General features: G+C 37.1%; 14 protein-coding genes and 1 long non-coding RNA gene across 34 annotated transcripts in view; 7 read left to right on the forward strand and 8 right to left on the reverse strand.

Annotated features, from left to right (window-relative positions):
• Positions 1 to 1,566: 1,566 nt before the first annotated feature.
• LOC134532791 (zinc finger and BTB domain-containing protein 24-like) lies at positions 1,567 to 34,411 on the reverse strand. 3 transcript variants are annotated; one of them, XM_063369649.1, is made up of 18 exons: positions 34,259 to 34,411; positions 30,324 to 30,444; positions 28,959 to 29,103; positions 27,952 to 28,062; positions 27,248 to 27,407; positions 25,966 to 26,069; positions 25,545 to 25,716; positions 24,763 to 24,866; positions 23,622 to 23,812; positions 22,499 to 22,634; positions 20,867 to 21,016; positions 20,547 to 20,648; positions 17,156 to 17,315; positions 10,699 to 10,860; positions 6,844 to 6,977; positions 5,868 to 5,951; positions 3,419 to 3,514; positions 1,567 to 2,652 (listed from the first exon to the last, which is right to left on the reverse strand). In XM_063369649.1, exons 1-18 carry the CDS (start codon positions 34,299 to 34,301, stop codon positions 2,536 to 2,538), a joined length of 2,292 nt encoding a protein of 763 aa, XP_063225719.1. In that variant the 5' UTR covers positions 34,302 to 34,411; the 3' UTR covers positions 1,567 to 2,535. The 3 variants fall into 3 exon arrangements, with proteins under 3 accessions (XP_063225719.1, XP_063225718.1, XP_063225720.1); XM_063369648.1 differs by having other exon boundaries at positions 1,567 to 2,667; positions 34,259 to 34,396; XM_063369650.1 differs by lacking the exon at positions 34,259 to 34,411 and adding an exon at positions 34,011 to 34,094 and having other exon boundaries at positions 1,701 to 2,667.
• Positions 34,412 to 39,597: 5,186 nt separating this feature from the next.
• Positions 39,598 to 55,049, reverse strand: LOC134532805 (pre-mRNA-processing factor 6). The gene is made up of 10 exons (XM_063369681.1): positions 54,626 to 55,049; positions 51,191 to 51,577; positions 50,368 to 50,705; positions 49,764 to 49,933; positions 48,284 to 48,671; positions 47,445 to 47,783; positions 46,239 to 46,439; positions 43,093 to 43,349; positions 42,056 to 42,286; positions 39,598 to 40,938 (listed from the first exon to the last, which is right to left on the reverse strand). Exons 1-10 carry the CDS (start codon positions 54,885 to 54,887, stop codon positions 40,710 to 40,712), a joined length of 2,802 nt encoding a protein of 933 aa, XP_063225751.1. The 5' UTR covers positions 54,888 to 55,049; the 3' UTR covers positions 39,598 to 40,709.
• Positions 55,050 to 61,728: 6,679 nt separating this feature from the next.
• Positions 61,729 to 82,891, reverse strand: LOC134532792 (asparagine synthetase [glutamine-hydrolyzing]). The gene is made up of 11 exons (XM_063369651.1): positions 82,582 to 82,891; positions 79,773 to 79,906; positions 77,622 to 77,747; positions 77,082 to 77,319; positions 74,670 to 74,846; positions 71,808 to 71,986; positions 71,354 to 71,531; positions 69,694 to 69,901; positions 68,262 to 68,435; positions 64,851 to 64,994; positions 61,729 to 64,569 (listed from the first exon to the last, which is right to left on the reverse strand). Exons 2-11 carry the CDS (start codon positions 79,896 to 79,898, stop codon positions 64,443 to 64,445), a joined length of 1,677 nt encoding a protein of 558 aa, XP_063225721.1. The 5' UTR covers positions 79,899 to 79,906; positions 82,582 to 82,891; the 3' UTR covers positions 61,729 to 64,442.
• A 4,458-nt stretch (positions 82,892 to 87,349) lies between these two features.
• On the reverse strand, positions 87,350 to 101,044 carry LOC134532794 (RNA polymerase II subunit A C-terminal domain phosphatase SSU72). 2 transcript variants are annotated; one of them, XR_010075182.1, is made up of 6 exons: positions 100,640 to 101,032; positions 98,309 to 98,452; positions 96,754 to 96,893; positions 96,554 to 96,672; positions 93,713 to 93,928; positions 90,908 to 91,292 (listed from the first exon to the last, which is right to left on the reverse strand). XR_010075182.1 is itself a non-coding variant. In XM_063369655.1 (5 exons), the coding sequence occupies exons 1-5, from the start codon at positions 100,720 to 100,722 to the stop codon at positions 93,827 to 93,829; spliced, it is 588 nt and encodes a 195-aa protein (XP_063225725.1). In that variant the 5' UTR covers positions 100,723 to 101,044; the 3' UTR covers positions 87,350 to 93,826. The 2 variants fall into 2 exon arrangements, 1 of the variants encoding a protein (XP_063225725.1); XM_063369655.1 differs by having other exon boundaries at positions 87,350 to 93,928; positions 100,640 to 101,044.
• A 1,294-nt stretch (positions 101,045 to 102,338) lies between these two features.
• Positions 102,339 to 111,885, forward strand: LOC134532793 (PHD finger protein 21B-like). 3 transcript variants are annotated; one of them, XM_063369653.1, is made up of 10 exons: positions 102,339 to 102,840; positions 103,643 to 103,675; positions 104,293 to 104,358; positions 105,000 to 105,172; positions 106,027 to 106,211; positions 107,136 to 107,248; positions 108,415 to 108,610; positions 109,393 to 109,521; positions 111,133 to 111,231; positions 111,667 to 111,885. In XM_063369653.1, the coding sequence occupies exons 1-10, from the start codon at positions 102,763 to 102,765 to the stop codon at positions 111,687 to 111,689; spliced, it is 1,095 nt and encodes a 364-aa protein (XP_063225723.1). In that variant the 5' UTR covers positions 102,339 to 102,762; the 3' UTR covers positions 111,690 to 111,885. The 3 variants fall into 3 exon arrangements, with proteins under 3 accessions (XP_063225723.1, XP_063225724.1, XP_063225722.1); XM_063369652.1 differs by having other exon boundaries at positions 102,343 to 102,840; positions 111,128 to 111,231; XM_063369654.1 differs by lacking the exon at positions 111,133 to 111,231 and having other exon boundaries at positions 102,340 to 102,840.
• Positions 111,886 to 116,682: 4,797 nt separating this feature from the next.
• Positions 116,683 to 129,944, forward strand: LOC134532795 (uncharacterized). Of its 6 annotated transcripts, none has more exons than XM_063369660.1 (8): positions 116,683 to 116,947; positions 121,445 to 121,581; positions 123,010 to 123,127; positions 124,172 to 124,333; positions 125,480 to 125,713; positions 126,810 to 126,941; positions 128,180 to 128,352; positions 129,787 to 129,944. In XM_063369660.1, the coding sequence occupies exons 2-8, from the start codon at positions 121,445 to 121,447 to the stop codon at positions 129,875 to 129,877; spliced, it is 1,047 nt and encodes a 348-aa protein (XP_063225730.1). In that variant the 5' UTR covers positions 116,683 to 116,947; the 3' UTR covers positions 129,878 to 129,944. The 6 variants fall into 6 exon arrangements, with proteins under 6 accessions (XP_063225730.1, XP_063225728.1, XP_063225731.1 ...); XM_063369658.1 differs by having other exon boundaries at positions 116,701 to 116,887; XM_063369661.1 differs by having other exon boundaries at positions 116,702 to 116,883.
• A 5,219-nt stretch (positions 129,945 to 135,163) lies between these two features.
• Positions 135,164 to 147,990, forward strand: LOC134532796 (fibroblast growth factor 9-like). Of its 2 annotated transcripts, XR_010075183.1 has the most exons (5): positions 135,167 to 135,614; positions 144,602 to 144,774; positions 145,478 to 145,581; positions 145,995 to 146,344; positions 147,352 to 147,990. XR_010075183.1 is itself a non-coding variant. In XM_063369664.1 (4 exons), exons 1-4 carry the CDS (start codon positions 135,283 to 135,285, stop codon positions 147,532 to 147,534), a joined length of 795 nt encoding a protein of 264 aa, XP_063225734.1. In that variant the 5' UTR covers positions 135,164 to 135,282; the 3' UTR covers positions 147,535 to 147,990. The 2 variants fall into 2 exon arrangements, 1 of the variants encoding a protein (XP_063225734.1); XM_063369664.1 differs by lacking the exon at positions 145,995 to 146,344 and having other exon boundaries at positions 135,164 to 135,614; positions 147,349 to 147,990.
• Positions 147,991 to 155,319: 7,329 nt separating this feature from the next.
• LOC134532797 (short coiled-coil protein B) lies at positions 155,320 to 160,705 on the reverse strand. 3 transcript variants are annotated; one of them, XM_063369667.1, is made up of 5 exons: positions 160,641 to 160,705; positions 160,153 to 160,265; positions 159,909 to 160,034; positions 158,448 to 158,534; positions 155,320 to 156,471 (listed from the first exon to the last, which is right to left on the reverse strand). In XM_063369667.1, the coding sequence occupies exons 2-5, from the start codon at positions 160,223 to 160,225 to the stop codon at positions 156,329 to 156,331; spliced, it is 429 nt and encodes a 142-aa protein (XP_063225737.1). In that variant the 5' UTR covers positions 160,226 to 160,265; positions 160,641 to 160,705; the 3' UTR covers positions 155,320 to 156,328. The 3 variants fall into 3 exon arrangements, with proteins under 3 accessions (XP_063225737.1, XP_063225736.1, XP_063225738.1); XM_063369666.1 differs by having other exon boundaries at positions 160,573 to 160,680; XM_063369668.1 differs by having other exon boundaries at positions 160,153 to 160,230; positions 160,573 to 160,666.
• A 7,157-nt stretch (positions 160,706 to 167,862) lies between these two features.
• LOC134532798 (uncharacterized) lies at positions 167,863 to 170,329 on the forward strand. The gene is made up of 2 exons (XR_010075184.1): positions 167,863 to 168,069; positions 168,714 to 170,329. It is a non-coding gene; the product is annotated as an uncharacterized LOC134532798 (long non-coding RNA).
• A 9,524-nt stretch (positions 170,330 to 179,853) lies between these two features.
• Positions 179,854 to 187,812, reverse strand: LOC134532799 (cysteine-rich hydrophobic domain-containing protein 2). 2 transcript variants are annotated; one of them, XM_063369669.1, is made up of 4 exons: positions 187,667 to 187,812; positions 185,840 to 186,050; positions 184,821 to 184,937; positions 179,854 to 180,348 (listed from the first exon to the last, which is right to left on the reverse strand). In XM_063369669.1, exons 1-4 carry the CDS (start codon positions 187,783 to 187,785, stop codon positions 180,298 to 180,300), a joined length of 498 nt encoding a protein of 165 aa, XP_063225739.1. In that variant the 5' UTR covers positions 187,786 to 187,812; the 3' UTR covers positions 179,854 to 180,297. The 2 variants fall into 2 exon arrangements, 1 of the variants encoding a protein (XP_063225739.1); XR_010075185.1 differs by having other exon boundaries at positions 180,261 to 180,348; positions 184,759 to 184,937.
• A 1,976-nt stretch (positions 187,813 to 189,788) lies between these two features.
• On the forward strand, positions 189,789 to 209,698 carry LOC134532801 (uncharacterized). Of its 4 annotated transcripts, none has more exons than XM_063369671.1 (5): positions 189,789 to 190,101; positions 203,551 to 203,691; positions 204,609 to 204,735; positions 205,676 to 205,860; positions 209,476 to 209,698. In XM_063369671.1, exons 1-5 carry the CDS (start codon positions 189,919 to 189,921, stop codon positions 209,521 to 209,523), a joined length of 684 nt encoding a protein of 227 aa, XP_063225741.1. In that variant the 5' UTR covers positions 189,789 to 189,918; the 3' UTR covers positions 209,524 to 209,698. The 4 variants fall into 4 exon arrangements, with proteins under 4 accessions (XP_063225741.1, XP_063225744.1, XP_063225745.1 ...); XM_063369674.1 differs by lacking the exon at positions 189,789 to 190,101 and adding an exon at positions 200,293 to 200,342; XM_063369675.1 differs by lacking the exon at positions 189,789 to 190,101 and adding an exon at positions 200,354 to 200,546.
• A 556-nt stretch (positions 209,699 to 210,254) lies between these two features.
• On the reverse strand, positions 210,255 to 212,268 carry LOC134532800 (trimethyllysine dioxygenase, mitochondrial). Its single transcript, XM_063369670.1, has one exon. It carries the CDS (start codon positions 212,130 to 212,132, stop codon positions 210,885 to 210,887), a length of 1,248 nt encoding a protein of 415 aa, XP_063225740.1. The 5' UTR covers positions 212,133 to 212,268; the 3' UTR covers positions 210,255 to 210,884.
• A 439-nt stretch (positions 212,269 to 212,707) lies between these two features.
• On the forward strand, positions 212,708 to 267,825 carry LOC134532802 (tyrosine-protein phosphatase non-receptor type 14). 2 transcript variants are annotated; one of them, XM_063369676.1, is made up of 21 exons: positions 212,708 to 212,822; positions 215,152 to 215,334; positions 217,182 to 217,357; positions 217,509 to 217,606; positions 218,918 to 218,988; positions 219,102 to 219,260; positions 219,664 to 219,752; positions 227,033 to 227,171; positions 230,737 to 230,832; positions 234,716 to 234,873; positions 236,295 to 236,445; positions 237,995 to 238,122; positions 242,131 to 242,317; positions 242,676 to 243,060; positions 246,573 to 246,835; positions 247,519 to 247,643; positions 249,323 to 249,416; positions 250,374 to 250,565; positions 253,282 to 253,441; positions 256,697 to 256,860; positions 258,410 to 267,825. In XM_063369676.1, the coding sequence occupies exons 2-21, from the start codon at positions 215,161 to 215,163 to the stop codon at positions 258,536 to 258,538; spliced, it is 3,138 nt and encodes a 1,045-aa protein (XP_063225746.1). In that variant the 5' UTR covers positions 212,708 to 212,822; positions 215,152 to 215,160; the 3' UTR covers positions 258,539 to 267,825. The 2 variants fall into 2 exon arrangements, with proteins under 2 accessions (XP_063225746.1, XP_063225747.1); XM_063369677.1 differs by having other exon boundaries at positions 242,155 to 242,317.
• A 1,283-nt stretch (positions 267,826 to 269,108) lies between these two features.
• On the reverse strand, positions 269,109 to 286,378 carry LOC134532804 (cyclin-K). 2 transcript variants are annotated; one of them, XM_063369680.1, is made up of 8 exons: positions 286,208 to 286,378; positions 283,760 to 283,996; positions 280,610 to 280,741; positions 275,334 to 275,439; positions 273,945 to 274,002; positions 273,435 to 273,607; positions 272,534 to 272,695; positions 269,109 to 271,959 (listed from the first exon to the last, which is right to left on the reverse strand). In XM_063369680.1, exons 2-8 carry the CDS (start codon positions 283,976 to 283,978, stop codon positions 271,727 to 271,729), a joined length of 1,083 nt encoding a protein of 360 aa, XP_063225750.1. In that variant the 5' UTR covers positions 283,979 to 283,996; positions 286,208 to 286,378; the 3' UTR covers positions 269,109 to 271,726. The 2 variants fall into 2 exon arrangements, with proteins under 2 accessions (XP_063225750.1, XP_063225749.1); XM_063369679.1 differs by lacking the exon at positions 286,208 to 286,378 and adding an exon at positions 286,025 to 286,182.
• A 71-nt stretch (positions 286,379 to 286,449) lies between these two features.
• The window catches only part of LOC134532803 (ubiquitin-like modifier-activating enzyme 1), a 4,249-nt gene continuing 2,340 nt past the window's right edge, over positions 286,450 to 288,358 (forward strand). Inside the window, exon 1 of the mRNA XM_063369678.1 lies at positions 286,450 to 288,358. This exon is cut by the window's right edge and continues 2,340 nt beyond it. Coding sequence (XP_063225748.1) covers positions 286,714 to 288,358 — 1,645 coding nt within the window. The 5' untranslated portion in view covers positions 286,450 to 286,713.

A 288,358-nucleotide genomic window follows, 5' to 3' on the forward strand; every position in this document is an offset into this window, starting at 1 on the left:
CAGCTTTGAGTGGTAGGCCTTTTGATTGTAAGTGCTCCCGCACTTGTGGCACAAAACTGTGATCAAACCAAGTTTTAAAAATTTGACGATCCATCCATGGTTAAAATATGAGATAGGCAAATTTGTTTTCTCAGTCCCTTTGAAAGAGCATGTTTTTTTTTGCCTTGCCACAGAGTTTTACTTTGTGAGCGCCGGTAGCATTTGCACAACACATGGCCGTCAATCGTTCTTTGCTGGACTTGTGGCCCGGTGCACTACGCTCTGCTTCAAAAGCTAATGTCCCGGAAGGAAGGCATTTCCAATACAAACCAGTCTCGTCTGCATTATAGATTTGTTCAGGCTGTAAATTTTCCGTTTTAATAAATTCTTCAAATTCTTTACAAAAATCATTTGCTGCTGATGTATCAGCACTTAACTTCTCACCCTGAATCGCAATTTCTCGTATGCCGTGGCGCTGTTTAAACCTGGTTAACCAACCCGAGGAAGCATTGAATTCTCCCTCCATCCCAAGATCTTCAAAAAACTTCTTTGCTTGTTCTGCACAAATTACACTGGACACTTGAGTACCTTCGGCTCTTTTCTGACTAAACCATTCAAACACAGCTTTAGCGAGTTCTTCGTACGTTGCTGTTTTCAAAGTTTTCCTCTTCTTCATTGCACTCATAGAGTCTGAAGCACTTGCACAGGCAATTATGTTAGCTTTTTTACTTCGCAAATCCCGTATTGTAGATTCCCCAATACTGTACATCTTTGAAAGCTGGCTAACCGAAGTACCAGCTTCCAGTTTATTTCACACCTGCAGTTTTTGTTAAATTGTTAAAAACAACTCGTTTACGTTTGGAAGTAGACATCTTGCACGCACGAGTGATGAAACTCAATATTGACTGCGACTGTACAGCTGACAAGACAGCGCTGCGCCAGCCAGATGACTCAAGGGAGAGGGGTAGGAATCTGAGCGCGTAAACAAAACAGGTGCAGACCTTTTTTTATCTCTGTCATCCAACAGCGTTGCCACACCGCGCGCCACAGCAGTCTGCACGACCAAAAGTTACTATCTGTTTAAAATTATTCTTTTAAAAAAAAAAAAAAAAACGCCGGTTAAGCCGCAAATCGGATAATCGGGAGTTGACTGTATTTGGATTTGCCTATAAATTTTAAATCTATACATGAAAAGAGTATCTTAGTGAGAAATGGTTGGGTGCTGAAGATGATCTTGGAGCAAGCAGCATCATCATTGTAAGTCTCTGTAGGAATATCCCTCGAGGCTGCAACTACAAAGTGTATTTTGATAACTTCTACACATAGTGTCTTTGGTTACTTGACTTGCAAAACGTGGCATACAATTACTTGGCATAGTTAGGAGGAATAGGATATCAAACGGCAAACTCTCAACTGATGAGGTCATGAAGAAAAAAGAAAGAAGAAAGAGGAGCTGCATTTAAATATGTAGCTCAGGTGGATGGTGTACGTGTTTCTAACACACAGTGGAAGGATAACAAATGTATCATGTTACTTTCACTGTACATTGGAAAAGAACCAGTAAATGTTCAAATAAAAAATGGCATGTTTTAAATTTTTGTGTGTAAAAAGGGTTAAATAATATATTTGAACAAAAACAGTTACATTTCATCTGTATAATACAATACATAATTAATTTTTACATTTGTACAGATCACAACAAACTTAAAATATAATCAAAAGCAAAGAAAATAACTATAACATTCAAAAGATATTTTTTATAGGAATATAACAAACTGACTAATATCTTCTAAAATAAAATGAAGAATAACCCAGAAGCATTCATTACATCAATTCAGTACACATACTTTAACTTTTCAGAAGAAACTGTAATTAGCATTTTTGTTTTGAAAGAGATAAAACATTTGACTTCAAAGCTATATACGCACAGATAAAACTAAAACAGTAGTCACATAAAGTACCAATAACTGGAAAAATAGGTTTCGGAATATTTTATGCATAATTTCTTTTTTGCAAAGGCCTTAGTCTTGAGCTATTCACAAATTCCTATATACATACTAAGTAAGTTCATTCTGTGTTACATTTTCCAAATGTAACACAAATTGTTTTACAAAATTAAGCCAGTTAACTTTCCAAAGTACAAACCACCACTTACTGTCAAATAAATTCAGCTGAAACTGCTTTGAGTGCAGCATTGAGAAATTTGAACGAGTTTGCTAAACCAGTCACGATGCCAAAACTCTTACCGGCTTCCAATGAGATTAGCAACAAACATTTGTAATGAATCTGTAGCAGCACTGGTCGTTCAAAAACTGTGCCATGCTTAAAGAATACTTTCTTTCAATGCATTAGCCCTTTGATTTATTTTCTTATCTCCGTTGCGACAAAGCTCACAAAATTTCTTTTTGATTCTGCTCCACTGCGACGTTTCAAGGTCGCAGCACAACCAACGGTCGAACCTCGTCGGAGGACTCTTCAGAGCCCCGCAGAAACACACTCGGCCGCGCGTGACGCAGCCTCGGACGTAACACACGCTACACGGGAAGGACACGTTGGTTACAGGACAATGTGGGTTGTGTCCGGTGCATCTGCCTCGGTGGCTACGAACATGTACTGTGGTTGGTTGTCCTCTATCACCATCTCCGTCGAGTTGTCCCCATCACTGATCACCACCTGCAACAGAATTTCCTCAAAATCCAATGTTGTTTAGTAGAACTCACAACAGTTAATGAGGAAAGATGTTTTAGTATACTGTACACATTGGTAAGAAATCATCAATATCCAAATATAGGCTGCAAGTGAAGTCATTTACTATTCTAATGACGTAGGCATCTCCTCACACAACCCACCGCCCGCAAGGGTTCAACGAGGTCAATTCAGTAATGACAACCACTGAATTCCCGGTAACACTGCCACATACCACATTTCCAGCTTCATGGTGACTAATATGTAATGTCTAGGGACAAGATTATATGGTGAATAGCGATAAACAAAAACTCAATTAACATCATTAAAAAAAAGTAATCTTTCAATGTTTTAAATTCAAGGAATGTCAATTCTGAACAAAAATTGTATGAAAGTGCTCGGATCAGAAAAATTAATGTAACTTTTTTTACTGTGCATCTTTTATTGAATCACTTTTAAACCAAAAATGATCACTTATTTATTTTTATTGTACTGAATACATCTTTTTTTACCAATTTACTACAAATCATTTTATCATAAAAAAAATGCAGCATATGAATTTTACAACAATTTTTATGGAATAAGTATTACAAAACAGCTTTTATAAATATAAAAACAATAACACCAAAATCTTCTGTTTTAAAAACAAAATTGGACTAGAAATAAAACCATAAAATCATCTCTCTAGTAACGGTTAATGGAGTAATGGTACATGGCATAGGCAAGTAGGCTTCTCACCAACATGAGGACTTACTTGTTTCTCTTCATTGTATATATGTTCCGTGTCTGTAATGGCATCTGTGACATCTTCTCCACCAGATATCACTATTCTCTTGTCTTCTTCTGTCACCTTCAGGAATAAACAGTAAAATAATCAGCGACTTTCACATCAACATGCCATGGACAGAACAACACACAGAATTATGAAAATCAGTTTAAAGGATAAGCAGTAGAAAAGAACAGCAGCCATTTTTGATTGAGTAATTTTGAAACATTTATTTTTGTTTAATTTACTATTGAAAACTTGGCTTAATTAGGAATTTCGTAGATAAATATTTACTGATATGTTGGAAGATGTTTGTGATTACTGAATTCAGTATTTTCAACTATGTTGTGGCAATGCAAGACCCCTGCTCACCACAGTTTGTAGAGTATTCTTGTGATTTTATATTTTTCAGTAATGCAGTACATCAAATGATTATATGGTCCAAGAACATTGTACTGACCTAGTTTTACATACTTGCATTTTGTCATTCCGAATATTCTTGTGATTAATTTTGGTTTTAGAAATTTTATTTAGAAAAGCTTTTTAACTATGTTTTAGCTGGTTTTCCCTTAGTTTGCTGGGTTAGTATTTGTGTAAACGTCTTCTCAGTATTTATTCACGATAATCTTGTTTTATGCCTGTGTTTTACATTCAGATTTATTAGGGAATTTATGCTGGGAAAATTGGCAGATGTTCACTCCCATGGGCGACTGTAATTTGATCACATTTTTATGCCAACCAATCAAAAAGAATTTTGGGATTTTTCATGTTTTATTTTTTCCATAAAAGCCTGATTGAAAAGGAAAGAAATTTGTATACTGTTGTGTCCTTGAACAAAGTTGTGTTGTGATTGGTCAGTGAAGTCATGCATCTGCCTATTCCCTGCATGGTGATGCAGTTGCGAGTAGCCTTGTCAGTTAGTCGTTGTTCGAGTGCTTCGTCGAGAGGTTGCGCCATTCAGCCGCTTAAGAAATATTTTTTGGCTATTGTAAGGGCTGATAATTTCACATCTGGGAGTAGTGCCGCTACTAAGGTTTAACATTCATCTTTCTTCATCTTTTGAGCTAATTTGAATTATAAATTAGCCCCCAGACGTGCAACGCAGGCCCAGGTGGTCCGCTGGTAGTTTCCGTTGTATTCAGTACCTAACAAACAAAGAAGTTGCTAGGGATATTAATTTGTGAAGGCACAGGACTGTGAGTAGTCATCTGTTAAAAGTGAGAGAATTTTGTTGAACCGCCAAAAAATTTTCAAACTAAAAATGTAAACGGTTTAAGACAATTCATTGAAGAGTTTTTTTTTTTCATTTTCTTGCATTTTACACAACACTATTATTGTTCAACACAAGGTTTATCCAGTTCAATTTTTTCTCATTTTCAATTTACTGTATTGCACAACAGTTATTTTTGGACTCCTATGAATTGTAAATTGGAAGGAAAGATTGGCACGAAGAAGGACATTGAGCACGTGGATTAATAAATGACTTACGATGATGGTTTGCAAAAAACAAAAGTATCACTGTATTTTTATATTTGATACGAAAAATATTTAGTATTTGTAAATAGTTCGATAGTGAATACACATTTTATTTATTTTTTCCAAATTCAAAGAAAAATTCTAAGAAACATAATATTTTGATTAAAATTAGCAGTATTGTAATAAAAAGACAGTGACAACAAGTAAAATTTAAATTTTAAACTATGTCAACCCCAGGAAGAAATTTAAAACATTCAATGAATCAAATATTATTGCTCTTTGCTAGTAAAAATATGCTGGTTTAACAGTTTGATTTCAAATAACAGTTTCTTGCATTAATACATAAAATGTGATATGCCACATTAAAGTAATTACACCATCTTGTGATATACGTAAAATATTCATAAAAATTAAAAAATAAAAACTATAACAATATTGGTCAACATATAAAATCATAAAATCTTGCATTTAATTGTAAATTAAATACATTCTCTCTCTCATTTATTAATTAGATCAAATTCATAGATCTATAGCTAATCAGATAAGTGGAAAATCCCAACAGACTTTTCTATGAATAAATAATTTACTTTGGTATTCCTATTTAAAAAAAATATTATGATACAATATCAACTTTCTACTACCATAAAAGAATCAACTTTAATTCTGCTCACGATCCTAGCAAAATTAATGAAATCAACAGAACATCCCAACACTATAATTTAACTTATACGTATTTAATGAGTAAAATATCTTGAACTTCTTTCATATCATATATAAAAAATTTGATTTAATGGTTCAGTATAAATTTCCTACTATGTATTAACACTTTCTTCAATCCTACAATTATTTCTCAAATGTAAGAAGTTAAAATGTTTTTTTTTTTATAAAGGGAACCACAAAGAAAATAACAATTAAGAGACTGCACTAGCTAATCATAAATATAGAATTTTTAGTGTCTTACCATAAACCCAGCAGAACGCATGACGTCAACCAAACCATTCAAACTGAGGTCATTCACTGATGAGTTACCATCATTATAAGTTTCCTGAAAAACACCATTATGTCCATTACATGTGCTGCATAAACATCAAAATTTCTTTATATCTGCTTATCAATCCTTATTTCAACTATAAATTGAGTATATTAGTTACACTAAAATGAAAAGTCTTTAATACTGCATTCTATGGATAAGCACATTTGGTACCCAGAACAAATCAAGCTACTCAATTCAGATTTTCCGGGTTGATTCTGTCTCTTGACCTAGACCACCCACTCGCATTACTGCAGTGCCAGCATTTCTAGTTAACTCAGAGTTTATCGTTACTGACAGTTTTAATTTCAGTACAGTGTTTCCTGTTTTCTAGCCGGTTACATTTCACATTTGGTATTCCTGTTGAAACTATAATCCTGCTTGGTCATGGTCCCGAATGTGCAGGAGAAAACACCTTTCACTGTGTAATATTTATGCCCAAAACACTAAATGATTTTTTTTTTTGCTTCTGAATATCGTAGATTCTAGACCCTTTTATGGATTGGCGTAGTGCTTAAGTTCTAAACCATGTTGTGTGCATTCTTAAACCATTCTCACTTTGGCCATTTTAACTATGTAATTATCAAGGACTTTGTGAAACTGCAGGTTCTTATGACATGACGCTTCTAACCTTTTAGGTAATGCATGCATTTTTCTGGAATATCTGAATCAAAAATTATTTACTACGTGGAATTGTTTACTCTTGGAATAAGAACAACTTTGTATTACATAATAACCTTTCTTTTGTATTAAACAAATTACGTAATTAGCACAATAATGCCTATGTAATATTTAGGGACTGTGAAAACAATTTCTATTAATGAGAGTTTTTTATTAACTGGGTTCTTAATAATGAGGCTTCACTACTATTTACGATAATTATGCACGATGCAGAAGGCACACTTACAATGGAAATAACCTGTCCTGGGTCCTTTATTACTGCTGCAATCTCCTCCTGAGACAGCACCTGGTACGAGCCGTCATCTCCTGTTCTGATGAACTGGAACTCCCCGGTGGACGCAAGGTCCAGCAAGTCTGCCACTGAGCCAGCCAACAAAACCAAACACTGAACATCTACAAATTCATCCACACTGGCACCAATAAAAACTATGTAGTTCAGATGCAAAAAATACAGCAGGAACCTATATGTTTGCACTTGGTCCTTAGAATTTAAGATATCTGATGTAGAGACAGGTGTTTTCGGTGAAAAAATTTGCACAATTTCGTTACTTTTTACAAGATGATTTCAATATATTTTTCGCTATTTTATCAGAAGTTTCGTCAAAAATTTCGTTGATTTTAAAACTGCAATATGAGGTTTATAAATATAAGTTCTACGTGAATGTGTTTAATATGTCATTTATGAGTAGAACTACACAGTTTTTCTGCATTGTTCAGGTTTCAAAAAATGCATATATTTGCTAGGCCTAAACATGTTACAAAGCACAGTACTAAAAACTGTTTTAAAAAATTTACTGACAAAAAAAAAGCTCAAGTCCTAACCTAAAAACAAATAAGTTACGTCTATTTTTACCTGTGGCTAGGTTATATCAACTTTTTCCAATAAGTGCTGTAAAAAAACCGACTCGCAGCTATATGAATATTTCAAGAGTAGGTAGGCCTAACAAAATTTATTATCGTAACGTTCTGTTTATCTGCTTAAGAATGCACAAAACTGTTAAAATATTGTACGCTTTAGCACCTACGTGCAATGTAGGCCTACTTGTGCATCCATTGACGAAGTTTCGGGTTATCCAGTTTTTCAATCGGGAAGTTCGCTTCGATAAAAGCTCAAGTTGTTGACATAATTAACTCATTCTTGTCAAATTTTTATTTTTTTTTGCTATAAAAAGGCTGATTCCAGCGAAACTTGCCTTTTTGCACCGGATTGTTGACTTTCCTTGTTTTTGTTATGCGAGGCACTGTTTTTTATGTGTTTCAAGCACGTGTCTTTCCGTTGTCACTCTATTCGAACGTTGCAGTACTTGCACATAAGAATATTTTGCACTTTGTCAAAGACATAGAATCCTTTGCTCGCAAACTCCGCCGCCCTGTCAAATACTGTCACAACCATTTTAAAATCAACGTTTACAAAAAGAAACAGAGCAAAAACATTTGATTACATCCACGCCATTTTAACAAACTTTGGCGAGTGGCGACTCTGGCGAGGCGATAGCGCAACACGAATACGACTTCCTAGACTATCGAAAGTCGTTAACAATGGATTATAATCGACTGCTGTTATTGAGTCATCAAAATACGGACGTTTAGCTATGGTTTAGCTATTTTCAGTGTGTTTTTCTTAATTTTTTTCGTGATTTCTCTAAGTAATTGATAATTTCGCGTTTTTAAGTTTATGTATATTAATTTCGTTAATATTTCGCGATTTCGCGCATCACGAAAAACACCTGTCTCTACTGATGAGGAAGTGGGAATACCGGGTTTAAATCAAGGATTGGGTGATCAAATCCTCAAAAAACCACAAAGTCTTTAATATTCAAAGATTTTGTATTAAGAGGAAAAAGAGTTTAAGAAAAATATTTGAGGAAATGAAATCCCAAAATTCAACTAGCAATTGTGTAGTTAACAAGGACTACATTACCAAAAAAAATTATTGTATTTACCATCAGCTACAATGCCCTAAGAATGTTTGTTTAGATTCAAGGAATGGTTTGTATCATAAATGTACATATGCCTTTTTTTAAATGGGTATTTAATTCACATATTCTTCAAAACTTTTATTTCTGTTTCTTTTTTGCTCATATATTATTTTATTCTTGATTCTTGAGGTCTAGATTAAAATTCAAGGGGTAGATTCAAGGTACTATTTACCGTATTTACTCGTGTATAGGGTGCACCACGATTTTTGCAACATTCCAAAGAAAAAAATAATTTTTTTTCCCCCCATAAATAAATTTTACTAACATTTTGTGGTACCTGTTGAGTAATTACTTATGAAACAAATGATTATTTAAAATGATGTGTGGTGATGTGTCAGGAAAATACTTAAATTAAATACTCTTCCACCTGAAAGCAAAACTTTTGTGGCATACTGTACCATCTGAAACGACCGAGCAAGCAAAACTCTGCTGTGTGGACGGAAGATAATGAAGCGCAATATCGTCACAACTGGTAAGATGGCATGAGGAAGGGAGGGAGGCAGGCAGGAACGGGACTACGACCATCAAGTAACCTTGACAGTTGACAGGACTTAACACCACTACTCCCGCCGCCACCGTTGCTAAGCTGGCGCGGAGGACTAGATGACTCACCTCGCGCGCGCACGTGTGTGTGTATGTGTGTGTGTGAGAGTGTGTGTGTACGAGACCAGGTTGTGTGTGTGTGAGTGTATGTGTTTGTGTGTGTTAGTGTGAAAGAGAGGCCTTGCTTGTGCGTATGTGTGGGGTCACCCATCACCCGGCAGTTAACTACTACCACTCCTCCTCCCCGCCTCTACCCCTCAACTTTTTTCCGTGTATAGCGCGCATCCTTGATTTTTTTCCTTTACTTGAGGGAAAAAAGGGCGCGCTATACACGAGTATATACGGTATGGTTCAAATTTGAGATTAGGTTTCGAGAAAATTGATTTGACCTATCAATATATGTAAATGAAATGCTTCTCAAATGAGGGGCAATGACGGTGGCTGGGAATTTGCAGTCATTGCCACCGGAATACAGCAGCAGAGCGATAGGCAGACTAGGCAGTGGTTCCATCTGCCGTTGCTTTGCACAGCATGGGCCTGACGGGAAAACAGTCCCAAACCCAGGACCTGTGGCTTACTGGTACGAACAGCGAGAGAGGGGGATGGGGGGTTGCTTATTAATTCGATGGATAACTGATACACAAGAAGGTCACAAAGAAAGAAAACAAATAATGGTAAAATCAGTACAGGAGAGCAAACTAGGGCAGAGGGGCCCATCAAATCACTTGTAGGTGGGAAATAGCATTGAATGATAACATTAACAGTAAGTTGGAGCATTGCTATGTTTAAACTTTACATTTTTTAATCTTAATTAGCTAAGTACAATAATTTTTTTTTAAAATTGTCCTTAAGAATTATCTCCTGTTTAGTTATTTTCAAAATTGTAGCTTTATTTAAGACTGTTGCTCAGGCGAGTCGGGAATGTTTTGAGTGTATTTAATGTGCACACACAAAATCAACGTTCTAGTGTATCTGCTGCAATCAGCTCCATTATATATTTGTCTCTTAAGTAAAATGACTGCTGTATTTTGAAATCATTATAGTGGGCAGTAATGATTAGGGAAAAGAACAAGATTATATTCTACATTGCAATAAAACAGACATGCAGTTAACACACCATACAGCACCCAAATGCAAGTTATATCATGGAATGATGTAGCATTTAACCAAAACTTAATGGCAATCACAAAAAAAGTAATCTTTTAATGTTTGAAATTCAATGAAGGTCATGATTTTTAGGCAGAAAATGGTACCAAGGTACATGGATATTGGTTTAATTGTTTAATGTGTTTATTATTGTGAATCTCTTACTGAATCACTTATAATACCACAAATTCACTAATTTATTATTATTTTTCTGAATGTATCTGTTTAAAACCAATTATTACAAATAATTTAATTGTAAATATGCAGTATATAAATTTAACCACTATTTTAATGGATTAACAGCTTTTACAAAAAAAAAAAAACATAAATTCTTGTGTGTAGTAAAGATGAAGTGAGAACAGCTGAAAACAGGTGTACCGCAATGAACCTCAACCGTGAGACTGTCGCCTCACCTCCTTCTGCCTCGGTGTCACTATACAGCCTCTCCCTGAGACCATCCGGGGAGCCTGTCTCTTCCTGGGATGAAGCTGCCGTGTTCTCTTCCCCCTCCTGCATGTCGTCCACAGCTATGTCGTTCACTTTCAGGACACACTCCAAGCCATCGCCGTCTGTCGCTACAGTCATAAGCCACACCTACATTATCCAAGTTCTTTACAGATACCCCGAAACCACCACACATACTTCATACACTATACTACATGTAACATTTACAATTACTGGCCACATTTTATGAATAAATAATTGAAACATTTTTTTCAAATATTTTTGAGGATGACAAGGTTTTTTTTTTTTTCCAAAATCTAATTTTAAAGCAAGATAATTGAAAATTGTGCATCACTTATTTACTACGTAAAAATCCACGTTAAATTTACTTGTAGCTAAACAGTGAATAAGTTAATAATTTGTGATATTAGCTTTTAAAAATGTAGCTAAAATAAGTCAGTACTATAAAAATATCATTAAAACTATGTCAAATAAACAAAGCAAGTATTTTTAAAAAAAACTTCTGATATTTTTTAAAGATTCCTCTGATACCTGTGAAATTCCTTACTATTGGCCATGAGCTGAACATGGGGCAGATATGATACCTGATTCAGGTATCAGAACAACCCTAATTGTAACATTAAAACTTTATAAGCCATTTAAGAGCATTTTCTGTCACACAAACCCAAGAATGACAAAGCCCCAGAATAGCTATAGTTAAAAAAGAAGCCAGTAAAACGAAACAAAATAACAGACATAGAAAACGACAGAGCAAGTAATCAAATGGATGAATAATGAGGGCAAAAAATTTAAATTGAAAGAAATTGAAGTCCCTGAAAAATCGCAACTGTTTTGTTGTAGGAAGCCTACTATGTTTTCAGAGGCGACTACCATGACTCCGTGACTAGTGAGGCCCATCAACGGGTCTTTACTACAGGGGCATCTGCAATATGAATTACTTGTCATTAAATTGTAGACCCCTATATTAGATTACCTAAAAGTTATTTACCTATTTCAATTTTAATAATAATATCAAAATTTTGTAAGAAAAATTAGCAAAACTCTTATCAAATTATAAGTTCCAGGTACGCATCAAATTTTTTTTTAAATGTTGGGGGGACCCACGCTCCCTTGTTTCCGGGGCCTCGCAAAAGTAAATGGCCCTGCGAAGACACTGGCAACTACTGTATGTTTGCCTGTGCTGACATCTCGTAGTAAATATCTACTCTGGATGTTGGCTACAAACTTGGCTGTATTATTTCCAGAGTAGCTCTGCACTAGTCACTGTTCAAGTTTTGATGTAACATCTTTTTCCCAGTATTTTGCATTCAAATATCTTAATATGGTTGATTGATTTTTTTGCATGCTACAATTTTTGTCAGTCTTCTTTGTAAAATGATTGTATAGTAATGAGTAGTTTTCCTGTTGTCAAGAATTTAATTTTTCGTAGCTTCATCAATGTCACTACTCCTTAGTTGTTTTCCATGTTCAGTTTTTACTTTTTTTTTTGTACAAAATTGATTTATGTTCTTTGTAAGTATAGTTTTTCTGTAATAAGCAAATGCTTTTTATTTATAGCTTATGACAAAAATTTACACTGAGAATCCCATTAGACTTAGAAAATTTTCAAATTATTTCAAAACAAAAAAAAAGTAAAGAACTGCAAGAAAAAATATTTGTAATCAGTTTTGAAATACAAAAAAAAAAAAATTGCAGCAAAATGTAAGGTTAATCCATTCTCAGCAGATTAAGGGTCAGAAGTGCAATCGGATGATATTACTTCTACAGGTTTTCCAGATTGTTAAGTGACGATTTATACCTGACCATTCAATTATGTTGGTCATGCAGTTTGGAATTGCAACCCAATATTCTTATAAACAAATTTAGAATTTGTTTACCGAATGAAATAAAATATAAAATTGGAAATACACCAATCCCTCGCATAGCACGTCTTCAATTAATGCGAATTCAGTTAGCACGATGTAAATTTTACTGCCCTAGTCTCGAATAGCACGTCTGTAAATTTCAGTTAGCACGAAATCGCCACAGGCTAAAAAAAATCTCGGAAACGACGCGACGTCAGGTATGGAATTCGAGGGGGGAAGAGTGGTTTGGAATGCGAGGGGAAAGAGATGCGCACGCAGATAAAGAAACACCGGGCCGTACTGTTGATGCCCGGCCGCAGACCAGGCCGTACCGTTGATGCCCGACCGCAGACCAGGCCGTGATGAATTGCGCAGCTGCAGTTGGAATAATGGCTTCCAAGCGAGAGGGTGATGCATCGTGTTCAACAAGTGTTAAGAAACGTAAAACTATTTGTCTTGAGACAAAACTTGAAGTTATACGGCGTGCTGAATGTAATGAAGGACATACGTATATTGGTCGTGCTTTAGGTTTAACAGAGTCAACTGTGCGGACAATTGTGCGAAATAAGGACTCTATAAAACGTCTGTGTAAGTCTGATGCTGTTGGTACTAGCGGAAATGTTTTTGATATTAGATATAGGAACCGAAATGAACACATGATTCACATGGAAAGATTGTTGAATGAGTGGTGCAGTGAAAAAAATCATGGGCCTGATAGGATTGGTGTGAATCAAGCTGTGATACGGGAGAAAGCACTTTTAATTTTTGAAAAGTTAAAAAGTAAATATCCGGACAGTAACGTCAGTTTTTCTGCCAGCAAAGGGTGGTTTGAAAAGTTTGTTGAAAGATACAATTTGCACTGCATAAAGAAGAAAGGCGAGGCCGCGAGTGCAGATTCAAAAGCAGCTGAAAACTTTCCAGATGTTCTTGAAGATATTATAACTGAAGGAGGATACAGTGCACAGCAAGTGTATAATGTTGATGAATCTGGAATTTATTGGAAAAAAATGCCAGACCGAACATACATCGCTAAGGATGAAAAAGCCGCACCAGGATTCAAAATATCAAAAGATCGCTTTACACTTTTACTGGGAAGCAATGCAGCTGGTGACCATAAATTAAAACCACTTTTAGTGTATCATTCGGAAAATCCGAGGGCACTGAAAGGATACGCCAAGAGTCATTTACCAGTGATATGGAAAGCTAATTGCAAAGGTTGGATGACTGCCGCCCTTTTCAGTGACTGGTTTCGCAACTTTTTCGTACCAGAAGTAACTGCATACAACAAGAGAGACAATCTGGATAGCAAAATGTTGTTAATTTTGGATAACACACCTGGTCATCCAACAGAAATAACTCATTTGTTTGAAAATGTAAAAGTGGTGTTTTTACCAAAGAACACAACATCGCTGTTGCAACCAATGAATCAGGGCGTTATTGCAACATTTAAAGCTTATTATCTTCGACGTACATTCCGCCAACTCATTGCGGCCACGGATGGGGATAATAAACAAACCACTAAAGAATTCTGGAAGTCATACAACATTAAAAATGCCATCGACAACATTGATGAGAGCTGGAAGGAAATATCGATGTCCTGCCTTCAAGGTGTGTGGAAAAAGTTGTGCCCTTTGTAATACTACGGTATTATCAGACTAACTGAAACTGTTTATTATTGTTTTACGTTCGAGGTTAATACCGCTTCCCGATGCTTTCAGCAGTGTTTTGTTTTGTTTCACGCATGGCGGCGCGCACAGCTCGGGCTGTGTCGTCATGACAACTGCTAAAATAAATAATCGCGCGGTGTTTGGAACAGCTTTAACGAGCCTATGCTGGATTAATATTGACATTTCATTGGCTTAATTAAAAAGGACGCTATCGTGTCGCGGCCGTGATTGGCCCTTTTCAATTAACAATTTAATTTCGGCAAGAGAGAAGAAAAAAAGAGTGGAAAAATGACGCCATTTAGTGCGTGTGGTAGTGTATTCCCTCGGGGAATATTTTATTCGTGGCGATGCTAATTTCGGCGTTTTTGGATTGGAAATTACGTCAAAATACTGGGCAATATTAATTGACGCCTTGTAATTGAATGCCGAAGAATCGCATTCAATTCACGTGAGTGACGACGCATTTTACGAACGACCTTAATCATCCAGAGTTAAGGTATGGTCTGCATCATCGCTATATAATAAAATTGACGTAAATTTTACTGTCAACGTATGCGAACTGTAATTGTATAAACTTTGGATATCATCAAATTAGTTGAACATTGACTTTCATCGATTATCGGCAAAATTACTAACATTAGCACAAACTATATGTACACAAGTCCAGAAGTCTTTCGGTTAGGCGTTTCATGCTCGAGCAAGCCGGAGCAAAACCCCAAAACTTTTTACTCAGTGAACAATTTCAGGAACTTTATTTATTTTGTTTTATTTTATTCAAGAGTCAGGTTATCTACGACATCCCATAGACTTTATTTAATATTTGTTTGTTTGTTTATTACTTCCATGACTCGAGGTTTCTCATTTTGGTTAGAACAATAAAAATAAGTCTTGATAGTGTTATTTTGTTGTTACTTTTTGATTACCTCTGGCGCCCTATTATTAATTCCTGGAATAACGTTCCGAGTAATTTAAAAATGGAAAATCTTAGTTTCATCAAGTACACGTTTGTGTACACCTTCTTTCACAGAGGAATTCCGGGGGTTCGAATCTAACGAAGACCATTTGAAAGATGTGACAGTTGATATCGTGGACATGGGCCATCATCTAGGATTCGACGAACTTGAGTCGGACGATGTGAACCAACAGCTGGACTCGCATTCTCAGGAACTCACAGCTGACGAAATAATTGAACTTGACGAGGAACAGTGTTTAGTTCCAGATAAAGAAGAAAATGCTGAACCTAAGAGAGAACTAAATAAGAAAGATGTCGCCAAATTTTTTTGTTTAATAAACGAAGCATTCTCTATCCTAGAAGAAAATGATCCCGATGATGAACGCAAAAACACTGTGATTAAAGGAATCAAACAAGAATGTGAAGTTTACAAAACTTTTTTGACAGAACAGAAACCAAAGCAGATGAAATTGGACACGTTTAAAAAAAAAAAGCAAGATGATAGTGTTAATTTCACCCCAGAAAATATTTAACTAACTTTTATGTTTTGTATATGTACATATTGTACATATTTTAATGTTATGTTTGTGCTCTAGGGAAAATCTAAATCTGTTTATCTGCTAACCGATTTGTTTACATAGCCGCTTTTATAAGAGGTGTGCATAACAAATTAAATGTTTACATATGGCTGTGTGTTTTAAAGTTATATAAAACCGGTTCTTAATTTCATAAAAGTGTTTTAATTTTGTTAAGTTTTAAACGTAATAACAAAGGATCCGGCTGCTTGCAACAGCAGGCAGACAGACGCACGCGCGTGTTGAAGGTCACGCCTGGGCGGGCAAGCCAACCTGCTGACTGACGGTAAATATGTTACCACTTATCTCCCGTTATACTGTGCCATGCTTTCTTTATCTAACGTATTCGGTGGTAGGCTTAAAAAAATAAATGATATGACATATGCATTTTCAAGTATTATTCTACGCATTTATATTATGTAAAGATTACTTCCCTACACATCTTGGAACACATTAAATAATTTAGCCTTATATTTATGGGGACTAATGCTTCAGAATACGCGATTTCGACTAACACGAACATTTTTAGGAACGAATTAGTCGTGCTAAGTGAGGGATTACTGTACTTGTTTAGTGACTGAAAAAAAAACTTTTTTTCTATAAATCACGGCAATGTTGCTCCGGCCTTCTCTTGGGACGAACACAAAGGGGTGGGGGAAAGATGTGATATGGGCAGTTGAGAGTCTCAAGAGTGATTTGGTGCAACATAGAACCAGATTTAGGCTTTGTTGTCTGGTCAGCTGTGGTGTTAGCTTTGTGCAAATTTACCTTGAGGGAGGCAGTGCGTGGCTAACATTCTCAGATAGTACAGTCGTCAGGCATGGTAAACCCATGGCGATGACAGCATTAAAGATTTTTAACTAAATTATAAAGCAATATGGAATAACACAATACTTAATCCGAAGTATTCCAACTACAAGCAACTGAAATAGAAAAAAAGTCTACATGTTTTTTGATTAGCTGAAATGCACTATGCCACTGTTTATTTTCTGCTGTAAACATCTGCTTTATATAAAACACTACATCTTCAAACAAAAATTAGCAAATATTTTCATGTTAATTTTGGGTGTTTTCTGGGTTGTTATGGATAATTTTTTTTGTTATTATAAATTATAATTAGAATAAAAATTCAGTATGCGAAGTTGTAATTATCAACGTAAGGCCTTTAATTATTTTATTTTGTTACCACTTTGTCTACTGGCTACGAAATTAAGGCAAATGTAAAATTGAGGGGAGGGTATAGCTAGAGATTTGAGGTACTTTCAGCTACTTTATTGACAGCACAAAAAAAAAAAGAGTATATAACAAAATAAGGCTGCACACACAGGGACAGGAACTGATGCAGAGGCAAGGAGAGCAAGACTCACCCATCATCTTGTGGGACTCCTTGCTCTCCCAACTAACTCGCCGACTCTCTGGCGCTGGTTCGTCCACCGCAGTGGTTTGTTCCAGTATGGGGGCCTCCACGTGTATCACCAGCTGCCCGTCGGGCGCTATCCTCTGGGTCACAGTCGCCACCACCGGCACCTGCCGCCACGTCAACACCTGCACTCACTGCAACCCTACCATGCTTTATTGCAGGGCCATTGAGAGAAACCAAGGACCCACGGGGTAAATCACTTTGTCTGGCACCCTTATTAGTTTTACACACCATAATTTAAAAAAAAAAACTAAAAAATTTAAATGTTACACAGCCATAAGTCTTAAACTTGATCTGTATCCCATTACTCGTAAGGTTTACTAAGAATTATAATTCTATTAACGACAGAGTTGTAATTTTCATCCTATCAGGATACAACCAAATATTTAAAAAAAAATCTCAAAAAATCAACCAAGTCCCCCCTTTGACCTTGGTCCCAGGGATTATTCCCCCCTCTGTCCCTCCCTCTCAACGACCTTTATTGAACTCTCGCACCCTCTACTCAATACAGTAACAGTTAAGACACAAGGATAATTTATTGTTCCAAGAGACAATGTTTGTTAATCGTAATATATACTGACTTCCATACTGCCATGACATATTATAGGCTGGATCATGGTACGAACATTAAAAGCAACAAAAAATATAAATACATTAAATTTATTATGGTAGAAACTTTGGTATTTGGCATCGGCAGACTACAAAACAGCTCAAATACCCTTCAATTAGATGGGGGAATCATTTTAAAACTCAGTACCGGTACCTGTTTAGAGTAGCAACTAGCATATACATGAGTGGCTGTTTTTTTATCTGTATGTGTGTCTGTGTGTAGTTGTCAGTATGTAGGTATATGTGAGTGTGAGCTGTGTGTGTACGTATGCATTTAGTATGTAAGTGTGTATGTGTATGTGTGGCTGTGAGAGTACATGCTCATACATGTGTGTATGTTTGACTATATGCATTTGTATCAGTGAGTGAATGTATCAGTAGAGCATCAGCCAGGAGGCACAGTACCAAATTTTTGTAAACTAAATTGAGTGCCTACAATAAATTGACACATTCGCCGGAACAATCACAATCAAGGATGTGGGGCATGAGCCAAAAAATAAAACAGCAGACTGACTATTTTTTATGCATGCATAACTACAATCAATACAGCTCAAACTTTTCATAATATGTAACTGCTTTAAAAAATATTACTTCATTTTATTTTAACATTAAATCACTACCCAATTTGTATAAACTAATTGTACATACCTGTGAAATACCTTAATTTCTCATATTCCTAATCAGAATTCACAAGGTGTAATGTAATATTCTATCGTGTGATTGAACTGATATTAAATAAAAGTAAATATGTGGGATCTATGTAACATCGGTTCGTTAATAATGATTAGGTCTCAAAAGAAAATCATTTAATTAAATAATCAATGTAATGGTATTTATTATATTTATTCTCAAATAATCTTAGAGTAAATTTATGACAACTTTTAATTAATAATCCATTAAGTAGACATATTATAGCAAATAAACAGAAAAAAGAAAATAATTATTTTAAATCAAATTACATGCAAATTTACCTATCTCGATGACCAATTGATACTGATGAATTATTCATCATTTAATTGTAAGTACGTGAGACTCTAAAATGATTAATATTTTAATTTTTGAAGAAATATGCTCCGGCTTAGTTCAGGGGAGGGACAAAGTAGACCCCGTTCTCCCAAGACTCCTGGTCTCGTCCTCGACCTCTTCAGGATACTCGTACCGTCTTGCTGCAGAACAAAAAAACTAACTACGACCCAGGAGGAATACTACTGAAGACCACTCTTCTGGACATCTTTCAGGATGGGCTGAAAAGTCTGTATATTGGTTGTATCTCACCAGCGTCGACAGGAATCGCTGCATGCAGAAGATCGGTCGTCTTGAAGCACACAAATGCAGATTACGATTCCCTATAGCCCGTTTGGGGTAAAGTCGGACTGTCTTTACTGAATACTGACAGAAAAGCTAGCTAAATATGTGATCGCAGCGTCTCTTCTGGTCCTCTGCGCACAATTCCCGCATCCAGGAACTGCAGCAGAACGCACAGGGGAATTCCGCTCGCTTAGCCGATCCAAATTTCCAGTCTCTCCTTTTTTTATCACTCTCAAACAACCAAAAAAGTCTGCCCAGCGAAACCTACCAACTAGGAGGAATAAATCAACAAACTTTTTCTTTACCTGACAAGAATGCAAAACTTAATGACTCTAGCTAATAGCGCCCATATGCTGAATCGGTCATAGACAGAACAATATACCGTATATACTCGTGTATAGCGCGCCCTTTTTTCCCCTCAAGTAAAGGAAAAAAATAAGGATGCGCGCTATACACGGGAAAAAAAATTTGTGGGGGGGGGGGGAGGCGGGGAGGAGTGGAAGTCGTTAACTGCCGGGTGACGGGTGACGTTTCTGGCCAGCCCCCACACATACGCACAAGCAACAAGGCCTCTCTTTCACACACACACACGCACGCACACACGCACGCACACAACCTGGTCTCTCTCTCTCACACACACACACACACACACACACACACGTGCGCGCGCAAGCACGCAGGTCTCTTGTTTATTTTTAGACCTCCCCCTCTACAGCTAGTAAAATAAAAGAGAGAGAGAGAGAGAGAGAAAATGTTGACACCAGTCCCCCCCTACCACTTCCTTCGCTTCTTCGCAGCTGCTACCGGTGAGTCATCTACTCCGTGTCACATTCCTGCCTGCCTCCCTTCCTCCCGCCCAGGTACCAGTTGTGACGATACAGCGCTTCATTATCTTCCGTCTACACAGCAGAGTTTAAGTATTTTCCTGACGCATCACCACACATCAATTTAAATAATCAGGTACCACAAAATGTTAGTAAAATTTATTTATGGGAAAAAAAATTTCAAATTTTTTTTTTCTTTGGAATTTGTTGCAAAAATCGTGGTGCGCGCTATACACGAGGGCGCGCTATACACGAGTAAATACGGTATATGAATTATTTTTGATAAAGAAGAATAACATAACAAATATCGCTGACACCTAGTTACTTGTGGCGTATTTCTTAACAACAACAAACATGTAAACATGCTTCAATGGTTACAGTAAACAGAAAAAAAAAAATCGCTTTGCCTCCACTGTGATATACTGCACATATCTTGCCATAGTGCACAATGAGCAATAGCTGAAACATGCTCTTCATCTTTATTCTCTCGAAGATTTATATAAATTATATGTACCACTACACAAGCAGCTAATGTAGTATATGAGGTAAACATCGGTCTACATTCCAGCTGAACCAAATACTAAGTACAGCACTCACCTTGATCTGTACTGCCTTCACATTGTTTACACTGCTCACGTTCGGAGAGACAGTAATCTTTCCTGCCGACTTGAGATCTTCAGCAGTTGCTGGGACGAGCATCTGTAGTAAACAAGCAGACCATCAGCAAACACTGTACGCCCAGTCTGGCTTTTCATTAGTCGTGGAACCATGGGTCATTACAGCAGTTTACTCAATTCTTAAGTACTATGTAGTTCTAATCTCCAGTTTCCTGACTCACAGAACTTCAAGAAGCAAAAACCAAACAGAAAAAAGAAATGAAAACTGGTCAACATCGACGAAATAGTTCATTAAATCACCTCTTTGTTGTTGAGAGCAGGCATCACTTTTACCAGCACCGGGATGCCCTTTGCTGGTTTGAGCAATGCAAACGGAGTCTGATTCAGCTCTCGCGCCGTCTGCATGGCCTTAGTCTGGATGGGGTCGATCAGCACTCCAGACAAAGGCGCCTGTTCAGGAACAGACACTTATAACCACGACAATGAAATGATGCATAATGTATTTGCTTTGTCCAATACTGGAGTTACATATACTGACAACTACTATAGCTGTTAACAGCATGTACAGTGATTATTCAATTAAGTGTGAACAACCTAATGAGCAATCAAGGATTCTAAATGAAATAACCAATTGTTTACTATTTTAATGGTCCGAGGTTTTGACCTCACATGACTTTTCACTATGGGTATGACTATTAATTCTGACACCACCAGAGTAAACACTTAGAAGGGGAAGGGGAAGGAGATGGGGATTAGTTTTGAATTGTATAAAACAGGATTCTAGATCTCTAAACCTTCGCACTTATCAGTTAAGTATTGCCTTAGTCTGGGGAGTAACAAGATGTACTCAGATACTACTCCATTGTCTATTTGGTTCATTAAAAATTCTATTTATTGCTTTGACATGGATCTGCACTTGACAGATTCGAAACCTCAATGTGCGTGACCCGGGTAAAGTATGTACTTCCTCACCAATCAGTTATTCAACCTACTATACTCATACTGACACTCTACTATTAAAATATGTGTTAAGCACATCTCTGTGCAACTATCATTTCAATGCAACTACGTATCACTGATACACCATTGCTCTAACCAAAACGTAACTCTGCTCTCTTCTGTAGTTCATCTGTTCCTACTTCTGCACAAGTCACCTCTCGTCACCTCCCCTCGCGGCCCACACACGCTGCAAGCCAGCGCGATTCTTCTGACAATAGAAAGGAACTGCTGAATGGTTAAACATGCCTAACACAGCAGCTGCCAGAGTGGAGACAATCCGACGAACTCATAGCTGATTATGTAAATACACACACTTCCTACATTATAATAAATTTAATATTAATTTCCCTTACACTACTTAATTAATTCTTGAGTAACAGCATGCACAGACAATAGCAGTTAATGAGCTGCAATTCTTTTTTAAATACTGCAGCAACAAATGAAAATAATTAGGAAATACCCAGTTTATACTACTAAATGAAGCTTTTTTGATACTGTATAGAGAAAAAAAATACCTGATTTACAATTGCTTTGTTCTAATATATAAAAAAAATAACTTGAAAAGTATCAGCTGAATTTATAGAAATGCATTAAATTATTAAATGCAATACGTATCGAAGTTCAAGATTTAGATTAATTAACAAGAATCACGCCTTAAAGGCTCAGATCAAGTCGGTTTATAGATAGATTACTTGAACTTATTGAGCAGGAACTTGTTAAAATAGTTCTTAAAAGGCTACAGTAGGATAATTCAGATTAAGACAATTAGCTTAAAACTATGTATTAACTTACAGCCAGATATTGTTTTTAAAAAATGGCAATAAATAGCTTCCCAATGATTGCCAAGTGCATGTACTGCATAGTGAGCCTGTCACCGCAGCAGTGACATGTCCTGTCAGAGGGGGCGGAGCAACACACAGAGAAGCAAATCACCTTTGGGGGCCTGGAAGGGCGCATCGGCGGAACGGGCGGCTTGTCATTCTGCTCCGTGTGAACATCGCTGTTCACATCCCGGATGTTCGCGAGCGTCCTGTCCCCATTGGGCAGGCGGATGATACGCACATTCCTCCTGCACAGACAGTTTACAGGTTCATAACTGAAACTTAGTGTACTTTTAGCAGTTCAAGCTATTATCTCCTAAAGTTGGCAGCACAAAAAGAAAAAAAGAAAAAGAAAAATTGCATAAATGTGATTTTAGTTTGAAGTAAAAATTGAAAAAGAAATATTGGATTATAATTTTGAGTTTAACTGCAAACATTTAATCTGAAGAACAAGAGTAGAGAAGAAATTTTTTTTATAACATTATTTTCATAGTTTAAAAACTTTTTCTTCAAACAATTACTTGTACATAGTTTTGAGCACGGCAATAAATATTTAATGTCAAATTGTCAATGCATATAAATATGAAAAATCTTTTTAAAAAGTACGTATGACATTATTATTTTTGCAGTGTTTAAAAATTTTTAATTAGCAAAACAAATTCTAGATTACAGATACGTTAGTGCATATGAACTTTTAAGCATACTGTTCACTGTGCATGTGTTGAAAAAAAGTAAGGCTAGTTACATCCCAACCATTAATATAGGTACTATAATATGGTATGTTCACAATGTACAACAATGACCCTTAAGTGGATACTTACACAAGGTGATACACAATAGCTTCACTATTCTTTAAGTAGAATAATATTTTGAAGTGTAAGTATTTAAATTTCAAATATTAGCAAAGGCAAATCAAATCAAATACTGTATAATGTTAATGTTTTGGGTACAAATGAACTGGTCTTGTAACCTTTAGAAACAAATTTTCCTTAAATTCAAGAGAGTACAACATGGCACACTATTTATGAAAGACTGATCACAGTTACAAATTTCTAGTCCAAATTTACTGTTAACTGCAGGAAATATTTTTTGTTTTACTTTTTGTATTTATTTATTACATTTCCAAAAAAAAATGCTGGAATATTTTTGAGCTTTCAACACCAAAGAAGTCAATGCACTACTTAACATAACATCCGCTAAAAAAAATCAGATGCAGATAGTATGTGCATACTCACTCCGCCCGTATCTTCTGCTTGCGGTTGACGATCTCCTGGAAGTGTGTGGGGTCAAACTCCACCTTCCGCTCCCCTCCGCGGTACCGGATGCCGTGCTTGTACTCCTCGTGAGAGCGCAAGGAGAACCGTCGGGAGAACTCCCGCTGGCAGATCTGACAGACGTACCTCGGCTTTGTCGAGTGGATGTGTGCCTGGAACAGGCAGCTCTTATGAATAATAGTAGTGTGAGGGTCGTATTCTGTGAAAACAACATGCATGGATGTGTGAGTCTGAGAGGTTATTATATATTTGTTGGTTTACAATACCATCAACGGCAAGGTAATAGGAGGCAGGCATATAATCAAATTGCTTGGTTTCTGGGTTATACCCATAACACCAACTCTCATCACCTGTAATGACTTTGGTCAAAAAGTTTGGATCACTTTCAGTCTCTTTTTTTAAGTCCTGGCACAAATTCAATTGAATGTTTTCTTGATCCTGTTTGAGAAGGCAAGGAACAAATTTAGTGGCAACACGTCTCATTTGCAAATCCTCAGTCAAAATTTGCTGGCACGAGCTTCAACACACTCCAGTCTCTTCTGAAATTTCATCGATCGTGAAATGACGATATTTTTGGGCTGATTTTTTCAAAATTTTCATTGTTTGGAGATATTGAAGGGTGCCCAGAATGTGCATGGTCTTCAACACTCATCTCACTACGTCTAAAGCGCTCAAACCACCCCCATCTAGCATCTAGCGAGAGAACTCTCTACTACATCTACGAATAGCAGCGCACTCTCAGTCCGTTCTTTTTTTTTTTTGGGTCCCTCCTCATATTATATTTAATCTTTCTTTGCACAGTACGTAATAGGATTATCAATATTAACATTTCTCCGAGTTAACATAGAAAAAATAAATATGTATATTTTGTAAGTACATAGTAAATGTTTCAGTATACTCAAAGAATGATGCAATATTGACACATTCCTCACAAAAACGTTTTGGTATCAGTAGTGGCATTATGCAACTACTCCAATTGCCAAGAGAGTTTGTAATTTCTCTCAGTGGCTCTGCCTGATGCAAAAATTTAAACAATAAGCAAAATTAAGCATGAAGTAAGCAAACACTAAACAAAGGTCAAAATATTAAAGATGACACTCACCTTATGGCAAACCAAGTTTGACATTTGGTTGAATCCCTTAGAACATATGTCACACTTGTACGGTCGTTCATCTGTGTGTGTAAATATATGATTGCGAAGATTGCCTGGAAAAAAAAACTGGTTAAACAATTCCAGAAACTTACTTGATTTGTGATCAAATCTTTTTCATGGATGAAATAAATAAACTAAAGTTAGTGTTAATATTAATTTAACAAAACCCAGATTATTAAAACAAAACTCATATTAAATTGAACAAGACTCCTAAGCCCGATGGTCCTACTAATTTTTTTAGGGTACACAATTTTGGGGTTTTGCTGTACAGAAAAAATTTACTAGCACTGGATTCTGAGTCTTTTAATAGCATTAGAATTGATGGGATCTACCAAATCTACCAAGTCAAGAATCAGAGACAAACCCAACACTAACTAGCTAAAATATGAAAGTGTTTATAAATAGACTAAATATGTATTTTCAATCAGGTTCAGTAAACACACAAAAGTAATGCAAAGTAAATTGCATTGCCATATAAAATACACAGCTACTAATAAATAATGAGAAATGATATATAAAGCACGATTAAAAAAATTACACAGTTTTGGATAATACGTATTATTTCAACAGCACAATGTAAGTATTGTTTTTAAATGTCTAACAGTAGTTATAACACAGCCCGTACCAAATAAAATAATCAAAAATTTTCATTACATATCTCTGTACAAGCAGTTGTTTCTAAAGACGAATAATTTAAACTTCCTTGTAGGCTGTATGCGAAGGAACTGTACCTTTCTGGTGGAAGCCCTTGCCGCACACTTGGCACTTGTGAGGCTTCACCTCCAGGTGCGTCTTGCGGTGGGATATGAGGGTGGACACCCGGTTGAACGTCTTCTTGCACACCTCGCACACGTAGGGTCGCGCGTCACTGTGGATCGCCCTGTGCTGAGACAGCGTGCTCATCTGCAACGGCCAGCAACCTCGCACCCAGCACGTTTGGTTTGCCCACCACAGCTCTGCCCCCACTTTCCCTGACACAGGTTGATCATCCCACGACACTAGCCGAGTCTTGCAAGACAGTTGAAACAGAACAGCAGCCGTGTCGTGGTCACGAAACACGTTGGGACACTCGTCATGAAAACTTGCTCTCCACAGCCATCTACATGCCCTCGAGGATATTCAAATTTTCAATGCAAGGAGAAAAAGCCTCACCTGCCTGAAGGATTTCCCACACACCGTGCAGGTGTAGTTCCTCTCGTCCGTGTGCGTGGGGAGGTGCCTCATGAGCGTGTACTGGTGGCGGAACTCCTTCCCACCTGCAACACACAGAGCTACTCCTCACCGCTCCGTTCCCGTCTCGCAGTACGCAGCTTGTGTGGCTGGACTCCAGGTGTGTAAATAGTGTTTTACTATTTTACAGATCCGTGCTCTGCAACTCTTACCAGGTGGCTTGCATACCAAACTTAGTCAATACCTTTAAGAACCGGCATCACCTCAATACTAAGAAGAAAACATGTATTTAAAGGTTCTGCTCCAAAGAGAGCTTTGAGCAAGGCCACGTTAACCCTGTCCGTAACCACTAGACATAAAGAAAATTAAATTTTTTTGAAGCTGAATGTTTATTTCCTTACAATAAAGTATAGTCTGACTCATGCTTGGATTACAGTACAGAATAAATGGTATGCAAGACTGATACTTTCCTAGCTTGTTAACATTAGAATTTTTAATTCATATGCGTTATTTATTTACAATAAGTTTTCATGATTTTTTTTAATTTTATGATTTATTAATTTTATTAGAACTATATATTAGTGTCTATTAACAGTATTATCACAGTTGTAGTCATTCTGACAAAAAATAATAATTCATTTATATTTAATAAAATAATTCAATATTCAATTATTATTATTTCACAAGAGAACCTGTTTTTAGCAGTCTGTCACTATTAATAACAAGGCATTCCATAAAATTATGTGCTATGCTCAAATGAGAAAAAAAATTTTATTTCAAATGAAGTAAAAATAAAATTGTTTTTAAACAAGATGATGCCTTTCAATTACCACTCCTTAGAAGTATAAAATGAATATTATCATATGATTCTCTTGATGAAATACAACGTGCGTGCGTGCGCGCGTGTGTGTGTGTGTGTATAACCGAAACTCTCATTCCAAATTTCACATTATAAAATACAATATTTCAGGAACATTTAAAAAATCTTCTTTACAATACAAAGTTGTGTCCAATTAGTTTGTGTTCTCTGGTGTAGATATGGCAACACAGCACACTGAAACAAGGACAGCGCTAATGGCAGGAATTTTGCATTGGTAAGAGAGTAAATATATGCCCATTTCAATGCACACTGCAATCTAAGGCTGTGACATGATATATCAAGATATAAAATGAAAAATATGGCATCAGTGAAAACAAATTGAACTAACAAATATTTTCTACCTCAAACAAGGGTCCAGTTGTATAATTAATAAGGCTTGCTTACACAATCCACACTCCCATATCTTGATGGTCTTGCCATCTTTCTTCATGTACTTGACGAAGTGCAGTCTGCTACGAGGGTCGCTCTTGTCTATAATCTTCTTGGACTGCTGCTGGTGACTCTGTGCTTTGGGCATCATGAAGTGAGACTGTCCTTCCGCCACCTGCACGGGCAAACAAGTTCACTGTGATTCAAGGCAGTCCACAGACAATGTCACACAACGTGTTTATTAAATGAGGACATAACCAACACATGCCTAATACATTGATAAGTCGCTTCCACATGAACTGAACTGTAGTAACAGCCCCCCCCTCCCCCCCCCCAATCCTAAATCCTTTTTCCTTTACAACCCAAAGGGAAAAACCTTTCTTTAATTAACATTTGATTACCAAAAAAATAAGAAACAGTTATAGTAAGCATGTTTGTTTTAAGTGTTTTTAAAGTGCTTAAAACAAAGTTTAAAACTTACCTGTGGTAATATTTTCTTAACTTTTCTCCTTTAAAGCTATGTTCTCAATCTTTACTTCACTGTGCAGGTTTTATATGAACTCTTGAAAGTGATATTGTGAGAAATGGCTGAATTATGCCTAATGATGTTCACCATGTAAAACACATCCTGGTGCACGTCAAATTCCAAAGTAATGCAGGTCCCCTTAACGGGGGTTTTACTGTCAGTGCAATTTACAGTTAGCCTGCTGAGGAGCTACCTCGTACTGTGGCTCCGAGTCCTCCGCCAGGGGCTCGCTGCCTTCTTGGTCGCCCAGCTGCAAGTGGAGCTGTCGCTGCTCGCTGCCCAGTAGCAGGATCTGGTGCTCCGGCTGCGAACAGAACCAGCCATGCCTCGTCCCTCCAGGGGCGTAGCCAAGGGGGAGGGGGTTTTAGGGGTTCTACCCCCCTCCCCCCCCCCCTTAGCGCCAAATCTTTAATTACCGGTAATTTCTTATTCGTCACTCAAACAAATTTCATATTAAAATTAATAAATTTTTTACCAAAACAATATTTAAATTTAAGTACCAAAAACTGCTAAAATAGCACTATTTTACACCTTAAAATCCAAATTTTCCCGGGGGAGGACCCCCCGACCCCCCGCTTTAATATGGGGGGGGGATGCATGCTTCTTAACAACCCCCATACAGAAATTCTGGCTACGCCACTGCGTCCCTCGACACCCCGCACACTGCTTCTTGTGAGTGACTCAAGCTCTGCAGATGCTCGGGACATCACTTGTCTCTGGTACAACTAACTAAACTCCTGAATCACACTTCTTCCATTAGAATGGTTGTATTCGTTTTGTTTTTCAAGTCTCTTTAAATAGATTTTCCTTCCATAATTTCCTGATTACACCGAGCCTCTCCAACATATAACGTTATAACCTCTTATAAAAAAAACACAGATTCAAGAAATTATCTTCTAGAAAGTAATTTAGCAATCCCTCAGCATCCGTACACTGTGAAAATAGTACAACTTGTCTAATTTCAGGGAATTTCTCCCTCTTATTTATATAGCCTACAAACATCTGTATTCTCAGCCCTAAAAATGTTTTCAAATCCTTTAAAAATACCTGGTGCGTGATTTCTGTGTAAAAGCTATTTTCCTAGAATGTATTTTTTTTACAAACATCTGAAACAATTTCCTTGGTCCACAGATCAAGGCCTCATCTGGTCATAGCGAAGAGGATAGTTCAGGTGCATGAAGGAGGCCGACACAAACGCACCTCCACAACAATACTCTCGGACGATGCTCCAGTCCCTGGGACCAGCATGGGAATGAACGACCCATTCAGCGTCTTCAGGACAATCTCCTCAGAGGCCTCGGAACACTGCACGTCTTCGGCCTTCGCCACCACATCGCTCGATTCACTGTGAAACATCGTCACCATCTCAGAGGTCACCAAGCTAATAAAACAAACACATACTGCAAATGCAAAGAAAAACTATATACAGGCAAACCTCAATGCTACAAACCTGAAGGTACCATTATTTTAATAATCGCTTTGCAATGATGAGGTTTGTATTATCTAGTATATTACAAAATTTATTCACAATTATTATAATAATTTTTAAATAAAATAAAAATTATGTTAAAACTTGTACCTATGCAGTTTTATACTGCACAAAAAACTTTTTTTTTTGGGGGGGGGGGGGGGGGGGATTATAAAGTACAATTTTAGGATGGCTACACCCATGACCTCACTTGGAACAAAAACAACTTTGTGTTACATAGTAACCATACTTTTGTATTAAAAAAATTTCTTAGCATTTTATCTCATATGTGATTTCTTTTTCTAGGGACTGTGAAGACACTTAATATTTATGAGAATTTTATATTAACAGGAATTCTATTGATGATGGTCAGTGTGGGGGCTTACTGGATCTATATTGTGCAACAGAAAGTTACACTTCATAGCGAGGCTGTGTTTCTTAGCCATATAGTATCTTACAAAATATATATACAAAGTATGACTTAGTTAAAGAACATCTATTTTTGTGAATTAAAAATTATAGTTGCATATTTAATAATTTCAGCCATGTATGTAGGTGTGAATCTTTACTGAACAATTTACTAGCTTGCTGAATTAATGTCAACACTTTAGGTCTACATGTTAATCATAATAGTTACGACAGAAATAATAAACAACATATGTAATTTTTTGTCACAACTGAAAATATTACTTCAGAACAAAACAATTGCTGGAAAGAAACCTTTCTTCCAGTGACATATCATCAATGTCATTTTATGATATGTATTGTATTTTATATATTAGGTACACTTAAGCTCAAGCTCATTTTTATATTCTAATTCCATCTCATAATGTACGTTATCTTATATTCTGGTAGATAAAAATATATGTATCATGAGAATCTGAAACAATCATAAAATATACTGTGGAATCAAAGAGTTGACTTATCACTATAAAAACCAATAAACTATGAAGTATTCCACATGTAACCTAATACTCTCAGGTTTAAAATATATTAGTGTTGGATCATTGTTCTGTAATACAACAAACATTTTCAACTACTTTTGCTTATGATAACTGAAATTTCTGGCACAGTTTTAATAGAAAAACAAGCCTCACTGAAGTATCATATTGCAGTCATCGACAGCCCCGATCTCTTGGAGGACTGCTACGTCGTCTTGAGAAGTGATGTCGGCGGGCGGCACTGGCTCGCTCTTGATCTCCAATTTGAAACTGCCATCTGAAACAACCGCACAGAATACACAAGTCTGATTCACAACGGAGCAACTGCTCAGCAAGTGAAGCTCAACCCACAGTCTTCAACAACGGACTTCAAGAATGACTGCAGTACAAAATTTATCTTTTTCATAGTGTACACCTCAATTGCAAGATAATGTCATGTAGAAATTAAATAAAATATCTAGGTACAAGGGGGTCAACTTTTAAATAGTAATGGCCAATTACCAAAAGTTTAAAAATCTATCTGGCCGATTTGTATTCTATTTCGACATCTGCAATCCCCCCCTTGTACCTTATGCAATGGTGGTTTGTAACAGTACCTAAGTACAAGCAATATAGCATGATATCAGTAAAATAACAGCTATCATCTCGATCATCTACAAGTCCCGGCAACTTATCAGTTGAAATTTTGCCCATTTAATTTAACTTTGATTTCAACATATTTAGTAGTCCTACTGGTGTGGCACGCCAATGCCCATATGTTTGAACTGCTTCGTCTTCTTCCACTTCCAGAGGGGGGTTTACATACCCATCAGGGGGCAACTGTCTTCATGGCTGAGAAAATTCTTAACTCTGCGGTGCGAGAAATCTGAAGGCAGCCTGCACATCAGGTGCTGCTTCCAGTGCCATGTGGCGGTTTAAATGAACGAAACTGTCCTAAGACTGCCATGTACAAGCTTTAATACCACACTCATTCGCCTGTAAACAGCAGTCAAACTACGTGAAACAGAGGAAAGAAAACATTAGGCCAAATGCAATACTAGTTTTCATGGACTTTGCAGAAAACTATTCTTTTGTTATCCAAGATGAAATTCAGTCATATCATTGGGTGTGTTCAGCTTGCACATTACATCCAGTAACTCTTTACTTCAGAAAGGATGGAGAAACAAGTAATATTTCTTTGTGGTTTATCTCAGATTACCTGAACCATGATGTTCTCTTTGTATATGAGGTTCAAAGAAGATTGAGCTTACTAATTCATGAATAATTCCTTAACATTAATCAAGTGGAGTATATGGCAGACGGTAGTGCAGCACAATACAAAAATTTTAAAAGTTTGGTCAACCTCTGCTATCACTTGGAAGATTTTGATTTAAAAGCTTCTTGGACCCTTCATGCAACAAGTCACGGTAAAACAGCTTGTGATGGTGTTGGAAGATGTGTTAAAAGGACAGTATCTAAAGTGAGCTTGCAAAGACCATATAAAGATCAAATTTTGACAACTGAGCAGATGTTTCAATTTTGCAATGAATAGGCTACTTTACTAAAATTAATTTTCAGCTGATCAAAGAAGATGACATTCACGCAGTGGAAGAAAAGCTTAACAAGCATTTCTCATAGTTCACAACTGTGCCTTGGAACAAGGTCCTTGCACTATTTCATCCCACTATCTAAAACTATAATTAATAGCAGCTAAGCGAATTAGCTCTGATGAGAATTTTTTGTTAGAGTACCTACTCTTTAACTGAAAAAACTGAGAGCCTCAAAATTAAAAAAATTTGTACGTGTGTTCAGTTTAAGATAAGTGTCATATTGGGTTAGTGCTTGAAAAAGATGAATATGCAATGATTAAATTTATGCATCCTCACTGACCAGCTAAATTATTTTACTGGCCAGAACATCGTTATAATGGCCAGGGGTGCTGGGTGCCATTAGTCAACATTCTTTGCACTGTTGATGTTCCGGAACTTGAGACTCAGGTTGGAACTGACATCCATGACATCCATGACTGAGGAAAAAATTACAACAAAATGGTCAAAATGGAATCAGCTTCTTCATAGATTAGGTACATTGATAAAGAACTTAAAATAGGCCTACTCCAGGTATGTACAACATCAAGTTTCACCGGTATTGTAAAAGATGCAATTTTCATGAGCACAGCTAGCAGGCCTAACTAGACTACTGTAATTATATTTTATTTATATAAATTTTCGTACTGTATGTAGGTATGTACAGTTAACAAAAATTCTATTCACCTAAACATTTCATTAGGTGGGGTGAGGGTGAGAAGGTAAATATCCACAAATTTTATTTCAACATTTTGTAGCAAATTTTGTCCTCTTTCTAGGTACCAAGCCCAAGATTGTAAAGATTAATACAAAAAAATTTAATAGGATTACTAAACTAATGTTTACAATTTTTGTTAATTCATTTTTTCCACTTCTGGCATAAATTGCATGTACTTCTGGGGATTTAATTACATTTTATGAGTTATATTTGAAATCTACATAAAATTCTAAATAACTATTGTGAATTTCACAATTATACCTACAATAACAATTATTACACATGTAACTGAAGCAAGATGTGTCACACGACTTTCGTTGCGGATTAAAAAAATTCCACCAAACAGAGGGAAACTTTGAAGGGCTTTAAATTACAAACTAGAGCCAGTATTCCAAAAATTAAAAAACTGGTTCTTACATTTGTCTGAAGATACAGTGTACCAAATGTTATCCAAATCTGAGAGGTGGGGTGAACAATGTATATCTTGGTTGGATGATCTGGCATGAAATGACCCGCCCATAACATAAGCCATTTCATATTTTAAATGCCATGTAGGTTAAAAAATGCTTGTAAACTGATGAATTTTGGGTATCTGAAAGGAGTGCTTATTTCTTATGTTGGGATGAAAAAAGGAATCAAACCATCATTTTTATCCATTACTCCTTTATCTGAGATGTAAAATGATAAATCATTATAATTTTTTATGTTCAACCAGTCTGTTGTTCACAGGGCATTAGATAAGTAATCCAGCTTCCTCAAATTAAAAGAATATATTAGACATGCATTCTTAATTTTTCTTTTTTTTTTTAAATGTGATTGTGGTAATATTATTGTGCTAATATTAGTACACAAGCCTGTGCAGTAGTTACCTACTACTATAAAACTATGGTTGGGCTTAATTTCAGTGGTTACAATATTTTTCAATCTGTAAAAGTTTTCAAGTGATCTTAGGCAATGGTTTCAATTGTCTTGTAACATATTTTGAAGATATCTAACCCAAAATGCCATGTGAATGAATTATAAGCTAATTATAAAATAAATAAAACAAAAATAAAGATATGGGCATGTCTGCAGCAGCTCTCATGTGTAGCCTTGACCAATCTAGTAAAATTAAAGGAGTGAGGGGCAGGGAAGTAAAGCTGTTGTATTTTTTTTTTTAATATATATTTTCCAGAGCACATACTCTAAGAACGTATATAGAACTAAAAATGTAATTTATCTTTCATCTTTCAAAACTGCCAATGTTTTGAATTTAGTTATTTCAGTTCCAACTCGAGACAATCGCGTAAAATTCTGATTAAATAACGTCATGTGTCTTTAAAAGTACGTATTTTGTAGGCAGAGCTTTTTTAGCTCACTTCACTTCATATTACTGAAAATAATGGGCTAACTTTGTTTTAATTACTTTTGCAGAATTATAATTCATAACCCAAAATCACGAAGTTAGTTGCATCCATAGTGACGTGGCAATTAAAAATATATATACATATTTATTTTCACGCATTATTACAATCCAAGATGCCAAAAGTGATTTTGAGAAAAACAACAGAAGTTAGCAACCTTTATATATTTAAGATATCAATAATATTTGCCAAATCATGTAAGGAACATTTCGCAAGCCCTTGAACTTCCGATTACGTGAAACAAATAACAAAAGCATACTTGAAAAGACGCCATTTTGAACACAATGATCGTCTTCTACTGTACGCTGCCGAAACACAAGACGATCGAGATTCGTTTCTCCATTATCATACCGCGAGAGAAATGAAAAACTTTTGTTTCACCTTTAAAAATAATCATACACTCACCAGAACACAATACGAATTTGTCCTTATTGAGTATACCGCTCATTTCTTGCCTATACTATACACTCTACTACGCAAAATATGTCAGAAACGCACTTGAACATGGTATGGAAGAATCTGAGCTGCGCAGGAAAGCTTAAACACACATTTGCGCATAGGCAAGAAAGCGCTCGTGTTTTGAATTCCGCGATACAGAATTAATAGTGTCTATTTGTAAATTAAATACAGATAAAATACAACATTCTTATTGAAATTTAATTAGAAATAAATACTAAAAATAGTTAAGACACAGGTACAAAAATGAAAGCCTCATTATAACTATACCAAGCTGACCTGTAACTATTAAATTAGTAAGTTCAAATAGAAAAAAAAATTAGACACATAAAAAGAACTGATTATTTTCGGAATCTTTTTGATCTTCTCAAAAATTAATTTTACTTAAAAAAAACGCATATCAGAAATAATGTAATTATCATAATAAATAAAATTTAAAAATATAGTAGTATTTGTGTTACGTCAATATTAAATTTCATTAATTAAATTTTTTTAACTTTAAGTGAAATTCAAATATTTAACATTAAAATGCAAATTGTTTACATATTATATTAATGTTCATTATGACAAAATGATTTATAACAATCATGTATAATATAGTTTAGAATTTGTACTTTAACTTTTGTAGTCAAGTGAATACATTATTGTATAATAACAAACAAATGCTAACAAATAATTTATTTCATTTTGTCATACATTATAGAATAATTACTGTAAAACAATAACAGGACAAAGAGTTATTTTTAATGCAAAAAAATAATTTTTATTTTTAGAGATTGGAGACTATAACCGTCCAGTGGAATAAAATACTAACAGCCCGAAAACGAGCATATTTAACGTGTTTGTAATTAATACATTTAAATTAATTGTAATTTTATTCTGAAAAAAACTTCCGCTCAGAGACTATAATATACACTGTAGAGTAGAGAATTATTACATAAAATATTTAAGAAAAATGAAAAAGGAGTATTGACTACAATTTAAACAAGTCTTGTTTTTTATGTACAAGACTAGCTTTGTGTTACTGTTTAGAACTAGTTATTAAAATCAGAAAAAGATTACTGCGAACTTGTAAATATATGACTTTATTCACAAAAATACACCAAAAGGGACACGCTTTTTCAAAAATAAAAATACATTATAGTAATAATAAAAAGGACATGTTCTTTAGTAAAAAAAAAAAAAATGACGAAATATTAAAAATTTACTGCATTATAACTCAGAATGCTATACAAAATGAAATCTGTTTAGAAACTAAACAACTTGGCCGCTATTGAATTATTCCTAACTCCATGTCTATTGATGAATTTTTGACGGTCATATTAGCCAATATGTAAAGTAATATTTTACAAGCATTACCTACACCGTATGTTTGAATATAAAGAGTTCTATATAAAATTATAAAACATTAAACATGAGTCACAAGGGTGCTACACAAAATAAATATATTAACATATTTTAAAATAAAAAAATGTTAATATTTTTATTGGTGGGACAAGAGCATTCAAAAGTTCAGTAAAAACTAACTGTTTCATGTACACAAATATTTGACATAACCAATATTTTCAATCATTCTGAAAACGCTCTATTCTGATAAGAACTCTATGACCGCATGAACGCCTGAGAAATCATAGATTTCTGTACGAATAAAGTTTCACTTATTACAGCACACGTTTCAGTAAATGATTTTTTTTTTTTTTACAATAATGATATTAACATTTCATAAAATTAAGTTACACCATTATCTATTGCCGTCACCCGCGGTCAAGAGTTCGTGACTGAAGGAAGCCTAATGGGAGCAGCGAGACTGAATTTAGATTTTGTTCCAGAATGGTGCCAAGCAAGTGCATGTTAATAACAGATTATATTTGTGGGTCGTCGGCTCCAGCGTGGCTCACTGCATAGTGGCTGAAGTTGAAGTCAAAATATACATTATGCTTCGTGACCAAGGCATAAATTGAATAAAAACAGGATAGACTGTAAAACAGTGTGTGTTTATTACATAACTGTCTCTCTTACATGGTGCTGCCACAATACAATACCCAGACCAATACGCAGAGCATGGCCATGCATACTGATGGAACAAGAGAATCAACCCACATACGCGAAGGCTGTGGCATTTAGCGTGTTTTACAAATAGTAGAGTTCGGTTCACTCTTTTTTCTTATCGCAACGAGGGCAGTGTTATATAGTACAAGATGAATGTCTGCGCTTAAGCAAGGGGCAAAGGCTCTCACATGCGTAGACACTGCCTACAGCAAAGTCCCATGGAGATAAAATTAAGTTGTAACAAAGTTCAGATAAGCATTTACACCTGTCGTTCAAAGACGGCCCTTTGTGGGCGACGAGAAAAAGTTCACGAGTGTGGCCTAACTCCCGAGGATGTGACACACATGTGGTCCGTCAACTGCAAAGGAACTAGCTAAGCTCGCGAACGCGTGGTTGCTAACACTATTGCGGTTACTAGAGGTGAGAAATAAAGTAGTGATGCCTCGTGGTGCGCACGTGTACGGCCCCTGAGCTGGTCAGACGACTAGGGCAGCTTTGCACCGACGGAGGCCACATTTCTAGTGTGACTCGGGCTGAGTTTATTGCGTAATAACACAGAGAATAACTTTTGATGGTCGGCTATTTATTTATCGGTCGTTGGGCCATTACATATATAGTTGTCTCTTCGACTTGGGGTGAGAGCTATGAATGTGTTCCGCCAGCAGGATCTGTTACAGTCGGGGTGGGGACCGGGCTTTCCTGCAGCATGAGATATATTGTCACCGAATATTAATTCTGAATTAAATCAATTTTGTTTTAAACACATCAGCACAGTTTTTTTTTTGATGCTGCGTATACTAACCATACTTCAAATATTTTACATAAAAAAAAAAACATAACCTGGCGACTTAGGACGGTATTCCAAGACATTTGGGTTAGCTAGCGAATAAGCAAGGTGACTAGGTCAGAAACAGTTCTTTTGGTAACAGGCGGGCCATTTATTGTAGCCAAAGGGCACTGAGAAGTGGTGCTTTAATTGCACTTCAAACAATACCCTTGTGAATGTACCATTTGACTTGTCTGCAGTCCGAAATACTGAAAGAAAGAAAACACTCCAGAGTCGGTTGGTCCTGTAAAACACTTTCTGCCAGCATGCCAAATGAAAATATGAAGGAGTGGGGGATTAAGACCCAATTAAAATAATAATCTGCCTACATATGCAGTGAGCTCAGGAAAAGAAAATGTTACTAGTATAGGTACTCAGAATGAATTAACTAAGAATGTTAAAATTTTTTAAGGAAAATAACATGTTGGAGCTACACGTCACAGTGTCAGCCCTGGACAGTTGCTCACACTGGACTGGAGGCAAGGACTCTGGGATGCCATTTCTGCGTGCACAGTTTTCGTATAGATCTCACCCGTAATACTGGGCCAAAAATCTAATACAGTGATCATAATGATCGCAACATCATATATCTGTCTTCGCTAGAGTTCAGTGGATACAAGTGTAGTGTTTCTTTTATCAGCTTATTAGGGTGTAAGAAATATTACACTCGTTGACCCTCAACTCTTCGTCTGTTTACTGAAGGAGGGTGTGAGACTACATACCCCCTCCCCACCAAATATTAAAGATCCACCCAATTTCCACACTTCCTAACAAGAATAAGGAGAAAACTGTTATTATCTATACAGTTGTTACCCTTTCGTCAATTGTATTTTTTTTTATTAGGCATCCCTACAGAGAGAAGAGGCAGTTAGCTACTCTTTGTTAGTTCCGTCTTTAAAAACTAACACACAGTTTACCTCACATCTGGAGGAATATAAAAGGTGCTCTTATAAACACCAGCGATGACTGCAGTTTTGTCATGGTATGTTCAGTTCAAAGTGTGGGAAATCTCATTCAAAAACAATAATGATTGAGCACAGTTGCATCATAAACACCTGTCAAGATAGACAAGTTAATTGTGTGGGTGGTTGATCATGGGACACTAAAAAGAAGAGAGGAGAAAACCATCATCACTGCTATGCGGCCTCACGCACATGCACACACACAAGCTCTCTGGCTGATTTATTTTAGATATCCTCTCCTCATCCACGCAGCGCGACAGACGCGTTCTTGCCGGTGCCGCTTCCAGTTGGGCGGCAGATACAGCACACGTACAATAACTGCACTGTTCACGGAACTTCACGCAACTGCTGAAATATTTTGATTAAACAATTTATACTTACTCATGGAGTTATATTTATTAAAAACCAACATAGGCTAGTTATTTAAGCACACATTCAACCACACAGTACATTTTTTAACCTAAAATTCACCAATAAATCGCAGTAGGTACTTTTTTTAAGAACTCAAAATGGGAATATAACATGCTACCCATACTCAGGTAACAGTAATATACACTTTGTTAGGCTCTCCGACCTTCTACGGGAACTAATTCGTGCACAAAGCATCAATTTAATCGTGGCAGTCTAGACACGGTACGTTCCGAAACTGCGGCAAATTGCGGTCAGGACTGGGACCAGGGTTTTGACTATGTCCAGGGCAGTACGACGTAAAATTCATACTTTTACCAATCAGTTTGCTAAAGCATTACTGCAGGAGGAAAAGTATTATAGGTTGCAAAAAATTTGAGTCAACTGTTCATCAGCTTTGTATGGCAGGCTGAAGGGTAGCTATCAGAAAAAAAGATAAATATAAGAAAATAAATTTAAAAAATACTTTCCTTTACTCACATGAACCAGCAGGAGACTATTCAAGGGAAGGGGATATAACCACAACCACCCTCACAACCCAGAAGTCCTAAAAATAATATCAATCATTCAACTTACTCAACTTAAGAAAAGAATTTGTAAAGGAGTGATCCATCTCACTACTCCAACATGAAATTATTGGTACATACCCATGTACAAGCAGTAAATACTTATGATTTTTGTATTTTTCTAGTTCATACCAAGCAGCATCTACAATACATATAAAAAAAAAAGAGCATTAAATAAGTGTTCATGGTGCTTAATGTCTATTCAAAATTGGCAATTATTGGTGGTACGAGAAGCGAGGAGCAACATCTGCCAATTTTCCCCACATACAAAAAAGAAATTTGAGCTAACAATGCCAGTAATCAAACCTACATCACCATGGTGTAAGCTTAGTTATCAAACCACTCAAAGCACTGAAAATGTGTTCAGAAGTTGCATAATGTTCTTTTTTCAAAAGTGATTATTTTACTAGGTTTTGAAGGAAAAATATGCAAACACATACGTACATGCAACCATACAGATTATGCACAATGCAACTCTGCAATAACATTTTATTTATTTACTTTCCTTGAGCTACAAATCTGATTGTAAGTATAACTTTTTTTCTGTTCTTACATATCAAGCAGAATTTCTTTGATCCTCTTATAAATATTACCTTATGGTTACAGTAATTGTCCCTTGGCCTAATTTAGCCAATCGGTGACTTTACTTAAAATAGTGCCTTATTATCGAACTGAGACAATACGACCCTGGTCTAATTTCTAACATATATACAAAGTAGTTGTATCTCATCACATCCTTTAACAACAGTTAAAAGAGAGGTAAAAGTATATATACCATCATGTACATTTTACAAGTATATTTGCGTCTGGTGTAAAATCCTTAATTTCATGCAATCTAAATATTCACATCAAAAATGTTTATGAAAAATCACTGAAAAATTAAATAAGTTATACATAAGTTAATTGTACGACTAACAAATAAAAAAATGAAAAATATACTTACTGTGTTACTGTGTATACGTTCCACTTATCTCTTCCTAGTAATAGCCACAATATTGTAAAACATTTTGTTTTATCCTCATGCTCTAGAAAATAAGTTTCACAGCAAAAACCACCATTTCAAGTTGCATGAGTACTACCTAGAATCAATATTCTGCTACCCTTATACGTATTTATTTATTTTTGGATATTTTTAAGATACACGGCTGCGGTGGAAAGATTTCATGCAACTACATACTTACACAAACAGTTACTATGACACAATGTATTTTATTTCCTTCTGCACACAATAACTTAGTGACATGTTTCTTACAACAAAAAATTGAACAATAGTTTTCTTAACAACTAATAAGTAATAAACTCCCCAAAAGACTTTGGGAGATAGACTGCTACACTTGATGATTCATTGCTATCTCCACCACACCCGTACAAGTGAGCTCAAGTTCGTGCCACTTTGTACTTAAAGATACAATTAACGCGAACAAGTCTGTGTTCATGCAGTATTGTCTTCTCATCTCAATAGGTTATGTTGTATTGGGAGTATTACAATTAGATAATACACTGCAACATACTATAACACTGGTGGGTAGTAAATAATTACACCACTTAATAAATGTCTTGCAGGGATGCGAAGCGACTGAGACGGGAGTTCACACGGGGATGGGCAGGTCCTTGGCGACCAGCGCGAGTATGTGCTCGGTGCCGAAGCGCCAGTTGCGGATGTCCTTGGAGACGCGACACCAGTGCTCGCCATGGTGGGGCTCCGCCGCCACGCAGCGCTTCTTCACCTCCTCCTGCAGGTCCTCACTGCCGTTCAGCAGCTCGAACTTGTAGAAGTAGGCCCACGCGTCCCCTAGGTCCGGCTCGATCTTCACCGTCCTGTTCCCACGACACACAAACCCACTCAGGACCGCCTCCCCCACCACGCTGTTTTAGTTTCACCCGAGTAGGCAGTATCGGTTATAATTGGACGTAGAGTGAGGTCTCGTCTCACTAGGGAACCTCTCCATGCAATCCTACCGGGGCTAAAGGGATACCTAGGAGAGAGCACCACTATAACTGCGACAAATTTTAAAACACGACAATGCATACAGGCTTATCTTAATACATAAAATCAACTTTTGGAAAAAGTCACTGCATTGTAACTTCATGTAATTCAACAGAAAAACAAAACCAGGTTTAGATGTTGTCAAGTTGATAGCGGATCAAGAAAAGTAGCTTCGCAAACTAAACGACTTGTAAAAAGTGTTAAATTAAAAATGACAGGCCAAATTTTTCATTATTATCAATGGTGAAAGATTTGGTGTAAAAATATGAAGGTTTTTAACAGTTTTATGTGTTTGACTGATGCATACATGTTACTGGAGTCCTGGCAAAGCTAAAATTTTCATCTAATGGAGGGATATTGCACAATATTTTCAATTAAATGTTAACAAAATGTACATACTGCTTCTAAACTTATTATAAATTAATATTGCAATATGCATGAGAATCAGTATATGGAAAGCTGTGAATGCACTTGAAAATTAGTTCAAACTACAAGATGGTTTGTTACCAGGAGGAAAACCATTTTTTACAAATATGCAATGCCCATTTCACAAATATATCATCCAGCCACTTTTTATCTATTATTAAGGTAGCTTATAAGAAACCACCCATTTAGCTGATTCTTATATTATATTTATATATATTAATAAATTACTCTGTTAATGTAACAGTTTATCCACAAGTTCATTACCCATGCAAAAATTGTAACACATCAAGAAGCAGCTGGCCAGAAGATAACCTCTGCATGATCCCATCAATTAGCTTTTTTCAAAATTTCAGACATAAGAAACACGAATTGTTTATTATTTTTAGTGTTCATTCAGAAAGAATCTGTGAACAATATCCACACGATGGCTCAGCTGCATCAGTGTCCTAGCTAACAGGCATGTGAGACAACATCGCGAGGTGAATGATCGAAGCGACGAAGGCGGAGCCGGAGGAGACGCACCTGTTGAACCACTCGCGACACTTCTGTATCCTGCGCTCGCACCAGAACAGCTTGGACACGGCCAGCAGCACGTGCGGGTCGTGCTCGCACTTCTTCAGGGCGTCCACGCTCTTGGTCTTGCGCTGGGGCCGGGGCTCCAGGAAGATGGCCTCCGCCCACAGGATCCCGGAGCTGGGGCACTCCTGCAGGGCCTTGGCCATCTGCGTGTTGGCGATGTCCCGCAGCCCTGACCTGCACGCGTAACGCAGACACCCTCGAGTACACCTCTCTCAACGTCCTGTGGCACCAAACTATGGACGGGCCAGTCAATTCCTCTAATCTCAAGTATACAGAAAAATTTTATACTAAAGGAAAAAGATTTCACGGGAACTGTGTGGATGACAAAAGACTACATTATTAATCCCTACGGAAGTTATCATAGAAATGTTTGTAATACAGTAGCCACTTCTAACAGTGCTCTCAGAATGTCTGTTCAGCAGAACAGAAAACATTTTTGATACAAATAATTTAATAATAAGTCAAATTCCAATCATCTCAAATCAAAATCTTGAATTTGAAATCCAGAAGAGTTACTTTTAATATACCATAGGTGTCAAAAGTCCAAAATAAAATAACGTCCGAGAAATGAAATTAATCAACTATGCTGTTGCAACATTTAAACTTTTAAATTGTTCATTCATTAACTAGGTTCCCAGGATCAATACATTTTGTAATTTTATTTAAATAATTACATGTTAAAAGTACACTATCTTGGGAAATGGTAACAGGATAGGTATGAAGAAAAAAATAACATAGTAATCTTCAGGGGTTATCAGTGTTGAATTTTGTAATTTACATTATTTGCTCATAGTTTTCTTCAAAACTGTTTCCTCAAATATAAAATCCTTTGAATACAAGGATTTTATATTTGAGGGAGAAAAAAAAAGTTCATATTCTTAATTATTTTAATCCAGACTCTCTGAGAAACTAATTCAAGACTGGGGTTTGAGAAAAAGTGTATTCCACTCATCAGTGATCAAGATTAACGGTTGACACACCTGAACTCAACACGGACAGCTTCTAGCCACAGATCCGCGCATTTGGGGTTCCGCAGGCGGCCCTTCTCCAGAACAGAGCGAGCCTTGGTCAACATGCCCCGGCGCTCCTCCAGGGATGACAACAGCTTCCACAGAGGCACAGCACTCGGGCATTTCTTGATGCCCGCACTGTATGTCTCAAACGCTTTCTCCACTTTACTTTGCTGCTCCTCTATCTGTCCCTTCATCATCCACAGCTTGGGGAACTCTGGGAAAACCTGTTAACATTCTTGTTTCTATTACAAGACTGAATCACAATTCACAACAAGCAATCTTTTAAACATGCAACAAGTATTACAAGTTTTTTTCTTTTTTTTTCCCCCCACTCTGTCTTGCTAACAGTAACAGAAAAAATTGAGGAAACAATTCAAAACATTGCATATTTGTCATTTCAAACTTGAAAAGAAAATTTTATTTGCATTCTTTTCATCACACGCACACAATTAAAAAAATATTATTTCATAATTTGAATATTTTTATAAACATTTTCTATGTAATTATTATGGTAAATATGTAGATGGGCAATATTTGTTAAAAAAAAATTTAAAATTCCGAAAATACTTTTATTCTATGCTTTTTAACTTCCTCTTTTCATAAAACCCGGTGGAGATAAGAAATTACAATCCTACTAAATTTGTTACCTCTGTTACAAAAAAAAAATAATATTTTTCTGCCAAGCTCCTTTCTCCAAAGGCATTTGTATATATTCAACCACTACGTTTTAACCACTTTAAACACCGCACAGCCATCAGAAACTAGTAATTAGTACACTAGCTACAAAATTAAAAGTTGCCACCCTTCTACAGAGTGGGCCAAAACTTTTGCAAGCTGGGCTCCCATACTTCGATAGAAACGTGTTGGTCGGAATGGTCTGGCAGATCCAAATATTACTACACGGAGCCCTACAGAACTAAATAGTGTAAACTCTGTTCGCCCCGGGTTTCAGATCAAAAGTTCTAAAAACATCAATCATCGTAATGAATTTGGTGCATGTATATTATACGCATCGCTCGCTAAGCACAACATTTTTCTAATAGGTATAACACTCAAAATAAAATGTTGCACTCCAAAATATTTTTCAAACTTCTTTGTCGCTCCCAAGTAATAAGCATTCTCTTCCTCTAATTCGCGTTCCACCCTGCTCTCCCCTCACGCTCCTCACCCTGGCACAGCTTGTAAGATGTATGGTTTGCACTATACTAAAAGTATATAAGTCATATAATTAGGGATGGGGCGACCGAATCCAATATCCGCCGAATCCTAGGGATTCGAAGGTTCAGCGGATATTGGATTCGTCAAAGGATTCGGTTTTTTACTATTTACGGGGAAAAAATACAGTAAAACTCGCTTACGAGGTCCCGCATGGTAGGTTTTTCCGTATAAAGCGTTTAAATTGCCCGAGGTCTCATCATTTAAGCCATTAAATGTGTGATATAATGTCCGTTAAAATTTTTTCTGAAACTTCCCGTCTCAAATAATGGCGCACGTAAATATGAAGAAAAGACAAATGAACAACAACATACGAAGAAATATGGATGATGTACCATAACTACAGTACAAACCCAATAGTTATTTTAAGATAATTACCATAAAAAGAACTAAAGATTCTTTGTAGAATACCATAATTACTACAGAAGCATGACAGCTACCATATTTGCACTATAGTTACCGTAACAACTGAGATGTATATTTACAGTGATAGTAATGTACATATTATTTATTTATAACATATTAAATTAAAAAACATTGCTGAAAAAAAAAAGGATGTTAAACTTTGATATGTACGGTTGGCACATGTTGCTAAGAAATAATGCGATCTGAAAGAATGCAGTACTACTACGAAAAGTGAAAATGGTACTCGTGGATTTTTAGGTTATGGCAGTCTCTTTCGTTTTTCAGTAATATCGGCCGAAAATTAACGAGCGTACTGTATCGGAAGTAGGCAGAAATGCAGATTCAACTAAATATTCGCAAAATCTGCTTCTTCAATACAGCTCTACATTCAATGACATGAGTAAACATATTTTAGACTTCAGGATATTGAAAAAGACTTTAATTTCCATGTAGGTTTATTGTGTGTATGTTTTTTATGCAAGTGTAAATTGAATGAAGTAAAATGCTTTTATTTTTATTACTTTCAATTGATTAAACTTTAATGACCAGTTACAGATATTTATGATACTAATTTTGAGGTTAAGCAATTTTACTAAAGCATTCCAGCCAAGCAGGTTGCCAGCGAGAGACGCTTCTCTTTTGCTGGAAAACCTATCTCCAATCGTAGAGCTAATTTAACTCCTGAACGTGCAGAACAAATTATTGTTCTGCATGATAGAATAAAGAACAGAATTTAATACTCTGTGACAATCTCTCTCATAATTATTGTGCTGCAAAGTGTAAATGTTGAAACAATGTGAATGTACTTTTCAAACAACATGATTTTTGGTGCTAAGTTTGTTGAAGCTCAGTAAGGACTCCAGAAAAATTGACAAGGATGAAATTTTTCCAAAGATATGTTACATTTACACAAACATATACTTGGTTATGTTAGTTGGATGATATCAGTTACTAATGAACCAATGGAAACAGGTAAGATTCAATGGAAAAAAAATGTTATTTTTTTTCTAACAGTGCAAAATGTAAACACACTCTGTAAATAGTTACCCAAAATTAATAAGCCCACTTCATTTTAATACTTTATTCAAACATTATACTAAGGTTAAGATAAAAATAATTTCCCAAAAGTGTAACTGTACCACAAAAGCTCGAGCTCGGCTCGAAGTAAAATTCTTAGGCTCGCAGACCTCTAGCTTATTTGTAGAAAAAATCCTAACTGCTAATCTGTACTAAAACTGAACTTTCTCAAGAAAAAATTTTTGTCTTTATATACACTTATACCAGAAATGTACCAAACTACATGTGATAAAGTCAAGGGACTTTTAGTGCAAGCAGAATACATCTCACTTACATTAGATATGTGGACATCATCTATTAAAAGATTCGGGTTTGGGTTCGAGATTCGGCCATTCCAGTCGAGGATTTGAGTTAGGATTCGGATTCGAGGAAATCAGGATTCGCCCCATCCCTACTTATACTGTAAGATCAGCAACCTTGATGGCCTCGTCGAGCAGCCGTAAGGACTGGTCCAGATTGTCCAGCGCCCACTCCAGCTTGGCAGACTTCATCATGACGCGCGGCGTGGGGGCAGACGCCCGGGCCTTCGCCAGCAGCCGCCGCGCACGCTCGTACTCAGAGTTCTCCGACTCCAGTTTCACAGCCGCCAGCCAGATCTCCTCCGAGTTGGGGTTAGCCTGAGAGCATAACAATTGCAAATTAAGTCTATGCCAAGAAACGTTCCATTGAGTTCTGTGCAAAGGAAGCTAGAAAAAGCGACATGTCTGGTTATATTTTGCATGTTTATGTGCACAAATATTCAAGTTTAAGGCAAGAGGACCTGCAAGACTATACATAAAATGGTACTTAGCTCTGAATTGCAAATGAGCGTACACAAATCAATATGCACAAAGCTGCACTCCCAAAAAAATCGACATTTGCAGCTCTCTTGACCTATTTTCTGTTCCTGTTCTCTTTTTTTATTCAGACTGATAGACTAACACAACAAATCGATGGCTTAGAATGAAAAACCTTGCATCTCATAAAATGCAAATTTTACAGTAGAGACAAAATACAGTGCTACTGATATACGTGGTTTCTTTTTTTCCCGATAGAAAGCAGTAGGATGCACATTTTATTTCTTTCAGCCAAACATTTTGTGAGATACGAGGTTTTCCAGCCAAAAACATAAAAAAAGTATTTTCGTCCAAAAATTGAGAAACGAGGTTTTCATTCTAAACCATTGAAATACTTGTAACGAAATGTACACACACACACACAACACACACCTACTCTTACATAGTTATTTTTGTTGCCTGCACAATATAAACTAAATTGGTTATTAATAGCACTTTATTTTACGAATAAATTATGTGTAACATCAAAAAATTCATAGAACAAAACCACTATAATTCTAATCAATAATACATATAAGACCTACAACATGCATTATGGAATATAAAAATTAACATTGTTTCGATAAATATGGGTTAGCTGATATAAATGAAATTTGAATGTACTGTCAGTTAATTTTTTTTTTCGATCAAAACCTTTGTTGTTAAATGTAAAAATGATAGTTACTTTACTTTCCTGAACTGTATAAATTTGTGGATTTCGGTCAAAATTGAACAGCAAGTAATAGTATTTTATTGAACTAACAGTTTTAAAATCTATAATGGAGTACGACCCCGGCGAGCGCTGACCTGGAAGGCGAGGGAGAGGATGCCGCGGGCGGCCGGCACGTCCCCGGCCAGCCACTTGCTCTTGGCTCCCATCAGCCACAGCACCTCGGACTTGGGGCAGTGCGCGACGGCCCGCTGCAGCAGCGCCTCCAGGCTCTCCCGCGTGCCGTGGTTCTTCTCGAAGTAGGCCGCCCGCAGCCAGATGGACTTCTTGCTGGGGTAGGTGGCGAGGGCGTGCGCGTAGATGGCCCTCGCGCACTCGTAGGCGCCCTGGGCGGCGCACGCGTCCGCGTCCTCCATCCACGTGTGCTTGCAGTCCTCTTCCTCCACCCCCACGCCGATGATGTGCCGGATCAGCACCTCGGGTGTCACCACGCACAAGCTCATACACTTCATCTTGTACGATTAATTGTGATCAGAGAGAAATAACATTGAAAAAACTTTTCAATTACAACTGTGCTGATATGAATAGGCAGAAGCAGATTGTGCTGATACATATTTAGTTGAATTAGCATTTCTGCCGATTCACGATATGCTTGTTAATTTTAAAATGTGTTATTTAAAATAATACTTTTTTGGTGAAATAAGTATTAAGAAATATTTATGTATCATATTTGTTGATTAGTAACCAATTTTTTTATGAATACAGACAATTTATGAAAATAAAAACAAAAACCACGAAAACTTGTTTTAAAAACCATATTTACTTAAAAATAAAATTGGTAAAATCTGGTATAAAATGTGTCACATGTATGGTGGCTCCGTGTCATTTTACATCATACAGAAGTGCTGGTCTGGCATCAGTTAATATACATGAAGCACTGTCAACACACTAGGACAGATGTGGATAGTGACGCTACCTGGCAGCAATGAACGGAACCAGACTTCTCTGCCTCGATGGCCTCCTTGAACCAATGCTCCCTGTTGATCTCCACCCCGTTGGCCGTCAGAGACGAGATGGCTCGCTCTATGATCTTGTCCACCATGTGCTTGTTGCCGTTGGCCTCCTCCAGCTTGGCTGCCGTGGTCCAGATCTGGCGGTCGGTCGGGATGTTCTCGCGGGCCTTGTTCAGCACCTTGCGAGCGTTCTCGTATGTCTCGAGGCGCGCCAGGGCCAGCCACAGGTCCACACTGGTGGGGCAGCACTCGACCGCACGGCTCAGCAGGATGCGAGCGTCCTCCGGCTCCTCCAGTTCCACTGCCGCCTTCCACAGCCGCACCGAGTTGGGGATGTGCTCCAGTGCCTTCCTGCACCACCACACACACATTTAACAACTCTGACACGTTACACAGCAACAGTACAGTACGTTTCCGAGGGTGAGGAGCTTCAGTGGTGCGTAAGATGGAAGAAGAAGCAGGGGAACAGAATATGTATCAGTTAAGTGTGTGACCAAGGAGGTTGAAAAAAATCTTCTTTTATCGCAGCATTTTTCTTTCAGTACCAAAACCATTTATTTTGTTTTGTAATGACTAATGAGCAATTGAGCCAAGCTGTAAGCATAAGGAAAAAAAAAGTTTTAGAATAGTTGATGTGTAATCAGGCCGTGCCGAATATGCTTCCCTAGGGTTCCGCCTACTCATTTGGCTCTGCTGGTTCGTTTCAAGCAACACTAGTCCATCGAACTACAGAGCCCGGCTTGCAAGACGTTTGGCCTGCACCATTTATATGTTTATTCGAAGCTGATGTACGTCAATGATTGATGGTTTAGCAGGTTTTAAAGATAAATTCAGATTTCTTTTTATTTATTTTAAGCATTATGTCAAAGGAAAATGGTCCACACCATTTTGCAAATTTTTTTTAAAATCAAATCCTGTATCATAAAATAGTTCAGTTTTGTTATGCATTTTATGGTTCAATGGAGCTTTAGGTACTCTAAGTTAACATTCATAGACCAGGCTTATCTATTACTACCTTGTGGTTTCCAAGGCAAAAAGATTTTCTTACAGTGACTGTAGCCTAGAAACTGTTTATCAGTTTCAATCTGATACTGAACAATAATGCCATAAAGAATGATAAAATATAATTAATACACCATTATTTCCACTATTTTATTAAACAATACTAAACAGAAATCAAAGTGAAACTGCATTGCATGTAAGTAGCTCAGGGTGTATACAAAGTAAAGTGTTAAAAAACCAAAAGAAAGTTAAACAAAGGTTGCTGGAAGTTAAAGTTTCACAACTTCCTGAAATGTAACTGTTTTATCAGAACTTTTTTGTAACTTCGTAAACAGTCCTCCACTTTTTTTTTTTTTTTTTACTTTTTCATGACTTTCCTGACTTGTCGACATCCGGTAGGTATAGTGTAAGTTAAAGCAACGAGGATGGATGTGGTCTCACCGGTAAACTCGGCGCTTCGCCTTGGTCTCCTGCTCCAAATCAGCTGCCCTGATCCAGATGCGCACAGACGTGGGGATGTGTCGCACTGCCTGCGCAATCACGGCGCGCGCCGTGTCTGGGGGCTGCAGCCTTGCTGCCTCCAACCACAGGTCCTCAGACTTAGGGTTCACCTGCGTGCAGGGTTTACATTCACTTCCTCACCTTCGTCACCTTCAAACAAGTGTCCTGCGGAAATATACACATGCCAACAAGCCGTACGTTTCTAAAAATTAAGATAGAAGAAACACAAATTACTGTACCACCACAGGACTTTAAATGTTTGTTACATCTTCTCAATCATATGCTAACCAAGCAAAGTGGAACGGGTTTAATCCACCATTTACGGTTATAAATCTACACATTCTGTAACCCCTCACCGAGACGCTTGCGTTCAGATTTCATCGGGTGGATTCTGGTGATTGACCATTGCATTACTGTGTTGCTGGCTTTTTCAGAGCTTATAGATACTGTCGGTTTTCACTTCAGCACAGTGTCTCCCGATTTCTAGCAATTTACATTTTCACATTTCCATTCAGCAGGTAAGGAGGAACTACGCTACTCTCACCTCGCAGCCCTTCATGATGAGGTTGCGAGCAGCCTGCACCTTGCCCGTCACCTCCTCCAGCCGGGCGGACGCTATCCAGGCCGGCGGGTGGTTGGGGTTCGTCTCCCGCACCGACTTGAGCAGCAGACGGGCCTTCTTGATGTCATTGATGTCCCCTCCGTACGTGGGGATCATGCTCTGCAGGTCCGTGAGGTAGCCCTTGGGGTCGACCACCGTCTGGCCCTCCACCGAGTCCGACACCTGCGACAGCTTCACGTTCATCAGGGTGTTGCGGGCCTGCCCGATCTTGCGCAGGTCCAGGTCTCCGGTGGGGGTCAGCATGCCGGGCGTCACCGAGCCTAAAATCAAATTAAAACAAATATCATACCTGCATGTAAAGACACAAAAATAATATTTCAAAATGTTTTCAAAAAGCAATGAATGCAATGAAAATGGTAAGAAATAGTATTAACAATACATATTATTATGCAGATAAATTTGAAACATTTGAAATTAGCTCCATCCAGATGGTAGTACCTGGACTTTCTTGAGCACACAGCATGATTGATCACATGATGTCCATATATGGTTTGCAAATATTAAGATTAAGTACATTGTAAACAACTTGGCACATCAACAATATAAAAATTTATAATTAAAAAATTGCTACTCACATCAAAAATGGTTTATCTATACCTTCTATCAAAATTTTATTCAAATATTTGTGTTCTACATGCACGTGCAAGTCTTTCCTAAGATATAAAATCAAATTTTTTGTAAATTAGCAGTACACTTTTTTAACCATTCCGTAAGTGAGTGTGCACTGTGCTAAATGTCAACTTACCCGATGGAAAAGCGCTGGCCAATCCACTTGTCGGGTCGATGGAGGCAGTGGACTCGCCACCCAGGTTGCGAGCCAGCACAGAGTCCGGCAGAGGGGTGAACTTCTCGCCGCGGGGGTTGCGGGCCTTGCGGTTGCGTGCGTCACCCACTTCCGGGACGTTCCGCCACTCGTCCTCGGACACGGTGACGAGGCCCCGCTTCAAGTCGCTGAACTGCTGCTGGATCTTGGGTCGCTCCTGCCGGTACCTCTCCAGTTCCTCCTTCAGGCGCTTCTCGCGATACTCCTTCCGCTTCTCGTCCATTCTCTTGTCGATGGCTTCGTAGATCGCATCTGCTTCTTCATCATCCTTGTCGTACGGGTCCTTGCTGAATAGCGACCCTCCATAACCTGCAAACACATACTTTGAGATTATCTACTTGCTCTTCATCAAAAAGGCAGTCTGCATACAATGTACCTGCCAGTCAACTATCGTCTTAAAGTTTCTATCTTTTGTAAGTTTTTAAATATATTTCAATTATTAAATATATTTTTACAAGAAATTATAGAAAACAGATATATTAAAAATCCAAATTTATTTTTGGGAGCTATAACTCTATTTTCATTATCCTGGAAAACCACATTTTAAACTTCAGAAAATAAAGAAAATTATGTTAAAAGTGCTTCAAACTGCTAGATCTATAATCAAAGTCAAGCAATTATTATGACAATCAAGCTGTAAAGGAATTTACTTGGGTAATACACGGAGAGATTACTAATTTGCATCACTTTGCTTCCTAAAGGGCACCCTCAACTGTTATGATTTCTAAGAAAAGGTACAAACAAGACATTAAACACTGCAGCTAGGTCTGTGTGCCGTGGTATTATGTAATATTAAAAATAAACAAAAATATAATAAAAATTTTAAAATATGTTCTGAATGATAATAATCAATTTTAATATGAAATATAACTATTTGTAGATTATAGATTATCCATTAACCATTGAAGGGGTCACTTTATTTTTTAAAATTTAATTTGGGTTTTAGAGATTGTTTGAAAGTTGTAGTTTTATCCAATTACATAGATATAATAATTTGTTACACACAATATTATAAAAAATTATGATTTTTTTTAAGGTGATGAAACCAAGGAGGATCAATATAGACAGGATCATATCATCAGGAAAAATGTATAAACTTGGATAGATGATACAGAACTTTTACCAAACAAAATAGTACAGCGGCCTAGCTACAATGGACATAAATAATTTCTTTTGATTATTATGGTTGTTTAAACTTTTGAGAAATTAATGCTGCTGTAGTTCATAATCATTAGGAAAAAATTAGCATTAAAAAAATTAAGAATCCATAACAGCACAGAATTCTCAAAATTAAAATCAGAAATAATTTGTTTATTCATTAACCGCACAACATTAACAAAAATAATATTATTTCGCACAATCTATTAGTCATGCACATTTTATTTGTTAAAATTTGACTTAATATCTTTCAATTTTTTGAGTTCTGAAATGGGTATGTAGTAGAACATTCAGAGTTTATGAATGGCAGAAAACATATCACGGTAAATATGTATTGTATGGATTATCGTCAAAAATTTTTTTAAAAATCTGAAATAACTTTCATTATATGCTCTTTTACTTCCTATTTTCATTACAGCCTGCGGAGATAAGAAATTCAAATTACTTTGGGAGATATTGCCTTTCTTATTTTGCAATACAAGCCCTATGTAATCATTCGACCGTCGCAATTTTATATTTTGCCGTGTGTGCTAGAATGCCTAAATAACAGAAATTTTCCATTAGGTAAGGTTAGTTACATTATAAATACTTCAAAATAAACGGAAATTAAAAATAATATCAATTAATTTTACTTGTATAGTTTTAAGTATTTATAATGTAACTGACCTGACCTAACAAAACGGGACAAAGGTAGATTAGGTCAGGTCAGCTACATTATAAATACTTTGAAACTGAACGGACATTAAAAATAATAAAATTAATTTTAATGGTTGTTTAGTTTTGTAGCTGACATGACCTAACAAACCGGGACAAAGGATGAACAGTAGGAACTCACGTAATTTTCTTTTTACATGATGTAGTCGTTCACATGGGAGACCTAAGATGCACATAAAGTTCTGCCATTCCCGATTACACCCGAACAATTCACCTTCAGCCAACTTCGGGATTTGTTTTATTTTTGCGCAGGAAAAATGAATTCAAATATTAAAAGTGGTCGGTTAGGTTAGCTACATTAAAACACTTTAAAACACTATGGACGGTTAGTTAGGTAAGTATAGCTACATTAAAATAAACAGAGAAATATAAATATTAATAAATAAACCTGAGGTTGGCCGAAGGTGAATTGTTCGGGTGTAATCGGGAATGGCAGAACTTTATGTGCATCTTAGGTTTCCCCCTTCGGGTACGTCGCAAAAAAAAAAAAATCATACTTGTAAACAAGCAACAATGGTTTACGTTGCATGAGTGCACAGGATGAAAATTAAAAAATTCAATATCTCCTAAAGTATTTGGAATTTCTTATCTCCGCCGGGTTTAATGAAACGAGGAAGTTAAAGAGCACAGAATAAAAGTATTTCCGGAATTTTAAATTTTGTTTTAACAAATATCGCCCAAATATGAAAATTAAAAAATTCGATATCTCCTTAAGTATTTGGAATTTCTTTATCTCCGCAGGCTGTAATGAAAAGAGGACGTAAAATAGCATATAATGAAAGTTATTTCAGATTTTTAAAAAAATTTTTGACGATAATCCATACAATACATATTTACAGTGATATGTTTTCTGCCATTCATAAACTCTGAATGTTCTACTACATACCCATTTCAGAACTCCAAAAATTGAAAGATATTAAGTCAAATTTTAACAAATAAAATGTGCATGACTAATAGAATGTGCGAAATATTTTTGTTAATGTTGTGCGGTTAACGAATAAACAAATTATTTCTGATTTTAATTTTGAGAATTCTGTGCTGTTATGGATTCTTAATTTTTTTAATGCAATTTTTTTCCTAATGATTATGAACTACAGCAGCATTACATATTTACCCATATCACTGTTTAAGAAATAACATAGTATAAAGCAAACCCTACTTAATACTAATAATGGGCTTGTCTAAATGCATATCATAATGTGCAATTGTAGCTAGTCAGATTGAAAACTGTGAAGTTCAGATGTGATGTACAATACTGTGTTATGTTAGTGAAATGTTAATGTTGTGTCCGGGCCTTTAAACATTCATAGCACCTAACCCTTATCAAATTTCTTTGTAATTTAGATATAATAATAATTATTATTTATTTCTTAGAATAAACAAATATTAAGGATTAATTCCGAAAATAAAATTTTATGAACCTTTTCACAGTTCAAGATATTGGCCATTAAAAAGTTTTATTAGTCATTATAACTAAAATATAACCTGAAAATTCATCATAATTGGAATCGTTCAAATCTTCGTCATCGTCTTCTTCCTCTTCCTTCTGATGACCTTTCTTTCTTTTACTGGGTGGTGCGTGGCGGTCGTCTGATACGTCGTTTGCGTCTCTGGCGGGTCCAATATCCGAACGTGTAGTAAACCCTGTCGCTCCTCGTCCAACACCAGCAACATAACCAAGGGGCGCAGGAACACCCATAAAATGTTTTTTGTTCCTGTTCACTAATGCAGCTGGTGGAACGGCCATGTCTACTACAACTTATAATTTTGCTTTCTAAAATATTTATTCTATAAAGTATTCAGCATGCAGTTAATCATAAAATTTAAGTAACATACAGCAAAAAAACACCACACGAACAATCCAATATTGATGTTTACATTATTATTATTATTAGTTACCAGTTTCACCAACCTAACATTAAATATTGTACTAGGACAATATAGGAAACCAGTGTTGCCAGACGTACGATAATTCTCGTATTTGTACGAGAATGTAGAACCTGAGTACGTTGTACGAGGTAAAGTTGGATCTCGTACGCTTTTGTACGAGAATTTTGAAGATCACTATCACTGTTGGTTTTTTTTACCCGGGTTCTAGTAAGCTATATTAGTTTTATTGTATCGTTTTGTCAAAACAAGTGCATAACATGGGACTCTGTTTTCTTCTGAATGTATGAAACAAGCGGGGAACTGTGTGAAATTCCAGCCCACTAAAAGTAGGCTATGCTCAACAAAATGAACAATGAACAGTGCCAACCTCTATTTGTCTAGCGCAGGAAATGATGACCCAGAGTCAGAATAATGTTAAATGCACAACCCCTAACTCACAATTTAGAGTATTTTTGTATGTTAAAATAACGAAAATTAAAAAAATCGGATATTTTTTACAAAATAAATAATGCAAAAAGACTGAATGGCAGAAATAATTGTATTGTTGTGAAAATTGTTAATAATGTTTTACTTATGTAATCATAGGATTGTGAAAATTGTTTAGTTTAGATTTGTTAGGCTTGTAATTCAAATGTCAAGTATATAAAAATATTGTAGAAACACATTTAAACTTTTGCTTTTACATTACCATTGTGTACGAGATTTTTTGTGTGTCGTACGAGAATTTTCGCTCCTTGGTACGAGACATTGACATTTACAATCTGGCAACACTGTAGGAAACACAGTCCATTTAACATGGCGAACGCTAGCGACAACCAACTACGTCGATCATAGCGTCTCAGCCTGAAGAACGCCCGCGAAATAGAAATTCATATGTAATTCAATGGGTGATCTCGGCATAGATGTTCACTCGTCGTTTGAAACCAAGTTGTCGTAGGATTATGAATTTACACTTTATACGTTTGTGCGAAAACAGTGTATTCATAATTGAATCAAGTTTGTCATCGTCCCTTCCGAAGGCCATAAAGCCCGGCCTCCACCCGCCAGTATTAAACCCCGCTAACGGAACGCACCCCTAGCACATTTCACGTAAGTGAGCCCATAGGCGTGCGCAGGACTTCAGTATTGGTGGTGCCAGATTACACAACAGCCCTAACATTCTCGGACCCGAGCCTAAAGCGGGGGGTCCGGGGGTCCTCCCCCGGAAAAATTTGGATTTGAAAGCGCAAAATGGTGCTATTTAAGGTGTTTCCGAACAAAAACATTAAATCCACAGATGTAAAAATTTTAACATTTTTTATGACAAATTATGGCTTTGAATGTTTTAATCGCCAAGAAAACTACTAAACTATTTACAGTTTTAAGCTTTGTTGAGCCATAGGTATAGTAAATTGCACAAATTTTTTGCACGGAATTCATGCTGGTGGCTTTGAAAAACCGTACTTAGATGTTTTCTGAAGACGCCAAATAAATGCTAGAAAAAACATTCTCAAATGTTAAGTTTTAAAATCAACAAATCAAGGGAGTTTTTGTAACATACCTCAAATATGTTAAATATTAAAATAATAAAAATACACAAATAAGAGTGGGCAAAAGTTTTAACTTTTGGAATACAACAAAAATGTTTTGTCGGCGACTGCATTTAAGTCATGGAGTAATCCTTTTCGAGGTCCGGATTTTTAATTTTAATTACCCATTTTTACATCATACAGACATATATACACGATTGGAAAACATATTTTTTTGGAAATAATACGGTTTTTTTTGTAAGTATGTATTATTTCTGTTTGTAAAAAATAAAATAACGTTAACCCTAATGGTGGTGCCAAGGCACCTGTGGCACCTACCGTGCGCACGCCTATGAGTGAGCCGCCGACGCCGGTGAGTGCCTTCCCAGAACCCAGATTACGTCTATATGCCAACACCACCAAACAGTTCTCACGCATCATACATTGCTGTGGTTAATTAAGTGATTTTTAATTAGCAGAACAACCCTTAATAGTGAAAGTGCGTCGTAGGGGTGCAGCGGTTTTCCCCGTGGGAAAACGCAATTAATAAACGGCCGGAATGTCCCTTGCGGCCTTCCGACAAAAATTAACCTCAGTGTTAACCTACCTAATTTAGCTCCCTGTTTTTACTTGCAAATAGCCACTGGAGTAGTCAACAAAGTGACAGTCAGTCTCCAGCTTGACTTTTTATTTTCAAATATAATTAATCTAAATTTTATGTATTATTATTTAGGCCTTCCGCCAACTAATTCAGACATGTCATTAATATACGAGTGTTCTATAAATAATAATGACTAATTATGACTATAAAATTGGAATAATGGCACATTAGAAAGTTTGGCGCTTCATGACTGAGGATAAGTTAGATTCGAATCTGAAAAATTAACCGGATCGTACCACAATTATCGTACACACATTAAAAACCCAGAAATTTGTTTGTGCAACAACAACCTAAGTCAATTCATTAAATTAATGTGTATAAAATAGGAAAAAAAAATTATATATGCATGTTCATGAACTTAAACGTGTTAATGTATTGGTTTGCAAGACAGACCTTCAAAATTAAATAAAAATATAAATATTTAATTCCGATAAATATGTAATATTCGAAACTGACATTCGAATTTGAAAGAAAGCGTAATTTTGATATATAAAAATTAAACTAGACAATGGAGCAAATTTCGGCTTGGTGCAAACGTTTAAGGAGACCCTTGGGTACACCACAGAACCTTCAGAACTGGGGGATATGGCACCATTTTTTACCACGAGCCCCCCTTTGTGGTGATTGTGTTTATTTTGATCAGACTTGTCAATAAAAAAATTAATAAAAATTAAAGTAGACAATGGTGCAACTTTCGGTTTAGTACAAACGTTTAAGGAGACCCTTGGGTACACCATACACCTTCAGAACTGGAAGATATGGTACTATTTTTTTTACCACGAGCCCCCTTTGTGGTGATTGTATTTATTTTGATCAGACTAGTCAATAAAAAAATTTAAAATTAAACTAGACAATGGTGCAACATTCGGCTTGGTGCAAACGTTTAAGGAGACCTTTGGGTACACCACACAACCTTCATAACTGGGGGATATACCACAATTTTTTACCACGAGCCCCCCTTTGTGGTGATTGTATTTATTTTGAATAGACTTGTCAATAAAAAAAATTAATAAAAATTAAACTAGACAATGGTGCAACATTCGGCTTGGTGTAAACGTTTAAGGAGACCCTTGGGTACACCACACAAACTTCAGAGCTGAAAGATATGGTACCATTTTTTACCACGAGCCCCCTTTAGGGTGATTGTATTTATTTTAATCAGACTTGTCAATAAAAAAATTAAAAATTAAACTAGACAATGGTGCAACATTCGGCTTGGTGCAAACGTTTAAGGAGACCCTTGGGTACACCACACAACCTTCATAACTGGGGGATATACCACAATTTTTTACCACGAGCCCCCCTTTGTGGTGATTGTATTTATTTTGAATAGACTTGTCAATAAAAAAAATTAATAAAAATTAAACTAGACAATGGTGCAACATTCGGCTTGGTGTAAACGTTTAAGGAGACCCTTGGGTACACCACACAAACTTCAGAACTGGAAGATATGGTACCATTTTTTACCACGAGCCCCCTTTGTGGTGATTGTATTTATTTTGATCAGACTAGTCAATAAAAAAATTAAAAATTAAACTAGACAATGGTGCAACATTCGGCTTGGTGCAAACGTTTAAGGAGACCCTTGGGTACACCACACAAACTTCAGAACTGGGGGATATGGCACCATTTTTTTACCACGACGCCCCCTTTGTGGTAAATGTGTGTATTTTGATTAGACTTGTCAATAAAAAAATCAATAAAAAATAAATCAAACAATGGTAAAATATTCGTCTTGGTGCAAACGTTTAAGGTGATTCTTGGAAGGTTGTGTGGTGTACCCAAGGGTCTCCTTAAACGTTTGCACCGAGCAGAATGTTGCACCATTGTCTACTTTAATTTTTATTACTTTTTTTATTGACAAGTCTGATCAAAATAAACACAATCACCACAAAGGGGGGCTCGTGGTAAAAAATGGTGCCATATCCCCCAGTTCTGAATAATGTGTGGTGTATTTAAGGGTCTCCTTAAACGTTTGCACCAAGCCGAATGTTGCACTATTGTCTACTTTAATTTTTATTAATTTTTTTATTGACAAGTCTATTCAAAATACACACATTTACCAAGAAGGGGGGCTCGTGGTAAAAAATAGTGCATTTTCCCCCAGTTCTGAAGGTTGTGTGGTGTACCCAAGGGTCTCCTTAAACGTTTGCACCAAGCCGAATGTTGCACCATTGTTTGGTATATTTTTTATTGATTTTTTTATTGACAAGTCTAATCAAAATACACACATTTACCACAAAGGGGGGCTCTTGGTAAAAAATGGTGCCATATCCCCCAGTTCTCAAGGTTGTGTGGTGTACCTGACGTCGTCCGGGCCTGCGGCCCCTTTGAGCCCGATATGACACCGCCCAACCACCGTCTCAGTTCAAACCTCCCGCTCGTGCGTGTGTGTGTGCGTGTGTTTCTAGCCCGGCAAGAGGGCGCTTAGATGCAGTGCGCCGCACCCCTAAATATATTAATTAACATTGTAACCTTTTTCTTTCCGCCCCAAACAGTGTAACGATGGCTATGCATGTATGTGTTTTTAATTAATAACTTCACTGTCTTTTATTATTTAATAAGTCCAAGCACGAACCAGGACGCTCCCTAGCGGGCGACGGAGGAACTAGCATGAAACTCATTTGAACCCTGTTTTATGTTTATAAGTAATTATTACAGACGGTCTGGACATGGAAGTAATCTAATAATTATTGTAAAAATTTGTTATGTATTTTCTAAGAGTAACCCGGGGCACGCTACAGCAAAGTGTAACGGTAATTGTGTTCGGCGCGAAGGGGCGCCATGTTGCCACCTGCAAGCGATGAGCTCAGCCCAGTCTCTCTCCCCCGCCGGCCGAGGGCGGTCGTGTCTCTGCCTTGAGGCGACCACGTGCGTGGTTCGCCTCCTCACGTAAACAGTTTTATCAGTGGAGGATCGTGTAAGGATGTGTACCGTGAGAGAATAAAAGCCAATTAACTGTGTTACGTGTTTCGTGTTCGGGGGGCCACGTGGGTCCCTAACCTGGTCAGCGGCGTGTGGGACGCCCTGAGAGCCCACTGCGGGAATTAGAAGCGTGCCCGACGCTGAGAGCGGGCTTAGGTAGGGACAGGAGCTGCGTATAACATCTGGAGGGCTAATATCTCGCCGCACACGGGCCACGTAACGCCCTGAGTAGAGTCTTTCAGCCGGGTCCACGTGCCCACTCACGTGGTGGCGCCCATTAATTTCCACCGATAATTTCACCACAACACCGGTACGCCCTCATACCCAAGGGTCTCCTTAAACGTTTGCACCAAGCCGAAATTTGCTCCATTGTCTAGTTTAATGTTTATTTATCAAAATTACGCTTGGTTTCAAATTCGAATCTCATTTTCGAATATTACTTATCCTAATTAAACATTTATATTTTTATTTAATTTTGAGGAACGGTTTTGAAATCCATTTTATTAACACGTTTAAGTTTATGAACATGCATATATAATTTTTATTTTATTTTTATACGAATTAATTTAAGGAATTGACTTCGGCTGTTTTTGCACGAATGAATATATGGGTATTTAAGGTGTGTACGATAATTATGGTACGATCCGGTAATTTTTCAGATTCGAATCTAACTTATCCTCAGTCGCGTCATGCCGCTTCCTCCTCTCCCAAGCCGGCCGAAAGCAGCACTAGAGTTTTACTCACGGGCCTAGGGCAGACGTGTGAGCCAGCGGGGAGACTTCAACTTTTGTGCTTCTGATTCGTCATTCTGGTAACTATTATAATTCACTAAAACCTCTTTCCTCTCCCCGCGTGCCCCCGTGCCCTTATTCCGGTGCAGGGCTTATCCCGGCCACTTTAATTTTTGCTCGTCGCGGAACAAAGGTTCGCGACGCAGTCATCTTACGCGGTCCAGGCCGACTCCCGCAAACAGAACTTCACGTAATTCGTCGAGCATACGCCTGCCGACTGCAATCTTAAAGACTTTGCCAGTGGTCCCGCGACTCACACAGGTGAGCCCGGGCACAAATCTATCTACAGCTCATCATGGGAGTGGCCGTTAATCCACCCAAACTCTTCGTCGACCCACAAATCAATGTAGGGACCTTGTTTGCAAGTGCCACAACGTAACATCCATGTAATACGTAATTAATTATCGTGTAATTGTGTAACTTGTGCCCCATCCACACTATGTGAGATGCGAGATTAAAAAACCAGCATCTAAATACCATTTCTTTATTTCGCAAGCTGTAACCAGTCCAACTGTTTACAGTTATATTATTATTTTGATTATTATTGTAACATTAATTGTACATTTCATGAGCCGATCTTATGTATTTAATTATTTTATTGTAAAGAGGATAACCAATGTCTAACATATTGACGTCCCCCGGCCTATGGTCCCTGATTTCCTGTTTGCGAAAATGTCCTGTTTTGCCCATGTATCTCTCGTCGGTGAGGAAGTGAGTTCAGGCCAATGTGGCCGGGACCGGAATATGGGACCTGGAGGGAACGTTACGTGGGTAGGAGGAACGGTAGGTAGTTCCAAGGATAACTCGGTGATGTCCGTTTCCACGAGCCCCTTTTATTTCCATATAGAGAACCTGCCGCAGCCTGGCCGGCACGTCGCGATACGAGCGCCTTCCCCGCCTCGACCCGGACTCCCGGAAATAAGTCTCGTCCTTAGGATACGACCCGACACGAACAGAGGAGGTAACCCCGTAGCTAGTGGTACTGGTTACGATTGTTCTGTATTGATGCACAGCGCGTACGCGGCCCGTCACGTAAGAGGAAGAAGGTCCTATGAGTGCTCGTACTGACAGAGGTTCGGTGGTCCGAAGAGGCACTTACACGGCCTATAACGTAGGCAGGTGAAGTCCCGAAAAGACTCGTAAAACTAAGTACGTCCAGCGATATAACGAATGCAGCTCAGCTGCAGAGACAACCCGTGACGTTTCACTGTCGGCGAACTTCGAGATGAGAAACGCGTCTCCCGAGCAGCGCAGAGCGGAGCGCACGTCTGCTCGCTCTCGCGTCTGGTTCACCACTGCCGTCCCCCGCCCGCTAGCGGTTCGAGGCCCGCGGGCCGCGGAGGAGTGGAGGGGAAATCGGCCGGCATGAGAGAGGCCCGCCTCGCGGTGCGCCAGGCTGCGATTACATTACTAACATAGCATAAGCACTTGAAAGAATCACAGAATTATTAAAATGACATGACAAGTAATTAATTAATAAAACGACAATTCACATGAATTAATTAGTTACGAATAAATGACAAGTGAAGTATTTACCCAATATTTCAGACGTGAGAGTTTTGTTACGTTACAAAATATACGCAATTGTGGAGGCTCGTGATCACTGAAAAGTACATAAGAAGCATACGTAATTATTTATAACACAAAAAGAAGCCCACTGGCATGCTAGGGCGCACGCGGGTGCGTCCCTGACCGTAGCACTTCACAGACGGTGCACTGGGGAGACAAACCTCCCTTAGGCCCACGTCGGTGGACAGGTACGGCCTCTGCATCTGGGAGGGTACGACGACTGTCGTCAAAGTATTAGTGTCTACTTTTGATTGATCTTTTGAAAGACTGATGACATTACTTCTTGAGACTTTGAATGGAACTAATTTCAGATAATGGAATACATGTGAGAAGCTATTTCAAGGAAATATAAGTATTTTAATTATATAAAAAGTGACATTCACAAGTAGTTAGAGCATTTACTTACTATTAAAGAAATTAGGTTCTACGAATAGTGGCATAAGCAACTAAGTTCCTACTTTAAAATGGGTAAACATGTGGAGGTTTGGTAGTTATGGATGTATAAATAAAAACATACTAACTCATTCAAAATGTTTAATCTTGTTTTTGAAAATTAGCATTCTTGCATACATATTATATGCTAATACTTTTTTATAGGGTTCACAACAGTATCAATAGCAGCCATCACAATATGCAACATAAAATAACAGCTTGTACAGTTAAGATATGAAATATAACACATTTGGGACCACAGTTCCACTTAGGGAACCAAAATTTTCTCTCTTAGCATCTGGGTATAAAATTAATTTATATTCCTATAAAAAAAAGTTATTTTTGCACAAGAAATGATTGAGAACTGACTTCATGTGAAAATGTGTTTTTTGTTTGGGGGCCAGGGAAAAATCAAAACTGGTCAAATTTAAAATAACAGCCTCTACAAATTTAAGACCCTTTTCCACGAACTGTCAAGGGTCATAAAATAGAGTTAACTGTATCCCAAATTTAATGTCTGACAAAAAATCTTAAGCAACTGTAGACTTCTGAATAATGAATAATTTCACGATAGTCACTAATTACAAAACATGTCAAACATATATTAAATAAATTTTATACCTAGTATCTTATCTCACTATTATCCAACTTTTTAAAAAATAAAAATTTTAAAATTCCAACTTTAACTGACATTCCAATAAATGGCTTGCTCACACATACTTCAACTGAAAAAATGTCTTCAACCTGCGCAATTATAGTTTTACCAATTTATAAGCATAAAAAAATCATTCAAAATATCAACCCTTGAATGAATAAAAATTTGTGCCTAAAATTACTGAATCATGTTGACAATTCTATGTTAAAAACAAATAATAACAATAAGTAATTTGAAGTATTGAAAGTAAGAACTAATATGTAATATTAATATATGATTTCTGCAATTATTCATAATCAATAAATAATTTTACCATTTTAAATATTCAATTAAATATCTTGAAACGCTTCGTCTTTTTATTCGCTGACGAATAAGTCGTGAAAATAATAGGTAAGAACACACATTTGTGGTTTTATTTTTGGCACAAAGCAGTGATATTTTTATCCATGTCACTTTACAGCTCGTGAAAATTTAAAAACATAGTTGCATTTTCATTAAGAAACAGGTTTTAGCACTAATAAATAAAAAACTTATTCAAATAGTTATGGCTGTTTCCTCCCAATTCTCTTACATTATATAATTGCACAGTTATTACAGTATTCACAAAATTTAAATTCAACATTAACATTTTTAAAATTTTCATTTTGCAATATTTCGAGTTTTTAAAAATGGATTTACAAAATTCTATAAATACTAATTCTCAGTATTTAACTTAAAACAACAATTCTCATAAACATTATTTATATCTCAAATGTGAAAAATGGATGTTTCGAGCCACATGCTGGTGGCGGACAATTGCTAATGATTGTTTTCTTGTTTAATGATTCTACAATGTTGTGTGGTTGAACATCAGAGATAAAACGCCAGAGAGCTAATCATCTGCTGAGTAGTGGCTGATGAACCGTGCCGAAGGGTCATCAACTTGTATCCAACGAGGCATCCAGTAGTAGGGCATGAAGCTAGATGCCAAATCAGCGTAATGTTTCTCAAACACTGTCCTGGAAACATAAGTATATGAAAATGAATTATATTATATGAGCAAAATAAATAAGAAAAATAAGAAAAAAAATAGAAATGAAGTTTTTGTTTTTCATTTATTCTATGTACAAAGTGAAAAACACTTCAATTGTCAGACATCGCATATACAATTAAAACTCTTCACCTAGTGCCTTTTCCTACCAAACAAATGTTTGGTGAAAATGATGAAACAAACCACCGTCATGTGTGTCACTATTTTCAGCTTACATCTACCGCATCACAAGTTATCATGAGACAGTACCTGTAGTACAAGGCCTCCTTTGTTCGGGGTGGACAGTGAGTGTACTTGGTCGCAGCTTCCCGCAAGGCGTCGCCAGACACCCTCGACTCCACCAGCTCCTGGATCACTTCGAACAAGGACCTCTTCTTCGACGTGACCCCGTCACTGCACAAACGCAGTAATGATGCTGATGGATGTCTCTGAACATGACAAGGCCACGTGAAACACAGTGACCATCACAGAGAGGCGGAAAACCCTTGAGGAGCTAAGACTTTTCCTTCCCCTCTCATATTTGTTTCATTACAACTTATACTAAACACAAGGCCCTCTTGCATTTCCATGCTCAGGAGCTTCTAGATCCACCTCTGGCTAGATGTACCGTATTTACTCGCAAATGAATTGCCCCTTCCTATGGGTCGCATCCTTAATTTTGGGCAAAAAAAATCTTTAATACAGTATAACCCCGATTTAACGAAGTGCTATGGTTCCCGAAAATGTTTACTCTAAATCAATGTTTCGTTAAATCCGATTTACCGATTTTCAATGACCCCCGCACTCATAATCGCGTCCCAACGTTTCCATATCGTAGACAGGGTCGACGCCGATATCTTGTGCTGCCGTGCTATCTCAGACTTTGTCAACTTTCCATCTTAAACGTTTTTGATCTCGCTCGTACGGCCCCCGGTTCGTACGTACACCTCAGTCGTACGTACAGATTTTCAGAAACCATGAAAAATTAGGCAAAAAAAAATGAAAAGTGTAAGAAATACGTTAAAGTTTATTAAAATACAGTCGCAACCTGCAGCGTTTATAACAAATACGAGCTACATACACATTGCATCACAGAAAAAAAAAATGGCAGCAATTTGATGGAAATTTACCGTCCATAGCGCGCCGTACGCGGAGAAGGGTAATTAATTGTACTCGGTCAGCTGTTGTTACGGCGCGGTGTAGCCGCCAGCGGGCTCTCTGTTCGCTGAGCTGCGCATGCGCAGTATAACTCACTCAACGCTCCGCCCAGACTCGTGACCTTCCATCACCAGCCAGCATATAGACGCGAGCTTAGCGGGAAAAAAAAAAATAAAAGCTCCACCGCCCGTGTCCCAGTTTTGTCCAATTCTAATACCAGTAACATAAACGAATCGTCAAAAAAACCGTAACAAAGCCGATATCCAAAAACAGTAAATAAAGTCATGTACAGTAGAATCCCGCCGATGCATGCGGCAGTGTCTAGCCGAGCTCGGCGGGTCCACTATCGCACGAAAAGCAGTCTCAGCTGTCATGTTATCTTACCCGCCCGCACGCACGAAAAGCCGCTGTGGTAGCTTCTGCGAGAGCGTAAGAAACTCGTCCGGCCAGGCTGGCGGTAGCGGTGGCTTGACGTCATACGTGACGTGACGCTTGCTTCTCCCATCCCCTGCTAATTCTTCAAGGCTCATCCCTCACAGAGCCACAAACCATGTAAAAACACCCCCCCCCCCCCATACCAACTAACATTTCAACACATTCCCTCCCTTATTTCAACCTTCTGCATGAGAAACTGTCAGCATCCTCCTCCCCTCCCACACCGCGTGCGACAAAAGCCAAGTTGTATAGTCCATTCTCGGTAAAATAAATATTTTTATGGGCTTATACGACTGTCCTTTGCCGTTAATAAATAGTTTATAAGTTTAAGTTATTATGATAAAATTTGTTTATTAGTCACACAGCAGTTTCTGCTGAAAAATCACTAATACCTCGAATTTTATTGAATAAAAAATTTAGCAGGGCCGTAAATATATTTATTTTAATGCATAGTTACTTTTTCATCTGCATTCCGACGTGTTTTTTTCTTTTATTTTTTTTTGTACACTGCGAAGGGACGTGGAAAAGATAATTGCTTGAGCTGTCAAAATAAACATCGCTGACGGCAAGGGCGGGAGCGCATCCTGTCGGTCTGTCGCTGTGATTATCTACTCCAAAAACATGTCACAGCATTTCAGGATAGCATTGTTCTTATATCTTTCGTTTATAGCCGAATGTTTTCTACCTGATCCACACAAGTTCCTTCGAAACGTTTTGAACGAAAATAACCAGCCGGCTAGCATAGCCGAACTCGCGTTACGCGAATTCATTTAGCGCGAGTATTTTATGTATTTGGATATATTTGGGGGGGGGGGGGGGGGGGGGGTAAGAATTGGCCCGAAATCTCTATTGCGACCATTCCATTTATAAGTCCGTTTTTCCGGAAACAGTGAGTGGTCGCATCAGCGGGATTCTACTGTACCAATAAAAAAGCTAAGCAGGTCGTCAACAGGCAGTGTAGTCAATTTCAATCGTAATCTGTAGTCAAAATCCAAGAAGAAAAGCAAAACATTTAAGTCCGAACAGCACTTATAAAAAATGCATTCCAAAAACTAAACACCACGCACAAAGCTCTTACTGAGAATAATGATAATGGCGTATTGGTGTGACGTGGTCACAAGTTGAAAAAAAACCTGGAGGATGGGAAAGGGAATATTTGGAAACGTGTGATTATTGGCTAGCACTGTTACTATGCGGGTGTGATTGGAGGATAACGTGGTGAGTCAAGCCAGGTATAATGAAGGGGGAGGGGGATGCGGACAAAGAAAAGAAACCCTTCATGACGTCATGTGTCGCGGACAGTCTATCTATCCAGGCGCGCGCAATGGCACGCACCTACGCAATTCAGTTACAGCGCCCGGAGTTTTTAAGCAATTTGAACAATTTTTTTTTTATTTTTTCGTGTTTGGACAGATGATGTAAAGGCACATATTAATATATAGTACCTCCATTCTATTACTGACATCGCAGTAATAAGTTAATAAGTTTCCGTTACAATTTACTTTCATTTTTTGGAAATCTATATTATTATTTTAATAAATTGGCGTTTTTTGATGGTTCCTGAAAACCTTTACGTTAAATCACTGTTTTCGTTAAATCCGTGTCCGCAAAATCGGGGCTCTACTGTATTTTCAAGGTAAGTCACCCTCGAATATTAGTAGTGCCATATACCTGTCTCCAGTAGAACACAAGTGAAGTCTTTATGGTCCGTGTCTCAGCTTATTGGCACGTAAGAAACACGGCGTCCTTTCCCTCTCCATCCTTTATGGCCCTTCCCCCCACCCCCTCACCCAAGCACTATCTAACAAAAAATACAATGGAAAAGTGTTTCACTTCCCCCGTCTATTACTTTTTATTCATCGCCTTACTCAGGAGTGATAAGACCGCCGTTATTCAATAATTACATGCACACTCTTTACAGCAGTTTTGCCATGAATTAAATGTTGCAGTAGAAAGTGTAGGAAATTGCGCGCATGTACTTCCTTTTCTTTTTTTTTTCTTCTCAGTCTCTCTTTATCTCTGGCTGTAGGCGTGTTAATAAACTGGGAACAGCCGCACGCCCGCTCGGCGTGACGGACGATGACAAACCTGAATGCCTCCTTGTGCCTCCAGAGGATGGCGTCCGGCAGCAGACCCGTGTCGCTGAAGGCAGATCTGAGCAGGTGCTTCTCCACCCCTCCTTGGGGCCTCTTAGAGTTGGGGCTCAGCCCCAAGAAGTAGCTGGTGAACTGCAGGTCCAGGAAGGGCACCCGCATTTCGAGACTGCAAAAGCATGCCAGTTATAAGTTCCACTCATTCAGGAGGTAACCTCACAAACCTACTGCAAGCTTTGCAATAATTGGTTTTTAGTGACAGTTATGCTATTCACTCTCTTCTGTTTAAAATAAAATATAGTAAGTACTGTGTAAACTAATAAATAATTGTGCATTAACATAAATTACATTTCTCTCTTAATATATATGTTGCCCCAAATAATTATTTAACAGAATACAATCAACACCCCCACCATCTAAATGTTTTAAAAAAAATTCCCTTGTCTGTCACTCATTTTGTTTTATAGTCTCAGTTAGTTGTCATATTTGTGGTACTGCACAGTTTATAGGCATCAGCGTAGCAATCCTGATGAGAAAGTGTAATGCCAGCAACACCGCTGGAAAGGTAGTGTTCTACTTCCTTTGAGCATGGCACACTAAAAGGGCACAAGCTCCCCTCCTTAATCTTTCCTAGCCGTTAGCCTACAAACATTTTCATGTAATTTCTCTTGATAATTGCAATACAGTTTCCACATTACATTTTACAACTCGGATGTGGCATATGTCCTAGCTCTGAAGACTTTTTTAAGACACTGCCGTGGGCAAGTGAATACTCATGTAGTCACCTGAATGCAATTATCACTAATCACTAATCAGCCATTTCCTTCCTGAGGTTACAGAATGGAGCTTTTATAATATTTACACCCTGTCATGCTAAAATTCTGAACAAACAACTAAAAATATTACTAAAAACAGAAACGCCCTTAAGAGTGGGGACAAAGACACCTTAAAGCTACTCCTGCCAGTGTTAGGATGTAGACTGCACACCTCCTGAGTATTCACAGAAGTCCAGGCGACTTCTGTTTGTAAGTCAGGTCCACAAGACCAACTTTGTTCTTACCCCAGGCATCAAGGTCATGACATCTCACGGGGCCAACAGACCAACTGTTGACGGTAAAACAACACTACCAGCTACAAATATTTTAAAGGCTTCTTGGGAAAAGTAGGATTTAACTAAGTGAAACTGGGTTTTTCTCATTCCACGTGAAGGGTGACTTAATTTACATTGCACCAGGAAGGAATATTAGATGGCCAGCAACGTGACGGTGATACTCTAACAGACTAGTACAACCACCAGCTAGAACCTGCAAGTACCTAACACCAATAAATGTAATCACAAAATTAGAAGTGTTGGGAGCCCTCAAGTTTGTGGCTCTAAGACTGCATAGACGAAGCGTCTCATAAGAGCACATGTGTTAACAGCTCACCTGAACGCAGACGTGGTACGATCAGCCCTCAGCCCATCGTACAAGTATATGTCGCTCAGAAGTCGCACACTCTCCTCGTGGGCGGCTTCAGAGGACGGAGCGTCTCTGAAATATATGTAGCCCTGTGCCAGCTCGTCTGCACCTTCACCGCTCAGAACTACTGTGGTGTCTGTGTGCTCCTTTATGTACTTTGACACCAGATACATTCCTGTGGATCAACAGGATTGCATCTACACACACATCAATGATGATCAAGTTAGATGGTTTAAGTACCAAAACTATAAACTACATTACCAACGGCTTCATCTCAGATGAACAAGATAAACACTAGGTAAAGCAGAGGTAAAACAATGGACGTTCGTTTACATGCTTCTAGGAAAACACTTAAGAAAAATTAAGGAATTGTCCCTTATCAACTTTCTTAACTTTCCTTAATTGCGTTTGACATACATATCTGTATCTAAAAACCTTGTAAAATCATAAATAATACATTTTCTCACAGAACAGTACTGATGGCAAAGCTAGCAAATAGTGTTTCTGGCTGGTGGTTAATTAGCCACTTAAGTATTACAGATGGCGATACCCAACATCCAATGGCAGAATCCAGGTGGACATCACTTTAAAAAATTAATTTTCCTGAGCTAACAAAAGTTATAGACCAGCACTGGTGTACTTAACTATAACAAAACATTATTCTTAAATTGCTGTTTATATAATAGATTCACTTTTTATGGTAAGAGCAAAGGCCACTGATAGGCATGCTCAGTTGATAAATATTTAACACATTAAAAATTTATTTTTACAATGATCTTACGACCTTACAAAATAAAAATTAAATGGTAGAAACCTTGCACAAAATTAATTTTATTAATTATGTTTCTCTCTCTATATTTCTATCTACACAAGAAAACTTAAAACCTATTCTGAATCACAAAATAAATAATATTTATGTGGAAAAAGCTATTCGAAGCCCACCTTAAAACAGTTGTTAATGCAATGAATTCTACAAAATTTTGAGTATGACGCTTGCATAGCGTGCTAAATGGCTGCAAATACAACCAAACAAAAATGAAAATCATAAATACAGTATAAGATCATGTAAAAGCAGCCACCATCGCTAGCAAATTCTATACTCAATGATGTACATTATTAATAATAATGAATCAGTGGGAGAATATAAGCACCCCATGCTGAACTACTTAAATTGTAACAAATACCTTTTAATCAATTCTGCATCAACTAATCACATCTACTACTAAGCTGCATTGTACCAACTTCACAATTACTAGGTAGGTATATAGGTAATCCAAGATTATTCCAAGTTTGTAATAATGATGTTTCATGAGAGGTTTATTATTTCCCTAGATCAAATAGTAAACTACTCCAATTTTTCAAATTAAGCTTGAGACAAGTACTTAAAACATGACTAGACTCAAAATTTTGAGTATTCACGCTCTCCTAGTAATAATAATGGCAATAGATTAAGTGTTACGACGTTATGAGCTTTCAAAAAATCTAGCCTTAGCAACGGAAATCTTTCAATTTAAGCGATGAAAGATGTCAAAACCAAAGCGGTTCTTTCGGTTCCTATCTCCTCCCCTTGGGAAGGAAGGGGAAGGCCACTGGAGACCAGTAATGTTACGGAAGCAGTCTCGCGTACCCACGGACGCCCTGACGGTGGTGATGTCGGCGGTCTCCAGGTGGAAGACGACCTTGTCGAGAGCCTGCCTCACGTCCTCGGTGGTGAAGGACACCTCGTGATGCTCAGAGCCAATGTGTGCCGCCACCTTCCTCGCGGCGACTATGTCCGGGCTGTCCTCCATGCCGATCGCAAATGTCTGCAGGGGAATCGAGAAGAAAAACTCACTCGAAGTTGGCTAGATATTTAGAAATTATATTTTCCATCAAATTTTTTGAGACTTACAGCAGTGCAAGGAAAGTGCAGTAAGATAGTAGGAGCAGAATTATATTAGTGCAGCCACTAGTGCACATTTCAAAAATTGTCTTACTGAATTTAATTTAAAGAAATTATTTACTCCTAATGAATGTTCCAAATTTACCTACATTGATTCACTACCAAATATTTACACACCAATGATCAGTCAGATACGTACTTGAATTTTGTAAGGCAATTTTTCTTCCTTGGCTAGCTTGACAGTGAGAGCAGCTATCAGGCTGGAGTCCAACCCTCCGGACAAGAGACATCCAATCCTGCGGTCCGCCATCAGGCGCTTCCTCACGGCGGCCGTGAGCAAAGTGCGGATGTTCTGCTTCACGTCCTTCCCCCGGAGAGCTGCGGCAAGCCACACGGGTCGTGCGAGAGCTTTGCTGTGTTGACGCGCAGTCGGGCTTTTCACAGGCTATCTACAGATCGTTAGGAATGTAAATTTACATTTACTTATCTAGGTGTGTACATGTAGCTAGTCGTGCACATGCATCTCCGGTTGTTTCCGGTGTAGAAAACTTCTGTTTACCATCATGAAGTGAACGGTGATATTGATAACCTATTTTCTAAAAAAAGCATCCATAACTTAACACAAATACCATGTGAGCCAATTTCAGGACTTTTCGGGACTTTTACATAGTACCATTTTCTTACAATTCTTTTTTTGCATTGCATGGTCATTTTTTAGTATAAGTAAAATTAAACACACTTCGAAATAGATCAGATGTATTATTTGCACGAAAATGTCGATTTTTATGTTAGAAAGCTAAAAACATTTGTAAAATAATTTCCTCAAGATTTACGTAGACAGTCAGACTATTTATATTGAAACTGCAATAATATACTGAAGTGAGGCATCAGAAAAAAAAAAATTGTAAGGTAGCAAAATGCAGGTAGAAATAAAGTTTTCAAGACTTCCAGCATTGTTACTGTTTATTTTGGAACATTTTTGCGATTTTCGTGAGCAGTCCACCTGTTTCGTTACTTTTACGTGACTTTCATCACTCTCGTGCCAATACACACCCTATTTTACAACATGAATATTCCAACCAAGATCTAGCCTAAATTTTCTCATTACTAAGGATCTGAATTGAGAGGATTTGATGTACCGTGTTTTTTTTTATGTGCAGAGGCTTAAGGTGATGTAATTTTCTAGATTATAGGGGCTACGATCCTTTTGGGTTCCAACTCGGCACTCATAAATTTTAATCATACCCGAGTGTTGGAATTGAACACACGACTCCACAGTGAATTTTCTTGGACGTGACTGATAGGGGTAACTCATCATACTGTGGCATTGCAAGGGGCTACACTTCCCACTTTATTTGAATATGTTTTATTTGAGTTAGATAATAAATTTTATCTATTATACACACACACACACACACAGAGGGAGAGATATGATGGCTGAATTTCTGTAGTAGATGTTTTTAAAAAACATTAGGTTCATTTTATGGATACCTGGAGTTACTTAAAATGATTAGTTTATTTATATTGATAAAATCCCTTTAAAATAATTTTTACCTAATATAGCATGTAGGCTAGTTTAAGAGAAAACTGAATATGTTCTAGTATTTTTGTTGTATTTGACAGTTATTGCAGGTATCATCCATCATTCATATTCCATATTTCATAAGAATTGCTAAGAAAGAGGCAGATGATTAAAGCCTTGAAGTGTGTGAAAGAGATAGGAACGGGTGTTCCCCACAGAGTGTGGGAACTCAAGGTCAAACATATCATCTTGAAGTAGGCATAATAAAGGATTAGAACGAGACAGAGAAGGGAAAGTTTTAGATTTACGTAAATGTTTTTTCATGTATTATACTTGTGCCTAAATTAGCTGACATTTTAAAGAGTGTTTAAAACTGATGTGTGATTGGTTGTTGGGGACATGTTAAATCTTTCCTCCTCCATGGTACTGTATGGGCAAGAGCTCGAGAAATAAACGGAATAACATTGTTCAAGTAAATTTGGCAGCTGTGTTAAGGGCGATGCCGATTGGAAACATTCATTGGACATTTTTAATTAGAACGCATTGACCACAGTCTTTGGTTAAAAGCTCACACCGAGGCACACGTGATTCATTTCATTGCAGTTCCAAGGAAGGAATCCTTTGATTTTATTTTTCTCTCTATTGAGACAAATAATAAGCCTATCGGAAACTGATGAAAGACAAGAAATTTTAACGTCAAAATCTAAAAGAAACATTGGTTGAAATATTAAAAATAAGTAAAATTTATTTCAGACTAGAGGGGGAAAAAAATTTATAAAAATTTACCATTGATAAATTCAGTATATAGCAAAATTTATCTGCAGTAATTTAAAAACCTTAAATAACCACAAGACACACTACAACACGACTTAAATAATCAGTTAATTGCTGATAGTTAAATCTCTGAGAACCCAAAGAATACTGAACAATAAAAAGGGTCATAACAAAATATAAAAAATACACACGTAGTGCAATATATAGTTTATCTTATCATCACTAAAATAAAATTTTTAACTGTGATAATACCTACCTGTTCCTATCTTTTTTTTCCTGAATGATATCATGACCTACTACTTCACTTCAGATATTTTGTTGACAATTATAATTATCACTTAAAAGTGAATGGACTATGAAGTATAACATTCCTGATTCCTATCAAATTTAAATCTAAAGCGCTTCTACCCATACTAGTGAAATAAGGTTAGAAAATTATAGTTCAGAGGAAAAAGAGTGAAAATATGTAATTAAATACACGACTCGTATATGCAACGCGGTACAGACACTGTGAATACCTGAAAATAAAATGCAATACAAATAATCTGCAAGAAAACCAGAGAGAAAGCAGGTAAAACATAAAAATCTGAAAGACATTGAAAGATAAAACAGAGAAAGAACACTGCAAGAAGAGTGAGCAACAGAAAAATAATGTGTAAAGAGCTAAGGACCAACGCACAGGAGAAGAGCTGCAACTGAGAATATCTTTGTGTACAGCCAATTGCATGTCACATTATAAAACAGAAGCATGTAGCAAGAGCTTACAGGTGTGGGGCACAAATGGCTTGAACGGAGGCGTCTCTCCTATGGTGTAGTAACGCTTCTTCTCCAGGAGTTTGCACGAGCCTTCGGGGTCGATCTCGTACGTCTCGAAGTGGCTCGGGGGGAACGGCTCCAGCTTGTATGCCGCGCCATTGAGCTCAGATCTCATGTCCACCAGCCCTAGCAACAAACACGTTACAGTCGGCTTCACTCATGCCCCACAAAACTGACAACACAGGTCAACCAATAGATGAACTGCATTTTTTTTTATTTATTATAATTGCGACACGCCTACCTACGGCTAGATGACTTGATGGTAGGCACAATTTAAAACACTGATACAAACAACATAAACATTCACACAGATACATAAGAACAAATACAAAACAGGTACAAGGGCATTAACACTTGACAACACTAAACAATGGACAACAGATTTATTAGATCACAAAATTATATATAATTAAATTTGTGGTTAGAAATGTTACACAAAAACTAGCATAGTGGTATTAATAAGTCAGAGGAAAAATTTAAGAGTATAAATTTGATTATTAATTTGGTGATATTGCAAAACTATGGAATACCCTAACAAACAAGGATGGCCAGATGTGGATTCAAACTCAGATCCCCTGGGATGCGAGTTCACTGTTACCACTAGGCCATGTCGCTCCTTCACTGACAATCAGTACTCTGACACTGCACATTCCAGGGTTCGTACCCTCTCTAAATTAAGGACCCCTTTACTTAATCACATTCACCACTATCGTGAGATAGAAAACTATTTGTAATATCACAACATCCCTCAAGACAAAAACAATGTTAAATAGTTAATGCAAAAAAAATTACTTCCTTGAATGTATAATTATCTCTGGAACACATATCTAACCCGATCATAGTATATATGTGAAAGCCCTAACATTTAATTCAATCACATTTTATTTATAAGTTCAAAGAAAGACAGTAAAGCACACAATTTCAGTTTAAAGGTTAGGTACAAAATAAAAAAAAATAAAAAAATTATTTTTATACATAAAATCTAATCACGTGGCCTGAATTCACCAACTATACTGTGCATGTGCAAAGTGTTGTTTTCTGCCCGTCGGAAACAAAAGAACATTAAAATTCCTGCAATTATCCATTACTTGCATGCTATCAGACTTTATTAAAGCGTTTTTAAGGATTCTTGGTGAAATGTAACGATTTTTCTGTGCCCTTATTCCATTAAAGACAAATTAAGAACTTTTCAAGGATATTAAGGGCGTGTACAAACCTTGTATTTTATAAACCGGCACCAACACAGCCGTCCAAATTTTGAATTTTTCCAGTGGATTCCTGTTTTTAGTGAGTTATATACATATCATGTTTGCACAACTATAGAGCAGCTTATGTTAACTTGTTTTTACTATCAGTGTAGTGGTTATTAATGTTTCTACATTACCATTAAATTATATTAACATCCCATTAGCTGACAAAATAGCTAATCCGGCATGGCAGATTTCCAGAAAGTGCTATATTAAAGATTTTTTACTGTATGAATATTTACATACCTACTTATTACGTACTGAATTTCAACTATTGACAAACAAACAAAAATTAATGGCATATTTGCTTAAAGTACTGTACTTTGTGTCATTTTTTTTTAAAACTAACACATCCATGCCCACAGAGTAAGTAAAGCAAGTTAGAGACATCGCTGCCATGTTGGGTGAAAGTTCCTTATTGGATAGTCTCTTTTGGGAGTGGTGGGAAGGTACTAGGTCTCGACACATACCAACCTCAGTCAATAAAGACAGGAAACAAAACCATCAAACATGAAAAAAAAAAAAATCAAATATGCAGTAGTGTCTGTATCCCACATATAACTAATATAGTTGTGTTAAATATCTAGTTTCTTCCTTTTGTCAAAATAAATTGTATATCTACATGCACAAAAAACATATTTTTACAACCATACTGCATGTTCGTTGAGTTTTAAATGCACAGGCTAGTTATTTTCTCGATAGTCTCTCATTTTAAAAAGGATTTCATTTACAACTCGCACACAACAATTTTTATGGGTCATTTTCAATTTTTTTAAATGAACTGAATTAGAAATTTAAAGTTATCTAGCTACAAAATGAAAAATGACAAAAGTATACACGTGCATAAGAACATAAACTTTTCCAACAAAAACAAAATAAAGGTGATAATCACTGTAAACTAAAATTAAATAGCTTTATAACAATTGAATATTTAAAGATGCAAAGCAACAAAGTTTAGGTTATCGGAAAATAATTATTTTTGCTCCAAAAAGCAATAAAACATACGGGTTGTTGCATTATTTCGAGGTAGGGACATGGCCCGTATCTAGTGTCGGCCCCCCCCGCTCCAGGAAGAGACGCGTGCAGCGTGGACGCAGAGCGACGGCAGACTGACCCTTGGCCTCCGAGCTGATGCCCAGCACCCCGGTCTCGCTGTAGAGCCGGAACAGGGGTCGCACGCCGAACGGGTCCCGCGCGCAGTGCACCCTCTGCTTCTCGGCGTCGATGATGCAGAAGGCAAACACCCCGTCCAGGTTGGCCACCACGTTCTCGATGCCGCCCGCCACATACAGGTGCAGGATGCACTCCACGTCGCACTTAGTCTCGTACGAGAAGTCAAACTGCTCCCGCAGCTGCAGCAGGACCACACGTCACACTTGGGTGAGATGCGGCTGAAGGCAACGCAGCTCTACAGTTCCGGGACAAAGCAGGCCGTAGCCAGGAGTCTGTGAAGGCGGGGGTCCAGGGTCCAGCATAACCTTTACAGGTAAGTTTTCTTTATAATTGAATTTTAAGAGAAAATTCTCTGTCACACTAAAATCTCAGGGGATAGAAGACTTTCAGAACTCCAACATTTACACATAAATATAACTAATGATTTTGCTGGGGGGAAAAAAAAACATGAAGTAATAAAAAATTGTGGATGAAGACTCACTCTCTGGCAGTTGTACAACTCTCCATTGCAGAGCAGCGAGAGATGAGGGAACTGGTGCAGTTTCATGGGCTGCATGCCGTAGAGACAGTCCACGATGCTCAGGCGGTGGAAGCCAATACACGCGTTCTGAAACAGCACAGCACCACCCGCTCCAGCTGTTAGGCAGCCTCTCAGTGCCTAGAGGACAGGACACTCGATTTCTGATGCTGGGGATACGAGTTTGAATTATAATTCAAAAGCAGGATTTGATGTAATGTAACTTACAACTGTTATTCCAGCTGATAACGGCACAAAATTCAACATAACATAATATGGCCACTATGCCTGTGCAAAGCTTAAACTATGTGAATCAATTGAAGCTCTTTTTAATATTTGACTTTGCCACAAAATTTGCTATTCGCTTCATTTCGCATCTGATGTGAAGCTTTGCATTTGTTGCAAAGCTTTAAAACAGTGGAATCCTAAGATACACCCAGGAAAATATTTAAGTTTTTTTTTTGTGTTGTATATGTTCTTCTTGAATAAAATTGGTTACTTAAAAAAATTAAAAGGTGACACTTCATTTGTTTTTATTAATTATCAATATTAAAATTGTTAATGGTTATTTAATAAATTTTATTAAATGATATTATGCATAGGGCCTAAATGGTTAATCACTTAATCAGTTCAAACATTACAAATGTTGAATGATTTTTATTTCAATTCAATCCTACATTTTCTAAGATAAATGTAATACTGTTTCACCAAAATTATATTCCCAATTTGATTCAAATTTATAAATATTTTAAAATTTCAATTTGATTTTTGCTTCGCTTCAAAAAACTATTATATATTCGCACATGCCTAATGGTCAACACCTTTTTCAACTGATAACATTTGACAGGCAATTTTATATTGTCACGTATATCTGGCTGAAAGAAAACATTCATTGAGGAAGTGTTCAGATTAGATGGAACATGATATTGTGAATGTGCATTTTGACGCCTGAAGTAACTCTCAACAGTCTCCACTGAGGAAGTCTGAAAACAGTCGACTTTCAAAGCCCAAGTGTGTGCTGTTTTACAGACATGTACTACGCCTTACCAATACTTTGACAGCTTCAATCTGTTTTTAATGACTTTACTGGTTCTCATAGTTAATAATGTGGGTGTTAAAGAGTTATGTTCCTCGAAAAAAAACTGTGTTAAATCGAGCTTCTGGATTTTGAAGGCATCAACATACGGTGAGGCACTGGTCGAAGCCGTTATAATTTGGCAATACGTGGTCCTTGACTTGTCTCTCAGGAAGGTGATACAGAGTTCAATCATGACTGATGCAAGTACACTTTCTGCAAACGTAAAATACGGCTGTTGGGTTTTTTTGTGGAAAATGCCAGTGGTGGTCAATTTTCTCACTTTTCGCACATTCTTCCGGCTGGCCGAAACAACAGTCCTGTCTCTACAGTAGGATAGTCAGCTACACTGAGCATCATCCTTATCCCATCCACAGTCAGGCTGCCCCAGGTGGAAAATACTTAGCCTGAGGTCAGTTATTGGCCAACAATTTATTCTTTAACATTACCCAAACAACTCTTGAACTGATAACTTTTAAGTTAAATTAGCTTTACCAACTTCTTGAAACACAGCCTCTCTGGTAAATTAAAATGTTTACAGCCAAGGAAATCACTGACAGTACTTTAGCTTGTAAAGCTCAGTAAAACTTGGCCTCAAACATAAATGGTTAGTTTATATTAATCTGTACATCAAATAATAGATAGGCCTACAGTATATTAAACTGGAGTACAGATAACTATTCCAAATCTGCCCTGACGGAGAGCAGGTACCAGAACTGTAAAGTCATTTTCTTCAACTTGACAATGACTGAGAAGCTCAAACTAGTCTAAATATGTTTATAGCAGGATGTTTTTAGACTCTAGAAAAATCTCATATGAAAAAAAAAAAATAGATGCTCTAATGACTAAATAAAATGCTAAAAAAGATATTTATAAACAGACACCTCCAAAATATTACGACCTCGAATGAGTATATTTCCCAGGGCCCTGTGTAAGTCTAGGTATGCCAAAGCTGTAATGAGAGGAAATCATAGAGACTTATGTAAACTCATATACGCCTTGATTAAAGTCTTCTGAAATGAAAAAAATGTGTTTCTTACCAGTACTCTTCTGTCAAACTCTATCCGCCAAGCATCAGGCCCACGATGGTGTATCTTTGTGAATGATGTGTTTGAATGGATCGACGTGTGCGAAGCCATGCCAAAAAGAGCCCAAATTCCACACATGATGTCACCTGGTAGACAAACAAGTAGGTAAAACTCAGCATTAAAAAATAATTTGCAATGAAAATGCATTGATTTATTTAATAAAAAAAATATATAAACTGACAGGCTTTCAGGAGAAATTAAATACAATCACAAAAATGGTGGCTATGGTTGATGCTGACATAAAAGCACCCTTAGACCCCCCTGCCCCCGCAAAAAAAAGAAGAAATTGTTACTTTATAAGAAAAATGCACCATTCACTCCCTGGAGTTCAAGTGCCGAAAAAACACCAGTCCCTCTCATAATTTTATCATTTTTACTGCAATAAATCAAATGGAAGAAACAAGATATGCTGCGGCAGAGAAATAGGTATGCCTGCCACTGGGTCTGCTCTGCTCGCACTCAGAACTGGAAAAATGTTCTGTGCAGGAAAAAAGAATTGGAAAAGGGGGTGACCCTCTGTACTATGGGGGAGAGATAAAGACCATCAAGCCGAGATGCAGGAGGCTGCATGCTAGGGCCAAGAAGCTAGGAGGGGAAGGGCTAAAAGCAGAGATGAAGGCGCTGGGGATGGAACTGGGAAAAAAGACGAAAGCAGGCAAGGGATGCCTACATGGAAAGGTTAATGGATGAAGGGGGTAGGGGAATTGGGTGAATCTGTATCGCTATGTCAGAAGAGAGAAGGGGAAGGAGGGGCTAACAATAATAAGGGGGAGACGGACGGGAGTGTGTGGGGATCTGGAAAAGGAGAAATGACTACAGGAGCAATACCTGTCTGTATTTGTGGAGGGAGAGGTATGGTATGGAGCAAAGGGCCAGAAGCCAAGGGGAGAGAGACCTGAAAATAAAGATAGAGAAGGTGATAAGGGAGGTGGGTAGGCTAAAGGGGAGGAAGATGGCTGGTCCCGATGGGTCCTGATGGGATAGGAAACAGCCACCTCAAATTAGGAGGGAAGGAGGTCTGTAGATATTTGAAAGTACTATACATGTAGTCACTGGATCAGGGATCATTGCCAAGGCAATGGAAGGAGGCAGTGGTGGTGACTATTTTCAAGGCAGGTGGAGATAAGGCAAAATTGGAGAGCTGGAATGGATGGACAAGAGGCAACACTGCTTTAGGAAGGGTTTCTCCAGAGGACAGTAGGGTGGTGAATTGGACAGAGGACTCTTCCTGAGGGATAAGAAAGAATGGGTGAAGGTGGGAATGGAATGGTCAGAAGAGGGGGATGTGACATCAGGGGTACCGCAGGGGAGCGTTATGGGGTCCCTGCTGTTCCTAATCATGACAAACACATGTTGGGGAGGAATTGGATAGCAAACTGAGACTGTTCGCTGATGAATGTGTGATCTATGAAATTGTAGGGGAAACGGCACACCTGCAGGAAAACTTGAAGAAGCTGGAAATTTGATGAAAGGAAAATGAAATGGGAATAAATATCAACAAAATGAAGGTGGTCAGATTCACAAGGAGAAGAAAGGTTGCTAAGCAAATATATATTTGGAAGGGGCAAGAGATTCAAGAAGTAGTGGAATGCAAGTACCTGGGGGTAAACCTCAGAGTGCCCTAGGTTGGTGAAAGCAGGTGCAACAGGTGGTAAAGATGGGGAGGAGAGACCTGGGGCTGATTGTTAGGACACTAAAGGGGCAGGATGGAGAGTAAAGGAAAAGGCGTATTCAATATTGGTGAGGCCAATGCTTTAATATCCAACGGCAATTTGGGACCCATATCAAGGGATACAAATTAAGGTGCAATGTAGAGTGGCTGGAAGGGTGATGGTTATGTGGAGGAGGAGGGATGGGGGGAAGGGTGAGATGCATAGGCCATCTGTGATGATGGAGCTGGGATGGGACATACTACACAGGAAGAAAGTAGAGAGATTGGTGAAGTTTTTTAGGGTGTAAAGGGGCGAGGGGGCTGGAGAACGCTGGGAGACAGGTTGAACAAAGGGGTCTATAGAGGGAGGAGGTATCATGGGTGGAAGATTCAGAGTGTGGAGAAGAACGGAAAGAAGGCAAGTATTCCTGGTGAGGACGGAGAGGGAGTGGAATAGGACTGAGGGAAAGATACTGGACAGGGTGTCCACAGTTAGTACTTTCGTACTAGATCTAGTACTTTTATAACTTTTTTAGTGGTCTATTACAGATCTAGAACATTTTTCTTTAATATAATAATATTATAGTAACTCCAATATGTGTTATTATTAAGCGTAATTATTCTTAAAAACTATGAAATGTATGTGTGTATTGTGATATTTAAGTTCGAGCATTGCAATGTCCTAATAACTTCCTAAATTGTTAAAAACCATAAATAAATTATAATCTAGTACTTTTTTCTCGCCTAAGTTGGTACGAAATATTTTTTCCTTGTGGACACCCTGATACTGGATGTGAGAAGAGGAAAGAACTTGCGGAAGTGTAAGAGGAAGGGGGAACTCCTTGCTTCCGGGCGGAAGCCTTATCGGCAGTGTAACAATCAATCAACACAAATTTGCATTTAAAAACAGGTAGAAATGTCACAATTAACATGTCCCTTTACGAAACATTACCGGTAGAAAAAAAACTCACTCTTAATTTAACATTATTTATTTATTTTGAAAACCTTCTCAAATTCTTGGTCGGCCTGAATATAAAATTAATCCAATAGCAGTGTCATTAAAATTTTAATGTATTACTCAACATCCCATGCTGAACCGGTACTACTTACCGATATTAAACTGACGAGGTCTTATTGAAAATGAATTGTATGTAAACCACTTCTGATCCCACACGCCATATGCTAAACTCGTATGGCTTGATTAGCTTGCTTTCATATAGAAAGTTTCCACCTCCACATCAGCAAGTAAAGTGCGGTACCAGTGCCTCTGTCAACAAACTTGATTCTTCCACGTTGAAGCATGTGCACGTGTACATTTATCAGTTCGAAGAGCATGATGTAATAACAACATAATCTTGCAGCCTGCACGACCAACGACACTAGATTCATTCCATTTTCCAAATCCAGCGAAAAAATCAAAATGTACAAGCAACTAGAACAAAATTTACAGCTGGTTATCAGAAAATGCCAATCCATACGTTACGAACAAGTTCGATCTATGTAAAAAAAATTCAAACGTATTCACACAGACAGCTTTTATCAAGCAATTCATGCAAAACATACATCAAGAGATTTTTAGATAATAAATATAGTAGTCTGTCGCAGCCATTATCTGGAGTTGCCTGGCTTCTGTGTGGGAGCAGTGTCAAAGGCGAAGATTTTACCGACGTTTCCCTCATCCTTGCAACAATACAAGGCAACCACGAAATTCCAGATCTTATGATACTTTAATGTAATTTTAATTAACATATCTATATTTTGTCTTAATCTAACTTAAAGCTAAAATGTAAAATGTTTAGAATGATCTAAGTTAGGGAGGACGTAAAATGTGTTTAGGGTTGGATATTAATGAAGCAGGAAGGGTCGCGTAACATTGTTCACCCATAGCAACAACACTTTTATCTAAACTCTGTAAATATATGTACCCATGTAAAACATGTATAGACACAGGGAAAACCATGGGAATAGTTATGTATGTGGTGGGGGAACCAAAAGAGAAGGGGAATAGTTATGTATGGAATGTATTAACTAGGGTGGGGGGGGGGGGGAAGCGGAATAATTAGGTACGTGGTGGGGGAACTGGTCGAGGAGGGGAATAGGGAATAGTTAGTTACATGGTGGGGGAACCGGGATAAGGAGTGGAATAGTTATGTATAGAGTCGGTGAACTGAGAAAGGGGGAGACAGCAAGGAAGAGGTAAAAATGACACGGTACATTTGTACACTTACAAACTTGCAAACTTTTTCACTTATACTTAATATAACATAATTATGTTTCCTATACCTAATAATATAATAAGCAAGAGGTTTTACACATGTCGCGCATGGACTCCACGCACATTTTTTTTTGCGGAGGGAGGGTTTGAAGAAAGTATCCCCTTCGCTTGGTATGCCCCTGCAAGGGCGACTGGTAGTGGCAATTTTGCCGCCGAACACGCTTCGATACCATGGCGTACTGCGGACAGGACGTACAGGACTGGGCCCGATATTTAATTTACTGTTGAAGTTTAGTCTAGGTTGTAGTCTGGTATGTTCCGGAGAAAGGCCAAAATTTTCCTTAGTAAATAACTTTTTTTTAAATATTGTTTGTTTTATGTTTTCAGTGGGCGAATGTGTAGATTATTGCATTTAATTGGCTGAATTATATAAATGGTTAATTATATTTTTTTCACTGAAGTGTTAAATTCAGCACCTAGTAGATGAATATAAATCCTTTTGTATGTATTGAACTAGTTGTGCGGGCAACCACACAAAGCGCTAACCTCAACCGCAGATGTCCTTTTACCACGCAATTTGCCATTCTGTAATACGTGTCTATTTCTATCTTTGGTTCTGATATTGGTGAACTGCTGATCGTCTGCAAATTCGTGAAATTAAATTTCTACGATAGCCTAATATAACTATTAAAAATGGCTAGATTTGCAAGTATTGTGTATAATACTCTCTTCAAGAGGACATCGACATTTGCTCTGACAGTCATATGTGGTGCGTTTGTTTTTGAGCGAGCTTTCGAACAAACTTCAGAGTACATTTTTGATCGTGTGAATCAAGGAAAATTGTGGAAACACATTAAACATAATTACGGTGAAGAAGAATAACAGATTCAGTTCTGTTTGACAATTTGAGACTAGTGGTAATTAGTTCGATGAAACTACAAATTTGGTTTTAAAATAATCTAACATAACAGATTCAGCTAGTGCACCTACAAGATGTGTACAGATTTTGAAACGGCTGTGTGCCAAATTTCAGGACCAATTATTTAATTTCAATGCAAAATGTAACTGGTTAGTGAATTTTTTCTTGGTAGCTAACCTTGTATAATTGAAAATGTAAATAAACTAAAACTTGAAAAGGTTTTGTTATGCATGGTAAGACCTATCTTAAACAGTGAACCTGTGGGTGGTTAGTGTCTTTATCCTAATGTGAATGACATCACTTTGTTGCTCGGTAAACTGCAGTATACAACTGTGATGTCAGAATCTGTTGATTCCCAAAAATGTTTCAAATTTTTTTTATTGCTTCATGCACTTAATGGTACATAGCTTAATTTTTGATATTCATTTTTCTTGTGAAAGTTCAAAAATATTTAGTTCCATTATGTTGAAGAGTGCATTTTTGAAACCGGTACTTATAACTACAAACATGATTGTTTGAGGACAGATAGGGATAAAAAGTTGACCAATGTATTCAAATATGGGAGATTGGACTACTTGTCCATGGCATCCATTGAGTCAGAGGGCCATATGAACTAATCAGTGATCAGTGTCTGTTGAGACACAATTTATGACATGCAATTGTAGACAGGGATTTATAGAGTATTCTGAACAAGCTATTATTTATTTACTTAAATAATAATAATTCAAAAATTATTTTTTTAATTTCTTAGCATATGTTTGGAACCATGCCTAAGAATGTAGTACTTTGTTGTTTAAGGAGTTGTTAAGTTAGGCTATCAACATTACAAATACTGTGATATAAGATTGTTGTTGGATTGGGTTAAAAACCACACTGAAAAAAAAAAAAAGGTAAACACCTGAAAATACAAATTTTTTATTTATTTTCTTATCATTGCATAATGTGAACAGTATAATGAACTACTGGTAAACTACTTGATGTATCATGAGGCCCTTTAAGGATTCAACATGTTAGGAAGCAGATAAAAAGCATTTGGAAACTAAATTTTTTTTTCTTCTGAAAGGTGAATTCTTTTCTTTAGGATTCCTCATTATAGATTGTTATAAAGTTCTTTTCACACTGAATTTGCAGGCAAGTTAAGGGAAGTTGCAGTATCTTTTGTGTGTTAATGGACACACTTTCTAATGGACATGGTTCAAATTATTTTCCTGGCATCCTGATCTAGTTTTTTCTATGGTTTTACTGGATTCACTCTTATGCAAGAACTGGATTGGTTTTCCATCACAAGTTAAGGCCGACTTCTTGTTCACGATTCCTTGCCTGTTTAAGTTGTGGTAACAGCTAAATTAAATTTAATTCATAGTTAGCATTCCATTATACCCAACAGGGTTGACATTAATTTCTCATGTTTGCCATTTTAAATAAGAATAGACGTGACTAAACTCTTCACCTTATGTTTCATGCTTAGGAAGCAGGTAAACAAGTGAAAATGTGGTTTGTGGACTCTCAAAACAAGCTGGATTGTTGGTATTAAATAAAGATACAATGTTGGATTTTTCCACAAAAATAATGGTAGTGATAGAAATACCTTTATCAGTAGAAGGGGTTTTGGGCTATTAAATACTTGGCCATATCGTTGCAGAAATATCTGTAGTGAGGGCCATGTTCAGAAGGTGGTGATAAAGAGGACAGGAGTGTACAGCATGGAGCCTAACCCACACTGATCATGCTACTAAGAGGAACACCAAATTTTAAAATATAGCTTTGGCTCTGTTAATCAGTGTATAAATACCTATGGGACTGAAGTATTCATCAACTTTAATATTATGAGTTTCATCTTTGATGAGTGGGGGGGGGGGGGGTTAAGCACTAATATGCACAAAGGCTTATGATAGTGAACACACTATTCTCATCTCTCATCAACTCTAATAGTCCTGATGTTAAGCTCCAATTCATTAATTCATAAGCATGACCCTCATTACTCAAGCTTTACGCTTTAGCGATCTCTTCCCCAGGGCAGCACGTATTGTGTAATATCTATAGACAAGAGAAATTTGACCCATCAAATCTTTAGATGGTAAGATGGTAGCACTGGACTGGCATGGATTGGCTAGTTTCAGTAGAGTTCTTATGAATGTCTTTAACCAGGGTTTTACAGGTAACAAAAGTCACTAAAAAAGTATTTAAAAAATCCAGTAATATAGAGCTGAAAGTCAGAACTTAATTTTGTTAACTTACATTTTGTTTTTTATGCCCAACTTATGTTGGGTGCAATTAATTCGTGTTTCTTCCCGGGTAAGGGTGGTTACCTCCTCCCCCCTCCCCCTTCCGAAGAAACAACTCACTGAGAGGGTCTGTCTGTGCTTGCAAAATCATGACTGTGAAACTGGGTTGACAAACATAAATGTTAAAACTATATTTTGTGGAAAACTTTGTGTACATTTTTAAGTTTTCTGCTTATTGCATGAATACAGGTCAACATATGGGATACAACATACAAGCACCTTATCCAGAGATGACTTGTCAGTTGAAACCCACATGGCAAACACCCCCACCCAAATCCAACAGATTTGTGCCCCTGGTCACACATCAAATATTTAGTAGGTAGTTTCCTGCAGAGCATGGTGGCTGCAAATCCCTGACGAGACACTGCAGTGTGTCCGGAAGATGGGTGATGGGAGAGGTGGTATCCAGGAGATGTGAGACTGTCCATTTCAACCTAGAAATTGTCTCTTAACATTTTTTTTTAGCTTTCTAACTTTATATCTTTGTATTATGTTTAATTTTTATTATTACATATGAAAATCACTTTGTGATTTAAGAAAGTTGTACAAAAACATTATAAGGTCCTGAATTTTTTTTACTAAAGATATTAAATCTTGTGTGAATAGAGAGCTTCAAGTGTTTTGGAATGTTACATATAAAAATTCAGTAATAGGTAATTGAAAATAAAACAATTTCATTTGTTGCTGCACAATTATTGTAATTTGCCGCAAATTTAGTTTTGCCAGTTGTTAACTACTACAACCGCAGTTGCGTAGATGTTCACTGCTGTAGAAAAGTGATAACGTAAATAACCATGACGTCTAGTATGTGGCAGATATGTCTGAATAATCTACCAAAAAATATTCTTCAATAAACTCTCACTATCAGCAATTCTGTATTTTTTTCCCTTTATTTTTTATATTGGTACTTGCCTTTACCAAACATCATTCAATAGTAGTTATTAAAGTGAAGCAAGCGTAGAGATTGCCATGAGGCACTTCTCTTGCATTTCACACTACATGAGAAACACAGTTGCATAGCCAATGCTTAGTGAAATGTTATTCAATGTTTTAAAAATTTAATAACAGGTTTAATTGCTAATATTATTCACTTATATTCATTCAAGAACTAGGTAAAAACTTAGGGATCTTGCTTTCGGGTACGAGGAAGTAAAAGTAGGGTGTGAACCAACTAGCCGACTGTATAAACAGTAATTTGAAGAGTTCACCAAGCCTCGGCGGTGCACCGTAGTTCACGTGACTGTTTCCCCTCCAATATGTTTGTTCCTCTCTTCTCCCTTCCTCTGGTTGCTTCTCCTCTGCACATGCATTTGGAGCTCGTAATGTTTTAAGCTTGTATGCGACTGTAGACTTGTCCTCGGTCGTTATGCAAGTTCCGAAGAGTTAACACCTAGAATTTGGTTTGGCTGAGGCCATTTTGTTAGTTTGCGCAAGTTGAAGTTTAATTATAATAATCAAACGATTTTGTTTAAATTTTCTTTCGGAACAGCTCTAATTAAAAATCAGTTTGACTTTAAATTCACTTTTGTTTATTCTGTTGTTAATGAGATAGTCTTTTGTTCTGGGATAGATGCTTGGATGGGTTTCAGTAGCCTCATTTTACTCTCTTTAAAGTGCTGTTAACACAACTTGTCGCTTTTGCTGTGAAAGGCCTGTGGCCAGGACAGTTTATCCGTTGGCCATGTGGCTTTTTATGAAAGGGTCGGCTGTAAACTGTGTTCTTATTTAACTGCCTGTATTTCCGTTGGAGTCTAAGGTTGGTTAACAGTTAAGTGGTTAAAACTGTATTCATTCTGGTTGCAGGTACATTTGGTTTGTGCTTGCCATCTAGTTTTGAAGTTAATTGGTCCAAAAACCATTTAAAGATTCAGATGTCATGTGTGCAGAAGGTAACAATTGTTGATTTATAACATTAATCACATTTATACTTACAAAATTATTGCACAGTGGAAAATTGTCACCCTCCTTGGCTTAACACCCTGATGGTGAAAGTGTCAGGTAGGCGGCCTTCCACAGGGCAGCTGGGTGGTGGAAGGTGCTGGCTGCTGCCAGAGTGGCTTCTCTGGTAGGGTTGGGCCGCACAACAGCCCTGGTGTGGACGCGGCTGGTGCACTCGGTTGAGCGACAGGCTGTACCACCGGGTACTGTGTGGCAGTGACGTGCTGCAAGCTACGTGGCAGGGTTTTCTTCCTTAGCAAATAGGACTTTCTGCCACTTCTCTACGCCCTATTTCGATAGGTTAAGGCCCAGCGGAGCAGGAGCAAAGGAGGAAGAATTTAGAAGGGTTGCTGGAGGCTGTCGTCGCCTGGCCTGACCCGTCTTAAGGTGTGACTGTTTTCCTGGTGGACCAATACCTCAGAGTACTCCAGCCACTGAGAAACCACCTCACAGCTGTGTCAGCAAGGGGCAAGGCAAGGTGCAAGCAAGCCGTGTTCCCTGTCCCTTCCCTCGGGGTTGGCGGGGCACCGGCGAAGGCCTGGGAACCAGAGAGAGAAAAGATTCCCTAGTGAACAGGGACAGTCGTGAAGTTTCTGACGGTAGATTTATTGCAACATGATGAACCACATCCGCCCCCTGGCTGGCGTACAAGTACCCTGGCTCTCGACCGTGCCGGCGTCTGGTTGACTGGAGGTGGCTGCTGGCGGAACACAGTGCAAGCACGGGAGGTTTAGTAGGGCTTGTGGCCCTAGACAACTTCTGGTGGCTTCTGGCCACAGCCTTTTATACCATCATGGCCGGGAAGAGGGGTGTTTGTTAGATAGTTAAATTTTAATTTAAAAAAAAATTATTTTTACATAATTTCTGTTATTACATTATATTTATTAAAATACTGTGTAACTAGATTCTTTTTTTGCCTACCATTGTTTTATTATGTATTATGTTGTATTTTGTACTGTTTGTATTAATTGTTTTTTAATTGTGTTTGACCTTATTTATTGTGATGTCGCTGGGGCTGATCCTGTTTGGCATGGTTGAAGTCCTGGCTGCTCAGATGGGCGGTAGAGGGGTTCGAGTCTCGTGGCCTGGGGGATCTAGCCTAGCGCAGGTGTGTCACTCTCCCGCTCAGGAACTGTCCCGGAGAGTACCGCAGGTTCTCGTCGTGGAACGAGATGACGAACCTGAGAAGTTTCCTCACCGTGGTTGCGTCCCGCGTCGGCCGTCCGCGAGCACGCGCCTCCAGTGCGTCTGACGACTCCGCTGCCCACAGCAACACTCACTATGCTGCTCCCGCGGCAGCTGCGAGACTTCTCGCGACGTGATCGCTTTCACCACTCCCGCGATACTGCTGCCCAAAAGATCCTCTCTCTCCCCCCATCAGTCCCCTCTTCCCCGTGCGTCTTTTGCCCGCGTTCCCATACCAATTTTCTTTCATTCATTTCCCCCCTTCAACACTTTTCCACACATGTGCACATTGGGGCAAAGAGGTGGCAATGTGCAACAATGGCCTAAGCGACAGGGAGGAGCACTTGTTGCGACGTCAATTGTATCTGTTTTTGTCTATCTTTGTTGTTGTCACTGTGCTAATACGTGGTACTCTCGTCATAATGTGTTGGTTATTTGCGAATGTTTTGCCTGCTATGGTACCGATGGGGCTGGGGGTCCATATAGTTGCAGTGACAACCTTGTATTTGTCTGTGTTGGTCGTACCCACCATAAAAGTCTAAAGACTGTTGATGGATATGTTTCAATTTTAAATGAAAAAATAATATAATTACACTTTTACATCATATTAGGGATTTCATGTGTTTACATTTCAAAATTTTATTTATGAAAAGAAGCACAATGATAAAGTTTTTTCTATAGTTTTTTCTATAGTGTTACAGTTTCAATTCTTATAGTTGGTTATGTAGTGTGATTTGCATGTTTTATTTATAAACTATTGTAGTTTCCTTAAAAACAATTTTTAATAACAAAAAGTTGGCATGGTTATCAGTTCTTTCTTACTGGTTAATGTTATTTTTAAAACAAGAAAATATGAAGATATTATGAAATAATCCAAAAAAACTATATAATTTGTGTTACAATAATTGTAAATTCTACTAATTCAGGTTCAAATTTATAAACATTGTTTTATTGGTATAGTCTTACCCGGCTACAAGATTAATAATAGAAATGATACAAAGAAAACTTGGCACACAGAGATATTGCTACATCATGAGTCATGTTACAGATCAAAACATTTTTTTTAAATAACGTATTAAATAATTACATTACCATTTTCCGAGGAATGTTGATAACAAAAATGCTGTTAATTTAATTTACATTAATGTTAAAGTTAACAGTCAATACACTAGTTTAAACACATTGTAATTTTGAAGTGTTGGGATAATTGAAACAATAGATGTGATTTGCCAAATTAAATTTTTGTTGCTGAAGTTGAATCTTGCTACTATTTTTCATCCTGCAGAGTGAAACATTTATTTACTTGTTATTGCATTTATTTTTTCTCCCCACTCATCACATCAGCATCACACACACACACACACACACTGTTACCGCGTTTATACTAAAATTTCAATCCGGATTGAACGTGGAGTGAGGAATCTAGATTGAAATTTTACTTAAAACACTTTGTTGTGGACTGAAGTTAGAGTGAAGTGAGATAATCCACTCCACTTGTTGAGGTGGACTGGACTGAAGAATCCGGATTGAGATTTTACTTTAAACACGGACTGTTTTGAAAAGAAAACACGCACGAGAAAGCCGCCATCATATTGCATTGTTTGTTATTGGTCTCGTTGCATTTCAGGCATAATTTGTGAAAATGGCAAAAAAAGAGCAGAGGAATGTGTGGACAGAGATGGAAGTAGAGTTATTGTTGGACGTAATGATCGCACCACAAAATTTTCAGTCCATGTTGACACCAACTTCGATCTTGTTTACATTTCAATCTGGATTGTGATATTTACCATAAACACATTTCGTCATATATGTTCGTTACACATTCACTCTGAGTTCACTCCACTCCAGGTTCAATCCGGATTGAAATTTTAGTATAAACGAGGCATGTATCTCCTGACTTGCATGGACACTGGCCGACAACATATCACACCAGTTTTCTGGCCCAGGTTGGCCCTTGAAGTTTGCAGCAGAGTAAAGGTAACAAGTATAAACAGTAATAGGTAGGAGCTGGAAAAATTAGCATCTATTATTTAATGTATTAGCAACTATTATTGCAAATGTAGCATTTTTAATGCATCTTATTTAAGATGAAAAATCACAAATAAAAAAATTTAAATCCTAATTTTTTAAAAAGTTGGTAGAGCAATTTGCTAGCAAACAGTAAGTTACAGGTTTAATTTATAGTAATTAACAAATCAACTATATTAATTGGGTTGGACTGATACTTAGAATTTATCTTGGATTCACGTAACTTGGCTGTCTGACAGAGAGATGGCAATATCAGAGCGCACGACCACAAACACTAGTGTAGAGAACAATTATAACCAGAAGCTCACCACAGGGTCAAGTACCTGTTATGTTGCTAAAGCAAAATACACCTTTCGTCTTGGCAAAGATGGTGGACCTGTTACGTTTGTGTATTAACTGAAGTGGTGATAAGTCTTAAGTGACAGACATAAATTAAAATAATTTAATTGTACATGTGCATGTGTGTCTTAGACCAACTGAAAAGTACAAATATAAGTTGAATCAGGTGACTGGAAGTCCGCAAGACTTTCTAATTGTAAAAAAATACATTTGTTACAACAATTTTGAAAACTGTCAAAAAATATATAGCAATTATGAGGGAGTTTTAAAAGGATATATTTTAAAAATGAAAAAATGAATGACACTTGAAACTAATTCAGATGAACAGAATCATTAATTATAGCATCTATAGGAAGAAGTTAATTTTTCCAACCCCTAGTAATACTAATAGGTATTAGCTTAGATGCATTCACTGTTTTTTTAAAATGAGTCACTTTATAATTTCCAACTCATAAGAGTTTTCTGCCTATTAATAAAACTTAGTATTCATAAACAGTAAATAAGTATACTGGACTAGTGTATATAATTTAATATTATGGTGTTTAATAGTCTAATATTATTTTATTATTAGTATTAATAATGGTGGCTCTTATTTTAGATACAGTATAAATCTTAAGAAAAAGCCCACTTAGGTAAAACATTCTCCTGCATGGTAGGTTTAAAAACATTTATAACTTGGTCTATAAATACATAAAATTTTACCCATATAATAACTTTTTGTGGTTAATAAGTCTAATTTCCAAGTACCTTGGGAACCTTCTTAGCATGGTTTTACTGTACCATTAATTTAACAACAGAGCTGCAGCATATGAGCCATTCAAATTTGTAAACTGTTTGTTTTGGTCATTTTATAAGTAACACTGTTATAAATTATTAATACAAAAAAAAGAAGAAAAAGAGAGTAAAGTACAAATTTTTACTATGCATATACAAATTATCTACTAGGTATTTAATTTATAGTCCATAAGATATATAGTGTAAATATACCATTAAAATTACCTTTAACATAGTAAAACCATTTGTCATGCATCTTTATGTTCTATGTACACATACACATACAAAAAAAGTATCTAATTAAATCAGCCTATAAAATATCAATAAATAACTTAGCACTTTCCCAAAACTGACTGCACTGTTTTTTTACTGTATGCAATCAGGTGGATTCACAAACATAATCAATTCAAGTCACATTAACTGGTTGAAATGGTGCTTGAACCAGCCAAAACACAAATCCACCAGCAAGTCACAGAGCAGAACAGTACAGACTTAGTTACGTAACCAAACAATACCTGCGTTTCGGTGTCTTTCGAGAGTGCTGATGTGCAAACGTACCGAAAGAAGCAGACATTATCGTTTCTGACGAACACCTCCACATGGACTGCAGACGTGCTGTGATCTACAAAAGGTCCACGTGCCCCAGCAGACAGCCTCCAGTTGGACCAGACATCAATAGAAGAGGACGCAGTGCAATATGGGACGGTGGCATTTTGACTCAAATTCGTGCAGCAGCTCGTCAATGTCATTGTCCAAGTCTTCGCTCTCCGACATCTGGGAGACAGAAAACCCACCAGTACATCTGAGACTCTCTTCACTGTACATTCTTTACACTAAACAAATACTGTGTTAGGAAAAATATAGCCATGACTGACCATATAGTACTTGTGGATTATTTACAGTTCTTGAATAAAGGTCAAGTACATGTTCATGTCTTAAGTGCACAGACAAGCGATATAAGCAAATATTAAAGCAGAAAAATTACTTAAAATAATGGACATAATTATCATAGGGAGATAATATTGTGATCATTAATTACCTTGAGATATACAGGTTAATTATAAAGTCCATGAAACATTTCATAAAATCGGTACAGCGAAATGGAAAAGAATAACGTAACAAATTATATACCGCGTGAAAGAACAACTCTCAAAGTTTTTTTGAATGTAGCGCCAAAAAGCTATTTTAAACAAAACCCACAGGGGCGCTAGTGCATGTAGTTACTGAAAATGGCTGCGAAGCAGGCGGAGAGAGAAAGCCTTTTGTGTGCTTGAATACGCCCGTAGCGAAACGGTAGTGAGTGTCCAAAGAGCTTTCTGTGGCAAGTTTAACAAAACACCACCAGTTTACAATAGCATAATAAAGTGGTACAAGAAATTCGAGGAAGATGGCTGTTTGTGCGACGCAAAACGGTCGGGTCGGCCAGGCGTGTCTCAACAGACAGTGGATTGTGTACGGGACGTGATGGTGCGGAGTCCCAAGAAGTCAACTTATCGGGCTAGTGCAGAATTGAACATCACTGTTTCGTCCTGCACGTAGGAACATTTTCCCAAGCGTGCAAGCTACCTATGCTTCCAGGCGATGGAAGAAGTGCAAAAGTATGATTCGGACCCTCGTGAAATAAATTGCAAAAGGACCAGGCCCCTGGTTGGTATCTGCTTAATGTTGGGTACTGCAAGGGGTGGCCCACAACACACCGTGCTGGGTAAGTGGGCTACGGCTAGCAAAGTGTTCAACACAAGTTACTGGCTCGGAAAGTAGCAGACAAGCTGTGTCAGCCATCTCACACCATTACTGAAGAAACTGCTTGGTTTAGGTGGGGCTGACGGAGCAGAAGTCGTTTGACATACAATGAGCGGTCAATAAAAAATCTTCCGAGATTTTCACATTAAAAAAAAAAAATAAAACTTGTTTGGCATAAGTTTTACACGTCTTTCAGTTCCTCGTCTACTTCACACCAGCCAGAACAAATAAGATCGTTGCAGTCAGGCAAGCTATAAGAGACTGTGAACATCCCAGAGTCTTTATTTGTTCCTGGACAGGAAAGATCAGTTTGTCAATCACTAGAGCAAGGCGTTTCGGGTATGTTTACACCGTAATAAGGGTTCAATTCATGTCGTTATTCACAATGACTTAAAGGCAAAAGTAAAGAAGTTTTCAAGCAAATATGGTATATCCATAACAGACAAAGATTTAAAACTATATCAATTATTAAACAAATGCATAAATTAAAATAGCATATTTCAAATGCAAAGCCATTGGTTTATGTAACTCTGCTAGAAATTTTTTTTTTAAAGTATAGTTAGAACTTATCATATCAACTCCACAAAACCCTTGAATAAACTTTTTCAAATTTAATTTCTTGAACCAAAAAATCATTTTTTTTATTTATTTTGTACATGAAAATGTGTCTTCTGCTTCAAATAAATTACAAAAAAAAAAAGAGGCATTGCAACACATGCCAGGCATTTGCTAATTAATCATAAAAAATTTCATTAAAAATACATAATAAATAGACTGATTAATAATAAAATATTTATAAAGGCCTACTAGCACCAACACTACATGGGACATAAAGAAATATGTGACTATTTTCCATTGTTTAGCACTCAAGTCTGTGTGAACAACCAGTATGCTAGCTAACATTAAGCCTTCCCTTCAACCCTCTTCTATAAACTTGCCAAAACAGAGTGAAATGTGCAGAGCAGGAAGAAAGCAGTCTTTTTTGTTGCCTGCATGCTTATACAACACAGTAAAACCATTTGCAGAAAATACCTGTTAGGAAGTTTCCATATTTAGCAAGTTGCACTCCATCCAAACTGAAATTTATAATTTCTTTATTTAACAATTGAAATGTGCAGAGATTACAGAAACTTCTATAGAGGATTTCACTGGATAATTTTATTCTGATACCTCAGCTAATGGAAAATCAATTACAATTTATTACTTCTAAAAAATAGTTTAAATATATTTCCAAAAACTTATTTGACTACTAAATTGATATTTTATTCAGATTTAAGGGGCCCGCCTAGCCAGATGTGTATCTGTTAGTGAGGCAGGATGATTAGTATGACACTTGCTGGTCTTCTAGCGAGGTATCTCATCTAAGAGCAAGGCTCTGAACTGGTGCACAGTGTTCTCATTGTGCATCGGACAACTATGAAACCTGAGCAGTAACCGTAACATTAGATGGTGGGGAATAGAAGATAAAGGTGTCGTGCAAAGCCCTTGGGTGCTTTCAAGAATATTTACCAAAAAAAACGTAGTCTGAAAACACATATTTTAAAAACATAAAGTGCATAATCAAATGCACATATATGTACGTGTGCCAAGGCAGGCAGGCCCCTTGATGTCAGAGTCCACGCTACAATGCCATAAGAGTGCAAGAGGAAAGCGCACCATGGTGACGAGCTCGCAGACCAGGAAAGCCCCGATGGTGGCCTCCTCGTGGTTGTCCTGGATGTCTACGTTGATGACGTGGACTGAAGCGTTGTCCGTCGCAGTTCGGTTCTCCAGCGCTGCGGAGAACGTCTCCAATCACCACCACGACCGAGCAACATCACCAGCACTGCGCTCTGCCACAAGCCCACTGTACCGACCTTCGATGACCTGGTCGTAAACCCGCTCCTCGCAAGTGACGAGGATGTCGAAGCGGTCCTTGCACGTCTGGAATCTTTCGGGACGCGGCTTGATTCTTCTGTTGCGATCCAACATGTGTAGCAATCCATTCTGGGTGTAGCTGGAGACAACTCGTTAAGGAACATCAGAGGAAGAGAGCATGCAGCAAGTTACTGAATAAATTACATTTGTTCTAACTTAAATATTTGTTTGCTACATGTTGACATACTCACATACAGATGGAGCAATATATTTAAATCACCATACAGCATAAATACTGAATATATATATATATATATATATATATATATATATATATATATATATATATATATATATATATATATATATATATATATATATATATATATCACTATTATGATGAGTAGGTAGTCTGTAAAAAAATTATTCCCTATAGAAATAAAGAAAACTGAAATAAAGAGCATGTATAATGCACAAACAAAATTGTATACCATTCACAAAAATTACAACCAGTAGCCATTTATGTAGGCCCTCATCACTGTGCACTCACCCCTCTAGTAGAATGGAAGCAGCTATTTGCAAGAAATACAACTTTGTCATTGATAAAAGCTTAATACTACAAATATACCTTAAATAATTCAGAATATATCTAAATACATGTCAAAACTGTGGGTAGACATGCAGGACATATAGAGGAGGCAAAAATGTAATTGCTTAGGTTTATGTAGACATTATTGTGTGCAATGAGAAACAATGGAGTCCTGTTTATGGAAAGCCATATCAGCAAAGTACATAACCAATCATACTGTATGTAACCTGTAACACAAAATCAGTGTACCGTTCACCAATATGACATGCATTAAAGATACACCTTGTATGATGATAATCTTGAACATAAGTCATTAATTTCTTTGCAAAGAAATGTAAAAATAATTTAAACTGTCGAAAAACATAAATTCCACCAAAACCATAACAGTACATATTATAAAATCAACAGTTCATGATTATTGAATTGATGTAGTGATCAGGTATTAAAAAAAGTTTAGTTGGACAAGCACAAAGAATCACGAGTTCTGTGAACTCTCTGAAGCTACAGTTAAACATGCAGCATGACATAGCTGGGGCAAAAAAATTTTTTAATTTATTTAATTAAAATTTGAGGGATTTCTACCAAAAGCTGAAGGCCAAAATGGCAGACACCATACAAATACGTACAAAAAAAAACCTAAATAATAAAAACAACAAATAACAAACTTTCACAGAAAAGAAAAATAACCAAAAAATAACATAGACAAGGACAAAAAAGACTTACAACAAGAAGTAATAGCTAATTCATATATTAAAAGATATGTAAATAATTAGGAAAATACAGAAACAAATTCATTGATACTATATAATACACTACACATAGATCACAGTATATAGAAATATAAAATATATATTAAAAAAATGATATAAGAAGCAAATACGTTGGGGTTATATAAAAATTTAGAATTACAAGGAACAGATTAGAGACTAAGGCAAGAGCTTCCTACAATGCTGAATGAAGGATACAAGGACTTGTCTTTGGACAGCAGATCCTGGTAGATCTCTTCGTATGAAATACCAAACTCGTAGCAGTTGGGCTTGTCCGGAGCAGTGCCAGGGAGTTTCACCTTGTCACCCGTGCCGAAGGACTTTACGTAGAAGCCTTTCTTGCTACAAACCAATAACAGGTACAAATCATCAAACTACATACCGTACCTAACTCTTATAATAATTATTACATAATCACAAGCTTCAGTAAGGAACATATTTCAATCAAAAACCCTTTATTTTTTCAAAAATTTCTTAAAATAAAGGCTCTTCTTTGAATCCCAGGAAAAAAATATTATATCTGTGAGCACATAAATTTGAGACTTCATTCTGGTACCTACATACACTAAAATATTGTATGCATATGAGACTACTTCTAGCACTGTCACTGTTTACTTCAGGACTATTTCATTACTTTTATGGCCAGTCCTTCAGTTTTGTTAATTTTATGACCTTTGAACACCATATGTAAAAAGTCATAAAAGGAAAATATGAGGAAATACTGAGCATATGATATTACAGTTTAGTCAACTCAAACATCACTCAAATAAAACCAATTCTTTAAATAAAATAAAAATATAAGCGAGTATTTCAGTATTCACCAAAGATGTGTAACATTTAACCTCGGTAAAGAGCAAATTCATGTTTTCTCATGTTGCAAATTCACTTATAATAAGAAACTCTGACATGAAATTTAACGCAGAATTCTTTAAATTATTGCCGAGCGTGATACATAAACACAAATTGTGTTTTCAACTATATTTATGGATGCGAATAACACGTAGTTTCCGCACCTGCCACTACAATTCGCTGCTATATAATCGACTATAATCATTCCATTTGCAGACATACATTTTAAAACATATGATGAAAATTCTCCGATAAAAGCAAAAAAAGACTTTAAAAACTACCAAACTCCAGCTTTGGACCTGAATTGTGCCAAGGAATTTGATTATAATACTACCCATCTTGTTAAAATTTATTAAACAGTTAATAGGGTCATTCCATGCCAAATCAAACAGAAAATAATAATTTTTGGCATCACCATCTCCGAATTAAAAAATAAACTTGGCGAATTAGCAGTAAGTGTGCAGAAAAGTGCATTAGCAAAGTTACAGTCCCCTGTGAATAATACTTTTTATACAGCAGGGTTGCCAACTTGTGGAAAAAGTGAAATTTTTGCTGCGCAAGGTCCAATAAAAATATTTGTAACTTACTTCGTATTTGAGTGAGAACCTGGATGTAGGGCTCAATAGAAAGCTAGAAAAGTGTACTTTGAGATAAAAATAAGTTTTACGAATTTTAAAAGAAATTTGTTTCAAGGTCATGTTCATGTAACCTGTGAGCTTGTAAATTTTGAAGTGTATTTTTGAAAAATGTGAAAAAATTATATGTTATGAAGTGCATTATTGGCTATAAGTGACATAAGTTTCATTTCTGTGGACAGTGTGTTGCAGGTGCGTGGAAAATATTGAAGACAATTATATGAAGAGTGATGGGAGAATGGACATTGAAAGTGATAAAATAACAATAAACATAGGATGTTCAAGTGATAATGATACTGCAAGTGATACAGACAGTGGGAAAAGCTGTCTTTCTGATTTAGAATAAGTACTTTTTATTGTTTGCTACAGAACTTTTTGATCCTTATTAATGCACAGTGGTAATTTTCTATGCCTGGTTCAGTGTTTTGAAGGACATACATGTAATTATTAAGTTCTGAAGCACTTTGGTATAATCTCGGCATAGTTATAAATTTTTAGCTACGCCGTAAATTACACTCAGTTCATAAAAGTTTCTTTAACCATGCCCTGGGAAGTTCCTTAAAATCGATATTAAATATGTTTGTATAAAAATAACTCGACGTCATGAGGGATATAAAACTGTTTGAACTGACTCCGAGTCAGTCAGTCTTTGGTAAGACACACACCTCTCCTGCCATGCTGCGAAAAGGGAAAGTGGTTGATAGTCAGAGTGGATTCTAAGGTCTTTTACTTCTTGTCACATTATAGTCTTATCACATACTTTCAAACTATAATGTCCTAATAATGTAGTATCATAAATTGCATAACATAGGTGTGAATGGACTGATTATGTATTATTAAACAGCACAAAGATTTTGTTTTTCCAAATTTTTGGTTGTATAATAAATCACTTTGTGTGAAAACAATGCAAATGTATCACTGTAAATAATTATATACTTTGTTGGTTCAATTCTTAATCATTCACCAACATTATTAATTCTAAAACCAATGGATGTATAAATACTAAAAAATATTTTGTCTACGCATACATCAAATTCTTCCATACCTCAAAAATGCATGAGCTTCCATACTTCGATTCATGTTACTGGAGCATATAACAGCTATTTTCAGAGAACTACTTGAAGGCATATTGATAATTAATGCAATCAAGTAAGTATAAAGTTTTCGAGCCTTAAATACTGAAATGAATGAACTACGCCAAACTTCATTTCAAAGGTTATCGTTCATTGAAGGTTAGGATGTTTACGAGACATTTTGATTTTCAGCTAATAAATACAATCAAAACGGTATATTTCTCAAATAACAATGTACATATATATGCACAAACTAAGATCAATTATTTTAACACTGACAGCCACTTATTTAATTATTTTGAAAGAATCCTCCATCCAAAGTAAATAAAGATTAACAGCTCATAGACAATATTTAAAAGGTTTACGAAAGATTTTTCGTAAATTTTGTTAACAAAAAAATTACCAAAGCACAGGATCATAGTACCTATAGAATGTTAAGAGATGTCTCTGTAGTCTGTACTCGTCTCTAGATTCAAAATATAAATTATTTGTATTTAAATTTTAAGTAATAAGTCGAATATTTTTAAAAATATATGTAGGGTTATTAATTTCTTACGTATGCTATATTTAAATGTTGAAAATTATTCAAGTGAATGTATACCCCACACTAACACACTCTACCAGCAAACGATCACAATCATTATAGTAACAAAAATAGTTTTGTCGATATCTACATTCTACAATTATATTTCCATACATTTCTCGCGATACTGTTGTATGCCATATATACTGAAAATATCTGGAAAATATTGATGTTTAGTTTGTTTTTCTTCTAACTTTTATTCTATTAACAGCATTGTCATTATCATTTAATGTATTACATTTTGGTACAACCGTTATTAGAGACAGACGGGTTATAAAAGTGATCTCGTAATCTGTTAATATTTGAGTTATTTTAGTAGCAATAACTAAATGCAAGAAGTAAAGTAACGCATATCACCGTGTTCACATTAAGTTCGGCTTGTTAAATCAATCTAGTTTTGTTTCTAGAGCTAATTTTTATATTTAGGTTGTATTGTATTTGTTTTTCAGGCCACTTAAAATTTAGTTTGTTTTTCAAGACGCTCTTATATGAACTTTATTAGTTGGACAAAGAATAAAATTTGTATACATAAGTATAATTATGTTTCTCTAAATATCTATTGTATAAATTGTATACATATTAATAAAATTTAACTAAATACATTGTTACTTTTGGATAAGTATATTCAAACAATGTAGACTGATTAAATACAGATTAAATTCGACGAAGAAATTATTTTCGCTTGCACCTTCGTATCTATAAATACACGATATAGGTAATCTCGTAGGCTACTTTATGCAATCATTTTAATTGAGTATTAGTGTAGTTGATATAAATGAATTCCAAATGCGAATATATGTATAAATAAGTAATTTGTAGGGATTATATAAAAACACTTGTATTTGTATTATATAATTGTTTCGTATCATAGCTAAAGATTACGTAATTAAAAAGTTATTAGTTAAATTATAATAACACATTTGCTGTATTGAGCCAGTTATTTGGTTATGTACTTTATTCTCGAAAGTATTTATTACATAATGATTAAAAACAAATCAAACAATGACTCGCGCTTGTCTACATTTATATACAAATGTGTATCAAGCGATCATTGATTTCCTCAAGGATGTGTTCAAAAAGCGATCTTTGTTACTCACATACAAATCGTCGTCTTCTGTCTTTGTCAATATATTTGAGAAAAAGAACCAATAAGGCGCCCGGACTCAACCAACAAGTATTTTCTATCCTTGTCTAGCGAGCCTTCACAGCGAACTTGCGCGGTACAAAGCGACGAAGATAGTTTACGCGATCTAACATGCTGTACGTAATGCAATATTTAGTTCATATAGGTCAGAAAGTTACAATACTTTGAGAAAGTAGGCTACGCGAAATTTGGGTTATTGATATAATAATGCAAGCGGTAAATTTACTCGTGATAAAGTAAAAATCGGTAGTTGATAAATGAAAACGTAGCGGTGTGGTCATGTACTGGAGAGACGTGTTTTAAAATAATACAAGTAAGTTCGCAGAATAAAGTACAAGAAAATTACAAATCATTAAGTTTAAAAAGAAATGGAGGTATCGAAAACATTGCAAGAAAATATAAGGAACGTCCAAAATCAATTGAAACTTGCAATTCAGAATCACCAGGTAAGTTCTCAAAGTGATGATTGTTGTAATTTCGAACTTTGTTTTTTAAAATGTTCGTTGTATTTAATGGAATGAAAAATTTTGAAATTAACAAAATACATGTCATCTATATTAGAGATGTGCGTGTTATTAATTTGTAAATAGTTCAATCCATTTGCCGGTATTGTTTTATGATGTGCTCCCACATGACGGAGATAATTGCTTGAAAAGCGTTTGCTTGAGAACAATGTACAGAGCGAATCAACGTATAAGCCTTGGCGTAGTCTGATTAAATCATACATAATAATGAGTTTTTGTTAGTTTTGCTTTGCGATAAGCTCACGTGAATGAAAGTTTTGATGACCTACTTTTTGAATAAACTTTATAGAGCAATGGAATCCCATCATTTGGATCTTTTATCAGTTCATCACGTGCCACAAATTATGCATAGGATTAAAGTTTTGTAGTATGTTAATTATCAGTATCAATTCAAAATTAATATTTCTCGTAATCCTAGCCAATAATTTAAAAAAGACAATGCTGAAAATGGATTTTAAGCATTAATTTTATAATTTTAATTTTTTAAAGCATAATCTGTAGATACCTTGTGAATGCAAAATTTTATTTTTTTTTTTTTTTTTTTTAAGAAATATACATTGCATTAGAGGTATATGATTACTTGGAAATTCTGTTGTACAATGTTAAGGAATGTCCACAAATCATTAATTTTCTTTTTAATTAAAGTGGATTTACTATGTATTTAATCATTTTTTTAAAGGCTGAATTTACATCTGGCTTTGTTAAACATATCTTTCTTTTGCAGGTGATCTTGTTGAAGCATCAGTCAAATCCTTCGGTAAGATTGCAGTGAATACATATTTTACACACAATTATTTTTGTAGTTTTTTAAAATAAGGCTCTATTATGTAAGCTAGCTGTAAATTGAGGCACTTTCTACCTTATTTTTATATATTTAAAACTATTTAATGCATATTTGTGTACAGGAACATGTGTGATTGGCCTGGAGTGTAGAAACCACTTTGGCCACTATTTGCTTTCATAGAGGGGATATATACCCCCAATATCTCTTACTATGTGTGTTAGATTATTTTATTTAATTAGTCTAATAAGTCTCGGTTTAGATACAACGGCCCATTATATTAATCACTGGGGTGGTAGTGAAATAAAAGTAGTCCCATACATAGTCATGTAATTCTATACATTGGGCTTTAGGATATAATAGTTGTTTACTGTTTTAACAAATTAATTCAAACACAATAATTATTTCAGTGGATTGTAACTCTTCTTAAATAGTGGACTGATATTATTGCAATTTAATGGTAGGTCTGATAAGGCTTTAGAAAAATACATCAAGATAACTGATAAAGAGTAATGGGAAATATTTTCATGAAGTAAGCAAGCAAATTAATACTCTGTTTCCAGTGAGTGTTTGTCATTTTTGTTATGTTGTAGAGTGGCAACGTGAAAGTCCAGCTATGGGAGATCCAGAAACACATTATTTCGTTAGGAGAGGCCCAGGTAAGACTGTTGGCTGTTTTAAATTTTCAATCAATGTTATTGGTATTTTAAAAATATATTATATATTTAAAACATGATTGCAGTAGTAATATTTTTTTATTATTTGGAAATAATATGCAAAATTAATTTGAATAAAGAGATTTAAAGATCAAGCTCTGTATGTTTTATCTTTTTAAGAAGACTTATGGTAATAATGCATACCTACATCTTGTATATGACAGTATGCTTTAAGGTAATGGTTAAAAATTTTCATTTAAAAATATTTACTGTAGTTATTGAGTTATCAAATAACACACATTACAGACATTTGTCAACAAAAATACCATATTTTTACATTGTTTCATTTGTGAAAACCATTTTTTTTTTTTTTAATTTTTAAGATTTAAAACAAAAACTGTTACAACTTTATGTAGTTTATTAATAGTTCAGTAAATTTCATTAAAATGAGCTACATTTTAGAGACATGAGCCTCTGATGCAAATTTTAACCTGCAAGTGACTGCCGCCTTACATGCAGAAATGCTCAGAATCACTGTGGACTTGCCGGAGGTCACAGTACAATGCCAAGTCAGGCATCTGTAAACAAGGATGTGATGCGATGGCAGAGCTGGTATTCCAGGGCGTCGTGTGCTGTGCTCGCAGAAGCGCTTGGTGCAGCAGCTGCGCAAAGAGCTGGAGGCCAACTCGACCAACTGCACGCTGACCCCGGCACCCGTGCACTCCCCCCAGGGACCGAGCCCTTCGCCCCCACAGGGACCAAGCCCTCCGCCCCCCCAGGAACCTCCTGCGAACCACAGGCAGCCGGCTCCCGACAGGTGAGTTGTCAGCACGCGTCTCACTTCCACCAGTTTGCTACTCTGTCTTCTTGTGAGCTGCTGTCTCCGAAATAACTGAACGTAATACGGCAGCTTGCTGTAGAGCTTGGTTTCCAAGAATTCTTCGATAAAATGTTGTGGCTAACGTTTGCTTGTCGATCAGATGCATGTTCAGCTTTATGTCTATCACGTTGTCTCTAGCAAACTTAACGAATATTTACTTCATTTTTATTATTGTAGGATAGTCAAAATTTAATCTAATTTTTCAGATTTTTGCAATGTAAAAATGCAACGAAAGTTGATTGAACTCTGTTTAAACTTACTTTTTCTTTTTTCTTTTTTTTTTGTTAGTAATTTTATGTACAAAGATCTTGGACCGAAAAAAAAATTATATTGGGTAAAATTTAATCAGGTGATGCCCTACATTAGCATGGTTTTTTTAAATGCTTGCTCCGGGAAAACTAGAATTCTGAGCATTATCTTTCAGCATTTATAAAATAACAATATAGGCAGATGATAACTTTGAACTTAACAATGATTAATTATTCTTTGGTAATGAAGTACAAGTTACTTTGTTGAAAGTTTCCTCCCTCTTTTTTTTACTTCAGTACTTTGAATGGCAGTTGTTGGCGATGCGCTGGACTAGTCTTAGACACAAGCCGGCCTGTGAGATATCTCATATTTAAGAAGAAAAGTAGACCACCTTTGGCCATAGTAGTTTTGTGTACGGTAATTATTATTTTTTTACTTTTGTAATTGTAGCAGTTGGTTGGACTATCTAGTGGATGGTGACGGAGTACGGACAGATGCAGATGGTGTGGGTGACGGGGAGGACGCGTGCTGCTTGCCGACAGTGTGCCGAGACGCTCCCCTAGCCGCTGCGCGTTACCGAAGGAGCGGGAGTGCCCGGCGCCGGCTGGTGTCGGCTGCCCGGCCGCCAGCGCAGCCGTGGCCCCGGCGCCCACGGCCAGTCCCCGGCGCGACGACCTCGTCGGCGTCGGCAGCACTTCCTGCAAGCTGGATTTCATGGCTTCTCTGGGTACGATCTAGACATTGCTCCAAATAGAAATACTTGCTTCATTTCAAGGTTTATCTCCACACCCATCCATTTCCTAGATATAAACCTCTTTCAACTGTACTGTAAAACCCTTCTAAAAATCTTTTTATGGAAGCAGGAAATTTAAATTTCTTTATATGGTCGACTTATTCTCATATTGTGTGTATTCTTTACAGATTCAGTTTACAGTTATACCTACTGGATAATTTTTTTTTTAAGTGACATTGCTAAACACTACCTAGCAAAACACAAAAGTAAATATTCCTTTTTCTCTCTTCCTTCCCCCCCCCCCCCCCCCCTTCCCCCATCCTCCCAAATCTGATGGCGTCGGAAGAAAGGCATTGCATATAATTGTTGCCTAAAGTACTAAAACTGACACTCAGACATAAGGTTGTACTCAGGGACGCAACAACTAAATTTCCAAAGGGGGGGCAATATACCTTTTTATAAAGAATCATCTATCCCTCCTATTGAAGCTGGGGGTCCGGGGGTCCTCCCCCAGGAAAATTTGTATTTCAAGGTGGAAAATGGTGCTATTTAAGCAGTTTTATTATCTAAAAAATGATTACACAGCACTTTCTTTGCCCCCGTTTGCCCCCACTTAGAGGTTTCAGAAGGGGGGGGGGAATACCCTTGCCCCCCCCCCCCCCTGTTGTTGCGCCCCTGGTTGTACTGTATTTATAGGTTTAATGCTAATGATGTGGATGAGATAGCCCTAATTCATTCCCTGCATTTTTGATTAATCAATTAATCAAAAGCCTGCAAGTAATCACTGATTCCTAACAGACTGCATCACGGAGTTGTATGACATGAGATACATTCTTAAATGAGGTTTTTGTAAATGCTAAAATCATCTTTACCATCATTGGTACCAGACTTGCCAATAATTACAAGGGTGTGTTGCAGGGCTTGTGACGCAGGAAGTTCTGGCAGAGATGCGGAACAGAAGGGTCGAGAGAAAGAGACGTAGCACGGCTAATCATGTCCAGTTTGTTTACGGCAACTCTTGGGACATATGTGTGAGTAGTGTACCTGAAACGTTTTGCCCATTGAAGCCTAGTTCAAAAATATCTGTTTCATGAACTTAGAGAAACCATTTGATTCCACAAATAAAATGTTCCTCCTGGCAATCAATGTATCTAAAGTAATGTAGTTACGAGCAGATTATCTTATATGTTCCTGGGGATTATGGGGTCGAGATGAAATTAAATAGAATTTGCTTTGAAAATATTTCAAACTACACTGTTCATGACAGTTGGGTAAGTTCCTAAAATATCTCAGTTATGATTCTAGTTTACATTCTCATTCTTGGAAGTTTGATTCTTTGATTTGGACTCCATACTATTAGTATAGTGCTTACCTGACTCCAATAATTGCAGTAGGTAATATTTGTGAATTTATGATTACAAATAATAGTAAAAGACATCTTATAAATAATGTACAGAACCCCATACATCAAAGGAAATGATTTGAAAGCAAACAGCGGGCAAAGTAAAATACATCCGACAAACAGATAGAAGATTCTAAAATTATCTCAAATCAATTAACTGTTTTTTTATATTGTGGAAAAAAATGATATGGTAATGTAGACCCTTAAAGGCTAAAATTATATTGTAGAATTAATTGTTCCTTTGAACGGATTGTTATTTTTTCAACTGGGGGTATTAAATATATATAATAAAGCCATTAATTATAAAGATACATAAATCTCATATTTAATAGTTAGCACATAAAGCAGTTTATTTTTTTGAATTATTCAACAGGTACATGAACAAGAGATGGTTTGTATAATACACATACAGAAATATGTTTTATTATAAAGAATGTAAATATTAATCCTAATCTTTCTTTTTATACTACCCAGCAAGGGCACGACAAAGTAAAGAATAATTGTATTCAATTTCTTGTTTATGGACCCAAGTGCATTAAAAAAAAATTTTGGACTTATTTTAAAAGGGGCATGTGTTCAATGATTTAAAAGGTTTTAAGCTAAATTAAATTGTCATATTTTATTTGTGGGAAAGAGATTACCATATATGCTCTGAGTGAGATAATGTTTGAAAACATTGCAAGAGCCTGTGACTAAAGCCAAATCAACATTGGCTGGTTGTAAGTAAACAGGTAGTTCTGATATAACAAGTATTTGTGTGAAGCGTGACTGCTTGGTGGATGTTTGTACAAATAGAAACGCAAGAAGGGGAACTACCTGCTGACAAGCAGTGGCTCCAAGGTGTCTGTAGAGCTCCCTCGTGGGGCCAGTCCGCCGGAGGAGAAGGTCCCCACCCTGGCACCGGTACTCCGCAACGCGAGCCTACCAGAGTCACTCACGATACAGCGCATCACTAGCAGCGAGCCTCTCTGTGTCGTCTGCAGGAAGACAGGTGCGTGCATGGTTACGTTTACGCTACGGTGCTTGGGGATGGTGTCCTCGAGGCTTGTTCCTCGACTTGGAAGCTTTCTCCCTCAGGAAGGGAATGACGAGGGAAAGATGTTCGTCGATTGCCCGTCGCTTCACGAGGTACGAGTTGCACAAGGCGCGAGCGCCCAGAGCATGCACAAGGTCGATGGTAAAAGACTGGTTGAGACAGATGCCACATGAGATAGTGCCAACTGAGTTTAGGGGAATAGGAAACAGGACACGTAACTTCCTGCAATGATCTTGAAGTCTTCTTCTGGTGGTGCCGTCCGCGCAGTGCCATTGAAAGGCCAGTGATTCACATGTGTCGTAAAGCGCAGGCAGTTTCGGCAGGCAGAGGAAAAAAAAACATGTTGCTGCGATGAGTCTAGAGAGGCGATAATGCAGGTCTAGGACAAGGGGTACCAACGTGAAGGAGTAGTCTGTTGTTAGGCAGCGCAAGTTGTGTAGACGGGGAAAGGATGCGTAAATCCGCTGCCTCACTCCCTTTGTGTAGCAGGTCAGACTCAGCCACTGTCCAAATATAAAACCATATCATCTTGGCATTAGACATTGCATTCAAAAAAAATTTAACCTGTCCTTTTTTTATTTTCATATTTATAACTTTCTTGTGAATTAAGGAACAATACATATTACTGAATGTTTTAGTTGCAATTTTTAATTCAACGTACTTTTATAAAAATAAATGTATAGTGTTGTTTTACGTGCCTACACATGTTAAGTGTGTGTGCTGCGGTGTGTTGACAGAGAACGTGCAGGTGTGCGCGAAATGCAGCAGCAGCTACCACAACACCTGCGTCAGTGACAGCAACTGTCCTCGGTGCTGCAAGTACGTCTCCGGCTCGCCCAATGGCACAGCTTCTCCCACCATATCAGGTAGACTACGAGTGCCTGCAGAGGTTAACACCTTGCATTTCTCCTAGCACAGAATTCAGTTGCGCGGAATAGCCGGTTAGTTGTTGCGCATAGTCTACATGATTGATCCCATCATCAACACTATCATCTACGGTGGCTGCAACATCAACTAAGAATACCTCTGTTGCATCGTCGATACCATCGACAGCTGAAGCTTCTTTGGCCCAGTCCAACTAATCACCTACAACACCTACCATACTGCAATCTTGGTCATGTGACCTCAATGTCTTTGTGTTTTGGGCATTTGAGCAAAATAATTTTTGAAAGGGTGGGGTATAGTGAGATAACTGAGTTACTTAACATTCAGCTTTTGCAAACCATCGTTTTAAAATTTAAAAAAAAAAAATCTGATGCAGGTGTGGACACTTTAACAGTGTGTGTGTTTAAATGAACTGCTGCTGCAGATTTTTGTGGGCAGTATTTTCTTGTGCAGTTCATCAGGCCATGTAAATTTTCCTGTAAAATGTTGAAGAAACTGAAAAAAACTTGTTAAAATAATGTCTTCAATATCTGGATTGTCACAAATTTTCAGTGCCTGTTATAAGATTGAATAAAATTAAAGATTACATCTTAAACTGCTTTGTTTACTCTGAATGGTGTTCAAAGCCAATTGTTGTAGATGATGGTCTTACTGTGTTTTTGCCCTTGGCAAAAACTATGCTGTGGAGGGTTTATACATTGAAATAAAAAAAAATTCATAGTTAAATAGTAAAAATTAATATTGTTCAAAATACCTATATTTCTTCCTAAATTATTTTACTTATTGCCCATGTTTCAATTTGAATTTATAATTAACTCTGAATGGATGTTTTATAAAAGATTTTATTCTATTAATAAGTGTTTATTTAATCATTTAATGTTTTAAAATAAATAATGGCTGATTTATATTCCAACTCTAAATGAATTCAGAGATTTATTAATTTAGAATCCAGATTTCAACCAACAGTGTGAATTTAACCTTTGTTGTAAAACTGTTTATTAATTATTTCAATTGTTCATTTCTGAAAAATCTATTTTCCTAAAAATTAAAAAAATTAAGAATCTAGGTGTACATTCATTTTAAAACTGTACACAGCACAATAAAATGATCAAAGTTCATGGTAGAATGTAAATGTTAATCTGCCTTATAAAATCATTTTCTAACATCTTTATAGTTATATCATGAATTCAATAAAATAATAATATATTGGTTTGGTTCTATCATTGGGTCAACATGTTAACCTAGCCACTACGGACAGAAACCATTTTAGTCCTCGAGCAAGTGATGTGTCACAGTGAAACAACATATAATGAGAAAGATGTTGTGTAGCAACATTTCCATTCAAGCAGTGTGCAGATTAGTGTAATTTATTATATTTTTTTAATGTATGCAGGAAACTTCAGTAGGCATGGTAGATCTATTTATTAACGTTTAATTTTACTTTTTTATGAATATAAAGTTATAAGAAAATGTGTTTGATAATGTGGTGGAGTTGGTTGACCAGGTATTTGTAGACACACTGTTGGGTTGAAGGGGGATGGTGGTAACAGGAGGTTATTAGCGTGTGATGATGGTCTGATGTGGCAGAAAAGATGAAGCAGAAGCTAGAGCTGCTGATGAAGAGCAATGCTCTGTGCGTGGAGAAGAGCAGCCTGGAGCAGCGCAAGGCACAGCTGGCCGCTGCCATTCAGGTGTGTCCCACAGACAACCAGCGGTTTGTTCAGAGCGCTTCCGAGGGTCTTCTAGCAGTTCATTTCATATTAAAGAATTTAGAAACATAAAAACAAGCCTTAAATTAGCCATTTTAAATATTTAAAAAAATCCAGTCGTGTTAAATCTTACTGTTTATCTATGGAAAAACTCTCAGATTGTGTAAATATTTCCATTTGTATCTTACTGGGGTTTGAACAGTTATTTTTACTTTACTTAGATTGTGAATCATACTTAACGGTGGTGGTGCAACGATTTTGTAATGCCGGTCTTTGTTCCCGCGGGCTACTTTAAATACTTTAATTTGAACTTGATGAGTTAGGTATCGGCGAGAGTGTAGCTGTGCCTGAACTAGTCCAGGGCTGCAGCCAGAACTGGAACACAGTGACAGCGATGTGTGGCTCGGTGTGTTAAAGGACCAGGATGCCATGCGCGGTGAGTTGCTCAAGCAACAAGAGGAGACCACCGTGTCCATCCAGCGAGTACACAGCTTCGTGCAGTCCTTCCAAAGAACTCCGTGCTGAGTGGTCCGCATCTCCTCTAGTGTCCTTCCATTACTGTTACACATATACATAATAAATTTTATATTTGTAAGTTTGTATTTAGATTATATACTACCTCGTGTTTATGAAAAAGGTATTTTTTTTTTTAATGCATTCCATGTGTTGTGATTTTTTTTATTTTTCTCTGCCACATGAATCCATAATGTTTTCTCCATTTACCCTCTTTTATCGCATAATGGTCGCACACGCGCAATCGTCGCACCCATATTTTAGGGCATCAAAATTTGGATTAAAAAAACCGCTCGTGTAAACGTCGCATAATGTTTTTGGTCCCGCTATTAGATTCTGAGCGCTTTGTGTGGGTATTTTTTCCGTATAAAAGGATGTATTTTAAAATGGAAATCTAATATATATTCGGACATTACCACTTACTTATTTAATTAACAGAAATATGAAGTTGTCTGATGTGTAAATTATATTTTAAAGACTTTTTAAACGTTATAACCTTCATCCGTTCGTCAGCGTCGCGGGGTGTATACTGTACAAAACTGTAGCCAGCGCTCGTTGCAATCATTAATGTTTGGTTATGTTGCTTCCCGTATAGAGCACTCGCACGTAGCAGAATATTGATATCTCGCCTAGTGCATACAACACGTATCAGGTGCTGAGTTAACTACATTTGATAGCCTGCATTCTTTCGTGTTGTGTACTACAGTAGTTACGCATTCGTTCGGCTTGCATTTGGATCACACATGTTTTTCTATTTAAAGTTGAATAAAGGTTTTCGTTGTATGACTTGTTATTTTAAATTGTTTGGCGTGCTCTTTTATACTTCCCTTTTTAAGTAAACGTAGTTTCCATGAATGGGTTTCGTTTTTATGAATAGCTTTATCTAACAAAAAAAATTTTTCCAGCATAATCGTCACACCCCCACTTTTCAAACTTGATTTTAGAATAAAATGTGCGACGATTATGCACATTTTATTCTAAAATCAAGTTTGAAAAGTAGGGGTGCGACGATTATGCGAGAAAACACGGTATATTCAAAAAGCTGAAAGTTACTATAAAAGGCATGTCCATGCATTGTTCGTGTAAAATATGAACGTAGTACTATCTGTAATATGCCAAAGTCTCAGCTCCGATTCTTGCCGGTTACTTCTCCGAAATCGTAAGGATGTTTGGGTACATGGCGGTACTAGACTAGACTGAGAAGCACGTCGGTGCCTCGTTTCAGACCCAGAGGTTTTTTAAAAGTACATATAATCAAGCGTTACTCCTTACTACTCAAAGACATGGTAAGAGATCTTTGCTCATGTGCAACTTACTGCTGTGGAAGTGTTCACACTAAGTTGCAAACAAAACGGAGTGCTTTGAGTATCTTGCTGATTGATTGTAGAAGTATTGCTTGCTGTGCTCTCTCTTACCGCGTGAAGAAATTTCCCCCCCCCCCCCCTTCTCTCTCCCTCCTTCCCTCCAATCAATGCCACAGCTCATTACCAAAGGTCAAAATGACGGTACAACTAGGTTGCGAAGGTGTCGTAATTCCAGTTTCTAAGGTGCCTCAGAGCACAGACAAGAAGTTAGACTTTTCCAATATATGTTCTTTTCTTGATAGGGATGGGCATCACTTCAACTATTTCACAGAGGTAACTACCAACTGACTGTTCAACTCTGTTTTCATGTCATGGGGAACGCACAGACTAATGGTAAGAATAAAGGATACAGTGAATTTATAGGTAGAGCACAGATGGGCAGTGAATACCTATTTGTGTGAACAATCTGTCCTGCTTACAAATACATGATGTATTCACTTGACCAAGCACTCAGTTATGTGTGCTCGAAAGAAAAAGAACTGTATGGGAACTTTGTTGAAACATAATCATAGTCAACACAACCTGTACATTAGAACTTATATTTAAAACTCATTACTGTATCTTACATACAAAATTCATCACTATTAAAGATGGATGTAAACACAAGACCCACAAAAAAAATTCACATCATGAATTTTCAATACTTTGGCTGTGAATTCACAACCCGAGTTAAAAGAAGAAAATAAACAATGGTTTTTGTACACAGTGAAGTATATTTTGGCATGGGGCACGGAAGCTTTGCTCTTTAATGGATTGCAAATATAACTGTTACAATCTGTTAATTTTCACAATAAAACATGGCACATCAATAAAAAAATGTGATAAACATATTACTAGTATGAAATGCTTTCTGCATTAAAAATAGAGGTAAATATGTAGAGTAGCGGTATTTGCGTAAAAAAATGCTACAAATCTGAATATACTTTTATTATATGCTCTTTAACTTCCTCTTTTCATTAAACCCGGCAGAGATAAGAAATTCCAAATACTTTAGGAGATACCAAATTTTTAAATTTTCATCACAATACCTCTGCATTCATGCGGCCACCATTGTTTATTGTTTACGAGTATGGTTTTTTTTTTTTTTTCGCGACGTAGGTGAACGACTAAATCATTTTCTACTAACGGCAAAGGAATTGTACCCGCTTCTAACTTAGGTGAGTTTTTAACGTTTCAAATTTTAATGTTTTATTTTTGTTATTTGGATATTGTTGTGTAAGTAATAAGTAAAAAAAAAAAAATTAGGTACGTGAGTTCCTACTGTTCATCCTTTGTCCCAGTTTGTTTGGTCAGGTCAGTTACATTATAAATACTTTAAAATAAAGAACCATTGAAATAAATTCACATTATTTTTAATGTCTGCTTAGTTTGAAAGTATTTATAATGTAACTGACCTGACCTAATCCACCATTTTAGTTCCTACTGTTCATCCTTTGTCCCGGTTTGTTTGGTCAAGTCAGTTACATTATAAATATTTTAAAACTAAACAGCCATTAATATTAATTCACATGATTTTTAATGTCGGCTTAGTTTGAAATTATTAATAATGTAACTGACCTGACCTAATCGACCATTTTATTAATTACGCATTCACGAACACACAGCAAAATAACAAAAATTGCGACGGTCTAATGGTTGCACAGGTCTTGTATTGCAAAATTAAAAAATTTGATATCTCCTCAAGTATTTGGAATTTCTTATCTCCGCCGGTTGTTTTGAAAAGAGGAAGTAAAAGAGCATAGAATAAAAGTATTTTCGGATTTTTAGCATTTTTTTTCTCGCAAATACCGCTACTCTACATATTTACCAAAATAGAACATACTTAGTTGTGTAAGACTTCATAACCTGAAGAATGTATCCTCTGCATGCTGTTAAGTTGTTCAGTATGGGAACCATATATTTATCACTGCACAACTTGTGTGTGCGCTCTACAAGAGAGCACAGACAGGGGCCTTGGCCAGCGTCTCTGGAGTGGTTTAACACTGATCTCTGCTGGTGCCATTCTCCGAGAAGCGACCCCTAGACTACTTACCTGCTCTTCTTTGCCCTCGAGGTGTCTGATCGGCTTTACTCCTCCCAGGGATTGTCCTCACCTCCAAGGCTGGGCCCACACAGCATCAGAAAAAGACGTGAAACTACATGATGCCTCTTGTCAGAGTAACAGTGTATATTCTTGAAATCAAATTGTTTTGATACTCCTACAAAGATGGATTGGTATTTACTTATATTAAAGTAACAATAAAAAAAGTCTTTCATTAGTCAGCTGTGAAAACACTACAGCATGCCTTTGTTGACAAAAATTTTTTTATATTCACGAATGCACAAAACACTCCTACGATCAAACGGTCTGCTCACAATAGTCATTCGATGTTGTCGTTTGTGTCTATCACGACAGTCTGGTGGCATTGTGCCGCATCTGAACTTGTGTGTTGCTTTTATATAAAAACATGGAAAAAGGCTTTGAACAGAGTTTTAATTCCCATATTCTTTTTACATTTGTTAAAGCCAATAATTGCTTTCTTTACAAGTGCTTGAAGTTTAAGTATTTTGACTGTGAAGATTGTGAAAAAACTTTTTTAAAGGATTAAAATATTTAAATTTAAACATGCACACCAGGTTGTCACATTACTTTTAGGAAACTGAAACAGGGGTGTTTAAGTAATTATTTAAAATTATGCAACACTTATAATTAGAAGATTCTAGGAAGATGAAAATAACATAGACTAATTCTTATAGTCTGGGCAAGACTTTAACATTAACGTATAGTATGCTCACAGAAACATCAAAAACATTTTACATAAACAGGTATTTTGTGAACCCTATTCTCTTCCACCGTACACACGTTTATAATTAAATTACTCAATATAATATACCATACCATTTTGATGAAGAAAGTAATGATAACCACCAGCAGTTAATATGTAACTTTTAAAATGCATTGAAGTGCGGACAAAAGTACCGTACTATGAAAATTCCTAACCTCAATATGCATGCCACGTAGGAAACGAGAGACGTGTTGACAGTTGTTTCATAGAACAAGGAAAAATCATATAGTTACGAAGAAAGCTTGGATCCTAATGTTCATCATAATAATCCACATAATTGGAAAGCGAATTCTCTAGCGTTTGGTAAAAGTGAGTTCATTTGCTTTCACATGTTGAATCCGGACTCAACATCTGTGACAAATAGACCGTTCAATTTAGGATATAAAAATTATCTAATGCCAATCTAGTGCATTGTTACTAGCAAAATATGACTACAGATATCTAAATTTTAATTATCTACAATATTGATGTAAAACAAATACTCGTAACTGTTTACCTACGAGTGATCATATCATAACAGGAAAGATCGGGATAGCGATGACAACGTGACAAATCACAAATTTGTTCTCAAAATAATATGTAAAAAAAAAATACCGAGGAAGATTATATACTAGTCATAATGTAATCGCTACAGTAATAGCATGAAATAGCTCTTGACTGTAACTACGTCACGTAATACGGACAAAAAAAACTAAAAAAAGTTATTGATACGTTAATTGTAAATCCCACTTTAGCTGTACATCGTTCACACAGAAATTAGAATGCCAAGTAATGAGCAAAGAAAGTCATAATATTACGTGGATAAAACAAACATATTTCGACGTAAAATGGAATGCCATTTGTGTATTTACAATCGTCTAGATAATACTTGCTTGGATAACCCTTATCATCGTTGACCTTCATTTATGACCTAAGTGTACTTGCATGAAGAGGCAAGTGAGTTTAGTGTATTTTGTACAGTGTTTTATAGTAAATTAGACAAAGAAAGGAGTCGTGGTAAGTATTTGATTTTAAAGTGATTTTGAAGGCAGAAATATGTCACACTGGCTATCGCTTTTATTATTATTATTATTATTATTATTCGAGGGGGAAAAAACATTGTTTGATCTCGAATGAAACGTCATGTCAAATGCAAACACGTGGACCATCACATTGTTTCAAACTGGAGTTGGGCTTTGCTTGAACCGTCCATGGAAAAGTTCGCGTCGGATGTACGTACCTTTTAAACTCTTACATTCAAAAGAGTACTAAGTGCAGTGAACAATCCATGATTTTGAGCAAATGCAAGAAGCCTGTTTCACAAGGGAAGCCTACAACTCACATAGTTTCGGTTCCCTGCAAGAATTTCCGAACATTTCCGAAGTTTTGCGTTTTGGTATTAACGCCACTTCAGCCGCTAAATCAAAAGTTTCCAATGAAAACAAGCATTTTGTGACTGACATAACCTAAGCTAACCCTTCGATTTTTTAAATTTCAATTTTTGAGAGAAATCCGAAGTTGCACGAACGTGGTAGGGAACCGAAACTATGTGAGTTGTAGGCTTCCCGTTTCACAACGACGCAGGAATGTAAAAACGGAAGTGGATCCCCTATCTTTCTGTCGCTTCCACAGTGCACGAAAAACTAACAAATCGCAACCAATGAGATTGAGTAGCATGTACAAAACATAGAAATGGGGAGGGGGGGGGGCGAAAGAAGATATAAAAACATAATATAATTGGGATTAAAGATTTAAGAATATATAATAAAAATAAGCCATGCTATCATCTGCGGTCACAGGTTTGGGACACAGTTGAGTTCCTGAGTGAAATTGAAAAAATATTTGTGTTGGGGGGGGGGAGGGGGTTGCCAGCTCATTTGTTCTAAACAAAGTTATGCTGTTCGTAGGTTGCCAGCCCCCAAGGTTAGTAGAGAGAGGTTGCCTCGATCGCTTGCGCATCGTTCTGCGCATCGCGTCACTTGCAGCCCCGGCTGGGCTTGCCAGCCCGTCCGCTCCTATCAGTTACTTAGTTTACAAGCACATCTGCTCGTAATAACGTGTCAAACTACAGCGTAATGCAGGGAGAGTTATTGTTGTGAGGAGTTTAATTGAGAGTGCGTGTGTTATAAAATGTTAGTGTTGCTTATATCATAAGTGCACAGGTGCTTCGTTAATTATAACTAGCAGGCAAAATGTTAAGAACACGAATTTAAAGTGAATTTGTTTTGTTAGGCTAAACGCTGTTAAAAAGTTGTATTTAAACATTAAAATGCCAGGTACGTTGTGTACAGTGGCTGTGTGTACAAATAGTTTGGTAAAAACAAAATCTTTACCTGAAACAAATCATAAAATATCATCGATTCCCACGGGATGATCATCTGTTGAAAGTGTGGGTTCAGAAATGCCGACGTGATGGTGAGTGGAATCCAAAAACAACTTACTTATGTTCAGAGAACTTTACAGATGATGATTACGAGCCCAACTTGAAAGTTGAGTTGTTAAATACATGCGCTAAAAGACGTCTTAAACCAAATGCTGTACCTTCATTAAAACTTGGAATTACAACACCTGTAGAAACATTGGAAAGTCGTGTGCGCCGAGAAGACCGAGTTAAATGTAGGGAAAACTAAGAAAAAATGTTATGTAAAATAATCGTAGATTCAAATGAAAATGTGAGGAAGAAATATGTTCTTGTAGTCAGTTAAAGCATTCAAAGTCTTGTTCTAACAATGACTCGGTTGAAATGCTTAGGAAGGAAATCCAAATTCTTAAAGAAAATTTGTTTCTTGCAGAAAGAGAGTCAGTTTTAAATTTGGAAGTCATGAAAAAACTCAAAAAAGAAAACGTAAATACTAAAAAACCAACAAAAAAATCGTTCTTCGTTAGAGTTCCGCATGCGGAATATTCTTTCAATTTTTTTTTTTTTTTTTTTTTTTTTTTTTTTTTTTTTTTTTTTTTTTTCAAAAAATCAAATTGACATTACTTTCGTTGAAAAAACGAGTAAACTGGATCAATGAGGAAATAGCTCTCGCTTTCACTTTGCGTTATTTCAGTAAGCGATGTTATTTACCTATTTTTAAAACAGAAACTTAACTTCCCAACGACTGGACTTTCGACTCTTCAACGATGGGCATCTTCATCTGACATGAGAAAAGGTATCCTAGTAAAACATGTTTGAACTTTTGAATGTAGCACGTTCTTCGTTGCTAGACTTCGAACGCATTGTTGTTCTTGACGAAGTAAAAGTGAAGAAAACGCTCGAGTATGATGCAAAAGAGGATGAAACGATTACACGAAAAACTGCTCTATTCATGTTAGAAATTTATTTTTAAATCTAACTTCAGTTTATTTATATTGCAAACATTCCCAAAACGTTTTAATGAGCTATGGCTACTTTTATTAAACACTAAGAAATTGATATGCAATTATTTTAAATATTATAATCTTGCTGAGAAATAAATACAAATAAACCATTTTGTTTACTAGTTACATGTAAATTATATTAATTTTTAAAAATGCATGGATTCATCATTGATATTTTGAAAATTTTTACTGTCACTGAAAAAATATGTTGAAATAATAATTCAGCATTGTTTTCAGTCAAAGCATGTTGTCATTTGAAAATCATATCAAAACGATTATAATTAACAGTAATCTACAAATCATAAATGTAATACTATAAGTATTGTGTATCAGACATGTGAAACGAGCCGAGCTTATAAGAGAAAGCCGTCAGTCAGCAGGTGTAGTATTACGGCTGGGAACGGCGGGGCTGCAGATGACGTCAGAGCGGAGTGTAGGGCTGTCTACATTGTTCTTATGGGATCGAGACAACCTCTCTCTACTAACCTTGGCCAGCCCCAGCATGGCTCTCTAGTTTGGGAAGCATATTTTCACAGACGAGAGAGCCAAACGTCCGGTCGTGCCTCTTCGGTTTTTTTTTTGTTCATAGTAAATAAATATGGTGGTGTTGATAATATGATACTATTGGTAAATTAGGTTAGGTTAGCTACATTATAAATACTTTAAAACATTGTGGACGGTTGATTTGGTTAGGATAGCTACATTAAAGATACGGAAAAAAAGCTTGAACTTCGGGGAACTTCGGATTTTGGCTCTCTCGTCTGTGAAAAGAAGCCTTCCCCTCTAGGTTCGTCGGCTGTAAATTGCTACCTAAACAAGAAAGCTAGCAAATATTTGAAGCTAGCTATTTAAATGTAATGTTTGGAAGCATTACAGTGGAGAATACGGGAATTGCAGTATTGTCTAATTTGTAAACACATTTAATTGTGAGATATTGCCTTCTAAAATATAGTATATGTTTTTTTTTCTTTATTGTTAGCTACTATAATTAATTTAATTTGCATTAATTATTAATTTCGTTGATGTCGAGTGCGAATAATAAACCATCATTAGGTGTATTAATACTTCTACAAATATTGAGATCAACAAAAGAACCTCCATTGAAGCGATTGGGAATCCTATGTAATACCGATGTTATGAATAATTATATTGAAGAGTATGGGTAATAGGGTTGGTAATAGGTTACCACCTTGCGGTACACCTGAACTGACTTTAAAAAGTGCAGAATTACAATTATTGATCGATACTAAAGCTTCTGTTATTAAGATAACCAGAGAATAATTTGACAAGTAAAATCACACGCTTAACAGTATCAAAAGCTTTTGCTGACTCGTATTAGTGACTTAATTTAAAGTAACATTGAGGAAAGTGATGATATTGGTTGCAGTGGTCATTCCAATTCTAAACCCATGTTGGTGAAGTGATAATCTATTTTTGATAGAGAAATGAATAATTAAAAAAAAAAAAAAACTTCATAAATTTTAGATATACCATTAAGAATAGATATTGGACGATGATTAGAAAAATTTAATTTGGTACAATTTTATGAATGGGAATTACCCTTGCTATTTTCCATTTATTAGAAAAATTAGTAAGTTTTATCATGGGGAGTTTTGCAAAACATGTACAGAAGTGACCAGTGTAGACAAATTGAGTTGCTGGTTCTTAGTTTAAATGACTTATCACACTAAATAAATTGTCACCAGTAGCAATTTTAGTAAGAAGTCAATTGGAGATGGCCAATATAACTGTTGATCAAACTTGGCTGTCTGAGCAGTGAATCAACATTTATTTACTTAATGGCATTTCTGATGCTGGCAGACATGTGCATGGCTTGCTAACCAAAACATTTCCCTGGAGCCGGCTTCCCGTAAATGAATAAACTCGGCGGTACAGTTTCATAGTGAAGTGAAGCTAAAGTGGTCGGGTTCGGCCCTGCACCATAAAATTATCTAGGGGCACATGGGGTGTTATTTAAAATAAGAATAAATTAATCAGTGAGTAAAAGTTAATGCTCCCCAGAGTACTGAGCGCCCGCCCCCGCGAAAGTTGTCTGATAAACTATCTTGGCTTTTTTTAATCGAGCCGAATGGTAGTGAAAAATGGATGTGCAGCCTTCAATATAACTAACACCTGTTCTTTGCTTTCCAGATGTTACCTCCAACTTTTGTCCCAGGATTCCACGATGAGTCGGCCGTCCATAAAATGCGCTATAACAAACTGGGCGAAACTGACATGGTAGTTTCTGTGCTTGGGCTAGGAGCAGCAGCATACAGCAATATATATGCGTAAGGCTTTAGTGTGTAGCACCAACATCGAGAGGTGAAAAATTAATCAAATTAATTATATAATTTTGAGGTCATGGTGAAGAAACTTAAAAATATTAATATTTATCATTTGTTGTAGCCTTGTGCCTTGCCTCAAGGGTACATAAAGTTTAAGGACTATGAAGTTAAAAGCCAAGTAGAAAAACGCATGAATAAATAAATGATTCATTCGTAGGGAAGCAGATTTTGGGATAGGAATTATTTTTCAGTTTGTAGTGGCCAGATACACTAAGCGTTCAACTTGTAGAAGTAATTTGTACCAGCAGTGGTAGTCATGCTGTAGAGTGAATGAGTTAATCGATGACACTTAATATTGGCTGTTGTGAAGTCCCACCACCTTCATACTATAGAAGGAAACTGTAAATAACTGCATAATCGCCCTGTTAAGTATGCTCTGGCCATGCAGGTGCCCGAAGAAAAAGCCAGATCACTTCATCATTGACATAACTACTAAAGAAAAAGAATTCCCTGTACTTTTATGTTCAGCATGAAAAAATCTACTTGAAATCACAATACTATATAATTCCGTAAAATGTCGCTTTAAGTGACAAAACTTTGCTCCCCTCTGTACGGTTAGGCTCCAGCCAAATTTTGAGGTATTTATTTGAGACACCCCAAGAATAATTATGAACACTGGAGGTAAAAGAACACCGTGTCATAAAGTTGTAATTTTCCAGGAAGGCTAGATTTCGATTTGTGTTAATTATATTTTCAGGGATTCTTCGCTAGAAATAGGAATTGCTTTATGAAACTTCAACACATTGTTCTTGGTATTATTTATTATGTGAAAATACTATTTTTAAGATCATTATAAACCATTTTTGTGGACAATTTTCATTGCTGGTTTTCACTGTATGCCATAGAGAAATCACAAGACTGTACAAGAAAGATGAACACACAAACACATAGAAGCACCCCAAAATCAGCTGATGTAAAATTTCTAACACTTAGTCTGAAAAGAAAATTCCTTTATGTCTATACATTATTTTAACAATTCTAATTGAATTAAATTTGATTTTTGAATAGAAAATATTGTTGTTTCCAGCGTAACGGAAAATGCAGCACTGTAGCGTCGCTTCACCAACGCTTGATGGAGAGACAGGAGTGGGGCGATATGTATATTACTCCTCAGCGTTGCACTTTTCGTTACTCTCGGCTGTAACGAAGTTTCGTTTTTAAAAAAATGGGTGCGTGTACTTAGGTACGCATGTGAGAAGTTATACTTCTTTGGCATCATTAAAAAATAGTTTTTAATTGCTTGCAAATAATTCTCCATGGTAGCGTTATTCTCCATGGTAGCGTTAAACGTTTAACGCAAACCTTGTTGGAAGTCGCATTAGAAGTATAACTTCAAAAACAGTTTACAGTTTATCTTAAATTTTCCTCCAGGAGTTTTTCAGAGGACGAAGCCATTATCACGATACGGGAAGCCATAAAGAAAGGAGTGAACTACATCGACGGAGGCTACTGGTACGGACAAGGCCGAGCTGAAGAGGTCATCGGCAAGGTGCGTGCTTACGTGACAGCCACATCTCCTTATGCCACATCGTTAACAAAGCTCACTCATGCTGTATTGTGATATTTTAGTTTAAATATTACTCAGGAAACTAATTACCAAATAATGTAAGTAATAATAATAATAAAAAATACGTGAGCTAGTCTTTGAGTACTCGCCAGAGATGTGTAACATCTAACCTCGGTAACGAGCGAATTCATGTGTTCTCATGTTGCAAATACACTTATAGTACGACACTCTGACACGAAATTTTAACGGAGAAATCTTTAAAATATTGCCGAGCGTGAAACATATACCTACGCAATTTGTGTTTTCAGCTACATTTCTGGAAGCGAATCACACGTAGTTTCGACACCTGCTCTATAACGTTGCTGGAGCAGCTACGTCAACTGTTGAATCATTTGATTAACAGTGACATTAACAGTGACTATTCTCTACAAGACAGATTATAACGACAAACATTTCGGTGAAATCGAAATAAGGCAGAATAACCGAGGCAAACTAAAAATGACACGTGTCATAGTTTTGCAGCCTGCATTCGCAACATCGCCTCCAATACCAGTGACATTTTAAACTATTTAATGAAATGGTTCCGATAAAAGGAAGAAAACCTGAAAAAAAATACTAAACTCCGGCTTTGGGCCTGATTTTCGTTAAAGGAATTTATCATATTGTTATAATTCACTAAACAGTTAATATTATAGTGTTTCCCTTTGGATTTGTGAACTTATTTCGCATCATCCGCCTCAGATGGAAAAAAGCACCGTGGTTACACATTTACGTTTCAAGCGACTTCCATTCCACTCACGAAATTGCTGCTACCTAATGCAGTTTACCGAGAGCTAAGATGTTGCACATCAAAAGAAAATTTCAAATATGCCTATGGGCGTAGAAGTCATGGGTTATGGGAAACCAATGGAAACTCAAGTCATATTTAGTATTTGTTTCTATAATTTTCATACCATCAGATGGTATTGTAATATTTGTAATCAATTGTCTCTCATTACATAGCTTAGTTAATGCACTTTGTTCCAGGCCTTAGAAGGTATCCCCAGGAAAGCATACTACATTGCATCCAAGGTGGGTCGCTATGAATTGGATCGACAGAAGATGTTCGATTTCAGTGCAGAAACTAGCAGGAAGAGCATAGACCGAAGTCTGCGGTCTCTTAAGCTCGAGTACCTGGATCTTATACAGGTGAGAACACAGTGGCATTCCGAATCTGCTTCTGTCTCATTAAATGTTAAACGTGTAACTTACTTAATTCCTATGTTGATAAATATGTTTTCTTACGATTTCTCAGAAAACTTGCGACAATGGGTTTCTCAAAGATGATAAAAGAAAACCTAGAATATTTATTTGTTCTCAAACCTATACAACTTCACAAAAGTATCTACTGTTGAACAGCAAGCTTAAAATTCGACTTTATTCACATGCTGATGGAGCAGCGTTATTGTTGTAGGTACTAATTCAGTTCAATATTTGTGTGAGAAGAGCTTAGACAATGAGCATGAAGTAAAAAAAAAAAAGCAGAATTACAGGTACAAAAAAAAGTCTCTAAAGTTACAAGTTTACACAGATGGTTGAAAAAAAAGTAATACAAGTACAAGTAGGCAAAACCTGTAGAGTCAAAAATATATACAAGTATGGGCGTAGAAAACGGGAGACCAGGGAGGCCCAGGTCCCCCTGGAATTAAAAAAAAAAAAACTCACAGAGGGAGGCCTGCCTGCACTTGCATAAGTGTGACTGTGAAACGGGTTTGATGTCAAAACTATGTCCATGACAACTTTCACTGTATTGCATGCATGTAGGCCAGGGCCGGTGCAAGGTAAACTGGCGCCCTAGGCGAAAAACCTTAATTGCCCCCCCCCCCCTTTTCCACCCCGGGCCGGACACACCAAAAAAAAATTTCCTTGCCTCAAAATACATCACGTAAGCCTAAGATTTTGTCAACAATCAAATGTAAGCAGGCTTGTGTTTTTTTTTTTTTTACTTTTTTACTTATTACAAAACATAAACAGGTCACAGTGAAATTTAAATAATCACTTATTTCAATATAAACATTCCAAACTGTTACAAAAATCTATTTTCATCTAGTTTCAATAATCGTCAAACATATGATATGAGCTGTTATGTGTCGTGCTGCGCCGCCCCCGGCTACTTGGCGCCCTGGGCGGTTGCCTAGTTCGCCTGTACGGACGCGCCGGCCCTGATGCAGGCCAAAATACGGGCAGTGTACGACATGCAAGCACCGTGTCCAGAGAGACGACGTGCAAGTGCGTCCCTGCATGCTACCGGCCCCGCGGCGGCAGGAGATACAGGCACGTGCCTGCCGCGCGCAGGTCCACGACGTGGAGTTCGCGCCGAGCCTGGAGCACGTGATGGCCGCCACGATGCCCGCGCTGGAGGAGGCGGTGCGGGCGGGCAAGGCGCGCCACGTGGGCGTGACGGGGGAGCCTGTGTGCGTGCTGCAGCAGGCCGTGGAGCGCAGCCCCGTCCGGGTGGACACCGTGCTGTCCTACTGCCGCGACACCCTCATCGACGACACGCTCAAGCAGTTCCTGCCCTTCTTCCAGGTGCGCTACTTTCGACATGCCCTCGATCGTCTGGAGTTGCTTGTAGCCGCGTCCAAGGCTATATCTTCGCTTTAGAGGTGCCAACAGTAGCGGATCCAGAGGGGGTGGCTAAGGGGCTCAACCCCTTTCCAAAAGCATCTGGGTCCACTATTGTTTTAGCGTTTGCCCAGCCTCAGCTGGGTCAAGCCCCTCCCAAACCAAAATCCTGGATCCGCCACTGGGTGCCAAGAAATAATTTAAAATACTAAAAATAAATTTGTACGACACATGGCTATGGTTATTTTTGCATACACGAAAAACGTTTTTTGGCGCATATTTTTTTATATTTTAATTTATTTTTCATTCAAGCATAACTCTTTTTTTTTAAACAATGGAAAATATAACAGAATATTCAAACATTTGACTTTATTTTATTGTATCATGCTTATTTCGTGCGCAGTTAATACTGGCTAACTATTCAGAGAACTTGTTTATAAATAACTTTATACTGTTTGAGATACGGGGGAAACACCAAGCTTAAATTCCTCGGGTAAAAATCCAAACTCATTATTACTGAGAACACTATTTTGTAGCGATACTGTTGTTTTCATGCAAATGTACAAATGTACATATATATCTGTAATTTTACACGAATATTTCTGTTCCATTTACAAAATAAAATTGTATGTGGGTAAGCATTGTGAATTACTTTTCGCAGTTAATGTTCGCTCCTCATCTAGGCCAATATTTGCACAAAGTTAAAAAAATATATATTTATAGTTAAAATTTTTCTTTACTAATCGTGGTTCTAAAATAATTTTTTGGACATACGCCTTTCAAGGGCGGCTCCAGGAATATACTTCGGGTGGGGCTACCGTACCAAGATGCATATGACTTAAAAAAAAGGTCAGAGATTGGCCTAAGAATGATATTAAATTTATGGTATCAAATACTGAACTTCAATAATTTCATACAACCTTTGCCGGAAGAAATAAAGCATTAAATAAACCTTCTAAAAAGAGTATATAAAATGGGGTTTCCCCCCCCCCCCCCCATCTTGCTTGAGGATCAGCCCTCCCGCCGCCAGAGAGCCGCACGAGTGTGTGTGTGTGTGCAGAGCCGCGGAGTGGGGGTGGTCCACGCCTCGGCGACGGCCATGGGGCTGCTGACGAACGCGGGGCCCCCCGCGTGGCACCCGGCCCCAGACAGCATGAAGTCGGTGTGCGCGCTCGCCTCTGCCTACTGCAAGGTCAGTCACGGTTTGCATCGTCAGCGAGATCGTATAAATGAACGTTCCGATGCTGTGGACTTGAGGAGCAAGTTGGCCTTCACAGGTTGGAGTGAACAACTCCGGCCATCCTTCGCGTCCCTTTTTAAACACAGTATTTGTTTGTCAAGTCAACTTTCTTCCTCAAAATTTCTTTCTTCTGAACTGTCATTTAAAAAAAAAAAAAACTACCGATACTCCTTTCCGTGAAGCAAACATCGTTTAGTTTACGTTTAAAGAATTTAACGTTCTCTTATTGAAACATTCCTTTAACATTACAGAATTGTGTTTGAAAATTTGGTGTAGTATGGATCTTATTTCACTGTCTCTCTATCTCTTTTTTTCTATTTCACCGTATCACAACCCACGACTTAACTTCTGTGTTTGTGTTTTTTTTTTGTTTTTTCTTCCTTTTAATCCATAGGTTTGTCCACAATAACATTAAAGGCAACTTATTAAATCAAAGTAGTGACTGCTGTCAGGGGCGCAACAACTAAATTTCCAGGGGGGGGGGGGACAATATACCTTTTTATAAAGAATCATTGATCCCCCCTATTGAAGCGGGGGGTCCGGGGGTCCTCCCCGGGAAAATTTGTATTTCAAGGTGAAAAATGGTGCTACTTAAGCAGTTTTATTATCTAAAAAATTGATTACACAGCTAGTGGAAATAGCATATCCGACTTGTACAGCACATTCTCTTGCCCCCGTTTGCCCCCACTTCTAGGTTTCAGAGGGGGGGGGGGCAAAAAACCCTTGCCCCCCCCCCTTGTTGTTGCGCCCCTGACTGCTATATTTGAATATATATACTGTATATAAGTCGCGAGTGGATAGGATTTACTCTACGTTTTTCAGGAGCGTATGATGAGCAGCTTGGGAACTTCACCGCTGCAGGGCGCTGCAGTAATGCCCTGTATCGTCTTAGGTTGTTATTTACACGTTAAGAGCGCAGCACTGTCGCCCGCTGTCATTCCTCGCACCCCACACCAATCATTCACTGCAGCTCAAGGTCGTTCAACGGGAGGGGGAAGGGGTGTTTGAAGAGTTCGACACTTTTCCGCTAGGGACCACCACAAGTCGATGCCCTGGAGATGGTGGCGATTGCGGCGGTGAATTAACCAACTACCTCAAACCGTATTAGAAATGTTATCCTGGGCTGGCGACTTCTATACAGTGTATGTATATTCAAAGCTGCTGTGACCACAGCGCGCGCGCATGCGCAGGAGCGCGGCGTGGAGCTGGGCCGGCTGGCGGTGCACCACAGCCTGAGCCAGCGGGGCCCGGCGGTGAACGTGGTGAGCATGGCGAGCCGCGAGCTGCTGCGCGCCAACCTGCAGCTGGTGCACGAGGGCCTCAGCGCGCGGGAGCAGGCCGTGCTGCAGGAAGTGCGCGACAGGTGCGCGCCCAAACACCGCCGCAACCAACATTTCATTGTTGAATTTAACCAAGAGCATCGTACGAAAAAAAATACTTGGAGGCGGGCATTTCTCGTGAATAAACCTGACCACTACAGACTATCTGCAAATTATGCACTGGTAGAATGCGAAATAACATGAGTAATACCATGAATCTATACTAATATTATAAAGCTGAAGAGTTTGTTTGGTTGTTTGAACGCGCTAATCTCAGGAACCACTGGTCCGATTTGAAAAATTCTTTCAGTGTTGGATAGTACATTTATCGAGGAAGGCTATAGGCTATATTATATTATCAATAACATTAGGGATCCTTACTAAAAGTCCAATTTAGAATCAAATGCGTTGGAGGGGGTTTGATACAACATGCAGTACACGTACGAAGTGTGTGTTGTCAATGCCGCAAGCGCTAGAAGTTTATTTCCTATTGCCCATTAACATTGTTGCCACGCACTAGATGCCTTATCATTCTTAATTTTCCCATACAAGTAAAAAACACCCGTGTGATATTAACAACGAAGCAATCAGTACCCTCATATAGAATACATAGAGATAGTGTGAGGTATATATGTAGATATAAAGAGATAAATACAGATAGAGAGATACATAGATATATAGAACTATAGATGTAGATAGAGATAAATATATATTTAGAGACATGGATAGATTATTTGTATATGTGTAACTACCCTACTTCAAACATATTACAAAACAAAACTGAATGAGGCATTGCAATGCATGCCGAGCATTAGCTAGATTATGTAATCTTTTCAATATAAGTAATCCCTTATTTTTAAGTATTTTTTTTTATAGTGCTTTATAGAGTCTAGATTACACACAGACCAGGTAAATAACTATAAACTGGCAGAACAACGTCTGTCGGGATCTGAAAGTGATATAAATTATTTTGCACACTTGACATTCAAATTAAGAAGACAATTACTAACTACATCTGATCTCTAAACAGTTCCCCTTCACCCTGTGTTCAGCCCGGGCAACGCTGGGTACTGCAGCTAGTGAATCAATAATTAAAGAGTAAAGGTGGTAGTGTACCGCCAAAACTAGCTTCAAAATGTGTGTAGTTACTTTTATTAATAGAGAAATTTTTTTTCTGTTACTGAGGTAACTACAAATCCAATTAACAAAAAAATAATACTGTCAAAAAACACTATTTTCTAATCTTCTTAAAAATAAACAAATTGTAAAATTATATATATATATATATATATATATATATAATTGTAAAATTATATATATATATATATATATATATAATTGTAAAATTATATATATATATATCATATTCAAAATAAGAATTCAGAATGTTTTCAAGCAACGTAGTTGAAATCTGGCAACAGTGTCGCGCGGGCAGCTGGAGGCGCGACTGACGCGCTGCCGCGCGGCCGTGTGCGCAGGTTCCTCAGCAAGCTGCCGCAGAAGCACTGGGAGGGGGTGCAGCTGGAGAAGCACCGGGCCAGCCTCGCCAGAGCCGCGTCCTCTCAGTGACGCGCCCGTCGCTTGTACCGTCGTGCCCTGCATTCCTCGAGATCAATAAACCAGTTTACTCCCAGCACTTGTGTGGCGTGTCCGCGACTGCTCTTTATGCTTGTTCCTCGCATCATTTGGAGCGAACGTGTCCTACGCTGTTAACAATTGACGAAGAACACTGGTTACATATTATCCAGGAATCTTCGTAAACTTACTGAGTTCACTCGGACCCAAAGGAATATTCTTGGTGTATTAGCGCACCAGGTATATTTGTCCATGTGTGTTTTTACAACGGAGTAGTTTCTACGAAGATTCAATTATTTGAAATTATGAAGAACTCTTCGTTTATTTGAGTTACATTCTTCGTTGAAAAGTCCGTAAATATAATGTAATTTCTAACAATGTATCCTACTCACAATCCTTAACGGAATAATTCGAAGCATTATATAAATAACGACTGCAATAATAACTCGTTCAGTGGTAAACACCGATGTACAATCAGACCTTAATTTTTGCGGGTGAGTATCAGAATTGCGTGTACCAAGCTCACAAAATATGTTCACCAATTCACAAATGTTTACGTCCACTTCCACACCTTTGTATCGTACGAGGCTGCACACGGCTGTGTTTTCCTCCTGTAGCAACATGGCGATAGGTGTTCGTGCAGTCATTTGGTAAATAAACAATGTATTTCATCCATCCCCATGTGAAATAAGCTGTTCATTGAATAGCATTTACAAAATGCCTAGTTCCTCCGTCAGTATTGGGGATAGGACTCACATACATAAAAAAAAACATGTTTTGCTTTAAATAATGTGAATAATAAGCCCGGTGAGTAATGTGAAGCACTAATGAAAATGGCTGCGGCCTTCAGGAGAGGTCATCATAAGAAACATTTCAACACATGAATTATATATGATATAAACTTACAACCACATTGTAATATAGACATTTTAAATAATTTTTTAGACTGCATATAAAGCTTTTTAACATGTTACAATCGCATATTGTAAAAAAAAGAAAAAAAAAAAAAGAGGAAGTTTAAGAACCGTGCATTTTATTATCTACTGAACAATTCAAACTACATAAAGTAACGACTGGCAACATCATTAAAATAATCGCTTTCAGGAACTAAGTGTCATCTGAACTTCCGGAGGATTCACGCGCACCTCCAAGGCTAGACGCGCAGTTGCGATTGTTTAACCGCAACAATGAAAACCGGGTGTTAAATGCGCACACGCTACTGCGTAATCGCAGCAGTTAAAAAGTTGCAACCTGACAACGTTCACGGCGCGAGATTGTTGCCGGCTGGAATGAGATAAATAGACAGGCACGTGTTTGCGCGCTAGCGACTGTTCAGTGTCCAGGCGTGATTAGCCGTTAGTCAGCTCGTGTTCTTGTTCCTGAGTTTTGGTAGGTACTATTGATTGTAACAATTCATCATAGGTAGTTTCACCCATTCGGTAATACCGGAAAATTGCACAATTCATCATGAGCTGCATGAAGGAATGCTATGGGTGAGAGATGCAAAGGATCTGAGGAGAAGACTAAAGGGATAGGAGCAAGAAAGGAGGGAAGTGAGTGAAAGGAGATGACTCCTTGCCACCGGGTGAAAGGTGAGTTGCGAGAATAAAAGTCCCTGGTGTGTTTGCTGTCGTGCCAGGCACTGTGCAGACCTGGTCACAACCAGCCTAGCGTCCTGCTCGTGATGACGCACACAGTCTGAACACATGGATGTACGCAGACACTCTTCTTCTGCGCAAGACTCCCAACACAGGCGTCCGATTGGCCCCAAATGGCACTCTGACAGACATAACATTTTTGTTCAAATACTTGATGCATAGAGAATATTTGAATACTCAAGCACAATATATGTAGTAACACTTAACTGTAACGTCAGCTAGTAGGTGTGTTAATTAACTACTCAAAACTATCGTCATATGGCTATCACAGGCCGTCAAACATAATGTTATTTCTACCACGAATACTAACATAAACAAATGGTTACAACCTAACACAGAGGGCAGTAAGATATAAAACATAAAATATTAATAAGAATCAGCAAGTGCTTATTTTAACCATCCCCACCTGATAATCTATAACAGAACCAGTTCTGGGATTTATTTATGAAAACCATGGAGATAAATTTTTAATGCTATAAAAATAGTATTAAAAAAAGCTTCCAAACACAGTAGTAATGACTCATTATAAAATTTATAAAAATATACCAGTCTATGGTAAATGGTAACACTGAATGCGAAAGACTCTATCAATAAGGCCTGCTCTATAGCGACACTGAAGCGAAGACGTATCGCGTTGTTGGAGACGGATCTCTCGGAACGGAGTACCTACAGCGGCACGCATGCGGTCACGGACCTGTACGGTGATTGGCCGTGGTGATACCTATGTTTGTTTACATTTCAGATACTTCAGAATTTGTTTCGAATACAAGAATATAAAGTGTTATAGTATTACTGTGTAGTTTATTTCTGTTGGGACTATGTGCTATTTGTAAATGCCTATCATTTTATGTTCTCGTATTTCAAAATTTTTTTTTCACTTAATTTTTTCTAAGCAAGAAATTAAATCTCATTGGCTGGCCATTTGTTACGTTTCCGTTTACTGTAGAAGTGGCAGACGGACAGTGAAACGTAAACCTCTTGCGGTTACGTGTTTATATTTGCGAGACACTGAGGAACGATCTAACGAAGGGCGGCAATACTTCCAACCTGTGCATCAGCAATCGCAGCCGCCATTGCGCCTGGTGTATTTCTCAGTGGCCAACTGCGCTCCGTCAATGGATGAGCAGTGGCCAACTGCGCTCCGTCAATGACTGAGCAGTGGCCAAACAAAGTCCAACTGTCAGCATTGCCACCAGCTCTGTTCGTTCTGCCCAGTCACTTCAAGTGTGCGAGAGTACCGTTATGATACCGCACACTAACTGATACGTTAATTTAATTTATTTTTCCTATTAAATGAATCAAATCCAGGATCTCCGTAACACGCACGTCTGCACACGTCTACAAAACAACCGATGATGCATTCGTCAAACTGGATTTGATTCACTAAGCAGAAATTCGCAAACGATAGCAATCAAAAATTGAAATACGTAAATATAACTGATACAGGACCGGTATCTTACTGAAAAACAAATAGTGATAAATGATGAAGAAGTTACGTCATGTAAGTTTATTTTTGACGAATGGCTCCACAGCTCCAGCGACGTAGGGTTTGACGCGACACTTATCCCAGACTCAAAGACTGAGATCTAGATTATATTTAGGCTGCTGGTATACTTCCGGTGGACGTATTTGGAATCCTCCAGTCTGTATTTATACCAGTTGGAGAGCTGCCAGACCGCGTCAAAACTGACAGCGGTGCTAAAACTGAGAAGTTCGGAGTAACAAAGTGAGCTTAACCAAGGGCGGTGCCAGGGAGAGACATCCTTCCCAGAGCCACCATTTTAATTAAATCATTATTCACCTCATTAACCGGCTTAAAATAATTTAAGTATGACTCAATTTATAGTTACTGAATATGCAAAATTATAAAGTAGCCTTAACGATAAAAAAAACTTTATCAGGACAAAATAATAAGAATTGGTAGTGTAAGAATCTACCTTTCATAACTGGCAATTTTTATCTAAGCATTTCAGGTTTTGTAAAAGAACATCGCTTAGGAAGTGACGAGCAATACGTGCAAGTAATTTGTTTCCGAATACCTACTGAGTGTACCATTTAGCCTAAATGATCTTTGAAAACGGCATCTTAAAGGATGTCAGATATATATATATATTTTACCCTACCGAATAGTTGCAAGAATCTTAACCATTGTACACATTCAGGGATCGATGGCGATCCGCGAGGGAGGAGGAGGGGGGAGGGGGAGAGATTATCCCCGAATTCATTAAAAAAAAAAAAAAAAAAAAAAAAACTATCTTTCCAACAAACAAAAGGAAAGAATTCCAAATCGAAAGGTACGAAAAATGGTACTATTCCCTTCCCCTCCCTCCTCCCATTTGGAAATTAAATTCTACGTAATCTCTTGGTGGCGCTGTATTTAAAAAAAAAAAAAAAAAAGTAACGATAGTCTGTCGCCTAGCCAGAAAAATGTATATCTACGTCTTTTTTTACTTGTCTTATTACTGTCAGATCAGACAAGCCGAGGAGAAACCCACTCGTGACCTCACCCTCACACGACGGCTGTCCTCGTTGCCCGTCTTCCCGTCGGAACCAATTTGCATGTTGAGATGAGCGCTCTTCACGCAAGATGTCCTCAGAGCCTAAGAATAGGATGTCGTCACGTTGGGAACAATAAGGTGGCCACGGCGCTCCCATGCAGGGGCTGATCATGCCCCCTCCCCATCCGTGACACGGTGTGTGTTCCTCTTGCTATTCGCCGCGCGTCCTGTGTCGTGTCTGGTCGTGTCTGGTCGTGCGGGATGCGTCGGCCTTCACTTGGCAGCCCGCCCGCTGGACACCGGTGCGTCACCACGCAGCCTGTGCGGGACCATGGACGTATTCAGCCCAAAACGTTAACAGGAGACGGGCTTGTAGTTTTCATGACGTTTACGTGAATACGCATGGTCTCTATCTCACAGTTAGTTTACTTTCAAGTATTCAAAATACTAACCACCAACCTGTGAATTTTTTTATTTCTTTCAGAAATGGGTTCTTTATATATTTATTCAATTTTAAATATTTTATTTCCCTCCCTTACGGAATTTTATGTTCTTGAGTTCTTATCGTCCGCTAAAGTATAATAAAATCAACTAAAACAACATAGGTCGCGTTTAAACAACATTTAAGTTATTTTAATAAAATTTAAAAATAGTGGTAAAAAAAGCTATAATTATGGTGATACGCGTATGATACGGTGCAACCCGCAACATTTAAGGCGAAGAAACAATTGGCCCTTGATTTTTTTAAAGGCTGAAGAATTCATGTTTAATTAAATAATTATTGCTAAGCATTAATGGCAACAATTTTGTGTTGAAAACGAACATAGATGTTGGCCTTCTTTTCAGCGCACGAAATGCGGTTAGATACTCGGCAGTCAGCAGGGGCGCAACAACTAAATTTCCAAAGGGGGGGGGGGGGGGCAATATACCTTTTTATAAAGAATCATCGATCCCCCTATTGAAGCGGGGGGTCCGGGGGTACTCGCCTGGGAAAATTTGTATTTCAAGGTGGAAAACGGTGCTATTTAAGCAGTTTTATTATCTAAAAATTTATCACACAGCACTTTCTTTGCCCCCGTTTGCCCCCACTTCAAGGTTTCAGAGAGGTGGGGGGGGGGGGCAAAATACCCTTGCCCCCCCCCCCCTGTTGTTGCGCCCCTGGCAGTCAGTCAGACGTCTTGTAAACGCGTGCTCCCTCTGACGGCGCCCAGCCTTCACAGAGTCGGCGCGCGGCGCGCTATGAATGAACTTGCTTCCTGCGCGGCCCGCCAGAGATCAGCCGCGCGTCACGGCCTCCTCGATCAGCTCCGGCCCGGCCGCCCGCGCGTCACGGCCGCCTGGGCGTGGCGAGGGCGCCTGCTCGCCCGGGGTCCAGGGCGACTCGGGACGCCGAGCGCCGCCACTCGCCTGTCGCCAGATGGAGGCGGGCGACGCGGCGCTGGAGCGCAGCTCGAGCAGCGACGGCGCGGACAGCGACCAAGAGGACGAGGCGGACGACGCCGCGTGCGAGGCGGCCGGCGGGGCTGAGGAGCACGCGAGGAATAAGAGAGACGTCGGAGAGACAGCCTATGGCAAGTAAGTTACCCACGGTACGAAAATAACAAATACCATCGGTTAGTATGTCCGACGAACGTGTAGGCTACACTTTTCTGGCCGATGAAACTATCAAATTTAGTTTCACAGCTGTATGTTCTTCCATCATACCTGAAAAACAGGTAAATGGCTGGCTATCATAGTTCTTTTGAAAACAAAGTAGGCGTACTCTATTTTAATTAATGGAACAATTTGCGTGTGTGTTATGACTGAATATATTGGTAGTATCAACATCACGGCAACTTCCTATCCTTTGCTCTGGCATGTCTCGTCCTCGTAGTGAAGCTCGCGGTGGCCTGCGAAATAACAGCGCTAGTAGTATCAGGGCCTATTATTGACATTGTGTAAAATTGACATTTCTTGTACAATATATTATTCATAATTCCGTCTAAATGTTAGAAATTTTGTAATTTTTCCCACATTACTATTTTTTTTTCATTCGTTGGTTGCTCTGTACTTCCAATATTTTCCGCATTTGTCAGTTATGTTGAAGTGGTGGCGAGAGAATGTCTCGCCCTTGTATTGCGTCTGGTTGTAATGAAGGTTACTGCTTTAAACCGTCAAGTATTTTTGGTTTTTCTAAGTGTAGTTAAAAGAAAAAAATGGCAAGCTGCAATACCAGGAAAACTAGAGTTGAAATCTTACTAAGATTAAAAAGAATTATTGGATTTCAAAAATCAAATTTTATAAGAATGACACTTGCTTGAAGATTAAAATGTATAGCAAACGAATATTCTTGATTTAATTACGCAATTATATTTTAAAAAAAAAATTTTATGGGAGATCCCAGTTTGTTTACGAACCTCATTCACAACATTCCAACTTTTAACTGACAGTTGCGGCAAAGTTACAATTTATTGCTATATATTTAACCCCTACAAAGCTCCAAAATAAATTAAAAATTCCAAACTGCAACCTACATTTGAAACTAAGCAGAGTTTAAAAATAATGATAACTTTTATACGAAAATACCATATAACACAATGTTAATAGTGGGCTCAACTACTACTAGCGTCGTTAGATCGCAGGTCACCGCGAGCTTCGCTAAGCGGGTGGAGAATGAAGGTAAATTGCCAGACATCTATATGACCGTGATCCAGATAGAGTAGAGTATTTGTTCTAGCCAAAATGAAGCTTAACAAAATGGACCGTTACCAGGCAACAACCGGACAATTTATCTTGCCAGTTTGGAAGTCACTTAATTCTTTTTGAACAAAAACGAACATAAAGGTGTATATTGTGTTGCACGGGAGCTTTATCCCAATCCCCTCTTTCTCGTTGACTTTCCTTTATGTATGTGTATGACAGCTATGGTTAGGCCTCTCACGGAATGTTATTTATTTCCCTGTAAATTTAGCTCTATAGCACTTTTACATTTTATGTTTATTCCCAAATTTTGTTACCAGATATTTATTAAGTGTTATATCGCGAGTTATAAAATACATAAGTAATCATCATGAAAATTTTCGCGCAATTTTACCGCTGTTAAAATGCCACTTTGTAAATACTGATGTAATGACAAATTTTGTGACGAAACATTGTATTTGAAAGTGCTATCGATATAAATGAATAAGAATAGCCCTTTAGCCGAAAAATGTTACAAAAATGAAATAACTAACACAGCATGTGGGACCAAGCCTTAATGCATTACATAAAACAGAGAAGCCTCGATTATATTGGAATATACGCTTGGCGCAAAAAACGTGGGCGCACGTGCGCAGGTATTCGCCGTAGAGTCGATTATACTAAGCGAGTTAACTGATTACTAGGGAGAATCCTCTCGTTGCGAACAAACTGGCTCATTGCATTCGCTTTGACTCGCTAACTCGCTGCTCGATTTGGTCCAGAAATTTAAGTTTAATCCTTGTCTACTCTCCTCGTTACTTGCTTATCATTCTATTGGTCATTGAAGTCTCAATCAACTCTTGAAGTTTTAATGTCGGTAATTGTTTCTTATTGCATATACATTTGTACTTTAACATAAATAAAGTAATTGGTTCTGTTTGTGATGCAAAGCTGTATAATTATCAAAATATATTCGATTTTAAAAATATGTATACAACTTTGAGGAACATTTCTCCCGGGAGTAGTACTATTCTATGTAACATATTCCATTGTATTTCAACGTAATAAATTTAAATTAAGTAAGAAGTCGAATGTGTTTGAGAATTGAAACTGTACAGTTACCAATATACTTTTTATTTTGAGGATACGCGATAAGGAACATTTTTCTCGGGAGAAATTGTCCAACTGTATTTAAAATTAAACTACTAAAATAAAGTAAGCAGTTAAATGTGTTTGTGATGAGAAACTGTACCATAACCAAAACTGTATATTAATCGTGAGAATATGAATTATAAAACATTGATATAAACTGGATACTCAATAAGGATCAATTACTCCGAGATAACATTCTGCATACACTCCTCTAACATGAGATTGGGAGACAGCATCGTAAACAGTCGCCTAACTTCCAGGAAGCATGTCTCTCTTGCCAGACGGCATAAAGGCTCACAGCGACTTGGAGTGTCATACTGCATGTAACCAGTATTGGATAGGGATGTGGCCAACTGGTCACGTGTAAACAGTTAGCAGTAGAATCTTATCTTTGCGAAGAACGTATTGGTTTTAGATAAAGCCAAACATCTTGTTAAATGTCAATAAACTCAGGGTACTGTACAGTGCCTGACAGTGTACTAAGAAACGCCAAAGCTATACATCTAAGAACGTTTATCATTGAATGAGGATCTTGCTGCCTTTTAGACAGTCGTAAACCTATCCTAACTTACCTGCGAAGCACGGAAATATAACCATGCCACATTGACTTTCACAACTCTGCTTCTTATCAATCTCTTCGTCCAACACCACCCAATGGCGGATTTACCAGCAGGCTGAGTAGGCTTGAGCGTGGGGCGGCAGATTTTTGGAGCGGCAAAATTGGGGAACGGATCTTTTTTTTTGGCAAACTCATAATAATCAAAAAAGATTTCTGCATGACGGTTTTCTGTTTTCTGATGTTTTACAGATAGACGTCTGCAACAAATTTTGCCGATGACTTTCCCCTCTCCTTTGTCATTGTACGTTCCGTGAATCCGTGTAACAAACTTCCATATTCTAGAGTAAAACAGCTAGTTCATCCCCCCCCCCCACCAGTAATCGGCCTCTGCGCCCTCTGTCCACATGATTGAGCTATGATTAGCTCAAAAGATATACCCAAAAATTATTTTACGTGCAATTTCAACGGAATTGTTGGATTGTAAAAATAAGCTAGGACATGAAAACTGTAGAGGCAAGGGCGGCAAAAACTTTACAGCCTATACCTTGAAATTTTGTAAATCCGCCACTAACACCATCACCTAGTTACTCAATAAACTATTGATGTGCAACATCTTAGCTCTCTGTATTCGGCATTTGGTTGGAGTGATTTCGTGAAAACGACGATGTAAAGGAACGGAAATGTGAAACAGACGGTGCTGCCATCTGAAGCGAATGACGCGAACCATAGTTCACAAATATAAAGGAAAAAAACTATAGCATTAACTGTTTAATGATTTTTATAAAGGTGGACAGTATTAAAATAAAATTCCTTATCGATGCTGGGGAATAGTAATTTTTCAAGTCTTTTTTCGCTTTTATCGGAGTTGTTTTATTATATAGTTTAAAAAAAATTTGTTGTCTGTAAAGTCGGTTTATGGACGATATTTTAACGTGACAACGTCATAGCAAAACATTGATAAAATGATTGCATACTTTTATGAATAAAATTGTATCATTTTTATTGAATTATCGCTGTTTTGTATGGATACAAAGAAGTAGTGAAATGAAATCTACAATTTAATTGATAAATTTTACTTTTATTTGCACTCATTAATTCAAATATGTTTATTACTTTAACGAAGAGATTATTTTAACTATAACTTTTATACATGTTTGCTATTTAACTTCTTCCAATCTGTGTTATTCTGTTAAGGATAGGACGATGATAGGAAAAGTAGGAAACGAATGGGAGTGTTTCAAGTTTAATGTACCTCGAAAAAGTAAAATCGATGGTTGTTCCAATCGAGTGGAAGAGAGATATATGCGGCGCAAGCGTACAATGAGCGTAACGGGACACAGCGTAATGGGACAATGTGCATAACGGGACACTTTTTCGTGCGTGCAGCCGGCGTTCATCGATTTATTAGACGTTGTCACGTCAAAAAAATCGTGGACATATTAGTTAACTTTCTTTAAACATGAATCCAAAAGAATATTCGTGGTATATTAACAAAACCTTTCAAAAACTTGTAAAAAAACACTCTTCTTTTGTCGAAGTGTTTGTTTATCTTTGTTAAGAACGTAACATATAATTCGAAAATTAAAATACAGCGTAGTTTATACGAAGATTCGGTTATTTAAAATTACGAAAAACTTTTCACTTATTTAAAATTGATTGTTCGTTGAAAAGTTCGTAAATCTACTCTAATTCATAACACTGTTACAGGGCCCCGCACAGGCCATTTACTTTATTTATGATCCTTGTTTGTCTAGTTTTTTCTGTGAAAAATTTAAACTTGATCAGCATTTAATTTAAAATTCTGACAAATATTATTCGATTTTAATTGTTTTTACGTGATTTCATATGATGCAAAACATCAAAACTGTTAATTCCTCATATAGTGACGCGATTTCACCGGAATTTAATTGTTAGTTAACCTGAGTATAATTTTTCTAGAAAGAACATCAAAATTGGATTGGCTGCAGGCCACGTGATAGGGTGGCGTACGGATGACGGACCCAGCTTAAGTGATATGTGTAGAGGAAATTGAAACATGTTTAGGGCATGTAACCGAGAGGTTGGGTAATGTTTGTAGTAAAAATATGAAGATAAGTGGACGCAGTGAAGAAGGACTGAACGGTACAATTATTTCCGGGGAAACAATGTTCCTCAAAGTATTAAACACATTTTCAAAATCAAATATATTTTGTTAATTATGCAGCTTCGTATCACAAAAAAAAAAATCCAATTCCTTTCTTTATTTGAATATTTTATTTTAAAATATAACTGGATAAGCAAAAAGGAACAATTGCCGCTGTTAAAATATTGGCGGTAGTTAAAACATCTCAGTCACTGCAGAGAATTATTTTAATATTCTTAGATCTAGCTTATACGTCAGGAATAACCTCACCAAATTTTGTATACATTCTCAGTGCTATTATCAAATCGCTGGTGCTTCTAGTGCGGTATCGCCTCCAAGCGCAAGGTTGGCGCGCATTCTTTACGTCACACGTAGGGCAACTATGAAGATGAAGCTGTGCTGAAAGTCCCTTCAGTACTTTTAAAAATATCAACCGGGTGTTTCATGCCTAAAAAAAATTTTCAAAACATGCGTTTCAGCCGTTTGCACTCGCCAAATAAAAATACGGTTTAAAAATGAAAAACGAAAACAGTACTACTCACCCGCCCTCAGCGTATTCTTAAATGGGTTTCGTAAACAGACACCATTCTGATATATTGCCGTTTTCAAATCGCTCGGTTTTCTTTCTGAACTCTGCAAACCGCATGTGTGCCGAGGTACTGGGGCCTTAACATCCAGCCATTGCTAAAGATACATACGTAATGGATGGGTTAGTTGAAATTGCGTGAGCCCTAAAACCTCACAGAGCCTTCGCAATTTTTTTTTTCTTCGTCTAGAATAACTTAAAGCATTAGAGATTCTTTATGTTCAGATGGGTCCGTGTTGGGGAAGGACTTGAAAGGGTCTCGGTTGGAAGGCCGGGTATCAACCAGGCAGCGGAGGACTCGGGACACAGGACTCGGGCGAACGTGCGCCGCGCGCGGCCGTCACGCCTGCTGCCACGTCACGTGATGGCGGAGGTGTTTATGGCGCGCGTCTGCCCAGTGCCTCTCGCCGGAGCGTCTGTGAGTGGCCTCGCGCCTGCGCACTCCCCGCCCTGGAGCTATTTTAAACCCACGTCGAACCACACGTCCACTGCATTCCGCGGCGCCGCTCACACCACACACATGCTTGAGTCGCGGGAGGATAACCACGAACATTCGCATCATCACTGACGCCATGCATTCATTATCTTTTCAAGTCTTCTCCATACACGTTTACCTTTGAGCGGTCACTTCCACAACGGTTTAGCTGATTAGGTATAAATTAACTTCGTCTAGTTTCTGCGAGACGTGCATCCCACGCAGGGACGTAACTAGTGTTTTTTTTTTTGGGGGGGGGGGGGGGGAGACTGCCGGAGTAATTTTTACTATAGATAGGCATTGAGAACACAAAATAAATGTTGGAGGGAAGATGTACTGAATTACTTGTATTGAAAGAGACATACATGTATATCGTAAAAAAAAAAAAAAAACGTATTTTGCGCAACTATCCAACTTGCGTAGAATCTAGAATAAAACACATGCTAATAATAATTGTTCATTTACCATAATAAGTTGAATAAAAATATTTGGAATAAGGAATTAATATGTGGTGGCGATATGAGGTGTTGAGTTCTTGTCCCGGGTGGAAGCTAGTCTAGTTAGTATGTCTCTGCGCTCCACACGAGACGCTCTTGTGTTACAATTGGTAAAAATAATTTGATAACGAGTTAACATTTCGAAAAACAAGGTGTTGTTGGACAGAAATATGTTTTATTATTACTTAATATTAAGTACTTTTTTGTCAACCTGAAAAAAATAATTGAAAATTTCAAGTATAGATCGATAGGAATTATCGAAAATAACACTAGTAGGCAGTGCGTTGTTCTATAGTCAGTGTATTGTTTCTCTAGAATCAGTGTAGTACCTACTATATAGTTACATACTTTCTTGAAAATTTCAAGTTTAATTATGTTTTTTTTTCAAGTTGACAAAAAAGTATCCATTGTTTAAAAATGTTTTGATTTGTACTCTAAAAGTCGTCAGATAGGCTATGTCGCTAAATCATTATTGTCGTCAAAACGTTTCGTTTTTTTTTCCGCCAAGACTTATGCAAAAGTTGTAATTTCTAGCGTCGAAGTCGCTAAATTGGCAATCCTGCCTGAAACTGGGGGTTTCACGCCACGGAGGTGACGTACTCCAAGCTGCTCGTTGCTATTGGACGGCGCTGCGATTGGGCGTACTGTCAGCCACTGATAAATCATTCCCTTTGACATAAACAGAAACAAGTAATCTGGAAAGTCCATTCAAAGTTGTTACAGATGGAATCGAGTCTCGCGTACGTGACATATTGTGCACAAATTAAATATAATGCAGTTCTAATCAAGAACATTACAAAGCTTGAAAGAATGAACACAAAGTTGCAGGACGCACAGCACTGGTGGGTGGACTGTGGTGGATGTGCCTGTGCTCTAAAACACTCTGCTTAAAGTTCATTTACTAATACTTATTTACCTAGTGACCAGCATTCCTGATTTTTGTAATTACCTTATTATGTAAGTTTTACCTGTTTTTTTTTCTTTATGCTAACCACTCTAGCAAAGCTTAAAAAATTGTAAATATTTAAGTGTGATTCTCGTTCCTGCCAAGTAAAATTCTTTAAAATGAGTGAAATGTATAATTTGAACCTTTGCTTGAATTCCTTCAGACATCAAACCTCATCACTAATAAAATTTGTTGCCATGAATAATAGCGTCACGTCCAATGTGCTTGTGAGGATGGAGTCATCATTTTATTTTTACCAACCAGCTCGAAAATAAAATTAAATGGAAAGATATTTTTAAAACTCGATGTATATCCCATAAAACATTTTAGGAGTTTATTTATGGAATCGCATATAACCTGGCAAAAAAAAAAAAAACTGGAGATTATAAACAGAACTGCCACGTGACTGAAAACATCGCAAACAAAATTTTACCTAATCTGTAGGGGTTTGCATTCATGTCAACACAGCCAGAGCTAATGTTGCATAATCTAGAGGAAAACTGCGTCCCGCTGGGTTCCGCATCGACTTACTGACGCAGAGAAATGGCACCGGTATGCACTGCTGGCTGGTCGCTACCTTGACAGATGCCGCAATGAAGAAGAGACGCATGTCTGCAGCGTATTGTCGCCATTGATGAGACTTGGGCTCAAAACTACGAGCCTGAATCAACGCGTCAGTTCAATGAATGGCGTCACCCATCAGGTTCGCCACGTCCACAGAAGTTTCGCCAGGATCACCAGTCGGGTGAAGGTAATGCTGATTGTGGCATACGACTACGAGGTTGTCATTCCTACGCACGCTGTGCCTCAAGGAGAAACTGTCAGCGCAGTCTACTGTTGTCGATTTCTACAGCACCATCATCGCTCGGATATACGGCGCAAACGTCCACGTTTGTTGCGGGACAATCTCCCTGTCGTGTTGCATGACAATGCTCGTTCTCATGTTGCACAAGCTGTAAATGATATTTTGCGACGGTAGTCTTGGGAGGTGTTTGAACACCTTCCGTACTCACCTGACGTGAGTCCTTGTGGCCACGACCTCTTTCCCAAGTTGAAAGAACCCCTCCGAGGCATCCGATTTCCTGACGTGCCGCTGTGTGATCCGAGCAGTAGGACGCTCCGTCACCATCAACAAACACCACCACCTTGCCAACGGTATCCTACGGCTTCCTGACATCTGGCAAAAGGCACAGCACTGCGCTGGTGATTATATTGAAGAGGAATGTAATGCTAGTTTCCTTCTACATACATAAATTAAAGTATTTTTGTTTCAGGTATGTTGTCATTACATTATTTACAACCCTCGAATATGTATATAATGTATATATATATATATATATGCATATGTTTGCAAGGCTTTAAATAATTTCAAATTTAAAAGTACCACTGTAAAACTGTTGTGAACTGTAGGGTTCTCTGTGTGTTTCCCTGCCCCCCCCCCCTCTCAAAAACCCGTTGACTTGCGCAAGATATCGCTGCGGGACAGTTAGTCCCGGCGCGTGGGCACGCCGGCAGAGGGGCAGGCTGTAGGGTGTGTGTGTGTGTGTGTGTGTGTGTGTGGTCGCAGGTGCGAGTGTGCGGAACCGCGCGGGGGACGGCACGGCGCACATCTGCTCCCCTCTCACGCGGGCAACCCCGTGTACGGCCCCAGGATGCAGCTGTACTGCCGCACCGGCTTCCATCTCGCCATACTGCCCAACGGCAAGGTCAGGGGATCCCCCGACGACTTCAGCAAGTTCGGTAAGTTTCTTCTACAACACTACAATTGAACTGAACTGAACATAAGGATACTTAATCACTAATCATTATAATCCAAATCCTTATTCGGTTAAGTGTAGCAATTTTCAATGCTATATTGTAAAAACTACCTTCATTCTAACCGCCCCAAGTTTTCAAGGCTTATTTAATTAACAGCGATACTCAGCACTACAGAAGGTAAAGAGGCTCCTTTCTAAAACCAACAGAGATGAAAGTTACTGTTCATCCCTACCATGGGCATATATCCCAGAGAGGGTGGGCAGGGTGCTCACCCCCCCCCCCCCCTAATTTCTCTTTAATTTAAAGTTCCTCACTGAGGGGGCCTTCTTGCATGTGTGAGACTGTGAAACGGGTTTGATGTCAAAACTATGTTCTATGGAAAACTTTCTGTATATTTTTTAAAGTTTTCTGCTTATTACATGCATATAGACCAAAATATTGGTTAGTATACAACATACAAGCACCCTATTCAGAGATTACTTGAATCTTTTAACCTCACATGCAAAACTCTCAGGTCACACGAGCCCCCTGCGAATTCCCATGGTTCTCCCTTGCAAACCCTACAGATTTTTGCCCTGATCCCTACCAGTGGGAAAAGCCATGTCACCATTGCTCGGGCTAAGTAATGCTTGCAGCTGTGCCGTTACTGAAAAGGATAGGAGTTGATGCTGTGTGTATGCTGCAGCTGTTATGGAGCTCAGCAGTGTGGACATCAGCGAGGTGAGGATACGAGCTGTCGAGACAAACCTGTTCCTCGCCATGAACAACAAGGGCAGGCTCTACGGAGAGGTATGGCCGTAGATGTTTGACAATTTATTGTAGCTTAACAAGCTGGTTTAACTGTTATAAATCACAATTTGTTGTGTCATCTAATTTTGTACTTTAAACCACTCATATTATAGCATGTCCACTTATAAATTAACTGTTTCTTAATTTTAGTGCATTCAGGATTAGAGACATACAGTTTTAAAATAGGGTTAGTTCCTTATAAACTGGGACAGTGTTATGAAAATTACTCAGAGTTAATATTAGTTTTCTTAATTTTAATTGTAAAAATGTGCACACATGGTTACAATTTCCTTAAAATTTTCACGTTAATCTGTTAGTGATACTTACTCATCTAACTGTACGTAGTACTTAATATTGTGCATGTGATCTTCCTGTCACCAAAATTTTACACTTTTGTTTATTTATGACCACAGGAAAACAGGAATGCAGAAGGAACTATTTTCATAGAAGAACTGGAAGGAATGTACAACACATACATGTCAAAAACTTGGAGCAATTGGTTTGTTGGCATCAGCAAATCTGGGAAGCCAAAACGTGGGCCTAAAACCAAGCGTGGACAGAAATCAACTCAATTTTTACCTCGGCGAGTTCACTAAAGCAAACACAAACTTGGAGCAGTACGCTCCAAAAGAAATTTACAAACTTTAATATCCTGTAACATCTTTGGTAGTGCTTTCGTGTGTTTCTTTTACTTAGATCCAGTTGCTCCCGTAGTTCTGCCAACTAACGAGACTGCATGTGAAGTGGAGTTTACCAAAATGAGGTAGTTACACAATTTACTTATTCATAGAGAGCTATGAGGGATAACGCTTGAACTGCATTACTATATTGCATGTTATCTTCAGAGCTCTTGCTCCTTTGTGCACGATAGGCAGAGCTCTGGAAATCAAGACGATTGGCCACGGCTGATAGAAAGGTGGCATTCTGAAGCTTCGAGTGAAAACTGAAATGTTGAGACTGGGATTTAAACCCAAGCCCTACCAAACATGAACCTTAAGCCAATTTTCATCACCATTGTACCCTATTGCTCGGTACAGTATTTATCTAATATTAATTTTTCTGCATTGCACAATAGCATTCTATAACTAGGAAAAAGATTACATGGTGAATTGTGATACAACATAAATAACACTGCAAAGCATGTTAATGCAACACAAAACAACAAAATGTAACTAAAAACAGGAAATGAACTTGCAATTTAATAGAACTTAACTCTAATCACAATTTTTTTTAATTATGGTCAATTAATTTAAAGTAATTAATATGCATGAATTTTTTTACCAAAATGTATAAAGATAAACTAAATGGATTGGAAAAAATGATATTAATTTGTTTAATCATGCATCTCTTATTAGTAATTTAATATTAATTTCACATTAATCATGTTGGCACATATCTCATACACACAAAAATTAGCATTTGTATTAGGTACTTATTATTTTTCTGAGTAGTTTTGTTCTACACATGCTTTTACAAAATATTTTACTTTTAAAGCAAATCATGTGTCACTCAAAATCAAGACTATTTCAATGAAATAAGTACATACTAAGAAATATTTTAATTTCATATGTTTCAAATAAGACACAATTTTATGAATAAAAACAAAGTATAATAATAAAAAAAAACAATTTCACTGAAATCACATGTTTTAATAACTAAATTGACTTTAAAATAAAACCATAAAGTCTTGTCCCTAAATAAAAACAAATCGCCGTGATGAGATGATGCTTCTGAACAGAGTCGAGAGGGAGGTGTGGATGTTGGCAGAAGGACGTGTCGGAGGAGGGCACGATCTTCGTGGAGATGGTGTCCGGCCAGTACAACTCCTACCTGTCTCGCAAGTACGCACACCTCGGCTGGTACCTGGCCATCAAGCGGTCGGGCAGGCCCAAGAACGGTCGCAGGACCGCGTGGGGGCAGAAGTCCACCCAGTTCCTGCCTCGCAGGACCTGAGACGGGCTCTGCCGGCGACGCTTCGCTGACCAAATGTGTGAAATGACAGGCTCACTGGAATCTAGCTCTCACAGTACAGCACTTTTAATTTTCCAGCAAGCTTTCCACTCTGAAGCAGTCTGATGAACTGAGAAGAGTGCAAGTTCTTTTAACACACCTGAATCAACCTTACAACACACATTTTTACATACTGCAGTATAAGAATGGTAGGATTCCTGTGCTAAAGTAAAATTCACCAACATGTGACTTAAGGAGAATAAAAATTAATGAGTGAGGTGTACCAAAATTATCAGCCTGTGTACTCAATAGGTATTTAGCAATTATTTACAGTGGTAAATATTTTTGTTATATAAAAAAAACTTATTTTTTTATGATAGCATGGCATAGCAATAAGCTGTGAAGTGTTGAGAGTTATGTCCTCTAACAAAGTTGTAATAAATTCATAGAGTATACAAATTTTGATTTTTTTATTAGCTTGTAGTTGAAAATTTAAAATGTAATTCCTAACATGTTACTGCTGATTTACTCAGGTAACGAACATGTTTTTTTTAATATAATGTTGTTGATAAGGCATTTATTATGATGAATATGTAGGAACAAAATTTCAGGGTGAATTATGATAAAACCTAAATATCACTGAAATGCATGGCCATACACCACAAACATTGAAATTTAAGTAAACACACTGAGGCCCCAAAATTAAAATTAATATATCAAACAAATCAGCAATAAATTAAATTACAAAAAAAAAAATAAAAATACATATTTTGATGTCAAGTCTAGTAGAACCGAATTCAGCATTTTTAATTTCAAGTAGAGTCCCAACTTAGTTAATTTTTACTAGTCCTTAAAAGTAGGAGTGATTTGTACAGAGTGCGGTGTAAGGGGAGCTGATGACTGGAGTGTTTAGGGTGGTAGGCATGTAATAACTTCCAGCTAAGGGGCCTGCCTTGTCAGGGGTATATCTGGGTTAGTGAGGCGGGACAATAAGCGCGACACTCGCTGGTGCTTCTAGCGCGGTATAGCCTCTAATCGCAAGTCTCTGAACTGGCGTGCAGTCTTCTCGTCGTCCGTAGGACAACTGTGAAACTTTAGCGGTGACCGCAACATTATATGGCGGAGAAATTAAGGTAAAGGTGTAACTGCTTTCAAGAATCTTTAACAGTTGTTTTATACACAAAAATTACTCTGAAAACATGCATTTTAGCCACTTTAACTCTTAAAAAAAAAAAAAGAGTTTAAGAAACAATCTGGAAATAAAACTACTTATCAGCCCTCAGCAAATTCTTAAATGCTTTTGTAAACAAACCCCACTCGGATATCTTGATTAGTGTTCTAATCAAGTTGTTTTTCATGAAGCTCTGTGCACTGAATGTGTACCAGAGTAGGTGGGGCCCTTAAGTGGGGAGTTAGAAAATTTTAAAAATAATAGCCTCTTAAGTCTATTTTAATTTTAATGCATTAATGACTTATTGAAACGTAATATTTTTTTAATTTATCTTATTTGTGACAATAGTGTGATGTGAAGGGGGAAAGGGGATCACCCCCCATCGTGCCTCCCATAGGACTGCTACTGTCTAGGCAATCGTAGTAGTAATAGTAATAGGGTAAATTTGAAGTGTAGCTATATAAAGAGTATTAAAACAGATTGTGCTATAATGCTAAGCATCAAAATAAATAGCACATACAGAAACATACTAGTTGAGGTTATATTTTAGTAAATATCAAAAGTAGTTCTGATTAGTACCAAGTCATAAAAATTAACAAAATAAATTTGCCTTGATTTGAAATTATATTAAATGATTTTGGTAATTCTGTATAAGAGTGTCTTTTGAGAAATAGGGTGAAAAATATGGTTAATGTATCCAAGTCATAATACGCAACAAGCAATGAGAGGTGATTAGATGAGTATGGAGGATTGATGAAATGAATGTGTGAGAAATGACAGTACCGAGAAAACCTGACTGATGGCATTGTTGGCCATATTTCCCACAAGTGCAAAATAACCAGAGTTATCTTGATTGGCTGCAAGTGACCACTTACTCGAAAATACTGTGTTGATAATGGAACTGTTACATCAAAGTTTCTATCGTAACTAGACTAAGATTACATGTATGTATTGCCCAAAATAATCAAGGCATTCAATTTTTAAATTCTTTAAATGATTCTTACAGTGTGGACGATTGATTTAAAACATTTAGTCTAATTTCTTCCACATACTGTCTATGAATCTAATTTGACACTGGCTGATTTTGGCTTGTTTTTCTGTGCGCTTGTGTACTGATCTTTCTTGTCCATTCCTGTGGTTTCTCTGTGACATACAGTAAATACCAGCAATGGTATATGCCCATAAAAATGTTTTAAACCAAGTATTTTGTTTAGTTAATCATACACTCAAAGTTTCAACATAAGAATGATTGATTGATCATCACCCAATTGGTAGAGACAAGATTACATGGTGAATTGCGATGAAACAGAAATAACATAGCCAAGCATGTTAATACAATATACAATAAAATGGAAGTTAATACACCATTTAGCACTGAAATGTACCTAAAAACAGGAAATCAATCAGCAATTTGACAGAACTTACTTCAAACCACAAATATTTTATTATTAATTGTGGTCAATTCATTATTGTGTGTGTTTATTTAGCAAGAGTTTTGTACCTAAACGTATAAATAAATAGACCGGTAAAAACTATATTGTTTCATCTTGCATCTCTTAGTAGTTGAATATTTCACACTAATCATGTTGGCACATTTTTCAACACACAGAAATTCGGAGATTTTTTTTCTGAGTATGTAGTTTTGTTTTAGACATGTTTATTTCAAATTATTTAATGTATACATACATCATGTGTCAGTCCAAATGAGACTATCTTGGTGAAATAAGTATTAAGAAATATTTTAATTTCATATTTATGAAAAAATATACACCATTATAAGAATTAAAACAATGTTTAAAATAAAAGAATAACACTGAAATCCCATGTTTTAAAAACAGAACCCACCATTAAACCATATTGGTAATTTTGTTCCTACCCATTGGTTGTAGTTGACTTAAGAATGGATTTAATGACTTACGGACACAAGTTATTGGAGATTAACGATTATACAAAGGATGGATAAAGAAACCTAGAATAACCAGGGAAAAAACCAACTGCTCATTGAAATGTCTGCTACTTCAGAAAAATCCAGGTTCTGTATATATTTCTCAGTTATGCTGTTTTCTTGAGATACAGACTACCTTGCAAGCAGGCTTTCTTTCAGACATTTTCCCCCGGGGGGGCAGTTAAAAGTTTCGGGGGGGGGGGAGAGATGGGGAAGGAATGAGAAGAAAAATTTTGTCTGTTAGGTCAAGCAATTATTATTAGACCTTTAAACTTCAATTTCATGTAAAAAATTACCATATTACAAAATAATGAACGTTAATAAACAAACTAAATATTTAAATGCTAAAGCCTACTTTGATTGTTTTTTTACAGAAATCGTATCCGACCACCTTTTTTCCTTGCATACAAATCAACTGTTTTTTCAAGAAACTCCTCAGTCGGAATCTCAGGAGCCTCGATACTTATCATCATGCAATGAAATAGGGTTACCGGTAGCATTCTAGATCTTGTCTTATTCAAAATTCTGTTCATTGTACTGAAAGATCTTTCCACCGAAGCTGTAGTCACAGGAATGGTAAGAATAATTTCGCAAAGTTTTTGTAACTCGCAGTAGCCTACATCAGCCTCAAGGAGTTTTATCACTGGACTCTCGTCCAATTTGAATTGCCCGCTATGAATCATGGATCGTATAAAAAATTGGAAGGATTTCAAGTCTGCAAGTACACCTTCGACATCAAGCATAGGAAAGTGTGCGCAAAACTTACTTGCATCATTGTCTTTTAATTCTAATAATGATTTAAATGTGTCAAAGTGGCTTGAAAATACCAGGATATCTATCGATTTGTCGTTGAACCTGTCTTCAATTTCTTGGAGGACACTTTCACTGTATTCTTTCATACCCTTGAATGTTTTTTTTTTGAATCTTCATCAGCAACTAGGCACACCTCAGATCCAAACTTCTCTGTTATTTCGCTTCGGACATTTTTTTGCAAGTCGCTGTTGATGTCTCCACACTGGTCTGCAATATCTCGTAAGTGAAGTTTTGTTGTAGTAATTAGAGGAATGACTTTGGTCAAACTCAAATCCTTTCTCTGCAAAGCATTGCTCAGGTAAGAGAGTGCACTGAGGAGTTCATCACATGACAAGTTATGAGAAAACTCTCATTTCTGATTTCCAGCAAAATTCCCCCAGCTAATGACGCGAGGTCTGCTCCTTCTTTATGAATGTGCTCACAAGCCATCAAAATAGACTTCAAGCATCTTAAGACAGTATTCACTACCTTGTAGTGGGACAACCATCTCACTTCAATACATTCTGGAATCTTGAGAACTGGATCATTTACTACTGCTTGAATTTCATGCAAAATGTTTTCTTTTTTTGGTGACTTACTAAACAGCTTATAAATGTCTTTCAAAACATTGAAAAACCTTTTGACTTTCTGATTTTTATTCCTGCAGGAAGCTGCTGCCAGGGACAAGATGTGTGCTCTACAGTGTATGTAAATAACTTCCTTGTTCGCCTTCTCTGAAAGCTTCCTTCTTACACCTCCAATGTTTCCAGCCATATTAGAAGCACCATCAAATCCAAAGGCAATAATATTTTCATAATTTAAATCAAGAGCAGCAAGTTCCTTGTCAATTGCATCTGCAATAGTTTCTGCCTTTCCATTTGGGATTTTGACTATTGCTAAGAACTTTTCCACTGGTACTTTATCTTCCACAACTCTAAAACATAATGCTGAGCTCCATTTCATTTCGTAGTGAAGTACTTTCATCAGCTAGAACAGAGAATTTCTTGTGTTTTAATGTTGCCTTTAATTCTTCTCTCAAAATTTCGCCCATACAGACCAAAAGCTCGCAGGCGATGTCCTTGCTGCTATAATTCGATCTGTCACTTAGAGAATTTCTCCATTTACTAAAATCTTCATTCAGTTTGTCGAGAAGACCTTCAATCAAGCTGTTATATGTAGTAGTGTGAGCTATTTCTTTCTTTACTAAAAAGTACAAGCCGCACAAGAGAGTTTTTAAGCCTTTTCTATTTATGTCTCTTTCATTTTCACTCTGTTGAATCATTTGAGTATGAATAGGTTTCCTCGTAGCATGTCTTCTGAGGTTCTCCATTTCTACACTTATTGAGTGAGCTGCAGAATGTTCATGCTTCTCTAATTTTCCATTCTTTTCCTAAAGCTTTTCTGAAAGATGTAAATGGAGTAGTAATAAACACTCCACCTGTTTTTTTCAGAACCTTTGCATCATTTTTCATGAAGTTTTCACATAGTTTACAAAATGCACCTCCTTTTTCTTCATTGTAGATCAGCCAACTGTATTTCTGTTCCCAATTTTTGTTGTAGTGACGTTCTACTTTTTCGGATGATTTCGCTGGATGCGAACTGGATAATTCTGCACTTTCATTTTCAAAGCATTTCTGTTCAGTCAGCTGGACTGATGGTGATGGGCCTGCTTCAGTTCGCGGTTTTTGACTGGGCCCTGCTGCGACATTAAAATAGGAGTCTATTGTTCTTTTCATGTCGAAGTCACTAAAACAAAAGAGGTAACTCTTAATGGAGATAGTCTGGTACTGACTGGCAGTATAAACTATTAATTAAAACAGCATTATGTGAAGAATATCAATCTAACACGCACAGCATCCACACACATTTTGACTGATTTTTACTTTTCAGAAAGAAGTGGATAAATGAGCAGGGTGGCAAAATTTTGGGGGTGACAAAACTTAAGAAGTAGCTAAAAGAGAGAAAACACTTTTCTACAAAAAAAAAAAATAAAAGACTCTTTTAGGCTGTCAAAATATCACCATGTACTACCTAAAAACACTAAATATGAACAGCACATATAAAAAAACATAATTCATAGTATCACTATCTATTGTTAAACGATTTGGTTGTAATCAGGGGCATTAATAGTCATCATTTTAATTCCGGCAATTTATAATTGGGCGAAACACTTTTGTTTGACCAAGCCCAAGATGGTAGTACTTGTGCAATGCCAAACTGAATGTTTTAAAATTCTAAACTCCTAACAATACATTTGTTTCACTGTGCCAAATGTTATTTTATAAATACGTAACCTACTTCTAGGTTTCTTGGCATCAGAATTCATTAAGTACTTTACATACAGTTTACTAACATGCATTATAAAGAAATTACTTGATAATGTTAAGATGATACTCAAAACGTTAAAGCGATGATTTATAACAGAATAATTTAATTAGTATCCAAAAGTTTTTGTTGCGGCCATATTTTTACATTGGATTGGTTAATTATTGTGTTTATATACTTACAGATTTACAGAAAAGTACGCAGAAAGCCATATGCACTACACACTTGTAAACGAAAACTACACTAGCACGCCAACAATGAGTAGCCTACACGTCGAGGTCTGCCGTTACCAACAGCCGTCTGACGCACCACCAGCTCAACGCACACGCACGACGCACAGGGAGGAAATGACCCGCGTCTACTGGAAAAAGAATGTTAAGAACTTGTGAAAGAATATATCCCTCTTCTGGCCCCCGTGGAAAATCGAAAGATAAAGAAATGCTTATGCATCCACATCTCTGTACATTGTTACCTTCGGAACGAGTTTCTCCAAAAGATAACCAGGTCCGATGCCGAAACGATTTTTTTCCCCGTACGATAGCAGAATGCCGAGACAAGTCGAGCCGACCCGATAAAGCGCGCGGCCTTTCATTTGATAACATGGGTTCATATTACTGCCGTCTGGTCCGGGCCGAGCCGATCCGAATGATAAGCGGTGGAAACGTAATAAGGTGATTCACAAGAAAGAAAGAAATAACTATTAAAGTAATATAAAGCTGTGATCAAGAAGCATGCGAAAATGCCTTTCGATTCCATTCCACAAAGCAAAGGAATTTAAAAAAATTGCTATTCGAATAGGTTATCCCAAACTTTCCGCACATCTTCCGTAGTCATGAGTAATGTGACAATTAATGCATGGCTAAAACGCGGATGTGTAGAGTTCGATGAAAAAAATACTGAAATGTCTGGTGACGGAACTAGTTCACAGTACTTAAAAAAATTAACATGTCATTGTATTCCCACCATACATGTGTGAGTTAAGGGGCAAAGATAAAGAGGTGCGTTCGGGAACATAATACCGTGGGGGCGAGCACTTGAGACACACATGCTGGACTCTGCTAACTGCATCTATAACAAAGGATGCCTGGCAAACCTATTGCAATCATTTATAAAAACTTAACATACTGAAAGAGGGACTGCATAATAGACATGGCCATGAACCAGTTTTTAATCAATTTACATGAAGATTGTGACTGTAACGAATTTCTTTCCTTAACAAGTAACATTAAAATGGATTCCAATTTTATTTTTTGAATATTCCCTGGGGGGGGGGGGGGGGCTCTGGGAGAACTCCGGGGGGGCTTTGCCCCCCTGGAGAAGTGCCTGAAAGAAACACTGCTTGCAAGACACTTGGGGAGAGTAATGATAAAATGATAATGATAATCATAAAATGATGATATAAGCTTTTTTTATCTACATGACTAAAATTTAAAATGTAGACAGTATTAAGTAATTTTTTTAATATGAGTGTATGTAAAGTGATTTTGTGCAATATTCCCTGTATTACACAATATACAAGTAACTTATTTTTGAAGGATTACAATAAACATGTACAAAATACAGATTTTTATTTTATTGCCTTTACTGTGATTCCTACAACTTTGACCAATAAATAATTTAAACACACTTTTTAGTACACTCAAAATTCTCTATTGATTATAAAACTTTAATAATTTTCTTGGTTATTAATGTTGAGGTAAAAGCTTGCATACTGTGGAATAAAACATGTGAAACTGACTGCTACGAAAGAAGCATATGCCTCACTTACAAAAAATGGCTTTACTGAAATCTTTAAGACTTTATTTTTAACAACAACTCCAGTCACATAAACAATCCTAAAGCAAATTAATTTTCTTCCAACAGGATTTGCTCATGCACCAACAATGGATATTGAGCTATATACCTACCTAATATTTCCGAACAAAATTATGCACCCAACAGATGATAGATTTTGAAAGCATCACAACACATTAAGAATTCATAGTGTACATCTTTATAAAATAATTGTCAATTATTAGACAAATTAGTTAACATGCACACATCACCAGTGTTATGAATTGTTTCTAACCAAACACTTCATGTGCAACTAAATTTCTAACAAGGGAGGAAACACATGTTTACGACAACACACATCTTAAGGTAGGCCTATCAAACCAATAATACGTATTAATAATAATACCCAGTGTAACACAATCAGTACAGTGTGACAAATCACCATCTCTCCTGGCTCCAAAACAAAAAAAAGCAATTTCAGTACAATATACTTTGTTCCCTGTAGACATATTGTGATATATTGTGCTGTTCTCACACTATTCATTAGTTTAACATTCAACATGTATTTTATAAATCACTTAAATTATTATTAGGGCTCCAACTCCTGCCTCACACAAAATAAGCAAACGGATTCTTAGGTTGCAGATTGGAAACAGCCTGGTGCATCAGCAGGAATTAATTTTTACTTGTATCTAATGCACTAGAAAGCTGACCATTGCAGAAAGCAGCGAGAACCAAAACAAGTTACTGTTGTGCACGCGGATGAAAGCGACATCAGCGGCAGGACTTGCTCACTTCTTCTTGGTCTTGGGCGAGGTGGACTGGAACACACTCGAGGCGGACATCAGGTTCTCTATGTACTGCCCCAGCACCTGGTTCTCCGAGCGCAGCTTCAGGTTCTCCTCCTTGACGCTGTCCACGCGCTGCGACAGGTCTGCGCCACACACGACAGCACTGGGCCTCGCGGGACAGCAACACCCACGCATTTGGTACTTTCCAACTACATTCCTGGACGTGGTTCGCACATTGTTTCTGCACCAGACGCTAGAAAACTTCGCCCGAGCAGCTACGTAGACTATTAAACATTTGATTTGCAGAGCAAAATTTAAAAATATATAATAAATTGGCTCCCATAAAAGTAAAAAAAGACTTCAGGAAAATACTAAACCCCTGCTTTGGACCAGATTTTCGACAAGAGATTTTACAAATATACTGCCCATCTCTTTAAAATTAATTAAACAGTTACTATAGTGTTTCCCATTGTCTTCGTGAATTTTGGTTCACGCCATACGCCACAGATGGCAGCACCATGGTTGTTACACATTTCCGTTCCTTTACTTCTGTCGCATTCACGAAATTACTCTCATCAAATGCCGTGTGCTGAGAGCCAAGATGTTACACACCAAAAAATTATAAGTTTTAACAGGGCTGGACCAACAGGGGGAGGGGGGGAGTGGAGGAAAGGTTTCCCCTCCACAGGAAGGAAACTTAATCCCAGTATAAACATTATTTAAAGATATAACAATACGTCCTACCCCTTACACCCTCCCAAGCAAATCAGAATAACTCGCATGTCTGAGTTTTACAAATCATACATATTCAAAGTATTTGTATTATACTTATTTTAACCCTTTCCTGCCTAGAAATGTAAAAAAATTGAATTTTGTAATTTTTATTTCATTTTTATATTTAAGTAGGCATAAAAGGAGGCCATAAATTTTTCCAAATTTTTTTATTTATATTTAATATTTTTTTTAATGATGGGACTTTTAAGTCCTGACAGGCATTTATCATATGTCCAGCTCAACAAACAAAAAAAAGGGCGCTCCAGACTGGTGCAGTGCTGCAGTTTTAGTGCTGCAACCTCTTGGCTGTCAATCGAACTTCTTCGACAACTGGCAGAGCGGAGCTATACAAGGACCCAGAGGTCCCGACAGTCAGCATGTGGTTTCAAACATGCACACACTATTTCTATGGGGCTTCAAACATTGTGGGACTCACAAGTACCGCCAGGCAGGAAAGGGTTAAAATAAAGACTGAAAGTATGTATTATAATTGAACTACTTGGTATACAATAAAAAAAGGGTGTGTGTGTACTTAGGTACACATATTAAAAGTTATACTACTATGGCATTACTAAAATATTAACCTCAAACCTTTTTTAACACACATTATAACACAAAGTACATTTTTTTTGCTCTAACGACTGAAATCAAACTGCAAATACTTCCTACTGACAAATTTACCCTTTTTTGAGCTGATTAAACATTTAAGATTTAACAGTAAAAACTTCATCAAAAATTATTTTACTTTTCTTGGTGTTTAATTTTAAGCAAGCTAACAATTTATTGTGTCTCTACATCTTAATGAACACTGCACTATATCTACATTTCAAAGTTAACCAAGGTTATCAAAATTGTAATTTCAGGATTCTAACATATTTTTAAAGTTTATTTATTTTCAAAAATAAATTATAATAAAGTATTAAAGTATTGCTGTTCTATTATGAAGTTTTATTTTTTAATACCTATTTGCAATGTAAATGCTGCGATTTTTACAAAAGCAATATATATGGGTGAATTACGCGGGTCTACTATCATTACACGATATCAGACTTCAACAAATGGCAGCACAATGATTACACAGTTCCATTCACAAAATTATTCTCCTACCAAAAGACATATGCAGAGAACTATAATGTTACCCATAAAAAAAAAAAAAAAAAAAAAAAACCATGTGTTAAGAAATCCCTAAACCACACTATCTCTCTGCATGTGTGTCAGACTTGCTAAACCAGAGTGCTTGACAACTACAAATATTTTAATTTTTTTTCTATTTGGTTGTGGTACGAAAAAATCTCTAAATGATGCAGTTAATACTAAGTGAGTAAGTGCCAATGGTGTAATTTACCATCCAAGGTGTTCTGCAACTCCAAGACCTGAGATATTAGCCGAGCCTTCTCTTCCTGTTCATCAGGACTAATGTCCGGGTCCAAACCTGCAACATGATCCAATCTCATCACAAGAAACAACCTAGTCGAAGTGAGGCCTATCACTCGCATCACCTCCTCACAATGACGACATGACAAAATGCTTCTTAAGCATGTAGCAACCATAAAAAAACAGTTTCTGTTTAATTAACAATTTACAATTAACAAAAAAGTTAGGTAAATATGTAGTTGAGAGGTATTGGCGGAAAAAAATGTTAAAAATCCGAAAATACCTTTATTAGACGCTCTTCAACTTCCTCTTTTCATTAAAAGCGGCGGAGGTAAGAAATTCCAAATACTTTAGGAGATATCGAATTTTTAAATTTCATCATATGTAGTTGAGCGGTATTTGCGAAAAAAAATGTTAAAAGTCCGAAAATACCTTTATTAGATGCTCTTCAACTTCCTCTTTTCATTAAAAGCAGCGGAGATAAGAAATTTCAAATACTTTAGGAGATATCGCCGTTCTTATTTTGCATACAAGACCTGTGTTTATCATTCGACCGTCGCCATTTTTTTATTTTGCCGTGTGTTTGTGAATGCCTAATTAATGAAAATGGTCGATTAGGTCAGGTCAGTTACATTATAAATACTTTGAAACTAAGCTTACATTAGAAATAATATGAAATTATTTCAATGGTTCTTTAATTTTAAAATATTTATAATTAACTGACCTGACCTAACAAACCAGGACAAAGGATGAACAGAAACAACTTACGTAAAATTTTTTTGTTACTTATTACTTGCGTAACAATAAAAAATAAGACTTTAAAATTAGAAACGTTAAAAACTCGCCTAAGTTGGAGGCGGTAATTTAACACCGTTTTAAACAATAAATGGAAGTAAATAATCACGTATTGGTTAATTTGAATTCTGGTCCATCACGAACAATCACGTGACATCATTATCCAATAAAAAAAATAGATGCTCGTAAACAAGAAACAATGGTGAAAGCCACATGAACGCACTGCTATAATTGTGATGAAATTTAAAAATTTGGAATTTCTTATCTCCGCCGCTTTTAATGAAAAGAGGAAGTTGAAGAGCATCTAATAAAAGTATTTTCGGATTCTTAACATTTTTTTTCGCAAATACAGCTCAACTACATATTTACCAAAAGTTATATCCATTTTTATAATTACAAGCAAAAAATAATTTTTTTTATTAAATTTTATTTACCATATATCATTCTTATATTTTTTCTGTGCAAGTGTGTTTTATGTAAGGGTTCCTAAACATACCTTTTGCTTACCCCACCTCGGGTACAGTGGATGCATTAAAATTTAAGTTTAAACTTTTTTATGTTTTTTTTTTAAATTTCAAAACCATGTTCATTTAATTCATTGGTTTAGTCTACTATGATAAAAACATATCTAACATACTGTTTGGTCCAGGACTGCTGCTTCCATTTGTAAAAGTTGAAGGAATGGAGTCCAGACTTCGGCCACGCATCATGTCCTCAGAGGCACGTGATATCTCTGCAGTTTCAGGGTCATCTTGGATTATGACTACACACATACATTAGTTTCAAAACTACAGCGAAATCATAGGTAGTTATTTAGCCCAAGCAAATAGAGCCACTACTTCTGTTGTTCCAAACTGTACACTAACACATATTAAACCCACCTTGCGGATCATCATCAGCCAACGGGATGTTGTTAATATCCTCTTGGATTTTCGCACCAACTAAAAGGGCCATTTTTTCTGATCGGGCATAAAAGTTTATTCAAATATCGTGACTGAAAATAAAAATCATTAACTACTTAAAAACTAATATTGATAACTACAGCTAAATGAAAAATATTGATACCTAGCCTAAGAATAAATATAGCCCATAAATATGTTCTAAAAAAGAGAAAAAAGAACATAAAACATTTTGAACACCGCAAGCACTTTCAGAATGGTGCAATAAATGACAACAAATTCGGGCTGTAACACTGCACTAAACTTTATTGATTGAAAAATTGCTGGATACAATTAACTAAAAATGTACAAATAACTAAGACAAGAAAGGAATATGAAACAGTAAAGAATTTCAATCTTTACCTTAAACAACTACTACTAAACATTTGGAGTATAAACCACACGCATTACAAAAATTGACATTTGCGTACCTATTTGTCTGCCGTATAGAAAATCTAGTATCTATTTCCGATATCTACATTGGAAATACTGCCTACAAATTCTAAACGAATACAAAGATTTCGTCAGTATTCCTACCGACATATTCTGATACTTTCGGAATACTTCTGGGGAAAAAAAATGACTAGCCAATATATTGTATTGTAAATATTTTTTATATACAAATTATATGGTTTACTACTTACGTCACGTTAACTACCACAGATCAGTTTTTCAATCATAACTAATTATCTTATCTTTTTAAATCAAATATTTTTCTAATTTTCACCCATGAATTACACAACACTTGACCGTAGGTGGATAATCTTTGCCCCAGAACAACACTAACTGAAAACCGGCGTCCAACCGACTACACTACTAAGATTGGCTTATTAAATTTCATCCAAAGCATTTAGCTTCAAAGTATTGTCTATATATATATATAAGTTCTCATCTTGTTCTCGATAGAAAGCCTACAATCCAACAAACTCAATTTCACAAGATTTCGTACATTAATAGGATTGTAGATTATTTTCAATGTCAAAAACCTAACATAACCAAACTTTTGTTTTAGTTACATGAACCTGGGAGGAAAAAAATCACATCCTCGTGTGCATTAATGAACTGGGGAAAAAACGAAAAGATTATTAAGTTGAAAACATATTTAGCACTTAAAAAATATTTTTCTTTGATATAGCTACATCTCCGGCTCTTGTGGAGATGTAATGGATGTTTTCAGGTTAAAGGTGGCCGTTTTTTGTTTTAACCATCGATATAATCTGCTAGAAGAGCCTCCCTGGCGGATGCCGGTGTGGATCGTTTGACCCATACTGACCTTTGGAGACGACTTCATGCCAAGAACACGGATGGCAGTAAACAGAGCACACAATCGATGGCTCACATGATAGTGCTCGTGAGAACACCCTTACATCTACAAAATACTGCGATGGTCTCACCTAACCATGACTGTCCTTTGAGAAGTTGGAGCTGTTGCCAGCTCTAGTATCCAAGACATGACCCAAAAGACTCACAGAAAAGGTTGTCTGATGTGAAGATATAGCTTCTTGGCACTTATGGCAATCCTCTGCCACCACATGGCACCGATGAGTGATCGAAAGATCTGCAAAAGAGGACTCTGCCAGGAATAACCCGGCCTCAAGCAATCTCACTTGTCATAACGGTACCAGAAATTGTAAAAGGGCTGAATCTGCAGGCAGATGCAAGAGAAGCTTTTCTGGTTTCTGGGGGATTCGACTGCTGACCATTGGTGATGTTGGGTCCCAAAAGCTTGTCTCTCAGAGATGAGACATTGGTTAATGGAATGGAGGGGTCTGGGTGCATAACTGGTGGGCCTTCTCTGTTGTAAACCTCCTGAACCAGATCAGGGGGTCGGGAAATATCTAAGGTTTGACGATGTACTCCTGCATCCTGATGGCCAGTAGTGGTCCCACCAGCCGGATTGAGTATGCAGACAAAAATAGTCCGAAGCCCACAATATCACCAAATTTTTGTGATTGTGTGGATTGGTACTTTTGAAGTGAGGTTCTCTTATTGGCCTAGGACTAGATTTGGAGGGACTGGCAGCAGTGGTTGATGCTCTGCTTGGAGCAGGCTTGGGAGGTTCCCGAGCCCCTTGAAAAGCCAATGTGAGCGGCTTAACAGCTATGGTACCATAGGCGTGCGCAGGACTTCAGTATTGATGGTGCCAGATTACACAACAGCCTTGTCATTCACTGACCCCGAGCCTAAAGCGGGGGGTCCGGGGGCCCTCTCCCGGAAAAATTTGGGTTTGAAAGCGCAAAATGGTGCTATTTAAGGTGTTGCCGAACAAAAACATTAAATACACAGATGTAAAAATTTTAACATTTTTTATGACAAATTATGGCTTTGAACGTTATAATCACCAGGAAAACTACTAAACTAATTACAGTTTTAAGCTTTGTTGAGCTATAAAGTAAATTGCTCAAATTGTTTGCACGGAATTCATGCTGGTGGCTTTGAAAAACCGTACTTACATGTTTTCTGAAGATGCCAAATAAATGCTAGAAAAAACATTCTCAAATGTTAAGTTTTAAAATCAACAAATCAATGGAGTTTTTGTAACATACCTTAAATATGTAAAATATTAAAATAATAAAAATACACTGCCGTCACCCGACCTATGTGAAAGGCCCGGGGGGTACCTGACGGGCGCTACGGGCGTCGCGGTGCTCTTGTTGTCCGGAGGGGTGCCAGGCTAGCGGGCTACTAGGCCGTTGGTGTTGGGTTGTGGGTACTCTGCCCCCGCGTGCCCCGCCAGGTACACGGCTTGAATCTACCCTGAATGGCTCTCCCTTGATTGTGAAGGCCGCTCGGCCGTGTGGAGGACGGGAGACTCCGGAAAATTAGTATACACGAGTTGGTGAGAATTACCTTTAATCTAGTCCCGCTACAAAACACTCTCACCAACACTTGGCGACGTCTAGCTGTTACACAATTTACACAGAAAAAACATAACACTACGCGACACTAATGGTTACCGCGGCAGTCTCGCGGGACGCGAGTCGATGCTCGCTGGAGACGGCCAGCGCCGAACATTAACGGGTGCAGGGGGGGGGGGGGGCTCTATGAGCGGGCTCCTAAATTCGGCGAAACACTTACGTGAGTGATACGATATGCAGCGCGGTATCATGATGAAGACGGTCGGGATAGGCCCGATTCCGTAAAATACGCGCCGAGTCGACGTGGGCAGCTATGAATTAATAAGAGGTTTAAATTTAAATATTTAGTACAGAATAAAATAATCGAAGAAAGAAAACTTGGATGCTGCCCACGGACACACGTCTGTTCCCGGCGCGGAGTGGTTCGAGACTGCCGGACATGGCCGCCTCGCAAGGAAGAGAAACTTTCTCTTCTTTGTGAGTCGGCGTCAAAAAACTTAGGTATATTAACTTAATTTGCTCTATTATAAGCTAAAAACACGTTCCAGGTGCTCTATTTTAAGCTAAAAACACGTTCCAGGTGCTCAATTAAAAGGTAGCACTTGGTAATTGTGTGCTTAAGGCTTAACAACTGTTTTATAGTAGTATTTAATTATTTGAATTGTGGCATCAAGTTGGCAACTGTAAATTTATCAACATATTGTCTCACTGTGAGCTGTTTTAGTTGGATTTCTTCTAATCTGACACGATCATAGTCACAGGCATTTTAATTAAGGCCAGTGGCCGCGGTGACTGTTAATGAGGTTTTTTGTCTATTCGGGTCACGCCCGGGGCGCTCGCCTGACTCGATCCGGCTGGGCAAGGGGCGCGCTCCGAAAACGGGATACGGTACTGGCGGTGCGGAGCACGGGCTTAAAGGCCATGGTCGGTACGACGTCAACACTAATAAGAGTGGGCAAACGTTTTAACTTTTGGAATACAACAAAAATGTTTTGTCGGCGACTGCATATAAGTCATCGAGTAAGCCTATCCTTTTAACTAAACTCTCTCTCTTTTTTTAAATAAACCCTGGCGGACGGCGGCTATTATTCCGTACGCCTGCCGAGTGGAGTGAACAGTGTACACCAAGCACGCATTCTATGTAATTCGAGGAGAACTATGAGAAGTATTTACATTTCAGAAGTTTCGTAGCCGCGGCCCGCGTGTACAACACAAGTAATTGCAACTGGCTTGTTTCCGTGTGTATAGTTGGTTCGATTGATAATTTATATACTGATAGTGTTATGAGCACATATCTGTAACTCGACACGATTGGAAAACATATTTTTTTTTTTTTGGAAATAATACAGATTTTTGTAAGTATGTATTATTTCTGCTCGTAAAATCAAAATTACGTTAACCCTAATGGTGGTGCCAAGGCACCTGTGGCACCTACCGTGCGCACGCCTATGTATGGTACCAGCCTATTTGCTGAGAGAGGTTGATAGGCATCTACCGAACCACTGGTTTTTGGGTGGTTGAGGGGTCCCAGAAGATATTGTAAATTGGGATAAGGCACAAGTAGTACTGTCTTCAGGTATAAGGGGTAGTAAAATATCTGGTTAGCTGCTTCCTGAGTGTAATAGGAAGTGAATCTCCTTCTGGTAGCGGATTATCTCCGCAAGTTTTGGTCCCGTCTGGGACTGGTGGACCTAGAAGGGAGCAGCCAGACTGTGTTGGTGTAAGGATGTGTACAGTGGGTTGCGGTTGGATGCAGGAGTGGTAGGCGCCAAACATAAATTTGGAAAGTCACAGGGAAAACAGTCTTGATCCTCGGAAGGTTTTTCCAGTACCTGCCTCGCGACACCAGCTCTAGTCGAAGTCGATGTAACTATATTCATTTACGAATAACTAGCTGGTTCTACCGAAATGGGTGCAAATACAGGGAAGATGGATTTGCATGCCACCAGGAGTGCAGCGATGTGCTCTCGGAGAACATGTCACCCCTAACCCAGTACAGAGAAATGAATAAATTAATACTATTCACAGTTCTAAAGGTAGATTTGTTTATTTTAATGTTTCCACAGTGCACTTTTGCATTACACGAACACCCACAATTTGCACCAAACTTCGTAGAAAAAAAACTTTAGAAATGTACAACCATAATCATAATACAAAACGAAAGTCCGGAGTCTGCTGGCTATGTGCCATACAATGCGAAGAATTTACATAAAATAGGTTTTGGTCCCCTGCTCAAAAACGTCGGAGCACTTGATAATTAACCCTGCCGTCACCCGCGGTCTCGTGATCGAGACCCGGGGCGGTCCTAGTGGTTTTAGTGGTTCTTAATGAAATCTCCGGCGGGCGCCAGGTTAATTTGAGTATTAACCGAGGTGGTCGTGGGTTTTTGCCCCTGTGTGTTCCACTAGGATCGGCGGCTGTTGATGGTGGAAGGGAGTCCCTGCTTTTAATACGTACTGGCCCTAAACAGTGTAGAGGACTGTTTCCTAACTGTTCAGGGGGCGTCTACGAAATAAAGAAAACATTATTTAGGTGCTGGTTTTTAATCCCGCATCTCACAAAGTGTGGATGGGCACAAGTTACACAATTACACTTGACAAATACGCTGACTCTCGCACTGAATAATTAATTACGTTTTACGTTGCGGCACTTGCAAACAAGATCCCTACATGGGTTTGAGGGTCGTCGAAGAGTTTGAGTGGGTTAACGGCCACTCCCGTGATGAACTGGAACCAGCTTCGTGCCCGGGGTCACCTGTGTGAGTCGCGGGCCCACGAAGGTAATATTAAGAGACAAGTCTTTAATTTTTCTAGTCGGCAGGCGTCTGCTCGACGAATTATATTAAGTTCTGTTCGCGGGAGTCGGCCCGGACCGTAAAGTGACTGCGTCGCGAACCGTTGTTGCGCGACGAGCAAAAATTAACGCGGCCGTGTTAAGCCCTGCACCGGAAAAAGGCACGGGTGCACGCGGGGAGAGGAAAAAGAGGTTTTAATGAATTATAATATTTACCAGTACGAAGAATCAGAAGCACAAAAGTTGAAGTCTCCCTGTGGGATCACACGTCCGCCCCGGCCCGTGAGTAAAACTCTACTGCCGCTTTGTGCCGGCTTGTGAGCGGTTTTGGCGAAGGGGGGGTGGGAGGAAGCGTCATGACGCGCCGAACTTTCAAATGTGCTGTTATTCCAAATTTATGATTACAATTAGACATTATTATTTCTAGAACCCTCGTAACTTAATGACATCTGTCTAAATTAGTTGGCGGAATGCCTATAATAATAATACATAATAAAATTGAGATTAATAATATTTGAAAATAGAAAGTCAAGCTGGAGACTGTCTGTCACTTGTTGACTACTCCAGTGGCTATTTGCAGGTGAAAACAGGGAGGTGAATTAGGTTGATTTATGCTGTGGTTAATTATTGGCGGAAGGCCGCAAGGGATGTTCTGAACGTTTATTAATTGCGGTTTCCTACGGGGAAAACCGCTGCACCCCTACGACGCACTTTCACTCTTAATGGTTGTTTTGATAATTAAAAATCACTTAATTACTCACAGTAATTAATGAAGCATAAGAACTGTTTGGTGGTGTTGGCATAAGGGTGTAATCTGTTTAAACACTCACCGACGTCGACGGCTCGCTTGACTCACGCGACTTGGGCTAGGGTTGCGTTCCTTTAGCGGGGTTTCATACTGGCGGGTGGATGCCGGGCTTTATGGCCTTCGGACGGACGACGACAACCATTGTAACTAACAATCAGTGAATACGAAGGAAATTCTGTTGCTCTCAGAAAAGGGTCTGTCCGCGAAAGGGGCCTGAGCTGGACTGAAGCAAGTGCTCCAGGGATCATCATCCTTCTTCTTTCAAAAAATATACCTAAACAAATAAACACACTAGCACATTAACCCTTAAGCGTTGCTGCCATTGGTGTTGCTTGTGGGTGTATTCCGCTAGAACTAGGATATGAACTTTGATACTGCCCACGGAATTACGACATGAAGTTATTGTTGTGTAGTTGGAAATACATGACATAAAAAAAGGGGGAAAATGAAGGTGCAAGAACGAAAATCGTTCGGGCAACAGAATCGGAGATAATGGATTATAGTTTGACGACACCTATCGGTGCTCCCTCTGCACTCAAATACTATCTCGCTGATTAACAGTAATATATACGTGGCGAACGGAATGACAATGTACATGTTCGGAGTGACGCATTGCAGCAAAGCGAACAACTGCTGCCAAATCAGAAGTCGATTAGGTTTGAAACGGCAATTTCCGATTGTTAATGTTCTTTATCAAGGAATGTTAGACTTTGGTTTCACTACATTAATTATGTCCTAAAATATGACAACTTTCTGCATTAACAGGATCACACCCGAGACATGGTGTGGCGTTTTCCTTCGCACATAGCACATTTCTGCGGGAAGCAAGCCCTGTGCGGTCTCGCTTAGTTTGGCAACTTCTTTCATCAGAGGTAGACTCGTCCAGGGGGTGGCAACTCTAATAGGCCATTATGTACCCAGATACTATTTTTAATCTGCACAACAGATAGCGCTAGTAGATTGACCTAGTTCTTTTGTAAATTCATAGGTAGCGTTAGTGTTCATAATCAAATGTCAATTGAATGTTTATAAGAAACTAAATTTATGCAATAAATACTAATAATGCAATAAATATAGTGTAATATTAATTTATTTTGATTTCAAAAACAGTTGATTTGTAAAAATTGTTTTTTTTTTGCAGTAATATTCGTTTACAGATTGATTTGAGCATTATAGTCGCTCTTTTTTTTTTCGGTTTGTGGTAGATTTTGGTCGAGTGAAAGATGGATTTTACAATGGAGTTTGATTTATCATTTTGAATTATTTTCCTATATGATTGTGAATTAAGAAGCCGATGAAGATGCCTGTGAATACACATCAATGTTTTGTGTCTTCGTGCAGGAACAGTATTACTGTTAATCCTGATGTGACAACATTCAGATTTCCATGAAGCCGAAGCAAGTGAGTACTGATGTTTATATTAAAAAAATTACAATAAGTGGTTTAACATGTTAAGGGTTAGGCATTTATGTTAAGGCTTATTATACAGGATTTATAGAGCGATATTATCGAGACCTGAATTTGCGCACATAATAATTTTGTAATTACGTAGTATAATCATTTATTTATTTTTAATAACCCACACACACACATATATATACACATATATATATATATATATACATACACACACACATATGTATACACATATATATACATATACCCATTTGGGGATAGTATGGGCTTAGTAAAATTACCATAAATCAGTAATTTAAATGTAATGATTTGTGATATGAACCCTAAAAATCGTTTTGTGTTACTGAATTTATATTATTTATACAATATGTGATTCAATGAAAATTAATATATCGTAATTAAGAGAAACCCACCAAATTTATTACACTCTACAGCACTTTAATAATAAAACATTACCTCTGAAATATATACGTTCATTGAGTGGTAATGCTAAACTAAATACACATAATTAAATACATGTATGTTTATACCTTATATTTATAGTATGCTACATGCTAGCTAATAATCTGGAAATACTGATTTAAGTATGTACTAGCTCACACTATAAAATTTTTTTGTTTTGTTTCCAGGTTATTGAAGTGGATTGCTGCAATTGGCTATGACCTTGATGCCAGTAATGCTGAAACATTTAAAACTAAATATGTATGTTCCGAACATTTTGATATTGGAGCTTTCACTACATGTGACTGCATCAAATTGAATCGTGGTGCTGCTACAACATATTTTAATTCTGTGGACAGTGAAGTATGGATCTATTGTTATAATTTATTATGTCTAGAATGCTGCCAAATATAGGTGAAATGTTTATGTTACATAACATAACTTGTAAGATCTACTTGTGCAGATATATATTTTCACCTGCCTCTAAGGTCCTTTGTTATTCACAGGTAGCATTTACATGTGATGAAGCAGTATTTAACATTATTGGTCAACATGCAGTCCATCATTACAACCTTTGTACAGGCGCATACAAACATATATGTGTGGGGTATTTCACACTTTTTATTTGATGTTAAAGATTGGTATGGTGACCGGGATACTTTTTTTTATTAAACCTCCTACACAGTTCTCTACTGTTTCCCTTATCTGTTGCCTTAACATTTTTTTCCGATCAGTCCAATTCCTTGAATCACATTGCAAAAAAAGTCACAATACATGGGATTGGGCCACTCTCTTCAAAGAATTGTAATTCGAGTTTAAACATAGCAAGGCTGACCATAAATTGTAGAGGAAAATTTAAAATGTTGATCTTCAACATATTTATAACCTATGCTCATGTGATGTATATACAGCTAGTTAGAAAGTAAGTTGTAGTATAGTATGCAATTGAACCTTCAATAAGTTCTACATCCACACTTAAAAACTTATTTTACTTGATGTTTTATGTTCAATAACTATTCAGTATAAAGGTTTTTTTTTACATTATAAACTACAAAAGTATTCCGATTTGTAAATGTAATGAAATTCCACTGAGCCCTCTACCTTTTTTTTAACTACCATTTCTGCCGTGTGGCCTTTTTTTTCTTACTTTTGTGTTCATTATAAGTTACAACCACTCATTTGATTTATTGTGTTAAATTAAATGATATTTAAAATTGGATGTCACTTCATAAGAACATTCAGGATTACCTGTATTCACAGCGCACAATTATACAAAAGTTTTTTATGTATGTAAAAGTGTTTTACGTAAGCCAGTGGACACATACATGTATTGAGTAACATGAGAAAATTGAAATATCTAAAATAAAATTAAAAGGTTACAAGCTTTTATATACATGCAGCTCCCAAAAAAGTCTGCATACTAAAAAATAACACATGCTTTTAAATGAATTCTTACCATCTTATAAACTAGTAGTATTTTGTTATTTGATTTCAAATGAATTGTTTTTGGTTAATTTATTTGACTGTAGGGATTAAATATCATTTGTAGAATAAAGTGTGAAAAGTAGTATTGATCAATTTAACTGTAAGTACTAAATATGTGTTACATTTCTTGTAAGTTAAAATTGTTCAGGTATTATAAATTAGCTGAAAAAAGCAAACTCATGACTAGAATAAATTGTACTGTTAGGTATGTTTCGAAGAAAGACTACCTGTTGCAGTCGTTACCATGTGTATGTACCACATTTTTATTGTCATTATAACTGCCATAATTTTGTACAAATAAATCACTTAATACATAAAATATGGTTATGGAAATTCTCAGTTGAGTTTGTTAATGGATATAGGCCAACAAAAGGGGTATAAATGGGGAAGATTTTTTGAAAAACATTTAAATCACTTCAACTCCCATAACATGAAACATATCACATCTGTTTGAACATATTATAACTTAAAGGAGTATTACCAAAAATTTTGTCTACATACTTGAATATGACCAGCCATAACTGTTAAGGGGTGGGAAAAAACAAGGGTTTGAGGACAAAAAACTCCTAACTATCTTAGTAGGCACACCATAGAATCTGTTCAAATTTGTTGTCAATTTTAAAAAATTTTATAACCACCTGATAACCACCAAGGGTGCTGTGGGTAAAATAATGAGGGGTTAATGGACAAACAAATATTCTTAATTACTCTATTAAGTTAACTATAAAATCTATAACAATTATTGCAATTCTTCTAAAACTTGTATAAAACTTTGATCTGAAACAATTTTTTTAGGATTAAACAGTGCTGCAAGAAGTTGAAAATACCAGTGGGTGGAAATTTAAAAAAATAATAATAAAACTTCTGTACAGTGTACACTATCGCATCCATTCTTATTTATTTAAAACTTTCTAAATATCTTTTGAAACTTTAATGTAACCAAACATTACTGCAATGAGTGAAAATAATATATTCAGAGACAAAAAATGATAACTTTAATTATTGCACTTGCTCTCTGTATGCTGACTGCATTGCTAAAATGCACATAGACCTCCAATTAAATTAATAAAATAAAGTATTCTGCAAAATGTTGATAGCGAAACAATTAAAATTGTGCCAATCTCACCTGTGTACATGAAAATCTATATTATGCTTCAAATAGGCTATTTTATAAACCAGAAAATGAAATTACCTATTTAGGACTTTCCATTACCCTTAGCATTCCTTTACTGCATCTTATTTTTTTGTTCAGTTATAATTAAATTTTGGTATCTTCTTGTTATACGTGGGTAATTGTTCCTTATCACGTACTCAAGTTTAAGCCTTGATCCTGTATGATTGATCCTGTGGTACATGATGCTTGCTGTCTTAATTTAGTACATCAAAGATCCTGGACATAACAAAAATATTACAATAAAAATAATTTTAGGAAGTAAAAAAAAAATTACTTTCAGATTTTTATTTGATGTGATAATACCATCAGAATTCATTGTTATATCACCCCATTATTGTATCCAGGATCTTTCTATGTACTAAATTAAAACAGCAAGCATCATGTACCACAGGATCAATATATTCAGGATCATGCCATTAGGATCAAGGGATAGGCTTGGATACGCTGTGCGGAACATTTACCCACATTGTGTTTAAATATAAATTGTTTCATCTTGTGGGTGAAGAGAAAGAAGGTATCCTCAGTCCAATTCTTTCATCTACTCCATAGTACATATGTTTCTAAGAGCTATACAGTTGGTTTTAGATTTATTTAGCAGTAGTTAGCTTCAAACCAGAAATTATATTAGGTCTTTACAGCATTATTTATACTATTTTCCTTCACAAAAATTTATGAACCATCAGAAAAGTGTGGTGTGCTACCTTGTGTAATGTGAGAAAGCTGGTATACTTGAAACACGAGTGGGCCAAGGAAACTCATTCTGAGAACTATATATGATTTTATTTGTACACTTTAAAGTTGTGTAAGTGAGATACAATTACTAGGTCTTTTACTTTACTTTTGATCTTGAAATAACAACTTTTGAAGAAAATATTTATGATTTATGAGGTCTAAAGGTTTAGACTTAACACAAAAATAATTCATGCTGAATTTTAACTCAAAATTTCAAGGCTTGACTAGTAAACTTTAATATTGTATTTACTGTTGACTTTTTGTAAGTCACAATGTCATTTTTTTAATGTAAATTTTGAATGCAACAATATACAATATTATTCTTAAAAGTGAATTAGATAATAGGGTCATTCAAATATAAACCGGAATATTTTTATACAGATTTATTGGTGATATACGAAAACTACAAGTGGAATGCCTTTTTTTTCTACATAGTTTCCTTAAGCATATATACTTCCCCCCCCCCCCTCCCATTTTTGATCCCTTCATGAAAAGAAGACTGGTGCTCCAGCAGCCAACTGCACATGTACTGTTTGACTGCAGCATTGTCTTCAAATCATTACCCTCCTAATGCCTCTTTCAGTGGACCAAACATACAGCCTGAATATTGCCTTCATTGATGCTGGTTGCCGGATGCAATATGTGGCATCGATTTCCCACTTTCAAAACTTATGGCCCAATGGAACACTTGTGCATGCCTAGGTATCTCCTCCCCATTCTCCCGCCACCGATTCCCCAGCGGACTGCACCACTCAAGTCGCTACTTGAGTCGAAAGAACAAAATTCTGTGGACAGTGAAGGATGGATGTATTGAACTTTAAAAATAGCCTTTTTAGTGTTGTTTCAACCTTGCCATATTATGGTTTACATAGTTGTGTGAGATGCACTATGTACACAAAACTTAGTTTTTTAGTTTATTTAAATTGTGAAATCATCAAATGTTATATTCATGTCCCTTTTTTTTTTCTTGGGTTATGTTTGTAACTTTGACTCTTTTTGTTTATTCATCCCGCTAGGTTAAATGGGTTTTTAATGATTTTCCATTTGAAAAAGAAAAATGTAGTGCCCAAACGTGACTTGAAAGAATTGAGTTACCACCTGATCGTGTCTGTGATAACTAAGGAGAATTTTAATTAGCAGATCTCATTTAGTCCAAAGTTTAAATTTAAAAAAAAAAATGAACAGTTTTTTTAACACAGGATCACTTTCAGCACATTGAAATTGTATCGAGCATCCTGCAAATAAGATTATGAAACAAATTCAAAAGGCTATTATTATTATTAATATTATTATTATACGACGGAAAATAGCCAGTTCGATAGCTCGAAACACGTTGCCAATCGATTTGTATTATACATATCGATTTATATCGTTAACGCACTTTCGATCACGGTATTTCATTTGTAGATTCATAGATGGCAGCGTAATCGGCGATTGTTTGTAGGTACAGAAAAACAGCGTTGAGTTTCCGGTCTTTATGATATATGGTCGTTGGACTCGTCTACGCACCATATGGAGCCTTTCAACATTTGTGGATCTGTGACCAAATTTTGTAATAGTGTAAGTCTTTTTGTAATCTTGCATCGACTCCACGGCCGGCCTGAACTCACCATGTAACTTTTTCTGCATTGCACGTTGTTCCTTGATTTTAGTTCCCTGCGTGAGTTGTCGCCCAGACCTGTAATGAACGTTTATCGTAAGACTTTGTCCGTTCAGTGACACCACGTGCGACGGACTCCCACGGTGGCTTTAAGAGTGATGTCTTACTTCCTGCCAGTCATGTGGTGATGTCACACCCAGAGAGAGCCTCTGCTCTACTTGTTAAGTATAGTGGCCCATAAGGATCTCTTAATTTAAGCTAGTTGGCCTCCTCAGCAACTATCATTTCACATCATGAAATGGCAGGACATTAAAGTTTAAGCTTTGTTAACAGGGCTGAGAATTTTTTTTATTAGTATTGGATTTCCTTTATGGTTAGAATTAGGGTGGTGGGGAGGGGGGGGGGGTGACAATATCGCAGGCACCCATAGCCTACAGGGTCTCGGCTAATATTCAAAATATTTTTAATGCATTTTTTTACCTTGATTGTAGGGTAAAATTACAATTCTATTGCTAATAAAATTCATTGGAAACCTTGGGTTTGTTATATGGCCGCAAGAAAGCAATTAATATTTTTTTGAAGTTACACTTCTTTAGGCGCGCTATGAAAAAATAAGTGAAATTTTAAGATGCGTACGCATCACTGTAAAACAAAATTAACAGGTTGAAGCTGCCCGCTAAACCGTTCATTCTCGAAAAAAAAAAAGCTACGAACAAAATAGAAATAGAACCTCTATAAGGGCGCGGTTACACGGGAGTCTGAACTACTTCAGGTGAACATGTTCAGCTGTTGAGTGCGGTTACACACAGTCTGAACATGTTTCGCTCGAAGCCATTTCCCATTTAACTCAAACAGGTTGGCAAAGTAGTTCAGATCGACATATCTTCTACATTAGCCTCTGATTGGCTGTTTAGAATATAAACAGGGCTTTGCAGAAATTCAAGATGGAAAGTGTCCTGGCACAAGTTCGAGTAATATTTTACCGAATGCAACAAAAAAAAAATATATATATATATATTTTTTAATAGATCCTGACCTTTATTTTCTTAAAACTGAGATAGGTACTCTCGCTCAAAAAATATTAAAAAATAAGTTTAAAACATTTTCTGTGCATGTTGTTTGAATTACCGATTTGTAAAAAATATTGAGAAATATGAAAAAACATTCCATTTCTGCTGATAATACTGTATAAACAAGTGAGAAAATACCGCGTTTTCTGGATACAAAATAGAGAAGATCAACAACAGTCATTCGTTGACAGTAGACAATCTGTTTTAGAGCTGAACACACTTTTCAGCAACTACCGTGTAACCGTACACTTATGCGTTTGTAAACGTGTTTATTTAAACATGTTCACCTGAAGTAGTTCAGGGTTCCGTGTAACCGCGCCCTAAGTCTTGCATGTTGGCACGCTCGTCGCCTCTGAAGTTTGATCACCGTTTTCATATTTATAATATTTATCCACATATTTCTACTTTGTATTCTACATTCAGAAAACGTGTTTTAGTTTCATACAAGTGCGAATTATATATATGTGCTAATAAATATATTCAGTAGTTATTTAAATTGAATATTTTGATTAATATTATTTACTATTCGTAAATATTAGTAAAAAAAAAATTGTGCTTATATACTTTTTCAATATAATTGAGGTTAACTATCCGTATGTATTATTTGATATTTAATTAAAATATTAATATAATTAATACTAAATATTAAATATTTAAAAATAAATGTAATAAAACATTTGATAAAACTAAAATCTAACATTAAAATATTAATTTTTAAATATTTATTCTTAAATTGAATAACGATTTATAAAAATAAATGAACAAATTTAATGATAACTTTTTGTTAAAAATGATAAGTGAATATTAAATTAAGAAAATAATAAATATTTAAAAAATAATTTAAATTTTTGAATTTATTATTAAATTTATTTTCTTTTAAAATATTAAATAAATAATAATAAATTATTAAAAATAAGAATCTTACAATATTTAGTACAAATTGTCATATATTTATTATTCTCTAAATTTTATATAATTTTTCAAATTTCAACTGAACTTTATTGACTGAGTGGACTATCTTTTTCCAGCCCTTTTATTATTTTATTGTAATTAATTATTTGCATGCAATTAAAAATTTTTTAATGATGCCAAAGAAGTATAACTTCTCACATGCATACATAAGTACATGCACCCATATTTTCTGTTCAAGCGTTTGTAAGAGTTAATTTTTTACGCATTAACTTAAATAACATTTAAATAATGAAAACTTAAGTTTCCAGGGATGATTAAAAGTAAGATTCTCAGCGCATGAGCGTGTGTGCTGTAAAAACGTCATTGCTGCAGATTACATAAAAGTTGATGTATTAAATTTTTAAAGAATTTGATTCCCAGTATGTTTACCTTCACCACAACGCCTAGGAAACTAAATCTCTCTCCCCCCCCCCGCCAAAACATTGTTACAGATTAAATATAAGTTTGCAAGATTTGTACATATTATTTTTCTAGAACCTATAATTATACAGTGCATAAGTCATATAAAAACATAGCTGATACACAAGGAAACTTCACATAGTTTCATAGTCAGTTTAATGAATTATCAACAAGAAAGGGTCCATGAATCATGCACATGGTCGTGAGGAAAGGGGATGTGGAAAGTCATTCCAATTACATCTTGCGAACACAGACACACAAATCAAATTTGCAAATGTATGTAGGTCTTTGTAACAAACTACATTCAAGAAATACTTATCCATGCCTAAGCAACCAAGACATTTACAGCTTTACCAATTCTACGTAAATAACTCAAATGGACATTGACAGGTTGCACCCTGCTCTGTATAATAATCCTCCCCCTCTCCATTTCCTACCCAGCCTAACACCAGCCTTTGATGGTCCTCGTGACTGCGATTGCTAACGTGACATGTGGCAAGGGTCAGGGGTTCCATCCCGACATCCCAGCTTCACGCAAAGTGACAGGCATCCAGGTGGTCACTCATGTAAGATATGTTGCCTTATGCCTCTGTGTAACTGGTGATGTTTAGCTCTATCAAACAAATCCTCCAAGAATATGGCAGGATCTGAAATTATCTCCCTAACAAAATACTTTTGTCAGAAAATATTACCAAATTTCAAAAATGTATAATCACAGTATTTTACTGTGAAGAAACAGGATGAGTTGGAGTTAAATTGTGTGTGGACTTTGTTCTAAACTTTAAATGTTCACAATATTAACTTTAATAATTACTTGCTGGTTGTCGGTTATTAGGTCTTCAATATGTTTACCTATCCCATAAAGTACCCTCTTTTATCGAATAATCGTCGCACGTGCGTAATTGTCACACCCATATTTTAGGGTGTCAAAATTCGTATAAAAAAAAAACCTCTCGCGTAAATGTCACATGATGTTTTTGGTCCTGCTATTAGATGCCAAGCGCTTTGTGTAGGTATCTTTTCGGTATAAAATTATGTATTTTAAAGTAAAAATATAATTATTCAGAAATTACTGTGTACTTATTTAAATAACGGAAATATAAAACTGTCTGATGTGTATATTTTCTTTTAAAGACTCTTTTTAAACATTACAGTCTTCATTGTTTGTCTGCGTCGCCGCAGTGTACCGCATACAAAAATGTAGCCGCTCATTGCAATCATTACTGTTTGGTTATGTTGCTTCCCGTAAAGAGCACGCACACGTAGTTGAATATCGATCTCTCGCCGATTGTAGGTATCTCTTCCGTATAAAATGATGTATTTGAAAGTATAAATATAATATTTATTCAGAAATTACCACGTACTATTTAAATAACGGAAATACGGAACTGTGTTATGTGTAAATTTTCTTTTAAAGACTTTTTAAACGTTATAACCTTCATTGTTCGTCTCCATAACCGCAGTGTACCGCTTACAAATTTGCAGCCAGCGCTTGTTGCAATCATTACTGTTTAGTTATGTTGCTTCCCGTATAGAGCGCGCACACGTAGTCGAATATCGATATCTCGCCGATTGCATGCAACGCGCGCTCTCTATGCAGAACCGAGTTAAGTACATTTGATACCCCGCTCACTCGTGGTGTTTACAACAGTTACGCGTTCGTTCGGCTTGCATTTGGATCACAGATTTTGTTTTTCTATTTAAAGTTTAAGAAAGGTTTTTGTGGCATGACTTATTGAATTAAATTGTTTGGCGTGCTCTTTTATACTTCACTTTGTAAATAAATGTACTTTCCATGAATAGGTTTTGTTTTTATGAATACTTTATCTAACAAAAAAAAAAAATTTCCCCCCGCATAATGGTCACACCCCTACTTTTCAAACATGATTTTAGAATAAAATGTGCGACAATTATGCGAGAAAACATGGTAATTGTATTCTGTCACCCACAATAGTAGTAGTATTAAGTTATGGTGAAATAATGTTTTGAATCACTACTCAATGTTTCCTTTAGTTAGATAAGTGAACGCCTTAAATGTTAAGATTTTTTAAAATTGTTTATAAAAGTGTTTGCATATTTGTTACAAGCAAAACACCCACCCTGAGTGTTTGGAAATAACATTATCTTCATACTGTTAGGAATAACTTTTTAAAAATTTAAATGCTGGTTAACTTGCAATGAACATATTTTTAACACATTATTTTACTATCTGCAAAACAACTGACAAATGAGCACATGTCAATTCAGCATTTTCAGCAAATCTGCATTTCGCCAGAAAACTGTACAGTATACGTATATTATATAGACACAGCTCTAAATGAGACGAAAGTAAGTTATTCACAAGGTATACCTGAAGGAATGTGCTAAAAACAAGGTTCTTCAGGTATACAGAAGTAGTATGTAAATGGCAGAAAAAAAAAATTAAAAACCAGAGTTCTGCATGATCAGCTTGCCTATGGTTATAAGCCAAGGATAATATGTATCAATGAATTAAAACATAACATCCACAACTAGGTCCTTAAGTAGAAACAAAGAGATTAATTTGTGGTAAATATTTCTATAAACTATAAATTTTACAGACACACAAACTAATTTTAGCTGCTCAAATTAATTACTTTTAATTCATTTCTGCAAGTAATGAAATACTAGTGTCAAGTAACTATCTAAAAATTTCTGGATGTAGCGATATAGATATGTACGAAGCCAAGTGCTTCAGAAAACTTTGCAATGAACAAAAAATCTAAACTGTCAACAATGAGTATCACAACTAGTTCTAATATGGTTTGTAGTACCTACTCTGTTACCTTGCACACAAAAACTTCCTTGCCGTGTGTTATGAGGTACACAAACATTATCTTTTCTGTCACAAAGGCACAGACCATTTTCTGGGACCTGTTTTCTTCAAGTACCCGTGTGCCTTATCCCATGAATTAACCCTTTCCTGCCTGGCGGTACTTGTGAGTCCCACAATGTTTGAAGCCCCATAGAAATAGTGTGTGCATGTTTGAAACCACATGCTGCCTGTCGGGACCTCTGGGTCCCTGTATAGCTCCGCTCTGCCAGTTTTCGAAGAAGTTCGATTGACAGCCAAGAGGTTGCAGCACTAAAACGGCAGCACTGCACCAGTCTGGAGCGCCCATTTTTTTGTTTGTTGAGCTGGACATATGATAAATGCCTGTCAGGACTTAAAAGTCCCATCATTAAAAAATATATTAAATATAAATAAAAAAATTTGGAAAAAATTATGGCCTACTTTTATGCCTACTTAAATATAAAAATAAAATAAAAATTACAATATTCAATTTTTTTACATTTCTAGGCAGGAAAGGGTTAAACAAGGAATGCATAAGTAAAAATGACCATAGCAACAGGTGTAAATTTGAATACATATGTATAAATATTCTGAGGCTGCTGAAAAACTGCTCACGAACATACATCTGTGACCCGGAAAATAAAACGCTGTAAATGACAGTACAGCTATAATATCTTACCATGTACTTCTAAATACAAGTGACATGAATAGCATAATATAACAGTGTCTGTATAAAAAATTTAATAGTCTACAATAATTAATTACTCTCTTTCCAATAAAAAACAAGATTATCTTTCATTCAACAGATCTACCATAAAATTGATTTCAAACACGGACACCTAATTAATTTTAAAATTAGAACAATACACATGAGTACATTAAAAAATTAATTTTAAAATTGATTACTTAAAAGATTAATATAAAAAATGATCTCCCCTTCCAATGACATGGATTAAAAGCTGTGAAAAAGAAAAGATATTCAAAAATAACACCATGCTAACATGAGTTATGCGACAGTTATGCACACTTCTGCTTGAACTATAGTAAATTAAGCACCACTAGTTGGGAGAAGTTGCTGCACAAATTTAAAACAGATGCTGACAAGCATTTATTGTTGAAACAATGTTGTTAGAGCAAAATTCAGTAAGTTTTCACAATCACAAGAAAAGTCTCATATTGGGATTGACTTGTACAAACTTATAGCCTTTCGGGACAAGATCGAAACATTACAACATATTTCTGCATTCTTCTCACAATTGGCCATTTATCGCACGATGGCGAACAAAGGTACACATAGCTAAACGACACAATCATTCGCAAGTTGCTAGCTTCGAAAAGCTAACGCCAGTAAAAATCACGTCAATCATCAATTTAACTGCTTCGCTGCATGCTGTGTGACGTCAAGACGCAGTTGACTGTCGCAGGCCAACACTGACACACTACAGTTTCGAAGTTTGTTAGCACACTGTCACCACACGTGGGGTTCAGTAGGCAGTCGCTGTGAGCCTGTCATCTCGTGCACAGCAGATTAGTCAGGCCTGTAGATCGGAATCTTCGGAATGAACTCTATGAGCAGTACCTGGAACAAGAGACCATCTACCATCACTGCAAGATCTCACCCACCCGCTTTAAAGATAATTTATGTCAGTTATAAATTGATTTTGCTGGTTATGAATTTCATCATAAAATGATAATAAAATAAAACAAATCACTGTCACGAAAACAAAACTAAGTCAAAAAACAAAAAAAATCACAAGCTCTGTGACTAAGTTTGCATCTGTCATATAATTATCAGAAACGAGTATTCTTATCTTTGATGATATATAGCTTATTTTTGCGCAACCACATGATCTTACTGAATTCCAAATTTCAGGATAATTGGTCAAGCCATTGTTGAGTTATAAGTGCACATACAGACAGACAAAAGTTTTAAAAACTGCAAAATTGCAGTCAGTGAGTCATAAAATAACTATTTCACACAAAATTGGTAAAATAATTCAAATAAATGGAATTTCTTGTAAATTTTTATTATAACTGGGTAATAATTTCATTTTTCCTATTGTAGTTTCAACTTCCCCCCCACCCTTTTTTCTGTTTCACCTGTAACTGACATTACAATTCAGCAAGGGTTACACGACTACGCAGCCTCCATTTAAAGGAAAAGTGCAGGGTCTTTGACCCGGCTCTTTCTGGGATCCAGCTCCAATCCAGCAGCTCGCGTTCAGATTTCTTCAGGTGGATTCTGGGTTTGTCGACCTTGGTCACAAAGTCACGTTACTGCGCTGCTGGAATTTTTAGTTCACTCAGAGTTTATAGTTACTGTCGGTTTTAATTTCAGAACTGTGTTTTCTGTTTTATAGCAGGTTGTATTTTATATTTCACAGGTTATTTGTTTTCAAATTTACTGCAGGCTATATTTTTTATATTTCACAAGTTAGTTTCAATGATTATTTTGAGAACAATGTACTGCAACATGTTATTTGTTTTGACAGATTAATTATTATTTACGATTTATTTATTTTGTTTGCTCTATGTCTAATATTTTATTTATTTTCAGAAACAGTAATTTATTTTTGTGAGTATCTATGAGAAAGTGACTATGGACTTTTCTGGACTATCTGAAATTATGTATTGTTGGGACCCCTCTAAGGACTAAATGAACTTTAAGACGGTAAACGGTAAAGTTAACGCCGTTATTTTGTAATGTAAATTATTATTTTAATAATTTTTTGTTTAAATTGTACGTGAAATTTTGTAATCCGCGCTATTGTTGCGTGCGGATTTCACGTTTTATTAAGGAAATTATGTAACTGATTTTGGTTTTCGGCCAATCACGGGCCGCCATTTGAAAGTTAAGTTAACTGGCTTTATTTAAGAAGCTAGTAGGAGAGAGAGTTCTATAATGGCCAGCTAAGAAAGCTGTAGTTTGTGACGTCGACGGAAATAAATCCTACAATTTAGCTAATGAGCGATAGGCATCCCGAACCGAGGATGATTAATTATGTATTCTAGGGAGTCTAGAACATAATTTAGGATTTATCTAAAAAGATAAATGATCTAGGAGTGTAAGACGTGAGTAATTAAAAGTGCCAAAAATTGGTTTCCTCCACTTATGCACATCGTCACGTAACTCCCGTTTTCCGTCACATTGCCGTCAGAAACAAATGTAAACATTGATATTTTAAAGTAATTTGACATTATCTACGATTTAAATAATATTTTAATACGAATTTAACTGTTTTACACACTATTACATCGACTCAGAGGTCCTATAGATTGAGAGGCTCTGAGCTCTACCGACGACATTTCGAACCTTACTAGCCGAGGAAAATTTAATTAAGATCCCTAAAAACATATAGTAAAACTGTGTAACTTCGACGAACCTGAATAAAGACTTTTGTTAAAACTTAAATGTGCGCACCATAACTCCTGATGATTGAAATTTATGTGTGATCTATGATGCCAAGTACCAGTTAGGTATTGAATATCATTAGTAATTAAATAAATATAATTAATAAGAGTAAACCTTGAATCCATTTTTCGTTTGCAATAAATAATTATATATTTTATTTGTGAGTGTTGTGTTATGTTACTTATAATTTCATTTACCCTAGTGTATGTCTATGTATATTTGTAACTCTAATTAATTAACACCTAACTGTGGCCTACATAATATCAGCACATACCATCGGAGAGCCACATAAGTAATATCGATTTTTTTCTACACAGTTTAACACAGCCCAACGTGTTACATGTATGTTTATCTCCATAGAAGTGGGGCCATTTCCTTCAAAACACAAGTAGGAAGAATTTCTGCACAGATCTATTTGAAGGCATACACACGTATCTCTACAACAATGTTCATATTTACTTTCTCTTGTTATATACACCAGCATATTACAACTTGATATAAATACCTCTGTACTGTACATTAATTCTTTTTTGGTATTCCTGTTACAACTACATGTATATTGATAGTCCACAATTCAACAAAATTACCAGATCCAAGATCTTACTATCTAATTATTTATTGCTGTCAGTAAGGACCGAAATTTGGATCTGAATGTGAAATAAACTAGGGTTACAGCATGTTTCCATTAATGACATATTTAATGAACTTGGATGATATACTTGGGAAGAACGATGAAATTCAACTATGTATTGGGAAGTGTGTTAGAATATTTATAAAAAAAATTGCTTAACAGTGCAATACGATTTTACTCTAGTGAGTGTTTCACCCCAAAATATGATTTTATTTTTGTTCAAACGTTAATGATGAATAATTTTCCTTAGCATATCTTATACTGACTTAGTAATTTGACTTTTTCAACAAGTATGGTAATTATTTTCCTCAGTCAATAAAATAAATAAATAAATAAATCTTACCATCTTAATTTTAATATATAATTTTCATTAAGAATCAAATAATATATTTATGTGGTTTATACTATGTCGTTTAGTTGCTTCATTCATAAAGTTTTCATGCTAAATTGTTTACTATCTTTAGCTGTATTTCTTACATATATATAAGTATTTTTTATTATTATCATTTTCATGTTTTGGTTTGTTTTTAATTGTTTTGAATTTTTTTTCTTTGTCTTGGTATTATTATGTAGTCTTGGTATTGTTATTGCCTTTGTCTTTTGTAAATTTGTGTTACTTGTATCATGGCTAGAGACAGGTGTTTTTCGCGATACGCGAAATATTAACGAAATTAATATACATAAACTCAAAAATGCGAAATTATCAATTACTTAGAGAAATCACGAAAAAAATGAAGAAAAAAACACACTGAAAATAGCTAAACGTCCGTATTTTGATGACTATAACAGCAGTCGATTATAATCGATTGTTAACGACGTTCGATAGTCTAGGAAGTCTTATTCGTGTCACGCTATCGCCACAGGTTGTTAAAATGGCGTAGATGTAATCAAATGATTTTGCTGTTTCTTTTTGTAAAACGTTGATTTTAAAATGGTTGTGACAGTATTTGACAGGGCGACCTAGTTTGCGAGCGAAGGATTCTATGTCTTTGACAAAGTGCAAAAAATTCTCATGTGCAAGTACTGCAACGTTAGAATAGAGTGGCAACGGAAAGACACGTGCTTGAAACACATAAAAAAACAGTGCCTCGCATAACAAAAACAAGGAAAGTGAACAATCCGGTGCAAAAAGGCAAGTTTCGCTGGAATCAGCCTTGTTGACGGCAAAAAAAAAAAAAAAAAAAAAAAAAAAAAAAAAAATAATAATAATTAGACAAGAATGAGTTCATTATGTCAACAACTCGAGCTTTTATCGAAGCAAACATCCAGATTTAAAAACTGGATGACCCGAAACTTTGTCAATGGATGCACAAGTACATTGCAGGTAGGGCGTACGATATTTTAACAGTTTTGTGCATTCTTAAGCAGATAAACAGAACGTTACGATAATAAATTTTGTTAGGCCTACCTACTCTTGAAATATTCATATAGCTGCGAGTCGTGTTTTTTACAGCACTTATTGGAAGTTGATATAAGCTAGCCACAGGTAAAAATAGACGTAACTTATTTGTTTTTATGTTAGGACTTCAGCCTTTTTTTTTTGTCAGTAAATTTTTAAAACAGTTTCCAGTACTGTGCTTTGTAACATGTTTAGGCCTAGTAAATATATGCATTTTTTAAAACCTGAAAAATGCAGACAAACTGTGTAGTTCTACTCTTAAATGACATATTAAACACATATATATTTATAAACCTCATATTGCAGTTTTAAAATCAACGAAATTTTTGACGAAACTACTGATAAAATAGCGAAAAATATACCGAAATCATCTCATAAAAAGTAACGAAATCGTGCAAATTTTTTCACCAAAAACACCTGTCTCTAATCATGGCTACTGTCCAAGGCCTTAAGCCATAGGTAGGAATGTAACAAATTATAAATAAATAAATAAATACACAAATAAACACATAAATAGTTATTTGGCCACACCAGCAATTCCAAATACCTATAGTGCTATAAAAATGAAATGTTACTGTTGTTACGCTGTTAGTCTAGTCATGCACGCACGTATTCCATCATGGAGGAGGAGTCACAGCGCTGCTTGGCCAGACGCCAGTGGAGTCCCAGCTTGTGGTACAAGTGGCTGTTCTCCCACTCCAGCAACTTGTCTATCGAGTGCTGGGTCTGAAACACACACAAGTACAGCGTGCAGCAATGTCATTCCAACCAGTGCTATGGCCAATCCCCAAGAACCAGTTCAAAACTACTCTTATACCTGTTTTATAGCTCAGGAAAAACACACTGGAATGTGAGTGTGCTACTGGAATACCGCAAATCCATCATGTGTAACAAAAAAAAAACTTAACAAATTTGGAGTGTTATAAGTCTAACATTTAAATATGAATTAATTGTCTACACACCCACACAAAAACCCATGCGCACACACACATACATTATATATCATGGACTTAGTGGAAAAAGTTGGTAAGTCCACTTTTTTGTGAAAATGAGTTAACTTCACAAATGAAGTTGTAAGGGCAATATCTTCGCCAAGAAAACGTTTGGAAGTCCAAATAATGAATGATTGTGGACGTTTACTTCTAGTTTTATTTCGGCAAGTCCATTAAAATCGCTATTCTAGGCAAGCAAAACTTGTTAAGTGAACAACAGTCTTTTTCCAGAAATTGGACTTACCGACTTTTTCCACTAAGCCCACGATATATGATTTAACCAAATATTATTTAGTATGCAATTTAAAGTATTTACAAATATACAAATAATGTGTCCTTTAAATGTATAGGATTGTATTGGGAGGAGGTAAAAAAGGAGGAAATAGTAACATCTGTAAGAGATTTGGGACAGAAGAAGGTGGTGTCATTAAGGGCCTCGCTTACATGGACACACAAAGGGTGTAATTTGAAAACTACTAAGATATCCGAATGGGGCAAGAATCTTCCAACGTACTAAAATAAAACTACAAGCACATGCGCCACAGGATTAGTGTATACAAAAAGATAAACTTGGATATGTGTGGGAGGGTAAGGTATATTATAAGTAAATTCCATATGTGTGAAGCAATGACTAACCCTCTTACTGAGGCAGATAACAGGCCACAGGGAACAGCCCAGGGTGCAACAGCAGCAAACACAGCCACAGAACAACCACTTGACGTTCACTGGGAGCGTCTTCTTCAGCACGCTATTCACTCTCATCACTGTTCCCTTGAACTCCTCCGGAGCCACTCGTGACACCAGTCCGTTCGGGAACTCTGTGTCGAACCTGTTGCTGAGGCCAAACCTGCAACCAAAATTGGCATTTCGAAAACATAGCAAGGGCATCAATCTTAGATTTTAACATTTTTCACTAACAAGTGCTGAAGCAGTTGAAGGTTAAATAGAGAAAAATATAAATCACTCCCACTTGCTTAAAATAATACGATAATTCAACTTTTGTTGATACTTCTTAAGATAACTTTACAGATATTGTGGAGTTCAAAGGTTTTGAGAAAACTATCGGAGAAATAATCCCACTAATGGTGTTTAGGGCCTAATAATTTTTGTTAATTATACAGCAAAGTATGAGTAACATTGAATAATTACAACTATTTTCTCCACCTCATTTTTCATTATAAATCTATGCACTTTGCTTCCTGGAACACAAGCAGAGCAAGTAAAGGCCACACTTTCTAATTACAATAATTAACCCCTTGTATCACATTATTAACTAAACACTAATCACAAAAATGAGAAAACCATTAATAGTATCCAAACCAATTTTTTTTTTTGTATTTTAACTTTTTTTTTTTTTTTTAAGGTTCCTAAACACAATTACCATAAAAATTTCACCAACTGTCTACATCAAGAGCTAAAACTGTAACAATGTAAACTAAGCCTTCAAAAATAAAATTGTTCAGCTACAGCAAATGTGGAATGTGGTTTCTCAAATTAAGTACAGGTAATTAGAGAGTAAGTAATACCATTATAATATTGTTAGATAATTTTATTGTGTGAAGCCTAACATATAACTTAAATGATACTAACATATAAATCAATACTAGAAATTTTTTATAACATTTTCTGTCCCTCAAGACCGATACTAAAAAACAGGGCAATATACAGCTTAAGGTCTGGCCAAAATCAACGTAGCATTAACACATTGAAACTATAGCGATAAACACTTCCACAACACACAAAATTAGCCCTATTCTTTTGTTTGATTGATTTAGCCTTTAGTTCCTGTAGTTGGTATCGCATAATTATAAGGGAAAAAAATTGTATAACAGAATAAAATCCATTATAGAACATGAATTCTAATATTAATTTTTTTCTGTATTGGACAGTGATGTTTTTGGTTAACTTAATGGTGCAAAAATAATGAACAAAATAAAATATTAGTAGCACAACCTAGGCCACAATACCTTTGTTTATCAACTAAATAAGACGACGTAGTAGGACCTTAAGAGCTGATTGGCGGATAAACCTATCACAGTTTATGTAATAACATTGTATTAAGCGAGAGTAAAAAAAAAAACATTCTTTTCTTAACAATAACATTAGTTTTATATAAATGCCTTTCGCAAAGTACGATTGTAATTAGGCCTATTGTATTACATTGATATCAATAATTATGTAAAACACTGTTTTGTGCCTATGAAAAGCTTATGTAGAATGTGTCCGGGCCTTTAAACACTTGGCAATAATTCTGTGCAAAATTAATTTTTTTTTCTCAAGAACGTATTGGCTATTTGATTTAGTTAATAATTTAATAACTACTACAAATACAATTACTTCCATGCCAACGAAACAATTCATAAAGACCAAGGAAAGACGTTTCTAAACAAAGGTTTCTACAGCAATAATGCGTTACCGCATTAGACCTTCTGAATTTATAAAATCATTTGAAAAATTACATACACAGTCATATTGCCAGCTCCACGGACTACAACAGGGTCTGGCACCAACGTCACGTATGTCTCTTCCAAAGCTGCCTCTGTTTCCTCTTCATCTTCGTATATTTCGTCGAAATCCGCCATATTATCACACTATTTCTCCATCTGATCATTGCAAACATAAATAAAACCAAAACATTCTTAACTTTACAATGAAGCCACATTGACAGTACTAAAATCAAAGCTAAATATAAAAGTAGATTTAGCAAACAGTTATAAAAAAAAACATTTTTGTTTTATGTTATAACTGTAAAAATAAACATAAAGTTAAATTTAAAATATATATTAGAAACTAAAATAAAACTATGTCGTACCCAAAATCAAAATAATAGTTTCATCATAAAAAAAGAAAATCTTATCTAGCGTTAACTAAATTGTGTTCTATGGTTAATTATTATATTATTCCAAGACTCAATGATAAGGAATTATGAGTTTGAAAAAATGCTAATAAAATGGTATTTAAAAAAAAAAAGATACATGAGAATGACCTCTCAGAAATAATAAATATTGAACTATCATAAGATAATCTTCTTCAAGTCTGTCTTTTGCGAATACTTGAAACAAGTTTAAGCAAAGTCTTGACGCCACTTACGCTGCCTGTTTTAGTTTTTTAATTAAATATTAGCGTTGGAAAGAATCTCAGGGGTTTTAACGAGGGTTCGGCCTCGTGGCTGCAGGCAGGAGCACGTCTCGGTTCGGAAATTACCTGGGCTGTTCAGGCCACCCAGGACGCCTTGTAAATGATTGGTAAACGAGTTACAGGACACTGCACTTTATTCAGTATTGATACACTTATTCGTCCCGTTACTGGCCGCGTCCGCTGTCGGACCGCTGTGACACGCGTATCTCTGAACGTAGCGGCGCGCGCGACCAAGATAGATTGCAAAGTAATATCGACAAGCTGAAACGGTGGATTCTCGTCTCTATGAAAGGTTTGGCAGAAAGTCACGGAACTGGTATTGCCACAACTTAGGCTGACATGTAAATACGTAGAGAAGTTCCTATGTTCAGGATGGCTTGCAGTCTAGCCTGCGACGAAATATTAATGTCTCTAAAATTACGTGGATACGCCAGCTGGAGACGTACACGTAAAAGTCTCTTAGCAATGAAAGATATTTAGTTAAAACACACGTTACGAATTACACATTTAAGATGGTGAAAATTAAAAGGCGAAAGTTAGTCAGTAGCTTTCAGCACTCGTTACAAGCCTACGGTAATAACAATTAGTTGGCTGTGAAGCCGAAACTGAGTACCACTATACGCTGTCCTTAAACTGGACATGGAATTACGTAGCACATGAGAAAATTCCCTGTCGGGATAAAAATTAATAAGTTACGAGTCGCACGAAATATCGTGCGACTGAGGTGGGATCGGCGCCGTGCAAGTTAAAGGATTTTAAAAGACTTACACTATTGCTGATATGGAGATGAAGCGCAAAAGTTGATGGCCAGACGTTCGCGGAGCGTCCGACCCCTTCGAGCCCCCGACGGTAACTGAGTGCGAGACTGCCCTGCGGCCTCGCGCCTAACCACGTGGAACGCGGGAAAACCGACCCGGCCAGTTTTGGACTTAAAAACAAGTTACACAATATATGCTTATAAAACAATTAGACATAATTTCCCTTACATGAATCCTCTTTTAAATTGTTATTAATTTAGTTGTTTTAAATTTGGCAAAATAATTATACAATTAATTAGGCGCATTGCCACACCCAGCCGGGCGCTGACGTCGCTTTGGTGTTCGTCTCGGCACACTTTCACACACTCGGCGGAAATCACGCTCGGGCGTGTTCGATGCACTTAGGAGCAAGTGTTGCTGTGGCATAACGACCTTTGCGGACCAGAGGGAGCACCGGCGGTTGGCGTCAGTCTATAGCACAAAAATATTTAAATAACAGTGCATATAAGAATTTCTATACGAAGGAATTGCTCAAGACAAAAATGAACAGCATGATAATATTAAAATAAAATACATCATTTATTAACCTAGATATTGATTTAATTTAGCCACACAATATTAGCATTAAATAGCATTTTTAAGTAACGTTAAGAATAGATTGAGTTATTTCTGTAAATCCAATACTAATAGCTCTTTGGTGACAATAAGTCCGTGAAAAATAAAAAATGTTTGAATGAGGATGCAATAAGCCTGTGTTATTGTTGCACAACGAATTTTTTCGGCATACATTTTGTATGGTGAAAAAAATTATAAATTATAATGGCTGTAGAAAAGAAACTGTCAATTGAGGCAGACTTGACAGCTATGGATAGATGTGACCTAAATCAGGCATGGCCGATTATTCGAGGTGAACTTGAAAAAGCACTATCTGACTCAGTTTTAGTTTGTGTGCCTTCCTACAATGATGCGGAATTGTATGACAACTCGTGCGTTTTTGTACAGGTAAAAATATCTTAACTATTTACATTGGTTCTAATTTTAAAATTAAATGTAATTCATACTTCAACTAGTAGTACAAAATATTTTTCTTGTACATAATACTTAAACAGCAGTAGGTATAAGGTTTTATGCTTGAATTCCTTGCATTTACTGTCATTGTTAACTATGCCGACAAATCCCATTATGTTCAAAATATTAGATCATGTTGTAACACTTCAAAAGCATTAACAGATTAAAATAATGATAAAATTATTTCAAACACAGCATTATAGATATTTATATGATTTTTTTTTTCACTTCTAATAACTTAGCAAACTTATTAAATTGTTAAATACTTTTATCAAAATATATGGTATAGGACTAACATCCTGTAAATTGCTTGCAATGGCATGCTTACGTTTTCAACATGAAATTATAAATTAATTTCGCGTAAAATAAATTTTTTAATCAAAAATAATTGTAGCCACCTAAAGTAATTGCAGCCAGTTAGTTACAGAAATAATTTAAGATTTTATTGACAACTAATGCACAGAACTCATATATTTTGCCTAGGTAAATTTATTTATTACATTTTAATAGACAATATATTCTGACACCTAAGACATGTATTCGTAATGCAAAAATTTATTGCTTAAATTAAGGGGCTATAAAAAATATTTAAAATTTTTGTTAATAATTAATGTTATTTTCTTTAATTATGGAATTTATTAAATTGTTACACAACGTAACGGAATAATTTACAATCATTTAATATAAGTGGGAAACGTTTTTGTTAATTTAAAATGTCTTGTTTGCAGCTAGGTTATTGGCGATGTAGGCTATATGTACAATGACTAACAAGATTGAACATTTGGATACGAAACAACCTGGGCCTATATTCATTAAATCCCCCAGAATATGCTTTGTACGTTTTTGGTGAAATCACATAAAATCAAAAATACAATGGAAGGACCGGGATTCCAATTTAGTAGGCTGATCGATAACACACGCGGAAATATGTCGCATTATCCATGCGTTATCTAAACACTTAACTAATCTGCTAAGGAAAGTCACAGACTTGTACTTGTAGGTACTAGAGGTGGGTCGAAAAGTAACAACCTAATACTTTGGCACTGATACCCGCCTGTATCAGGAACAGCAAACGAGTACACTTGAAAAGTATCAGGTACTTTAGTATCAGTTCAGAATTCGCCTGGAACAACACCACGGCCAATGTGCGCAGAACCCGATCGCAGATGACGGTCACTTGGGCGGAGCTTGTGAAAGGGGAGGGAGCAGGAACGACGAATAAGGGATAAAGAAGGGAAATAATGTAGGGGAGGAAGCGCAGGGGAAGGCGTTGAAGGAGAGGCGAAAAGCGAAATTGTTACGAGTCATTTGGTTATTGTCCCACATCAAAGTATGCTCAGAAAGCAGTGCGTGCACAGACTCGTTCAATAATAAAACTAATGAAATTTTAATATTAAAAAGTACATTAATACAAGATATAATATTTATAATTGTGCACCTAACAGCTATGAAAATGCAAATAAATTCTCATTTGACACTAATAACAGATGTAATCAACATTAGAACTTTTTTTCCCGAAAACAATTAGTAACTAGTGTTTTCATACATTAAAATATTACGATTTTATAAAAAATTAAAAATAAAAAAAAAACAGATACGTACATTAGAGAGCATACTATATCAATGTTTACGTTTCAAATGTTTCTTCAGATTAGTCGATGATGATTTATAACTCAGTTTTTGTTTACACAAATTACAATTAGCAAACTCATTATTTTCCGTAAAAAAATTCCACACTGTCGCGTACCCGCCTCCGTAGAATGCGTGGAGACGTGGCGGACATCGCTCGGCCGTTTTCTAGTGTTGCCCGGCGCCAGCTCTCTTGCGTAGAGCAGCCTCCTGCGGGGAGGCAGGGGTGGACCGTCCGGCCCGTGTAGCTGCCGAGGGTCGTCGCGCGCTGGAGAAATGTGCGGTGCAGGCTAGTTGTGTTAGTCCACGTGTTTTGGCCCGCGGACATGCCAGATACAAAACAACACTCACGCACACGGTAAAGACAACGATAAAAGAGATTATACACACTATAGAACAGAATCCAAAAGCGATAATAGCGGCGAGTTTATGGAGCGTCTCGCGGCCGCATCTAGCCTCGAAGGTGGCTCGCACGGGACTGGAGACCAGGACGCCGGCGCACTGCTCTCGCGCGCACGGAGCGGAAGTGACGTCATTCCCTAAGCCGCGGCGCGCTGCGGACAGGGCTGTGATCCGGGCTTTAACCCAGAGGCACGGAGGTACGACGTCAACACAAATGAAGTCTTTTTCGTGCACTTATCCATTCCTTATTTCACTATAAAGATACTAACTACAAAGCATGACAGCCCGCAACAATGTACATGGTGATACACGGCCAGGACGAAATGCAGTGAATGTTGAACTGATTGATACTGGCTGTATCAGGCGGTCATGAGAGTATCAGAGATAGAGAATTACCGGGCGTGATAAATAATGTATCAGATTCTCCTTCCGGTCGCACGGTCTGCGTACGCGTAGCTTTGTTGCTTCCTGGGACCTTCTGATACAGAAGTATCAGAGAGTTGTAACTAGGTACATTTCTATATCAGTATCAGGTTGGAACAGATACCGAAAATTGCTGAAACAACCCTCCTCTAGTAGGTACCTATTTGACAGGACGTTATCATAGAACGAAAATGAATATATTTTATATTTATAATTAATGCATAATACAACAACCAATAAGAAAAGAGTAGGAAGTCATTTTGGCGGGATTAGAGAACTATTTATATTAATCAATTATATTGTGGCAAGAAATTGTCAAGATATTTCAATTCTCAGACATATTTTTATGCTATTACTTATAAGTCAATAAGAAAAAAGGTAAATAATATAGTTTCATGGTTGTAATTATTACTAAAAATTTTGTGCATCACATATTTATTTATATTGCCGTCAACCGGCCGCTGTACAAGGCCCGGGAAGTACCTGAAGGGCGCTAGGGGATTCGCAGTGCTGCTGTTGTCCAAGGGGGGGGGGGGGGGCTGCCAGGCTAGTGAGACTCTTGGCCCATGATGATGGGTCATGGGTACACTGCTCCCGCGTGCCCTGCCAAGTACGCGGCTTGAAATCTAACCTGAAATTCCCTGAGGCCGCTCGGCCGTGTGGACGGGGTGGCGCGAAATAATCGTAAGCGACACTGGTTATGTTGATTTACGTTTAATTAATGGACTTCTCTGGTGGTACGCATGGGTACACGGTACTCCCTATGCGTACGCTACGCAGTGTCAGAACCGCTACAAACACTATTCGAATGTACCATGCAGCGTCTGAGCCATTATACAGTTACATGAATATACGCTGATTACATAACAAAACACGACACTAGTATGACACAATGAATTCGCCCCGTGCAGTCTCGCGGGGCGCAGTTAAGAATGTTCTGGAAACGGCAAGTACCGAAAGTTAACTGTCTTAGGGTGGCTCAGTGAGCGTGACTTTAAATTACACCTTGCACTTACTTGTGGTTGCAGCCGGCAGGCGTATGCGCGGCGGTTTATCGAAAGCGTGTTGACTGGGGTCAGCCAGTGCCGTACGTGGCGTGGTCCACGACGCGGTGCGGAACCACTAACAAATGCGGTCGGGATAAGCTTGGGCCCGCAAAATACACGCCAAGTCGACATAAGCAGCTTATGAATTAAAAGAAAAGAATGAGATATTAAAATGACTAGAGAATGAACGATTGGTGAAACAAAGTGAAAGGCTGCTCACGGACACATGTCTTTACCCGGTGCGGAGTGGTTGGAGACTGCCGAACATGGCCGCCTCGCCAGGGGGGGAAAGTTTCACCTCCTTTGTGAGTCGGCACCAAAAACTTACATTAACTTGACGCCTTCTGCCTTCTGCCGAGATGATGTTGAGGGTGTGGAGTTGCTTGTGGGTGCCAACTAGCAATGATAGCTACGTGCTAGTGCGTAGCCGAGACTCTTGACTCAGGGCGTGATGTCGCCACGTGGCCGGCAGGCCGTAAGGGTCGTTCCGTCATAGTTACCCCCGGCTGTTTTATGCCACTAGGGACACTATGCTACGGGCATTGTAACAAATACGCAGAGGCTCAATTTAAATTGATTTATTGTCAGGCACGCTATACATGCGCTGCGTCGTGCATGACCCGCTTATTGGGAGCCGCACTCTACAGGACACGTTTTTGATGGGCTGAAAACTCACGCAATTCCAGTAGAGATGGCAAGGGCGGAGGTCGAGAGGCTCCGCGGGCGACTCGCGACTAGCCTCCTTGGAGGGCGGTGATTAACTGGCGATGGCTGTGACGTCCGCACGACTCCCTAGCCTCGCTCCCGCGAAAACGTGTCGTGTGCAAAAGTAATCCCGAGCCATGCACGCCACCTGATCGCGCTAAAGTCCAGAATTACAATTAATATTTAAACATAGCCATTACTCAATTAATATTGTTTTTAAGAGTGCTGAAAGTCAATTTCAAAGTCCAGATAAACAGTTCACCTAACAGTACCCCTGTGGTCGACTCTCGCGCGGGCGATAGTCGATTAGGCGGGCAGCTTATGTTCGAGGCATTGCACCACCCTGCACCCAGGCGCGTTCACGTCGCACACGCTCGGGGCGAGGCGGCGATGCGCCATAGCGGTCTGTGCGGATTCGAGGAACACTAATGGTTGGCGTCAAACTTAATTTGCTCTATTATAAGCTAAAAAACATGTCCCAGGTGCCCAAATACAAGGTAGCACCTGGTAATTGGGTGCTTAAGGCTTAACAATTGTTTTAGAGTATTTAATTATTTGAATTGTGTTATCAAATTGGCGACTGTAAATTTATTACATATTGTCTCCCTGTGAACTGTATTAGTGGGATTTCTCCTAATCTGACTTAATCATTGTCATGGGCACTTTAATTAAGGCCAGTGGCCAAGGTGAATGTTAATGAGATTCGTTGTCTGCTCCATGCGTGCGGTGCTTGCACAGAGTGGCTACGACGTACTTGTTTAATGTCTGGGAATTAGTAATTTTGTCCTAATGTCTTTTCCCTTAATTGTTTTATGGGTTCGAGCCTCCGGAGTTCCGTGCCCTTAAGTTTCTTTACGTCTATTTACATCACGCCCGAGGCGCTCGCCTGACTCATTCCCGCTGGGCTGGGGGTGCGCTCCGAAAATGGGATCGGGTACTAGTGGTGCCGAGCACGGGCTTAGCGGCCATGGTCGGTACAACGTCAATATGTTGAAAACCTGTGCGTACAAATTGCTTGTTAAATGTCACTGAATAATCATTTGGTACCTAGTTAATATAGTTACTTAATAACATTGCCTATGGATGTCGGATATATTGCAAAATTTTATTTGCTAAAGATAACAGGAAGATTTCAAATGTGAACCGATTTCGCACAGGTTGTGTGCACAGTCGTGCTCACGGCCGGCTATGCACTTGCTTATGTTTTTAAATTGTGAACCCAGCCTTATTTATCAGGAAGCTAAGACATTTGTTCAAAGTTGGTGCATCGTTAGCCAGTTTCGGTAATATTCTTACAACACGGCTATTTCTTGAGTAATAATAAAATTCAAAAAATTTCTTTTCTTTTTTGACACTAGAGATGTTCCTACATTAACCCTGAAAACAGTGTTCGTATATTCCTACTATTTTATGAGAACTCACGATTAATAATCACATTAAATTATATTTGCATTGATGTGGTCGCCGATATTATTTTCCTGTTCTGTGTGGGGCTGTGTACATGTTGACATCACCCACAGTCTTGTGTTTAAGACCTGGGGTGTGCCTAGTGGGGGCTGAGGTTTGACTTTGTTCTGGGAGGGAGTCAGGCTAGCTCCTGCGACTAACCGATAATGTCTTGTGGGTCATCGGCAACAGTGTGGCTTACTAGGCTCGGAGGCTGACGTTTGATTAGAAGCTAAATACACATCAGACACTTGTATCACATGTTAAGCTGAAAAGGGTCTCTGAATGTTAGAAACATTTGGAAAACACCAGTTTTTATTCACATGCGACTTGGTTGACAGATTAACAGTTATTGTGGTCAAACTGCAATAATACTTCAAAGAATGATTCACGGAACACATTTTATTAATAGTGTCCCACTATGCTTATTCCACACTGCCATCTTTTATAATAAATGTGGGTGGTTAAAACCCGTAGTTCAAATTCTGTAGTGGGCCACGAGAATCTATATTAAATTGTCTGAAACAATATTATTTAAAAAGCTAGCAGTTATATGTGTGGCCGATTTAAGTAAAGTTCTATTCTGGAGTCGGCCAATGATGTAAGTTTGAAGCCGCATGGTGGAAGGGTCACACAGCGGGTGAAGTTAATGACGGCTGTTATGCCATCAACCGTAAATGGTCTAGAGACATACAAGGAGAATAAGAAAAAGTTTAGTTTGAAAAGTTATAATTACCAGTAGTACTGTGATCAATGAAAAATGGTGATTTTTCAATGCGGGACAATGCACCCGCCCCGGACCGCGACCTTATGAAGACTGAAGACTGCCGAGTGGTGGCTATGACCTAATGACTTTTTTTTTGGGTGGGGGGCGGGGACAGAGCCACTTCCTATCAAACTGTGTTAAAGAACTACAACTAATTTTATGTGAAACTTAAGAACTAAACACTTCACAAATCCCTTGATTTAAAAATCTAATGACAAATTAATTCGCTAAAGGTTGCCGTCGTCCGGGGTCTCGGGCTCGAGTCCCAGTGTGGCTCCTAGCGGGAATGGCGGTTGTCGTTGCAGTGTTTCCGGGTGGGCGCCAGACTAGCTCTGTTTCTATTCGATAGGTGGGTCGTGGGGTCGGTTGCCCTGCGTGGCCCACTAGGACTGTCGGTGGTGTTGCGTGGGTTATGATGAATTCCCTACTTGGCGGTGGTTGGGAGTCGTATGGTTTATTAATCAGACGCTGAAGTGATGCAACAAATGACGTGTGTCGTTTATTCATGCGACTGTGGGCTTGGTGTAATACCGTTGATTACACGCCACGTCGTACAGAGTGTGATGTCACACAATACAGAAGTTACACAATTACACAAAGTTAGTTTGAAAGTTTCGTAATAAGACGTGGCACAGGTTCACAAAGAATTTTACGCGGTGGCGCATCTCACAAGTTTACAAAAGAAAACGTTCTAGATTCAAGGCGTCGCACAAAGTTACTAAATATTACGTATTAGCGTGGCACTAGGCGGTTCTGAGCCTGGTTACTCAAAAGAGGGGTGAGGGTGATTGGAGGCGGCCAATCCCGTATATCAATGTCTCGAGGCGGTGTTCGCGTCCACTGTATTGGAGCGCGGACCGCAGCTAAATTCGCTCAAGTTCCCTTATGGGGTGGTGTCAGTGCCGGAGCGACTGGTTTTAGTTAAAGTTCTGTTCTTCGGGAGGCGGCCCGTGCCATATGCTGAAGCTACCCCGCAGACCAAGTGTGGTGCAGGGGTTTTTAAAAGTTATGCAGCCGGATTAAGTCCTGGAGCGATAATTGGACTGGGTACGCACGGAGAGATAAGTAAAAAGAGGTTTCGATGAGTGACTATAATTACCAGAAGTGAGTTCAATGCAGACAATGGATGATGTCTCTCCGTGGGACGTGCGTCCGCCCCGGTCCACGAGTCGCGCTGTACTGGCGTGATGTCATGGCGCCCGGCCGAGGCTCGGTGGCCCTCGCGTCAGGGTTGACCTCATTAGGTTAGTTTCTAATGTGACACGTTAATAAGAGATTTTAAGGGCGCTAAATGCCTACATTAATTATAAAGGCTAAATTAACATCACTCGTCCCTTCTACAAATTGGAGTTAGTATGTTTACGAATTATGTCCTCTAAATATACGTCACACCAGCGACTGTTCGTCTCTTGCCGGACTGCTCTGGTGGGGGTTAATAACGAACAGAAGGTTTTAATAATTATGTCACATGGTTAATTAACCAATCTAGGCAGAAGGCCACCAGGGGGACACTCACACACGTATCGACGTATTTACACACGTGAGTGCCCGGGCACTCCTACGTCGCACTTTCGTTAATCAACTTATAATTTATACATAATATTGTTTAATATTCTGTGTTTGTTTTTGCAACGTGGTCGGCTGTAATGTCGGTCTGTTTATTAGGGGGCCGGGTTCTACCTTGGTTGCTGGTGGCTCGCCTGACTCGGGTGGGCCATGGCTAGGGGCGCGTTCCGTTAGCGGGGTTGAATACTGGCGGTTGCAGGTCGGGCTTTAGGGTGGCCTTCGGTCGGACGACGTCAAGGTCTACAAATTTTCTTTTAAATATTAAGTAAAAACCAGAGTTACAATTACTAGTCAAGTTGGAGACAGTCAGTGTTTGCTGTGAACTGCTCCGTGGACATATTTAATAATGATTTAAAATTAAGATTGTGTGATCAAGAATAACTATGAATTAAGTTAGACACTGGGCCGTATAGGGAAACAATGGTGTTTACAAAAAAGGGTGCCCTTGAGGGGCCAACACATTTACATGATGCACTTTTTATTTTGGGCACTAAAAGGGTTTGTGTACATTGCACTGGTACACATTGAAATTAAAGAATAATTAACAACGGATGGCCGGTAACCACTACACTGGTAACTTCCGTTCCGTGTCTGCACAATAGTTGTTTCTTTGACTCTTTGGCGCGGGTGAGAGGTGCTTTCTGCCAGCGTAGTTTGTTACCGAGAAGCCTTGATTGCCTCGGGGGGTGGGCGAATTTTACTGCTGCAGAGGTTACGACATCAGTGTTTATTGTTTGGAGAACTTGAGTTAAATTGTGAAAATAGTCGATTACGAAGGTGGCCAGATGTTAATTAATCCATGTAAATTTCTTTACTGTTTCACTAACACACTCACACTATTATATGCCTGCACGAGTTTCGGCCTGAACTATCTGTTACATGCACTAATGGGCTAACTACCCTAGCATGATATGTGTTCTCAGGGGTTCGTAGGAGCGGCTCGCACAGTTTTACACTATGTGCCACACCCGAGTTTAACTAGGTCACTTGAATTTACAGCACAAAGACAAGCCTCTAATCCACACCAACACGACATTACATCATGCCATTTAGCCGATCTAACTGGTGGGGAGCTTCACTACCCCGCCGAATTAGGCACACATAACTTTTATAGCATTACACAACCTACCAGCGCACACACAGGCCCGTGTGCCAAACATATCCCACAAGACATGCATCCCCACCGTCGATTCAAATGATTCTTCACCAGTGTGGGGTGCAGCTGATTTACTATGCACTTAGCAAGTTATAGAAAATTCGGTTTCTGGCCTCGCTCATGCTTACTGCCCTGGATGGCAATATGATGAATCGGCGGCGGCTAATCAGAACTCCCCTCCAAGTAAAATAGACATTAAACTTGAAAAGTTAATGCACTCTCATCCCTTATCTTTCCTTTCCTCACACTCTCCCCTCCTCCACACCTCTGGAGCGGCCTTCGGGAGTTCGCTCCAAAATCCATTCCCCCCCTTCTTCCTCTGGTGCAGCCTTCGGGAGCTCGCTCTAGGATTTCTACCTTTAACAACCACATTAGAGCGCCGTCGGGAGCCCGCTCTAGGGCTCCGGCGGACTCCCCCCCCCCCCCCTGCTACACCTGCACTCAGCCAGGTGCCCTGCTCACCTGTAGGAGGTGTGCGGTGACGACGTGTGAGCACCCTACACCTAGGGCCACTCCAGCACCGGACGCTGTTGCCGGGACACTTCATAGCTACATAACAAAATACTACTAAATAATCTGAGCGGTTGTTTAAGATAGCTATATTTTTAAAAGCCTTGTCACACATTCAAATATTTGTCTAAACTATATCTGACAATAGTTTTAAGGACCAGAAGTAATGGGCTGAAATATTGCATTCAATTTTCTCCATCAAATATATTTGGATAGATAACCATAAAAATGCATTATATCATGTCACACTATGAAAAAATTTTTTTGGTCTGATTGATTTCAAATGTTTCTCTTTTCCCTCAATTTTGAAATTAAATCATAATTCAAATTGCTGAACGTATTGACGCCAGCCGCCGGTGCTCCCTCTGGGTCGCACAGTCCGTTACGTCCCAACAAAACTTATTCATAAGTGTAACGAACACACCCGCGCATGATGTCCGCGTGAGCTAAAGTGCGCCGCGACGAACAGTAAGTCGACTACAACGCCCGGCCGAGTGTGGCAATGCGCAAGTGCGTAATTAAATAAGTAATTCCTCTTTTCAAAACCAAAATAATAACAATGAAAAGATATTGAAATAATATGAGAATTATGTGCAGTTGTAAAATAATCATGTAATATCAAATTTAACAACTAAGTCCAAATCTGTTCTGGGCTGTTTTCCCGCGCTACACGCGACTTGGCGCGAGGACGCGTGGCGCTTTAGCGCGAATTGCCGCCGTGAGCTCACAGGTGCTTGTAGTTCTGCGAAGCCGACCTCTTTAGCGTAGTCGGATGCATACCGGCTTAGGGTGCGAGGGGTCCTGGGTTCGAATCCCAGGTAAGGCATGGGTGTAAAATAAATATTCTCGTGTTTGATAACGACTGGAAAATTGAGATTCACGCTGCATATAATGACCCTTTGGCTATGGGCGAAAGCTGTATGCCACATAACTATATAAAAAAAGTTCTGCGAACGCAGAGCCTACAGTTTTCGTGCCTTTTTTCCAGTTCATCGCTATAGTTGCAAGTTTACCTAATATTTTCAATTAACTCTGCGCCTGACCTCACTTAGCCGTATGTTCTTACTTGCGGCTCTTTGCTTAATCATTTAAATCCCAACAGGGATATTTCGGCATATTACGTAAATTTTATGTTCAAAGTACGCGGACAGCGGACTTGAGCCTTACGCATTTTTCCAGGCTTCGTTGTTTGATAAGGGCTTCTGGCAAACCTTTAGTGTCATGGTGTACTGACTCTTCAATAAACGTGTTTTCGATTTAGCTAATTTTGACTGTGATATATATGTATTTGCAATCTAACCTAGTAATAACTTCGTCAACCTTTAAGGAGCTACTGTGACTAGTATAATTTTCATCTAGCCGAGCTTAGCAAAATCTGAAACATTCGTATTGTAGTAGGTTAGACTGCAATCATGTTTAAGAACGTTTGATTGTATACTTTTGCCATTGTATGTTTAACTTCAATTACCATATAAACATAGTTGCAACTTATCAGTTCTACAATAATTTGCCACAGCCTTCATTTTGTCAGTATCGGTCTCAGGATAGAACTTTATACACGTGTTTGACACCTATCTTCTTCGCGCGCGTCAATGTGTTGAACCGATCGTGAAACGACGGTCTGACAACAGACTCGGCCAGGCGTTGGACAAGCAAGTGTATCAAACCTTAATAAAGTACAGTTTTTTCTCAGTCATTTCCCTTTTATTTCAAGGCGTCCTGGGTGGCCTGAACAGCCCAGGTAGTTCACGTGGACGATGCACTCCTGCCTGCAGCCACGAGGTCGAACCCCCCTTTTCCCTTGAGATCATTTTCAATTCAATATTTATTCTAAACAATCAGGCAACGAGAGTGGCAACAGTATTTTTCTTTAGCTTTTTTGTTATGTATTTTTTTTAACATTAATAAATTTAAACCACAATAATATTTGTTGATTAACTAAATACATATTCAGATTTATTTTAAAGTTATGAATACATAATTACATTTTTATGCATAAAATGTTTTTGCAAAAACATTCATATTAACATCATTTTAAATATTTAAAACTTTTTATCTCTTTAATCTGCCTTTTGCTCTTCGCCATTTTAAATTATCGTTAAGATGGAAACTGATGTCAATTCAGTTTTCGCTAGGTACGCTTCTGACTAGCCAATCGCACTGAGAAACTATCTTATTTTAGAATTTGTCCTATAAGCCAAATTTTTGATGGAAACTTATTATCCAACTGGTCAAACAAACACAGCTGCGCTAATGATGTTTTCGGTGACTTCATAAACCCCTACTTAATTTGACACAGCATATTGGAAGGTTTGGGAAGCGAAAATTTGACAGTGTCGGTCGTAAGCTCCGTGTAAAATATTTTACAGTATTTTTAATGTAGCTATACTACCACAACCAACCGTCCACAATGTTTTCAATTTTTTTTTAAAGTAGCTAACTTAACAATAGACAATTCTTGTGATTTAACTCTAAGTTCTCCAAATCATTTACATATACAGACCCACATGGGAAAGCGAAAAATAGCATAAATGATCACACATTGTAATGTAAGTTTTAAATGGTAATTTCTCGGAAACCAGTAAGAATTCAGGAAAACTGTTTTCCGGGTAAATGCAGGAACGTCTCTAGTCTTAGTAATTTTATTATTATTTCATGGAACATCATGCTGTAAGAATATTACCATATAACCCAATTTCATATTGTAATTAAGTTGGATTTCCCTCCGTATTCTGTGAGTTGGATGAAGAAGCTTAAGATGTCAATACTGCAATAAACAATGATATAAGTAAACTCTATTTGAAAGGATGTACACCAGTATCTTTAATGCAGGAGGGACTGATTTACAGAAAAAACCTAACCTTATCCTTACACAGTTAAACTTAAGGCATTGATTAATACTCTGTACCAAATATGATTTTTAAAATTTTTCTGGGCATAAAAATAAAAAATGTAGGTTTACTGGTAAGAGATTCCATAATAACTTATTTGTACCACAGATAAAACCTACTGTACCTAGTTTGAAATTTGAGGGGAAAAAAAATTAAAGCCCACCCCCATAATTTCCTTTTCTGCTGTAACAATATCCAACTACTTCAACTAATGTATAACTTACGGACTCCAGGAGACACATGCTACCATGTCTATTTACAAACAGACTAAATAATTTTGTAAAAACTATGTTGTCACTGCTCAACCAGCAATAAATAACCTGTATCAATGTCCGCAGAGGAACAACCCCAATTCTATACCTAACTTATTAAATATATCTTATAATCTCTACTAAAACGACCCACAGAGCCTTCGTACAATCCGTACCAACCAAAATGACTCACCTTTCTTTAACTGTATCTCAACACCTCAGGGTACAGTTAATATTGCTCAGTATTATTCCCAATAACCTAGACTGAGATACTTAAGGCAATGGTTTTTGACCTGAAAAAATCTAGCAAAACTGAAACAAGGATATTGTATCCTTTAGCTGACCTAACTGTATCCTACAAGACTTGGAATATTTGTTGGCATAATGGATTTGTCAAGCGTGAACAGAATAGCTTTTAAAGAAGCATTTATAAAAGTGTAAGAGCTTCTAGTTGGAAATAAAACTGTTTCAACAGTTGTATATACATGCAATTTTTAATAACTTTCTTTTAATCATATAAATAATTAGTATTTTAGTTTTGTTTTTTATACACAATTTATTTACACTTGATAATGGATGTATTTCCTTGCAGAGTCCTGCAAAGACATATGTTCCTCTTGGCAAGCTACAAGACTTAATTGATAAGAGTTGTTCAACAACAGATAAGTTTTGGCATAACCTGTATGATCGAACTACAATCATGAAAGATGATGGCATACCACCAGACTTTGATGTAAGTATTCATATAGGTACATATTTTTAATTAGATAGTAAATATTCTTATTTCACTTCATACATCATGTAACACTAGTTGTGGGCATGTGATACGGCTCGTAGGGAGATAATCATGATGATATTGTGGTTAAAACTCTGAATTATCATAAATAAAAATATAATTATTTAGGCTGACATTGTAAAGATGGCTTTATGTGATGTGATTACAATTAATAAAACTAAATCAAGTGCTGGATAAAGAGCCACAGATGTAGGTGAGTTTATGTGTTAGTTAAAGTATACATATAGCATAAAAGTATGAAGATGCTACTTCAAGGTTATAAGAATTTACTACACTGTACCATCTGAAATTTAAATGTATGTCGCTTTGAGTGAAGTGTTAAACAAGACGTAAACGTAAAAATTAGCTTGTAAATTCAATGCTAATTCTTAACACATAATACACAAGATTGTAAAGAAGTTTATTATGAATCTGCAAAACAAGAAGAGGGGTAAAATATCAGTCGGAATCTTACCACAAGTCAGAATCTTGCCATAATAAGCGAAACTGATTTGTGAGGATAAGCTTCACAGATGATGGTACAAAATGTGTTTCTGTCGTAAGCATTTCTATTCAAATCCTTTTGAGGCCTACCTATCGCTGAGTCAATGTAAGGCAGTGAAGCAGTACTTTATAGCATATATGTTTGATTAAGGTAATGGTGAAGGCGGGATTTTAACGTGGCATCTTTACAGCAGGAAGTTGTAAGGCGATGCTCATCCAAGGTGTGCAGTGGGCTCATAGTTGATATAAGTCATGTAAGAGTTTGGTATATAGCAGGTAGTGTTAGGTTTGCAACAAGAGTATGGAGCCAGATATGACCTGAAGCATGGTTTTCCTCCAGACGTGTGACTGTGTGTACGTGCTGTGTGCAGTTAGAGCTGAAGGACGAAGAGCACAGGCGGAAGATAGAGCTAAAAGGCTTGAAGCTGCAGCGCCGCAGTCTACGCAACTTGCGCCCCAACACGCGCCCGGTCACCTTTAATGCCAGCATCAAACCAGGCACGTTATCCCTCGCCGTTCAGCTGCACCGCCAATCACTATTCTTGCTTAGATGAATGTTTTTGCTTGCACTATAATCAGTCGGAACATGCTTTCATTATGCCTCAATTAAACAGTAACTGTGCGAATGATGAATGTTTCCCAGTGTGTTGGTTAATGCTTGCTTCCTTTGACTTTCCTCCGAGCTAGCACTGTGTCCAAAGCTTGGAATCATATACAGATTCTTATCTTCTGCACACAAGGCCAACGTTGGCTTACAATTTGCCAACACGATTGTCAAATACAGCAAAGGCCATCATGAATAATTAAGCAGGGGGGGGGGGGGGGCGAAGGTGAATTTCCAGCACCATTTTTTTAGGGGAGCCCGAGGAGTTTCAAAGATATTTTTAATGCTTGGGTTTACTTTGATAGGATGAAACTCAAAAGTATATTGTTAATATAATTTATAGGAAACCTTACAAGTATCCTATAAGTGCTGATCACGTTTACAGTTATGTCCATGGAAATGAGATTTTTCTTTAACTGTGAAATTTTAAAACTTGAAGATTTAAATAATATTGTAGGGGCCTGATACAATTATTCGCATCCGGGCCCTTAGTTTTTCTAGACTGTCCTGAATACAGCTGAGGTAAAATTTCTGTGTGTGGTTGTTTACAAATGGTATTCTAACAAATAGGTACACATTTTGTTTTGTTGAAAATCAACACGAATTGCTAAGTAGTAATCTAACAAAGAACATATCTGAATGCGCCAGTAAAGAAATATCAAACACATCTCACAGCACTGAAACGCGGGCATTCAAAATGGTACAAGGTTTTCTGAAAGCTAAACAACCTGCCAGCTGTGTCCGCCATGACACACGTGTTTTGTCAGTTGCATTGGTGCTGTCTTGGTGCACAGCACTGGTGTGTGCTCAGACTAGTGGTGCTGCCTGCTGCAGAGCTGGCACATGTTGACACCATCCACGTCGTGCAAGATGTGGTCGGAGCCAACGAGCTGTGCGTCACCGCGAGTGACGAGGTCAACGTCGACTTGTTTTCCATCGTCTCCTGGAAGCCCATCCTCATCGGCTTCAAAACGTACCAACTGAACAATGAATTCCGCATCATTAAGGAGATCACTGATGTAAGTGCATTTTACACTAAGCTTTATGGTTTAAACAATATCTTAGTCAATTTGGAAAACAATAACCAAATTTAAATATTAATAAAATGTATTTCTGAAAATTTCTTTTGCTTCACTTTCTCAATTAATTGAGAAAATTTTATATGTTAAATTTGTGTGTAGTTACTAGTTAGTTATATAAGTTTTTGGCACCTTTTTAAACAGGTTAGTATATACTGAAACATGTCAACTTCAAAATTAAGATTACAGATATGACTCTAAATTCAGGTGTGCATTGCTTTATTGTTTCATAGTTTTGTCTATCACATGAACATGATTTTGAGATTTTTTATGCATACTTTTTTCTACTATTCCCTCAGAGACAAAATATATTTCCACCAGGGTTTTAAAAATGTTTTAAAAAAACTCCCTAGTTTGAACATTAATATTAATTGTTATCACTTTAAACAAAAACCTTTTTCTGTAAATATACATCACTAACATACTACATCCCGAACCAGTGAACTGTGTACAAAATGACTTGTCACAGTAACATTATAAATGATACAACATAAACCTTAGCTTTGTTCATGAGGTCTGTATTTTTTTGCAAACTGCACCCAAAGGTGCAGTAGTGAGTATATAGAAAAAAAAAAGGCATTGACATCTAAAGTACAGAACTTATAAGTACTTACAAAACAATATTATTGTTAAAATGCCTGTAATAACTATAACTTATAAGCTTTTATTTAATTTTATGTAAAACTTAAATTGTGAGATAAATAATAATTATATAATATTAAAAATTTCCTGAAATGTATAATTTTAAAATTTTTCTTTTACATAAATTTGTTACACATCTTATTTTTCACATAATAATATAACACTTTAAGTTAATTATTTTTGAAACACAAACATATTTTGCTACACAACCTCCTAGGAGGAAATGCTACACACAAAACCAGGTACTGCGATTCGTAATTGCTGTCCACACTGCCTCCAGAGCGAGTGCAGACACACCAGTAGAACAATTCACTTGTATTACCTCTGTGTGACAACTGAACGAACTGACATTTTGTGTGGAGGTGGAACAATTTTTCACTGTTCTTGCACACAACACACAGAATATAGTTTTTTTTTTTTTTTTTTTTAATCTGCAGTCTATTTTCCATAGGAATTGATTGGTTTATAAAGAAAATAAGCCTTACTTTATAGATTTACCAAACTCACAAATGCCATTCTAATTTATATCAGTCTATCAGCACATACAATACTGTTAAAAAAATTATTATATATTTTTTTTAAATTCACCAAACTTTGGAAACCAACAAAAACACAATACCATAAATACTGAGAGAAATAAAGAAAGATGTCATTTTTTTCTTGTACATCTGGTCATTACCTTATTGGAATCTTCAGTATGTATTAGTGGCACAATTTTGTAGTGTTCTATTTCTGCTAATAATTTGTAATATAGTTGTTTGATCAATCATGAACATAATTATTTTTATCTTAAATAAATTATTATGGCTACATATTTTAAAGAAACTTGATATGAATGTATAATTCTGTATCTTTATTAGAAAGGAGTTTTCATAAAAATAAGTTTGTTATATAGATTTGAAAATGCTTCATGTTAGATACTGTTTGTTTTAACCCGTCATTGGTCGCATTGTAAAATGTTACACCAGTGGTCGCGCATGAGCATTTTGCTCACAGACTTAATTTTACGATTAGAGTCGTGCTTAACCACTTTTTAAAGGCCAAATATTTTTACATATTGCAAATTAAACAATTCTGCTTGTTTAAATAATATTTTATATTATTATCACATAATTTTTTTTTTTTTTTTATACATAAACCATCATCACAATAAACTATTTGGCTGTATACTGAGTTTCCTTTGTCCGGCCTACGAATATATCAACAATAAATGCAGTAGTGTTGGAAGCAACAGAAAATCACACATTATTCACAACTTCATCATTTTCTAGCACAAAAATTATTAAATCTACTGAGTCTTTTGAGGGCACACTAATTTATGTTATACATTTGAGACTATGACTAATAGAACACACATTATGCAATAGAGAATTTCTTCATCAAAATTAACTGCTTAAATTTCTAACACCTAACTTTATTAGGATTTTTCAACATTATCTTGGTCAAAATTTCGATCATTGGCGGCTGCTTGGTTTTCAGGTGGTAACCTATCCGGCAACCATGGTGGAACTTCTGTAAATACAAAGCACAGAATATATATTACATTACTGAAAATTCTAGTCAAAAATAAAATAGAAACATAAAACTATGGAAAGACTACAATTACATATCTTCCTCTGGAATTCCTAAATGCTTTTTCAAAATTATAAAATCTTGTCTCACTTATATCCAAATTCAGCTTTTCAGCTTCCGTATTCAATAATAAATTCTAATTTTATACGAAAATCAACAATTTTGTGACAAAATGTTAATGTTTATTATTATTGATGTTAATTAATGTTTTATGTAATATATGTTTATATATATATTTTTGTATTTTCAAACAAAATAGTGATAATTATAACATAACTTACCTGTTCTGGAACATTCAGCGATTTGTTGAAGAGCCAAAGCCACAATTTTCTTCCCCCGATTCATTTCAATAAGTAATACCACGAATCATTAGATTTAGTCTCACAAGAATATATTCCATCAGTTACATCCTGTCAGCCACCTAGTGACTTGATAAGGAAGGTTCAAAACTCAGTTAGAAAAAAAGACACTTCCAAGCAGCAATAAAAACAATAACAGTAAAACAATATTTCTGAGGATGAGCAAAATGCTGATAGCGCGACCAATGACGAGTTAAGGTGGATTTTGGTATAAAGAGTTTCACCATATAGTGGTTTTATTTATGTGGAGAACTACTTCTGGAAACAAAAATGTTTGGTTTGTCGCAGAAGTTGTAGAAGGTACAGGCCATGCAACCAATGTCTTAAAGAAACATGATACATCCAAAAATTGTTTTCATTGGTAACCATGGCTTTGTATATAACATAAACCTCAATTATTAATTGCTGAAAACAGTCTTGATTTTATTTTTTTATGTATTTCAACAATTGCAACATAAAAACCATGTACATGTTTTTTTATCTGCTGCCATTCCAAAACTTGCACAAAATTACTGATTGGGAAACATTGTACTTAATTTTATGGAGTAAATTCCAACAAGTAACATAGTTGAACAAATTGGTTGTGTTTCCGTAAGCGCCTGGACTGTGAACTACTTGAATAATGACTCGTTGCTCATGAGTTGAGCCAGTATGGAATGAAGATTGCACATGTGGTCCTTGCCACATGCGTCTAATGTCTCAGTGCTCATCCTCGCTGAGAACAGACATAGAAAAGGTTTTAAAAATGGTAATTTTAAAGAAAAGTAACATTTGTAAATTAAGTGAACAATTATAATTTTTTTTAAGTACTTGCCCTTTTGGCCTTAATAATGTAATGCAAAGGAGAATTATTCATAACAAACATGTTCCAGGAAAAAAAAAAGATATACTATATGTTTTTATGTAATGTAATTATTTCAGTTTTTTTATCCAGCCTTGACTAGTGTCATTCTTTTAATAATTTATTTTGTTTGAATTTCAGGTTCAAAACATTTACAATTCTGTGCGAGAGGCATGGTCTAACCCGTAGCAATTCTGGCTGCTAAGAAGTGACACTTTGAAGATCAAAATTACCTGTGCAGATCTGTGTAAATGTCTCAGTAACATTGCTGTCCATTTGAACTGAGAAATTATATCCACTCTGACCTGTGTGTTTTGTAGTTGGGTGTAGAACATGCAAACAAATATATGTCAATTTCTGTTTAGTTTGTATTTAATATTATCAACTTTTTTTTGGTTTAATCTTTTACTCATTTCCTACCAGATGTGGTAGGTAATATAAAGAATGACTAGCCATCGCTGTTACTGTGTTTGTGTTCCCTATACACATGTACTTTGCTTACACTACTGCTGAATATCATCAAAACCTCATAACCTATTGACTTTGTGTTTGGTTTGACCGAAATGTAAACTGTGGCCGGGATCATAATCACAGTGGCATGTACGCTCATGAGTCCATCTTGTTCTAGCTGGGTGTGTCACCTTAAAGGAGTCTTTACCATTTAAGAGTGCATGTGTAAGGCTACTGTGATTTCAACTGAACATTTAACATCTGTGCATTAAGTAACACACAATCTAATATTGTAACGTTGAATATCAAGCCCTACTCAACTAAACAAGTGTTAGCAATATTGGTGGTTTCGAACACCTTTTCTATGGTAATTACTGACAGGTTGGTTTTCTGTACCTACTCAACACATCATTTTTATTTAATGAAACCAAGATTGTGAAACTTGGAAATGTAATTAAAATTAATGTATATAGGTACTTCACATTTAATGCTAATTTATTTTATACCCTTATCTGATACAAACACACAGCAATTATTATAAAAAATACATAATTCAATTTTAAGAAATTGTGCATATGAAATCTTTGTTTTGACCTGATGTAAGCCTGCAAACAAGCACACAGCTAACTGTACGGCCAACATATTTATTTTTATTAGTTCATTATGTAAATAATGCTCTTAGTGTAACCTGACATGCTTTGAGGATAATACCTATAGTTCTTGACTCTTTGTTTAAGAGCACATTAAAATAAAATAATTCACATCTAGAATTTTGGCACATACACTGCCACTGTGAAGAGCAGAGCTGGTGCCTTTATTTAGTTGGCTAGCCATAGCCGAGCTTTAAATGATTGGTGTGACTGGTCCATCATTTATGAACACATCCAGTTGATTAATCTTTTGGAGTACATTTGTACAAATACACTGGTAAAAAATAGTGATATAATTACTACACTGTAATGAAGAAATTGCTGGATTTAAATGTACTTAATGGGTTGAATTAGTATTTTTTTATTGTCTTTTTAGTTTGAAGTTAAACTACTAAATAATAATTAGTTGTTAGTTTATTATCCATGTAGTTCAGCTAACTGCATTGTCAGCTATACGAGCTGCAGTTGTCGAGCAGTGCTAAGAAAGTTGTCTCGACTGAGGTAGCACCCTGCCATTCTCCTTGTCCCTGTGTAGCTAGCCCGGCCGTGCAGCACGCGCCAGTTGTCGATGAACACTACTGTGCCTGGCTCCAGTTTGAACCACCATTCTCCACCAGGGTGCCGTATCACACGTGCCAAGTCCTGTAGGTCACTGTACGTCTGCTGCACTTCTCCCTCGGGCACCGTGTACATAGGAGCTCTGTCATACAAGTTGAACCTGACCTGCTCCAGCGACCCAGACACCGGGTGGCATCTTAGGACAGTGTACGTGGCTGCGTAATGCTTCCCATCCTCTATGTACTGCGCTTCCAAGTACGTCTTGCAGAGTCTGTCATAAACTTCTGGATGACAACTCTTCAGTTCTGTGGCAGCTCTGAAGCCATCCACCAGCAACGTCTGCCCTCCAGTTCCATCGTGGTGCAAGCAGTGAAACACTTGCTGACCGGGAGGCTCTGTTAAGTACGTCCCATCTGTATGGGCATCCAGAGCCTGCTTGGAGTATGCAGTATCACTGTGCACCATTTCATCACTGAACTCCCACATGTTTCCAAACAGTGTGCACTGAATTTCGGCCAACCGCACGGCAACTGTCTCTGTGGCTTTGAGAGTTGGGCAAACATTTGTAACAAATGCCACCCCAAACTTCAAAATGGAGTCAACAATACTGCATAAACCAACATCAGAGTTCATGAAAGTTTCCATTGTAACATGTGCAACATCAATCTTTCCTGCTTCTACGCCATCCCACAGAACTGGTGTCTTAGTAGACTGCCTAACATGATGAAAATGCCCTTGGTAATTATTATTCCATAACCAGTCTACATTGTAAGAGGAAAAGTGGCCATCGCTCCATGAAATTTTCAGACTTTCATCATCTACAGTGCAATTAATAGGGTGAATTTCACTTACTATGCTTAGGAGGTCTAGTTTTCTCTGATTTGTACTAACATTGTAACATTTAAGGCAACGACAATGATCACGCAACCACATGTAACTACATCTTAAAGCCGAAGGCCAAAATAAATTCTTGATTTCTGCATCATACATATTTAATTTTACTTTAATCGTCTTTGTGCTGCAGTTACGATTTAAATAGGTTTTAATGTTATGAGTAACCAGCTTCTTTAAGTTGCAAGGCATGGAAAAAATGCTTTGTTTATTTAAGTAGACAGGTAATAAATTTCTAACTAATAACATGCCCTCGCAGTAATTATAATGTGAATTCTTAATTCTTGAAAATTTTTTTCACGCGATTTAATTACGTGAAAGTGCGTAGACAATTTATACCTTCAAAGTCAAAAATTACTCCCCGAGCACTCGTACTTACGGGGCAAAGTTCAAAAATTAAAAAAAAAAAAAAAAAAAAAAAAAACATGACAGCATGACCAACGCTGCAACGTTGATATAATATTATTTGTTATTTATAACTTAACACTAATCGATTCCTTCAAAACTGATTTTCCTATAACTAATGAGAAGAGTAAATATATATATTTCTTCAAATACACACAAAAAAGCAAAATTTAAACTGTGGTGCGTTATGTGTTCTATATGAAAATTCAGAGATACAGAAAATGAGATACAAAACCAAACAGATAAAAATTTGTTTTTTATAACTTTTCCCAATTTGTACCATTATGCCTATTTTCATATGGGTTTCCCAAAACAATAAATAGAAGAAAAATAATAATTCCCTGTTCAGAATAAATGTGGTTTTTGGTATTGGTTTGATTGCACTTATGTACTCTATGAGTTAACTAGTAAATATTTATTTCCATACCGGATTGTGCGGAAATAAACAAATAACATGTGCAACGTTAGCATAACTGAAACCTCTATCTGTATTTAATTAAATATTTCATTATTTGTCATTTGTTATAATAGCAGGTGCGTGAAAGAATTAAAATGTATTTTATGATGTAATAATGTGCCATGCATGTTTGACCTATAGAATACATTTATAAAAATATTAGTGATATGAACTTGTCACAATGTGTACATATTATTATTCTTTGATAATTTTACGTCTCTAATAACGTTTATGTTAACTACGCAACATATGTGGTGTATTGTAGAAAATTTTATAGGCTGTTGTGTAAGGTTATGAAAATTTGGTTAGAGATTTAATGTAAGAAATGTTTAAATGTTCTAACCTTGCCAGCATAAATAAAGGGTGAATATTGAGAACAGAGGTACATATGATAAAATAGAAATAACACAATGCTGTTTTACTCAGTGATTAGGAAGAACTTGAGGATACCAAAATTGCATTTTCAAATTTTTGTTTGGCGTAGCTTCAAAATGCCCCTGTCCTCAATATTTAACAAATAATCAATGATATTATAATAATACTTATAATAATTCCTTGTTCAAAACTTAAAAAAAACTAATAAAAATAAAATGCACATCTTACATTGACACTTGTTACAGTCATGCAGTTGTGTGTTTGTACAGATAAAAAACACAGGATTTGCATGTGCATGTGCATCATACACAGTGCATAGCCTATAAGGATCAGGGGTAGGTTAGGGGGAAGAGAAGGAACCTAATATTCCCCATCCCCCTTCTCCAAGATCTGATGGTGAGGTGCTCATGTAGAATTAATTCACCTTGATAATGATTGTTGCCAAGGCAATTATCGAGAGGAGTTGCTTATCTGAAAAGGGGGGGGGGGGGGAAATTGTAAAAATTGTAATTTTGAGTTCCTCTGAATATATTTTACTGTTTCAATAGAATAGTTAAAGTTTTTTTTCACAGTAGTTTACCATTTGAATGATTTATTATTTATTTATTTATTCATTTATTCATTTATTCAGTTTTTGATCTGTAGAACCCATAAGGAGGTAAGGACTCAGGGATATAGAACAATTAGATTAGCTACATTTAAAATACTGGAAAATCATTATATTTATTTCTTAATTTAAAATATTTATTTTGCCAGATTTACCCACTTTGGTTTCAGTGGTGGTCCTATGGGACTAAAGTAAATATAAATATAAAATTAATTACTTTTCAAGAGGTCAGATATTATTAAAAATAGCCTAAGGTTGTTACATTACAAAATTGTTTTCCACACCTACCACCTAAAACTCTCTGGTCATCCATTTAATCCCAGCTCCCCACTCCCTCACATACACATTCTCAAATCACCCATCACAAAAGTCTAAGCTACGTCCGCCCATGACTGGTTTAAAGTTTGTGCCTAAACTGATATGTAATTTACTGCCCATTATTGAACACAAAAACTTATTTGGTATCTCTCTTAACTAACTTTTGCATTATTTTATAATCTCGTTTAAATCGATTGGGCAATGAATGACTAACATGGATTTAAGTTAGCTTCAACTAGCTAAGTACCAGCGAATCACAAGGTTTCAAGTTTTTGAAAGTATTATATACCCTTAATTTCACTGTTTTTTTACTAAACTTTTGTCTATCTTTTAATTTTTTATAAGAAGATTATTTTTATTTGTGCCCAGAGTATGTAAAATTTTTTAATATGTCTTTGTCATAACTGAGCAGATTACATGTAAGATTTTAATTTACCAAAAGGGATCACAGTGGTTGAAAGTTATATCGCTTGTCCCTCACCAAGCGATCCTGATTTGATTCCCGGCTTCAAATCTGGATATTCGTAAGAGGGAGATGTGGCAGATGTTGCAGCGAGCCGGTGGGTTTTCTCAGGGTACTTCCATTTCCTTCACCCGTTCATTCCGTTAATACTTCATTCTCATAATTCTTCACAGTCAGTAATGACTTCGTTGTCAATGAGATGAGCACTAATTCATCCATCCCTTCATTCATTCATGTATTCAGCCATCCATCATCCATCCATTCATTAATTCATTCATCCCCTGGTACCAACTAACAATAAATTTTGGTTTTGATCAAATAGTGCAGACTCTGCAGGGTGTGATTTCACATCACATCTTAATGATGCTGGTGTGTGGATCTACAAATCACTAACTAAACACTTTATGGTCATTACATTTTGAACGAGTACAGCGCCATGAGAAAAATGCAGCATCCAATTTTTCAACCTTGGTCTCTGCCTTTTTTCCTACTTTACATATCATGCTCCTCACCCTCACGATGACAGCTTGCAAGACGATTGGCCCACACTGGACTATTCAGGTGTGTGACAGAATAATACTGAAAGTAGGTACCAAGCAGGGCTCTCATGCGAGGAGCGGCTGTATGTTGTATGTGGACGCAGATCTTCAGCATGCCCTTCAAGCTGAGGCTGAAGAAGAGCCAGCAGTACAAGGTGGCGTCCAAGTCCTTGTTCGTGATCTGCGTGGAGCTGCTGGATGGGACGACCATGGAGTGCACCCTGTCTGCCGAGAGCACCGGCAAGGAGTGCCTGGATAGCGTGTGCCAGCGGCTGGGACTGCAGCAGGTGCGCGCACTGCCTTGTACCTGTTCCATCTGATGACACATTGCAGTGAAAGCTCTTAAAGTTCTTAGCATGTTCAGGACCACGACTGTGCTGGGTTAGTTATTTCGCTGGATTATTGAATGTCAATAAAGTTTTAATGGGATACAGAACAAAGTTAATATACAGTATAATAATATTTTAAAAAGGTTGTAATCTGAATGCAAGCAGCTTGATTGGTGCTGAACGGAAGAAACCCGGATTAAAAAGTGCAGACACTAGAACAAACCGTTTTTAATTGAAGTTATAGTAATTATATGATATCTTGCATTTAAAATTTGTGTTACTTTCTAACACTGCCATGGAGAGGTAAAAAAAGAAAAAGAGATAGCCGGCGAGTGATTGCTCAATGGCGCTATACACAAATATTTCTAGATGGCACGAGGTTACTGATGGCAGCAACAGTTTTTATTTACATATACTTTCAAATACTTTTGTAAATGTTTACTTACTTTCTCATACTATTGCATACTCTTGATTACTTACACATACTTTCGCAACTCGTAATTCGCAACACTAGACTCTCAACTCTGAGGTTAGATCCAGTGTTAGTATTAAAATTGTGACAATATGTATAGACATTTCCAATAGGGTTATTAATAAATTTTTTTAGCTATCATAAACTTCACTGATTCATTCTTAGATTCAATTTAAGACATGGACAGGCACTAGTAAAAGTCTACTTTCAACACATGATTACAATTGTTTCAAATATTAGAATACCCTAAAAATTCCCTATTCCTCTTATGTGTGAAGTTGCACTTTCAACACGCGTGGTGGCCACACACCATTTTTTTTTTTTAGAGTTTAAAATGAAGCCAATCTTCACAAATTATTATTATTGTGTTGTTGTTAATTAATATTATTATTTTGGCGAGCCCCCATATCCCACTACGCCGTGAGTCCCTTCACCGTTCTGTGGGCCCTTTGGTATGCATGTTAATAGCTAAGTTCAGTTGGGGTTTGAGTGTGTTTCAGGGCAAGCTCTGTATGCTCCAGGTCGCTGGTGGGATGTTAGGAGTTTGCATGCATCGTGGCTTTTAGCAGGACAGTCTGGTGGGATGGTTGCAATTGGGGCCATTGGCATGCCATGAAATATGAAGAGTAGTGAGCACGGAAAAAACAGTACAATAGTATAGGGTACTGGGAAAAGCCGTGCGACAGAGCACGTAGGAATTAAAACTACAATAAGCTCCAGTAAATTACAGGTCAGGGTAGGGATAAAATAAGAACTTGTTAGTTTTGTGCAAGAAGCATTTTGATAGCTGAATGCCAGCAGCACAGTAATATGATCTGGCGGCCAAGCATCCTGAAACAATATGAAAGCGAGCGAATCAACTGGCGCCGGACTACAGAATGTCCCGAACCATAGAATGCATGATTAAAGACAGTGATCAAGTATGGGTGGTATCAAACTGTCACCACTATTGAGGTCTCCCTGCAGATAGTTGGTGTGCAAGTAGTTGAGGTGGATACAGGATGGAAATGTAGCGTGAATGCATGTACCAGGTGCTGAGTGGAGTGGGAGGATGGGGAGACCTGGGGGGAGAGTCAAAATGGGAATGCCTAGAAGTAGGACGGAAAATACTAGGAAGGTCTTCAAAGAGAGGAGGAGAACAGAAAGGGGAAAAAATGTGATGGTCGTGAGGACGGTAGGGGAATGTAATAGGCTGGAGGAGGAGTGTGTGTCGGCTGGGAGTGTGGACCAGTTCAGAAGGAGAGTGCGGGGAAAGTAGGGAGAATGCTTGCCATCGGGCACTTCTGTACCCATTTGCAGCTATATATATAATAAAAATAAACATTCGTTGCAGCCGGAGTTCTTCGGGCTGCGGTACGCGTCGCACCATGGGCCTCCTCACCTCCGCTGGGTGGACCTGGACCAGCCAGTGAAGAAGCAGCTAGACAAGCACGCTCGCGACCTCAACCTCTTCCTGCGCGTCATGTTCTACGTGTCGGGGGTCTCCCTGCTACACGACGAGATGACCAGGTGCGCACACCATAAAACACTTGTATGCTGTTCATTTTTACAAATATAAAAGTTGCGATAGTTTTAATTCAGTTGAGAGCTAAATGAACAGGTGTAAAAGTAGGCAGTGGTGTTGTACGTGATACATGGGATGTGCGTTGGTGTGTGTTAGGTATCACTACTTCCTGCAGCTCAAGATGGATGTGATGGAGGGTCGCATATGCTGCAGTCCCAAGCAAGCGGTGCTTCTTGCCAGCTACAGCATGCAGGGTGAGTTGTGGCCACGACTGCCCCTGGTACTGTCCTGAATGACATAGTACCATACTCACCTCCAATAGTCTGTATTTTGAGTTGGTCAGTAACCAGATTTGTTCCACTCTTCTCAATACTGATAACTACATTGCTGATTCTGCTAATTCACAAAACTAGTGTTTACACATTACATGTTGATACAACAAGGAATACAACATCGGGCAGAATTTATCAATGAACTGTTAAAATCTTAAAATTTGGTCTTTGGAATCTTTTGGTTACACTATCATATTGCTGTGCTGTCAGGTACTGGGTGGTTTCAGCATCGGCTGAGAACAGTAGCAGTTACGGTGTAACATGTTTCATTCACACAGTTGTTTTGACTCCTTGGCTTGTCAAGGAGTTCATTTGCCTGTGGTAAGTATTTGATGATCTTGATTGAAGCTGTGCCCTATTTTTCAGGGGGGGGGGGGGTGGAAATTATTTGGTCTCGGTGGCAGGTACCCTTCTTCCTTCTCTGGTAAAGACTAAAGACTCAACTGGAAGAGGTGGGATATAAATCGAGCTGACCTGCAAAATACGTCACCTCAGATTCCCCAAGCTAAGGCTGGTTTCGGAGTCATGCTTCTACATGGGTCACTGGGAGTTGAGAAGCAGTGGTTGTTACTCACTCAGTGGTGCCAGGTAGGAGGGGCATGAACCCGGGCGCTGAAGTGGACAATGGGCAACCCTCTCTAGTTGTGATCCCTGGATATTAACCCTGCCACCGCTACCACTAGAGGGAAACAAATAAATGTATTAAAAATTTAAATTTCAAATCTTCATTTCCTTAGAGTTTAATTTAGGGGGGAATGTAACTTCATACAGAAGAAACAAGGAAAGGTGAGGCTACAATATAATTAAATTATGATAAAAATAGTGTTATTTACATTTTTCACTTAATTTTTCATTTCTAGTGTTTTCTTTTATTTCATGGTATATTTTTTTAAGTAGACAGATAATTTGTTTTAATGATATTAGGCTAATTGTGGTGTGACTTACGAACTAAACTTTTTTAATCTTCCAGTATGAAGAAAAAAAAACACACTTTCTTGTTTGGTATTCAATCTCGGAAACCCTTGCTTTAAAGTTGTTGCTTTAACCAACTCTATTATGGAATTCAGTAGAAAACAGTTTGATTGAACTCTAAAACAGAGGAATTCATGAAATCTGTTAGTGAAGTGAAAAAGGTTTCTCCTATCTCCTTCTAACGTTTCTCATTCTATAAGTTATTTTTTCGTCTGTTCTGTTGTCAGTTTCCTAAGTGAGTGTTAAATTCATGTTTCCCAGCCGAGTTTGGAGACTACGACTTGGAGCGGCACACGGCAGAGTACCTGAAAGATTTTGCCCTCTTCCCGAAGGTGAGTGGTGGGTTGTCCCTGTCCGTGCAGTGCCGACGTGCAGTGTAGTGCAGTGCAGTGCAGTGCAGTGCAGTGCAGTGCAGTGCAGTGACACGGGGGGAGTGACGTTGCAGCACCTGCTGAGGGACGGGATCCAGCTGGAGAACCTGACGGAGGCTGTGATCTGCCAGCACGCGGCCCTGGCGGGACTGGCCCAGGGCACGGCCGAGGAGTACTACATACTGGCCGCCCAGCAGCTGGAGGGCTACGGCCAAGAGACGTTCATTGCCAAGGTTCCCGTCCTCACTCACTGCCATGTGTCGCAACTGTCTGAATGCAGTAGTATCAGTTCTCAAAAACAATCAGAAAAACTTCGAAAGATTTTTTTGCTAAAATTTACCTGCTAGTATAATATCTGTATGCTGCACACATTAACCCTTTTAGTTTGCAAGAATTTAAAAAAAATCACCAAAAAAAATGCTAGGATGGTTGTTTAACAGTTTGCTATAAATTATTTTCTGTTGTGGTATACACAGCACTGCAGTCCAATCATTAACGTAAAGCAGATGTACACGTGCTTCAAGTATACTTTGCTACTCAATGAATTTGCAAAATAATTTTGGTTCTATTTATAACTTACAGGTCTGAAGTAAACTGGTAGTTAAACGTTGGTAATATTTTTATGTTTGTCTGCAGGATGAATCAGGGGTGGAAGTGATAATGGGTGTGTCTCTGTCTGGGGTGATTGTCACGTACGAGAGCATCCAGACATCTAGACATTACAGGTGAGAGCCTATATTATCTTTCTCAAGAGCACGAGCTGCATACAACTGGGTAATTACACCATATCATTTCCTGGAACTGAGTTACGTAGATTTTTCTGCAGTAACATCTTCCGTATTTACCTGGAAAAAAAAATTATGATTTTTCACAGAAACTGCTGAAACAAAATGTTGGGGTCGTAATATAATCGCAAACTTGCTGGAAGAATGTGAATTAAAAGCATTGGGAACGGCTTAGTTAAAAATCTACCGTGTTTTCTCGCATAATCGTCGCACATTTTGATTCTAAAATCAAGTTTGAAAAGTAGGGGTGCGACGATTATGTGTAAAAAAATTTTTTTGTTAGGTAAAGTTATTCATAAAAGCAAAACCCATTCATGGAAAGTACGTTTATTTAAAAAAAAGGTGGAGTATACAAGGGCACGCCAAACAAATTATATTAATAATTCATTAAACAAACACCTTTCTTCAACTTTAAATAGAAAAACCGAACTGTAACGCAAACGCAAGCCACTTGAATCTGTGACGTGAACCAACGCGTAACTATTGCCGTAGTACACATTTACCACGAAAGAATGCGGGCCATCAAATGTAGTTAATTCGGCTCTTGATAGAGAGCGCGCGTTGTATGCCATCGGCGAGATATCGATATTCGACTACGTGCGCGCGCTCTATACGGGAAGCAACGTAACCAAACACGAATGATGCCAACTAGCCCTGGCTACATGTTCATAAGCGGTACACCGTGGCGATGCAGACGATCAGATAAAGGAAATAACGTTTAAAAAAGTCTTTAAAAGAAAATTTACATGTCAGACAACGTCGTATTTCCTTTAATTAAATAAGTAAGTGGTAATGTCCAAATAAATATCAGATTTCTACTTTAAAATGCATCGATTTATACGGAAAAGATATCTACACCGGTACACCGCGGCGACGCAGACTATCAGATAAAGATAATAACATTTAAAAACGTCTTTAAAAGAAAATTTACACACCAGACAAATTCGTATTTCCGTTAATTAAATTAGTGGTAATTTCCCAATAAATATTAGATTTATACTTTAAAATACATCATTTTATACGGAAAAGATACCTACACCAAGCGCTCGGCATCTAATAGTGGGACCAAAAACATCATGCATCGTTTACGCGAGAAGTTTTTTCATCCCAATTTTGATGGCCGAAAATATAGGTGCGACGATTGAGAGGTCATATGTATTTGTTCGCTGGGTATCTTTCCACTTCCTTCTGCTTCTCTTCACCGTGGCTGTTCTCCACGACACCCTCTCCCCCTCTTTCACCCTCCCTGGCGACCACCATATATCACAGCATTCTTTGCTTTCTGACTGATGTCTTTTGATCTACAGCCATAAACTCAGTTTATTTTTCTATTGCTGCTTGGTGTTTCAAAAATGCCATGCCTCTCTACTGACAAAAGTGGTACCAGAAAGCTCTAGTAAATAGCCCACAACAATACTAATTTAACTACCATATTTACTCTCATATAGGTTGCGGCAATTTTACCAGATTTGATGGGGAAAAAATGAAGTGCGACCTATATGTGAAGAAATTTTTTTTTTTTTTGAGGAATTATTTTTGCAATACAGTAGAATCCCGCCGATGCGACCCCCCTCTGATGCGTCCATTCCGTTAATCGACTGTTTTATGAGAAACTGTGAAAAATTTGAGCAGAGAAAGTCGAAAATTTGAGTAAAATCGGCTGAAAAACAAGTCTGTTACACTTTGTTGGGCGCTGTGTGTTCACGTTTATCTTGGCGAGAGCTGTACTGTAATCAGGCAGGCATACAAAAGACGGCTAAAAATAGATACCAACCCTCTAGACTGTCCACGCAGCAATGTCTAGCCATGTTTTCTTTCTTTTTTTTTATGCTGTGAAGGGTCATGGAAAAGATAATGGGCGGGAGCGCATCCTGTCAGTCTGTCGCTGTGATTATCTACTCCAAAAACATGTCACAGCATTTCAGGATAGCGTTGTTCTTATATCTTTCGTTTGTAGCCAAATGTTTTCTACTTGATCCACACAAGTTCCCTCGTCACGTTTTGAACGAAAATAACAACCAGCCGGCTAGCATAGCCAAACTCGCGTTACGTGAATTCACTTATTTTATTCTGTGCATTTTTTTCAATACAAAGCATTGTTTTCGAGTTATAGTCTACAATTAAGAAATTTTAAGAAGTCAGGAATCTAACTTGTCTTCAATTTTCTATATTCGGTTATTACGAGTACTTGTTGTTACAACAATTTATCATGCCATTATCAGCTCTCGTAGTAGCGGAGTTTTTCAGTACCCGTTAACTCTTTCGTGCACTGCGCGCCGGCCATTCGCGTCATTAAATTACAGGTGCGACCTATATGGGGGGAATCTTAAATACCAATTTCAAGACCTCAAATTATGGGTGCGATCTTTATGCGATGGCGACCTATATGCGAGTAAATACGGTAATTTATAATTTCTGTGTTTGAATTGTTATTTCCACTCCATAAAATATTTTTTGTAAACCCACATTCAGAGTCACATTATTTTCGGTTAAATAATGTAGGTTGTTATTTATTGTATGTTAATGTATACATATAATTGATTAAATTTAACATTTACTAGGTATGGTTGAAATGACTTCACGCATGTCACGACACAACCACTGACCCGTCATTTCCCTCGTCCCTCTCTTCACAGCTGTGGCGCTAGCCGCACATCTCTGTTAGTGGCTGGGTGTTACGGTCACTGTTCCTTAGCACGCCCGGCTCAGTACTGCTGTGTGACCTAGAACTGCCGACACTCACCTGGGGAGGGAGGCAGTGCCTCTTCCCGTTCCTTCCCCGCTTACTAAGCCTCTGCCGCCAATCAGGCAGCCAACGTTCATTTATGAGAACCCAGTCTTGAAAGGTAAAGGTATCCGGACATGTCGTGCCTTGTAATGTTGCAGAACCCTGCCCTCCTAATTAAATAATTTTTCTTTTAAACTATTTTCATGAATGTAAATATTTCTTAAAAAAGTCTGTCTAATGATATTTTACCGTTTGTTATATATTTTAGAGTTGATATTTTTTGCTTGCTATGTGTTTTAAGAAAGTATTTTGTATTTTATTAGACATTTTTAATCAGTACTATTTTTTATGTAATTATTCACAAATGAGCCGCTGTTCTAGATTTTTACCTATTTAGGCCTATTTTTTCAGGTTATTTCTAAATGATTTTTATTTTTGTAAAGTAATTCGTATTATGATTATTGTTCTTAATTTTAATTAACGTATTGCAATATAATTATAGATCACGGGACTGTGTCTGGGCTGATGTGATGATTAGAAAGAGAGGCATGAGAGGCCTGTAAGTGGGAGTGAGAAAGGAACAGTGCTTCCCCGCCAACCGAGATAAAGACGGTAATTCCCCCACTGCATGGGAACTGAGTGATAACTGCTGTCTCACGGTGTGGGAGAGAGAACGAGAATGGAAGTCCCCGATTTCGATGTGAAATTGAAAAGAGACTGATCAGGGGAAGCCCAGAGTTCTGTGTGTAAAAGGTTTTTTCATGTATTGTAACTTGTTCTGTGATTGGCTTGTATCTGTAAGAGTGAATGAAGCGTGCGTGTGATTGGTCGGTGAGGTCATGTGACGTCTACTCCCTGCATGGAGGAGACGCGGTGACAAGACTTCACCAGTTGTCTGCCGACTGCTGCCCCAGTAGGTCGCGTTCGGTGGCTTCTTGCTAAATTATAATGTAATTTACTAATGGATGATTTCACGTTGGTGGTCAGAGCCAGGCCGAATATTAAGTCAACCTAATTTGTTTTATTTTCTTTCGGATAATAATTAGAAATTGCTGCCACCTTCGTCGGCATTTGGCTCGGGGCGAAATTCGGTTTCGCTGGGTGCGGCCATGTTTGAGGCCGCACTGACTTCATGTGTTTGCAGCAAAACATTAATGAAGGACTTAATCTACGCTATTATTTTTCGGTAATTTCTAATCGCGCGAGCTACCAGCAGTTTTTCGACGGGCAGATGTATGAATGAAACGCGTGAATGAACCATTGGAACTGTTTGGATTCGTCAGGGCATTCTGTTGGAAAAAATAAAAACAAAATTACAATCAGCGTTGAACATCTGTTTATTTTGTATATAACGAACCGTTATAGCCTGTCATTGAAAGGGAGCTGTTGCTGACAGTCTGTTTCTTGATGCCTCTTTGAGACATTGTGCCGCCGGCATGGCAGGAAGTCTTCAAGATCGTCACCGGCAGTTCCACCTCCCTTGTATGAATCAAGGTACCAGATTCAGTCTGCACTCGTCCCAATCAAACTCAAAGCTCGATTTTAAATAGATGAAATGGATTTGAATCTTAAAACCTGCTTTTGCAGTTTTTTCAGGAATAAATTTTTATCTTTAAAAAAAGCTCATTGACTTAAAAATTACCCTCGCCGCGTGTTAAATGTGTTTCCTACACACAACTCTACCAGCATTGACACATGATTTTTTTCTCTCCTTGGTTACTAGCAAAAATTTTCGTGGCCATCGAACGAATCAAGGAGAAAAAGATACAGTGTAGTAACATTAAAGCATTAAACCCTCTTGAGACAATCCAACTCGTGACACTTTTCAGAGTTAACTTATTTTACACATCCTATGTATCTTTGATTGAAATCGCTAAAATATGTTTAGTAGTTTGTACATACATACTTAATAAATTGAAGATGAAATATGAAATGCTGAGGTAACACGATGATTACCATTTTTGACTTTATTAGGAATATTGAATAAAATTAAACAATGTCTACAAAGTACTAGTATAATATATTATATTTATATTTCGAAACTATTGAATATCAATAGGCTTCATATTCGCTACAAATAAGTTTCTAGCTGAGGCCATCATTCAAAATGCTTACAAATAACATAAATTTTTTTATTGGCTTATGACAATGACATTTCCGTGATATCACTAAGGTTCATGTATGGTCGTGTGATGTTAGGTTTTTCTCGCTGTTTAGGACGAGGCTAGCCTTTACTTATTGAAGTAAAAGAGCAGGTCGGCCTTTTAGCGACTCTGCACGGTAATTTATCATTGATGATAGGGCTTTCCTTCGTGAAGATAAGGAAGATCTCTTCATATGGCTGATATTATTGTTGGAGGCACCAAATTCAAATTCTAAAATACCATAGTCTGCAAGGGACAGTAATCTTGTGACTAGTGCCAAGTTTAAAGTTCACTATTTTTTTTTTTTTAAACTGGCGGCGCCAAATTTAAATTAAAAATTCTAAAATACCGTTCTCTGCTAGGGAGTCAGAAGCCGTCATCTTTTTTGTAGTTGCTGGCGAAAATTTACATTTAAAAGTTGTCATAAATGAATTTCAAAAGATGTAAAAGGTGCCAAAATTCAATTAATGAATACCTACTAAAAGATCCTACCATAAATTTTAAAAAAGTGGTCAATTCCTCTACATTTAAATAAAAAAATTTTTTATAGTAAAAGGTGCCACAATTAAATACAAAAAAAATTAACTCTTAGAGGATATTACATTAGAAGAAATTTCAACTCTAAAGTACATGTGATAATATGTTACAAGCACCGATGAGAGCGAAGCTAATCAAGGAATACATCCAAGAAGGCTAAGTTGAAAATGCTGTAATTTTGTATATTATTTTAAATTATCACATTTACGTACTGATTTGCATTTGTATTTCCATCCTGATTAGTGTGTAAACATATAAAATAAATTGAAAAAATATAAAAATATTGTTATGACAAATGTAATTTCGTGATGTGCATTATCATGTAACACTTGGGATACCTTGGGTTTTTTATTTGAGAAAAATTTACCATATCCTGATTTTTTAATATGTGTTTATTCGTTTATTGTATAGTTAAATGCATGAGAATTGCTAACTTTCTTACGTTTGGGGAAAATTTATTCATGATTGTTCATTCGATCAAGGCATATTTGTTCTGTCTTTAGTAGGATTTTATCTACGTTAGTAATATATGCCATTTATTTTGCTGGTTTCTTTCTGTCGGTGGACTAGCTGTTGTTACTGGCATATTAATTTCTCGTACAGCATTTTTGTCATGCATTATCATGTCACACTTGTAATACCATTTAAGAAAAGTTACTACAATGTGATTTTTTTATCCTATTTGTTGTATGAGGTTCGCGAACGTTCTTACATTTAGAAAAATTGATTCATGATTGTTAATTCTGACAAGGTAAAATTTTTTTCGGTGTTTGTGAAGATATTATTTACTTTTGTATTACAGTCAGTTTATTCTGCTGGATTCTTTCAGTCGGTGCGGTATGTGTTTTACTGGTGTACTATTAGCCCGTCCCACAGGGTGCAGATTGCATCTCTGTGCTTACATCTTGTGCAACGAAGCTATCTGGCTGTTTGAAAAAGTTTAACATGGGCACTTTAATAACAGAAAACATAGTATGTCTATAGATATTTTTTATGCTTGTAGAGGTTTTGTGAGCGTAAATATTTTAAGTTATTTATCATACTTCACCACAAATGATTATATAACTTTCATACTTATTATCTAGCTAAACATATAATACTTATTATTTAGCTAAGCATATAATACCTTATAATACTTATTATTTAGCTAAACATATATAGTAGCCTTATTTATAATATTAAACATTTAATACTAAACATATACATTGAAAATAAAGTATATTATAGGTATCAGTATAGAGGATAGCTATTCTTATGGCATTGTGCTAGTTGAATATGTTTCTCTGTAATGATTATATCAATTAAAAATTTAAAAAAAAAATGAATTTTGACTTCCTTTTGCATGAGTAGAGACAAGATTTTATGGTTTTATTTTTAGTCAAATTTATTTTTTAAAAGAGAAGATTTAGGTGTTATTGTTTTTTTTTTGTATAAAAATTGTTTTTAATACATACTTAACCAAACTAGTGGTAAAATTTACATGCTGGATTTTTCAAATAAAAAATATGTAATAAATTGGTCTAAAACAGATACATTCAAAACAATAAAAATAAATTAGCTTAAATTTGTATTTTCAAAGTGATTCAAAAAGAGAGGTACAATGTACAATAAAAAATTAAAATTATTTTTCATGCCCTTTGGTACAATTTTTTGCTTGGAAAAGATATTCCTTGAATTTGTAACATTAAAAAAAATCCTTTTTGTACGATTTGAATTAAGCTTTGGTTAAATGCTACTTAATGCCATAACATAACGTGCATTTCGGTGCTTTATGGTTTATTAACTTGTATTTCGTGTCGTGCGGTGTGCAGGTGGAAGGATATCGGCAGCCTGCAAGTGAACCACAAACGTTGCCTGTTGATTGTGGGACACCGGCCGGGAGACAGCACTCAGTTCCACTTCTCCGACCCTGACATGGCCAAGTACGTCACGTGCATGTGCGACAGTCAGGTGAGCAGACTTCCTTTCTGAGTGTGTGCCAGTTTGGCTTGGGTGTTAGAACTGCTTCCACCCAGTGCTGATAGATTTTATATATAGTATGTCAATTGTTTTTGTTATGTTTTCTTGTCCTGTTGTTTTTTTCTCCTTTTGTGCACCTTCGTGATTCCTTCTGGAACTCAAAATATTGTTTTTAAATTATTTTTCTGTTTGGCTGTTTTGTTCCAACATAAATTGAAAACTACTTGACAGATTTTGATAAAAAAATTTTTATTAGTAAATGTATTTGGCCAACTTAAGAACTAGGCTATATATAATTACAGCATTCTACTCCTAATGGGGTGAAAAAAGTGGTAAATATGGTTTTAAGATAATTTATTATATCTTTGAATCTAATCAAGCCCAAGAAAAGATATTTTGTAGCAATAATAAACATACAAAAACTACCCACCAAAATTTCACCATATTGAAAAATTCAGTCCCTAAGGGGATGAAAAAGAGGTAAATATGGTTTGAAGATAGTTAATTATATCTCCAAATATAATCAAACATCAGGAAAGGTATTTGGTACCATACAGTAACTATGAATCACATTTTTACTTCATTGTGAAATTCACCCCCTAAATGAGGTAAAAGGTGTAAGTATGGTTTAAGTTTAAAACAAAAAAAAAAAGAATACTTCTGATTCTGTTAAAATTAGAAGTAAGAAACCAAGAAAGAACAACTTTAGTGTAGAGTTACGTATTGCATTCTTTCATTTATCGAAATTCGCCGTTTTAGGAGATGAAGACGGGATGAGTTTTTATTTATACAGTAAACTCCCGGTATATCGCGCCTCGATTGATCGCGGAATCGGGTATATCGCGGGTCAAACCATGTCCCCCAGTCAGAAATGAATAATAATAATGGAATAAATGGTTGACAGCCGATTAGGATAATTTTGCGTTGTAACTAACAAACTAAGCATCGGGCAGAAAAAAGCCTAGGCGTAGAAAATGTCCGCAGTAAAATTCTAAACAAGATATCTCCGTACATTATTCCTCTATCTTGTAGGGTTTTCAAATTATGGTCCAATCCAGCCCAGTGATATTTTCTGAAACACTAGTTCTTAACGTTGCTTTATCTCACAAATGAAGCATTGGACAGGGGACCTGATAAAGCCCACCGTTCAGCGACATCCAGCGTGACTCGGCTGGGGATTGATGTTGGATAGGCTTGGTTGTCGGCAAGCGCGGGGTAGGGAGAGGCGAGCCGAGAATATGGAGAGAGGTAGAGATTAGAGCGGGCAGAAACACGAGGGGGAGTGGGGGAGGGAATGTGTTCACGCAGCACACAGGCAGAGCATGAGTCACTTGAATGAGCAGCATCGCTGCGTACAAGGCAAAATCAGGTAGTCCGGTGTTTAAAATTCCACTCCAGAATCTTAATTGGTACTTTACTGGACATCTGTATATAAATGTTTTGTTACAACTTAATCCTACAGACGTAATATTATTGGGTAATTCATTGTATTATACAAGTTCATCTTTTTACTTTGGTATAATGTTTTAACATTAAATAGTAAAGTAAATCGGCTAGCGTATTTTTAATCTTTGCCCAGGAATTCCCAGTGGTCCAATATTTACGTGAACCATACTGTACCACTTTTGCCGTGAGGTAGTAAACAAGTCCCGGAAATGTTTATGTGTAGCGGAAATGTTTATGTGTAGCGGTCTCCCGACCTTTAAACAGAGGCTGGGGAATATAACACTTGCCGATCCGAGCCACACACACTCAGCAACTCGACACAGCGTTTGGTGAAATAAGTAAAGACAAAGTTTAACACGGTTTTTAATACGGCGTCACTAATTGCGCTAAAATTAAATTGGCGCAATTTTTGTTTCCCACATGTGACCATTTATAATTTACTGTAAGCATGGATAATAAAGTTTAACCACTTGACACGATAGACGATTCTTTATTTTTTATTGTACGAATGCTAGAATCGTTTTTTTCCTGTATCTGCGGCCTGCTTCTACAAAAGACAAGCTATCTGTAAGTAAATCTAAAATTTTTATTTTGTCAATCAAACTCGGTACTTTGCGATTCATATTCGGTTTGAAGTATCACTACGGCCTTTCTTTTTAGAAGACTTTGACCACAGAATCGTGTGTAACCGCACACACTGCACTTACTTTGTTACGGACACTGACGAAGCAGATACTGTGGCTAACACCACGAGACTGGCAGCAGCAGCAGCTTGTGTGCCGCACATGTGTATGGCGGCGTGTGGCGCGCTCGTAGGCCGTGCGACAAACTGTACGCGGCACGCGGAAAAATAAAAACAATTCAACATTTAATATTTATCTTTAAAATTTATTATTTTTATTTTTTCACCCGTGTTTAGTGAAAACTGCGGATGCAAAGTCCGCACAAAGGCGGACCGTCTATACTGTGCGTGCTTGCCGACCTATTAGAACACAGGCGGTGTTTTATGCCTTTAGACCTTGGTCACATCGAAACATCGCGGTTATGCAACAACGCGGGTAAAAGTTATGTCCCCCGACAACCGCGTTAAATAGGGAGTGTACTGTATATATAAAAAAATCCTATCTCCGAAATAGGTTAAGAAAGACAAATTATTTGGTAAGAGTAATAAAAAATAAACAAAATATTATTTTACTAATTAGTGAGATTCTGGTCGTAAGGGGTGTCAAAAGGGTAAATTTGGTTTTAAGAAAAAAATGCATACGTACGAATATTCTAGATCAAATGGTAAGAAACAAGGATGAACAACAAGCATAACTTTTAGATTTATGAATTGGATTTATTTATTTATTTTCAATTTTCTGGTATGAACTTTTAAGGGAGTTAAAATGGGGTGAGTTTTCTTTTATCATAAAAAAAGTCATGTCTCCATAGCAAGCTAGTTGAAACGATCTTAAAATGAATAACTTAAGTAGAAAAAATGAGTTGGTAGATTATGCATGTTTATAAATCATACCACATAACTTACATCCCACTTCATTAGCTTCAGAGACATATTACTTTTATAATAAAACCAAACTTATAAATCTAGTTTAATTTTTTATACACCTGACATTTATTGTCTTATTTCTTTTGAAAAAAATGTTTAGAATTTTATATAACAGCTATCTGTGTGGATTTAATGTATCCGTAAAGTTTTATTTAATTTTTTTAGTATTTAGTCACCTTTCTGTGACAATCATCATGGGCAAGAAAGGGAATATGCCCACAAGTTTTTACCTTCTTACTTACTTTCATTGAAATAATTATTTAAATAACATGTGTACCAGTGTTTATTATAATCCATTCTTAGTTCTATATTCTAATGATTTTAATCACTCTGTAATTCTAAATGTTTTATGCACAGCTAGTAACAGTGCAGATAATTTTACCTGTTACAACGAAAGTTATTGGTTGATGTAATTTTGGATGTTATAAGAGCGACATTTTAGCTGATAGTTATATTAATTTATAAAAAAATTTAATTACCTCTAAATAACCAGTTTATGGTGTTCTTCAAATAGTACATGTGTTTTAATGATGTGTTTATTGACAGCAGTAATTGTTTCAGCGAGAGTTCTTCCTGCAGCATGAACAGATGTTGGAATATCCGGGGCAATCGTCGCAACCTGTAGATCCTACAGTGCTGTTCCATGGCTTCACCAAGGTAATCACACTTCTCTGTTAAGTGTAGTTTTTTTTTTGTGTCTTGGGATTTGTTATGCAGATTACAAAACCTTTGGTGTAGTGCAAGTACCCTACTGTTTTATTATTTTTTATTTTTTTGAGAATGCAGTCCCTGCTTTTTTGATTAAAGGCAGCATGATGCTATTTTCATTTTTTGATTTGATATGATGGGTTTTTACATCACATGGTATTGCACGGAGGCATACCGACTCAGTTCTCGTAAATCAAAGTCATGACTGGGGGCAAGGATCGACCCCAGGACATGTTAGCGATCATGAGCATCGAGGACCTGCATCTTTTAAAATTAGAATCACTTTAATTTTGCTTATGTGGTTACTGTTCTTCAGTGTGATTATGTATAATTATTTTTCATAATTTTACAATATGACTTTTGTTTTACCTTTAAAGCATTTCTATTTTCCGTGTATAATTTATTACTTTGTTAGTATTTAAAATTGATCGAATGCCTGTGACATTCACTATTGGTAGGGATAGGAATTTTTCGCGATCGCGATTTTTTCATGAATTCGCGCAAAATTAGTACCAAAACGCGAAATTATTAGGTTTGCACGAAAAAACATCATAACCAACCGAAATCGTGAATTTTTCACATTTCTGATATTATTTCGCCAACCCGCTTAAAACATCTTACCGTTTACGTTTCGTTAGTATATCAACAAATTTTATGCACTCACGTGATGATAAACAATGTACCCAAAGACTAAAAAAGTCAGGTAGACGGCGCACAATGGTAAGAACTAAGAAGAATACCGCACACGTGTATCGGCCATTTTGTATCGTCTCTAAGTGATCTATCAAGACTACACAGTTCCATATAGATGGCGTAGTATACTAATGCCTTGATCACGACTACGAACGTACAAAGTCATTCAATTATATTTTTCGACGACTTGATATTCCTGCTCTTGCAGTATCTTTGACTCTCGTGGTACGGAAGTAAATATTTGTATTGTGTATACAGACTAAGTAAAACTAGTTTTGTGGAAAAGTATGTATTGTTTAGTGTTTTTTATTGTTTTTATTATTGTGGCCGAAATATTGTGTATGTAAAAATGCCGAATAATAAACTTCAGTAAAGATAGTTTTGTGAAGTAAATATATTTTATGCAGTTGATTATTTTATTACCGTAGCGGGAATATTTTGCACGTGATTACAAAATGCCAAATAATAAACTAAGTGCTAGAGACAGGGCATTCCAGTACCAAAAAAAGGCTTCTATTGTACTGATAGCCGCACGGTAATGTGCAAATTTTGTAACTGCCAAGTTGCGTGGGAAAGGAAGGATTCGGTCGACAAACACCTCAAGTTGGCCAAGCACGTGGCTGCTGAACAAGATGGATGTGTTGGTTCCAAACTACAAACTTCAATCGCAACATGCTTCAGCAGTGTTGGGAAAAAAAAGAAAACTGCAGAATACCTGGGAAAGCGAATTACAGAAACATTTCTGAAAGCAAATATACCGTTGCACAAATTAGAAAATGCCCACATGGCAGAATTCATGAATGAGTTCATTGAAGGTGAGAACCCAATCAATAAAATTATCATAGTGTAGTTTTTTCCCCCAAACAATGATGTGAGGAATTTCTTATTAATTTTGTGGCAATTCTGGTTTTGGTTAAATTGTTTTAGTAATCTCTCATGGTTAGCATATTTCATTAATCATTCTTAAATTAATGACTGTAGTTTGGTTGGAAGAAATGAATTAGGGGCCTAACTGTTATTTGTCTTTTACTGTAATGAACAAATTGGTTCAAGGTAAATATGCTATCTTAGAAAATTAAACTTTTTGTTATACCGCTGCTAACACAGGATCTAATAGAGGTGTTTTATTGCAGGTGCTCAAGACATCCCATGTGTTAAAGTCTTAAAAGAAAAGTACCTCCCAGCAGTGAAACAAGAAAGAGAGAATACACTGAGGGAGAAAATCAAGGGGAAACAAGTAGCATTACTCTGCGATGAAACAACTGACGCTAGAGGCAGCTGCATTTTTGTTGTTCTCTTCATGATAATAGAAGGCTCAGACAAGACTGAAATTATTGTTGGAAATGTTCATACGCTTGAAACTGCCAATGCGAAAAATTGTTCGAGGGCAATTTTGGATACATTGAAAATGTACAATGTAGACTTTGACAGTAGACTTTGACAGCTCTGGTGTCAGATTCGGCAAAGTATATGGTAAAGTGTTTTGATACTTTGAAAGAAATAATGGCTGATCATGTTGTTGTTGTCCAATGTTGGGCACATAAGCTCAACTTAGTCATAAATGAGCTTGGCAAACATTTGCCTGAACTTCAGCAGACTGTTGCTAAAGTGAAATCATCTTTTTTGAACACGCGCAAGAGGAAGCATTTGTTTCGACAGTTTCTAGATGAGAGGTATCCAGGCCAAGGCATCCCACTTTTTCCCATGCCAGTGCTCACTAGATGGTCGTCCTGGTACGTATCTGTGTGCTACCTTGCTGACAACTTTGACGCTGTTGTTGAGTTTCTAACAAGCAGTGAAATAGTCGGTGTCAACAATGCTGGTGTAGAATTCTTTGCAACAGCATCAGCAGGAGATCTTCAAAGTGTGAAGATTCAGGCAGTTTTTGTGAAAGAGACATGTAAGGATGCAACTGAACTGATAAAAAAGCTAGAGGGTTCTAATTACCCTTGTAGTCACCTGCTGGTTGGTGAACTCCGTAAAGTGGAGCAATTTCTGCAGCTCTCTTCTACTGGAAGCTTACCACAAGAAACAAAAGTAATTTTTAACTCTTGTGAAAAAACTGTCACCAAAGCAAAAATTACATCAGCATTAGCTAGAGCTGCTTCACATTCTCATACAAAACTTATTTCATTAAAGGCAAGTGATCCAGCTCATTATTTATATGAGCAACTAAGTGTTTTCGATCCTTCAGAAATTTTGCTGACAAATGTAACACCTGATCTAAGCAAGAAATTACAGAAACTGGTTTTGTTTGCAAACCTTGGTGAAAGTACAGTTTTTCAAGGTTACAAAGAATTACAGTTTCTTGTCAAGAAAAAATTGAGTGAAAGTGCAACTGTTGACATTGTTTCTGTTCTTATGGCTGTGTCAGTTAACAACTCTGACTTTGCTCGTGCTTCCTTGCAGTCAATTTGGTTGCCATGTGCAAATGTAGACTGTGAGAGATTCTTCTCTAACTACAAAAATATTCTCAGCCATCAACGCCACCGCTTAAAACAAGACAACTTGGAATTGTTAAGTGAAATTTATTTTGAGACCTAGTCCTCGATAATCAAGTCTAAGTTTGGAAGAAATTGTTCCTGCTAATGATTATGCTTTTGACATTAAATTTTTGTAAATAAGATATTTCATTGCTTAGCTTCTGTTTTTGTTATTAACTTTTCACATATTTTATAGGATTATAGCAAATAGTGCTCTGATAACTTAATGTAGTGCATATAATGTTAAAATAAAGAAAACGTTTGTTTATAATCACTGGTAAAAGTCATTAAACATCTTTTTGAAAACACCGATTTTTGTGTTGGAAAGTACCAACTTTTTGATTTGAAAGCACCACTTTTTGCCTCTTGAAAACACCGAAAAATTCCTATCCCTAACTATTGGTGTATAAATCATATGTTAAACTGCCAGGAGAATGTCAGTTTGACCGATGCAACTTTAGCTCTCTTTGAAAGGAAACAACTTTCCGAAACAGTTGGATGGTGGTGAGAGGCGTGGTGATTGAGTGGTATTTTCCCCTCACTAATTGGCGATCTAGACACAACCAGTGCAAAAACCAAGACAACATTTCACAAATACTTCTCACTACGATTGTTGTCAGCAGTGACGGAATGTTCAGCGCGTTCTCTGGTTCCAGGACGGGCCACTCGCAGACAGCCGGGAGGAGCTGGACACTCCGCACCCCGGCGGGGGTCCCAGCGCCGTGTGGAGCGTCGCTCCTTCGTCGACTGTCCAGAGAGCTCGGTCAACCTCTTGCCTGGACCTGTCCCAGCAGAATGACATGGAGAGACTCAGGTCAGTTGTGGGTAGTGATCCAGTTAACGTTTCTTGTACCATGTCGCTACATTTTTTTTTCACTTCCTCAGGTTTCACATTATTTTTTTCTGTTTTATTATTCAATTTTTGCCAGTAAGGTCTATAATGATTATATAATCACTTGTGTTTTTGTTTAATTGGGTATAATATCTGTATTATGTTATAAAAAAAGTATTTTCTTTTAAATTAACAAAGAAATATGTATTAACAGGTGTACTAAAATGCTTTTAGCTGAATAATTTGCTTTGAACAATCATCAAAGGTTTTTTTTCAAATTTATGTTTAGTTAGTTGTGTGCATTTGATTTTTCATTTGTTTATAGTCATAAAGGTGATGTCATAATTAAGATGCACTTGAATAAAAAATCCTGTGTATGGAATTAGCTGAATATTTTGTCAGTAAAATGAGGGTAAAATTTTTATACATGGGGATGGCCTGTTTATGTATTTTATTATTTAACAATGACCCTTTAAATTCTGCCACCCATGCAAGTTTTGCTTTAGACTTTAGAAATTGTGTTGTGTTATGTGACAACCAGGCCTTGCTCACAATGTGATTATAACCATGTGTCTTCATTAGCTATGCTTGCTGAGGCATCTCTTTTGAATGGTAATGGTCCTGTGTTTGATCCCAACATTCAACATGTCTTAATTTATGAGCACCAAGTCTACCCTAGCAATTCGGAGCTATAATGCATATTAAAATTCTTGTAGTTTTATGCCTTTTTGTGACATAAAACTCTTATCACTCACCTATTATTCTGGTTTAATTTACTTGCACCTGCCTTGGTTGTAACTGTCCTGTGCTGGCTACCAGGACCCAGATTTTGCTCACAGCTTGTGTCAGGAGACTTGGGAAGACAAATATAGGTATCTTTGCTGTGGGATGGTCGTATACAGTGGCGTAGCCAGGATTTGTGTATGGGGGGGGGGGGGGGGGGGTGTTAAGAAGCATGGCCTTCCGTATTAAAGCGGGTCCGGGGGTCCTCCCCCAGGAAAATTTTTGATTTTAAGGTGTAAAATAGTGCTATCTTAGCAGTTTTCGGTTCTTAAATTTAAATATTGTAATGGTAAAAATTTTATTAATTTTAATATGAAATTTGTTTGACTGATGAATAAGAAATTAATTAAAGATTTGGTGCTGGGGGGGGGGGTGTTTGAACCCCTAACACCCCCCCCCCCCCCCGAGGGGTACGCCCCTGATCGTATACCATTCACATTCCTGCTGAAGACTCGTCGTTTTCGTAGCACGTTCGGTGAATGTAGCAAGGTATTCAATGAGAGGTCAAGTCGTGGGTGAGCTGCACTGCCAGTGAACGACGACGGGGTCGGGCGTGGCCGGAGGCAGGTGACGGCTGTGCCGGTGCGTGCGAGGTGCAGATGCTCTGTGTGGCGTGGCAGGGCCCTGCTGCCGTCCTACCGCCCGGCGCCCGACTACGAGACGGCCGTGCAGCAGAAGTACCACGCAGCCACCCGTGCCTCCAACAGCGTGGGCGTGCACCCGGCCCACCAGGTGGGGCCCGCTGCGGTCCTGTACAGCAGCCAGCCGGAGGTGAGCACCTGCCGAGCGCGGTGATCCCTCTCTGGCCCGGGTGTCGAGCTGAACTAGGAATATTCATTCATGTGCGAGTTACGTAGGTTGTTATTTAAAATATTTGAGAGTTAGTTATGTATTCAAAATATTAGGCTGGTGTACCCTACGTAGTTAAACTTTGTGCCAGTGGACCGAGGCACCTTTTCTCAGGGACCAATCTGATCTTTTGCAAGACGTTAGCAGCCTGGATGACATTTACTACAAATGCTGCACCAGAAAATTAGAATGTGTCTTGGGAATTGGAATGTTGACGCCAGCAATGATTGGCCTACATATTACAAGGTTTTAGGTTAGCTTAAAAATGCTTTAAAAAAAATAAAGTTTATGGCTAATGTAAGGTATGTAATCCTCTTTTCTGTGTTTTTTTAATTGTTTTTACTAACCAATTAATGACCCAGTCAACCTTATTTATTTTTAGTTTAGCATTAAGATATTTTTTTAGCTCTATAAGAACTGAAATCAAACTTAGAACAGATGTTCTTGATGTAAAACCGAACTCGGAACCAAACCCACCAATTAAAACCAAAACTGCACAGCTATAAAAAGGCATGTGCAAGCTTATATTAATATAAAAAAAAAAGGTGGAGGGAGAACTATGTCAGCTATAGAGATGGTGAAGGCTGTATCTTTGTTATTTCTTTCAGAAAATTGCAAAAAATTTGAATTATTAAAAAAATTAGTTCGGGTTATTTGAAATTTTGGTCAGGCACAAGTCAGGAAAACTTTATTACTGATTTGTGTGGACACCCTGATATTTTTTATACTGTCATAATTAATAATATTAGAACAGTCGCATAATACACAGTAAAACTTCATTACGGATTGATTTTTAAAGTGAGTCCTCCTTCAAGTGTGCTGTTTCAAATTCTTGGGGATCCATGATAGTAAATAAATTTTACTTTTGAGTACCAAAACTGAGATGGATATTTACGTATGTACTTTATTACAAGCTTGCTACTAGAGTTTTACAACCTGACTTGGTTCCTGTTTACAAAACAGTAACCAGGGCCGCAAATGGGGAAGGGTGGGGGAGTCAAGCGGGGCATACGCTCCGGGCGCAAAGCTGTGGGGGGCGCCGAAATCGCTTGCCTTGTAATTCCTACTACAACTGGTAACTGGTAAAAAGTTTTTTAACTTGCATGCCAGGAATGTCTAATCTGATTTACAATATAACGTCTCAACATATATTTAATGAACAAGTCTAGTGATTATACGGACTACTTTATGGACATAGTGAGTTCATGCACGGAAGGTACAGTAGCACAGAAACTGTTATTTGTGGGTATGGAAAATGCTTAAATAGCACTATTTCCGTGGGAGGGCCCCCGGACCCCCCGCTTTATTGGTGTGGTATGTGCAAAAAAAAAAGAGGGGGGGGGGGGGCGCATTCATGCCCCGGGTGCCAGAGACTCTTATTTGCGGCCCTGACCCTGACCCTGACCAGGAAAGACACAGGACCGTGGGATGGCTAGTGACAACGAGCCAAAGGGATCCGAACTTGTTCCAGAACCTGAACTCGTACGGCCACTTCCAGCACGTGCAGGAGGTGGACCAGCTGTACGAGGAGCCCCAGCACATGACCGCCAGCAACGGCCCGTCGCAGTCCGCCGTCCTCCCCGCCGTGCACGCTTACAGGTGCGGTCCTGTCCCCGTGTCCCAGTGTCCCTGTGAACCGTTTGTCTTGTACGGCTCTGTGAGCTTTCATGCCCAGTCCTCAGTGACGAGATTAGCAGTTTTTAACCAAATAACACTCCACTAGCAACTTACTTCAGTATTTATTACCATCTCTCGCAGCTTAACGTTCACCGTAATCCGGATAAAATATCCAAATTCGTTACCAAGACGTATATAACTTAATCTCTGTTTTCTTGATGATTGAAACATGTAAACTCACCCCAAACCGTGGAAAGTAGCAGCACTAGGCACCCAGTTCTGCCTGGACGGCAATCTTGAGTGAGACTGCTTTTTTTTTACGAGGGGGAAAAAAGCACAAGATTTGAAGACAGTTTTGTTTGCATCCAACCAACAGCACTGCACAAAAAAATAGTTGTGTCCGAGCATCCAAAACGTGTAGAAGATGGTATGGATGGTATTTGAGAGTATTCAGAAAATATTTTATATTTGAGATGGTTTTTATTAGTGATGGTTCGAATCCCATTTTTCTCGAATCCGAATCTCGAATCCGAATCCCAAACAGTACCTCGAATCCACCCCTCGAATCTGAATCCAGTTCTCAAGGGTTAATTATAAAATAATTTATAAGTTAAGAGAAAAAATTAAACATTATGCAGAATTATTTAACCCTTTAAATTTTTATTTAAAAAAACAAGGATTTTGACATGGTCTGGATCAAGATGATTCTGTTTTTGGTCACATATGTTTCCTGCAGTGCTGAACAAACGTTCAGAGAACACTGTCGCAGGTGGTGAACACAAATATTTTTTGGACACTTTATGTAGCCTGGGTGAACACGCAGACTGAGTTTTCCAGTATTCGAGAATGTTTATTTCTGGGTTAACTGTAGGATCACGTAATAACCTGGTCACTTTATCAATTGCTGTAGAATCCGACTTGGTGGATTTAAGGCATTCAGGCATTATCTGTGAGTACAGTGATTCATGTATCCACGGAAATCGTAAAACAAAATTCAACATCTGACGGAACAATATTTTGTAGTTACCAACTTTGACATTTGTTTAAAGTCCCAAATGAAGTTAAACGCTTTCCTGAAATATTTAATGGAAACTGAAAGGCGCCATCTTGGCTTCAATGGTTTTAGGCCATAAGAAATATTGTTGTGCGTATTTTAAAATTAAGCCTCACTAAAGCATAGTGATTAATATGCCCGAAGTTAAAAGTGACGGTGTGTTTTCTCTAGTTTACCCATTAAAATTTTTTATATTAATATTAGTTATTTTTTATGTTGCTCAAAATGATTGGCTAACAAATCGTTTGGTTGGCCATCATGGAATTCTCAGATAATACATATTTTAACGTTGGTAGTCTACACAAACCAAACTTGGTCCTAAAAAAAATTCATAAATAGTATGTGTATCAGAATATTTAAAATTGAATTGCGATTAAAATAATAATTGTATAATGTATTAATTTTTGTCATTCATTATTTCATTGTTATTACTACATGTATGACCGTAACTTGTGATGAAAGTCTGCGTTATTGTTGTATTACTAAGAACAGATTTCTCGGTAAAGTTATTTAAAAAAAACAAGACTCATATTTAGTCTAGATCCTAAATGTGCTTTATGTTATTTTTTAGCATATTCTGAGAATACATATGTGATTTATGCCTTACTTAATGCCAATGTAGCGACAATGCATACATGTTCATGAATATAAAGTAAGTTTCCCAAATCAGTACATGCTTCATAATTTTTTTATATAATAACGAATTAAAAGTACAATACAGTAGAACCTCGTTAATCTGTGATGCGCTAATTCGGGAATCGGATAATCCGGGACGATTTAAAAGAGAAGAAAAAAAAGAGAAGTAAAAATTTTCAGCGCTTAAAATTAACGTCACACGGGCCGGCGGCCGGCAAACACTACAAGCCATCGCGTGGGCCGCCAAACTCTGCAACGCTGTTTGTACCGACCCTTTGTGTCGTCCCCCTTTCAGCTGTCACATTTGTCACTCTTTAAACTTGAGGGGGATGTCCTGACTTCTGCTTCCCATCTCCCTTTGTTTGTTTCCACCCGCCAACGCACGGCAGGCACCTGGCGAGTGACGTGTCTGGCTGGCATTCGGTTGTACGAAAGGAAGGGGGGGGGGTGGTGCAAGGTCAGCATGATCTTATCTTCCTCTCTTCGGCTGTTGTAAATGACCGTGAACTAATGGCTAGGTAGTGCTGTATTTTTTTAAGCCGAGACACTAATTCGAAGACGGCCTGCCCTTACCGTGAACGGCCTTAACCCAGCTGCACGCCGGTGTCTGAGAAGCTTGACAAGACCTTCCAGGCTTTTATTCGCTAGTCCGTGAAATTCGGTAATCCGTGATTATCTCGGTCCTGACCATCACATATTAACGAGGTTCTACTGTACCTCAATAGGATGTGTTCCAAGGAAAACGTAAACAGGCCAAGTAAATTGTAAGCATTTAAGTTTTTAAAGTACTACATTTACATCAATATTTTTCCTCGAATCCCGAATCTTTTCCCTCGAATTTTGAATCTTTCGGATACTAGAGATTCGGTGGGATTCGAGGATTCGAGGATATGAGGATTCGACCGGCCCATCCCTAGTTTTTATATATATACACACACACTCTCTCTCTCTCTCTCTCTCTCTCTCTCTCTCTCTCTCTCCCTCCCTCCCTCCCTCCCTCCCTCCCTCCCCCTCCGCCCCTCTCCCTCTCCCTATCTCTTTCTCTATCTCTCTCTCATCACCGGTAGATACAAGTGGGACTCATCCATTAAAGTGTAACATAGACGTGCGACATGCCGCACATGCCTTCAATCATTAAGGTGTCAGCCCCTCTCTAAACCACATGTGCGGGCTGTGACATTTTGATGAGATAGCCCTTGCCGTCTGCCCACAGTCACATCACCCATTGCCAGGACAACAACGTCCGCGTCGCCGGTTCACCGGGACAACCGTGTCGAGACCCGACAAAACGGCTTGAACCCACCCAACTGGGTGCTACCCCCAGCCTACCCCTTCTCTTACCAGACAGGCCAAGTTCGTACGGCACCACAGCTTTAAGGCTTGGTTTCACATGCCTTGTTGATTTTAATTTTTTTCAGAATTACTATTAGGTATTTTGGGCTATTCCTATACGTATATCGATCTCCATAGTATTTCTGTTGATTTGTTGTTATATTACAATTTTTTTAAACTGATATTTTATTTACTAAGGATAATATAATATCTGTAAAATGTGGCACAATTGTCGGTAATTATCATAACTTTACAGTCACAAATAATGTTTAGTAAGTATCTGGTAACAAAATTGCCACAATAGCAAATTTGTGAGAGCGATCCTGTTAAAATCTAGAGTAACGCCCCGTAGAGCTAAGTAATGACATAAAAATTAAATTATCAACTTAACTGTGAGACTTAACCGTTAAAGTTGGAAATTATTTTATTATTTCGTACTTAGCTGCAAAATGTTTGGCTTCTGACTATATTTTGGCTCAGTTTTTATTTTATCCAATAACATAATTTACCATTCTAAGAAGAAATAGTAAACAAACCCCTTCTCCCACAGCAACCGGCAGCTGCTTCTTTGCTTTATTGAGAGTTTTTATGTCTGCCGCCAGCAAGAAGAAAAAAATATCACTTGTAATGTTATAATATAAAATTATTAAAAGACATTCCTGTCTCATTGCAGTCTGTCTTCAGATTTTTATGCAGACATACTTGTTTGTTTGGATTGAACACGTACTATGATACAGTAGGTGAGAAGTCGACTTAACAGTATATATATATATTTAGGATCCCTGACAGTCTTCTGCACTGGCTTTTACTTCTATAGTTGTTCATTTGGTCAAAGTTTCTGATTATGATTATGAAGGTATCAGAAGTCTGAAAAAAATGCTGCAAGAAGGCATCTTAAAACCTATGTGCAGTAGCGGAGCTTGAATTGTGTTGGAAGAATGTAGTAAGTTCATCCGGTGAGTGTGCAGTTCCTGCTGTGAACGCGTGTGCAGCGCTGGGCCGGAGATGGACCCCGCAGCGAATCACATCATCCAGGGGCTGCAGCTGCTTCACCTGTACAAGCCCCCGCCCCCGTACCCCATCAGCAACAGCACGCCGGACCTGGCCTCGCAGGTGCATGCCCCGCCTCGCCGCCCCAACATCGTCAGCACCCAGGTACCATCGCCACCATCGCCACCACCTTCTTCATGTTCGTAGTTGTAAAACCGTCTTGTTTTACTTGTTTTTAATAAAGATATTTTTCTTCTAATTTTTTTTTCTACAAAGGATGATAGGAGTACTTTTTTTTTTTATTCTTCCCAATACCTGGTCTGAAATTTGTTCTGATTTCATATTTAAGTTTGGGACGAGGTATGTGTGATTTCATTGATCGGTTTCAAGATTCGCTAAAGACATTATTACACGAGATATTTTCATACCATTTTATAGGCAAAAAGTTATAGTATTTCATGAATACAGTTTAGTGTATTTTCTCATCGCCTTTTCTCTGTCCCTACGTGTGTGTTGGTCGCAGGTGAGTGGATCCAGCCCCGACCTGGTGTCCTCGCGCAACGTGCAGCACCTCCTGAGCCGCTACTTGGACCACCCGCAGCACGTGGTGACCCCCGGCCCCGCCCCCCACCACACCTACACCGACCTGGTGGCGGTGCTGGACCCCCCGTACCGCCCGGAGCCCATCTACGAGAACGTGCCGCTGGCGTGGGCGTCCCAGCCGGCGGGGGCGGACGACCTGCCATCGGCTCGCAGCCGGGCCTCCAGCGTGCAGTCCGCGCCAGAGACCAGTCGCAGTGGCGCCCGCGGGGCCGAGCCCCACGAGCTGGCGTCCTTCTCCCTGCCCTTCCCGGCCGCCAAGAACAAGCTGGTCCCCACCGCGTCGGCCGACACCCTTATCTCCGCTGGTGGGTTCGCTTTGCTGCTTCAGTCCTCCCAGCATACAGTCACTCCACTGCTTTAGGGAGGTTCAAAGATTCAAAAGTTGCAGCGTATTCTTGCGTAGTTGACTGAACCTAGTCAGTGCTGAACGAGGTACTGAGAAGAAAGGTTACGGTTAATCCTAGGCCTGTGCAAAATATCATTTTTTTAAAAATTTTGAATTGAATTTGTGTACAAACACAAAAGTTTCTCGTATGCAAGTATTGAAATTTTAATAAAATGATTTGTAAGGCCTGGGGGAGGGGGTTTGTGAAATTTTTTTTTTTTTAAAAATTGTAAAGATTACATATTTTAAAATTCATAAAACTTTTTCATAGTTTCGTGCAATGATATTTCATGTTAATGGTTATGAATACTATATAATCTATAAAAAAATAATTCTTTTTCATTTTTAAAGATCTTTTTCAAAAAATTCCAGATTCCAGATTGTCCTGTCTGTGAACTTAGCTACTCTGCTTTAAAGTGTGCGCATGGTTAATAAACTATGGTTAATTATATCAGGCCAATTAATTTATTTCAACTGGGAATGTACACAATTACATTGAAAAAGAGTGCCTCAACCTTAGATTCAAAAGTTGCACCAGGTGACATGCAACAAATTCACTGATCTTTGAATACAGTTGAATATTTATTGTTTCAAAATGTAAGTATTTGAAATTTAAAAATGAAAAATTAATTATTCATTTTGATATTTGATATGTCAGGTTTTGCACAGGTCTAGTTAAAAGTTCAACTGCCTTTGGGTTTATATTTCTGTGCCTTGCTGCATGACAGGTTGCATTAAGTGTGCTGTAATGAGGGGAATTCTAGCAAAACCCTATGTTGAAAGGGGCATGTGTAATGATGGGAAAATCCTTGAACCAGCCAGGGAGTATTTGAGGCATTGGGCCACACCAGCAGTTCAGCAGCGAAGTGAGACGAGCTGGGCTGGATAGGTTGACAGTCGCTCCTGTTCTGCTCACGACCAACTTTACCTTGTGAACCCCTACAACCGATTAGCTCAACCTTGGAGACAGGAATATTGAAACACTATTTATTTAGCAGCTGTTGTTAAATGATTGTGTTCCTTAAAAGTTTGTTGTGGTGTAACCCTTGGTAGTGTGATATGAGGCAAATAAAATCATGGGAAAAAATGTTTACTTTCTAGAAGTCTTCTAACTTAGTAAGCGTGAGTAATTTTGCAAACTTCCCATGCAATCACCTTTACATTGGATGTCTTCTTTATAAACCTAAATAATAATATGATAATTTCTGAATTTTCTTAATAGGGTTATCCTAACAGAGGTGGCATTTGATTGGACAGGGAAGTAGGGATGGCTGTGTCTGGTTGTTTAAAGTTGTTTTTGCTCCATCATGGTATATTTTTGGGAGTCACAGGGTAAAAATATTACTGTTTTTACCAATGAGTGTGTCACACATTTTATGCCGATTTTAATTTTTTTTGAAAAATGTAGTGCAATTCATAAGCGAGTTTTTTTTTACTTTGGGGAAAAAATATAACTTTGTACTGTGTGGTTGAACATGTGTGCAAATAACCAACCGTATGTTGTGTTTAATAAATATAACTCTATGATTAAGTATAATTTGTTGAATAAAATTATCCACCAGTAGTGTGAAGGTTTGTGAGCAGGGCACGTCTGCCATGCCTGTGGCCGCCCTTTCAGTGCCGGCATGTGCCGTGTCTGCTGCGATGGCTGGGCAGGGAGGGGGAAATATAAAAATAAACCAGCAAGAGAGAGAGATAGCAAGTGTGTATACATGTGGCCGTGGTTCTCCCTCCCTCTCATTGTTGTAATGTCCCATGTTTTGACACCCTGCTCAATTAACGTGTCTATCTTGACAGGTGTTTATGATGCATCTGTGTCGAACAATTATTGATTTTGAATGAGTGACAAAATTACAGTCACCTTTGGTGTTTATAACTGCACATTTTACGTTCCTCCAGCTCCCCATAAGTTTTGCTGGTAACATGAGTTGCATTTTTTTTTATAGAAGGAACTGACAAAGAGTAGCTTGCTGCCTCTTCTCCCTCCACGGCAAAGGGATGGGTAAAAAATAAAATACAGGTTCTCCATAAATGAATGTCCCAGTTTCAATGGTTTATTACAACAGTTGAATTTAAACTATTTACAACAAATCATACATCAAATCAAAGGTAAACTAACGTAGGTACGAATTTTTAATAGGGGCACCTTTAGTTATATGGCACACATCCAACCTAAAATTAAATTCTTCCCACACTTTGGTTAACATGTCCGGAGTAATGGCAGCAATAGCTTCTTCAATTCTGTCTCAACTCTGACAAATCATTATGTACCAGTATAACATAGACACAATCTTTTATAAATCCCCAAAGGAAAAATCTCATGGCGTTATGCCAGGTGAACATGGAGGCAAGCGAATAAGAGTTTTGTCATCTTAACTACAACAACCAATCCAACGGTCATTAACTTCGACATTCAACTACTTTCATACTTGGAGATTTCAATGGGGAAGGGCTTCATTGTGTTGCGAAATAAAGTTTACATGTTCACTCTCTACTAATTGGAGAAATATTGCTCAGGAGTTGCCACTTTGCGTAGGTGTCACTGCAAGTGAGAAAACAACAAAACATACTGTAGCGTTACTCTTTAATTGTAACCTTGAACCAATATTCTATAATGCTTACAGTGGATACTATTAACATTTATAACTGGAACATTCTTTTATGGACATAATGTACAATAGATGAAAGGAAAACAAGGGCATAAAAAATACAGAGAATTGGGCTGCCTCACACCCTCCTCTAGTAAACAGGTATCCATGGAACTCTAGTGAAAACAGATATATGGTGCGACCCTTATTCGAGAGTGGCCCTTACAGTGAAAATGTTAGATATCTTTGCCCAAAGTTAAAGGTACAACCCATACGCGGGGGCGACCTTTCCGCGGGTAAATACGGTAGTGTCTGAGCTTTTAAGATAGGGATTTCGATGCCACCCAGCTGGCACTTAGCAAAGCAGATTAGGGTTTACAGACTGGAATAGTTTTCTTTTATTAATATGCAGATGTTAGTTTTGCCCCCGAACATCAACGTTGAATTAAATTGGTTCAACTGGTATTACATTGTACTTTCTGTCTACCAAACAGGCGACTATGGTTTCTTACATGTCTGGATGAAAATTGACCTGTCACGAATGGCGTGCGCGTGTTAAAATCGACCTGATTGCAACAGACTCGCTAGGAAATTATTGTAGCCTCCCTAGCCACTAAGGTCAAAGACAATAAAAGGGGTATGATACAACAGTTGTATTAAATCACTTCAGTGGATAGTCAAGATTTCGGCAAAGCTACCAACAGTACCGATACTCAGATTTTGAAGAACCGAGAGAGAGCCCGGTGTCTTGTCAGCCGTCTTGGCTATGCAGCATTGGGTTTGGCAAGACTTGAGCATAGATGCTAGTACGCTCATGATCCTTGAGCAAGTGTTGCATGTCCAGAGTCGCCGACGCCGTCGAGTCATCAGAGCCGGCGGGACACCGGCTCCCCCGCGAGCAGCGGCAGCCAGGAGTCGGGCGGCAAGCGGCAGCACAAGACGCGCAGGCGCTGGGCCCTGCTGGGCGGCCGCAGCAAGTCCGCCTCCAAGGCGTGCTCCAAGGGCCGCGAGGAGGGCTCGGAGCAGGAGGGCAGCTCACACCACCACCGCTGGAGCACTGGCCTGCCGCGGGTGCCCCTGCCCCCCACCTCGTCCAGGGAGACCATGGTGAGCTGCCTCCAGCTGTGTGCTGAGTGGCTCCATCCAGGTTACAAGGTCCTGCAAGACATTGTAGGTCGTAGTAAACTTCAAGTCACTGAAACCACCTCAGTGCTCTGAATCTTTAGCAAAGCAGGGGTGTTGGGATGAGACCCATGAACCTCGTCACATAAGTGTTCACTTTTACTGAGGACCCTTAATTGGTATTGTATTATTATTGAGAATGCATTAGCCAATCCTTATATTTAAAAAAAAATATTTTTTCAAAGATGAATGTTCTGATTTGTATGGTAAGTAAATGTTAAACTGAATTGCTACCTAATGAAGTTCAGGAACAAAGAGTAAATGTGTAGGTTTTGTTTTGAGTGATCTTCTTTGCATTGGCAACCGAAAGGCCTTATCCTTGAGTAAAAGGCAGATTTCTTTTCTTCTTTTCTTCTTTATTTGAATTACGTAGCAATAAAATTATGAGTTGACTGATTGGGAATATTAGAGGCTAAATGTATGGAAGTAAGTGTACATGTCATATCATGTGTTGAAGTATAATAAAAGTTAACATTTGACTAATTGTTCAGTTTTTCTTACTCCAGTTAGTAGCACTTTAAATTCTAATTTCTAGATTAATTTTTATTTGACATAAATTGAGCCATACGTGTACATCATCTTTTAATGTATTTGTGTATTTGGTGCAGTTTCAGCTGCTGGAGAAAAAACTTGTGGACAGCCAACTGTTTTACGAGTTTGAAAAAATCCTTAAGACGAAACCTAATTCAGATTTTTCAACTGCACTCCTGCCTGAAAATGCTGTTAGGAACAGGTATGTTGGTTCTTACTTACTTACTTTGCTCACTGTTTTCACTGTTATCTATACCAAATACTAAATAGCCCAGGAGTATCACATAGGTACCATTGAAAATGTCTTAAACTCAGAACCAGGAAACCACTTTCAGTACTAAAAACAAAATGTTAAATTACCCATGTATACCACTTAAGCTATTAGTCAAGATAATTTAGGCTTCTAGGAAGAAACTGGAGTTTTAGGTTATACGGTTATAGCATTATTGCCAGAATTCCATACATTTACTATATATATTTAAAAGAAGCTGTATTTATCATTTCATACTAAGCTTCCTATAAGTATTGGGTCGATAAAGAATCAGTAATCGGCTTATTCTATCAATTTCAATGGAATGGAATTCAGATTTGGGAATTGAAGATTGTTAATTATTCACTTACACCGAAACCATGAAATAAGTGTGTAGTATGGTTTTATTTTAATGGTGTATTGAAGTAAATTTTTTAAGACCTATTATTAGGACTTTTGTTCAATTCATCTGCCATTTTCATATTCATCTGGATTGTGTCACTGTTAATAGTTTTGAGTTTGAACTGCGGTAAATGGTCTGTTTTTGATCATGTTAAGTTCAGTGCATTTCTCTGAAAATAAAAATGGGTTGTTCGTCAAGTACAGTTTTGGTACTTTGACTTGCATACTACCAGGAAAAGGGAAAGCAATTTCTCACACAATGTTTCAGGAAAGATACATTCTTGTTTTTTTAATAAAAAAAAAATAACAATTGAGATTCTGCCCGACATGCATATTACTGGGAGATGGATGAAAGAAATTTCTTGCCCGATGTTTCCAAAAAATTAGGATTCTGTTCAGTTCTACTTTTAATCCTTATATTGATAGTAGTAACAAGAGGTGATATGCAACAGCTTCACTAGTACACTTTTAATTCAATTGAATTATTGTTACTTTAATGCGTAAGTATTTGAAATCAAATTGAATATGAATAGTAAATTATTCATGTCAATATTCATAATTTTAGATAGTCGCACAATCCTAGCTTATAAGTGTTTTTTATTTATGGAATATGGAATGGGATTTTTAATTGACATTACACTACTTGCTTTGTAAAAATCTTGAAACATTTTTTGCATGATGTTTGTCATCAAATCTAAATTATTACCAATTGATGTGTAACAAATTAGCAAATTAATTCAGTAAGGCAGGATTTGTAAAGATAATTAATTAATTTTTATAATGAAGTCGAGAACCTCAATTTTATGCACCAAAAGATGAATACACTGTTTATCACACCTATCAGTTGTGAATTTTTGTAGATATGTAATGGTCATGTGTATATAAATGAAAATGTCTATATGTTTTTACATGTTTAACTGTAACAGCCAAATAAAACATAATGATTAAATAAACCTCTAAATAGCTTTTCTGGTAATCTGTACTATGTATAGTACATATATATGTATATTTATTCTGTTTTCTGAAATGATTTTTGTAACATATTTTTTACATTGTTGTATGGTATTTACTATTTAGTAAGATATGTATACAGTATTGACGTGTGTTCATTTTCTCATTTATGATAGATTGATATGAGTGGAGTTTGTTCATGGTACCCAGATATTTGGAGCCATCAACTGTCAAAATGTTGCACTATATTTTGAGATTAATGTTTCATTTTTTTTCAGATACAAGGATGTGTTGCCATATGAGGAGAATCGGGTGAGATTGACTCCCAGTAAGGAAAACAGGACTGGGTACATCAATGCTTCCCACATTACAGTAAGTAAAAATTTTCACCTGGGAGTCTTACATCAAGTTTACGTATACTCTCTAAATATATGGCAACAATATATTTTCCTAATTGAAATTAAGGAAAGTTCAATGCGAAAATATGTTTTTAATTTTATTGTAAACAAAAAAAAAAATTTTTCTATTTGCCAGGGGAGGGGGTGTCTATATCTCCCCCCTCCACTCCTACGTACACCCCAGATTTTGATTAAAAGTACCTATGATTATGTCTGGTTGAAATCAAATCCAATTAGTAAAACCCTCTTAAGAAAATCCCACTTAATAAAATTTCCTGCATAAAAAGTTAAAAAACATTAAGTTGTGACCTTTTAATACATACAATTTTACCTCTTTAATAAATTTTCCCTGTTAATAAGACTGAATTTCTAAGTACTTTGGGAGACTTTTTTTTTCAGGGATTTACTGTATATGTTACAGTAAAAAATAGTCCATCATCTAACAGTCCAGAATACTCAATGGCCGGGCACAGACTTAAGCCAACCAAGCGAACTTAAGCAAAAAAAAAAAACTGCCATTTTTAGTTTTTAGCTTAGGTCAGAACCGCTAAGCGGTAGTCCACGCAACTTCCAGATCAGTCCGGGGCGTTCGTTTTGGTTCGGGATCGCTCAGAAGTGATTGATGCGCGCTTAGTGTATCTTCAGCAAACTGCTTGTATTTATGTTGAAATGTTTATCCTTATGTTCCTTTTAAACAATATTTGCTGCCAAACACTATCCTACATAACTTAGCATTTAGCGATCACAGGAGTTGCCACCCGATAATCTGAAATTTTCAGTAATCTGGCACCTGCACAAAGCCACGAACCTGCAGTATTATCAGAAGTCTTTTATGCTTAGTGTAGCCCTGTTTGTGTTCATGAGCTTGGCTCTGGCAACACGAGAGGAAGCTAGTATAGTGTGTGTGTGTGTGTGTGTGTGCGGTTGACAGGCGACGGTGGGCAGCCAACAGAGGTTCTACATAGCAGCCCAGGGGCCTCTGCCCAACACCCTGGTGAGCTTCTGGCAGATGGTGTGGGAGGCAGACGTGTACCTCATGGTGATGCTCAACAGCCTGCAAGAAGAGGGAGCCGTGCCGTACTGCCCCCCGCCGGCCGACCACCGAGGCCTGGAGCTGGGCGAGGTATGCTCCGTGCTTGCAGCAACTGTTCACATGTACTGAGTTACCGACGCCATGTTATTCAAAATTGCAGGCACATCCAACGTGGGTCTGGGTGCCAAATACAAACATTACCAGTTTACTATGGTAGCACAGGAATGAATGGGTGGGCCCAAATAGTAATAATTATAGTGTGTTTTCTCAGCCCTTAAGTGTAATGCATTTATTAAAAACTCATAACTTTTGAAATAACCTTTGAAAATTATCTTGGACTAGGACTACACTAATTTAAATTTTATTGCATTACATACATCCTGTTAAGTTTATGAACAGTTACGCTTGTAGCTTTGTGTTTGTCTTGTGGAAATGTAATATAAAAATTATTTTTAAATGTAGGGTAACAATTGATAAATAATATTTATTTCAAAGTGTAAAAAATTTTTGTTAGACCCCTGCTTTCTTTTACATTACCTTCCTGATTTCCTTTTCATCTTGGCCGTGCACACCATCCCTGTCCTCACCCCTTCCTGTGGCGGCCATTGAGGGCACACCACCTATCCAGCATTCTCGTACTCTGAATTTTCTTTTGAGTAACTGCTGTTTGCTTGTTCAGAATATTTACCTGAAAACTGGATCAATATACCGTATTTACTCGTGTATAGCGCGCCCTCGTGTATAGCGCGCACCACGATTTTTGCAACAAATTCCAAAGAAAAAATTTTTTTTTTTCCCGTAAATAAATTGTACTAACATTTTGTGGTACCTGTTAAGTAATTACCTATGAAACAAATGATAATTTAAATTGATGTGTGGTGATGCGTCAGGAAAATACTTAAACTCTGCTGTGTAGACGGAAGATAATGAAGCGCTGTATCGTCACAACTGGTACGTGGGCGGGAGGAAGGGAGGCAGGCAGGAATGTGACACGGAGGACGAGATGACTCACCGGTAGCAGCTGCGACGAAGCGAAGGAAGTGGGAGGGGGACTGGTGTCAACATTCTCTCTCTCTCTCTTTTATTTTACTAGCTGTAGAGAGGGAGGTCTAAAAATAAACAAGAGACCTGCGAGCTTGCGCGCGCGCGCGCGTGTGTGTGTGTGTGTGTGTGTGTGTGTGTGTGTGTGTGTGTGTGTGTGTGTGAGAGAAAGAGAGGCCTTGTTGCTTGTGCGTATGTGTGGGGGCTGGCCAGAAACGTCACCCGTCAACCACCGGCAGTTAACGACTTCCACTCCTCCCTGCCTCATCTACTCACTTTTTTTTTTTCGTGTATAGCGTGCATCCTTATTTTTTTCCTTTACTTGAGGGGAAAAAAGGGCGCGCTATACACGAGTATATACGGTACTACTTGTTTTCAATGTGATGATAAATTTCAAAATTGTAATTTTTTTAGTTCTTTTATCCTGTAGTCATATTGAATTAATTAATGAGGTTGCACTGTATGTTATTACAGCATTTCATTAACACTACCACATTTACCCACAGAACGGTTGCCCCTGCGTATATGGGTCATAAAGTACGACATTTATACCATACAGATAGTCCTTAAATATGGGTCGCACCATATATCTGTCTCCAGTAGAGTTTCCCTGTCATAGTTTATTGGTGCATAAGAAATATGCACTGGGGTTAACCTGCAGTCCTCTTTTTGTCTGCTTTCTGTGACACTTAATTACCATAGAAGGGAGTGAGGTGGCATTCTTGCGTCCACGCAGACTTTTCACGCACTGCTCAGATAATGTAACTAAACAATTTTTAATTAATTGTGACATTACGTATATTGGTATATATATTAAAAATCTACACAGGAGAGTTACTTATGCACATACTCGACAATGTACGGCAATTATATATTTTTTTTAAAATTCCAAAGTTAAAAACTTGTATAACGATAGCACTAAATTTTTTTAAAACTAAAAAATCAGTATAAAATGTGCTATCCATACGCGGGTAAAATACGGTACTCTACAGCTTGTTAATAAATTGTTTAGACAATTTTGAAATCTATGCATGTAATCTGTTGCCAGCTTGAGAATATTTGTTCATTGGCATGACAATAGGAGGCGGTGAGACTTGGCTGTACTTAGTTGTCTGCCATTTGCTGTGTCTTTTTATTCCCGGGAATACCCTAGAAGCAGCATGCAGGCAGTTTTGTGGTGCCCTCGGTCAAGCACTGAAAAGTCAACTATTCGGACAAGTTTGCATTAGGCATTCGCATTCATCATTTCTGTAAGTCTTGTTTAGCACGAGGACGTACCCTGTCTTAAGTTTATCAGTTATATGTGTGAAAATTAAAAGAAATAGTAAACATTTTAAAGAAATAAATTAAATATTACAACTTAATGCCTATTATTATCAATTATACTTACTTGACAGTATTATACGTGTATAAATATTTAGAAGCACCTTCATTGTCCATGATTATTTGCGTTTACTGAAATAATGTTTAAATTTATTTTTAAAATTAACTTTAAGTAAAAAAAAAATTATTAACTGACAGACTTTCTATTTGAACTTCCCAAGTTAAAAATTTCAATTTATCTACGAAAAATGTACTTTGAACATCCTTTTCATTATTAGATTCAGCTTTTAATTACAAAAGTGTGATTAATATATGTAAATGTAATTTTCTGATGCCTGTTTGTATTTCAAGTCTTTCTATAAATAATTATTCAATCAAATGATTTGAGAAACTTGTTTTCGGAGCATAACCGAACCTGAGTTAGTTGGAAGGGTGCTATTAGTTCCAGGTGTGGCGGCAGTTCTCGCAAGAGACGGGCCACTGTGTTACGACCAGGCTGCGCCTGTACCACGTCCCCTCGTGTCGCATGCGTGCTGTCTGGCATCTGCAGTACTCTGAGTGGGGCGACCAAGGTTGCCCTCCCAGCGTGGGACACTTCTTGGGTTAGCAGCCATACAGTGCTTTGATTTTATGTAACAGGTAGAGAGGCCGCATAAAACAGACACAACCATAATTCTTCATCCATTTGGTAACATGCAGGTACATTGAAATGTCTTCAATTTGGTATTATACAGTTTGGCACATTCTGTAAACCAACACACATTGAGATGCTCACTGTTTCCAGCTGCTGACCTGGGCCATCAGGTGAATCACTGTGCTGCCAGCATTTTTAGTTTGCTCACTAAACTGAACATATGGATGGGGTGCAAAAATTATTCAAGACAAATATTTTTTTTTTTTTGCTCTCTGGCTGCAGGTTTACATTAACCATGCAGGTGTGGTTGGCTTAAGAACTACTAGCACATGAATCTTGATAGTGCTTCTTATGAAGTAGGAACTATAAGCTCTTCTTTTTGCAATTTTACTTCCATGTACAGCATTGTCAATGCACTTTAAACTAGGTTGAAAATAGTGTGTATGAACTAGTTAAACTTTTGAGATGTTGGTGACGCTGACTGTCTAAAGTTATCGTTACCTGTTGCCGTTGTGACTAGTCATTGTTTTTATTTTTTATTTTTAAGAGAGCCGAAATAGCCTTGTGCTGAACATGGTGAAAGTGGTTTTCAATGTGGTGAAGGACAGTGGGTTTATCATGCACGTAATTCTGGTTAAGGGATGCGGGACTGGTGTGGTGACTTGTGCATAGGCAATCCCGTGGATATCATTTACTGTATCACAAGTGATTGCATGGTTCTCCGGTCGAGATAAGATCGCTTCCGTACGAACAAAGGAACTGTGCCGCACAATGGTAAACTTACAGCATTAGAATATTACTGCCTGGTGTTATTTAATATGCCCTGTAGTAGTAATACATATTGCCCAAAACAATACATAAACTGTTCTATTAAAACTATAGGAAACAAACAAATGATTCTGGCCAACACTTGGGAAGTTATCGCTGATGGTTGGTGAAATGTTATAAGTTGCACGCCCAACAGACGCGGCATGCTGGAACTGGCATGTTGGAACGCCAGGTTGAGTCAGACAGCATGGGGCAGACGGCAGATGTCCTGTCTACCGGGCGTGAGCACTGGCTCTCAGCATTGGCTCGGGTGTTCACTGGGGGTGTCCCTCATGCCGCCTGCTGACGGGTTGTTGAGCTCCTTTTTTTTTTTGTTTGTGCAGAAAGGTTTTTTTTTTCACCAACTGCTGTGAAATTTCATTTCAATGTACCTGAAAAAAATCTCAATATTGGTGCTTAATAATGAATGTTCTTTATACATACCTACTATTAAATTAGTGATGTGCGAGTCTCGGCATCATCGAGAACGAGTCGAGACAGAAATTTTCTTGATCTCGCCTCGAGATAATTTTTTTGGCTCGGAATTTTCGAGAATTTTGTAAACAAGAAATAGGTTAGGTAATATAATATATTGAGGCAGCATTTTGTGTTGCGTGTTGAAATAATTAACATATCTTCAACGTAACATAGATCGAATAAAATAAAATATACTTGTTACGATAGTATACACGATAAATTATTAAAAAGTTAAAAACGAACAACTTCCGTTCACAAGTCACTACATGAAACGGTAAACGTAAACAATGAATTGTGCTGTGGTTATCACATTAAATTACAGAAGAAAATGATTATTTTCCGTTAATAAAACCAATATTAAAGTTAAAAATAAATCATTTTCGGTATCAATATCAAGTATCAACGTAAAACGGTACGGTAAAAAACAAAAATATAAACATGACTGCAGAATTCTTCCGCGATTGCATTTTGTTTTATGGCCTTAGGTTATACACACGGCCAGCAGTATATAACAAGCAACATGATGTTTAAATTGCGGTCCGTATCGATAGTGACATATCGATAGTGGCGAATGTTCAGACTTTCATGATCAAGTACCGTCCATGGCTCAAGGAAACTGTATAGACTATGGAGTCAATAACGTATGTTTACATACGACCGTAGGCAAATAAACTTGAGTGTAAAGGTAAAGTTGTAATTGCAATTGCAATTGTGGATACTTGATAAAATTATTGAATAATTATGTATGTTTGTCAGATTATTGAGTTTTACTTTTTTGGATCATATTATCCTGTTAACTAAAGTACAGATTTCTCGATCTCGACTCGATTCTCGAGAATTTTTAAATTGCTTTCTCGATCTCGTCTCGAATTCAAAAAAGTCTTTCTCGCACATGCCTATATTAAATGTAAAGTCTTGTAGATATTTGACGAGTTATGTACTGACAAGTGAGAACTACTTTGAGTAAGGTACTTTGTAATGAGATTCCGCTGTAAAACAAAACAGGTATGGGAACTTAGCAAACTCTGAACATATTTTTAAAAAAGTAAAACCTGTAGAGCAAATATGCAAGGGCCTGAAGTTTCGTAAGTTTTTTTTTATGGAGAAATGCTTTATAAAGAGGTGGATGGAAACAGTGCTATTAATGAGACCAGATTTTTCGCTATTCCTTGACACAACTTGTTTAATTTTGAATATGACTGTCACAAAAAACTGCAGTGAATATGTTTTCTGTGTATGTAATTGGTTTATTAAAGAATTTTTTTCATTCATTGTTTTATTCTTTTAATTTTAGAGAAGTACCAAACTCTGAAATGATATGCCACAAAATATGCAGTGGATAAAAAAAAATTGTTACGAACTAAGCTAAATTTAACTAAAAAAAACACATACTAGATATTTTGGTACAGCAGTTTTAAGTCCATATGGAATGAGATTCTTATTATGTATTTTCTTGTCCATCTTGCTATTACTTTATCAGCATCCTTCAGTTTTGTGGAATAGTTGTTAGTGTTTTACTTTTGCTGTGTTAATTTTTCCTTGAATTTATAAATATGAATATCCTCAGTTCGTAATTTTTCATTAAATTTTGTAATTTTGATAACAGCTGTTTGTTCAGTGTTTAACATAATTTATTTGGTATTAATTAATTATAACTATTTTAAAGTAAAGCAATATGCATTAATACATCAAATTTTGTCACTTTGTTATAAAGGAGTTTTAATCTGAATGACGGGAAAAATATTTGTGATGTATCTAGAGGAGAAAAAAGCCTTGTGCATGTTGGATGGATTTGTCTGCAAGCATACAGCTTTCAAGGAGGTTTTTGTAATAAAAAAGGTTCACTGTAGGAGTTTTATTCATGCTGTGGTGAGCGGATGGGAATTGAGAAAGGAACAGGCCACAGTGGCTGGCAGGATGATTCACGGCTGTGTCGCAGGTTTCCTGGAGGAGCTGAGCTCGGTGAGGCAGCACACGGTCGGGGAGATCCCTCCCGGACACAACCGCAACCCTCCTGTGCTGGTCCACTGCAACGCTGGGGCCGGCCGCACGGGGGTGGCTATCCTGTGCGACCTGCTGCTGTACACCCTGGACCACAACCAGGTGTGCTAGTTGGTGCTCACCGTAGCGGCACAGCGTTCCCGTACCACAGGACCATGCTTCTGTGACATCAACTATTAATGAAATTTTGAGGTTTTACTCTTTACCATAATACTATACGTAGAGGTGTATGAAATTTGCAATTGCGATAAATGCTAAATAGATGCGAAATTTTTCAATTACCGCGATTATTTGCGATACTTCAACATTAAATATGTAATTTCAAAACATGCAACTGAAATTCCCAAAAAACGCGAACTCCATTTTAAAATTCACTCTGTCATTACTTAATACTTATGTGCGTTGTACATATGCTTTAATTATTTACAACAAAATCAACAAAAATAAATTCGAGTAAACAATTTTTTTAAATGCTACAAAGAGCTAAAAATCACAAAATGGAAAATGCTATAAAATGCTAAAAATCACATAATAGATGCTATAAATTAAATTTTTAAATGCTCTTTTCATACACTTTAACTATACGACACATAGTGGAGTCAAGATTTTACGGTGTTATAAAAAAGCAAATAGTAGTGGATTTTGTCTTTATGGTCATTAAAAATTAAAACGCATGTAAAGTACATATCAAGTACAATTGGAGTGATCAACTGTTTCAACAATCACCTCTGGCAATCAATGGTGTGAAATGTCGTTCTCCCGATCCATCACCCATGGCCAGCTGCAACTCCAGCCTCGTGCCGTGTGGCCGGGACTGATAACTGCTACCCTGCCCCACCTCGGCAGGTGGCTCCCCTCCGATGTGTACAGTCCTTTTGGGTCTGTGCTGAGTCGCTCAGTGGCTCAGTGTTAACCAGCTAACCCTTAGCGAAGCCAGAGGGCCTGTGAAAGGCTAGGGACAGGAGACAAGAAAATGTGTTACCGTAATTAGGTAATTTTTGGAGGGAGCGTGATCTATTATTGAAACTCAACTGTTTTCTCTTAGTGTTTTTTCTGGGATGAAATCCGCTCATTTGATTGCCTTTGTGATTATTCTTGTCCCTGCCTCATTTCTTTTTTGAAGTAAGGTTATGGTGCTATGAACTAGAGGAACGTTAAATTCCAAAATTAATTTTTGTGAAAACATAAAACATTAATTTTAGTACTACTCAATTGAGTTTCCTATACAATGTATTTTTGTATTATTTTAATGCAGCAATTATTTTGAAAAAGGAATGTAGTGCTGAATGTAAAATTAGTTTTTTTTAAGTTGTTTAGTTCAGGGGTGTACGCAGGGGTGAGATGCAGGGATATCCCACCCCCCTCCTCAAATCCTTAAGAAATCTTTAAAATGTATATCATTCCCACCAACAAAAGAAAATCATTTGAAAGCAAACGGCAGGCAAACAGGTTCTGTCAGTTTTTCTATCTGAGTTTTAACGTATATCAATAAATATTTTTGCTGCATGTTCAGTCAGTGTGCTGCTGGGCTGTGCAGTGCAGTGCAGTGTATGGAGGTAACATGTCCAGAATGTTCCGTGTGCGTTGACAGGCGTGAGAGTGAACTCGGCACTGCTGGTGGCTGCAGGAAAGTGTGTGGCTGTGTGTGCAGGAGCTTGACGTGCCACGCGTGGTGACCTTGCTGCGACACCAGCGACCGCTCATGGTGCAGACGGTCGCGCAGTACAGGTTTGTGTACAGCTTGCTCATCCACTACCTGAAGCAGTCGCGTCTCATTTGAGCCTCGTGCCATAGCACTGTCGTCGTGCAATATTGTGCTGTGTCGCAATGGCAGTTTTAGTGTCTGCTAGTATTTGTTTGCAGTTAATGAATTCTATATGAAATCAAAGTCAATATTTTATGTTTACGATAACTTATGTTCCTGTTGTTAGTACGTATATGTTTCTTTAATTTTGTTAGTTTTACAATGTTTTACACGTGTTCTTATTGTGTGTGAATTTTTTTAGTAATATTTTACAATAATTGTGTTACCTTCCTAACGAGTTTTAAATATTATGATACGTATATATTAGTTAGTAGTTTTGTATTAATTTTTTTATAATAAGCAAATTATTTATTATGTGCAATCATTTGTGGCAAAGAAAAGATCTGACTATTTTGAGGCCAGTAATGCCTTAGAATTTGAATGGAAAACACTAACTACCCTCTTTTATCGCATAATCGTCTATACCTATATATTTGGCCGTCGAAAATGGGATAAAAAAACTTCTCGCTTAAACGTCCAATTATGTTTTTAGTCCCGCTATTAGATGCCGAGTGCTTTGTGTAGGTATCTTTTCCGTATAAAACGATGTATTTTAAAGTAGAATTCTAATATTTATTCGGAAATTACCACTTATTTAATTAACGGAAATACGAAGTTGTCTGATGTGTTAATTTTCTTTTAAAGACGTTTTTAAACGTTATTTCCTTTATCTGATCGTCTGCGTCGCCGCAGTGTACCGCTTATGAACATGTAGCCAACGTTAGTTGGCATCATTCATGTTTGGTTATGTTGCTTCCCTGTATAGAGCGCGCGCACGTAGTCGAATATCGATATCTCGCCAATTGCATGCAGCACGCTCTCTCTGTCGAATGCCGAGTTAACTACATTTGATGGCCCGCATTCTTTCGTGGTGAATGTGTACTACGGCAATAGTTACGCGTTAGTTCACGTCGCAGATTCAAGTGGCCTGCGTTCGCGTTAACAGTTTGGGCTTTCTATACAGGAGCACAATCCTTTATCCGAAATGGTCGGGACCAGCAGCATTATGAATTTCGGAATTTTTCGGATTTCGGAATTTTTCGGATTTCGGAATTTTAATACAGGAGGCCTAGTAAAGCCAAGTTAGGTTATGTCAGCTTTATTAAGGATTTCAAGCAACATAGTACAAAAAACAACAAAGTACATAACGTAAATAAACACTGCAGCATAAATAAATACCTGAAACAATCGCCAAAATAATTTGTTTTTAACAACTGATACTGTAAAACATCTGGAGAATGTTTATATGCGTCGTCATCGCCGCCGATGTCGCCGTCAACTCGTACGTCTCGTGATCGGCCGGGAGCAGGATTTTCCTTCTCCTGAGATGAAGCAGCACGAATGATGGCATTTTTAAATGCCTCTTGAAGTGTCACTTGTTTTGATTTAGTTTCCGCAATAATTCCACCTTCTGAGTTATTGATAATGTTAAATGTTTTCGTTTTTTTTCGCTACCACCCATCTTCATATCGGAATGCCTTTTTGCCATTGCCGTCTTCAAATATGGCAACACGTTCGCGTAACAACACGGTTAACTACTAAACGCGATAAAACAACTCCTATCGTAGCCAAGCAGCAAGCTGTAACTGGCGCTAGTTTGCCGGACAAACGGTAAACACAGCGCCTCGGCATTGCCAAATTGCATGCTGCCTTGCTGACGCAGTGCTGCCAAGTCACTCGCTCACACTAGTCACGCGATCGCGACTTGAGTTTGCCACACAACTGCGAACAATATCGCGGACGTTGAAGTTTCGAAAAAAATTTCGGATTTTAGAGCTGTTCGGATTTTGGAATTTCGCATAAAGGATGGTGCACCTGTATAAAGTTGAAGAAAGGTTTTTGTTTAATGAATTATTAATATAAATTGTTTGGCGTGCTCTTGTATACTCCACCTTTTTTTTTTAAATAAACGTACTTTCCATGAACGGGTTTTGTTTTTATGAATAACTTTACCTAACAAAAAAATTTTTTTCCACATAATTGTCGCACCCCTACTTTTCAAACTTGATTTTAGAATAAAATGTGTTACGATTATGCGAGAAAACACGGTAATCTTAGCTATTTTTTAGTAAAGAAAAATGAATGTTATTGTGTTTCATATTAAATAGTCATGAGAGGAAGCAGATTCTCCTGAATTATAAAATACTGTTGAAAACATTTTACCTAAGTGGCAATTTACAATTAACAGTTTTTTGTTTTGTTACAGTTGTGAATGCAAGTGAACTGTTCATGTTATTAGAATTGCATTCATTATTTGATGCCCTACATGCACACAACATTGTACTGTTTTGAAAATGTTGACATATTGATCTAAGTTAATGAAATTATTTGACCAAATAAGTAATTAAACTCAAAGAGACAGCAGTTATTCTCGTAGAATAATTTTGTAATAGTTTTGTACCTAAAATTATTTATTGAGTTAAATTGTTGGAAAATAAATATATCAGTCAACAGCAGCAATATATCCCTCTTCTGTTTCGTGATGGGTAAGTGGTAAGACTACTAAAAATACATTTGAATGTATCAAGAAAAGGAGCTGATTGCCATAAAGATTGTCATTTTTGTTTTTTTGGTTTGATGATCACAGGTGTCAGAAATGCATCATAATTAATTTTTTGTTTGCATTTTGCTAAATCCAACTTCCTCTTTCGTTTAATTTTGTCTCTTGCAATATTAGTTGTCCTGTGGGTATGGACAATTGTTTTTAGGACATGTTTTGTTTTGTGGCAGTTCAAATGTGTTATAACCAACCATAAGACTATGAAATTCAGGTTCATGCAAAAATGGGTTTTTCTATCTTTGTCTCTCTTGTGACAATTACTAGTCTGGGTACTTCCGCTTCTTCTAGTTTTCAATTTAAATTAGGTAGTTGCCAACGGGCTTGTTTTATTTTACATTCTTACAATTTTGCATTGACACTTGTTAAAGTGCTTAATGTCCTTCAGTTTCATTAGTTTGTCTTCAAATAACAACTTTTAAGAGCCTTGTTTTTTGGTATACATACTTTTAACCAATTTATATATAACATACATATATATTTCATTATGTCAACATAAGCATTAACTTTAGCATAGACCTAATGACATGTATGTAACTGCCAACTGAAAAATAGTTAATTTTTTAGAAGAAAAAAAAAGAAATACATGTGCCATAAATAGATACACATATCAGATATTACATCAAATCTTATTCTGGTTTCTATTCTACAAATCAGAACATGACCACTATAAGTACTCTTACATTTAGGCATACACTTTTAAGAGCATGGTTAAACGGCACAGATAAATTACCCACATCTGAAAACATTCCCTTGATTGAGAAGAAAGTGCCTGTCAGGTTACAGAATAATTAGTTGTTTACAGTTCCAATCCATTGCAATGTTTATATTTATGTTTCAAAGTTTATTAGGATGGGTCTTTGTTGTATCCTAAAGGTATTGGTATTGTTCCACACAATCATTTGGATTGTCATTCACGTACATAAGACATATTGGTTGATTTTTCTGCTGCTGCACAACTCATGACTGCAATATTTTTAGCTATGGTTTGTTGACGTTAGACCAGCCAATCATAAGGAAGCATAGAAGACTTTTCATTTGGTAGTACGTATGTACTTGCAAAACCTAAGTTTGAATGAGAAATAACCTCGTTTTGATTATGTTTAGAACATTCGTGACAAAGATATGCTGAGTTAAACCTATTCTAATGAAGTACCGAAAGGGCTGTGGAACCATGTCTTAAATAAAACCTTTTGATGTAGAAATACACATAGATTTTTTCAAAGTTTGTTTGCCAACTTACATATCTAACAGCATGTATACATTTAAGTGTAACAGAAATGTTCTGATTAGTGTGAATACTTTTATAGTTAAGTGTATGCTAAATAAAAGTACAAATTTATTTTTTTCATATTGAGCATCAAATTTTTTTAAACATAGTGCTGGTAAAATTATTTCTTATGCTTATTGAGCAGTGTGTGAATACGAATAGCATGTACAGTTAATTTCTACGGAAAAATGTAACACTTTGATCTATGTATTTAAAAGTATTAATTGATGTGTTTAAATAATTGTCTTTTGTTTATGTAATTTTTCAATATTGTGTTTTTATTGAACAGTGAAATGTGATTATTCATTGTTAATATTTATAGTAGTCTCCTTTGGTCTTTATCTTAATAGCACCCTGTGTTGTTTATTATTAAAACTTGCAATATTTTGTGCAATGGTAATATACAGAAATGATGCATAACTTTGCTTAAAATATTATGTTCTTGTAACAGTACTTCAGTACTTTCTACTGGAAGATGAAACCCTAGAATACATATATACATATACACACACACACACACATATATACATACATACACATATACATACATACACATATACGTACATACATTTATATATAATTCCCATAATACTGACTGTTCACTTAAACTTCTTTTTGAAATCATAGCTAAGACAAGGTATTTTTGTGTATTATTTTCTACATTTTTTATATTGGAATTTCGTCAGCCAGAAGGCTGATAATAATCTTGCTGCTGCACAGTTTCCAAATATTGGAACGAAGACTAAACATTCTTTAAATCGAGGTAAATAAATATACATTAGAAAATGTTAGAAATATTTTAATTTTAAATGACTGTCCCTCAATCACTGTGAATATTTACCACTTTAACAATGTTCACATTTCACTAACACAACCTGATGACTTGCTGTTAGTAGGGTAGCATAAAGTTGCACATGTAGTAGCTTAGTAACTGTATATATCAAATTATAGCTCTGCTGGTAACAGTTTTTTTTTAGATATGCCTTTATTTATACATACAGAACAAATGTGCTATTTGATAAAATTAAGTTATAGAAGTAAACAAAGTGCCTTATTTCTGAATTTAAAAAAAAGCATAAAAATATTTTCAGAAACAAGTTGCTAACATACATATTTAAATATTAAATGTAAAGTTTATATTTCCAAAAAAACTTAATTTTAAAATAATGCTTATCAGAAACTTAATAATGACATAATGTGGTTATTATCATTGTAAAATAATTATGTTTAACAAAAAAAAAAAAGTTCTGTAGATTGGAGACCAAATCTTAAAGCCCACTTTTCACTGTGCTGTTACCACTGTTAATTTGACGTGTCATTGATGTACATATTGACTGATTCATTTGTCAGCTATAAGATAGTTAAGACAGTTTTTTGTCCCATGCACACCAACTTCACCCTACTCAGTGGCTGTTTAACAGGCTTGTGCAAATACAAGTTTTTTTTTTAGTTCAAATTGTATTTGAATACAAACATAATATTTTCGAATAAGAATATCAAATTTGAACAGCAATAATGGGAAAAAGATTTTAAATGTATTTTCATGACAGTTTAAAAGTGATATTTTTTAATTTGAATAAATACTTGTGTATGGTTTTGTGCAGTGGCAATAGATATTTCATATTACACATTATAAATACTTTTGCAGGGGTTGCAAACTGCTGATTGTTTGTGTTTGCAAATGCAGTTTCTGATTGCAAATTGTCCTGTGGTTTAAACTTGAGCCATTCTGCTTTAACTATGCACATGATTAAATAAACTATGGCTAATAATTATATTAGGCTCATTAACATCTGGGTACAAATATTGTGCAACAATGATTCAGCCTTCACGTTGATACCTAGTTACACCAGGTGATAAGCAACAACTTCACTATGAATACACTTTGAATACAATAATTTGATGTTTTGAAGTGTAAGGGTTTAAAATTGAATAAAATGCAAATAATAATTTTTTTGTTGTTTTAAATTACTAAATTTTAAATATTTGCACCAGCTTGCAGTTTAGTGCATATAGTATGTAGTACTTTTAGTATTTGGATTTTGTAACGCAAGTCACTGTAATGTAAGCCACTGTATGTTCATCCAAATTGTTTTGTAACCTTAGATCTTTTTACTAGGCTTTATCCTTTTCTTGCATATTTTTATTTTGTACAGTGGTTGTTATTAAGTATGGTAACTACTATTATGTTCATTCCTTTTAGTTTAAATCAATACTGAGTTGGTTATTTAAGATGTTATATAGTCAGTAAGAAGCAGTCACATTGGACTATCATATCAGCCTCAGTAGCAAGTGCCTTAGTATGCACTGCACAATAAGTGTGCCTTTAAAGTCTTAATAGTGAACTGCATGTCATAGAAACTAGAGAGTGTTTTGAAAAACACTGCCTCTTCAACACCATAATGCCATGTGGTATTACATGTAGGTATATTATGTGCATGTTTTATTTTTAATATTTGAATAGTGTGTGACATTCAAATGCGACACAGTAAATTTTACATGTCATCAGATTTGTTTGCTAGTCACACTGCATTTGCTTGTGGTAGTTGAGCATCCACACAAGTCTTCCATTCGCCATTATTCAAATTTTAGAAGCATTTTTTTTTTTTGCTCAGTCATTTCTTCGATGGTGGCATTTCACCTTGAGGGTCAATTGTTCGCATCCCAGCACTTCTACAAGGAAATCTTGCATTTGGAAAGTAAGAGCATACATAGTATTTTCTCAAGAGTTCCTTTGTACTTCTTACATATTATCTATGATGGGTCATGATTTGTTCCATCACTGTTGTTTCGTAGAGCTAGGTCAATCTTCCATTTCACAGATCTTGTTGATACTGATGTATTATTAATTATTAGAGATAAGATATGGTGAATTGTAATAAAACAGAAATAATAATACCAAAATTAAATTTAATACAACATAAAGCACTGGAATGCAACTACCTAATAACATTAATTCATTCCGAACTTCTAACCTAACTTTATGTATATCAAAAATATAATTTTATCTTTATACAGTTTATATACTACTTCAATATGACTTCAGAGTGCCCTACTATACCATAATTCCACCACAAACAATTCACCTAGCATCTAGGTAGCTTCATGTTCACTAGTTTGCTTCATTAGCCCAGAAACTTACATTCTGTAGTGAAGCAATATCTAGTAATACATATTACAATGGTTTTTTTTAGCAGAATCAATATCTAATTTAGACACATTAAAAATTGCAAGAGAAAAATTTTATGTCTGTTTAAAAGAAAATCAGGAAATTTTAAAATAATAAATGATTAAAACTATTATTTAAGCACACTAAAGCAATTGCAAATTATGCGCCCACCCGCCCACGTAACACGTAGATTTTTCAGTGATGCATTTCTTAGATGCAAAAAAAAATTTTAGGGTGCTAGTGTCTTATTACTGTCTTCCTTTCTTTCAAACCTTCTATAATGTTACAGTTTTACTGCCCTGAGTGTGCTTTATGATAAATTGTAAAAAATGTAAATATTAGACATTTTAATTTTAACTGACTGAAAAAATTAGAGTGAAAGAATAATAATATAAATATTACATTCAGCTTTATGTAAAACCTAACCCAAACTAGTATGATTTATTTTAGCCCATTCAAAATACTTGAAATGCCTATGCAAATTAAAAGAAACATGATTACTAATATGTGAACAGCTAAAAAAAAAAAAAAAATATTATACGAATTAGTACACGGTAGGAGTTGCGCTATGTCACACGTTTGTTTTTAATTTAAGATTTTGTAAGATATTTTATTCTTCCATAGGTCTATTTTTTAGCTAAATAGGTAATCATCCCTGCCGCCTAGTGAAAAAAGGGACAAAAATGTTGGGATCTCAGCACAAAGAACTCCTTGTTTATCATTGAACACAGAGAAGGGTGTCCGACCCATCACTATTTTCTATTTTAAAAACAATTTTAGCTTAAAAATAAAAAACCACAAAGTTGTTTCTATATATTAATGATCTGGGAACTTTCTTTTAATTTCCTCCTCTTTTATTCGTCTACAAAACTAGCGTATGATTACTGAGAACAGATGCCTGGAAAGAATGATGGGGGTGTGTAGTTTCAGAGCAATATGCTGTGGAATAATTGAATGTTTGTGGGTGATTAATAAACATGCCTGCTGCTAGTTACAGGGTGCATAAATGTGACTAGAAATGGTTCGTACGTGTTGTGCTGCCTAGCGATCCACCACAGAGTGATGATGACCACGAGCCAGTGGTACCGTGCCACTTTTATAATATATAATAGTTCAACTAATGTGAGACATGAGTTTTGTAAATGCAATCGTGTGAGTAAAATTTAAACACGTTTGCAAGACAGTTATTCTATTCCAATTTGCAATTAAAAAAACTTCTGGCACTATTATTTGCTGATGTAGCATATTACGGTGGGTATTAATTGTAAACATAGTTTTTCATCACCTAATGTACTGACCCACATAATATCATTATTTCTGTATGTTGATATGGGCACGTGCTCTCTCAATTATTTGTTTACCAAGTATGATATGGTATGTTAACATCATTACATCATCTTTGTTTATTTGCATTGAGCAGCACTGCTATCATGACCTTGACTCAGTCTATTCATAACATCATTCTTTACTAGAAATAAGTTCATGAATACTTGCAATACAACTATGTGTCTTCTTCCTCTTAAGGTACATTCAAAAGTGAAGATGTGGGTAAATAATACAAGAGCAAGTGATTGTTAACCATTTCAGCAGTGCAATAACTGTAATAATTTTAAATATGTACATACTAGTTTTTTCGTGACTGCTTTCTGTTGCCATTTTAGATAACCTTATTGCGGAATTCAGTAGGTCGGTCAAGAGTCAGTTAACGGAGCTCTATTTCATTCAAATTGGTGGCATGTATAAAAGGTAACAGGGGAAAATAAATGCTCTTCACATGCCATTGGCTACTTTGCAAGCACTTTAAGAAATAGATTCATTCTGTTTGAAAATAAGTATTGACTAAGCAAAACGTGCTTGTTGATGTTGCGAAAAACATTTGTGCATTTAATACAATTCTTGCAAAATAGTTTTTTACTTTGGTAGTCAAATTTTTCATTTTAAAAATTTATATTTTTCTTGTGATGTTGCTAGTCTTTCACTACATAAAGATGTTAACAAGGTGCCTGTTGTAAACTTTTGTACAAATGTTTGTTGCAGTAATTATAAAAGAATGTTACAATTTGTAAGCAATACAGTTCAGTGTTCATACTAAACCATGTAATTATTTGAAAGTGTTCTTGTGTGGTTATTTGTTAGCATATTTCAAAACAGTATATGTGAAGGTGCTCTTCTCTGTCAAAAGCATGAAGTGTTAATTTTTTTGGTTGTGCCTTTTTTACACTTTAGTGTAATATTATAAGATGTTAATAAATGTTGTTTTAATTTTACTGTGTTCTTAAATAAGTCACCCTAATTCTCTCAATGTCTATTTGATCTTATAACTCTTTCTTCCCTCTTACATTCAGGTTTGAAACATGAGGCACCATAACAAGGCACGTGCATCTTTTTTTAAAGCAAATAAACACAAATACTTGATAAAAAAAAAGTTTAAAATATCTTCATATCATAATTAAATACGTTTAATTTAGATTGTTTCAGTAGCCTTAACATATAAAAAAAAAAACACACACAAATGGATCAGAAAAATTAATCTGATTTGTTTTATTTTGCATCTTTTATTGAATCACTTTTAAATCACAAATGCTTGGTAAATTATTTTTATAATTCTGAATGTATCTGTTTTAGACCCATTTATTACAAATAATTTTATCGCAAAAATGCAGCATATAAAATGTACCACTATTTTTGTGGAGTATTAAAGAAAAAGCTTTTATAAAAATAAAAACAACAAATCCTGTCTCTAGTCACCACTGATAATTTCCAGCGGGAAAAAGTTTAGGGAAAAAGTTAAAACCAAAATCAAGTACTAACCAAATAATTTTATTAGGTAGGAACATAAAAGAACTTGACAATTCAAACACTTGGTATGTATAAATAATGTTTACTGACTGTTACAGATGAAAGAAAACTGAATTTTCTTAAGTAATATACTCATACCTGCCAACTTGTTTGATTTACTCATAAAAAGTAGCAAATATCATGTTTTTATATGGTTGTATGGCCATATCTTTTTATTACTGGTTTTTCAACATTTGGACAACATTTAAAAAAAAATTTGAATAGGTACAGGGGTACAGTAAGGCCAAATAAACAGAATATGTCTTTGTCTTCTCATTGGCTGCTAAAATGCAATATCATACACTGAGTTTTATTTAATGTTTCATCTAATTGGTTGTACCAGTTCTCTTGGACTCTCCAATTCCTGTAGTATTGCATCGGCTGTCCATTTGAGTGAATTAGTGTGCAAAATGGTAGACTAGTTTATGGAAGTAATGGAATTCACTTTTTATTTAGTTCACATAATATTAATTTTGTTTGAATGTATGTCATACTTACTGCTACATAATTTTTTAGTGGTGCACATTGAACATGCTGCTAACGTGGCATGAAAGATCACAATGAAAACACTTCAGCAATACAAATATAAAGAAGGAAATAAAAAAATTCATAATTATTTTGTGATAAGCGTGAACGTGGATAAAGGAGGCATTACTCATTAGTAGAGTCAAGATTTTGTGGTGTTATTTTAAGACAAATTTCGGTGTAAAGAAATAAAGATTTCGGTGTTATATGGTTTTATTTTTTTGCTCAAAATACCCACGGCAAAATTTTCTTGCTTTTCTGTACGACATGAAAATTTATTAAAACAAATATTAATAAACACTAAAACCTCATGATCTAATTACAATTAAGTTCATTTGCAAATTCATAGATAATTAAGTTCATTTGCAAATTCATAAATTCAAACTTTTAAATAACTACTAAAAATTTCACGACTTAATTACAATCACATACACTACAAAATTACACAATTAAGCACTTCCAAAGTTACTATTAAGACGGTTTTATTGAAATGCTATCATAGTTAAATTTTCCTCATTTTCTGGAGTGAGACGTTGTCTTCTGTCACTAACTACCAGTGAGTACCTGGAAAATGAACGTTCTGCATCAACATTTGATGTTGGGAACCAGATTGCCCTTAAACTAGCTTGAGCAAATTCACTGTAGTCCCCTTGAAGGGAGCAAAGTACCTTTGCAACATCAATTTGGCTTGTTTCTGGCAATAAAAGTTCATCCTCAATTATTTTTTTTAAAGCAACATAGCCATGTATGAATGTATCAATGGGAAGATGGGAAACAGAAGGCAAGTTATGCAGAGACTTCTGTAGGTTTGCATCTTCTATGCTAACCCTACTCACATTTCTTGGGCTGAACAGCAAATTAATGGCATTAAAGACTCTTAGACAAGGATGTCTTTTAACAGATGAGTTTTGCCTCAAACGCTTATGTTTCTCACTCGCGACATGTTTCAGAAGCGTATCGCGTCTCTCGTAGTCTAGCCTGCAGTTACAGAATTTGCACATTAAAATTTTATCACTGAAATAAAATCCTTCGCTGGAAAATTCTTTCGATCGGTCACTGGCAGAAACCTTTGTTTTAGGCATTATCAAAATTTTTTAATCTCATAGGGAGAATTTAACCTCTTAATACGCAAAAACTTGCCGTGCTGGAAAGATCAAAACAATGGAGAATAGATGCGAATACAAACGCATACCGAATTCCAACATACGTACGTGAAAATTAATACCGACATAAACATGTACTATTTATTATTTACAATCATTACGTTAAGCAGGGTTAATTTTATTTTTGTACCCTACGTACTTTATTTTAAATAAACAGTAAAAGCAATGCGTTTTAGTGTGTAATATTTTAATGATTAAAAATGTAATCTTAGAAAAACATATTTTGGACGTTTGTTATTTTTGTATTTACAGAAAGTGAACGGCAGCCATTGTATCATAGTTATCAACATCTTAAATTATTATGGTACACAAGATTACCGTTTAAAGAAAATATTACGTTAATTCCGAGACTTCATTTTTAAATCTATAATGAATCACAGTCGCATATAATATATATGGCTGCTAGTTACTGTCAGAAATATTTGATTGTGCTGAAGATAGTGAATTGTCCTTACAGAATGGAAAACAAAACGTAAATAATCAGGATAGACGAAATTTCGTGACATATTGTGGATTTCGCACAATTTCGTTTTATTCCGTGTTTTCAAGCGGTTTTCGGTGTTATTTCGTTTTATCGCGCATTACCATATAATCGTGCCTCTACTCATTAGAAGTGAGTTTATAAACTCATTTCACAATAAAACATAACCTACTGTTGGGTCTGGCCGACCATGTAGGAAAATGTTTTCTTTATCAGATGTGAAGAAATAGTTGTATCAAGTCAAACCATCTGCTTTTGTTTTAAAGATGTCTTCAAATGCTAGAAAATATTGTTACCCACTGTTTGTAAAATGTGTTTCTTCCCCCCTACCTTGATTTTAATAGTTCGTATTTCCGATTTATCAAAGTGAAGCAATTTTTTCATTGCCTAACTTTCAAGGTGATTTAACTGATCACAACATAGATAGAATTGGAACAATTTAAAGTGCCCGCAACAATTATGACTAAATTTTCCTTCAGACAAATGCACCTATTAAAGGTGGACACAAAAATGGTATGACAGTTGTTCTTACAAACACATGCAGGAGGACTAAATGGGAATTGTAGTGACAAATGATTGATTTTGGCACAGACAAAATTGTTCAAATTGCTAGCAAGTAAAAATTGATAGAAGTATTTATTTTCTGTTAATACATTGACGCAGACAGGTGGTAGATAGTATAAAAAGAACAATGTTTATGTAGTAATTCTGATAGGTTAGATCTTAGAATAAACATTTGTTTGTTTGTTGTAGGCCAAAATTAAGCATTTAGAAATCTTTACCGATTTACGATTTTCAAAAGTTAGCAAGTATAAATGCACAGAAAATAAAATACATGTAGCTTAGAAAAAAACATGTTTTGTGGTCACACATATGGCTAGAGCTACACCACAATCATTATTTTAATGGGACTTGGATGGATCACAGAGAACGGAATTAATCACTGCACACTGCATGTGCATGATTATAAGTACGTAACAAAAAAATTTACGTCCGTGAACTGACTTGACAATACTTGAGTAGCCTGGTGACACATTAGTAGCACTGGTCAGTTTCCTGGCCACGAAGCAAGACGGGACACACCAGACGCAGGCACACTCGTCCAACGGAACGAATGGTAGCTCAGAATGAGCGTTCCTCACAAGGCACTGCACGGCGAAGTCAGCTGGGGCCCGGCCCTCCGTAGTAGTCGCGCGAGCCCCCTCCAGAGTAGTACTGGCTGGAGGAGGAGTACTGGTAGCCGTGGCCAAAGGTGGGTGTGTGGGCATACGTGCTGGGGTACTGGTAGTGGTGCCCCTCGCCGGGCTTGGTCGCGTCCTTCTTGTCCTCGGAACTCTCACCGTTCCCTGCCAAAGGGTGCGATCGGTCCCCCTTCGTCACTTTCACGGGAATTGCTGCAAGAACATCGTAAGAACCACAAGAGTTGTATGGGTTCTTTGTGAGGTCAATAATTTGGTTTATTTGATACAAGTGTATCTCTTTCAAAAACTTCCCAGCTACAGGCAAATAATAGGAACCAAAAATTGCCATCTTTTTCAGGCCATAACAATTTTGTATTATTTGATTTTCAATTTTTTGGCTTCATTGTAGAATAGTGTATAGTTTAATGCACTGCCCGCAGTTAACAGCAACTGGCTGCAACAAATAGCATTCCCCGTTAAAACATTGGTGTTTAGTATTTAATTTATTTAAGGGAATGACTATAATTGTAATAATAAAGCTACTATAAAAAATGTGACTATGTTATGGTTGTTAACTCTCACCGTAAAAAAAAACCAATTTAAGTAGTATTTTTTGGTTGATAAATTAATGTTTTAAGTCAGTCGAGAAACTTCTTAAAAAAGAGTTTTTCTGTATAAAACAGTCTGACCACAGTGAGCAATTTGTGATATAAAGATGTACAAGCTTTGTCAGTTTACGAGATAGTTACGAACGGACGAGTTGGGCGAGCAGTTAACGGGTACGCACCAGAAGCGACGGGCGAGAGCGAGTGCTGCTGGGCCGGCGAGATGGGGCGGGGCAGGCGCTCCTTCTTCATGGAGGGCGACTGGACGGTCGGCTGCAGCGGAGGAGAGTCAGGCATGGCCGCCTGTGGCTGGGAGTACAGGTCCAGCACCTGGTGGCAGATATCTGCAACAACCATTACACACTACCTCACTTACAGTGTCAACGTGTTTACCGAACTTGTCTTTGTTCCTGATTTTTCTCAAAACATTCACACTTCTATGTGTTATGATTTATAGAAACTAGGGATGCCTCAGTTAAATTCTCAAATATCATCAAATCTTTAGTATTTTAAAGATTTTATATTTGAGAAAAACTATTCAATAGTATTTGAGGAAGGGAAATACGAAAAAAATTACAACACTAGCTTCTGTTTGATTGACAATTACATTATTTATCCCTTCAGAAACTAAGAAATTTTTGGTTTGGGAATGTTTATTTAGCACAGTGACGGGTTGATCCCAATTCTCGGTTCTGTTGGTTCTCAGCATGTTAACAGCGCCCAGAACCATAAATATACTGGTTGCACATTAAATAATAGGGAGGAAGGCCCGAGTAATTATTTGCCCCTGGGTCCTTAGTTTCTCTCGGATGTGCTGGGAAGAGGGTTCAGGGTGCACAGGATAAAGAAGTTGAGGAGGAATTATTGTTTTCAAGGTCGACCTGTACAGTCATTGCACCAAACTTGGCAGAAAACTCAGGTTAGGAAACTTACTTAAGAAAATTAAGCTACAAATACAAGAAATAAGTGCATCCCATTGTAAAATTTCTTTCAAGAGGAAGTAATAACTACAGGAAAGGTAAGCACAGTAAGAGTTAACAACAAGCTCCTCGGGACCGGGAGTGAGCGGGCATGCACACGTACCCTCCAGCAGGTCCATGGTGACGTCCTCCACGAACTTGTCCCACCAGCGCAGGTGTCTGGAGGTGCGGCCCTCCCAGTCCACCACCTCGAACTTGCTCAGCTTGCCCGCCAGGTACATCAGAGCCACCGCGATCACCTCCGGCTCCCACTGCAGGCTCAGCGTCGTGCACAGGCTGCCAACACAACTGGCCTTTAGTCAACACGCATACCATCGTCTGACGGTTGATTGTAGTGCTAGGTTGCGCGATACAAAAATCAGCTTCAACGACACACATAAATACTACCTAAATAACTTATTTAAGCACGTAAACATAAACCAGAAGCACATCACAATACATCTGAACTTGTTTATGCTCGAGTAAAATTTAATAAATGAAACTAATTTCTTTTTACCAGTGATGTGAAAGATTTCCTTCAAATCTAAAGTTTATCAATTTGCACAATCAACAGCCCTACAAGATGTAATCACTGTTTACAGTCGTGGTCAACAACACTTAGTGAGATACTTACCTGTCATTAACAAATGTCCATGCCATCTGGACCATCTTCTGCAGCTTATTTTTGTCACCTGAAAAAATAGTTATAATTTATACAACATTCAGTGTGAAACTAACATCAACAATATAACTATCTTAGGTTCTATCCAAAGTAAGATTACTATAAAAGGCCAGATTACTTATACTGTTTGTTCTTTCCAAAGCTTACAATACTATGTATTTACCATAAAACCACATTTATATCATTATAATTAATCACAGTAGTAAGACTAATTTATTATAAATAAATTAATTAATCACAGTGGTAGTAAGACTCGCTTCTATTTTCCTTGACAAAAAAAAAAAAAGATTAAAAAAATATGCTTAAGCGAAAATCATCAACTAACAAGTGTGGTTTTTACTATGAAACACAATAAAATTTGAAATATAATAAACTATAGATAAAAGGCCTAAAGCCTGTTGAATATGTGAGCTCAGAGCTGACGTTATGAATTACTATTTCATCATCTTGCACATTACTTCAGCAGACAGGGCTTCAAAGATCACAGTATTACTTGCTTCTGTGTTGCAACAGGTGCAGAGCAAGCACCAAGAATAAATACAAGCGTGTGTGCGCACGCGCTTGTAATTATTCTTGTATGTTTATTCTTGTGTATTTATTCTTATGCGCACGCGCACACACACACACGTGTGGTTCAGTCCGAGAACCACGAGTTACGAACCTGGGGGTAATTACCCCCACGGGGTGAAACAACTATTCTGCAGGGGTAATAATGCTGGTAATTTTTGGTATGTAGATACTAGAATGACAGATCAATGCCACATGGCTTGCGTTCTCTCACGCTGATGAAATTTTTAAAGATGAAGATATGTCAGCCTAAGTAGAATTTCTCAGACTATGCGAAGATAGCACTTTCAAATGAAGAATTCCAAAATTATAACCTCGGTACATTTTGGCAAAAAGTATGTGCTGACTATCCTATTATAACTGACAGAGCTCTAACAATGATAATACCTTTTGCTACCACTTTTAGATGAGAGAATGGTTTCTCAACTTTAGTAACAGTAAAAACAAAGGCTAGAAACAATCTCAATGTGGAACATGACTTGAGATGTGCATTAAGTGAAACTAAACCTAAAATTATAAAAAAAATTGTGAATGAGAAAAAATTTCAACTGTTATTAATTAGTTAAAAAAGTACATTGTAATTGTAATTATGTATATTTTTGTGCAATTTTATGATTAATAAAGGTTATTTGTATGCATCTGTTGTTTTCTTCAACAACATTTTAAAGGGTTGTAAAATCAGTTTCTCTAATAGGTCATAAGGGTAACAACAGACTTTACAACACTTGCTGCAGACTAAAACGACGTGCACACAAGTCACACAAAAATACTCACCCCTGAGTGACTTGGCGTAAGTCAACAAGTATTTGTACGGATGCTCCACTTGCAGATCAAACTTAATTGTCTGGAGCAGAATCCTCTCCAGCGTCATCACCTCCTCCTGCCGATTCAAGGTCACAGCATCAACTCACTGCCGCCTACTGCGTACTCTGGACTGCCAGAACGTGACAGCAACTCGCCACGACAAACAAACAGTAAATACCACAACGTTCAAACAATGATTACACAGAAACTGTCAGTGATTAGACAACATTTTATGCAAGTCTTAAAAAGTCTTAAGTTTTAAACAATATTTAGAAAGTTAAACAAAAATAAGAATGGATTCAATAGCATACATGGTAGAAGTTTTATTTATTTTCTTATTACAATCCCAGTTTTTTTTTAACACCTTGCATTAATTGTTTGTTATTATATTTCAGACAAAACTTTTATATACAAATTATAATATTTACAAACAATTAGAAATGATCTGATGGTGTGCTTACTAAGAGAGTTATGGATTTATTTTTGTATTTAAACCCCAACCTTTGCAGTGGCTGATTGTATCAGAAATAATATCAGATAAATGTTTTAAGTAATATTTGTAGGATTTGCAAATAATTTTATCGGATTTGATAGTGTGCCTACTGACGAAATTATGAATTTTTTTGTCGTTCAATCGTTGTTTATTCCACCCATAGCAGTAATTGTAGGTCGTACAAAAATTATTTCAGATGAAATTTGTGGATAATAATTCATGATTTTGCAATAAACCAGAATGAATTTGATAGTGTACATGGTATGGAAATTATTAATTTATTTTTATTCCTACCCCTATTTGTTTCAACACCCTGCAGCAATGGCTCATCTTATCAAACATTTTTAAGATAAAAGTTTTAGAAAAAAATTATGATATTTACAAAATATTCAAACAGATTTGATGGTGTGATTACTAAGGTAATTATGAATTAATTTTTGTATTTTAACACCTCTTTATCAACCTTTTGCAGCAATGGTTAGTTGTAACAAAAATTGTTTCAGACAAAGATTTAGATAATATTTATAAGGTTTACAAACAATGTGAACGGATTTAATATTGTAATTCCTAGGTATTAATTTTTTTGTACTTCAACCCCTGGTATTTTAAACACTGGCAATAAAACATTATTTCAGACGAAAGTTGTAAATAATAATTTATGGTTTCACAACAAATATAATAGATTTAATACATAATTAATACATGGTACAAAATTTATAAATTTTAAAAATATATACTCCTGTATTTTTAATCCTGTTTCTGCAATGGTTAATTTTATCAAAAATTGTTTTAGACAAATCTTTTGGATAAAAATTATACAATTTACAAATAATTTGAATGGACTTCGTAGCGTACCTACTAAGGGAGTTATGAATTTTTGGTCATCCAACCCTTCTTTTTTTCCACTGTGATACTACATCAGATCACAGAACACTGAAACTTTAATTTGAAATAATTTATTTATGTTTTCCGTATTTGTTTACATTTTTATTTGTCACAAATTCATATATCTTTCATGTTAATTAACTTCTATATTTGTTTTGGATAATTGCTTTGAGCTTCGCAACCTTTCTCTATGTTAATAATGTTAAATGTAATATCTTTTAAATGTTTAATTTAAGGCCGGTGATTGGCCGATAGATCGGCGGATCTTTTAAATACATTGTTGGTTATAGATGCTATTAATTTTGTAAGAGAAGAGAAAAAAACTTTGGTGTGCCATCTTGTGGCTTGTGTGTGTTGTCACGTCGGGCCTTGCCGACGTGACATTTTAAATATTATATAGCATCGATACGTCTCTCAAATTGGCGAGGAAAATACGCTCGAGCTTCGGCGAAGCTCTGAGAGTAATGGTTTTATTGGGGCTTTATCTAAAACCATATACACTAGGGTCTCGATAATCCGAGCTCCGATAATCCGAGTTCCCAATAATCCGAGTCAGTTTCGGGGGTTATGAGAAAGAAAAAAATATGAATTTTGCAAACACACATACATGTAGGGACGGCCAGGGCTATGTTGAGGAGGAAGGCCTGATGGGGTGAGTTGGGTAAGTGACTGTACATAGCAGGTAGCGGCCCACCCCTGTCAGAAGTCGCAAGCATCTATTTTTATAACATTGGGGGAAACCCCTTTTCTCCGTCGGCCTAGATCCTCTGCCCCCTCGTCACTTCCCCGCGTTCCCTCCAGAGGGTAATTGTTAGTTCCCATAAGTTCTTCGCCGTGAGCACATCTATGTAGTTACGTCCCAGTTCTATTACGAACCAGTATGAGTAAAAGAAAACATACTGAAATATCATTAAGTGATAAATTAGAAGCGCTGACGCGGGTTGATAAAGGTGAGCCGCTAAAAACAATTGCGCGTGATTTAGGAGTGAGTGCTGTTACTGTGGGTGACTGGAGGCGCAACAGACAGAAATTGGAGTTATGGCAAACTCAAAAAAATCTTTCTCAGGCTACAACGTCTAGATCTCGTATGAAAAAAAGTGAGTACGAAAAAACAAGTGAAGCTTTGTTTTCATGGTTTTTAGCACAGCGGCAAAAAGGTGTCCCTCTTTCTGGGCCTATATTACAAGAAAAAGCGCAGTATTTTCGTAATAAATTACAAGAAGGTGAAAGCAATTTTAATGCCAGTAAAGGATGGCTGGATAAATGGAAAAAAAGATACGGTGTGTGGCAATTGCATATCACAGGAGAAAAGCTTTCAGCTGATGCTGCTGGTACTGAAAACTATGTTCAAAAATTTCAAAGCATGATCGAAGAAGGGGGCTACACACATGATCAATTATATAACTGTGACGAGACTGGGTTAAATTTTAAAATGCTACCTGACAAGAGTCTAGCATCCAAAGACGAGATTTCCGCTCCTGGGCATAAAAAGAGCAAGGAACGAATTACTGTTATGCCATGTTCCAATGCCTCTGGGACACATAAGCTTCGTCCCTTGGTGATAGGAAAATCAAAAAAACCTAGAGCTTTTAAAAATGTAAATATGAACGCACTACCCGTCGCATACAAAAATCAAAAGAACTCGTGGATGAATACGACCATTTTTAAAAATTGGTTCTTCGAGGAATTTGTTCCTTCAGTAGAAACTTTTTTAAAAGAACGACAATTACCGAGAAAAGCACTGTTGGTTATTGACAACGCTCCATCCCATCCAAACGTAGAAGAGCTTTCAAGTGATGAAATTAAAACTGTTTTCCTGCCCCCAAATGTGACTAGCCTCATTCAACCTATGGACCAAGGCGTCATTGCGACAATAAAGAAAAAGTACAGACGCATGCTTCTGACATATATTTTGCAAGAAGAAGAAATTTCATTAGTAGATATGCTAAAAACAGTTAATATAAAAGACGTTATCTATTGGTTAGTTGATGCGTGGTCAGAAATTAAACAGGAAACTATACAGAAATCCTGGTCAAAACTTATAAAACCGAGAGTTTCACAAAGTGAAGAAGAAGAAACAGTTGAAGATGACTGTGATAATATGACTCTATTGAATTTAATGGTGACAATCCCTGGCTGTGAAATGTAATCCAGTGCTGAAGAGGTTAAGAAGTGGTTAGACAGTGATGAAATTGAAGAATTGACAGATGAGAAAATTATTGAAATGGTCAACAACCGGGATGAGGACACCGAAAAAGACGAACAAGGGGAAGAAGAAACCAACAAAAAAATTAGCCATGCAGATGGGTTTCTACGCTTAGAAAAGGCACTCGAATACGTGGAGCAGCAAGATGACGTCACGCCAAATGACGTAATGTTTTTTAAGAAGTGGAGCACACGAGCAGCTGAGAAGCGAGGAGCATTAAAAAAACAAAAAACAATAATAGATTATTTTAAAAAATAATAATTATGTATATATTTCTAATCTGCCTTTCAATATGTTTGTATTTTATTTTTATTAAAACATCGACATACTATGTATTAGAAATTGATTTTGCGTGTTTTTATTCGTATTTCCAATAATCCGAGGTTCTGATAATCCGAGTTGGCCCCGGTCCCATCAAGCTCGGATTATCGAGGTTCTAGTGTATCATCAAATCTTCAGGTATGACTATATGCTATGTTGAATCCTGAGCAGTCGCGTCACCGAATCATAGCACTATTTGAAGTAGTGATCATCTGCTGTCTGATTATCATAATTGTTTTAAATCTATCGTCTTTGAATAATACTAAAGCCTCTAGTTTTCTTGTAATTATGGCACGACTAATATGTTGTACGACTTCACTCAGAAGTCTTGAAGGATATTGAATTTCATGCGAACCGACGAATACTGAACTAGCTAAATTTAATATTATCTCCTAACAAATGAACTTTTGTATCTGTTGTGCCCAACGTAATTTTATTAGCTACTTAATATGTTGTTTTCTTTTTATTCTCACGTGTAGGCAACCGTCTTTGTCATTTTATTTTTTTAATGTTAAACAATAAAAGTATTATAATTAGTATTAAATTTATTTTTCTATCTAATAAATAATTAAGTTGGGTACCTTCGGGTACTGGCGCCCTTTAAAGATTCAGAAGCGCATGACAGGGAGAATTTATTAATCTGTAACTGTGAAAGGGCTCATTTACTGTGACAGTAAATTGTGTACTCAGCAGGGGACATTACATCACCCCTTGGAGTTATGGTTGATCGTATAAAAAATGTATTTTGACAAAAGTTTTTAGTATTACTTCTACAAGTTATAATACGTTCAAACAGATGTTAGGGGAGTTATAGCAATTTGCATGTTTTCCAAAAAAACCTTCCCCATGTTTACCCCTTTGGTCACATTTTGCCCATTAACAAACTCAACCAAGATTTTCCATGATTATATTTTATGTTTAAGTTTGGAAGTGATTTGTGAAAAATGACGGCAGTTATTGTGCACGTTAATGTGACATATATAGATATATGCTTTTGAATTGACGATGGTTTTGGGGTCTATGGACCATGAATCAAAAACAATATAACAATTTTACGGAAGTCGCACCATGGTAACGGCTACAAAAGGTAATATTTCTTGAAAAGCTACTTAAAATAAATAATAATAAGTAAAGCTAAGTTGTGTGTGTGATGACAGAAACCACTTATCACTTTTCACGACATACATACGCCTTGCTCAGCAATCCTTTGGTGAACATTTCTGATTTTCAAAACAGCTTGAATGAAAAAAACTATATGCCCTGCCTCCTAAAAAAAACTGTATTGTCAGTCACATCCATTAATTTAATCATGAGAAACAACAGTTTGTACATTTTATATACCTTTGGATCTTCTCCAAAAGTGCCAAATTTCTGGTCTGTCAGCAGCATGCGAGCTGTCTTAATCACATCTTTACACTTCTTCGGGGTCTCCTCCACCTTGCCAGCAAGGAACAAGCAGCAGCAAGCTGTCACCTGCAGGGAAATGCAACCACACATGAAAACTCAAAGTTCGACAACCTGGGTTTGAATCTCGCTCTCACCATCTTGATTTGAATTTGAATACCGGTAAACATAAATCAGATATTTACACACTCACATTCTAGTAGGTATTCAAAGCATTAAATATGTAAACAATAAAAACATTTTTTTAAAAAAATCCTTCACAAAACACGAATTTTATGATACATAGATGAATAAAAATATTTTGTTACAATAAAAGCCAATTATTCTGATTACGAAGTAGGCATACGTCGATTAATAATTAGCTGTTTAGCATATAGCCAAGAGTTCTGGTAAAATTATTAAAACCATATTCAGGAATTACAATGAGAGAATTGCATTAAATTTTAATACAAATTTTCAACACTTGTGATAATCCAACTATTAACTCATTTAGGCTGGGTTTATCAAATTTCTAAGAAATGCAAGAGCTTTGGGATGTAACATGCAACGAACACAAGAAAATACTGTGTTTTACAAAACCACTTAATTCACAAGACATCACTAACCCTACAGTTAGTAACTAAAACTGTAAAATCCTTAATAATTTAATTTAAAGCCTTAGTTTTCTTTAACTGTGGGATAGAAAAATTAGCCTTCTAATCATGCCTACATTACATCTGTATCTTTAAAAGTTTTCAGAAAATTTCACTTTAATTATAAAAAGTGAAAACGCAAGCAATAAGTTGAAAGTCAGCTGTTACATTGCATTTTTTAATCTTACGTATTTTATAACACAGTAATTGAAAATGTTATTTAATTTTTGTATCTTGTGTTTCTTGCATAGTTTATAAAGTCAGCCTTAAGGGCTCCACTTACCTGGGCACATATAAGGTGGCAGAGCTTTAGAAAAAAAAGCTATAAAAGATATCCAAATGGTGTCCGTTTACAAAAAGCATTAAGAATGTGCTGAGAGTGGATAAGAAGTTGTTTCCGTATTGTGTTTTATTTTTAAACGAGAGTAAATGGCTAAAACAAGTGTTTTTAGAATAATTTTTAGACATGAAATACATACCAGGTAAAGATTCTTGAAAGCAACTTTATCTTCATTTCTTTGCCACATAATGTTATGGTTACCACAGAAATCTCATAGCTGCCCTATGCATGACGAGAAGAGTGAGTGTCAGTCCACAGCCTTCCACTTAGAGGCAATACTGCGCTAGAATCACCAGCGAGAGTTGCACTTATCCTGCCTCACTAACAAGAAACACCCCTGTGTAGGGCTAATACCTTAGCCCCTCGATAAGGGTGTTTTATTGAGTTTCACATCAATTACACACCTATAGTGATTTACACTAGAGTATGAGTTGGTTTTCCCAGCTAATTTTGAAAGAGAAAATTTGCAGCTGCTGCACCTCATGTGTGCCTACAGCTTCTCCCTAACCGTTCCAGATGACTCAATTGCATAGCCTATAGCCAATTCATTCATGAACTATTTTCCATTGTGTTTGTTGTGTGTATCTCTCAGCAACGACCTCACTGTAAACATATACAATGCCAAAATAAAAAAAACACTATTTTTTTTAGGAACGTTCCAAATCTTTAAATAATATTATCAGCTTGGACATGCTTCAATGGGCTGCAAGAGATGTTGTATAGCTCCACGAGAAAGCTGACATACAAGCATCATCGTGTCCATGTAAAAATGTGTTTTCTTTTCATGCACAATATTTTGATAAGTACGAGCCTGTGTTACTGTTCATTTTTCTCTTTAAAGTATAACACTAATGGGTCCCATTTCAGACCTTTACTAAACTTGAAAACATATCAGCAATAGAAAATAAGTGTGGGTAAATATGTAGAGAAGCTGTATATGCGAAAAAAAATGCTAAAAATCCGAAAATACTTTAATTTCTATGCTCTTTCACTGCCTCTTTTCAAATCAACCGGCGGAGATAAGAAATTCCAAATACTTTAGGAGATATCGAATTTTTTTAATTTTGAACATGTAGAGTAGCGATATTTGCGAAAAGAAATTTCTAAAAATCTGAAATTACTTTTATTATATGCTCTTTCACTTCCTCTTTTCATTAAAACCGGCGGAGATAAGAAATTCCAAATACTTTAGGAGATATCGAATTTTTTAATTTTGCAATACAACACCTGTACAACAATTTGAACGTCGCCATGTTTGTTATTTTGCCGTGTGTTCGTGAATGCGTAATAAATTAAATGGTCAATTAGGTCAGGTCAGTTACATTATTAATACTTTCAAACTAAGCGGACATAAAAAATAATGTGAATTAATTTTAATGGCTGTTTAGTTTTAAAATATTTATAATTTAACTGACCTGACCAAACAAACCGGGACAAAGGATGAACAGTAGGAAATAAAATGGTCAGTTAGGTCAGGTCAGTTACATTATGAATACTTTCAAACTAAGCGTACATTAAAAATAATATGATTTAATTTCAATGATTCTTTAGTTTTAAAGTATTTATAATGTAACTGACCTGACCTAACAAACCCCGACAAATGATGAACATTAACAACTCACGTAAAATTTTTTTGTTACTTATTACTTGCGCAACAATATCCAAATAAAAAATAAGACTTTAAAATTAGAAACGTTAAAAACCCACCTAAGTTGGAGGCGGGTACATTTCCTTTGCCATTAGAAGGAAAGTCGTTCACCTACGTCACGATACCTCCGACGGAACATTAATAAATAAATAAATAATCACGTATTGGTTCATTTGAATACTGGCCAATCACGGAACTGTCACGTGACAAAATTGTCCAATAAGAAACATAATAGATACTCGTAAACCAGAAACAATGGTGATCGCCGCATGAATACCCAGGTATTGTGATGAAAATTAAAAAATTTGATATCTCCTAAAGTATTTGGAATTTCTTATCTCCGCCGGTTGATTTGAAAAGAGGAAGTGAAAGAGCATAGAATAAAAGTATTTTCGGATATTTAGCATTTTTTTCGCATATACCGCGACTCTACATATTTACCTAAGTGTAGATTAATCTAAACTTACGTATCGAGGAAAATTGTGAAAAGAGTGAAACATGTAGAACCGGTGGAAGTACACAACTCCAGTGGCCACGGTGTTGTAACCCAAGTCCATCTTCGTGCCGGACTCGATGATGAACCTTGCACCCTCCCTGCGATACCTGCACTCCGTGTCATAGTCTATCCCGTCCACAATTGACGGCGTGTTCCGCAACTCCTTCTTCTCGTAGTACCAACAAGGCATGTCTAACCACACGCCTACCTGCCAAAAAACAGTACATCAAGATATGTTGATAGTTGTAGCATTAATAAATGGCTAATGATTTATGCTATGGAAATAAAACTCAAATTGTAACCACACTTAAGTTAAATAATATTATTATTAAGGGGGTAAGCTGGGGGGTGGGGTGGAATGGGATTGTATACCCCCCCCCCCCTTTTTTTTCCAAATACAAAAAAAAAGTTCATTCCTACCAAACAAATCGAAAGAATTTTAAAGCAAACAGTGGGCAAAGTGGTTATATCCCCACCAAAATGAAATTCTGCATATGCTCCTGATTAGTATTAGTTGTTATCTACAGATTATTGAATGTATGTTGAGTGGAGAGAAAAAAAGAACAGGTGTGTGTGTGTGCGACACACATACACATATCATTTATGTTCGGTTAATCATTCAAAATTAGGAATAATATACTGTAGGTAGACTAGATTGGTGTACCCTTTGCAATTACTTTTTGCCTGTGCTTTGGATTTAGGGCAGTCTGCATTTTAAAACATGTTTTGGGCAACTTCATCTCTGTTGCATTATTTTTTTATGTACATCTATTAAACCAGCACGGATAATCAACAAATGATTAAAAACTCATGCCAGATCACAAATTTGTTCCATTTACTTTGTATACCATTTCATTACTTTGTATACTATACATTTGTATACCATAACTGACCAGCATGGAGTGGACTTAGCAATTTTTTTTACCACTCACTATATCTGTTATTCCCACCCTATATCATTATGCAATGATACCCTAAGTAAAGGCACTTGTATTCCACTGCCCCTCCTTTTCAACAAAAAAGTCATTCAATAATTTTTTTTAATTTTAAATTTCGTCTTACTCACATTTATTCCTATACCATTTGCCACCAACCATTGCTTTAACCTGTCCACATCCCCCTGAAAATGTAGCTAAAAGTAGTGAAATAAACTAATTAAACTGAGGTTAGGTAAAGGGCTATGTATTTATCATATTTATCACTAAAGATTTAGCCTAGTTTAGTTTCTTTTTTAATTTAATTTGTTATACTCGTAAGTGGGCTTTCACCCGGTGACACGGAGTCCTCTTTTCTCACCCTCTCGCTCTCTCTCCTCCCACCACTCCCACCCCAGCCCCCCTTAGGCCGGGTTTATAGAAAACGCAAGAACGCAGAAACGCAAGAAACGCAACTACGGTAAAAGTCCAACCTTAACTCTTCTACCAGCACGTTTATAAAAAACGCAAGACACACAATAACGCAAGAACGCAACGCAGAAGTTGTTCAACTTTCTACTTCTTGCATTTTCTCCTTGCGTTTCGGCCTTCTATACTGGTTGTTTTAGTATGTGGAAACTGAAACTGGCATGTAATGCATATTTATAGAAGGATCTGCGATTGTAGTCGTTAAGCTTTTGTTTCTTTATTTATGTTTTGGGCTAGCATTCTTCTAGTGAATACAGCACAATGGAGGAAGCGCAATGAAAAACAAAATAATCATGACTTATTCCTGAAATTTTATTTTTTGACGTTGGCGAAGGCCGGCGTCATTGCGTTTTTTATAAACGACTGTGAATTTCTTGCGGTTGTCGCGTCCTGCGTTCTTGCGTTTTCTATAAACCCGGCCTTAGGACTAATTAGGTCCCGTGCATTTCTCATCACCAGCAAGCATTATGAATGACCTGGCCAAATAAAGCAATGACTTCTCTTGTAGACAGCCACTAATCACAAGGGAAAAACCCTGGCACAGGCATACCTTACTGCAGTTTAATGAGAGTTCAGATTTGTTTATTGTCTGCCTTTAGTTACGTATTATCGTAGCAAGGCATTAAGACTTTTACTCTTTTTTTTTTGCTTATGGACATGCATTTAATTCGGCTAATGTCTTTTTGTTTTTTTTGTTTTATGACAACTGAACCAAGACTTTATAGGTTCGTCACAATATTTTATAAGTATATAATACTCATTACTCAAATACAGTGAGATCCTTCTCAAAAAGAAGCATCCAATCATGCAGTAAATAATTCAAAATCAGATACCTGCACGTGAAAAAGTGTTGTTTAATATATAGGACCGTTGTTATTACAGCTAACCTCACTCGAAGCAAACACAATTTCACAGCAATCACAAGCAAACACAATTAAAAACAAAACTACACCATTATAAACAATAAACGACTACAAGAAAATTAACCAACGTGCCAAAAAACAAAATATTTTTACCTGTATGCAGATAATATTTCAAACATTCCCTACATCATTCTTAGGCAAATGTGTTAAATCCCTTATTTTAAATATTCGTGAGTTTATTAACTTTAAATAAAAACTTTAAAACATGTATTGTGCTTTTCTTTAAATATCCTATAAAATTGTAAACTCAGAATAGTGTCGGTACCAATACATAAATTTTGTTGAGTCATCTTCTACTTTATAACAAATGTTCCTTTTAAAATTATAAATATGATTATATTGTTGTTATGTAATATATTTCAAAATAAATGGAATAAGATAATGTTTTGTAAAGAGCTTTTGTGGAAAACGGTAGATCATGATTGATTTTGCTGAGGAAAAAAATTTTTGATGACCATTATCATTTTTCAACTGTTTTTCAGTAGAATTCTAATGGTTGGCGTTGTGTCAGTATTGTGCGTACCAGAGACGTAAATCATTTTGTGCTAAGTTCTTTGTGTTTAGGACAAAATTGGTTGAACAAACGGTTTTTGTGTCCGATGTCTAGTGCTGAAGTGGTTGAAAATTCCATTGACCCTCCAGCTAAAAAGCGGAAACTAGCTGCTGGATTTACAAAGATTCAGGAGGCAGTTGCAGACATGGCGCAGAATGGAACTCCAAGCACCAGTCAAGACATCGACGATGGGCTGTATTCCAGACAGCTTTATGTGATTGGCGTTGATGCTATGCGTCGAATGGCCTGTTCTGACGTACTAATTTCTGGCCTCGGTGGTTTGGGAGTTGAAATCGCCAAAAATATTATTTTGGGTGGAGTTAAGTCTGTGACTCTACATGATGAAAAGCAGTGTAGTATTTTGGACTTGTCATCTCAGTTTTACCTGTCTGAAAGGGACATTGGGAAAAATCGTGCAGAAGCTTGTTTGGAACAACTCTCGGAGTTGAATATGTATGTACCAACCAAAATTCATACTGGTCCTTTGACAGAGGACATTATTAAAGAATTTAAAGTTGTAGTTCTTACTAGTTGTTCTCTTGAAGAACAGTTCAGAGTTAGCGAACTTACTCGTGCCAATAATGTGGCTCTTATTATTGCAGATAGCAGAGGTCTTTTCTCTCAGATATTTTGTGACTTTGGTGAAAGTTTCTCTGTTCTTGATGTCAATGGGGAAAATCCAGTTTCGGCAATGATTGCTAACATTTCGCGAGATAAAGATGGTGTTGTTACGTGTCTGGATGACACACGGCATGGACTTGAAGATGGAGACTATGTTACATTTTCTGAAGTGCAGGGAATGACTGAACTAAATGGTTGTGAACCAAAAAAAATTTCTATTTTGGGACCGTATACATTCAGTATTGGAGACACAAGTGGATACAGCGAATATGTTCGAGGTGGTATGGTCACACAAGTAAAGATGCCAAAAATTTTGAGTTTCAAATGTTTGAAAGAATCTCTGAAAGAGCCAGAATTTTTGATTACAGACTTTGCCAAATTTGATCGACCACCTCAGATCCATTTGGCGTTTATTGCACTTCATAAATATGTGGAGCAGTATGGAGACCTTCCAAAGCCGTGGAACAGTGAAGATGCTGAAAAATTTGTGGCCCTTGCAAAAGTCTCCACTGTTGATGGTGGTACTGACTCTGAAGTAAACGCAGACATTCTGGAAATCTTTGCCATGATTTCACGTGGAGATCTATCACCTATGAATTCTTTTACAGGTGGGGTTGTGGCACAGGAAGTGATGAAGGCATGTTGTGGCAAATTCAGCCCTATTTTTCAGTGGATGTACTTTGATGCATTGGAATGTCTTCCCCCTGACTTTAAGAAAGTGGCTGAAAAGGATTGTCAGATGCAAGGGACAAGATACGATTCCCAGGTAGCAGTTTTTGGAACTGAATTTCAAAAGCGTCTTGGGAAATTAAAGTATTTTATTGTTGGAGCTGGAGCAATTGGCTGCGAGCTGTTAAAAAACTTTGCTATGATGGGAGTTGGTGCAGGAGAAGGTGGTAAGATAATAGTTACCGACATGGATCTTATTGAGAAATCAAATTTGAACCGTCAGTTCCTTTTTCGACACAGCGACATTCAGCGTCCCAAGTCTCAGGTTGCAGCAAAGGTGGTGCGTAGGATGAATCCTGAGGTGAATGTAGAAGCCCATGAAAACCGTGTTGGTCCAGAGA

Source organism: Bacillus rossius, chromosome 6, assembly GCF_032445375.1.
Source record: "Bacillus rossius redtenbacheri isolate Brsri chromosome 6, Brsri_v3, whole genome shotgun sequence".
Lineage (NCBI taxonomy): Eukaryota > Metazoa > Arthropoda > Insecta > Phasmatodea > Bacillidae > Bacillus > Bacillus rossius.

Coding starts and splice junctions, on each gene's coding strand:
- LOC134532792 (XM_063369651.1), bottom strand. CDS start 79,898: ATGTGTGGAATTTGGGCTCTTTTTGGCATGGCTTCGCACACGTCGATC. Junction 68,436..69,693: donor CGTACCACGTCTGCGTTCAG/GTGAGCTGTTAA, acceptor ATGCTTTTGCAG/TCTCGAAATGCGGGTGCCCT. Junction 64,570..64,850: donor AAGGAGGCCTTGTACTACAG/GTACTGTCTCAT, acceptor TTATGTTTCCAG/GACAGTGTTTGAGAAACATT.
- LOC134532802 (XM_063369676.1), top strand. CDS start 215,161: ATGCCCTTCAAGCTGAGGCTGAAGAAGAGCCAGCAGTACAAGGTGGCG. Junction 238,123..242,130: donor CCCGCCGTGCACGCTTACAG/GTGCGGTCCTGT, acceptor GTGAGTGTGCAG/TTCCTGCTGTGAACGCGTGT. Junction 256,861..258,409: donor ACACCCTGGACCACAACCAG/GTGTGCTAGTTG, acceptor CTGTGTGTGCAG/GAGCTTGACGTGCCACGCGT.
- LOC134532797 (XM_063369667.1), bottom strand. CDS start 160,225: ATGGCCCTTTTAGTTGGTGCGAAAATCCAAGAGGATATTAACAACATC. Junction 160,035..160,152: donor GGCTGATGATGATCCGCAAG/GTGGGTTTAATA, acceptor GTATGTGTGTAG/TCATAATCCAAGATGACCCT. Junction 158,535..159,908: donor CAGCAGTCCTGGACCAAACA/GTATGTTAGATA, acceptor ATCATGTTGCAG/GTTTGGACCCGGACATTAGT.
- LOC134532804 (XM_063369680.1), bottom strand. CDS start 283,978: ATGCCTTGTTGGTACTACGAGAAGAAGGAGTTGCGGAACACGCCGTCA. Junction 273,608..273,944: donor TGGACATTTGTTAATGACAG/GTAAGTATCTCA, acceptor TTGTGTTGGCAG/CCTGTGCACGACGCTGAGCC. Junction 271,960..272,533: donor GCTCTCGCCCGTCGCTTCTG/GTGCGTACCCGT, acceptor ATGTTCTTGCAG/CAATTCCCGTGAAAGTGACG.
- LOC134532791 (XM_063369648.1), bottom strand. CDS start 34,301: ATGAGCGGTATACTCAATAAGGACAAATTCGTATTGTGTTCTG. Junction 28,063..28,958: donor CCGAGAGTATTGTTGTGGAG/GTGCGTTTGTGT, acceptor TTCTGTTCGCAG/CCGGAGCACCAGATCCTGCT. Junction 6,978..10,698: donor TGACACCGAGGCAGAAGGAG/GTGAGGCGACAG, acceptor TGGCTGGCTCAG/TGGCAGACTTGCTGGACCTT.
- LOC134532794 (XM_063369655.1), bottom strand. CDS start 100,722: ATGCCTTCAAGTAGTTCTCTGAAAATAGCTGTTATATGCTCCAGTAAC. Junction 96,894..98,308: donor CTGTCCAAAGACAAGTCCTT/GTATCCTTCATT, acceptor AGTTGTCTCCAG/CTACACCCAGAATGGATTGC. Junction 93,929..96,553: donor TCTGCGAGCTCGTCACCATG/GTGCGCTTTCCT, acceptor TCTGTCTCCCAG/ATGTCGGAGAGCGAAGACTT.
- LOC134532799 (XM_063369669.1), bottom strand. CDS start 187,785: ATGGCGGATTTCGACGAAATATACGAAGATGAAGAGGAAACAGAGGCA. Junction 186,051..187,666: donor GGAGCTGGCAATATGACTGT/GTATGTAATTTT, acceptor TTTTGGTTGCAG/GTTTGGCCTCAGCAACAGGT. Junction 180,349..184,820: donor CCTCCTCCATGATGGAATAC/GTGCGTGCATGA, acceptor CTCTTGTTCCAG/GTACTGCTCATAGAGTTCAT.
- LOC134532793 (XM_063369652.1), top strand. CDS start 102,763: ATGGAGGTATCGAAAACATTGCAAGAAAATATAAGGAACGTCCAAAAT. Junction 102,841..103,642: donor TTGCAATTCAGAATCACCAG/GTAAGTTCTCAA, acceptor TTTCTTTTGCAG/GTGATCTTGTTGAAGCATCA. Junction 105,173..106,026: donor AGGCAGCCGGCTCCCGACAG/GTGAGTTGTCAG, acceptor GCTTGCCGACAG/TGTGCCGAGACGCTCCCCTA.
- LOC134532800 (XM_063369670.1), bottom strand. CDS start 212,132: ATGTTATTAGTTAGAAATTTATTACCTGTCTACTTAAATAAACAAAGC.
- LOC134532805 (XM_063369681.1), bottom strand. CDS start 54,887: ATGGCCGTTCCACCAGCTGCATTAGTGAACAGGAACAAAAAACATTTT. Junction 49,934..50,367: donor TCATCATGAAGGGCTGCGAG/GTGAGAGTAGCG, acceptor CCCTGCACGCAG/GTGAACCCTAAGTCTGAGGA. Junction 42,287..43,092: donor GCTGTCCGTGTTGAGTTCAG/GTGTGTCAACCG, acceptor TTACGCGTGCAG/GTCAGGGCTGCGGGACATCG.
- LOC134532796 (XM_063369664.1), top strand. CDS start 135,283: ATGAACTTGCTTCCTGCGCGGCCCGCCAGAGATCAGCCGCGCGTCACG. Junction 135,615..144,601: donor GGAGAGACAGCCTATGGCAA/GTAAGTTACCCA, acceptor GTGTGGTCGCAG/GTGCGAGTGTGCGGAACCGC. Junction 145,582..147,348: donor AGGGCAGGCTCTACGGAGAG/GTATGGCCGTAG, acceptor GGATGTTGGCAG/AAGGACGTGTCGGAGGAGGG.
- LOC134532801 (XM_063369671.1), top strand. CDS start 189,919: ATGGCTGTAGAAAAGAAACTGTCAATTGAGGCAGACTTGACAGCTATG. Junction 190,102..203,550: donor ACTCGTGCGTTTTTGTACAG/GTAAAAATATCT, acceptor ATTTCCTTGCAG/AGTCCTGCAAAGACATATGT. Junction 203,692..204,608: donor GCATACCACCAGACTTTGAT/GTAAGTATTCAT, acceptor TGCTGTGTGCAG/TTAGAGCTGAAGGACGAAGA.
- LOC134532795 (XM_063369658.1), top strand. Junction 121,582..123,009: donor GCATACAGCAATATATATGC/GTAAGGCTTTAG, acceptor ATTTTCCTCCAG/GAGTTTTTCAGAGGACGAAG. Junction 126,942..128,179: donor TCGCCTCTGCCTACTGCAAG/GTCAGTCACGGT, acceptor GCGCATGCGCAG/GAGCGCGGCGTGGAGCTGGG.